At 42.6% G+C, this 257,730-nt stretch overlaps 14 protein-coding genes and 1 pseudogene across 15 annotated transcripts in view; 10 read left to right on the plus strand and 5 right to left on the minus strand.

Moving 5' to 3' along the window:
* LOC311001165 (acyl-coenzyme A thioesterase 1-like) overlaps positions 1 to 3,115 on the minus strand; it is a 3,997-nt gene extending 882 nt beyond the window's left edge. The window contains exons 1-2 of the mRNA XM_083992172.1: positions 343 to 3,115; positions 1 to 176 (exon numbers count right to left, since the gene is read on the minus strand). The exon at positions 1 to 176 is cut by the window's left edge and continues 27 nt beyond it. Coding sequence (XP_083848298.1) covers positions 1 to 176; positions 343 to 805 — 639 coding nt within the window. The 5' untranslated portion in view covers positions 806 to 3,115. The remainder of the gene's footprint in view (positions 177 to 342) is intronic.
* A 23,675-nt stretch (positions 3,116 to 26,790) lies between these two features.
* LOC311000118 (tripartite motif-containing protein 16-like) lies at positions 26,791 to 29,813 on the plus strand (the record flags this gene model as incomplete). Its single annotated transcript, XM_083990752.1, has 2 exons — positions 26,791 to 26,838; positions 28,296 to 29,813. 2 exons carry the CDS (start codon positions 26,791 to 26,793, stop codon positions 29,811 to 29,813), a joined length of 1,566 nt encoding a protein of 521 aa, XP_083846878.1.
* A 1,468-nt stretch (positions 29,814 to 31,281) lies between these two features.
* Positions 31,282 to 38,723, plus strand: LOC311000120 (E3 ubiquitin/ISG15 ligase TRIM25-like; the record flags this gene model as incomplete). Its single annotated transcript, XM_083990754.1, has 4 exons — positions 31,282 to 32,932; positions 36,976 to 38,021; positions 38,163 to 38,264; positions 38,514 to 38,723. The coding sequence occupies 4 exons, from the start codon at positions 31,282 to 31,284 to the stop codon at positions 38,721 to 38,723; spliced, it is 3,009 nt and encodes a 1,002-aa protein (XP_083846880.1).
* Positions 38,724 to 44,290: 5,567 nt separating this feature from the next.
* Positions 44,291 to 50,092, plus strand: LOC311000121 (uncharacterized protein; the record flags this gene model as incomplete). The annotated part of the gene is made up of 2 exons (XM_083990755.1): positions 44,291 to 45,979; positions 48,372 to 50,092. Exons 1-2 carry the CDS (start codon positions 44,323 to 44,325, stop codon positions 50,090 to 50,092), a joined length of 3,378 nt encoding a protein of 1,125 aa, XP_083846881.1. The 5' UTR covers positions 44,291 to 44,322.
* Positions 50,093 to 56,862: 6,770 nt separating this feature from the next.
* LOC311000122 (uncharacterized protein) lies at positions 56,863 to 62,808 on the plus strand (the record flags this gene model as incomplete). Its single annotated transcript, XM_083990756.1, has 2 exons — positions 56,863 to 58,519; positions 61,061 to 62,808. The coding sequence occupies 2 exons, from the start codon at positions 56,863 to 56,865 to the stop codon at positions 62,806 to 62,808; spliced, it is 3,405 nt and encodes a 1,134-aa protein (XP_083846882.1).
* A 1,512-nt stretch (positions 62,809 to 64,320) lies between these two features.
* On the plus strand, positions 64,321 to 66,065 carry LOC311000654 (tripartite motif-containing protein 16-like; annotated as a pseudogene). The gene has a single exon. The product of its transcript is annotated as a tripartite motif-containing protein 16-like (transcript).
* Positions 66,066 to 70,152: 4,087 nt separating this feature from the next.
* LOC311000123 (tripartite motif-containing protein 16-like) lies at positions 70,153 to 71,832 on the plus strand (the record flags this gene model as incomplete). Its single annotated transcript, XM_083990757.1, has 1 exon — positions 70,153 to 71,832. The coding sequence occupies one exon, from the start codon at positions 70,153 to 70,155 to the stop codon at positions 71,830 to 71,832; it is 1,680 nt and encodes a 559-aa protein (XP_083846883.1).
* A 1,588-nt stretch (positions 71,833 to 73,420) lies between these two features.
* Positions 73,421 to 75,194, plus strand: LOC311000655 (tripartite motif-containing protein 16-like). Its single transcript, XM_083991395.1, has one exon. The coding sequence runs from the start codon at positions 73,453 to 73,455 to the stop codon at positions 75,136 to 75,138; it is 1,686 nt and encodes a 561-aa protein (XP_083847521.1). The 5' UTR covers positions 73,421 to 73,452; the 3' UTR covers positions 75,139 to 75,194.
* Positions 75,195 to 76,767: 1,573 nt separating this feature from the next.
* Positions 76,768 to 137,261, minus strand: LOC311000124 (supervillin-like). Its single transcript, XM_083990758.1, has 42 exons — positions 137,049 to 137,261; positions 134,860 to 134,923; positions 133,400 to 133,491; positions 133,235 to 133,295; positions 132,988 to 133,136; positions 129,725 to 130,616; positions 123,264 to 124,655; positions 122,655 to 122,834; positions 122,454 to 122,491; positions 122,301 to 122,362; positions 121,443 to 121,579; positions 121,178 to 121,261; positions 111,126 to 111,420; positions 109,863 to 109,919; positions 108,600 to 108,794; positions 108,479 to 108,486; positions 106,528 to 107,240; positions 102,781 to 103,243; positions 98,516 to 98,639; positions 97,124 to 97,180; positions 95,464 to 95,541; positions 94,710 to 94,866; positions 93,606 to 93,704; positions 92,854 to 92,934; positions 92,579 to 92,756; positions 91,804 to 91,976; positions 91,171 to 91,326; positions 90,952 to 91,088; positions 89,119 to 89,266; positions 88,882 to 89,027; positions 87,739 to 87,914; positions 87,494 to 87,641; positions 86,182 to 86,461; positions 85,186 to 85,337; positions 84,979 to 85,084; positions 83,905 to 84,112; positions 83,652 to 83,785; positions 82,047 to 82,202; positions 81,686 to 81,829; positions 80,858 to 80,979; positions 80,595 to 80,750; positions 76,768 to 77,715 (listed from the first exon to the last, which is right to left on the minus strand). Exons 1-42 carry the CDS (start codon positions 137,107 to 137,109, stop codon positions 77,629 to 77,631), a joined length of 8,346 nt encoding a protein of 2,781 aa, XP_083846884.1. The 5' UTR covers positions 137,110 to 137,261; the 3' UTR covers positions 76,768 to 77,628.
* A 16,848-nt stretch (positions 137,262 to 154,109) lies between these two features.
* On the minus strand, positions 154,110 to 161,222 carry jcadb (junctional cadherin 5 associated b; the record flags this gene model as incomplete). Its single annotated transcript, XM_083991009.1, has 3 exons — positions 154,110 to 154,144; positions 154,847 to 158,766; positions 160,879 to 161,222. 3 exons carry the CDS (start codon positions 161,220 to 161,222, stop codon positions 154,110 to 154,112), a joined length of 4,299 nt encoding a protein of 1,432 aa, XP_083847135.1.
* An 18,706-nt stretch (positions 161,223 to 179,928) lies between these two features.
* kcnj9 (potassium inwardly rectifying channel subfamily J member 9) lies at positions 179,929 to 198,078 on the minus strand (the record flags this gene model as incomplete). Its single annotated transcript, XM_083990962.1, has 7 exons — positions 179,929 to 180,195; positions 183,231 to 183,361; positions 187,697 to 187,894; positions 188,618 to 188,810; positions 190,433 to 190,634; positions 195,598 to 195,811; positions 197,784 to 198,078. The coding sequence occupies 7 exons, from the start codon at positions 198,076 to 198,078 to the stop codon at positions 179,929 to 179,931; spliced, it is 1,500 nt and encodes a 499-aa protein (XP_083847088.1).
* Positions 198,079 to 200,715: 2,637 nt separating this feature from the next.
* On the plus strand, positions 200,716 to 204,285 carry eif3f (eukaryotic translation initiation factor 3, subunit F). Its single transcript, XM_083990605.1, has 8 exons — positions 200,716 to 200,863; positions 201,307 to 201,377; positions 202,163 to 202,242; positions 202,330 to 202,467; positions 202,989 to 203,080; positions 203,197 to 203,333; positions 203,521 to 203,634; positions 204,120 to 204,285. Exons 1-8 carry the CDS (start codon positions 200,752 to 200,754, stop codon positions 204,195 to 204,197), a joined length of 822 nt encoding a protein of 273 aa, XP_083846731.1. The 5' UTR covers positions 200,716 to 200,751; the 3' UTR covers positions 204,198 to 204,285.
* Positions 204,286 to 204,750: 465 nt separating this feature from the next.
* Positions 204,751 to 205,733, minus strand: LOC310999975 (MICOS complex subunit MIC26-like). The gene has a single exon (XM_083990606.1). The coding sequence runs from the start codon at positions 205,692 to 205,694 to the stop codon at positions 205,044 to 205,046; it is 651 nt and encodes a 216-aa protein (XP_083846732.1). The 5' UTR covers positions 205,695 to 205,733; the 3' UTR covers positions 204,751 to 205,043.
* A 768-nt stretch (positions 205,734 to 206,501) lies between these two features.
* On the plus strand, positions 206,502 to 211,167 carry dnaaf6 (dynein axonemal assembly factor 6; the record flags this gene model as incomplete). The annotated part of the gene is made up of 6 exons (XM_083990759.1): positions 206,502 to 206,603; positions 207,545 to 207,611; positions 209,779 to 209,884; positions 210,168 to 210,264; positions 210,718 to 210,803; positions 211,041 to 211,167. 6 exons carry the CDS (start codon positions 206,502 to 206,504, stop codon positions 211,165 to 211,167), a joined length of 585 nt encoding a protein of 194 aa, XP_083846885.1.
* A 1,446-nt stretch (positions 211,168 to 212,613) lies between these two features.
* pip4p1a (phosphatidylinositol-4,5-bisphosphate 4-phosphatase 1a) lies at positions 212,614 to 230,076 on the plus strand. Its single transcript, XM_083990992.1, has 7 exons — positions 212,614 to 212,737; positions 213,823 to 214,016; positions 215,465 to 215,571; positions 217,551 to 217,656; positions 221,537 to 221,589; positions 222,971 to 223,061; positions 227,023 to 230,076. Exons 1-7 carry the CDS (start codon positions 212,620 to 212,622, stop codon positions 227,164 to 227,166), a joined length of 813 nt encoding a protein of 270 aa, XP_083847118.1. The 5' UTR covers positions 212,614 to 212,619; the 3' UTR covers positions 227,167 to 230,076.
* Positions 230,077 to 257,730: the final 27,654 nt, after the last annotated feature.

Here is a 257,730-nt window from a genome sequence, read left to right on the forward strand (position 1 = left end):
TGCCTCTTCAAAATAATCCAGATGAACCTCCCTGATGTTCCTTGGCTGGTCATCGTGACCGTACAGTGCTAGAGTCAGAACCACAAATCCTCTGCTGGCCAGTAGAGAGGCTCTTTTCTCTGATAAACCTCCACCAAATGTGTACAGGTCCAGCACAGCAGGGAAAGGACCCACTCCTGTAGAGACCAGAGGAATGTGAGGGTGCTACACTGTTGGCTGTAAGTACTTAGCTACATTTATTTTTGGTTTTGGCTCTTGATAAGATTTGTAAATGACGATAACGTTTACTGATTTAACAAATTATAGCAAAAAAAGGAAAAAAATAAATACAAATCCACCAACCTGGGGGAGTAAACAGAACTCCACGGATGTTCCCATTTTTGACAGGGCACCGGACGACCCCGTCTCCAATCAGAATCCTCTCATTAGTCGCCTCTGCCAACATCCTTCCACCCCCCTCCTCTTCATCTTCGTGCACAGAGAACTTCACCACATGGGGGTTTAGTGAATTTGTTTTTTGAAACCTTATGTGGAGGGTGTTCGGCCTCATTGACCACAGCAGACCCATGGGTTCAACTCCAACATAGCTCCCGCTGAGAGAGGAGTCTCTATCCAGGTCAATCACCCCACTCTTATCAGCCCTGTATGTGGCTGAGGAGCTGAACTCCACCCCTCTCTCGTCTGTTGACCTGGCTCTCAGGACAACCACCTGCCTGGACCTCAGCCCAGACACCTTCACCTGAACGGGCTCGTCGAATAAACACCTGGAGCTCGGCAGCAGCCTCAGTCTGACTTGAGAGGACATCTCGTCTGAAGTAACAGACTTTCTCCTCACTTTAGACTTTGATCTGTGACAAAGGAAACAGGACAGTTATAATTCAGTCACGTGTTTATGCTGTGTGCCAAAGAACAGAGTCAATGTTTATACTCCAAACACCAACCCCTTAATACCAATCTATCAAGGTTTGTATGCCAGGTCTATCTGAATACTGTTATTGACCACATTTGAGCATCATCTAATGGAATGGTTCCCAACCTTTTTAGGCTCGTGACCCCATTTTGACATCACAAATTTTTGTCGACCCCGTCAATCAAGATGCGTCAGCTCAGATATTTTTATATCTTATTTGAACTTGATTTATATTCAAGAAAGTGAAAGTATAGAATACTTAGTTTAAGATTGTGTGTGGTGTTTTTAATCATAATTTTAAAAATAATAATAATTAGTTTAAAAATATTTTTATCAGGAATTTTTTTAATCAATTACAAGACATTCCATTTGAATTCCAGGCGACCCCATGTGGGGTCGAGTCCCGACGCCGAGATTGAAAATCATTGATCTAATGGCTTCTTCCAGCAGGATAATGCGCCGTGCCACAAACCAGAAGTTGTTTTAAACTGTGAGTTCAGTGAGTTTTCCTGAGCTACTGGATCAGATTCCAGTTCAACACTCAACATGAGTGCTCAGCAGACAAATTTACAGACATCACATGATCTGCTCCATCATGTCAACATGACAGGGCAGAATATCAGAAATATCAGATGATGAAGAACTGAGGCTGTTTTCAGAGCTAAAGGAGGAACAGCCTGTTTAGACATGATGCAATAAAGAAAACGGTTTGTTAGGGAATAACTTGGTTTACCAATGTAATTCTGTGATGTGAAATACTAAATGTTGCAACTCATTATGAAAATGTTACTATAAAAGAACTGATAAAAATTAGAACTGTTAATCTTAAAATGAACAAATACACCGCAGGAGACAACAAACATCTTTGGTCATGCAAGTGCAAATGTGTGTGCAGGTTACTTTATAACTAGAATTTCAAGCTTACTTGCATTACTACTGATGAGCACCTTGAGGTTATTGTATTTAACTTACAGTAAGTCAGCTGCTTCTGTTTTCTGCACCTTTATGCTTCTTCTCCAGTATCCAGTACTGCAAACACAGTCTACTGGTGACGTATGATATTACAGCCATTTAACCAGGACCATTGCTCTTTACCATAGCTTAGGTGTTCATCTGGAGATGGTTATACTGCCACCTAGTGGCCAGAGTGACACTTGACAGGCCCCAGGCAGAAATTATCTTGTGAGTAAGGGAGAAAAACAAAGAAGCAATATAGAGGAGGCATTATTAATTTAATATACCAACATGACAACTATCTAACAGATTTGTAGAGGCACTTGTGGAAATGTTTGTACAAGGGTGTTCCAGTGAAAAGGGTCCAAATGGCCATTGGGTATTTTTTAGTTTCTTTGCTAAAAGACATCCGAGCTTGTCTGTATACAAGAGGTTAGAGGCAGAAGTTATCTGCATGTTAAGTGTTTCTTCATGCATATGTAAAACTGCTACTTAAGAGCACTACTACCCAAAAGACAACGAAACAAACCCAGAGCGCTCTCTGATCCACTTTAACAAAATATACAATACTACTGCATTATTAATTTCACATGCCAACACATGACAACACTAATCACTATCTTGTTTCAGCAGTATCCAACCGAGAGCTGCAATTATTAGTTGATCGATTTATTGCCAGAAAAATAGCTACTGTCGGTTAGTAAAGTCATAGACTTGATGTTTTTCCTCTCTGTTTATATGATTTAAATTCATACAATTCTGGCATGCCAAAAAGCCACAAGAAGGCAAACTGAAAAAAAAGAAGCTTTTTTGCACAACTTGGCTTAAGTCTGTGTATGGTCACAGCTCAGGTGAGCTCTGAAGAACTCCTGGATCTTCTTCCACAGGTGGACTTGAGAGGACATCTCATCGGAAATAACCGACTTTTGGTGTGTGGAGTTGGGGGTGTGTTCTCTTGGCAGAGGCTGGGCGTGGGTCTCAAGATGGCTGCTACTTCCACGTTCAAAAAGCTGCTCTGTTTAATCAATATTCTGAAGAAAGATCTGATTATTAGCCATAACGCTGTAACCATCCAAGGAAGACTGTGTAACAATATTATGTGCTTCTGCTGAGTCCAAAAGCCCTGTGTAATATCAACTTTATTTTAAGAAAACACGCTTTGTTTCCAATGTCATATCACGGAGAAGCACTACATTACCCATAATCCTCATATTTATCAGCGACGTGTCTAATTGGTTGAGCTTGCTGTTACCAGCAAATGAAAAAATAAAACAAATTGAGCTTATAATATTTTCTTAGTAACTAAAAGGTCTTAACATCTTTTTTGTTTTCAACATTGAATAAAAAAACGGTGCTATATTGTTAAAATTCAACAATAAAGTGCATACAAGTTGACTTGACTTCTTTCTTTTTTTCATAATTTTCACCAGCATCTTTCTGGTCCACATCACATCACATTTATTGTAATTTTTAATTCAATGAGTGAAATTTTAATTTTAATCTGAAAAACTTTATTATGAATTCAAGGGTCAGAGGTAACTGATTAGTGTTAAATTTAACCTTTTTGACCCTGTTTCCTTGAATAAATCACTAAGACTTTGATGCGGGAAGCTGAGATTTTGATTTGATTTTGTTCAGAGCACTGGGGACAAAGTTTCTGTAGAATTTCAGACCTGTCAGACGTCCAGAAGGGTCACAGCTGACCGTCCAGGCTCGTTTCTCGGCCTTCAAAGTCTAGATTTAGAAGCCTTTTGTCTAATAACGTCTACATCCTTGGGGTTATAAGGCTGAAAGTTTAATGTATTTGTCCGGGGCCTAAGGCCATCCACCATGTGCAATTTCAAACCTGTGCGACCTTCACAAGTGTCAAAGGTCACTGATTTGTGACCTTTTTGACCCCGTTTCCTTAAATAAAACACCAAGACTTTGATGCGGGAAGCTGAGATTTTAAAATGTGGTCCAGAATGTCTAGTAGATTGTGTGTGCAAAGATTCAGAGCTCTGTGACATTCAGAAGGGTCACAAATAGCCAAAAAGCAATGCTCCTTCCTCTGACCTCTTATTTAAGGAGAAATGTTTCAACAGCAATTCTTTAATAGCTTCCAGATGCTTTGGCCTATCAGGCTGAATTTTTAGCTAAAGGAGCTGGTGTACGATCAGGAAGTAGTAATAGCAGAGTTATTCTCAACCACATCACCAGGACCGCCTTCTTCCACCTCAAGAACATCGCCCGTCTCCGCCCCTCACTCACCTTCTCTGCTGCAGAAACCCTCATCCATGCATTCATCACATCCAGACTGGACTATTGCAACAGCATCCTCTATGGTTCACCATCCAAACTTCTCAATAAACTGCAATACATCCAGAACTCAGCCGCACGCCTGCTCACCCACACCGGCTCCAGAGATCACATCACCCCCGTCCTCCGTGACCTGCACTGGCTGCCCATCACTCACCGCATACAGTTCAAAATCATCCTCCTCACCCACAAAGCACTTAATAACCTGCCCCCCCCCCACCTCACAGACCTGCTCCATCACCACACCCCCTCCCGCGACCTCCGCTCATCCGAAGGAAACATCCTGTCACTACCCACACGGACCAAGCACCGAACCTGGGGGGACAGAGCCTTCTCCATCACTGCCCCCTCCCTCTGGAACTCACTCCCCAAACCCATCCGCACCTGCACTCACCTCCCAACTTTCAAGACCATGTTAAAAACACACCTTTTTAAATCAGCTTTTAATACATAATTTCTGTGTGTGTTTTATATTGTTTTCTATGTTTTATACTGTCTTTGCTGCTTTTAATTGAATGTCTTGTGTTCTTAACTGCACTTATTGTATGTAAAGTGTCTTTGAGCTTTTGGAAAAGCGCTTATAAATAAAATGTATTATTATTATTATTATTGGTCCAACTGTGTTGATCCGTGTTGGTTTCTACACGTATGATGCAAAGCTCCTGTCATGAGTCACTGCAGTGGGTGAGGACGTCATGTTTGGTTCCTCAGACCGAGGGGACGTGAGGAGCTCGTCCACTGGAGAGCACAGTGTCCTGCTCTGTGGAAGGGGTCTCCCAGGCCCAGCAGCAGGGGCTGTGTGTGTGTGTGTGTGTGTGTGTGTGTGTGTGTGTGTGTGTGTGTGTGTGTGTGTGTGTGTGTGTGTGTGTGTGTGTGTGTGTGTGGGTGTGTGGGTGTGTGTGTGTGTGTGACACTGATCGTATCGTTTGAGGAGCTGCAACGTTGCGACATCAAGTCCAACTGATAAAAGAAAAGAAACATTTCCGTGGAAAGTTGTTTTTCAGCAGCAGATGTTATCAGGTCGTCACGGTGACAGAAACCACAGGGATCTGATATCAATTGCTCAGCAACAGGCAGCAGCTCAACCTCTGAGAGGAGGGGGGGGGGAGGAGAGCATGTATGTTTTTATATTACTTTTGTTTCAGTGTTACTATTATTCATGTGGAGTTAAAATAGGGCTAAAACTGGATTGGTGATTCACCAACTTGTCAACAACATGGACCCTTATGCTGCGTTCCATTGCACTCAGAACTCGGAAAGATCCAAGTTGGACATCCCGACTTCAAAGGTAAATGCGTTTCATTGCACAACCTCAGAAAACATGGCCGGCCACAGCTAGTTGATGTTAGTTTGGATGTCTTCTGAGCATTTAAAAACTATCCTGGGGAAGTGCATCAGCTACTTAAGGGAGAGAGAGAAAGAGAAGACTGTCACTGTGCTTTTCGTCCCTACTACGCTCACACAAACTCTTTAATTAACAGAGTGGGAGTGCAAATACCATCATCCATCCATTCTCTTCCGCTTCATCCGGGTCTGGGTCGCGGGGCAGCAGTGGGAGCAGGGATCCCCAGACTTCCCTCTCCCCGGACACTTCCTGCAGCTCTTCCGGGGGGACCCCAAGGCGTTCCCGGGCCAAACTCCCATGAGCCCTCAGCGTTCCACGGCCAGGACAAAAACCGCATTGTTCCTCCTGAATCCGAGGTTCGACTATCGGCCGAATCTTCCTCTCCAGCACCCTGGAATAGACTTTCCCCGGGAAGCTGAGGAGTGTGATCCCCCGTTAGTTGGAACTCACCCTCTGGTCCCTCGTTTGAAGAGAGGGACCACCACCCCGGTCTGCCAGTCCAGAGGCACTGTCCCTGACCGCTACGCGATGCTGCAGAGGCGTGTCAGCCACGACAGCCCCACAACATCCAGAGACTTGAGGTACATGGGTAATGAATGAAACAACCTCTGAGTCCTCAGCCTCTGCTTCCTCTACAGAAGGCGTGTCAGTGGGATTGAGGAGATCCCAAATTGTCATCATTTTGGCATTAGTCTTTAAAGTATGCACATATGCTGTCTCCTTGAAATTAATTGTGGTATATATTCACACGTGGAGCTGAGCTGGAGGAGAACTCCAACACATGGCGGCTGAGCTGTGGAGCTCTGAGCAAGCCCACACCAGCTCACTGCCTCTCACCATGGGCGACTCCAGAGTGGAAGAGAGTCCAGCCTCTCTCCAGGAGTTGGTTCCAGAGCCCAGACTGTGCGTGGAGGTGAGCCCGACTATCTCTAGCCGATACCTCTCAACCTCCTGCACGAACTCAGGCTCTTTCCCCCCCAGCGAGGTGACATCCCATGTCCCTAAAACCAGAGTCATTGTCCGGGGATCGGGTCGCCGGGGCCCCCACCCACGGCTGCCACCCAGAACACAATGCACCGTCCCCCTATGGTCCTTTCTGCAGGTGGTGGGCCGACTGGAAAGTGCAAATACCACTACAAAGTAATCCTACACTTTTAGTAAGACAAATGCAAAATTAAACAAAATTGAATGAATGTTTATTTTGATAACAGCGTCAAATTTCTACAAAACAAACAGAAAACAAATTCAAGGTAGTAACGTATATAGCTGATCGAAAAGGGTTGCGGCTGCCGCACCCTCTTTCCCATTTCTCATTTCATCTCATTTCATTATAGAAACCATAAGCAGGGGGCGGTGCGTGGCGCAGTGGTTAAGACGGCTGCCCCATGTAGAGGCTACAGTCCTCACCGCAGGTGGCCCCGGTTCAAATCCCGCGTCGGGCAGACCTTTCCTGCTTGTCATTCCCCCTCTCTCTGCCTCCCCCCATTCCTTATCTCTACTGATCTATCAAATACAGGCAAAAAAAGCCAAAAAATATACTTAAAAAAAGAAAGAAACCATAACCATCTGATGCATACACTACACAGTACGTCCCCCACCGACCTCAAAAACAAAACAGGTCGAAATTTCCTAAGTTACATTACACAACCCATATCAATCCTCCACTACGCATAAACAGTCAGAAACAAACAAATAAGAAAACTTATTTTGCAAAATTAAGTTAATTATTTCCCTGATCCTTTGTTGCTCTCAACATTTTCAAGTTTGTAATTTTCAAGAATATTATTTTTAAACATTGTTTTTAAATGGGCAACATTTTTACTATCTTTAATATCTTCTGGTAAGCTATTCCAAAGTTTCACTCCACAGACAGATATGCACATACTTTTCAACGTGGAACGAGCAAAAGGTTGCTTTAACTTCCCTCTCCCTCTTAGGTTGTACCCTCCCTCTCTTTCCCCAAACATTTTGGGGATTTTTCCTGAAAGTTGATTGTGCTTTGCTTTGTACAGAAATTGTGCAGTTTTGCAGTCCACTAGATCTCTGAATTTCAATGCTCTTGATTTCAAAAACAATACATTGGTATGTTCATAGTACCCCACATTATGCACTATTCTTATTGCACGCTTCTGCATGACACATATCGTGTGTAAGGAGCTTTTATATGTGTTCCCCCAAACTTCGGCACAATAGGTCAGATAAGGAAGAACAACAGTACAGTACAGTGAGTACAACGATTTATAATTAAGCATATGTCTTGTCTTACATAAACATATGCTTAATTATAAATCCTGAGTACAATGGCCGTTCTTCCCTGAGCCTCCACTGAGAGGACTGACTGGGGCTCTGGAGGAGGGGGGGGGGGGGGGGGCATGGGTAAGATGAGCCGGGACACTCGGCTGGAGCTCGGTCTGACTTTAAACTCAGAATTCTGGGTTTAGAGTCAGAACTCACTTTTTTTTCCGCAGTGGTGCTAATACTCTTCCACAAAGAAACTCCAACAGCAGCAGCTCCATGTTTCCCCTCCCAACAAACCAGCAGCAGGTTGTGTGGAAGTCTCTCTGATTTGATTTGATTTTTTATTTGTCTCAAACAAGCACATCAAAAGACAAACTGTATTTGTAGAAAGAAACAAAACAATAATGATACTGTGCAAGTTTGAGAAGGGGCTGGGGCGGTGTTTAGCTCAGTTGGTAGAGCACCCGCCCCATGTGTAGAGGCTATAGTCCTCGCTCCAGGCGGCCCCGGTTTGAGTCCCGCGTCGGACAGCCCTATACTGCGTGTCATCCCCCCCCTCTCTGCCTCCCATTTCCTGTCACACTCCTATCTAATAATAAAAGGTATGAAAAAGCCAAAAAATATACTTTAGAAAAAAAGAGAAGTTTGAGAAGGGGCTGAAGGAAGCAAAGCTTATCAAGTTCAGCCCCCCCTTACATTGTCTCTCTGGGTTTTTACTTCCATTTACATTTGGATTTCTTTGAGTCTAAATCCTCATTAAAGGGTCTGATCTGTGACTCAATATGCAGCAGGTGAACTATATGCGTGCATTGAGTTGAGTTGATGTCCTGATAAAGCAGCCGATGTGTTTCTGTGAAACCGTCTTTCAGGAAATAACAAGTCATGCCATGTTAAATAAGATGTAGTGACATGAGATGATGAGGAGATTAAAGCTTAGGTTAACAGAGGAGCCGAGGACGAGTCCAGCAGTCAGAGAGGAGACAGAGATGAAGACAGACGTCTACATGGACATGGATCACCTGCTGCTGCTGCTGCTGCTGCTGTGGAGCTCAGGTAGGACTGAGGGACATGAGACAGATTCAGAACCACAGAGGAAAAACACTGAGGGAGTCTTCACCTCTTCATCTCACTTACCATCACAACATTATATCTTCATGTTAAGACGTACAAACTGATCATGTTCTGCAAACAGAACATTTATAGTGTTCTAACACGTTACATGTGATTGATTGATTGATTGATTGATTGATTGATTGATTGATTGATTGATTGATTGATTGATTGATTGATTGATTGATTGATTGATTGATTGATTGGTATTTGGAGCATAACGAGGTTGTGCGGGCAGTTTATTTTTTCTTTTGATTTATTGGTCTCCATGGGGAAATTTGTCTTCACTGACTGTACGTTACAATGAGGACCACATTGTACATCACAAGACAGACAACAACAGTAATTATATACACAGCAACAGTAACAACATACACAACAACAGTGACAACATACGTGACGACACAGTGAAACAGCGGACAGACAGACAGCGCGGCCTGCTGTTCAAAAGGGCCGCTACAGCTGCAGGGACCAGGCGAGTCCTCCTGAACTTTGAGGGTTGTGTACCTTCGTCCTGAGGGAACTTGAGGGTTGTGTACCTTCGCCCTGAGGGAAGTGGGGTGATGTGTTGGGGCAGTGGGTGAGTGGTGTCTTGTACTACGGTGTTTGCTAAGCGGGTGATGGGCTTTCTGTTTAGTTCTGTGAGGTTGGGTGTGGGGAGACCAATGATTCTAGCAGCTGTGATTGTGATGTGTGTGAGTTTGTCCCGGTTGGTGACGGAAAGCAAAGTGAAGAAACATGTGTAACAGTACAGAAGGATGGGTTGAATGGTGCTTTGATAGAGTAACAACAGGAGGTGAGGTGCAACGTATATACAGTATTTTGCGAATGGCTGACAGTCTTTGTTGTCAGCCATTTGTTGTCAGCCACTTAAAGAAGCTATAAGCTATGTAAGAAATGCATGGCAGGTACAGTAATCATAAATCACATAGGGCCCAAAGTCTCATATTGAAAAGTGTCCTTTTTATGTGTTTTTAATAAATAAATGAATTCATGTTTTGCATGGGGACGTAAAAAGCAGCGGTGTAAAAATGCCACGGTTATCTATGCATTTCCTTGTAATACCGTGTCACGGTGTTGTGTGTGTGTGTGTGTTGAGCCTAAAGCTGCTGCTGCTCCACTCTGTCTTTCACTGAGGGAGGGGCTGAGAGAGAGAGCTGCTCAAAAATAACATGAGCAGCTGCTCCTGATTGGGTTTTACCTGCAAACTGATACTTGTTCTGTTTTGTTCTGTTTATGATTATTATTATTAATTTATTCATGTATTCTTGTTCTAGTGTTGTAATGCTTTGGCAATATTGTATATACAGTCATAAAGCTTATTGAAATTGAGAGAGAGAGAGAGAGAGAAGTCCATGTGTGCTGCACATACTAGATGAGACGTGACAGTGGAGCGACTTAAAGTAGCACTATCGCAAATACAGCAGTAATAGCAATAAAAAAAACTGAAATATGCAATAAATAGGTCCAGGGGAGCATTAATTATATGTACACAAAATATAGCCACAGCTCGCTGTGTCAAGAGGACGAGGATATCTGATACGCTGCACCACCGGCCCCATCTAGTGGCCGAATAAAGTATTGGAATTTGAGATAGTCCTACTTTAAACCTTTGTGTGTTATAAATGATGAGGTAAAAAATCTTGGAGTGGTCTTTGATCAGACGCTTTCATTTGAGTCTCATGTAAAGGAGGTGACAAAAACAGTGGCCTTTTTTCACCTCAGAAAAATTGCTGAGATCAGGTCTATCCTCTCACTGAAAGATGCAGAGACTCTCACATTATTAAAAATAAATGATTCATGCCTTTGTGACTTTCAGGTTAGACTATTGTAATGTGCTTTTATCGGGGCTGCCCAAAAAGAGCCTTCATGGTCTGCAGTTGGTACACTGACTGGACTGTCCCGATATGAACATATCAGCCCTGTGTTGGCCTCTCTTCATTGGCTCCCTGTTTGGGTCAGAGCCGACTTCAAGGTGCTGTTGTTGACCTACAACATTTTAAATGGTCTTGCTCGTGTCTATTTGTCAGACCTTGTTAACACCTATGTACCTGTACGGCCTTTGCGCTCCCAGGTGAGCGGTTGTCTGAGTGTCCCAAAGGTGTTTTTCCTTTTCTTTCATTCTTGTTTGAATTGTGTGTTTTATTGCTGTGTATGTTTTTAAATGTTTTTAAATGTTTTGTAACTGTACAGCACTTTGATAGAAAGTGCTCTATAAATAAAATTATTATCATTATTATTATTAAATCCATCAACGTAACTTCCCTGTGGGGCTGACAAGTCGCCTTCCACTCATTCAATAAGCTTAAATACGAGTCATATTTCAGAAAAGCGCCCATTTGTGTTTGTTTAGCAGCTTGATAATAAGAGTTAAGCCCCCCCTCCTCTGTCTAACATCACCTGAATGTAGTGAACAGCAGCAGCAACAGGAGGAATCACTCACTCAGCTTGATTTCACTGACTATTTGAATTAGTTTCCAGATGTTGAGTTTATTGTGACGTTGCTATTGTAAACATTACTGCTGTTCCTCCTGTAAATCAATTTCCCAACACGGACAATAACCTGACCTACAGAAGTATAAGTATCAGAAGCTATGTTCCAGGGAGGGCAGGTGACAGTCACTAAAATATACAAACAAAAAGTGATGGTGCGACTGTTTCTGCTTCTTAGTGACGTGGCTGTCTTCACAGACCTCACTGATGTCTCCTTTCTGGTTTTCTCCTCAGGACTCTGGGCTGAAGGAAGCCACAACTCCACAGGTAAACAGAGAGGATCAGGACACATGAAGGTGCTGGTGGATGGATGAGTGTGGTGTCTACGTCTCAACACTGAAATGATTTCACTGTCAACACTGATCACCAGCTGATGGTCCTTCACCTTCCTGGTCACAGATCATCTCCTTTACATTTAAAATGAGTTCCTAGAGTGAAAAAGTAAAGAAGTAGATCTTTTTCAATAAGGATAGTTTACAAGGGTTACTGACGGTCCTGATATAGAGTGAATACGAGAGTAGGATCATCTCAACCAACTTACTGACTTAATGAGCCTCCAGATCAGCTGAGTCTGCTCTGTTTGCTGCTCGTGGGAGAGGAACAACCACTAATGAAGCTCTGTTTACTTTGGCAACATCTCCAGCAGGTCGAAGGGTTCGCTCCATCAGCACATCAAGGTTTAGACCCCTATTTACTGATCCTTCTTCTGAGGAGGAGATCCTACTTCCCATGCATTAAAACTTTGCACATGGTCCAGTAGAGGCCAGACTTTCTCAGCTGCAAACAAGAGTCAATGAGGGGGGTGGGGGGTGGGGGTTGTAAAACCTTGAGGAGATTTACTCCCATACATTTTGTGGGCCATGGTTGTTGAACTTTTGCAAATAGCTGAAGTTCAACAATTCAGCTGTGCTGTCACCTGGGGGGTCAGGTGATATACAGTAGGAAGCATTGTTCACTCTCATTGTCAGGTGTTTGACTAGGAAGGGCAGACGGGTTTTGACCGCTGTGGCTGCTGTTTTCTTTGTTTTCTTTGTTTATGGACATTTTACACACACAGCAATAAAGCCACTGTGTTGCAACTAAAGGAACAATGTGGACATTCACTCAATCAACGGTATGAGAGCATCGGTCAAGGAGAAGCGTGTCAACCAGGTTATTCTGGAGTTAAATACCTCAGTAGCGCTACTATCAGACTGAACTCCTTTAATACCATATGTGTATTTTCATTTTCCTGTCTTGACATCAGTTTGAAATCTGCCTTGACAGCTGCTGCCATCCTGGTGTTTGACTTGGTCATTTAGTGAAGCCACAGATAAGATCATGTTTCCCAATCAGCTCAGTGAGATGAAGGCTGCTCCTTTGCTCCTTGCTGTCAGAGGTTGTGACTTAATTGTACATTGTAATAGCAACTCTCTTGTTGTCTTCCTACTGTGCCTCTAGTTGTCATTGTTTTATATCAGTGTCATTCTTCATGCTACCACAAGATGGAGCCAAAGTAATTCATCTTCACCTGCTCAGGTAGTTAGTTAGTTAGTTAGTTAGTTAGTTAGTTAGTTAGTTAGTGGCAGTTACATTACAACACATCAACAGGACATGGTGTTCAGTCTCCAATGGCATTAGGTATAAAGGAATTTTTAAAAATAATATGATTTGCCCTTGGCACTTTGTATCGTCTACCAGAGGGAAGAAGTTCAAACTCCCTATTGAGTGGATGAGACGGATCGTTTGCTATTTTGACAGCTTTTTTCCTAAGCACTTCCTCATACATACAACTTAATTGTTTCTGTCTTGTCCCTATGATTTTTGAGGCTATAGGTTTACTATTCTCTGCAGCTGCTTCTTCCTTTTATGTTTAGATTACCGCACCACAATGCCATGTTAAAAGTTAAGATGCCCTCTATCAGGTTCTTATAAACTGTTTCCATAATATGCTGCTCACTCTGAAGGAGTTGAGCTTGCGCAGTAGATGGAGACGTTGGTTACAGGTTTTAAAAATATAGTCTGTGCTTTCACTGAAATTTAGGTTACAATCAATATACTAAATATTTGAACTTGTCTACTACCTCTACAATTTGTCCCCTAATTATAAGGGACTGCACTGGGTCCTTATCATGAAAAACAAGTTCCTGTGTTTTTGTTACATTGATCTCTAAGGAACTTTCATCGCACTTCATCGCACTTCTGGAGAGATGACACATGTGCTCTATATACTTCCTCTCCGACTATGTCCCCCTTCTTTAATAAGGCAACCAGGGCCATATCATCCGCATACTTAAAGCAGATATCAGCTTCACGGCCGTTTCGGCTAATGCTGCGTTCAAGGCAGGCTTTTGAAACCGTAAGTTACAGCTTCAAGTCACAACTACGACTTGGTAGCGTTCCAGGTAACCCGTAGCTCGTGTTTTTACCATCCTGTTGTCTGTGAAAGTTCCCTATAACGGCCACTCGTAACTTCCGACCCGTGAACTCGTACCAGATCGAACTGGTATGACTTCACAGGAAGGAAAAACACAAAGTACGAGTTTCTTTGAACGCACCATGAGTTAGCAGCCCCCGCCCTTGTCAGGCATCAATTGGTCCTCGTGCTACGTCACCACATTCACGCGCATCCCTTGGCTGCACACACAGCCCTTCATGCCGTTCTCTCTCCTCATTGGATAACACTTGTATCCCACAAGGAAAATTTTCTCCTCGGGTTACAGCAGAGCAGAGTGACGGAGAGACTCGTGTTTAGGCTGAAATACTTCATGTAAGTGATTGCTGACGGAAAATAGGACTATTTAGGACTTATATTAACAAAAACATTCCACTGATATCTGCTTTAAACAAATGAGCGGAGCTACAGTTTGGATTTGCTTCATTTCTGTTTGAATCAAACTCACTTGTTTTACTCTTCACTCTCTTCTCTGTGTTCAGAGCCTGTCAGGTTGGTGGGAGGAGCCAATCGCTGTGCGGGTGAACTGCAGCTGAAACTAGGAGAGTGGAAACCAGTGGAAGGCAGCTTCTGGAACCTGAAGGCAGCATCTGTAGTCTGTAGAGATCTGGACTGTGGCTCTGTTGTTTCAACAAGAAGAAGAGAGGAGTCCTCAGAGAGGTCTGTGTGGGGGATCGACACTACCTGTGTTCAGTCTGGATTTACCCTGAAGGAGTGTTCATTATCAGGTTCCTCTCCCTTCACCGTGGAGATCACCTGTTCAGGTGAGTCCATCAGTGACATCATCAGTGACAGTCAGGTTCAGTGTCTTCCTTCCTTTGTTGTGGAGACAGAAATGTTCAGTAACTTGTTCTTTTGTATTTAAGTGAGTGAAGGTCTGAAAACAAGACATTTAATATCTCAACATGTTACATCATCGTCTTTAGTCAAGAAGTCAACTTCCACTTTCCACTTACATTTAGACAGATTGGAGATGTAGGAAAACATTTTCAACAAATCAACTTTCATACTTTGATGCAGTTCAGCTGATCTAAAAGTACTATAAAGCACGGACTTCCGGTGGCGACGATGTAGGAGAAAGTCGCTCGAAAGAGGTCTCCCGATTGAACTGTTAATATATCCCTGTAAACACCACAATTTATCCGGGAAAGTTGCGAATTACAGTTTAAACCAGTCGTGAAATGACTAAAACTAAAGCGAGTACTTCTAACTGTCCAGTCACTCGTGGCGTCTCCACGGCGGCTACTGTAGCTAGCAAACTTGCTAAAATGGAGACCTGCCTGATTGTGTTGACTGAGCCCCCCTTATTTATTTATTTATTTTAATTTCATTTATTTTATTTTATTATTGTTGGAGTTTTTGTTTTGTTTTGTTTTTTCTTCTTGTTTTTAACATTTTTATTTCATTTGATTGCCTACTTTATCATTTTCCTTATTCATGTATTTGTTGTATGTATTCTGTACTGTTTACATGTTATTGGATTCATAGAACTGTTCACCTTTGAGTGGGTCGGGATTGTGGGAGGGATAAAAAAATGGGGAAAAATGATAGAATGGAAGTCTTCTCTGTCACGTTATACTGATGTGTTGCTACCTGTGGAATTGCTTCCAATAAAGAAAGTCATTAAAAAAAAAAAAAAAAAAAAAAAAGCTCTCACCGGCGGCCAGAGTGTCACGGAGCGGCACCGCTGCAGTCAGACACCCGCTCCGCTCCGCGAGGGGGGAAAAACACGCTATATTTTTTGTATCTCTCAATCCAAATGTGTTTTTCTGCACTTTATTTTGATGATACAAGTCTGATCTTCACAGAGGAGTAGGGCAAGACATTCAGAAAGGCGTTGCAATTAAAAAAACGCTAAGACGAGTTATCTCGTCTTTGGCAGACTATGCTTGGATTCACTAAGACGAGATAACTCGTCTTTGGCAGTGAAAGAGTTAATGGTTGTGTTGGGGACAGAGAAGGAACTCATTTCTGGACACATGCTGATGACTTTAAAGTTGATATGACAGTAAATAAAGGTCAGGATCAAAGTTTAAATGTTGTGTCTCTCCCTGCAGACTCTGTCAGGCTGGTGAATGGGACCAGTGCGTGTTCAGGCAGACTGGAGGTCAAGTCCAACCAGTCTAACCAGTGGTGGTCCTCAGTGTGTGAAGATGACTTTGACCAGCAGGATGCAGAGGTGGTCTGTAGGGAGCTTGGCTGTGGGGCTCCTTCAGTCCTCCAGGGGGCGCTCTATGGAGCAGTAGTGGAGGCTCCAATGTGGACCAAAGAGTTCCAGTGTGGAGGCAATGAGTCAGCTCTCCTGGGCTGTAGAAGCTCAAGCTCAACTAGAACCAGCTGCTCACCTGGCAAAGCTGTTGGACTCACCTGCTCAGGTACAAGTGGAGCTACAGTTTGGATTTGCTTCATTTCTCTTTGAATCAAACTCACTTGTTTTACTCTTCACTCTCTTCTCTGTGTTCAGAGCCTGTCAGGTTGGTGGGAGGAGCCAGTCGCTGTGCAGGTGAACTGCAGCTGAAACTAGGAGAGTGGAAACCAGTGGACGGCAGCTTCTGGAACCTGAAGGCATCATCTGTAGTCTGTAGAGAGCTGGACTGTGGCTATGTTGTTTCAACAATAAGAAGAGATGAGTCCTCATGGAGGTCTGTGTGGAAGATCGGCACTGACTGTGTTCAGTCTGTATCTACCCTGAAGGAGTGTTCATCATCAGATTCCTCTTACTACACCGTGGAGCTCACCTGTTCAGGTGAGTCCATCAGTGACATCATCAGTGACAGTCAGGTTCAGTGTCTTCCTTCCTTTGTTGTGGAGACAGAAATGTTCAGTAACTTGTTCCTTTTGTATTTAAGTGAGTGATTGGACCTAAACATCTCAGGGACACTTTCTCTAATCAGATCGCTACTCTAGATGGCATCACCCTGACCCCGAGTACAACTGCGAGGAACCTTGGAGTCATTTTTGACCAGGACCTTTCCTTCAGCTCCCATATAAAACACGTGACTAGGACCGCCTTCTTCCATCTGCGCAGTATCACTAAGATTAGGAATATCCTCTCCCAGAGTGATGCTGAGAAACTGGTGCATGCATTTATCACTTCTAGGCTAGACTACTGCAACTCTCTCCTGTCAGGATGTCCGAAAAACTCTCTAAAGAGTCTCCAGCTGGTCCAGAATGCCGCAGCGAGGGTTTTGACAGGAGTTAGGAAGAGAGAGCACATCTCTCCCACTTTAGCTTCTCTCCACTGGCTTCCTGTAGGATTTAGAATAGACCTCATGTATGGTAAATATTGAAGAAAGCTAGGAAGCCTTCACTGTAGTGAGTCGTCTTCCTCTCATTCCTCTGCATCATTATTTTCTTTAACATCAACAGTTTTAACCCTTCAGTCTCTTTGAGCTCATCATCTCTGACAGATCTCATTCTTCAGAGTTTGACAGATTTCTCTCTGGTTTATTTCTGCTGTAAAGACGTCAGAGACGCTGTGAATCCTTTTCACTCCTCATGAATTTATTTCATCTGTGGCAGCAAATCACATCACATGACTCTTCAGAAACTCCTGTAGGTTAAAGTGGACTAACGAGGTCGTTGACTGATGATGGTAAAGTTGTTTCTGTGAAGATGTTTGTTAAAGTCTGTTACTTCATCACACGAAGCGTACACTATTCTTACTGTTTAACCCTGCTGGGTTACAGACTTTATTAAACTTTAAGCACGTAAGGTACATTCAGCTCGGTCCGGTAACTCCGGTGGTGTCACTTCAAAACATGTCCGTGTGTAACACTGAACTGAATAAAGGTTCCTAACAACAATTCCTATTGTTACAATGTTGAAGTCCAGACGGTTGGTTGACTTGAGTCTTTGACTCTAGAGCTGGACTGTGAGTTCCTTTAATGGTTGTGTTGGGGACAGAGAATGAACTCATTTCTGGACACATGCTGATGACTTTAAAGTTGATATGACAGTAAATAAAGGTCAGGATCAAAGTTTAAATGTTGTGTCTCTCTCTGCAGACTCTGTCAGGCTGGTGAATGGGACCAGTGCGTGTTCAGGCAGACTGGAGGTCAAGTCCAACCCGTCTAACCAGTGGTGGTCCTCAGTGTGTGAAGATGACTTTGACCAGCAGGATGCAGAGGTGGTCTGTAGGGAGCTTGGCTGTGGGGCTCCTTCAGTCCTCCAGGGGGCGCTCTATGGAGCAGTGGAGGCTCCAATGTGGACCAAAGAGTTCCAGTGTGGAGGCAATGAGTCAGCTCTCCTGGACTGTAGAAGCTCAGGCTCAACTAGAACCAGCTGCTCACCTGGCAAAGCTGTTGGACTCACCTGCTCAGACACAGGTGGAACTACAGTTTGGATTTGCTTCATTTCTCTTTGAATCAAACTCACTTGTTTTACTCTTCACTCTCTTCTCTGTGTTCAGAGCCTGTCAGGTTGGTGGGAGGAGCCAGTCGCTGTGCAGGTGACCTGCAGGTGAAACTAGGAGAGTGGAGACCAGTGGCCAACAGGAACTGGGACCTGAAGGCATCATCTGTAGTCTGTAGAGATCTGGACTGTGGCTCTGCTGTTTCAACAAGAGAAAGAGAGGAGTCCTCATGGAGGTCTGTGTGGGAGATCGACACTGGCTGTGTTCAGTCTGGATCTACCCTGAAGGAGTGTTCATCATCATATTCCTCTCCCTTCACCGTGGAGATCACCTGTTCAGGTGAGTCCATCAGTGACATCATCAGTGACAGTCAGGTTCAGTGTCTTCCTTCCTTTGTTGTGGAGACAGAAATGTTCAGTAACTTGTTCCTTTTGTATTTAAGTGAGTGAAGGTCTGAAAACAAGACATTTAATATCTCAACATGTTACATCATCGTCTTCAGTCAAGAAGTCAACTTCCACTTTCCACTTCCATTTAGACAGTTTGGAGATGTAGGAAAACATTTTCAACAAATCAACTTTCATACTTTGATGCAGTTCAGCTGATAAAGTGCTATAAAGCAGCCCCCCCCCCATGGGCTTCTTGCATGTACAGGTGTAGGCAGCCCCCTGGTCAGTGCTGGAGAGGAACAGACCTCATGTATGGTAAATAATGAATGAAGAAAGCTCTATGTATATTTATTCACACAATCAAAATATTTATGTAAAGGTCGAATGAGGTTAATTTAGAAACACAAATGTTACTCTCTCTCTCTTTTAGAGTATTAATAACCCAATTTAGAGTATTTCAAGAAAATCAAATAGTAGACCTTTAATCTCAGAAATTTAAATAAAAACGAAAAACCAGGCAAGTGCCCTTTAAAATTCACCAAGGCAATATTATCACTGTTAATTGCACAGAATCTCTCAACCCTTCTTATAAACTTGTAAACCTTGTTCAAAAGGAAAATATCAATCAGTTACTCAAACCTGAATCTCTGAAACACGGAATATTACGTTTCAAAATTAGTGTGGGCCCACAGAAAAATAATAATACAACAGCCGGCAAAGAAAATAACAAACCCCCCGTTGCAGGCCTGTTTGTGGATGAGTTGTGAGGTGTTGTGGAACGTTGGCGACACGGTGTCCGATACCGTGCTCACTCACCCACGCTGAACCAGTCTCTAGTCTCTGTACCTGCAGCCGCTGATACAGGAAAAGTCCCGGCCTCGTCCGAGACTCACTGAAGCCACTCGTTGACCTTCTCGTTGCCGCGACGACGTCCGCCGACCCCGGAGGAAAGACACGGCAGGTCTCCCTCAACCACCACAGCTCACCCGAGTTGGTCCGATCCCACGGCGCACTGTCCTTGACTCTGTCCGAGCGTCACAGTCGGTCCATGAAGCACTAGCACAACATTAGCATACGTGCTATCACGTAGAGTTGCTTGTTAACTCCGTAGCTCCGTAACTCACAGTCTTCAACACAGTGTACATCAATTAACCCTTCACATAACGTAAGAGTAAGATTACACTCATCACATACACTCTACATTAACGAACTTAGCTGCAGACTAATCGCTATGGCGAGGAAGAAAAACACAGCGGCCATGCTTCGGAGCACACCTCAATTCTCCCTCCTCTCTTTTCCTTTTTTCCCCCAAACTCTCTGGTCCCGCCCCTTGGCCAATCCCCACAGAGAAAACCTGAACGTCTCTACTCACTGACCAATAGTAGCAGGGCAAATACCAAAACACCAAAACAAACAAGTTAGTCTGATTTACCTCATGTTGAGGGAACTACTTTTCACACTATAACCTGGTTTCGGTTTTAAAGGAACATTGCAAACAATTTTAAGGCTGGGATTTATTCCCTGGCTACATACAAACACACCGATGGGATCAATGTAAAGGCTGAAGTGTCCTGCTTTCATTAAAAAGGGAATTACGTCTCTATCATTCTCCGTTCCGGAAATAGCGGCGAAAGAGTACGCCCCCCCCTCTCTCTCGGGGAAGGGGTCTTAATATTGACGGGCGGGTCGGATCCGGGTTATAATCACGGGTGACGGGTCGGGACACGGGCTTAAAAACCTACGGGTGGGGCGGGCGCGGGTTTCCAAAACTGGACCCGTGCAGGACTCTGGTTGCAGGTACTGCGTGCTAGTGGAAACACGCAAATATCGCGCCGAGCCGAGCCGAAGCGCGCTAGTGGAAAAGCGCCATTTGACTCTAGAGCTGGACTGTGAGTCTCTTTAATGGTTGTGTTGGGGACAGAGAAGGAACTCATTTCTGGACACATGCTGATGACTTTAAAGTTGATATGACAGTAAATAAAGGTCAGGATCAAAGTTTAAATGTTGTGTCTCTCCCTGCAGACTCTGTCAGGCTGGTGAATGGGACCAGTGCGTGTTCAGGCAGACTGGAGGTCAAGTCCAACCCGTCTAACCAGTGGTGGTCCTCAGTGTGTGAAGATGACTTTGACCAGCAGGATGCAGAGGTGGTCTGTAGGGAGCTTGGCTGTGGGGATCCTTCAGTCCTCCAGGGGGCGCTCTATGGAGCAGTGGAGGCTCCAATGTGGACCAAAGAGTTCCGGTGTGGAGGCAACGAGTCAGCTCTCCTGGGCTGTAGAAGCTCAGGCTCAACTAGAACCAGCTGCTCACCTGGCAAAGCTGTTGGACTCATCTGCTCAGGTACAAGTGGAGCTACAGTTTGGATTTGCTTCATTTCTGTTTGAATCAAACTCACTTGTTTTACTCTTCACTCTCTTCTCTGTGTTCAGAGCCTGTCAGGTTGGTGGGAGGAGCCAGTCGCTGTGCAGGTGAACTGCAGCTGAAACAAGGAGAGTGGAGACCAGTGGACAGCTTCACCTGGAACCTGAAGGCAGCATCTGTAGTCTGTAGAGATCTGGACTGTGGCTCTGCTGTTTCAACAAGAAGAAGAGATGAGTCCTCAGAGAGGTCTGTGTGGTGGATCAACACTGAGTGTGTTCAGTCTGGATTTACCCTGAGGGAGTGTTCATATTCAGTTTACTCTCCCTCCTCCGTGGAGATCACCTGTTCAGGTGAGTCCATCAGTGACATCATCAGTGACAGTCAGGTTCAGTGTCTTCCTTCCTTTGTTGTGGAGGCAGAAATGTTCAGTAACTTGTTCTTTTGTATTTAAGTGAGTGAAGGTCTGAAAACAAGACATTTAATATCTCAACATGTTACATCATCGTCGTTAGTCAAGAAGTCAACTTCCACTTCCCACTTCCATTTAGACAGTTTGGAGATGTAGGAAAACATTTTCAACAAATCGACTTTCATACTTTGATGCAGTTCAGCTGATCTAAAAGTGCTATAAAGCAACCCCCCCCACCCCCCCCATGGGCTTCCTGCATGTACAGGTGTAGGCAGCCCCCTGGTCAGTGCTGGAGAGGAACAGACCTCATGTCTGGTAAATAATGAAGAAAGCTCTATGTCCTATAGGAAGCCTTCACTGTAGTGAGTCGTCTTCCTCTCATTCCTCTGCATCATTATTTTCTTTAACATCAACAGTTTTAACCCTTCAGTCTCTTTGAGCTCAACATCTCTGACAGATCTCATTCTTCAGAGTTTGACAGATTTCTCTCTGGTTTATTTCTGCTGTAAAGACGTCAGAGACGCTGTGAATCCTTTTCACTCCTCATGAATTTATTTCATCTGTGGCAGCAAATCACATCACATGACTCTTCAGAAACTCCTGTAGGTTAAAGTGGACTAACGAGGTCGTTGACTGATGATGGTAAAGTTGTTTCTGTGAAGATGTTTGTTAAAGTCTGTTACTTCATCACACGAAGCGTACACTATTCTTACTGTTTAACCCTGCTGGGTTACAGACTTTATTAAACTTTAAGCACGTAAGGTACATTCAGCTCGGTCCGGTAACTCCGGTGGTGTCACTTCAAAACATGTCCGTGTGTAACACTGAACTGAATAAAGGTTCCTAACAACAATTCCTATTGTTACAATGTTGAAGTCCAGACGGTTGGTTGACTTGAGTCTTTGACTCTAGAGCTGGACTGTGAGTTCCTTTAATGGTTGTGTTGGGGACAGAGAAGGAACTCATTTCTGGACACATGCTGATGACTTTAAAGTTGATATGACAGTAAATAAAGGTCAGGATCAAAGTTTAAATGTTGTGTCTCTCTCTGCAGACTCTGTCAGGCTGGTGAATGGGACCAGTGAGTGTTCAGGCAGACTGGAGGTCAAGTCCAACCCGTCTAACCAGTGGTGGTCCTCAGTGTGTGAAGATGACTTTGACCAGCAGGATGCAGAGGTGGTCTGTAGGGAGCTTGGCTGTGGGGCTCCTTCAGTCCTCCAGGGGGCGCTCTATGGAGCAGTGGAGGCTCCAATGTGGACCAAAGAGTTCCAGTGTGGAGGCAATGAGTCAGCTCTCCTGGACTGTAGAAGCTCAGGCTCAACTAGAAACAGCTGCTCACCTGGCAAAGCTGTTGGACTCACCTGCTCAGACACAGGTGGAGCTACAGTTTGGATTTGCTTCATTTCTCTTTGAATCAAACTCACTTCTTTAACTCTTCACTCTCTTCTCTGTGTTCAGAGTCTGTCAGGTTGGTGGGAGGAGCCAGTCGCTGTGCAGGTGAACTGCAGGTGAAACGAGGAGAGTGGAGACCAGTGGACAGCTTAACCTGGAACCTGAAGGCAGCATCTGTAGTCTGTAGAGATCTGGACTGTGGCTCTGCTGTTTCAATAAGAGGAAGAGAGGAGTCCTCAGAGAGGTCTGTGTGGGAGATCAACACTACCTGTGTTCAGTCTGGATCTACCCTGAAGGAGTGTTCATCATCATCAGGTTCCTCTCCCTACACCGTGGAGATCACCTGTTCAGGTGAGTCCATCAGTGACATCATCAGTGACAGTCAGGTTCAGTGTCTTCCTTCCTTTGTTGTGGAGACAGAAATGTTCAGTAACTTGTTCCTTTTGTATTTAAGTGAGTGAAGGTCTGAAAACAAGACATTTAATATCTCAACATGTTACATCATCGTCTTTAGTCAAGAAGTCAACTTCCACTTTCCACTTACATTTAGACAGATTGGAGATGTAGGAAAACATTTTCAACAAATTAACTTTCATACTTTGATGCAGTTCAGCTGATCTAAAAGTACTATAAAGCAGCCCCCCCCCCTCTTACACAGACCATGATCTAGGATCTAACCCTAACCCTAAATAATGAAGAAAGCTCTATGTCTGACTGTTAACATTCAGCCAATCGTCTCTCTGTTTACAGACCTGCTGGTCCAGCCAATCATCTCTGTGTCCTCCATGGACGGGGTCTCCCAGGCCCAGCAGCAGGGTTATTCAGGAGTGTTGATGGGTTCCAACTTCAGCATCAGCTGCTCCATCCAGCCACAGTACCCAGGAGGCTTCTTCCAGCTCACCTTCACCTCCTCCAACACAACGGACAAGTACACCCAGCCAGCTGTCAATCACTCTGCCTCCTTCCTGTTTCCTGCTGCAGAGCCCGCCCACCAAGGAAACTACAGCTGTGTTTATCACCTCTACGTTTTCTCTCATAACTTCTCCTCTGAGAGCCGTCGACTGTCCCTCACCGTCTCAGGTGAGTTGAAGCACATTTCACCTGTCTGTGCTCAGGGGCCCATTGTCTCTTCATCCGTCCATGTTGCTGTAGTGAAAAGTCCACGACAGGAGAGGATCCAGTGAAGGTACATGAGCACCATGATGGTAAGAAACTGGGTTTTACATGATGAGTCAGACGTCAGGAGGATGATTCAGCTTCACCAGGATCATGTTTGGTAAACTGCCTGTAAAGACGGTGATTAACACTCACCTGAGACATTTCAACCAGACACAGGCTGGAAGGGGACAAGAAGCTTCAGTTCATCCTTTCAGACTAACTCTGTCCACCTGTTGTGTCTGTCCAACATCGTCAGTGCACAGAGACGATCAGACGACCTCATTCCCTAAGAACTGACTCAAACATGTTGAGGTTTGTTTAATGCAGCTGTTGTACTCATGTCATGTGATCTAACGTGATGACTGAATGTGTCTCATCAGATCCAACAGGTTATATCATCAGACTGGTCGTCCTGCCACTCAGTCTGCTGCTGCTGCTGATCGCTGTCATCTGTCTCAGCCTTAAGGTACCAGACTCTCCTTTGTTGACCTGAGCTCCGTCTGACATGAAGCTCTCAGCTCCTGTATGTTGAACTGAAGTCTCGTGTCTGTGTGCTGCCACATCTCTCCAGGCCACCAGGGGGCAGAGTCTAGTCCAACAGGAGGCCATAGAGCTGCAGTCTTTGAACCTGGGTGTTTCCACAGCTGATGGAGGGCCAGCTGAAGAAGAAGGAGTCCAGGCTGCAGAGGAGGAACTTGTCTTACATCCAGACTTGTCAGCTGCCACACACCTGTCCATCAGCTCAATCAACGATCCAGCACCGTCCCTCAGATGTTCCCTTTAGAGTTTCACTGAGATCCAGCATCGTCCCTCAGATGTTCCCTTTAGAGTTTCACTGAGATCCAGCATCGTCCCTCAGATGTTCCCTTTAGAGTTTCACTGAGATCCTGCAGGAGGAAATCATCCGTGCTTTCATCTCTCCTCTCAGTCTCGTGTGATCAACAGGTTTAACTAAACAACAATAACACAGACGCACCGTGCCGTGTCACAGCCTCTCGCCGCGGAACGTGATGGTCTCTGGGCCACAGCAGGTCAGGAACACCGGAATGTGATGGTCTCTGGGCCACAGCAGGTCGGGAACACCGGAATGTGATGGTCTCTGCGCCACAGCAGGTTGGGAACAGCAGGTCGAGAAATCTCGTTTTTGGCACTCAACGCATGGGAACGAAAAACGAGAAATTACGTGGTTGGCACTCAATGAGTTAATAATAATAATAATAATAATAATAATAATAATAATAATAATAATAATAATAATAATAATAATAATAATAATAATAATAATAATAATAATAGTACATTTTATTTATAAAGCGCTTTTCAAGGAGTCAAAGACACTGTACAGGAAATAAATAAAAACAAAAAATCACACAAGAAGCACAGAAAAGCATTAAAACATCAGGGGCATTACAACAGTTAGGAATAAAAACAGACAACATTTAGGTATTAAAAGCAAGCTTGAAGAGGTGAGTTTTGAGAGAGGTTTTGAAAGTGGACAGGTCAGAGCAGGTGCGGATGGGTTTGGGAAGGGAGTTCCAGAGGGAGGGGGCAGCGGCACTGAAGGCTCTGTCGCCCCAGCTCCGGTGCTTGGTCATGGGGGGTAATGACAGGAGGTTTGTATCAGAGGAGCGGAGGCAACGGTTAGGAGAGTGGGGGTCGAGGAGGTCAGTGAGGTAGGAGGGAGTCAGGTTGTGAAGTGCTTTGAAGGTGAGAAGAAGGATTTTGAAGTGTATACGGTAGGGAACAGGAAGCCAGTGAAGGTTTTGGAGGACAGGGGTGATGTGGTCATAGGGGCGAGTGTGGGTGAGCAGGCGGCAGAGGTGGCAAGTAACGAAGTACAAATACTTCGTTACTGTACTTAAGTAGATTTTTCAGGTATCTGTACTTTACTTGAGTATTTATTTTTCTGACGACTTTTTACTTTTACTTTACTTATACTTATACTTTATTTATACGCAAAAATATGTACTTTCTACTCCTTACATTGTAAAAACAGGCTCGTTACTTTTTTTTTTTTTGACACGACGTAAAAGCACCGGTAAAAGACGTGACGAACTAGAGAGGGAGGAGGGAGGAGGGAGGAGGGAGGGGGGGCGGTAGAGAGAGAACCGAGTTACCAACTTGTACTGTAGCAGCGACATGGAGGCAGCAGCATGGAGGAAGGAAGCGATGGTGGTCGGACTATCCGACTGGGGGGGGGTTTGAACACTGTACAATCAGCGCAATATAGCGCATTTACCGTTTACGAGCGGCAAAGCGCAACCTGTCCATGTGCCCGTGTCTGTGTGTACGTGTGCGCGCACGTGTGCACGCGAGAGTACGGCAGGTGGACTGACTGGCAGAGATGAGAGGTGATGAAACGCTGTTTAAAAAATCTTATTATTATTATAGTGAGAGTCTGTGGCGGCCCAGACGTTGGGAAACACTGCCTCTGGTCAGTTCAATCTTGATTTTTCTGTCTGACCTTTTTTTGTTTAACAAAATTATCAAATTATGTGGGTTTCATTAACGGCAAAAATTCATTTTCACTTTTTACTTTTACTTTGAAAGTACATTTCAGAGCCTGTACTTTCTTACTTTTACTTGAGTAAAGGAGTTGAATCAGTACTTCTACTTTTACCAGAGTATTTTTTACACATGTATCTGTACTTCTACTTAAGTACAGAATATGAGTACTTTTGCCACCTCTGGCAGGAGGGAAGCGGAGTTCTGGACGTACTGGAGTTTATTGAGGGATGAGAGGCCATAAAAGATGCTGTTGCAGTAGTCAAGTCTGGTGGCGATGAATGCGTGGATAAGGGTTTCAGCGGCAGAGAAGGTACGGCAAGGATGAAGTCGGGCAATGTTTTTAAAATGAAAGAAGGCCGTACGGGTTAACTAGGTGATGTGGTGATCAAAGGAGACGGTGCTGTCGCGGAGATGTAAAGCTGGATCTCGTCGGCGTAGCAATGGAGGTGGAGACCATGTCGGCGGACGATGTTACCGAGGGGAAGCAGGTACAGGATGAAGAGGAGGGGACCAAGCACCGAACCCTGGGGGACACCTTGGGAGAGGGGGGCAGTGGATGAGGAGCAGTGGTTGATGTGTATGAATTGACGACGGTAGATGAGATATGACTGTATCCATGAGAGTGCAGTTCCGGTGATGTTGAGGGTGGAGGAAAGGTGAAAAAATGAGAGGAAGGAGTTACTATTTTTTTAATCATTATTATCGCTATTATTATCAAATGTGCAACTATACGGTTCTTGTCATACTGTTGTTGTTGGGTCTTTTTTTTGTTTTGTTTTTTTTGCTTTTATTGTCTTTATTTGATAGCATATAGTGAGATAACCCAGGCAGGAAAGGGGGAGGCAGAGAGAGGGGGAATGACATGCAGGAAAGGTCTGCCCGACGCCTGCGTTGAGGACTGTAGCCTCTACATGGGGCGGCCACTTTAACCACTGCACCATGCACCGCCCCTGTTGTGTCTTTTTTAGTTTTTTTTCCTGCAATAGTCTATAATTAACCCTACCCTCAGGACAAGTGTGGGGGTGAGGGCTTTGGGTTGGGAGAGTAGCAGCCGTAAGGTGAGGTGTAAGGTATGCCGTAAGGTGTTTGCTATGTATAATCTATGCAACTATAAGGTTCTTGTCATACTGTTGTTGTTGTGTCTTTTTTTGTTGTTTTTTCTTGCAATAGTCTATAATTAATGTTACCCTCAGGACAAGTGTGGGGGTGAGGGCTTTGGGTTGGGAGAGTAGCAGCCGTAAGGTGAGGTCACGGCTTTGGTTGAATGCAATAGCCAATGGTTGCTGATATTTTGTATAAATAAGATGAAGATTGTCTGCGCTGTTGTGTTGCAACTATGCTGATGCCCCTCTGCAAATGAAATAAAATAAAATAAAATAATCTCATCCAAAGTGAATAAAGAGCAAACACCTGGATTTGTACAAAATGCTAATAAAGTGATGACATATGAGTGTAAATATGACTGCTGCCTATTATTTGTCCAGTCATAGTTATGAGGCTGCAGCAGATGGCCAAGCTCAATAAAGTAATAAAACACATCAACCCTTACATACTGTTCATTTCATGCCTTCATAGTGCGATAACAATTCCCTCTGATGTTTGAACAACAGATGTAATTACAATGTATAAATGTGATGTTAATAAATGGGTGATTGATCCTTACTGATGTAGCTGTAAGAGAGCAGGGAGAGGGATTGAGGTTAAGGGGGTTTTGATAGGGTTAGGGAGAGGGTTAGCATCTTCCCTGGGCGCAAGCCCTGGAAGAGGAAGTGCACGGGCCCCCAGAGGTCCCAAGACAGTCCCCCAGCTTCAAATAATTACCACCGTATGGTGGTGGGTGTTCAAAAAAATAGACTATCCAAGCCTATTGTGAGCATCGGTCTTAGCACTGCGTTGTCAAATTGTTTAACCTGTTAAGGTTTTATGTATTTTTGTGTCTATCTAGACTTACTTCACACAGAGGCCTGTCCTGGTGAAAAACACCATGTTAGCCGTTATAGTGGAGGAGCTGAAGAAGACTGGACTCCAAGCTGCTCCTGCTGATCACTGCTATGCTGGACCTGAAGATGTGGCCTGTGATGTCTGCACTGGGAGAAAACTTAGAGCTGTCAAGTCCTGTCTGACGTGTCCGGCCTCCTACTGTGAGAAACACCTGCAGCCTCATTATGAAGCAGCTCCATTAAAGAAACACAAGCTGGTGGAGCCCTCCAAGAAGCTCCAGGAGAACATCTGCTCTCGTCATGATGAGGTGATGAAGATTTTCTGCCGCACTGATCAGAAGTGTATTTGTTATCTCTGCCTTATGGATGAACATAAAGGCCACGACACAGTCTCAACTGCAGCAGAAAGGACTGAGAGGCAGAGAGAGCTGGAGCTGAGTCGACAAAACATCCAGCAGAGAATCCAGGACAGAGAGAAAGATGTGAAGGTGCTTCAACAGGAGGTGGAGGCCATCAATGGCTCTGCTGATAAAGCAGTGGAGGACAGTGAGAAGATCTTCACTCAGCTGATCCGTCTCATGGAGAAAAGAAGCTCTGAGCTGAAGCAGCAGATCAGATCCCAGCAGGAAACTCAAGTGAGTGGAGTCAAAGAGCTTCAGAAGAAGCTGTGGCAGGAGATCACTGAGCTGAAGAGGAAAGACGCTGAGCTGAAGCTGCTGCCACACACAGAGGATCACACCCAGTTTCTACACAACTACACCTCACTGTCAGCACTCAGTCCATCTACACACTCATCCAGCATCGATATCCGTCCTCTCAGACACTTTGAGGATGTGACAGCAGCTGTGTCAGAGCTCAGACATAAACTACAGGACCTTCTGAGAGACACATGGACAAACATCTCATTGACAGTGACTGAAGTGGATGTTTTACTGCCAACACCAGAGCCCAGGACCAGAGCTGACTTCTTAAGATATTCACAGGAAATCACACTGGATCCAAACACAGCAAACAACAAAGTGTTATTATCTGAGGAAAACAGAAAAGTGACATATATGTGGAAAAAACAGTTTTATCCTAGTCACCCAGACAGATTCACAGGATGGTCTCAGGTCCTGAGTAGAGAGAGTCTGACTGGACGTCGTTACTGGGAGGTGGAGTGGAAAGGAACAGTTCGTGCAGCAGTCGCATACAAGAATATCAGGAGAGCAGGGAAGTCGGACGAATGCGGATTTGGATTCAATGACAAATCTTGGTCATTACAGTGTGACAATGAGATTAATAAATTTACATTCTGCTTCAACAACATCAAGACTCGAGTCTCAGGTCCTCAGTCCTCCAGAGTAGGAGTGTACCTGGATCACAGAGCAGGTATTCTGTCCTTCTACAGCGTCTCTGAAACCATGACTCTCCTCCACAGAGTCCAGACCACATTCACTCAGCCTCTACATGCTGGACTTGGGTTTCCTTATCTCCTTAGTTTGAATGTTGGAGAGACAGCAGAGTTGTGTAAACTGGAATAGTCAAAGATCATTGAAGGAGTAGTTAAACTCTTTGTTTCAGTTAATGAGTTTCTTTAGTCTCCATGTTATTTCCTAAAAGCTCATTGCTGTTGTGTCTCTGCACTGCACAGAGATCACCTGTCAATCATACATTATGGGCGGGACTTTGACCTCTTGTCATTTCTTGTTGTGTTGATGTTTGAGTTTGTTGAGGTGGAGCTGGAGCCGTGGGGAATGACATGCAAGAAAGGGCCGTGTGATGCGGGATTCATACCGGCCGCCTGCAGTTAGGACTGTAGCCTCAACACATGGGGCGCCTGCTCAACCTACTGAGCTAAACGACGCCCCATGATGATGTTTCTTTACCTAAACTCACATTTCTCCACATGAAATAGAAACTTCTTTGAGCTCTAAATGTTTGTTGGATATTTGTGTTGATGTGTTTTTGTGTTGATGTTTGGGCCACAGACCTTCGTTTATCACTGTGGTTTTCTTCTCACTGTGGAAAGAGAGAAAACGTATTACATTTATATTCATGTGTTGTTGGGTCACAAATGAGATCAATGATGTTTTATCAAAGTTTAAATGCCATGACAATGAAATGATTGTGCAGATGAAGTGAATCTGTTCACAAAACCACTGAACAAGAGTCATTTAACATACTTTAATGATTCAATGTGTGGAAAAAATCAATTGTAATAATTCATATATGTATGATTTGCCTCTTGTATAAACTCAATAAACCACAATGCATTGCAGCACCAGTGTGTTTCAGGTCCTCTGTGCTCCTGTGCCAGTTGCAGCTCTGCTCTTAAGACAAAGACTAACGTTGCCATCTAGTGGCTTTGATGAATGACGAGACACCATAAAGATAGTTTTATTTTCATGACTTCTTATATATTCACTAATTTATTTTATAAATGGCAAAATGCAAAGTATAACCAAAACCCCTCCTTTTATAGTGTTGTAGCAAGTTATCCAGTGAGTGGTTAGATGAATAAGTAAAGATTAATATACAAACAGACAATAACATTGTTGATGCTGAGATGTCCGACTGTGGATTATTTGGGGAGAAATATTTATTCAGAGGGATTAAGTACTGATAAATGTGTTGTCCTCAGCAACATGAACTTCCTGTTTCATCTACTTCTTAAATAAAAGACTATCTCTGTTTTCTGCACATTTGTACTTCACCTCCTCCTCATTATAGATAGAAATACTGGACAATACTTCTTCCTGCTCTCAAACACTGAGCTCCACCCAGTTCATGTGTTTCCTTGTTCCCTCCTCTTTAGATCTACAGTTTGAAGATGGGTGGAACCAACATGTGGTGAAGAGGATGAGCTGACAGGCCCCGTTCACTGCAGGGACACATGTTGTTTAGATCAGAGCTCAAACTAGTATCTGTTCAAGGAAAGTGAAACTCAGACAGTCGTCGTCTGTGAGAGGTGAAAGTCGGACTGCTGGACAGAGACTGTGAGGAGGTGAAATGGCTCAGAAAGGAGTTCATCTGGACCAGGAGACCTTCTCTTGTTCCATCTGTCTGGATCTACTGAAGGATCCAGTGACTATTCCCTGTGGACACAGCTACTGCTTCAACTGTATTAAAACCCACTGGGATGAAGAGGATGAGAGGAAAATCTACAGCTGCCCTCAGTGTAGGCAGACCTTCACACCGCGGCCTGACCTGGTGAAAAGCACCATGTTTGCAGCTTTAGTGGAGGAGCTGAAGAAGACTGGACTCCAAGCTACTCCTGCTGATCACTGCTATGCTGGACCTGAAGATGTGGCCTGTGATGTCTGCACTGGGACAAAACTCAAAGCTGTCAAGTCCTGTCTGACGTGTCCGGCCTCCTACTGTGAGAAACACCTGCAGCCTCATTATGAAGCAGCTCCATTACAGAAACACAAGCTGGTGGAGCCAACCAAGAAGCTCCAGGAGAAGATCTGCTCTCGTCATGATGAGGTGATGAAGATTTTCTGCCGCACTGATAGGAAGTGCATCTGTCACCTCTGCCTGGATGAACATAAAGACCACGACACAGTCTCAGCTGCAGCAGAAAGGACTGAGAGGCAGAGAGAGCTGGAGCTGAGTCGACAAAACATCCAGCAGAGAATCCAGGACAGAGAGAAAGATGTGAAGGTGCTTCAACAGGAGGTGGAGGCCATCAATGGCTCTGCTGATAAAGCAGTGGAGGACAGTGAGAAGATCTTCACTCAGCTGATCTGTCTGATGGAGAAAAGAAGCTCTGAGCTGAAGCAGCAGATCAGATCCCAGCAGGAAACTCAAGTGAGTGAAGTCAAAGAGCTTCAGAAGAAGCTGGAACAGGAGATCACTGAGCTGAAGAGGAAAGACGCTGAGCTGAAGCTGCTTTCACACACAGAGGATCACACCCAGTTTCTACACAACTACCCCTCACTGTCAGCACTCAGTCCATCTACACACTCATCCAGGATCAATATCCGTCCTCTCAGACACTTTGAGGATGTGACAGCAGCTGTGTCAGAGCTCAGAGATAAACTACAGGACCTTCTGAGAGAAACATGGACAAACATCTCAGTGACAGTGACTCAAGTGGATGTTTTACTGTCACCACCAGAGCCCAGGACCAGAGCTGACTTCTTAACATATTCACAGGAAATCACACTGGATCCAAACACAGCAAACACATGGCTGTTATTATCTGAGGGAAACAGAAAAGCAACATTAAAGATAAAAGAACAATCTGATTGTCATCACAGCGACAAATTCACTGGATATTTTCAGGTCCTGAGTAGAGAGAGTCTGACTGGACGTTGTTATTGGGAGTTGGAGAGGAGAGGAGGAGTTTATGTAGCAGTCACATACAACAATATCAGCAGAGCAGGAAATGAATGTGGATTTGGACTCAATGATAAATCTTGGACGTTACATTGTAACAACAGCAGTTATACATTTTTGCATGACAACATCCAGACTCCAGTCTCAGGTCCTCGGTCCTCCAGAGTAGGAGTGTACCTGGATCACAGAGCAGGTATTCTGTCCTTCTACAGCGTCTCTGAAACCATGACTCTCCTCCACAGAATCCAGACCACATTCACTCAGCCTCTACGTGCTGGACTTCGTCTTTTCTGGTTTAACGGAGTCACAGCTGAGTTGTGTAAACTCAAATAGACGAAGGAGCTGAAAAAAGCCAAAGACCTTCCATCCTTAGGGCCCTAGGTATTGATCACATACCACAAACCATGAGGGGAGGTAATAGGTTGAGACAACTAAACCAGCGTGAGAGCTTCTGGATTTTCAAGTTGGGAGCAACCCGCTATCCAGGTCTTAATGAAGATCTTGAATATCATAATTTTCTGTAAAGATTGTTAAGTAGATGTGCCTTATTGCCTGTCTTTTATTAATTGCTTCTCCTGTCTGTATTTGGTGCAACTGATGATTCAAATGCCTACACCCGTAACCAGACTTTTAATTGTGCCTATTTTGGTGTCAGACTACACTTCCTAACGAAGGCTCTCAGTTGAAACGCATTGAAGCGTCTTTTTTTTTTTTTTTTTTTTTACAATGTTTGGCCCATAATGCAGTAAAGGCATTTTAATATTTTTATTCAAGATGAGTGCATTGGTTTTTTCTCTCTTTTAAAGGTTCTGCTTGTTAAAATCTGTATTCTAGCTCATCAGTTTCTTAGTCTCCATCACAGTTGCTAAAAGCTCACTGCTGTCTCTGCACTGTAAACTCAAATAGACAAAGATCACTGAAGGAGTAGTTGGTTAAAATTTGTATTTTAGTTAATCAGTTTCTTTAGTCTCCATGTTTGTTGCTAAAAGCTCATTGCTGTTGTGTCTCTGCACTGCACAGAGATCACCTGTCAGTCAAACATTATGGGTGGGACTTTGACCTCTTGTCATTTCTTGTTGTGTTGATGTTTGAGTTTGTTGAGGTGGAGCTGGAGCCGTGGAGGAGATCACTGCTCATGATGATGTTTCTTTACCTAAACTCACATTTCTCCACATGAAAATAGAAATGTCTCAGAGTTCTAAATGTTTGTTGGATATTTGTGTTGATGTGTTTGTGTTGTTGTTTGGGCCTTTACAGAGAAATCACCCGACCTTCCTTTATGGAAACTAAGAAATATAGAATTACATTGTGTTTTTCAGATCAAATGTTGTTAAGTCACAAATAAGGTTTTTTGAGGTTTAATCAAAGTGTAAATATAATGATGATGATGATATAATGAATATGGGGATTATAGATTGATATATCTGGTCATGTAATCACTAAAAAGTCCTAAAGCTTCACACCATCAATAAAACACTTTTTACCCCCCCCCCCCCCCAAAAAAAAAATAAATAAAAAATAAAAAATCAATCACATCTTTTCTTGTGTCTTTTGTCCAGGTTCTGATTCAAAGCTGATGCAGAAATTTGAAACTAATGTGAGGGGGTTTTCCTCCTAAAACAGCAGAAAACATTCTCAATAAAGATCTCTGTGTAACCCAAAGAACAAACGGTGGAAGATCAAATATTGTTCTAGTAACTCAGACTCTTTGATAACTGCTGACTGACTGATATTGTTAGTGGGAGCTGGAGAGGGTCAATGTTCAGTAGCAGCTGCATTCAATGACTGTATAGGAATTTTGAATAAATGTACATTTGCCTACAAGGACAAGTGGGGGACATTAGACAGTTGTCACATCATGTGTTCAGAGACAGAATCCGGTCTTGACTCTGTCTCAGGGAAACATGAAGAGCGTGAACAGGTGTGAAGACTCAGTGATTTCATCCCACTTGTTCCAGGTGAGAAATCTACCTGCCTTCCTCGAACTGCTCCTCGTGTTGGAACAAATCAAAGCCTGGCAGCACTTCCCTCTTCTTCTTCCTGCTCCTGTCAACATGTCTCCCCACACGTCTTCCTATTGGAGGAGGAGTGCAACCAGGTAAATGACTGATTTACAGGTTAAACACCACAAGGAGCCACCACTGTGTTTTTATGTGGGGTCATAAGACAAACAGCTTTTCATCCAGTGGGTTAATCATCAATAATATATTGTTTTATACTGTGTGTTCTCTGACTGTGGAGAACTTGTTCCACTGACCTCAGGTAAATGTGAAGCAGCTGAGTTTCACACAGCAGCTCTTCCTCCTCAGTCGAGGACAGACGACTAGTGTTTTCTCTGTAGGAAGACAGAACTGGAGGAGTTTCTTCCTGGAGACGTTGCAGTAACTGGAGACTGGAAATAAATAAATCACAAGTTCACATGATCCAAGTCCATGCTTGCTTACAATGCAGTTTAAGTAGTGGATGATTTATTTTTATGACAGATGATCAGTTGTTTAAATGGTTGTTTTGTTCTCAGGTCGTCAACAGGACTGATGAATCAATTAAGAGATCAAAGATTATAAAACATCATATTATAAGGTTTGATTTTTTCATCTTCTGTAAATATATTAATTTAGCTGGAAACATTGTAAAACATGAATAATCTGCTCAGTTGTTGTGAGTGTCTCTAGTGAAACTGTCATAATTTTAACTGCACATTGTAAATGTAAATGACAGATAACACACCCCGTCTCTCACTGTGTCCATGTATCAAGGTTAACCTTATAAGCACCTGTCTTTGATGATAAGTCAGTGTCCAGCAAGTAAGCAAGAGCAGAAGCAGCAAAGAAGAGTTTTCCTTCAGAGGACAGAGAAAGTCAGACTGTGAGGAGGTGAAATGGCTCAGAAAGGAGTTCATCTGGACCAGGAGACGTTGACTTGTTCCATCTGTCTGGATCTACTGAATGATCCAGAATGCACACCAGAAAGAGTATCTGAAGAATTTAAATAAGAGAAGTGTTCAGAAGTGTTTTTTTGTAAATGACTAATCGTCAACCAAAAAATAATCGTTAGATTAGTCAAAAAATTAATCGTTAGACTAATCGACTATTCGAAAAAATAGTCGATAGATTAATTGGGAGAAAAATAATCGTTTGGGACAGCCCTAATATATTCGTGTAATTACTAAAATGTCATTGAACAAACCGTTACTGATCAATGTGTGAACAAACTGAAGCTTCACATCAATCAACTATTTTCATGTGTCTTTATTTCAGGTTCTGATTCAAAGCTGATGGAGAAATGTAAAACTAATGTGAGAGGTTTTCTTTCTAAAACAGCAGAAATACAGATTCAAACACTGTCAATAAATATATGTGCGTAACCTGAAGAACAAATGGTGACAGATCAAATAAGTAACTCAGACTCTTTGATAACTGCTGACAGGTCCTGAGGAGAGAGTCTGACTGATGTTGTTAGTGGGAGCTGGAGAGGGTTGGTGTTCAGTAGCAGCTGAATTCAATGACTGTAGGAAAACAGGAATTTTAAATAAATGTTCATTTGTCTACAAGGACAAGTGGTGGACATTAGATAGTTGTCACATCATGTGTTCAGACAGAATCAGGTCTTGACTCTGCCTCAGGGAAACATGAAGAGTGTGAACAGGTGTGAAGACTCAGTGATTTGGTGAGAATCAGGTGGAGATGTGGAGACATGAACTGTTTTCATCCCACTTGTTCCAGGTGATAATTCGACCTGCTACCCTCAAACTGCTCCTGTTGTTGGAATAAATCAAAGCCTGACAACAGTTCCCTCTTCTTCTTCCTGCTCCTGTCAACATGTCTCATCACACGTCTTCCTATTGGAGGAGTGCAACCAGGTCCTGAACCAGGTAAATGACTCATTTACAGATTAAACACTACAAAGAGCCACCACTGTGTTTTTATGTGGGGTCATAAGACAAACAGCTGTTCGTCCAGTGGGTTAATCTTCAATACTGTTTTATATCAGCTTGTCTCTGTAGGAGGACAGAACCTCTGGATGAGTTTCCTCCTGGAGACGTTTTGCAGTAAACACTCAACTGGAGACCAGAAAGAAATAAAACTCAAGTTCATATGATCCAAGTCCATACTGACAGTGCAGTTTAAAGTAGTGGATGATTTCCTTTTATGACAGATGATCACTTGATCACATGGTTGGTTTGATCACAATGCAAATGACAGACAACACACACTGTCTCTCACTTTGTCCATGTATAAAAGTTTACCTTACCTGTCTTTGATGATGAGTCAGTGTGCAGCAGGTGAATAAGAGCAGAAGCAGCAGAGAAGAGTTTTCCTTCAGAGGACAGAGAAAGTCAGACTGTTGGACAGAGACTTTGAGGCTGTAAAATGGCACAGAAAGGAGTTCATCTGGACCAGGAGACCATGTCTTGTTCCATCTGTCTGGATCTACTGAAGGATCCAGTGACTATTCCCTGTGGACACAGCTACTGCTTCAACTGTATTAAAACCCACTGGGATGGAGAGGATGGGAAGAAAATTCACAGCTGCCCTCAGTGTAGGAAGGACTTCACACCGAGGCCTGTCCTGGTGAAAAACACCATGTTAGCAGCTTTAGTGGAGGAGCTGAGGAAGAGACGACAAGCTGCTCCTGCTGATCACTGCTATGCTGGACCTGAAGATGTGGCCTGTGATGTCTGCACTGGGAGAAAACTCAAAGCTGTCAAGTCCTGTCTGACGTGTCCGGCCTCCTACTGTGAGAAACACCTGCAGCCTCATTATGAAGCAGCTCCATTAAAGAAACACAAGCTGGTGGAGCCAACCAAGAAGCTCCAGGAGAAGATCTGCCCTCGTCATGATGAGGTGATGAAGATGTTCTGCCGCACTGATCAGCAGTCTATCTGTTATCTCTGTTCTGTGGATGAACATAAAGGCCACGACACAGTCTCAGCTGCAGCAGAAAGGACTGAGAGACAGAGAGAGCTGGAGCTGAGTCGACAAAACATCCATCAGAGAATCCAGGACAGAGAGAAAGATGTGAAGGTGCTTCAACAGGAGGTAAAGGCCATCAATGGCTCTGCTGATAAAGCAGTGAAGGACAGTGAGAAGATCTTCATTCAGCTGATCCGTCTCATGGAGAAAAGAAGCTCTGAGCTGAAGCAGCAGATCAGATCCCAGCAGGAAACTCAATTGAGTGAAGTCAAAGAGCTTCAGAAGAAGCTGGAGCAGGAGATCACTGAGCTGAAGAGGAAAGACGCTGAGCTGAAGCTGCTGTCGCACACAGAGGATCACACCCAGTTTCTACACAACTACCCCTCACTGTCAGCACTCAGTCCATCTACACACTCATCCAGCATCAATATCCGTCCTCTCAGACACTTTGAGGATGTGACAGCAGCTGTGTCAGAGCTCAGAGACAAACTACAGGACCTTCTGAGACACTTTGAGGATGTGACAGCAGCTGTGTCAGAGCTCAGAGACATACTACAGGATGTTTTGAGAGACACATGGACAAACATCTCACTGACAGTGACTGACGTGGATGTTTTACTGTCACCACCAGAACCCAGGACCAGAGCTGACTTCTTAAGATATTCACAGAAAATCACACTGGATCCAAACACAGCAAACACACGGCTGTTATTATCTGAGGGAAACAGGAAAGTAACAGTGATGAAGGAAGATCGGTGTTATTTTAGTCACCCAGACAGATTCACAGGATGGTGTCAGGTCCTGAGTAGAGAGAGTCTGACTGGACGTTGTTACTGGGAGGTGGAGTGGAGAGGATTATTGGGAGTTTATGTAGCAGTCGCATACAAGAATATCAACAGAGCCGGGGATGGATTTGGACACAATGGCAAATCCTGGGCGTTACATTGTGAAAACAACAGTTTCACATTTTTGTTCAACAACATCCAGACTCCAGTGTCAGGTCCTCTGTCCTCCAGAGTAGGAGTGTACCTGGATCACAGAGCAGGTACTCTGTCCTTCTACAGCGTCTCTGAAACCATGACTCTCCTCCACAGAGTCCAGACCACATTCACTCAGCCTCTACATGTTGGACTTGGGTTTCCTTATCTCCTTAGATGGATTGGTGGATACACAGCTGAGTTGTGTACACTCAAATAGACAAAGATCATTGAAGAAGCAGTTGGTTAAAATCTGTATTTTAGTTAAAGCAGATATCAGCTTCGCGGCCGTTTCGGCTAATGCTGCGTTCAAGGCAGGCTTTTGAAACCGTAAGTTACAGCTTCAAGTCACAACTACGACTCGGTAGCGTTCCAGGTAACCCGTAGCTCGTGTTTTTACCATCCTGTTGTCTGTGAAAGTTCCCTATAACGGCCACTCGTAACTTCCGACCCGTGAACTCGTACCAGATCGAACTGGTATGACTTCACAGGAAGGAAAAACACAAAGTACGAGTTTCTTTGAACGCACCATGAGTTAGCAGCCCCCGCCCTTGTCAGGCATCAATTGGTCCTCGTGCTACGTCACCACATTCACGCGCATCCCTTGGCTGCACACACAGCCCTTCATGCCGTTCTCTCTCCTCATTGGATAACACTTGTATCCCACAAGGAAAATTTTCTCCTCGGGTTACAGCAGAGCAGAGTGACGGAGAGACTCGTGTTTAGGCTGAAATACTTCATGTAAGTGATTGCTGACGGAAAATAGGACTATTTAGGACTTATATTAACAAAAACATTCCACTGATATCTGCTTTAATCAGTTTCTTTAGTCTCCATGTTTGTTTCTAAAAGCTCATTGCTGTTGTGTCTCTGCACTGCACAGAGATCACCTGTCAATCAAACATTATGGGCGGGACTTTGACCTCTTGTCATTTCTTGTTGTGTTGATGTTTGAGTTTGTTGAGGTGGAGCTGGAGCCGTGGAGGAGATCACTGCTCATGATGATGTTACTTTACCTAAACTCACATTTCTCCACATGAAAACAGAAACTTCTCTGAGCTCTAAATGATTGTTGGATATTTGTGTTGATGTGTTTGGTGTTGATGTTTGGGCCTTAACAGAGAAATCACCAGACCTTCCTTTATCACTGAGGTTTGTTTTCACTGTGGAAACTAAGAAATATATAATCATATGTATATTTGATACTGTTGAATCATATATTAGGTGTAACACCCGTCTCATGTACCTATGGGCGGGACCTGGGTTAAACTTATGATATTCCCCTTTTTGTTATGCTTAATAAATAAAATAAGAATTGAGTAAATGAAAACCACACACAATAGCACTTTAAATGTAAATACTTTTTTAGTTAGAGGATTTTTTTAGTTCAAAGTAGAAAAATAAAAAATATGAAATAACAACTTGGGTTCAGTGACAATAAAATTAATATTCAACAGAAATGATACCCGTTTTAAATCACTTTAAATGCTGGCAATCACTGGTTCTTCACACCAAATATCATGAAACATAAAGCGAGCAAATAATGCAATGAACCCACACACACACTTTCACACGCACACAGTCCACAACAGTCTGGGAAAAGCTACCCCAAAACCCCGTTGCAGGCCTGTTTCGTTGCTCGTGTGCGTGGAGGCCCAAAACACACTGGCCGCTTCGCTCTCTGAAAGCAAAATAAAAGGCACGTGCAAATCAACAGTTACTCACGACTCCCGACAACAGTCCATGCGCTCCCGACAGTCCGTGGGGAAACGGGGGGATGAGGGGGGAATGGCGGCTCGCCGGCAGGCGCAGCCGAAACTCGCAGTCCGCTCGTAACGATTCCGTCCGACAGCTCTCGTCCACACCGGAGGGCGCAGATCCTCTCGACAGGGCACAAAAGTCTGTGTTATCCGGTAACAGTCCGTTCACCTTAAAACAAGAACTTTCAGCCTCTAAAAAGTCTCAAAACTTCGACGCGGTTGGGCTAACTCGTGTCTCTCCCTCTTTTCCTTTTTTTTCCCCCCTGCTTTCTTCCCGGAATCACAACACAGTCTAAGTCCCACCCCCTCACGTCAGACTGCTCCCGCGATTGGCCGGAGTCTCCGAGCTCTGCACAAGCCAATCACAGCAAAGCCTTTTGTGATAGACACCTCTTAAAACAAATAATATTGTGTAAATAACGTAATTACACTTAAACACTGTCTCAGATGAACTTACTATTTTTTCTTTTAGGACACCACATGAGATGACATGAACTTATATTTTTAACACATACTGCTTGTAGACTTTTAACTTTTTTAACCTTTGTATTTTAACCATATTTATGCATTTTTAAACACATCAATACACAATAAACTTCACATGAATTATGAATCTGTACATTATATTGTTATCAAAATGCAAATACACCCATTACTTTAGCAAGGGCTACATCGGTCTATGAAGTTTGATCAAAGTGTAAATATCATGATAATTATCAATGAGGAAGTGATTGATTTAGGTGAAACAATGTGATTGTTTGATGTGAATCTGCATGAAATCACTGAACAAAAGTAATTTAACAAACTTTTCTGATTTAATATGTGACCAAATCCATTGTAATGTTTCATATTTGTATAATTTGTCTCTTGCACAAACTCAATAAACTACAATGAATTGCAGGACCAGTGTGTTTGTTCAGTTCCTCTTTGCTCCTGTAGCAGTGGCTTAACATCGCCGTCTAGTGGCCTTGTTGAATGACAGCAAGCTCCTGTTAAAAAATATCCAGTCAGAAGTGACATGAATAAATAGAAAAGGAAAACAAGTTGAGTCTGAATTAGTTTTAAGATATTAGATAGTTTTAAGCTCAATGGGCCAACCTGTTAAAATCAGAGTCCCCCATTTGGGGGACTTGAAGACATGCATAACAATAACAGAGCCCCCACTACACTGATTATGAAAGAATATGGTCATATTATATGTCAAATTAAACAGCAGAAGCTGGGCTACAACGTGTAAAAACCATGTTTATATGACCCAAACACAGCCCAAACACTACTCAAACAAACAACTAGACATCAAACTTCATGAAGCACCTCTGTGTGGACCCAGTCGCCACATTTCTGGCTCGTATACTACTGTACATTATGCAAAACACATCAGCGACCTCTCATCTGAACGTAAACACTGGGGCGTCCCTCAACAACCGCGGCTAACACAGCAGCTAGCAGCAGCACGGCAGAGGGAGAAGCCAACAACGAACAAAGTTGAGCAAAACCAGACGCTGCGTGGCCAGAACATGGTCGTACATTTGCTCTTACCTTTGCTGTTTTGCCGTGAAAAGGTTGTGTTATGGGTAAATCCACAATATATCCAGTTGAAGTCTGCCAAGTATTTACATCTGAACCAGCCGGGCCGAAATCCGACGGCTCTAGGACCCTGCACGGAAGCCTGCACGGAGCGCACACAACCCCACGTTGGCCTGCACGTGGATCTGCTGATCTGATTGGTTCATGGCTGGCACATGGCTGCCAGTGCGGCCAATCACATCGACGTGGGTCTAGCGTCATTCCTCTCTCTCTATTGGTTCGAATGAGCCCCCACTCACTCGAATCGACCAATGCGCGGCAGAGATAGCAGGCTGAAAGCCCAACCCCCCCAAATAAGCTGCAGAGCAGCAGCAGGACGCAGAGACACTGAATCCACTATGTTAGTTATTTACAATCGGTTCCAGTAGATTTATTTTCAGTTAGTTTATCCAAATTGGGTGAAAATAAAGATTAAACAATAGTTTATAGTAGCAGGTGGTTCCAAGCTGTGCCAAAAATGGACATTTTGGAAAGTTCGCCTGGATATTTTGTAGTAAAATCTCAATAATTTTGTCCTGCTTCAATTAATCAGAATCAACCACTGCAGAGACAATGTTCACATGTTGTACAATGATTTTATAGAGAGTTTGAGCTTCATCAGCATTATTCTAAAGGGCACTCATCAAAAATATGATTTTTTTTTAGGCGAATATTAATTTTATTAATTTTTTTCTGTGTGTCATCTTCATTTACTCTTCACCAGTAACAGATATACTGAAATTTACACATCTCAGCAATTCCTCATTTTTTCCCTTTACTATGACACCAAAAGTATTCAAATAGACCTTGTGGTTGCAGAGATATACTCATTTTATTATGGATATGCAATTTTCGAGAAAAGGCCTAAAAAATAGGCTCGTTTCGTGGCTGGTGTTTTAATGTTGGAGACTCAGCTGAGTTTCGTAAACTCAAATAGACAAAGATCATTGAAGGTGCAGTTGGTTAAAATCTGTATTTTAGTTCATCACTTTCTTTGGTCTCCATGTTATTTCCTAAAAGCTCATTTCTGTTGTGTCTCTGCACTGCACAGAGATCACCTGTCAATCAAACGTTGTGGGCGGGATTTTGACCTCTTGTCATTTCTTGATGTTTGAGTTTGTTGAGGTGGAGCTGGAGCCGTGGAGGAGTTCACTGCTCATGATGATGTTTCTTTACCTAAACTCACATTTCTCCACATGAAAATAGAAACTTCTCTGAGCTCTAAATGTTTGTTGGATATTTGTGTTGATGTGTTTGGTGTTGATGTTTGGGCCTTTACAGAGAAATCACCAGACCTTCCTTTATCACTGAGGTTTGTTTTCACTGTGGAAACTAAGAAATATATAATCATATGTATATTTGATACTGTTGAATCATATATTAGGTCTATGAAGTTTGATCTAAGTGTAAATATCATGATAATTATCAATGAGGAGGTGATTGATTTAGGTGAAACAATGTGATTGTTTGATGTGAATCTGCATGAAATCACTGAACAAAAGTCATATAACAAACTTTACTGATTTAATATGTGACCAAATCCATTGTAATGTTTCATATTTGTATAATTTGTCTCTTGCACAAACTCAATAAACTGCAATGAATTGCAGGACCAGTGTGTTTGTTCAGTTCCACTTTGCTCCTGTACCAGTGGCCTAACATCGCAATCTAGTGGCCTTGTTGAATGACAGCAAGCTCCTGTTAAAAAATATCCAGTCAGAAGTGACATGAATAAATAGAAAAGGAAAACAAGTTGAGTCTGAATTAGTTTTAAGATATCAGACATTTTTGCTCATCTTACTGTTTTATAAATAAAACTCAGAAGGTTCATTTATTTATTGTTTGACACAGGGTTGTATAAGAAGATGAAACACCATGAAAATAGTTTTATTTTCATGACTTCTTATATATTCACTAATTTCCTTTATAAATAGCAAAAAGCAAAGTATAACCATAACTCCTCCTTTTATAGTGTTGTAGCAAGTATCCAGTGAGTGGTTAGATGAATAAGTAAAGATGAATATACAAACAGACAATAACATTGTTGATGCTGAGACGTCAGACTGTGGATTATTTGGCGAAAGATATTTATTCAGAGGGATTAAGTAATGATAAATGTGTTGTCCTCAGCAACATGAACTTCCTGTTTCATCTACTTCTTAAATAAAAGACTATCTCTGTTTTCTGCACATTTGTACTTCACCTCCTCCTCATTATAGATGGAAATACTGGACAATACTTCTTCCTGCTCTCAAACACTGAGCTCCACCCTGTTGTTTCCTTGTTCCCTCCTCTTTAGATCTACAGTTTGAAGATGGGTGGCACCAACATGTGGTGAAGGAGAGGAGCTGACAGGCCCTGTTCACTGCAGAGACACATGTTGTTTAGATCAGAGCTCAAACTGGTTTCTGTTCTAGGAAAGTGAAACTCAGACAGTCATCGTCTGTGAGAGGTGAAAGTCGGACTGTTGGACAGAGACTGTGAGGAGGTGAAATGGCGCAGAAAGGAGTTCATCTGGACCAGGAGACCTTCTCTTGTTCCATCTGTCTGGATCTACTGAAGGATCCAGTGACTATTCCCTGTGGACACAGCTACTGCTTCAACTGTATTAAAACCCACTGGGATGGAGAGGATGGGAAGAAAATCTACAGCTGCCCTCAGTGTAGGCAGACCTTCACACCTAGGCCTGACCTGGTGAAAAGCACCATGTTAGCAGCTTTAGTGGAGGAGCTGAAGAAGACTGGACTCCAAGCTGCTCCTGCTGATCACTGCTATGCTGGACCTGAAGATGTGGCCTGTGATGTCTGCACTGGGAGGAAACTCAAAGCTGTCAAGTCCTGTCTGACGTGTCCGGCCTCCTACTGTGAGAAACACCTGCAGCCTCACTATGAAGCTGCTCCATTAAAGAAACACAAGCTGGTGGAGCCAACCAAGAAGCTTCAGGAGAAGATCTGCTCTCGTCATGATGAGGTGATGAAGATGTTCTGCCGCACTGATCAGCAGTGTATCTGTTATCTCTGCTCTGTGGATGAACATAAAGGCCACGACACAGTCTCAGCTGCAGCAGAAAGGACTGAGAAGCAGAGAGAGCTGGAGCTGAGTCGACAAGAAATCCAAGAGAGAATCCAGCACAGAGAGAAATATGTGGAGGTGCTTCAACAGGAGGTGGAGACCATCAATGGCTCTGCTGATCAAGCAGTGGAGGACAGTGAGAAGATCTTCACTCAGCTGATCCGTCTCATGGAGAAAGGAAGCTCTGAGCTGAAGCAGCAGATCAGATCCCAGCAGGAAACTCAAGTGAGTGGAGTCAAAGAGCTTCAGAAGAAGCTGTGGCAGGAGATCACTAAGCTGAAGAGGAAAGACGCTGAGCTGACGCTGCTGTCACACACAGAGGATCACACCCAGTTTCTACACAACTACCCCTCACTGTCAGCACTCAGTCCATCTACACACTCATCCAGCATCAATATCCGTCCTCTGAGTTTCTTTGAGGATGTGACAGCAGCTGTGTCAGAGCTCAGAGATAAACTACAGGACCTTCTGAGAGACACATGGAGAAACATCTCACTGACAGAGACTCAAGTGGATGTTTTACTGTCACCACCAGAGCCCAGGACCAGAACTGACTTTTTACGATATGCACAGGGAATCACACTAGATCCAAACTCAGCACACACATATTTGATGTTATCTGAGGGAAACAGAAATGTAACATTAATGAGGAAAGATCAGTCTTATTCTAGTCACCCAGACAGATTCATCGGATGGTCTCAGGTCATGAGTAGAGAGAGTCTGACTGGAGGTTGTTACTGGGAGGTGGAGTGGGGAGGAGAAGTTCATATAGCAGTCACATACAAGAATACCAGCAGAGCTGGAGACTTGGAGGAATGTGGATTTGGATACAATGACAAATCTTGGGCGTTAGAATGTAACCTCTCTTCTTTTATGTTTTTGCACAACAACATCAAGACTCGAGTCTCAGGTCCTCTGTCCTCCAGAGTAGGAGTGTACCTGGATCACGGTGCAGGTATTCTGTCCTTCTACAGCGTCTCTGAAACCATGACTCTCCTCCACAGAGTCCAGACCACATTCACGCAGCCTCTACATGCTGGACTCTGGCTAGTTTATTATGGAGCCACAGCTGAGATTTGTAAGGTCAAATGGACAAAGGTCATTCAAGGTCCATTCAGTTTCAAATCTGTATTTTAGTTCATCGTTTTCTTTAGTCTCCATGTTTGTTTTGGCAGAGCCCCTCCAGTGCATCTTCAATAGGGGCCTCCAGCAAGGAAGGGTCCCAGTCCCGTGGAAGACTTCTTGCCTTGTGCTGGTAGTAGGCTCTAAAATTGCACATTATCAAGAAATTGGGGTGGCTGCTCCTCCGTCCCCTTCGATTTTCCTATTGGGAGAATATCAGAGTGGAAGACGCAGCTCTCTACATGCTTCACCGGGCTCACTCTTGGATGACACATGGACAAACATCTCACTGACAGTGACTCAAGTGGATGTTTTAGTGTCACCACCAGAGCCCAGGACCAGAGCTGGATTCTTAAGATATTCACAGGAAATCACACTTGATCCAAACACGTGGCTGGTTTTATCTGAGAGAAACAGGAAAGTAACATTAGCTAGAACATTTCCTCTTGGAAATTTTGATAGGACCACGGTACTGCCGGGCATACCATCTCTGTCAACATGGTAATCAAACCCACGACCTTAAGGTCAAGACAGAGCTGATCAGACACATGATCATCTTTCACTGATATGGAGGAGCTGTAATCACAGTCAGTCACCTGTGTGCGTGTAAGGGAGTAGCGCATATGTGTGTGTGTGTTTGTTTGTGTGTGCGTGCATACATACGTGTGGTAGAGTGCACGCTTGTGTGTGTGGTTGTGTTTGACAGGGACTGTCAGTAGATCAACTGTGGCTCTGGCCTAAGGCTTAGTTAATCAGTTTCTTTAGTGTCCATGTTTGTTGCTAAAAGCACATTGCTGTTGTGTCTCTGCACTGCAGAGATCAGCTGTCAATCAAACATTATGGGCGGGACTTTGACCTCTTGTCATTTCTTGTTGTGTTGATGTTTGAGTTTGTTGAGGTGGAGCTGGAGCCGTGGAGGAGATCACTGCTCATGATGATGTTACTTTACCTAAACTCACATTTCTCCACATAAAAATAGAAACTTCTCTGGGCTCTAAATGTTTGTTGGATATTTGTGTTGATGTGTTTGTGTGTTGTTGTTTGGGCCTCAACAGAGAAATCACCAGACCTTCCTTTATCATGAGGTTTGTTCTCACTGTGGAAAGAGAGAAATCTATAATTATATTGACGTTTTTGCCAGATCAAATGTTGCTGAATTACAAATAAGGTTTTTGTGGTTTAATCAATGTGTACTAAATATCATGATAATAATCAATGTGTAGATGGATGATTGATATATATATTAATGTAATTACTAAATGTCATTGAACAGACGGTTGCTGATCAATGTGTGAACAAACTGAAGCTTCACCTCAACAATAAAACTGTTTTCACTGAATAATCAATCAACTATTTTCATGTGTCTTTATATCAGGTTCTGATTCAAAGCTGATGGAGAAATGTAAAACTAATGTGAGGTTTTCCTCCTAAAACAGAAGAAATAAAGATTCAAACACTGTCAATAAATATCTGTGCGTAACCTGAAGAACAAATGGTGACAGTTTAAATGTTATTTTAGTAACTCAGACTCTTTGAAAACTGCTGACAGGTCCTGAGGAGAGAGTCTGACTACTGACTGACTGAACTGTTTTCATCCCACTTGTTCCAGGAGATAAGTAGACCTGCCTTCCTCAAACTGCTCCTGTTGTTGGAACAAATCAAAGCCTGACAGCACCTCCCTCTTCTTCTTCCTCCTCCTGTCCACATGTCTCCCCACACGTCTTCCTACTGGAGGAGGAGTGTGACTAGGTAAATGACTCATTTACAGGTTAAACACCACAAGGAGCCACCACTGTGTTTTTATGTGGAGTCATAAGACAAACAGCTTTTCAGTATATCTTTGATGATTAACCCATTGGGTGAAAAGTTTTCACCCAATGGGTTAATCATCAAAGATATACTGTCTTATATCAGCTGATTAGATACTGTGTGTACTCTCAGACTATGGAGAACTTTTTTTATTGATATCAGGTAAATATGAAACAGCTGAGTTCAGCACAGCAGCTCTTCATCCTCAGTGGAGGACAGAGGACCAGTGTTGTCTCTGAAGAGCTCTGGAGGAGTTTCCTCCTGGAGACATGTTGCAGTAAACACACAACGAGACACTGAAAAGAAGTAAAACACAAGTTCACATGATCCAAGTCCATGCTGATAGTGCAGTTTGACTAGTGGATGATTTTCTTTTACGACGGATGATCAGTTGATCACATGGTTGTTTTGATCACATTGAAATTCATCTTATAAGCACCTGTCTTTGATGACGGGTCACTGCACAGCAGGTGAACAAGAGCAGAAGCAGCCGAGATTAGTTTTCCTTCAGAGGACAGAGAAAGTCAGACTGTGAGGAGGTGAAATGGCGCAGAAAGGAGTTCATCTGGATCAGGAGACCTTCTCTTGTTCCATCTGTCTGGATCTACTGAAGGATCCAGTGGCTATTCCCTGTGGACACAGCTACTGCTTCAACTGCATTAAAAACCACTGGGATGAAGAGGATGGGAAGAAAATTCACAGCTGCCCTCAGTGTAGGAAGGACTTCATACCGAGGCCTGACCTGATGAAAAACACCATGTTAGCAGCTTTAGTGGAGCAGCTGAAGAAGACTGGACTCCAAGCTGCTCCTGATGATCACTGCTATGCTGGACCTGAAGATGTGGCCTGTGATGTCTGCACTGGGACAAAACTCAAAGCTGTCAAGTCCTGTCTGACGTGTCCGGCCTCCTACTGTGAGAAACACCTGCAGCCTCATTATGAAGCAGCTCCATTAAAGAAACACAAGCTGGTGGAGCCCACCAAGAAGCTCCAGGAGAAGATCTGCTCTCGTCATGATGAGGTGATGAAGATGTTCTGCCGCACTGATCAGCAGTGTATCTGTTATCTCTGTTCTGTGGATGAACATAAAGGCCACGACACAGTCTCAGCTGCAGCAGAAAGGACTGAGAGGGAGAGAGAGCTGGAGCTGAGTCGACAAAAAATCCAGCAGAGAATCCAGGACAGAGAGAAAGATGTGAAGGTGCTTCAACAGCAGGTGGAGGCCATCAATGGCTCTGCTGATAAAGCAGTGGAGGACAGTGAGAAGATCTTCACTCAGCTGATCTGTCTCATGGAGAAAAGAAGCTCTGAGCTGAAGCAGCAGATCAGATCCCAGCAGGAAACTCAAGTGAGTGGAGTCAAAGAGCTTCAGAAGAAGCTGGAGCAGGAGATCACTGAGCTGAAGAGGAAAGACGCTGAGCTGAAGCTGCTGTCACACACAGAGGATCACACCCAGTTTCTACACAACTACCCCTCACTGTCAGCACTCAGTCCATCTACACACTCATCCAGCATCAATATCCGTCCTCTCAGACACTTTGAGGATGTGACAGCAGCTGTGTCAGAGCTCAGAGACAAACTACAGGACCTTCTGAGAGACACAAGGACAAACATCTCACTGACTGTGACTCAAGTGAATGTTTTACTGTCACCACCAGAGCCCAGGACCAGAGCTGACTTCTTCAGATATTCACAGGAAATCACACTGGATCCAAACACAGCACACACACGTCTGTTATTATCTGAGGGAAACAGAAAAGTAATATTAATGAGTGAAGAACAGTTTTATCCTAGTCACCCAGACAGATTCACTACATGTCCTCAGGTCCTGAGTAGAGAGAGTCTGACTGGACATCGTTACTGGGAGGTGGAGAGGAGAGGAGGAGTTTATGTAGCAGTTGCATACAAGAATATCAGCAGAGCAGGAAATGAATGTGGATTTGGACTCAATGACAAGTCTTGGTCGTTAAGTTGTCACAACAACAGTTTTATATTTTCGCACAACAACATCAAGACTCGAGTCTCAGGTCCTCAGTCCTCCAGAGTAGGAGTGTACCTGGATCACAGAGCAGGTATTCTGTCCTTCTACAGCGTCTCTGAAACCATGACTCTGCTCCACAGAGTCCAGACCACATTCACTCAGCCTCTACATGCTGGATTTTGGTGTCCTTATCACCATGGAATCTTTTTCAATCTTGGAGCCACAGCTGAGTTGTGTAAAGTCAAATGGAAAAAGATCATTGAAGGCGTAGTTTGTTAAAATCTGTATTTTAGTTCATCACTTTCTTTAGTCTCCATGTGTGTTGCTAAAAGCTCATTGCTGTTGTGTCTCTGCTCATGATGATGTTGCTTTGGATAACCTCACATTTCTCCCCTTAAAAATAGAAACTTCTCTGAGCTCTAAATGTTTGTTGGATATTTGTGTTGATGTGTTTGTGTGTTTTTGTTTGGGCCTTAATAGAGAAATCACCAGACTTTCCTTTCACTATCACTGAGGTTTGTTCTCACTGTGGAAAGAGAGAAATCTAGAATCACATGTAAGATCTATGTATTTTAATAATAATTGATGATAATCAACGAGGAGATGATAGATTCAGGTGAAACAATGTGGTTGTTTGGATGAAATGAATCTGTTTATGAAATCACTGACCAAGAGTCGTTGAACAGACTTCAGTGATTTAATGTGTGATTTAATGTGTAAAAAATGACTTAATTGTAATGTTTCATATTTGTATAATTTGTCTCTTGCATGAACTCAATAAACTACAATGGATTGCAGGACCAGTGTGTTTGTTCAATTCCTCTTTGCTTCTGTACCAGTGGCCTAACATTGCCATCTAGTGGCCTTGTTGAATGACAGCAAGCTCCTGTTAAAAAATATCTAGTCAGTGACATGAATAAATAGAAAAGGAAAACACGTTGAGTCTGAATACATTTTAACATGTTAGATTTTTTGCTCAGCTTTCTGTTTTTTTTTTTAAAGGCGTATGACTCTTTTTTTTTTTTAATCCCACCACCACCACCCCTAATGGGGACCTTTTTTTTGTCTTTCTTTCTTTCTCATTTTTTTCTTTCCTTTTTTTCTTTTTTTTTCCATTCTAAGAAAAGAAAAAATACACAATAATCAGGTGGCAGTAACATAAAAACCCATCAGCACCATAAAACATAAAGGAGGGCAAAATACAAAACAACAAAACAAAAAAAAAAGGAACCTACATTTAACAGCATAAAATAATCAAAACATATAATCAGTAAGTGCATACTACATATTTTACATGCACCATTAATTCATATCATAACTCAATAAATAAAAGATTAAATAATTCACTCTAAAGCCACCATAAAAGAAACAACAATCCCAAAAACAAAAACATACAAAACAATAAACTATATTGAATCTTCATCCCAAGTTTTTGTTATTGCGAGGATTTCCCATCTTTTTCTCTCTGCATTATTTTTCTTGCGTATGACTCTTATTAGAAAAGCTGCACTCATGTAAATATAGGTCATTAATAGGTCATATGAATTTTTTTCTCATTATTTCACTTTTCAGTTGAGGCAGTCTTGATGCACAAGAAGCTTAATGAATATAGAGATAAAAATAGGTAATTTTATATATAGAAACATTTAATAAAATGTGATGCTTTTCTTTCCGTTTTCCTCTGATGATAAAAACAAAAATTTGGGGGTTTGTGACTGTATTTTGGAAAAAAATAACCCTCATGATGTCCTCCCGACAGAGTAACATTCATTGTCCTCTGGGGTCAAAATGACTCCAACTGGTTTGACTGCTAAAAAGCACAAAACTTAACATTATCACACAAATTTATGTGCACATAACAGGAGAGTGAGGAAAAGTCTTCCAGGGGTCCCCGTCCTCGTTGCTACAGTCTGCTTTTCTGCATAGGCCCTTCACAATCTTTACTGCAGACTCTGCTTTGCCGTTAGCCTTTGGGTGTCTTGGGAAGGACATGACATGTACGAAGCCCCACTCCCTCGCAATCACCCGAAACTCTCCACAGTCGGAAATGACCCGGTCAGGGATGCCGTACCTTGCAATCTGCGCCTTGCACCTTCGGATATTCGTATTGCTGCCAGGTCTGGGAGGAGATCAATCTCCCAGAAGTCAGAATAGTGATCCACCATGAGCAGGAAGTCCTGCCTTGCGTAGCTGAACAGGTCAATGCCCATCAGCTGCCAGGGAAGCGTGGGGATCAGGTGTCTCCCAGTGTCTCCTCCTGTTGCTCATGTGCATACTCGTCGATAGCAAGTCTCACCCCCTACGTGGTTGTAGTGGATCCGTCTCAGCATCTCAGGATGCATAGCTTTTGGAATGATGATGCGCTGGCTCCTAAAAAGCACACCGTCCTGTGTGCTAATTTCATCCCCGATAGCCCAGTATTCTCTGATGGCCCTGGGACTCTCCTCTTTGTGTCCTGGCCATCCCCACAGCACAACCAACTTGAGTGTTTGAAGACACACATCCTGTGCGAGGCGTTGGCTGGTGACGGTTAGGTAGTCTGCTTGCCGAATGGCTGCCACGTCACACTGCTCCTGCCGCATGCTGCAGACCTGTCACGTCTGTACTCAGAGTCCATTCTCTGTGGCGGGGTGGTGGCCCTGTTGAGTGTGTCCCTGATATACATTTCAGGGCCTGGCCTATACACCCCCATATAAGTAGTAGTGGAAGCATTGAACAAGCGAAGATGATGCTCAGGCACACTTGTCGATCTGCGTGTAGTTCTGCTGCGTCTGGTTCAGCGTGCGGGAGGCAAATGCAACCGACTGTCCCCCTTGAAGCAGACAGCAGCCTGCCCCGTCTGACTGGCGTCGCTCTGTATGGTGACTGGCTTGCTGACATCATAGTAGCGCAGAACTGGCACCGCCTGGATTTCCATTTCTGCTTATTGTGCGTGTAATCTCTCAATTAAAAACTAAAAAGTATCTGCAATGCTGCTGCATCCCATCCTTGTGTGGTCACGCCCACCACCTGGCATGCAGAGCACATTCTGCTCAACACACCTGCCGTCACTTGACAAGAAGAAGTATAATCCAGCAGAAAAAAAAGAATGCACTTCTGTTACCACTTTATCTGTGTAGGGTAGCTAATGCATAATCCGTAGACCAGAAAGTAGTATTTGCCTTTGGGTGGAAACATTGTACAACTTTGTCAACTAAAACTTGACTAAAACTATCACATATAGAAATGACTAAAATTGACTATAACTAATAAGCATTTTAGTACAGACTAAAACTAAGACTAAATCTAAAATGCCTGCCAAAAACAACACTGATAGTTTGTGCATTTTGGCCATATCAGTACTACCATGAAAGCTGACATAAAGCAAAAAAATAAAACCCAAAGTCACACAACTATACACACACACAAACACACTCATTTATAGAGCTTTAAAGAAAGCAACTGAAGCGCTATCTTACTCTCAATAATTTGCCATGAGGAAACACCAGGGACTGGACAAAACCAAATAAATAAAATAAAATAAAAGTTAGCATAAGTGCAGGGACATGATAAAAATAACTAAAATTATACAATAAATAGGCTAAGACTAAATATAAATGAATAAATACAAATACAATTAAATTAAAAATAAATAAATACATACATAAATAAACAGTAAAAATAAATAAATAAAAGGAAAGCCAATAAAATAGAAGAACCTATAAGTAAAATCTAATCAAAAGCCAAGCTAAAAAGGTGTGTCTTAAATTTCCTCTTAAAAATGTCCACATTGGCAGCTGCTCTCTGGTCTTCAGGAAGGCTGTTCCACAGTCGTGGGCCATAACAAAAGGCTGCTTCGGTTCTGACTTTAGTAAAAGGCCTCTATTTTTTTGTGACCAAAGCATGTCACAGACATGTTAAGACACTCAAGAACTATTTTAATTCGTGGAAAAGGAGTATAATAGGTCCTCTTTAAGGTTACCAAAAACATACCTCTCAAAGATGACATTTCTGGTAGGTGTGAAGTAATTGTCCCAGTTTGTTGAGTATCGCTCCCGCCTCTTTCTGCTCTCCCGCTGTGAGTTCCAGGTTGTGCTTGTATATGATGGCAGGCCTTCGCCTTCCCCATTAGCCTCCTGAGCGTTGCTGCCTGCACCAGCTTACCTGCCTTGTCGAGCCCGGTCGCAAGCAAATAATCCTCAAACTCCGAGCGAAAGTTAACCCAGTTGCTGTGAAGACCGCCGGTCATCTTCATGGGCTCCGGTGGAAGCCATCGTCTCGACGCGATGCTAATGCTAGCAGGCTAACTGAAACTTCTAACAAAGCCTGTCAAAACAAATAAACGCATGCTGTTCCAGCGACAGGTAACGTCACACTCACTCTGGGTTCCAGTACAGCTTCTGACACCATGTTACAGGTGTAGGTGCATTTATAACAGACAGAGTCGAGCTGTGTCTCTCAGTGTTCACAGGCTGTGCACATAACAGGACCGAGGCATGTTACCTGAAGCAAGTAGCCTACGTATGCATCCGTGCCACCAGGGGGAGCTGTTGGCTGCACAACACCACCCTACAACAATTCCTCTCTCGTCATGTCCATGTGAGCTTAAAAAACGTCCATAAGATTTTTCTACTAATATTACACAGTTATAAACACATACTGGAGATAACTCTGCAAAAATATTTATAAACAATAAATTAAAAAGTTATTCATCAGAAATTAAATGAATGAAATCTGCATTCCTTATAAACAAGTAAACAATAACTCTGTGCCTTTTGTACAACATTTGGATCTCTTTTTGTTTTTATCTGATTCTTGAGTCTACAGTAGTACAGACTGTACAAGATTAAAATAGTCAATTATATTTATTAAATCCCTCACCAGGAGGTTTTCTGGACAACACACATGAATATTACAATCACCGACAATCAGGACCCGGTCTTCATCATGATATCTATCAAGAACACAGAAAAGTCAGATATTTGGGAGGCGGATAAACCACAGTACACAGCACTGTGTGATAACTTCCTAGCCCTAACAAAATTAATTCAAAGCTGGCAAGAGCCGATTACTTTTTCCTCTATCTTAGATGACAATAATTCAGCTGTAAACTCATTAAACACACAAAAACGTGCAACATCGCTATTTCCAGACTTTGCTCTAATGCTGCATTAGTAAACTTCCTGAGTAGATACCATCTGTGTGTCTTTATCAGAGCACAGTGCTCTGATAAAGACACACAGATGGTGGCTGAGGGCTACTTTAACTTCAGCCACAGTTCGTGATATTTTAAAGGAGTAGTTCAACATTGTTGGCAAATTGGCCCATTGCCATAATCGCTATAGAGCTATAAAGCTTAAATTAATATTTTTGTCTCATAAAGTCTTCTGCTCCATCCACATCTTTCTAAACAGACTTTAACTTTGTTGTACAGTTTAGATATACATATGTACAGGGCCATGATTGTTGTGCTCACATCACTGACTGTATAAAATACACAGGTTTTTATGTGCTAACATCACATCCAGGAATGTGACCGAGCCTGATCTCCCCTCCTTCCTCTGCTCTCTCACACACGGCAGATGTTTCCTCGTTCCCTCACAGATCTGACTGGACAAAGACAAACTGAAAAACCACACTCGTGATGCACTCAGTGACGCAGAGAGAAAGTCTGATGGTTTTCATGTTGTTGAAGCTGCCAACCGCCGCCTGCATCGCCCCCTTCCCGCCCTTTCCCCTGCTGTTAAACCGGCCTGCCCTCCCTTCCCATGAACCAGTCTGCCATCCAGTCCTCCCATTAAGCTGGCCTGCTCTCCATGCCTCTCCTCCCACTGGAAGCTGCCTCCATCAGCTCTCCTTAACATTTCCATGTTTCCCACATTCTGTGTTATAAACTATAAACTGTTTTCTTGTCTGTAACAACATCTATTGCACGTCTGTCCGTCCTGGGTGAGGGATCCCTCCTCTGTTGCTCACCCTGAGGTTTCTCCATTTTTTCCCTGTTAAAAGGGTTTTCCATGGAGTTTTTCCTCAGTCGATGTGAGGGTCTAAGGACAGAGGATGTTGTTACGATACCATGTAAAGCCCTTTGAGACAAACTCTTTATAAAAACGGGCTATACAAATAAAATTGCCTTGCCTTGCCTTGCCTAAAAGCTCAGTTATTTTTTTACATAGTGACAACCAGCATAGATTCAAACAGTATGACCCTCAATTTTGTTTCAATTAAACAAAATTACAATCGTTTCATTGTCAATGTAACGATTACAAAAAGATGCAAAAAAAAAAAAAAATTATAGAGGCGTGAAAAAGTAACACAAAACGACTTAAAATTAGATTCAAAATGACCACAGGACTGTTTTCTGTTGGCTATTGATACTGTACATACTACTGTCCAAGACTCTTGCCCACTGGCTGGAAACACTTATCAATTTTCTCAGCTGATCAGTCCGGTTCTATCCAGGGACAAAACTCTTTCCACAATTGACAACATATACAATATAATTCATACCGCCCCCTCACCCAGGCGCGGGTTCCTCATTGTCACACTGCAGAAATTTGGCCTTTCCCCTGAATTAGTGTCTTGGGTAAAGTTGTTGTATTTGTCACCTCTAGCCTCTTTTTGCTGTAAGTATGTTCATGTCTCCTTACTTTTAGCTCCAGCAGAGTGGAGCGGTAGACATTGGCTTTCTTGACAATGGGAATAGTTGGAACCCATTTAAAGCTGGTGATTATCATTTGTAGTTCCACCTAATTTCCCAAAACTCACCAAAAGGGTTTTCCTATATTACAGAGAGAATTATTCAAATGTATCAATGAAAGATTGGTCTTAAAATAGGTTCTGAAATCAGAAAACTAAATAAAATCAAACAAAATAAATGATACAAACTAAGTAAAGTCAAGGCAGCTGGTTCTTGTACTGGAATGTGGAAAAGCCTGACAAACCTCGTTCTTTCTTTTAAACTCAGAAAAAGCAAGGTGACTTCAGTTGTTATATTTCCTTGTTCCGCCCTTTTAAGATTTAAAGTTAAGGCAGTGACACTCAGACAGTCGTCATTCCTGACAGGTGAAATGGCGCAGAAAGGAGTTAATCTGGACCAGGAGACCTTCTCTTGTTCCATCTGTCTGGATCTACTGAAGGATCCAGTGGCTATTCCCTGTGGGCACAGCTACTGCTTCAACTGCATTAAAAACCACTGGGATGAAGAGGATGGGAAGAAAATCTACAGCTGTCCTCAATGTAGGAAGGACTTCACACCGAGGCCTGACCTGATGAAAAACACCATGTTAGCAGCTTTAGTGGAGCAGCTGAAGAAGACTGGACTCCAAGCTGCTCCTGCTGATCACTACTATGCTGGACCTGAAGATGTGGCCTGTGATGTCTGCACTGGGACAAAACTCAAAGCTGTCAAGTCCTGTCTGACGTGTCCGGCCTCCAACTGTGAGAAACACCTGCAGCCTCACTATGAAGCTGCTCCATTAAAGAAACACAAGCTGGTGGAGCCAACCAAGAAGCTTCAGGAGAAGATCTGCTCTCGTCATGATGAGGTGATGAAGATGTTCTGCCGCACTGATCAGCAGTGTATCTGTTATCTCTGCTCTGTGGATGAACATAAAGGCCACGACACAGTCTCAGCTGCAGCAGAAAGGACTGAGAGGCAGAAAGAGCTGGAGCTGAGTCGACAAGAAATCCAACAGAGAATCCAGGACAGAGAGAAAGATGTGGAGGTGCTTCAACAGGAGGTGGAGACCATCAATGGCTCTGCTGATAAAGCAGTGGAGGACAGTGAGAAGATCTTCACTCAGCTGATCCGTCTCATGGAGAAAGGAAGCTCTGAGCTGAAGCAGCAGATCAGATCCCAGCAGGAAACTCAAGTGAGACGAGTCAAAGAGCTTCAGAAGAAGCTGGAGCAGGAGATCACTGAGCTGAAGAGGAAAGACGCTGAGCTGAAGCTGCTGCAACACACAGAGGATCACACCCAGTTTCTACACAACTACCCCTCACTGTCAGCACTCAGTCCATCTACACACTCATCCAGGATCAATATCCGTCCTCTGAGTTTCTTTGAGGATGTGACAGCAGCTGTGTCAGAGCTCAGAGACAAACTACAGGACCTTCTGAGAGACACATGGACAAACATCTCACTGACAGAGACTCAAGTGGATGTTTTACTGTCACCACCAGAGCCCAGGACCAGAACTGACTTTTTACGATATGCACAGGGAATCACACTAGATCCAAACTCAGCACACACATATTTGATGTTATCTGAGGGAAACAGAAATGTAACATTAATGAGGAAAGATCAGTGTTATTCTAGTCACCCAGAAAGATTCATCGGATGGTCTCAGGTCCTGAGTAGAGAGAGTCTGACTGGAGGTTGTTACTGGGAGGTGGAGTGGGGAGGAGAAGTTCATATAGCAGTCACATACAAGAATACCAGCAGAGCTGGAGACTTGGAGGAATGTGGATTTGGATACAATGACAAATCTTGGGCGTTAGAATGTAACCTCTCTTCTTTTATGTTTTTGCACAACAACATCAAGACTCCAGTCTCAGGTCCTCAGTCCTCCAGAGTAGGAGTGTACCTGGATCACGGTGCAGGTATTCTGTCCTTCTACAGCGTCTCTGAAACCATGACTCTCCTCCACAGAGTCCAGACCACATTCACTCAGCCTCTATATGCTGGACTCTGGCTAGTTTATTATGGAGCCACAGCTGAGATTTGTAAGGTCAAATGGACAAAGGTCATTCAAGGTCCATTCAGTTTCAAATCTGTATTTTAGTTCATAGTTTTCTTTAGTCTCCATGTTTGTTTCGGCAGAGCCCCTCCAGTGCATCTTCAATAGGGGCCTCCAGCAAGGAAGGGTCCCAGTCCCGTGGAAGACTTCTTGCCTTGTGCTGGTAGTAGGCTCTAAAATTGCACATTATCAAGACATTGGGGTGGCTGCTCCTCCGTCACCTGAGGCCTCAGGTGGAACATGCCCAAGACCCCTTCGATTTTCCTATTGGGAGAATATCAGAGTGGAAGACGCAGCTCTCTACATGCTTCACCGGGCTCACTCTTGGATGACACATGGACAAACATCTCACTGACAGTGACTCAAGTGGATGTTTTACTGTCACCACCAGAGCCCAGGACCAGAGCTGGATTCTTAAGATATTCACAGGAAATCACACTGGATCCAAACACGTGGCTGGTTTTATCTGAGAGAAACAGGAAAGTAACATTAACTTGAAAATTTCCTCTTGGAAATTTTGATAGGACCACGGGGGGCTACTGCCGGGCATACCATCTCTGTCAACATGGTAATCAAACCCACGACCTTAAGGTCAAGACAGAGCTGATCAGACACATGATCATCTTTCACTGATATGGAGGAGCTGTAATCACAGTCAGTCACCTGTGTGCGTGTAAGGGAGTAGCGCATACAGTATGTGTGTGTTTGTTTGTGTGTGCGTGCATACATACGTGTGGTAGAGTGCACGCTTGTGTGTGTGGTTGTGTTTGACGGGGACTGTCAGTAGATCAACTGTGGCTCTGGCCTAAGGCTTAGTTAATCAGTTTCTTTAGTGTCCATGTTTGTTGCTAAAAGCATATTGCTGTTGTGTCCTTGCACTGCACAGAGATCAGCTGTCAATCAAACATTATGGGCGGGACTTTGACCTCTTGTCATTTCTTGTTGTGTTGATGTTTGAGTTTGTTGAGGTGGAGCTGGAGCCGTGGAGGAGATCACTGCTCATGATGATGTTTCTTTACCTAAACTCACATTTCTCCACATGAAAATAGAAACTTCTCTGGGCTCTAAATGTTTGTTGGATATTTGTGTTGATTTGTTTGTGTGTTGTTGTTTGAGAGAAATGACCGGGAACTACCTTTATCATTGAAGTTTGTTCTCATTGTGGAAACAGAGAAAACAATAATTACATTGATGTTTTTGTCAGATCAAATATTGTTGAGTTGCTAATTAGGTCTACGAGATTTAATCAAATTGTAAATATCATGATAATGACCACTAAGAACATGATTGATTGATATACAATTATCTGTTCATGTAATCACTAAGTCATTTAAAAGACATAACTAATCAATGTGTAAACAAACTGAAGCTTCACATCATCAATAAAACAGAATCATTTGAACCTTTTCTTGTGTCTTTGGTCCAGATTCTGATTCAAAGCTGATGGAGAAATGTGAAACTAACGTGAGAGGTTTTGTCCTAAAACAGCAGAAAACATTCTCAATAAAGATCTGTGTGTAACCTGAAGAACAAACAGTGATAGAACAAATATTATTCTAGTAACTCAGACTCTTTGATGTTGACAGTTCCTGAGGAGAGAGTCTGACTGATGTTGTTAGTGGGAGCTGGAGAGGGTCGATGTTCAGTAGCAGCTTCAGTCAATGACTGTAGGAAAACAGGAATTTTAAGTGAATGTACATTTGTCTACAAGGACAAGTGGTGGACATTAGATAGTTGTCACATAATGTGTTCAGAGACAGAATCAGGTCTTGACTCTGTCTCTGGGAAACATGAAGAGTGTGAACAGGTGTGAAGACTCAGTGATTTGGTGAGAATCAGGTGGAGATGTGGAGACATGAACTGTTTTCATCCCACTTGTTCCAGGTGATAATTCGACCTGCTACCCTCAAACTGCTCCTGTTGTTGGAATAAATCAAAGCCTGACAACAGTTCCCTCTTCTTCTTCCTGCTCCTGTCAACATGTCTCATCACACATCTTCCTATTGGAGGAGGAGTGCAACCAGGTCCTGAACCAGGTAAATGACTCATTTACAGATTAAACACTACAAAGAGCCACCACTGTGTTTTTATGTGGGGTCATAAGACAAACAGCTGTTCGTCCAGTGGGTTAATCTTCAATACTGTTTTATATCAGCTTGTCTCTGTAGGAGGACAGAACCTCTGGATGAGTTTCCTCCTGGAGACGTTTTGCAGTAAACACTCAACTGGAGACCAGAAAGAAATAAAACTCAAGTTCATATGATCCAAGTCCATACTGACAGTGCAGTTTAAAGTAGTGGATGATTTCCTTTTATGACAGATGATCACTTGATCACATGGTTGGTTTGATCACAATGCAAATGACAGACAACACACACTGTCTCTCACTTTGTCCATGTATAAAAGTTTACCTTACCTGTCTTTGATGATGAGTCAGTGTGCAGCAGGTGAATAAGAGCAGAAGCAGCAGAGAAGAGTTTTCCTTCAGAGGACAGAGAAAGTCAGACTGTTGGACAGAGACTTTGAGGCTGTAAAATGGCACAGAAAGGAGTTCATCTGGACCAGGAGACCATGTCTTGTTCCATCTGTCTGGATCTACTGAAGGATCCAGTGACTATTCCCTGTGGACACAGCTACTGCTTCAACTGTATTAAAACGCACTGGGATGGAGAGGATGGGAAGAAAATTCACAGCTGCCCTCAGTGTAGGAAGGACTTCACACCGAGGCCTGTCCTGGTGAAAAACACCATGTTAGCAGCTTTAGTGGAGGAGCTGAGGAAGAGACTCCAAGCTGCTCCTGCTGATCACTGCTATGCTGGACCTGAAGATGTGGCCTGTGATGTCTGCACTGGGAGAAAACTCAAAGCTGTCAAGTCCTGTCTGACGTGTCCGGCCTCCTACTGTGAGAAACACCTGCAGCCTCATTATGAAGCAGCTCCATTACAGAAACACAAGCTGGTGGAGCCAACCAAGAAGCTCCAGGAGAAGATCTGCCCTCGTCATGATGAGGTGATGAAGATGTTCTGCCGCACTGATCAGCAGTCTATCTGTTATCTCTGTTCTGTGGATGAACATAAAGGCCACGACACAGTCTCAGCTGCAGCAGAAAGGACTGAGAGGCAGAGAGAGCTGGAGCTGAGTCGACAAAACATCCATCAGAGAATCCAGGACAGAGAGAAAGATGTGAAGGTGCTTCAACAGGAGGTAAAGGCCATCAATGGCTCTGCTGATAAAGCAGTGAAGGACAGTGAGAAGATCTTCATTCAGCTGATCCGTCTCATGGAGAAAAGAAGCTCTGAGCTGAAGCAGCAGATCAGATCCCAGCAGGAAACTCAAGTGAGTGAAGTCAAAGAGCTTCAGAAGAAGCTGGAGCAGGAGATCACTGAGCTGAAGAGGAAAGACGCTGAGCTGAAGCTGCTGTCACACACAGAGGATCACACCCAGTTTCTACACAACTACCCCTCACTGTCAGCACTCAGTCCATCTACACACTCATCCAGCATCAATATCCGTCCTCTCAGACACTTTGAGGATGTGACAGCAGCTGTGTCAGAGCTCAGAGACAAACTACAGGACCTTCTGAGACACTTTGAGGATGTGACAGCAGCTGTGTCAGAGCTCAGAGACATACTACAGGATGTTTTGAGAGACACATGGACAAACATCTCACTGACAGTGACTGACGTGGATGTTTTACTGTCACCACCAGAACCCAGGACCAGAGCTGACTTCTTAAGATATTCACAGAAAATCACACTGGATCCAAACACAGCAAACACACGGCTGTTATTATCTGAGGGAAACAGGAAAGTAACAGTGATGAAGGAAGATCGGTGTTATTTTAGTCACCCAGACAGATTCACAGGATGGTGTCAGGTCCTGAGTAGAGAGAGTCTGACTGGACGTTGTTACTGGGAGGTGGAGTGGAGAGGATTATTGGGAGTTTATGTAGCAGTCGCATACAAGAATATCAACAGAGCAGGGGATGGATTTGGACACAATGGCAAATCCTGGGCGTTACATTGTGAAAACAACAGTTTCACATTTTTGTTCAACAACATCCAGACTCCAGTGTCAGGTCCTCTGTCCTCCAGAGTAGGAGTATACCTGGATCACAGAGCAGGTACTCTGTCCTTCTACAGCGTCTCTGAAACCATGACTCTCCTCCACAGAGTCCAGACCACATTCACTCAGCCTCTACATGTTGGACTTGGGTTTCCTTATCTCCTTAGATGGATTGGTGGATACACAGCTGAGTTGTGTACACTCAAATAGACAAAGATCATTGAAGAAGCAGTTGGTTAAAATCTGTATTTTAGTTAATCACTTTCTTTAGTCTCCATGTTTGTTTCTAAAAGCTCATTGCTGTTGTGTCTCTGCACTGCACAGAGATCAGCTGTCAATCAAACATTATGGGCGGGACTTTGACCTCTTGTCATTTCTTGTTGTGTTGATGTTTGAGTTTGTTGAGGTGGAGCTGGAGCCGTGGAGGAGATCACTGCTCATGATGATGTTACTTTACCTAAACTCACATTTCTCCACATAAAAATAGAAACTTCTCTGGGCTCTAAATGTTTGTTGGATATTTGTGTTGATGTGTTTGTGTGTTGTTGTTTGGGCCTTAACAGAGAAATCACCAGACCTTCCTTTATCACTGAGATTTGTTTTCACTGTGGAAACTAAGAAATCTATAATCATATGTACATTGATACTGTTGAATCACATATAAGGTCTATGAAGTTTGATCAAAGTGTAAATATCATGATAATTATCAGTGAGGAAGTGATTGATTTAGGTGAAACAATGTGATTGTTTGATGTGAATCTGCATGAAATCACTGAACAAAAGTCATTTAACAAACTTTACTGATTCAATATGTGACCAAATCCATTGTAATGTTTCATATTTGTATCATTTGTCTCTTGCACGAACTCAATAAACTACAATGAATTGCAGGACCAGTGTGTTTGTTCAGTTCCTCTTTGCTCCTGTACCAGTGGCCTAACATCGCCATCTAGTGGCCTTGTTGAATGACAGCAAGCTCCTGTTAAAAAATATCCAGTCAGAAGTGACATCAAAAAATAGAAAAGGAAAACTAGTTGACTCTGAATTAGTTTTAAAATATTATATATTTTTGCTCATCTTACTGTTTTATAAATAAAACTCACAAGGTTCATTTATTTATTGTTTGACACAGGGTTGTATAAGAAGATGAAACACCATGAAAATAGTTTTATTTTCATGACTTCTTTTATATTCACTAATTTCCTTTATAAATAGCAAAAAGCAAAGTATAACCATAACTCCTCCTTTTATAGTGTTGTAGCAAGTTATCCATTGAGTGGTTAGATGAAAAAGTAAAGATGAATATACAAACAGACAATAACATTGTTGATGCTGAGACGTCAGACTGTGGATTATTTGGCGAAAGATATTTATTCAGAGGGAATAAGTAATAGTAAATGTGTTGTCCTCAGCAACAACTTCCTTCTTTCTTCTACTTCTTAAAGAACATACTATATCTGTTTTCTGCACATTTGTACTTCTCCTCCTCCTAATTATAGATAGAAATACTAGACTTTTTACTACAGCGACTGCTATTCTCCCTTTTCAGGTCAAGACAACACAGACAACCCTCCCTGTTCTTCCTGCTCTCAAACACAGTGAGCTGCACCCTGTTCATGTGTTTCCTTGTTCCCTCCTCTTTAGATCTACAGTTTGAAGATGGGTGGCACCAACATGTGGTGAAGAAGAGGAGCTGACAGGCCCTGTTCACTGCAGAGACACATGTTGTTTAGATCAGAGCTCAAACTGGTTTCACTTCTGAGGAACAGAAACTCAGACAGTCGTCGTCTGTGAGAGGTGAAATGGCTCAGAAAGGAGTTCATCTGGACCAGGAGACCTTCTCTTGTTCCATCTGTCTGGATCTACTGAAGGATCCAGTGACTATTCCCTGTGGACACAGCTACTGCTTCAACTGTATTAAAACCCACTGGAATGAAGAGGATGGGAAGAAAATCTACAGCTGCCCTCACTGTAGGAAGGACTTCACACCAAGGCCTCCTCTGGTGAAAAACACCATGTTAGCAGTTGTAGTAGAGCAGCTGAAGAAGACTGGACTCCAAGCTGCTCCTGCTGATCACTGCTATGTTGGACCTGAAGATGTGGCCTGTGATGTCTGCACTGGGAGAAAACTCAAAGCTGTCAAGTCCTGTCTGACGTGTCCGGCCTCCTACTGTGAGAAACACCTGCAGCCTCATTATGAAGCAGCTCCATTACAGAAACACAAGCTGGTGGAGCCAACCAAGAAGCTCCAGGAGAACATCTGCTCTCGTCATGATGAGGTGATGAAGATTTTCTGCCGCACTGATAGGAAGTGCATCTGTCACCTCTGCCTGGATGAACATAAAGACCACGACACAGTCTCAGCTGCAGCAGAAAGGACTGAGAGGCAGAGAGAGCTGGAGCTGAGTCGACAAAAAATCCATCAGAGAATCCAGGACAGAGAGAAAGATGTGAAGGTGCTTCATCAGGAGGTGGAGGCCATCAATGGCTCTGCTGATAAAGCAGTGGAGGACAGTGAGAAGATCTTCACTCAGCTGATCCGTCTCATGGAGAAAAGAAGCTCTGAGCTGAAGCAGCAGATCAGATCCCAGCAGGAAACTCAAGTGAGTGAAGTCAAAGAGCTTCAGAAGAAGCTGGAGCAGGAGATCACTGAGCTGAAGAGGAAAGACGCTGAGCTGAAGCTGCTGTCACACACAGAGGATCACACCCAGTTTCTACACAACTACCCCTCACTGTCAGCACTCAGTCCATCTACACACTCATCCAGGATCAATATCCGTCCTCTCAGACACTTTGAGGATGTGACAGCAGCTGTGTCAGAGCTCAGAGACAAACTACAGGACCTTCTGAGAGACACATGGACAAACATCTCAGTGACAGTGACTCAAGTGGATGTTTTACTGTCACCACCAGAGCCCAGGACCAGAGCTGACTTCTTAACATATTCACAGGAAATCACACTGGATCCAAACACAGCAAACACATGGCTGTTATTATCTGAGGGAAACAGAAAAGCAACATTAAAGATAAAAGAACAATCTGATTGTCATCACAGCGACAAATTCACTGGATATTTTCAGGTCCTGAGTAGAGAGAGTCTGACTGGACGTTGTTATTGGGAGTTGGAGAGGAGAGGAGGAGTTTATGTAGCAGTCACATACAACAATATCAGCAGAGCAGGAAATGAATGTGGATTTGGACTCAATGATAAATCTTGGACGTTACATTGTAACAACAGCAGTTATACATTTTTGCATGACAACATCCAGACTCCAGTCTCAGGTCCTCGGTCCTCCAGAGTAGGAGTGTACCTGGATCACAGAGCAGGTATTCTGTCCTTCTACAGCGTCTCTAAAACCATGACTCTCCTCCACAGAATCCAGACCACATTCACTCAGCCTCTACGTGCTGGACTTCGTCTTTTCTGGTTTAATGGAGTCACAGCTGAGTTGTGTAAACTCAAATAGACGAAGGAGCTGAAAAAAGCCAAAGACCTTCCATCCTTAGGGCCCTAGGTATTGATCACATACCACAAACCATGAGGGGAGGTAATAGGTTGAGACAACTAAACCAGCGTGAGAGCTTCTGGATTTTCAAGTTGGGAGCAACCTGCTATCCAGGTCTTAATGAAGATCTTGAATATCATAATTTTCTGTAAAGATTGTTAAGTAGATGTGCCTTATTGCCTGTCTTGTATTAATTGCTTCTCCTGTCTGTATTTGGTGCAACTGATGATTCAAATGCCTACACCCGTAACCAGACTTTTAATTGTGCCTATTTTGGTGTCAGACTACACTTCCTAACGAAGGCTCTCAGTTGAAACGCATTGAAGCGTCTTTTTTTTTTTTTTTTTTTTACAATGTTTGGCCCATAATGCAGTAAAGGCATTTTAATATTTTTATTCATGAGTGCATTGGTTTTTTCTCTCTTTTAAAGGTTCTGCTTGTTAAAATCTGTATTCTAGCTCATCAGTTTCTTAGTCTCCATCACAGTTGCTAAAAGCTCACTGCTGTCTCTGCACTGTAAACTCAAATAGACAAAGATCACTGAAGGAGTAGTTGGTTAAAATTTGTATTTTAGTTAGGCTAATCAGTTTCTTTAGTCTCCATGTTTGTTGCTAAAAGCTCATTGCTGTTGTGTCTCTGCACTGCACAGAGATCACCTGTCAGTCAAACATTAAGGGCGGGACTTTGACCTCTTGTCATTTCTTGTTGTGTTGATGTTTGAGTTTGTTGAGGTGGAGCTGGAGCCGTGGAGGAGATCACTGCTCATGATGATGTTTCTTTACCTAAACTCACATTTCTCCACATGAAAATAGAAATGTCTCAGAGTTCTAAATGTTTGTTGGATATTTGTGTTGATGTGTTTGTGTTGTTGTTTGGGCCTTTACAGAGAAATCACCCGACCTTCCTTTATGGAAACTAAGAAATATAGAATTACATTGTGTTTTTCAGATCAAATGTTGTTAAATCACAAATAAGGTTTTTTGAGGTTTAATCAAAGTGTAAATATAATGATGATGATGATATAATGAATATGGGGATTATAGATTGATATATCTGGTCATGTAATCACTAAAAAGTCCTAAAGCTTCACACCATCAATAAAACACTTTTTACCCCCCCCCCCAAAAAAAAAAAAAAAAATCAATCACATCTTTTTTTGTGTCTTTTGTCCAGGTTCTGATTCAAAGCTGATGCAGAAATTTGAAACTAATGTGAGGGGGTTTTCCTCCTAAAACAGCAGAAAACATTCTCAATAAAGATCTCTGTGTAACCCAAAGAACAAACGGTGGAAGATCAAATATTGTTCTAGTAACTCAGACTCTTTGATAACTGCTGACTGACTGGTATTGTTAGTGGGAGCTGGAGAGGGTCAATGTTCAGTAGCAGCTGCATTCAATGACTGTATAGGAATTTTGAATAAATGTACATTTGCCTACAAGGACAAGTGGGGGACATTAGACAGTTGTCACATCATGTGTTCAGAGACAGAATCCGGTCTTGACTCTGTCTCAGGGAAACATGAAGAGCGTGAACAGGTGTGAAGACTCAGTGATTTCATCCCACTTGTTCCAGGTGAGAAATCTACCTGCCTTCCTGAAACTGCTCCTCTTGTTGGAACAAATCAAAGCCTGGCAGCACTTCCCTCTTCTTCTTCCTGCTCCTGTCAACATGTCTCCCCACACGTCTTCCTATTGGAGGAGGAGTGCAACCAGGTAAATGACTGATTTACAGGTTAAACACCACAAGGAGCCACCACTGTGTTTTTATGTGGGGTCATAAGACAAACAGCTTTTCTTCCAGTGGGTTAATCATCAATAATATATTGTTTTATACTGTGTGTTCTCTGACTGTGGAGAACTTGTTCCACTGACCTCAGGTAAATGTGAAGCAGCTGAGTTTCACACAGCAGCTCTTCCTCCTCAGTCGAGGACAGACGACTAGTGTTTTCTCTGTAGGAAGACAGAACTGGAGGAGTTTCTTCCTGGAGACGTTGCAGTAACTGGAGACTGGAAATAAATAAATCACAAGTTCACATGATCCAAGTCCATGCTTGCTTACAATGCAGTTTAAGTAGTGGATGATTTATTTTTATGACAGATGATCAGTTGTTTAAATGGTTGTTTTGTTCTCAGGTCGTCAACAGGACTGATGAATCAATTAAGAGATCAAAGATTATAAAACATCATATTATAAGGTTTGATTTTTTCATCTTCTGTAAATATATTAATTTAGCTGGAAACATTGTAAAACATGAATAATCTGCTCAGTTGTTGTGAGTGTCTCTAGTGAAACTGTCATAATTTTAACTGCACATTGTAAATGTAAATGACAGATAACACACCCCGTCTCTCACTGTGTCCATGTATCAAGGTTAACCTTATAAGCACCTGTCTTTGATGATAAGTCAGTGTCCAGCAAGTAAGCAAGAGCAGAAGCAGCAAAGAAGAGTTTTCCTTCAGAGGACAGAGAAAGTCAGACTGTGAGGAGGTGAAATGGCTCAGAAAGGAGTTCATCTGGACCAGGAGACGTTGACTTGTTCCATCTGTCTGGATCTACTGAATGATCCAGAATGCACACCAGAAAGAGTATCTGAAGAATTTAAATAAGAGAAGTGTTCAGAAGTGTTTTTTTGTAAATGACTAATCGTCAACCAAAAAATAATCGTTAGATTAGTCAAAAAATTAATCGTTAGACTAATCGACTATTCGAAAAAATAGTCGATAGATTAATTGGGAGAAAAATAATCGTTTGGGACAGCCCTAATATATTCGTGCAATTACTAAAATGTCATTGAACAAACCGTTACTGATCAATGTGTGAACAAACTGAAGCTTCACATCATCAATAAAACTGTTTTCACTGAAGAATCAATCAACTATTTTCATGTGTCATTATTTCAGGTTCTGATTCAAAGCTGATGGAGAAATGTAAAACTAATGTGAGAGGTTTTCTTTCTAAAACAGCAGAAATACAGATTCAAACACTGTCAATAAATATCTGTGCGTAACCTGAAGAACAAATGGTGACAGATCAAATAAGTAACTCAGACTCTTTGATAACTGCTGACAGGTCCTGAGGAGAGAGTCTGACTGATGTTGTTAGTGGGAGCTGGAGAGGGTTGGTGTTCAGTAGCAGCTGAATTCAGTGACTGTAGGAAAACAGGAATTTTAAATAAATGTACATTTGTCTACAAGGACAAGTGGTGGACATTAGATAGTTGTCACATCATGTGTTCAGACAGAATCAGGTCTTGACTCTGCCTCAGGGAAACATGAAGAGTGTGAACAGGTGTGAAGACTCAGTGATTTGGTGAGAATCAGGTGGAGATGTGGAGACATGAACTGTTTTCATCCCACTTGTTCCAGGTGATAATTCGACCTGCTACCCTCAAACTGCTCCTGTTGTTGGAATAAATCAAAGCCTGACAACAGTTCCCTCTTCTTCTTCCTGCTCCTGTCAACATGTCTCATCACACGTCTTCCTATTGGAGGAGGAGTGCAACCAGGTCCTGAACCAGGTAAATGACTCATTTACAGATTAAACACTACAAAGAGCCACCACTGTGTTTTTATGTGGGGTCATAAGACAAACAGCTGTTCGTCCAGTGGGTTAATCTTCAATACTGTTTTATATCAGCTTGTCTCTGTAGGAGGACAGAACCTCTGGATGAGTTTCCTCCTGGAGACGTTTTGCAGTAAACACTCAACTGGAGACCAGAAAGAAATAAAACTCAAGTTCATAATATGAACTTGAGTTTTCATATGAACTTCATATGATCCAAGTCCATACTGACAGTGCAGTTTAAAGTAGTGGATGATTTCCTTTTATGACAGATGATCACTTGATCACATGGTTGGTTTGATCACAATGCAAATGACAGACAACACACCCTGTCTCTCACTTTGTCCATGTATAAAAGTTTACCTTACCTGTCTTTGATGATGAGTCAGTGTGCAGCAGGTGAATAAGAGCAGAAGCAGCAGAGAAGAGTTTTCCTTCAGAGGACAGAGAAAGTCAGACTGTTGGACAGAGACTTTGAGGCTGTAAAATGGCACAGAAAGGAGTTCATCTGGACCAGGAGACCATGTCTTGTTCCATCTGTCTGGATCTACTGAAGGATCCAGTGACTATTCCCTGTGGACACAGCTACTGCTTCAACTGTATTAAAACCCACTGGGATGGAGAGGATGGGAAGAAAATTCACAGCTGCCCTCAGTGTAGGAAGGACTTCACACCGAGGCCTGACCTGGTGAAAAGCACCATGTTAGCAGTTGTAGTGGAGGAGCTGAAGAAGACTGGACTCAAAGCTGCTCCTGCTGATCACTGCTATGCTGGACCTGAAGATGTGGCCTGTGATGTCTGCACTGGGACAAAACTCAAAGCTGTCAAGTCCTGTCTGACGTGTCCGGCCTCCTACTGTGAGAAACACCTGCAGCCTCATTATGAAGCAGCTCCATTACAGAAACACAAGCTGGTGAAGCCAACCAAGAAGCTCCAGGAGAAGATCTGCTCTCGTCATGATGAGGTGATGAAGATGTTCTGCCGCACTGATCAGCAGTCTATCTGTTATCTCTGTTCTGTGGATGAACATAAAGGCCACGACACAGTCTCAGCTGCAGCAGAAAGGACTGAGAGGCAGAGAGAGCTGGAGCTGAGTCGACAAAACATCCATCAGAGAATCCAGGACACAGAGAAAGATGTGAAGGTGCTTCAACAGGAGGTGGAGGCCATCAATGGCTCTGCTGATAAAGCAGTGAAGGACAGTGAGAAGATCTTCACTCAGCTGATCCGTCTCATGGAGAAAAGAAGCTCTGAGCTGAAGCAGCAGATCAGATCCCAGCAGGAAACTCAAGTGAGACGAGTCAAAGAGCTTCAGAAGAAGCTGGAGCAGGAGATCACTGAGCTGAAGAGGAAAGACGCTGAGCTGAAGCTGCTGTCGCACACAGAGGATCACACCCAGTTTCTACACAACTACCCCTCACTGTCAGCACTCAGTCCATCTACACACTCATCCAGCATCAATATCCGTCCTCTCAGACACTTTGAGGATGTGACAGCAGCTGTGTCAGAGCTCAGAGACATACTACAGGATGTTTTGAGGGACACATGGACAAACATCTCACTGACAGTGACTGACGTGGATGTTTTACTGTCTCCACCAGAGCCCAGGACCAGAGCTGACTTCTTAAGATATTCACAGGAAATCACACTGGATCCAAACACAGCAAACACACGGCTGTTATTATCTGAGGGAAACAGGAAAGTAACAGTGATGAAGGAAGATCAGTGTTATTCTAGTCACCCAGACAGATTCACAGGATGGTGTCAGGTCCTGAGTAGAGAGAGTCTGACTGGACGTTGTTACTGGGTGGTGAAGTGGAAAGGATTATTGGGAGTTTATGTAGCAGTCGCATACAAGAATATCAACAGAGCAGGGGATGGATTTGGACACAATGGCAAATCCTGGGCGTTACATTGTGAAAACAACAGTTTCACATTTTTGTTCAACAACATCCAGACTCCAGTCTCAGGTCCTCAGTCCTCCAGAGTAGGAGTGTACCTGGATCACAGAGCAGGTATTCTGTCCTTCTACAGCGTCTCTGAAACCATGACTCTCCTCCACAGAGTCCAGACCACATTCACTCAGCCTCTACATGTTGGACTTGGGTTTCCTTATCTCCTTAGATGGATTGGTGGATACACAGCTGAGTTGTGTACACTCAAATAGACAAAGATCATTGAAGAAGCAGTTGGTTAAAATCTGTATTTTAGTTAATCAGTTTCTCTAGTCTCCATGTTTGTTTCTAAAAGCTCATTGCTGTTGTGTCTCTGCACTGCACAGAGATCACCTGTCAATCAAACATTATGGGCGGGACTTTGACCTCTTGTCATTTCTTGTTGTGTTGATGTTTGAGTTTGTTGAGGTGGAGCTGGAGCCGTGGAGGAGATCACTGCTCATGATGATGTTTCTTTACCTAAACTCACATTTCTCCACATGAAAATAGAAACTTCTCTGAGCTCTAAATGTTTGTTGGATATTTGTGTTGATGTGTTTGGTGTTGATGTTTGGGCCTTTACAGAGAAATCACCAGACCTTCCTTTATCACTGAGGTTTGTTTTCACTGTGGAAACTAAGAAATATATAATCATATGTATATTTGATACTGTTGAATCATATATTAGGTCTATGAAGTTTGATCTAAGTGTAAATATCATGATAATTATCAATGAGGAGGTGATTGATTTAGGTGAAACAATGTGATTGTTTGATGTGAATCTGCATGAAATCACTGAACAAAAGTCATATAACAAACTTTACTGATTTAATATGTGACCAAATCCATTGTAATGTTTCATATTTGTATAATTTGTCTCTTGCACAAACTCAATAAACTGCAATGAATTGCAGGACCAGTGTGTTTGTTCAGTTCCTCTTTGCTCCTGTAGCAGTGGCCTAACATCGCCATCTAGTGGCCTTGTTGAATGACAGCAAGCTCCTGTTAAAAAATATCCAGTCAGAAGTGACATGAATAAATAGAAAAGGAAAACAAGTTGAGTCTGAATTAGTTTTAAGATATCAGACATTTTTGCTCATCTTACTGTTTTATAAATAAAACTCAGAAGGTTCATTTATTTATTGTTTGACACAGGGTTGTATAAGAAGATGAAACACCATGAAAATAGTTTTATTTTCATGACTTCTTATATATTCACTAATTTCCTTTATAAATAGCAAAAAGCAAAGTATAACCATAACTCCTCCTTTTATAGTGTTGTAGCAAGTATCCAGTGAGTGGTTAGATGAATAAGTAAAGATGAATATACAAACAGACAATAACATTGTTGATGCTGAGACGTCAGACTGTGGATTATTTGGCGAAAGATATTTATTCAGAGGGAATAAGTAATAATAAATGTGTTGTCCTCAGCAACAACTTCCTTCTTTCTTCTACTTCTTAAAGAAAATACTATATCTGTTTTCTGCACATTTGTACTTCTCCTCCTCCTAATTATAGATAGAAATACTAGACTTTTTACTACAGCGACTGCTATTCTCCCTTTTCAGATCAAGACAACACAGACAACCCTCCCTGTTCTTCCTGCTCTCAAACACTGAGCTCCACCCTGTTGTTTCCTTGGTCCCTCCTCTTTAGATCTACAGTTTGAAGATGGGTGGAACCAACATGTGGTGAAGAGGATGAGCTGACAGGCCCTGTTCACTGCAGAGACACATGTTGTTTAGATCAGAGCTCAAACTAGTTTCTGTTCAAGGAAAGTGAAACTCAGACAGTCATCGTCTGTGAGAGGTGAAAGTCGGACTGCTGGACAGAGACTGTGAGGAGGTGAAATGGCTCAGAAAGGAGTTCATCTGGACCAGGAGACCTTCTCTTGTTCCATCTGTCTGGATCTACTGAAGGATCCAGTGACTATTCCCTGTGGACACAGCTACTGCTTCAACTGTATTAAAACCCACTGGGATGGAGAGGATGGGAAGAAAATCTACAGCTGCCCTCAGTGTAGGCAGACCTTCACACCGAGGCCTGTCCTGGTGAAAAACACCATGTTAGCAGTTGTAGTAGAGCAGCTGAAGAAGACTGGACTCCAAGCTGCTCCTGCTGATCACTGCTATGCTGGACCTGAAGATGTGGCCTGTGATGTCTGCACTGGGACAAAACTCAAAGCTGTCAAGTCCTGTCTGACGTGTCCGGCCTCCTACTGCGAGAAACACCTGCAGCCTCATTATGAAGCTGCTCCATTACAGAAACACAAGCTGGTGGAGCCAACCAAGAAGCTTCAGGAGAAGATCTGCTCTCGTCATGATGAGGTGATGAAGATGTTCTGCCGCACTGATCAGCAGTGTATCTGTTATCTCTGCCCTGTGGATGAACATAAAGGCCACGACACAGTCTCAGCTGCAGCAGAAAGGACTGAGAGGCAGAGAGAGCTGGAGCTGAGTCGACAAAAAATCCATCAGAGAATCCAGGACACAGAGAAAGATGTGAAGGTGCTTCAACAGCAGGTGGAGGCCATCAATGGCTCTGCTGATAAAGCAGTGGAGGACAGTGAGAAGATCTTCACTCAGCTGATCCGTCTCGTGGAGAAAAGAAGCTCTGAGCTGAAGCAGCAGATCAGATCCCAGCAGGAAACTCAAGTGAGTGGAGTCAAAGAGCTTCAGAAGAAGCTGGAGCAGGAGATCACTGAGCTGAAGAGGAAAGACGCTGAGCTGAAGCTGCTGTCACACACAGAGGATCACACCCAGTTTCTACACAACTACCCCTCACTGTCAGCACTCAGTCCATCTACACACTCATCCAGCATCGATATCCGTCCTCTCAGACACTTTGAGGATGTGACAGCAGCTGTGTCAGAGCTCAGAGACAAACTACAGGACCTTCTGAGAGACACAAGGACAAACATCTCACTGACTGAAGTGGATGTTTTACTGTCACCACCAGAGCCCAGGACCAGAGCTGACTTCTTAAGATATTCACAGGAAATCACACTGGATCCAAACACAGCAAACACAGAGCTGGGTTTATCTGAGGGAAACAGGAAAGTAACAGCAATGATTGAAGAACAGTGTTATTCTAGTCACCCAGACAGATTCACTTGGTGTCCTCAGGTCCTGAGTAGAGAGAGTCTGACTGGATGTTGTTACTGGGAGGTGGAGTGGAGAGGAGTAAGTGTTTATATTGCAGTCGCATACAAGAATATCAGGAGAGCAGGGAGGTCATGTGAATGTATATTTGGATTCAATGACAAATCTTGGGCGTTACATTGTAACAATAACGGATTTAGATTTTTACACAACAACGTCGAGACTCCAGTCTCAGGTCCTCAGTCCTCCAGAGTAGGAGTGTACCTGGATCACAGAGCAGGTATTCTGTCCTTCTACAGCGTCTCTGAAACCATGACTCTCCTCCACAGAGTCCAGACCACATTCACTCAGCCTCTACATGCTGGATTTTGGTTCCCCGATGATGTCTTTGGTGTGAATAGTGGAGACACAGCTGAGTTGTGCAAAATTAAATAGACAAGGATCATTGACGGAATGTTTTACGGGCGGAACTTTGGCCTCTTGTCATCTGTTGTTGTCGATGTTTGAGTTTGTTGAGGTGGAGCTGGAGCCGTGGAGGAGTTCACTGCTCATGATGATGTTTCTTCACCTAAACTCACATTTCTCCACATGAAAATAGAAACTTCTCTGAGCTCTAAATGTTTGTTGGATATTTGTGTTGATGTGTTTGTGTGCTGTTGTTTGGGCCTATAATCTATAATAACATGTAGCCTACATTGATACTGTTGAATCACATTTAAGGTCTATGACGTCTAGTCTTATATCATGATTATTATCAATGAGGAGGTGATTGATTTAGGTAAAACAATGTGATTGTTTGATGTGAATCTGCATGAAATCACTGAACAAAAGTCATTTTACAAACTTTACTGATTCAATATGTGACCAAATCCATTGTAAGGTTTCATATTTGTATAATTTGTCTCTTGCACGAACTCAATAAACTACAATGAATTGCAGGACCAGTGTGTTTGTTAAGTTCCTTTGTGCTCCTGTACCAGTGGCCTAACAATGCCATCTAGTGGCCTTGATGAGTGACAACAAGCTCCTGTTAAAAATATCCAGTCAGAAGAGACATGAATAAACACATTGAGTCTGAATTAGTTTTAAAATGTTAGATATTTTGCTCATCTTTCTCTTTTTTTAAAGGCTCGTGACTCTTATTATTAGAAAAACAGCACTCATGTAAAAAGACTTAAAGCAGAAGTGAGTGATCCGGTCGTTTTCGCTAATGCTGCGTTCCAGACAGGCTTTTGAAATCGTAAATTACAGCTTCAAGTCACAACTTACGACTTTGTAGCGTTCCAGGCAACCCACTCGTGTTTTTCCGACCTGTTTTACCGGTGAAAGTCACTATAACGGCCACTCGTAACTTCCGACCGGTGAACTCGTACCAGATCGAACTGGTACCACTTCACGGTCGGAAAAATACGAGTTTCCTTGAACGCACCATAACAGTCCTCGTCGCTACGTCACCACATTCACGGCGTCCCTTGGCTGCACACACAGCCCTGCATGCCGTTCTCTCTCCTCATTGGATAAAAACTGTAGGATACGATAAATGTTTTCTCCTCGGCTCAGAGCAGAGCAGAGGGACTGAGAGACCCGTGTTTCAGTCCAAACACTCTATGTAAGTGATTGCTGTCGGAAGATATAACTATTTAAGACTTATATTAACACAAATATATCACTCACTTCTGCTTTAATAGATTATATGAATTTTACATTTTTTCCCTCATTATTTCAATTTCCAGTTGAGGCAGTTTGCACAAGAAGCTTAATTAATACAGATAAAAAGATTTAAAAAAGATGTCATTTTATTTATCAATAGAAACATTTTAAAATGTGACGCTTTTCTTTCTGTTTTCCTCTGATGATAAAAACAAACATTTTGGGGTTTTTGATTGTAATTCGGAAAACATTGAGCAATTTAATGAAACTTTCTAATCTTATGGAAATTCAACAATAGATCAGCAAAAATACTTTTCTATTTGCGAATCACGCTGAGAAGGAGACCTCAGATAATCAATAAACAGTTTTCAAACATTGTAGCAGGAGACACAGAAGAAGACACAGAGTCCTGGATTGATTGGAGCATTATTGTGATTTAATTCACTATGTCTTATATCACAAAGAAAGTCTTTAAAAATGCAGACTAGAATTTCTGTATATAAACTGTACACAAAAAGCAAGGCACTATACATTCAGATTCATCAAGCTGCTGTCTGTCCTCTCGTCGCAGTCGAACCTTTAAATTACAGCTCAGTCAGTCAGAGTCACTGCAGCACTTCAGCACAGTCGAGCGACATGAGTTCACCTACATGGCCTGACACCGTGGACAAAAAAAACAAAAAAAAACAAAAAAAAAAACACAAGTTTCCTCACAACATCTGACAGGACAGGAGTTGTTTTTCTTTTTTTTTTTTTTTACATAGATACAAAGTCACAAACGCATCTACACACACATTTACACAGATTACACATTACACGCACATTATATACAGTCGCACGCACACACACACACATACACACAACCATAGCATGGCACTCTGACACCAAGCGTCCTATAGTGTTTGTCTCTCGGTGCTCGGAGGAGGAGCCTCCAAACACACACCACGTATGAACCAAAGCAAGGTGGCGTTTTTCTTTCACCTTCACTTTAAACCACTCGACTTTCATTTCATTATGTGATGACAAAGTCCAAGTAAAAACATGACTATAAGCGAGGCGGAAGCATCTCCAGTCTCATCGTCGTCGTCGTCGTCGTCGTATTTGTCGTCAACTTCAGAGTCGGGACACGGTGGACGTCCTCACACGTCTTCACTAAAATAAACAAGTTCATGTGACATTTCCTGTACTGTATCTCCATCTCCACTGCCGTCCACTTCACACGCCATCTTCCATGTAAAACAAAAAACAACCAAACAAACAAAAAAAAAACCCTCCTTAAAACAGTCCTTTGGCCTTCTTTAAGTTCACTTGCTTCCACCCTGGCAGACGTTCATATTCCTCTCTCGTCATGTCCAAAGCTTTCTGCAACAATACACAAGGAAAACAAAAGAGTTTGTTAATTAACTGATTAAAACACAACACAAACAGTCCAACAGGATCTACAGTAGGGTGAAGCCGAAACATACTGTTTTAATGAAGGTACTGATTATTTGAGTGTGGATGTGAGCTTAAAAAACAGTCCATAAGATTTCCCTACTAATATTATACTGTGACAATATACTGGATATAACTCTGATAAAAAATAATAAAAATATAATAATAATAAAAAAAAGTTATTAATCAGAAATGAGGACGAGTATATTCCTTATAAATAAGTTAACAATAACTCTGTGAGTCCTTTTGTACAATATTTGGAGATTTCTTTATCTGATTCTTGAGGGAAAAATGTAAAGTTCGTCCACAGCTTTGACTTTGATTTTATATCTGTGGCTGAAACTAAACATATAAAGGATAAACGTATGTGTTCACTGCACAGTCACTGCATCAGGCTCCAGCAGCAGTTGTTGCATAGCTGTTATATCTGACATGCTTCTACATGTGAGGCTACAGTCTAAGGATTTAGAGGCGACGCCGACATGGTGAGTTCAATGCTGTGGGAATTTCTCGGACATTTCCAGCTGTAAAAGCAGAACAAGAAAACAATATGAAAACATAGATTTAAAAGTAGATTATATCTGATCTTCTGTACTGTGTGTGAGTCTTTACTTGGGATAAAACCTCAGTGAACCTCTTGTACCGTGAAGGACAGTTTAGTAGTTTCAGTGTTTTCATGCGTGGACATTGTGCTCGGCAGACACAGTGAGTCAGACTGGGGTGAAGCCGACGGTGAATCACAGGTGTGTTTATTTATAGTGAGAGGAAAGAGTTTCAGGTGGAAGGGGTGTGTTTGTGTGTGTGTGTGGAGCAGCAGCAGCAGCAGCACAGTGTAGGTAGAGGAAGGTGGTGCAGTTGACATATTTTTAAAGAGGAGAGGAAGTGATGCTGCACAATGAAACTTTCAGGCTTTAAAGAGACGATTTACAAACTCAGCTGTTTGTGCAAAAGGTAAAGTGGGTAAAAAAAAAAAATTCACCCACTTTACCATATATACACAAAAGATTATTTTTATCATGGAATATCAAGCTGAACTAGAAAGTGTTTCGAATATATTAAAAAACAATCTCGATGTACATCACAGAGCTGAAAGAGACGTCTTTAGACGCTCCAGTGGTTTTTCATAACTGACAATTCATTTTCTGATAGTGATACTGATAGTTTCAGCTCTGTGTGTGTCAAAATCTCACTTTTTATCTGTTCAGTCTGACAAACAGTAAACTATAAATACTGTGGTAATGTTACGTAAATTTCTATTTTTAATTTCTGACTCTCTCTGTTTTTAACATTTCGATTATTTCAGGATCTAATGTTGGGAGTCTCATGAGTCTCTTCATATTACAGCTCTCAGCTGATATGAAAAGGACCTGAGCGACTGTGACTGAGTCGCCACAACCGTCGTTTCACATGAAGCCGAGCAGCAAAACTTTCTCCTCCTCAACCAGCGCCACACGTCAGAGACAGAGAGAGTGAAAACAGGAGTGAATCAGGTTTCGTGCTGAGAGAGAGAGAGAAGGAGAGAGAGGAACAGGTCGTCGGGGCTGATGAATCACACGAGAGGCTCCTCTTACCTGAGTCCACCTACAACTTGCTCTGTGAAGTGAGAGTTAGATGGAGTTAGCATGAGTTATGTGAATGAGCTGCAGAGACTTGGAGGAAAAATCCACCGCTGACTGTTCAGTGGCGTCTCCTCTGAACACACTCACTGCACAATGTTCATTAGGTCCAGCCTTTTGGCGCCAGGCTGGACACAACTTTGACTAATTCTTCGTGCCGTAGACAAACATGACCAGTGTTTCACCAGAAGATAGAAGAAGTTTTACTGTTGGCAGTAAAGAGTCAAACGTCCTGGTGGATTTTTCCTTTCAGAGGAAACGATGGAGGACAAAAACCTTCATCAACCTTCAAACACAAACTTCTGCAAACTTCTCTCTGCAACTCTGTGCTGCACCATCTGCCTCAAACAGGCTTTTCATGGCCACAAAGTAAATAATCTACGAGTTAAATGTTATATGAGGACATTATTAATCACTTCTCTGTGTATTATAATGCCACCACTTATTACTAGACTCTACTTGTTTTTTACAAGTTGTTTTTTTTACTTGTTTTTATTCTTATCTAATTCCATCCCGAGTGTCAACTGAAGTGTTGACTCCAAAATGTAATTAAAGCACAAAATTTGCACAAAATTTGTAAAAATGCTCTGCTATGACTATTTTTTGATTAAAATTGCTTTCCCACAAAAACGTTGTTTAAAAGAAGAGGCTAAAAACACGTCTACTATTTCTACCTCATTGAAAAATCCAGATTCTACAGAGTAACGGCAACTAATGATACTGTAGTTGAACATCTAGCTGTATAAGTAGATGTGAAGTGTCACCATCACAGTGAACAACAAATGAGATGCAAAACAAAATCAACGGGATTGGTTGCTGGGGATTCTGACGTATTAATCCTGACTGTTTGCTGAAAAACTGAATCCAACTTTTTCAGACCCTGTCTTTGAAACTGCATTTTCAAATCTAAAATGCTAAGTTATGGCGTGCATTAGCGACTTTGCTGCTGAAATGTCTTGTAGCAGAACCCAAACACTACACTGACATGTTCAAAATTTCAAAAAGTCAATTTTTGATTTAGGGGGACTTTAATTATGCTTATTGCTATCAGCTTCCAGAGAGTGAGGCAGCAGTGTGTGTTGTTTGATGATCTATTCACCACTGTAGAATGACAATGTGATGTTTCATGATGGAAAAAAAGAAAATGTAACTAAAAAAGAACAAAATCACGCAGCTGTCGGGCTCACTGACCTCAAAGTCCTGGTCGGACAGGTAGACCTCCAGGCGGAGGGGGTCCACGCCCTCGGGGAGGGGCCGGGCCTGCAGCTGGGCCAGAGGGAAGGTGTTCTGACAGAGCCGGGCCAACACGTCCTCCACCAGGATGATCTGGTTACACACCTCGGCCTCCTGCCGCCACACCGGGAGACAGACGAGTTAGAACAGTACGGGAATGTTTGGTCTGTATGTGTGTGTGTGTGTGTGTGTGTGTGTGTGTGTGTGTGCGTGCTGCTGACCCTCTCCGTGATCTCAGCCACGTCCTCTCTGTGCTCCCAGCTGGGGAACATGTTGGTGAAGGTGAGCGGCTCCAGACCGGCGTGGATCAGATACGACTTCTGAGACTTCTTCTCGTTCTTCTCTGGAGGAGAAGAAGAACACTTTCACTCACTCACTGATGCTCGGTTATCTCATTTTTGTTTCATTTTGGCGTCATTTCAGACGTTCCTCATTAGTAATCTCAGTAGAATTAAAGGTGTTCAGAAATGGCCGTTTGTCCTGTTTGTTGCGCCTCCTTCCACGAGTTTCCACGAGTTGCCGCACAAGTTTACCCGAGTAAGGAAAATGAATTTGATTGGTTGTTATCGAGTGGGCGGGATATTCAATGTTTGAGGTGAGACAGAGCTCGGTGTGTGTGTGTGTGTGTGTCTCAGATGTTTGATTGACGGATTACGGATCCAATATCAGTGGCTGATGAATCGTGAGCAGCGTGACGCATAATTCGTGCGCCTGCATTATCCAATGCGGAAAAAAAATACCACACTTTCATCCCGATTTACTCGGAAATAGAATTTTGCACAAAGTTTGAGCTACATCGTCTGATAGATGAGTTATTACACTAATGTTAAGACCCATAGTGTAGGGTATTCATTCTTTTCTGAACACCTTTAAATTGTTTGCTTTGGCTTGTGATCAAATTGTGAAATTTTTAAGTTACAGAAAATAATATAAATGAGATTTTCACTAAACTCCTGCCCTTATTATCATGAAAAGTAAAAATCTAAACCTTCACATATTGATATTTTTTCTTCAGTGGAGAGAGTTTACAGTATATCAGGTTGGCTGACCTTTGCAGTACTGCAGCACCGTCTCCATGGCGCACTTCCTGTCTGCGTCCCAGCGGATGCGAGCGGAGCCGGTGCTCTCGCTGTCCTGAGGCCACCAGCCCTGCCACAGGTAAACCTCATGGAAGTTATCCACCAGGAACAAGGCTGTGGAGGGAGGAGACAAGTCTCTTAGTCTAGGGTACACACAGCCTGCATGCAGGGAGAAGTGGTGTATCTGAATACTGTGCACTGTGTGTGTGTGTGTGTGTGTGTGTGTGTGTGTGTGTGTGTGTGTGTGTGTGTGTGTGTGTGTGTGTGTGTGTGTGTGTGTGTGTGTGTGTGTGTTTGTGTGTGTGTGTCTGCATTTGTGTCCCCGTCTCACCGGGTTGTGCTACGTTGTACAAGTCCTCCTGCAGGAAAGGCAGCGAGCTGACCAGGTCTGGGGCTCTGGACAGGTGGAAGAACTCGGTCGCTACAAACTCTCCAGATGTGCTGCTCAGCTGGAAGAGCCGCGGGGTGAAGTTGAATTTACCGGGATCTGAAATGAAAAATGAAACCTGCAGTTAATCAAATGAATCATTGCTCTGCACTGAAGCACCTACAGAAGATCTGGATCTAGATCTGGTCTCTGAACCTCAGCATTTTATATTTTTTACGTTTTGTTGCTTTGGATTTTGTATTTTCTGTGTAATATTTGACATTTATTCCATCGATCCATCATCTTCTCTTTATCTGTCTTGCTCATCAGAGGACTGAACCACCTCAACAGGCTCATATCAGTGTGACGGAGCAGCGACTCTACTCTGAGCTCCTTCTGGAGGTCCGAGCTCCTCACTCTGACCAGCCACTCTACAGAGGACGCAGCTGCTTCCATCCATTTCTACACAGAGCTCCTGTCTGAAGGTGAAGGTTAGAAAGAAAAATCGACTGTTAATCAAGAGCCTCTTCACTACAACGTCCACACCTCGCACCACTTCTATCGGCACAAGTATCGACTCACATTTGAGACCTTTGAAAAATTTGATCTTGAGCTCTTTAGTTTTAGTATAGGAACAACATACTTTGAAGAGACACACGATCTCTCCTGTTTCTGCACAAGTTTCTGTAAATGCACAAGTGTATTGTGTTTTATTACTGGTTGCAGCGATCGTGTACACCACTGTTCCTTATATGCCGTCGCACATTGTCCATCTTTGTATGTCTGTAGACTCTCTCACTGGCTGACTTTTATTTATAAATCTATTCTTGGACTATAACATATTTGTGTTTACACATGTGTAAAAACCTCAGCCGATCTGGCCTACACTCTTTGGACATTATACAGAATGATGCAGGTGTCGTTGTGACAAAAGAAAACATTTTTTTGCACTTAGGGCTGTAAAAGTATGGAATGAGCTTCCTGAGGATGTAGTGCAGGCTCCGCTTTTTTGTTTTTTGTATGTTGTTTTTCTTTGAGGTAATGTGGGAGAGTATTCTGATATACAGTATGTACTTAAGTGATATTATGTATGGGTTATTGAAGTTTCTAATGGTATATTGTGTTTATTTTCTGTATGTTGTCATTATTTTGAGTCTGATGATCTATATCCTGTATCAGATGTGTTTTCATTAAATTTTCATTTAAAATGCAGATCCCGAGAGTCAGAAAGGAACTCGGCAAAAAGGCTTTTAAATTTTCTTCCCCCGTCTACCTGGAACGATGTGCAGAAGGACTTGAAATTGACACATCTTGTAAACTCTGGGGGAATTCAAGTCAATTATAAAAGACAGTGAAATGAGCACAATTGTATTGGATTGTATTTTATTTGTGTCTTGTGTGTTTGGTGTAACCATTCTGCTTTTGTGCTGCTGTCTTGGCCAGGTCACTCTTGGAAACGAGGATTTAAATCTCAATGAGTTTTTTACCTGGTTAAATAAAGGATATTGATTGATTGACTGATATCAATGACCTCACGAAGAGGATCAGACAGTGCAGCGTGTCCTGTACCTTGCAGCATGCAGTCGTAGGCCTTCCTGTCCTTTCTGCCCAGAGCCTCCCAGAAGCCCGGAGGCTCCACCCCCTCATCGCACTCGTGGATGGTCACTTTACTGCTGCTATGGAGACCTGCTTCCAGAGGACACCTGAGACGACAAACAACAGCAACAACAACGGAAAAACACAAGAACATGAGATACCGTCAAAAAAAACTCCCACAATTCCCCCCACTCCCCACCCTCCTTTAAAAAAAACAACAACTCACTGCTCCTTGATCTTGAGCGCGGCCGTGTTGCCCACGCTGCGAGTGTGCAGCTGCGTCTTGCAGCCGTGCCACAGGTAGATGATGGCCTTGTTGATGTTGAGCAGGATCATGGAGGCTCTGGAGCGCAGGCTGCTGCAGTGACACGCCACCTCCAGCAGGTGGCCCTCCACCGGCACCTCGCCTCGCACGCAGTACAGACGCCACTCGCCTGGACACAGACATGCAGGTGAATATGATCAATCAATACGACACTATGTTCATGTTCAAGTTCAAGAATCTGTTTGTTTCACAGCAAGTAGTGAAAAAACGAGACAACACACACATCCAATCGTAACAGATCATTTAAAGGGATAGTTCAACATTTTGGCAAATTGGCCCATTGCCATAATCCCTATAGTCATAGCAGTAGGTTTGTTACCTTTAATTGTCGGTGCAAGCTATTTTTAGAACGGCGGAGCAGAGCCGCAAGCTGCTCAGAGCTACGCTACGGAGGCTCATGGGATTTCTTGGTTTCCCTCATCAAACTCATCAAATACACAATCCAACAACTCCACAACGTTCTGGTGGACAAGTTGTGACCTGCACATTCACCACGCTATGAGATAATAACACAACGTTACCACACAGAGTTGTTTTAGAGGGAAATACAGAGACTGCTTGCTGAAAAACTGTCCCTGAAGGCAACGCGCATCAGCGGTTTTGCGTGAATTTACCTTGAAAACAACTCTGTCCCGTATTATCTCATAGCATGGTGAATGTGCAGGTCACAACTTGTCCATGAGAGCGTTTTGGAGTTATGTATTTGATGAGTTTGATGAGGGGAACCAAGAAATCCTATTAGCCTCCGTAGCGTAGCTCTGAGCAGCTCGCGGCTCTGCTCCGCCGTTCTAAAAATAGCTTGCACCGACAATTAAAGGTAACGAACCTACTGCTATGACTATAGGGATTATGGCAATGGGCCAATTTGCCAAAATGTTGAACTATCCCTTTAAAAGTCTGATCACTGCAGGGACAAATGTGTGTGTGAGCTGTGTCCTCAGTGTCCTGCAGTATAGAAATAATCAAAGTGATTACTCTGAGTGTTCTCCTCCTCCTCTTCTCGTTTGCCAGCGTGGACGATCATCCCTCCGTTGAAACACTGCAGGAAACACGGAGGCTCCTTCCCCTGCTGCACCTGGACCTGCAACACACACACACACACACACACACACACACATAAGAAGGCTGGACTCTGTAAGGGTAAGAGTGATTCACGGGTACCGTCGTCGTGACTCGTCGTACCTGAGCCCCTCTCTCCTCGTCCAGCTCCACCGTCATCAGCGCCGACGTCCCCTTCTCGCTCACCGTGGAGTGGCGGCCCTGCCAGAAGAAGTAGCAGCACTTCTCCTTCCCCGGGCCGGTGCTCCTCGCCTCGGGGTTCTGCCTACGACCAACTGGGACAAAACACGCACGGTAAAGATTAAACAACTTAAACACAAGAATTTTAAATAATGTTAAAATAATAATGCTCTTGTTTAAAACACATCCTGAACAAAGTGTAGAAACGTTTACAAGGAGACCACGTGGTTAATGTGAGCTCCTCCCACATTATAAATAGAGGCCTGGAAACATCCTTTAAACTTTGGCTTTTGTCTCATTTTAAGTAGAATCTAGTCTATTTTCTAACCTAAGGTGTATTTAAAGTGTATTAGTTTAGTATGAGGAACATTTTGTTTTAATTCGGTTTGATTCAAAATGTCTTAAGCTTATCCTTACTGTATTTGAAATATTAATTGCATTTTAATTTGTATGTGACACAATTTAAAGCAGGATTTATAGCTAAATATTGTAATTTGTTTATTTTCTTTTACCAATGGCATCAGTCTACTACTCACATAATTCTGGGAAATAAACAGATAATAACTTATTGAACCTGTGTTTCCTGGTGGTTTGAACCTTCATATACATACAATTTGGACTTAGTTTAAAGATTTAGTGCAGCCTTCATTTACATGTAATGTTTTTGAATTCAAAGTTATAGCTTTTTACCAAATCTGAGTAAACTGCCTGACACAATCTATTGTTTCAAGGTCCCACGTTTTGATTTTCAATAAAAATCTGATATAAACTTGATTTGCCTCTTTGTCTGTTCTCCTCCATCTCTTTGCTTCCTTTGTGGCTGCACATCCAAAAACCATACTGAATATTTAAACGTGTTTAATCCGACTTCTTCTTTCTTTTCCCCGCAAAAACAGTTCAGCCGAGGTGTTACAAGCGTAAACCCACAGTGTGACTAACCTGAGGTGCTGACCATGTACTTCCACTTCACCACGTAGGCGTCTCCCTCGTGGAACTGGCCGATGCTCTGGCGTGGGAGGCGGCTGTAGTCGAACTCCAGGATGTGCCAGACGTCCACAGACACCGTGCTGATCTCCTGAGTCCTCATGTGGTCCTCCGTCTCCACCGGCCCGTAGCCGCGGCCCACGCTGACGCCGTCCAGCACGGTGGCGATGGACGACTGGAGGACGGGCAGCATCAGCGTGGCGTCGTACGGCCGGCACTCCCGCCCCGGCGCCTCCTGGGAGTCAGGGCACAGGTGGGATAAAGACGCACTGTGATGCGTTCAAGTGTCTCTGTGATGCTTTGCACTGCAGCTCCAGACAGAGACATATGTTCTCTCATCCTCGTGTCAGTCCCAGCATGAAACCAACATTACTTGGCTGCGTCAACTGAGGCTGAGACTGAGTTTGGTGAATAAGCAGATGGGAGGATTGAGAAAAACATATGAAGAGTCTCTGATGTGTGTGTGTGTGTGTGTGTGTGTGACCAGTGTAATTTAGAGCTGCAACAATTAATTGAGCGACGATGAGGAGTTTTGGAAAGCAAAGTGTTTCCACACTATATTTCCCATGAGCCTCCGCGAGCATGGTGAAATTCTTGGACCGGTGCAAGACGGACGAAAATGAAAACATTTGCCAAGAATGTTTTCATTCATCAAGAACGAAAATCGGAGGTTCGAAGACGATCAGATACCGTCGTAGTTCTGACCGTAAACGGCGATTTGGCGGAGTTATTCCCATGAGAAGAGTCCGCAAAACCAAAAGTAGGAAATGCTGGACGAGTCGACCACTAAATAATAATATCAAAATAACTATAAAGACAAAACAATATATTTATCGAAAATCGACCCATTAACAAGTGGGTAACGTAGCTTCATCCACATTGATATGAGACTCTTTTATAACCAAAAGCAAACACCTCGGGGTCTCTCAATAATCGATTATTATATTCGGTTTGAGTAGTTTTTTAAGAAAATTCTAAATTCCAAATTCTCTGATTTCAGCTTCTTAAATGTGAATATTTCTGGTTTCTTTGTTCCTTTACGACAATAAACTGAGTCTCTCTTTGGTTTGTGGACAAAACAAGACATTAGAGGACGTCAACTTGTGGTTTGGGAAACACTGATTGATATTTTTCAAGATTTCTTAACATTTTATTGACCAAACAACTAATCGATTAATCGTTTAAATTGACAGATTAATCGATAATGAAAATAATCTTTAGTTTTGGAAATTTTTTGTGTAATTAATGGGATTATCAGGATTCCCACCTTCTGCTCGGGTACCAACTCGCCGCCTTCCTTCGGTGTCAGCGGCTTGGCTTCGGTCCAGTCCATGAACTTCTCCTTGAACAGGATGGTCTCGTTGTGCTCCGTCAGCCGGCCGAATATCGCCCAATCAGGACGGCCCTGGCCCTTTCTGTGAGGAGTTTTAACACACACACACAGGTGAGAAGAAATCATGATTTAACGTTGTAGCGACTGCTGCACCTCAGGGCGCGGGCGTCGGCTCTGACCTGGGGATGAGTGTGTTGCAGCCTCCGGGGTCCAGAGGGTTGATGTCACAGCAGGTGTAGTCAAACGTCCCGTTCCACAGGTGTTTGGCGAGCTGGAAGGCCACTTTCCTCTGGGCCAGAGTCACCTCCTTACCGTGCCACACGTACACCTCGCTGCCAAAGTCAAACACCAACACCTGCAGCACAACACAAACAAACAAACAACGTCCAGTTAGCTGACACTGCACAGCTGCTACATGTGGACTGATGAAAACAATGAGATGCAGATCATTCAAATTTGCATGAATGTACAAGAGAAATAGTAAAATAATTAAAACACTTCAACTATCACCTGCAAACACTAAAAGCTAATTTCATAATATTAAAGAAAATACTTTGGTAATGCACATTATTAAGCTTGGCTTAGTTCATTCATAATTTATAAAGCATTCTCCTTATAATAATAATACTAATTAGTTATAAATGGTTTCCTCTGATTTAATAAACTTGTACAATGTGTTTAATTATTGTATTTTCATAATTAATAAACACTGGATTCATTATTTTTATTTATAAATCAACTATTATATCAATTAAAAATAAGTTATTTAGCAGATGTCATTGGTTTATAAGATCATTTATAAAGTGTTGGTATGTGTTGGCATTATTATACAATTATAAAATGGTGAGTGTTTTAATAGATGTTTTATCATAGATGAGCTTATTAATCAATTGTTAAACATTCATAAATTACATAATAATCAGAATCAATGTTGGAAGAATTCTTTATAAATGATGAATGAAATAAGAGGAAGTGAAACAGTGACAGTGACTCTCTGGTCTCAGCCCGGTCCCTGAACCCATCTCCGTTTCCCGGCAGCAGCAGCAGCAGAGCAGCAGAGCACAGATGGATGTAGGAGGTGGTCGTCACAGCACCTGCTGTTGCTAGGCAACAAATTAAAACCAGCTCGAAGCGCAGAAAGCCCCTCGGAAAGCGCCTGAGTTATTTTAATATTCAGAGGTTGGTACCAACTCATGCTCCTGTATGAGTCTGTGGGTGAATAATACTCAGTGGGCTATGATATAATCATATACACTATATATATATATATACACTGTATACACACACACATACACATACACTATAATATAATATACACCGACCTCTTTGGACGCCAGCAGAGAGCAGCGAGGGACCTTCCCCCACTCGTCGTCGTCAGGAACCAGTTTGTCGTCCACCAGTCTGAAGATGCAGTTGGTTTCCACGATGGCGTTCTCAAACTGCTCGTCGTCCTCCGCTGGACCGGCCGCTGTGGCGCAAGTAGAAGATAATAATAATAATCAATAGAGTATATCGACAGGGAGATCACTGAGATCGTTGTTTCTGAGGAGGATTCCTACGTTGGTAAGCCGCCTGTCCCCCGAGGATCGACCAGAACTGCTGGACGTCCGGACCCTGTGGGTTGACGCCTTCCTCGACCGTCTGCACCTGGTTCGCCCTGCAGCCCATGTCCTTCTTCGTCTGGATGAAAGTGGCCAAATCTACGGCCTGCGGGCAAGAAACAAAGACCAGGGAGGAGGTGCTTTGAATTAAACAGTAAAGAAATTTGATTTTTCTTGACTGAATTTAGGACAATGGAGACTGAACAAGACTGCAGTGAAGATACACACTGCAAAAACTCAAAATCTTTCCAAGAATATTTGTCTTATTTCTTGTCAAAATGTCTCATTTCTAGTCAACCTAACTTCTTTCCACTTAAAATAAGACTCATAACCTAAAAATTAACTTGTTTTTACATCAGTTTCACTTGTTTCAAACAAATTTTCACTTGAAATAAGTAGAAAAATCTGCCAGTGAAAGCAGGTTTTTTGTGCTTGTTATAAGGAAGAAAAACTTGCTCCACTATCAGATTTTTCTACTTATTTCAAGTGAAAATCTGCTTGAAAGAAGTAAAAAGTGTCTAAAAACAAGCTACTTTTTATGCGATGAGTCTTATTTTAAGTATAATTTGATTTGTTTTGACTAGAAATTAGACAAATATTCTTGGTAAGATTTTGAGTTTTTGCAGTGCATGACTGCGTTTTTGTGCATGAAACTGTGATAATAGTAATAATATGAGTAAATAGTAGCGAACAAAGAGGCAGCACAGAGAGACAACTGTTTATTAATAAAAAGAGTCTGGACACAGCTCCTTTGAGGAAAACGGAGAAGCTGCAGACAAAGAAGGAAACATGTGTCTGATGAGACGGGCCAGTGAGGGGCCGAATCGTCAATCGTCAATGAATCATCTTTGTTCAAACACCAATAAACCGAAGCAGCTTTCGCACTGGACGTCAAAAACAACTACAATCACCTCTTTGTGTTGGTCTGCCTCCACCGCTCAGACCTGTTACAGCTTGTTTCATTATTTACCCAGACACATCAAACACAATTGGGGTGAGCAGATCCCAACTCACCAAATGTGGGACAAAGACTATGACATATGTGTGGGACAAGGTGAGATTTCCATGCAAAAATAAACTTTCTATTCTGCCTCTTAGTTCATAACATTACTACAAAAACTTAACAAATATTATATTATATATATTATATATTTTATTTAAATTAAACTTTCTCAAGTTCTCTCACATAAGGAAACATAGTAAGCATGAAGCTTTCACGCTATTTCACAGTTCTTCTTAAATTAACACACTTTAACTATGTACAATCAAACAGAATAGGAGACTTTGTTATAACTGCATTTTCTTTTCGTCTCCCTTTCCTCCATGCTCGCTCTGTGGTTTTTTGTTTGTTTGTTTGTTATTGGTGGGCGCACCCTTAACCTGTATTAAAGTTCTGCCTCCTAGTTTGATTGACATTCACGTCAATCAAATCAGCCTCAACCCTTCACTGCTTTCGCCACACAATCATTTTATAAATGCACAAAACGGGAGCCTGTCAAATAACAATTCAGGACAGCGTCTCAATCTGCAGGATGTGTGAATGTTGATGGAAATGCGGGACAATCCTGCACAAAGCGGAACATCTGGCCACAATAAACACAATATCAAACGTTTGTGTGAGGCTTTCTCACAGCGAGATGATGGGGTAGATTAACCCTCGACTCCAAACTCCTAAATTTAATAACTTCATCCTTGAGTGCAAGTGCAGGTTTGATCCATATTTGAAAGGAGATCCCCTTGAGGAGGTTTCAGGTTGGGGTCAGGATTAGATAATCCAGATGTGGTGCTCACCTTCGCCTTCTCGATCACATTCGAGAACTCTCCGATCCAGACGAAGCAGTGCTCTGGAGTGACCAACAGGAAACAGTCTCCACTGTTGAGCGACGACGCTCTGGGCTCCACTAGTCTGGTCTGAACATGACGGCGCCCTGGAAAACAATGAAATGTCAGTCTAAACCCAATGCAAACATGTTAATTATCATTATTTTATATCTATCTTTCCTTTTTTACCTTTGATCTGCATCAGCATCAGATTCTTAAACGGCACGGCGCTGTTGTTGGACGTCTGCTCTGAGATGTTGACGCTGCGCAGACTCACGCTGCTGAAGTTTTCTTTACTGGCCAGACCAGCCAGAGCCGCTTCAGAGTACTCTGAGGTTTTAGTTACTGGGATGAGAGAGGGCACGCAGTTTGACAGAAATACAGAGAAGAAAATAGCACATTCAGCTGCATTAAACTTTTAAAGAGACAAGACCCTGACACCGCTGCAGTACGAAGCTCTAACTTTGGTTTTAGACAGAAAATCCTCACCTGTAAAAAAGATAAAACTTTAAAAAGCCTGTTTTAAAATCCCCATCAGACATCGCTTTGCTGCAAGATTATGTTCAATGGAATGGATTTTTCTTCTATTATACTTCAGTGTGAGTTTAAACTTCAGCTTTAGTTCCCTCCCTGTTCATTCCACCAGTTCCTGCAGAGCTTTTGAGTCCAGATCTGCAACAATGAACCATCTTCTACTGCAGGATCCTAAAGCCTGCTGCTAAATTCTACTTCAATTATTTGAGTTATTAGATTTTATCAACACTTATAACACACCGGTCCGGACCTGAAATGAAACTGACTGGACTGGAATTGAGCTCTCACCCTTCTCGGCCTTCATCCTCTTGCTCTCCAGCTGCGCCACGTTGAGTCTCTGCTCCGTGTACTCGTGTCTGATGTCCTCTCTGGCTGCCAGCATCTTCAGAGGGTTCCTGGACGCCTGGACGTTCCTGGACGGCCGCACCGAGCGCTTGTGCTGCACCATGGCCGAAGTCAACCTGGCAAAGGTGGAGAGGAGAGGAGGCGTTAAGTTACTGAAACAACCTGCAAAAGATTAGTGTTTTGTAAGGGATAGTTCACCCAAAATTCTAATTGCGTGTGGACTAAGGGCTGGGAGAAGTTTCAGAGTCCTCCGTGGCTTCTCTGAGTTACAGGGGGTCTCGGCGTAGCAGTGCATGTCAATATAACGGTTGCAAATGGATACCAACTGTCTTCGTAACAAAAAGACACACCAAAAAAACATCCAAATACCTCCATGCTGCTCGTATGTAATGTCCGTCTTGTATTGAAGCCCCGAAATGCAAAATTGTCCCGAAAAAAATTAAATAAGTCTATATTTCAAGCTTGTTTGTAGCGGAAACTCCTCTTCCCGGTTCGTCCAAATTGGACGGACCAGGAAGAGGACGGACCCTGGTCCGTTTGCAACCGTCATATGGACATGCACTGCTACACCGAGACCCCCTGTACCTCAGAGAAGCCACGGAGGACTCTGAAACTTCTCACAGCCCTTAGTCGACATGAGGGGGAGTAGATAATAAGTGCAATTTTAATTTTGGGTGAACTATCCCTTTAATCCTGTGTAAAAAAAATGTAAACCTACTTGGGACCCTGAGAACCGAAGATGGCGTCGAAGTCCTCGCTGATCTCGATCCTGGTGGGCATGCGTGGGAACTCGGCAACGCGTCGGTAAAACTTGGAGAAGATTTCGTCGTCCAGCTTCATCACCTCCTTCACCGCCTTCTCGGTCACTGTGATGGTGGTTTCCTGGAGACCCGACACTGATCAACCAGAGAAGACAAATTCATCGATACACAGATCAATACAAAGGAAGCTGACGATGGCAGAAAATACTGCTCAACGGAAAAATTAACAGACCTTTGCTGTTCAACCGTCCCAAGAAGCTCTCCAACTTGTCCAGCTTCTTATCTGACTCCATGTCTGGCCGAGCCTCGAGTTCTGGAAATGTGATTTAATTTTAATTTATTTCGTATTTTGGTTGGCTTTAATAATGTTTGTGCAACTGTGCAAATTATAAGCTTAAAAGTAAAACTACTGGTCACATCTGAGTAGATCTTAAAGGGATAGTATCATTTTTTTTAAAAGTGGGGTTGTATGATCTACAAATAGCCCCTAAGTACTTTAATTGCAGTAGAAGACTCTCTGCACTCCTCCTGTTAGCAATGCCAGCCCATAATAGTCCTGCCCAGAGATTTACAACATACAGTGTTGTGAACAGACCCAAAGAAACGGCCTATTTTCACGACCTAAAAGAGGTTTTACGTGCAAAAAAATACACATTTCCATTGTTCGCTATAATATAATTTTTAAATAGGCCGTTTCTTTGGGTCTGTTCACAACACTGCATGTTGTAAATCTCTGGGCAGGGCTATTATGGGCTGGCGTTGCTAACGGGAGGAGTGCAGAGAGTCTTCTACTGCAATTAAAGTACTTAGGGGCTATTTGTAGATCATACAACCCCACTTTAAAAAAAATGATACTATCCCTTTAATGTGTCTTTCAGTCCACTGAGGTTAAAGTTACAGGACTTCACTGAGAAATCCTCTGTCTGGGTTTTGTTTAGCTGAGGTGGCGGCGATGATGACACGGGACTCTGTGATTTCTCTCACCCTCTTGTGGTTTGTTGACAGCGGGCGCGCTGCTGCTCTTCAGTTTGGTGGAGACTGGTGACAGGATGGGACTGATAACGGAGGAGGAGGCTGCCAGGCCTGCAAACACAAACACAAACACACACACACACATACACACATATATAGGACAATATGTCAGACACAGTGGAGCAATAAGGACATGGAAACTCTATTTTACATCAGTATCTCATCTGGTATTTCCAAGTCCATATTACTGTGCAGTTCTCATTACGTTCTGTCACATCACTGTTTTTCTGTAAAGGGACTGAACCTTTATATGTATCTGTGCACATTGGTTTTGGGATTGTGTGGCCACTGTTTGTTTGTTGTGTTTTAGTTGTTTGTCTTAATGTTGAAAAGCAAATAGACAGTCGACTCGTGTTGCATAGTAAATCACAGTGAATTCAACAACTGTTTTGAATAATTATCTCAAATTCTCAGGTAAATCAATCACAGAAAAAAAAGGATAAAAATAACTGATGCTGTTTTAGGAAACTGATATTTGCATTTAAAGGGTTAGTTCAACATTTTGGCAATAATCCCTATAGTCATAGCAGTAGGTTCGTTACCTCTAATTGTCGGTGCAAGCTATTTTTAGAACGGCGGAGCAGAGCCGCGAGCTGCTCAGAGCTACGCTACGGAGGCTCATGGGATTTCTTGGGTTTCCCTCATCAAACTCATCAAATACACAATCCAACAACTCCACAACGCTCTGGTGGACAAGTTGTGACCTGCACATTCACCACGCTATGAGATAATAACACAACGTTACCAGACAGAGTTGTTTTAGAGGGACATTCATGCAAAATCGCTGATGCACGTTGTTGGATTGTGTATTTGATGAGTTTGATGAGGGAAACCAAGAAATCCCATGAGCCTCCGTAGCGTAGCTCTGAGCAGCTCACGGCTCTGCTCTGCCGTTCAAAAAACAGCTTGCACTGACAATTAAAGGTAACGAACCTACTGCTATGACTATAGGGATTATGGCAATGGGCCAATTTGCCAAAATGTTGAACTATCCCTTTAAGTTAGTCCGATTTATTTTCCAGTGCTCTATCACAGACAACAGGTTTGCCCTCTGACCTTTCTTGACCATCCGTGCAGCCACGGTGTACTGGGTGGAGTCGTTGGCCGCTCCTCGGCCCTTCGACCTCCAGGCGTCCTCACGGGTCGAAATCATCTGTTTCCTCTCCTCGATGGTCATCTGAGTCACCTGAGCCTCGATCTCCTCTCCCATCTTCTGCTCAGACACACACACACACACACACACACACACACACACACACCAGGAGGAAACCAGACAAAATATCAACACATGACTCATCACTAAGTTTTTCTCTCATGCAAAACAATGAACTCTGCACAGTGAGTCCGACTGTCGGGTTTCGTTTCACTCACGTCGGTGTTATTATTAAGAGCTCCATCAAAGCTAAAAAGTAGATCATGGACACCGCTGCATCTACGATATAACACCCTCATCACTTCTGACACGGCTTCACTAAACTTCATGTGACTCCTCTGTTCCCTCTGGAGTTATTATTCATGTAGTAACAGTATCAAACCAGGCAGATATAAAAAGATCTGATGCATCCAAGCGTGCGAGTTGCATGCTCTTCTCACTACTATACTGTATATAATCCTCTCAATAACCACAGTAGAAGTGACGTGTGTCCACCGAACTGTGCTCATGCTGTCGAAATCAAACGACTCAGAGAGAAAGAGAGAGAGAGAGCGAGCGTCCTTCACACCGGACGACGAGGCTGCAAACCGAGCAGGGGAGATAAAAAAAACTGCAGGACATGCAGCAGCTCAGCGCCGCGGGGGCTCACGTCCTTACCTGGCTGTGATGGTCAATGTACTGACACTTTTGGCCGAGTGAGATAGGAGGAGAAAAGGTGGAGGAGAAGACAGGTTCCTGGAGGAGGATGTAGAGGTGGATGGATAAGTGGACGACAGGAAAAGGAAAGAGAGGGGGGAAAAGAAAGGAGGAAAACACTGAACCATGCAAGAAGGAGGATGGAGGATGCAGAGGAGAGAAGCCCAAACTCCAAAACTTATCGATCTGATCCAAACAGCTCTGTAAACAACAACAACCAACATCTGACTTCATTCATTTAAATGAATGAAATCACACACAACAAATCCATCAATGTATTGCTGGCTGCATCTATAAAAAAATACAAAAGCATTTCTAAAGAAAAATATGTGATTGAATCAAAGAGAAATAAGTAATTAGGTTTAAACATGTGCTGTTAGTAACGAAGCAGCAAACTGCAGAAGCCATCGTCTCTTTCACTGAGATTAGAGGTGCATTAGGTGAAAGTTGTTTTATTTAACCTGGTCAAACAGTCCAAAGACAGACAGTAATCAGAACCAAATGTTAACTCAACAAACTAGTTCAATATTTACAGTTAAAACTAGTCCTTTCCTCTCACTGACAGAATCTTATGACATATATTTATTATATTTGAGCGTTCATGTCATAATTTAACTGCAGAATTCAACATGTCTCTTGCTTCACTGAGACGTCCGTCCTTGTTTAAGCTGCATGTTGGACTCAAGTTTATGTCTGTGCCTTAATGATCAGGAGAGTTGTTCTTAGAGGCTTTGATATGTTTTGTTCTTCTGTCCAAATGTATTTATCAGTTCATTACATCTCAGATAAACAAAGCACTGAGGACTTAGTTTAGAAACTGCAGGTTTTAAACTTATAGATTATTTTGTTTTCAAGTCAAAAAAGGCAGATAACATGAAATGTAATGTAGAGAGAGGCCAAACATCATCAGGTTTTCATTCATTCAGTGGTGAACAAACCTGAGATGTTGTGAATGAATGACCCAGTGTTTCTATTCCTGTGCACTGATTTGAAAACATGCATGAAGTCCTAAGTAGCTGCTTTAGTGAACAGGGCAGTGGGAAACAAACAAAACAAACAAAAATCTATGAGAAACATTGACTTTTCTCATGCATATATCGCTTTTTACTGTGAAAATGTCCTCTTACCAATACAACATAATATTTTCTTACCACTTCTAACATGTCTAATTTGTTTTTCTCAGTTATCCAGACGCTACAGTGTCTGTGGAGTAACTTGAATCCAAACAAAGTGCAGCAGAGTTTGAACTAAATGAAAACTGATGAAAACTACACTGATTTACATCTAATTAAATTGATTATTTCATGCTCCTGTAAGACAGAATCAGCAGAGGAGGAGAAAAAAAAAAAAAAAAAAAGCAAAAGCTTCAGCCACTTCTCAGCCACCACCACCATCATCATCATCATCATCATCATCATCATCATCATCATCATCATCATCATCCTGCTGCTGCTGCTACAAGCTGCAAAACGTGGAGCTGCCGAGAAATTCACAAGAAGCAAAAACAGCCTCACACGGCATCCAAGCAAAAAACTGTGAGTGGACGACACAGGTCCCACCGCACGCATACACGCACGCACGCACGCCGACCAACCGGCTTCAGGCCGTCAACGGGTCTTACCCACAGCTGCTCAGACACAGACACAGCAGAGTAGTCTTGAACGACCACCCCTTCCTCCTGAGGGGTTAAAAACAGGGGAAGTGCTTGGTCAGAGGGAGAAGGAGGAGGGGTGGGTTGTAGGAGGGGGAGGGAGGGGGCGACCATTGTTGGTTTAATGGGTTTAGGGGTGAGACTGCCTGGAGGATTACCATCCAGGGTTTAGGCAGACAGTCTCCCCACTGAATACTAATGTGAAGTAGACGAGCTGCAGGGAGAAAAGAGGCCTAAATAAATCCCGAAAATCAGACGTTTCTTTCAGCTTTGAAATTTACTGTTTAAACTAATACTGACACATAGAAACTTGTATAAGAGATCCTGGAATCGTTTCAAAGTGTCTGTCTCCTGAGGTTTAAGTGAAACTTATCCTGAAGCTTACTCACATCTGATCCTGTAAAAAAAAGAAAAAAAAAGAAAAAGAGAACAATTTCACACCCAGTGCTGCTAAACGCTGCTAATTCCTACAAAAGAACAGACTGGGCCATATGTTTTGGTGTTTACAGTCTTACAGTCCACGAGGGGGCTGGATGCTGCAGGGATCTGGACGCCTGGGCTCAAACAACAGATGGACTAAATGGGGGGGAAATGAAAGGAGCACTTAGCTAAAAAGAGCAGAGAGGACGGGAGCTGGCATGGCAACCGTGAAGGATGGGGGATGAAATGTGGCACTGGTGTTTACTCTGCTAAACCATAATACCACCAGGGTGGGTGATATTAGAGAGAAATCAATTCCCTTTTCTGGAGACATATAGATCTGACTACACAATGTGGCAAAAGGAAATGGGTTGAAGAGTGTTTAGAGAGTTTATTATTTCCTTAAACTTTGGTTATGTTAATATAGGAATCAGCAGCAGAGCCTGAATTAGAGCAAACAGCTGTTTCATTATAAGAAAAAAATCCAATTTAATCATTTAGGAGTGAAATGATTCGAGTTGTAACCTCGATTTCTTATTGCAAACGTCAACCACACTGCAGATCCTCGGGTTAAATTTAGAGGATGCGTCATAATTCATGAGCAAACACAGTTTTGTTTACAGTGATAGTTTGGTTGGGGAGACAGTTGGTGCTGCAGAGCCTCTGCACAATGCACACCAGTGCTTTGTAAAAAAAACAAACAAAAAAAGGGCAGCAACATTCAGGACAATGGAGAAGTCTGACAAAATGTAAAGTCACGCACACCGTGGAGCCACGGTTTGTAGAGCTGCCTCGAGTTGAACACAGAGATTAGATGAGAGTGATGGAGTTAATACTGAAGCTGTTTCAAACTCTACATGGTGTAATAATAACGTTATGTCTATAAATGCCTTGTTGATGTTTTGTTGAATGACACCACACACGTGTCTGTTCTGAGCTGACCTTCGTCTGCTCCGTCTCCCACACCTCAGCCTGCTGCTCGGTGGACGCCACTTTGGACACTTCTTGTTTCTTGTTGATCCTGTTCCTCCAGTCCTCCTCACCGCTCTTCTTCAGCAGCGCCACCCTGAGACAAGACAGAAAACACAGGACGACAGCGTTACAGCCTCTGTTACAAGTGTTTAAGTCTTGATTATTGTTTGTGTGAAGTTCTCCAACCCGATCGTGTTTTATATGTGAGGAGGTGGAGATTTACTCTTCCCATATGATTGAAAAGATTTCAGCTTATCCACTCACTGGTCACTTTATCGTTGTTAAAGGGATAGTTCAACATTTTGGCAAAGTTGTTTTTGAGGCAAATGCAGAGACTGCTTGCCGAAAAACTGCCCCCCAACGGGAACATTTGCATGAATTTCCCTCTAAAACAACTCGGTCTCATAACGTTACATTATTATCTCATAGCGTGGTGAATGTCCACCAGAGCGTTTTGGAGTTGTTGGATTGTGTATTTGATGAGTTTGATGAGGGAAACCAAGAAATCCCATGAGCCTCCGTAGCGTAGCTCTGAGCAGCTCGCGGCTCTGCTCCGCCGTTCTAAAAATAGCTTGCACCGACAATTAAAGGTAACAAACCTACTCCTAAAATTATAGGGATTATGGCAATGGGCTAATTTGCCAAAATGTTGAACTATCCCTTTAATGCAAACATCTAACAGGCCAATCACATGGCAGCAACTTGATAACATTTACACGCGTAGACGTGTCGATCAAGACGATCTGCTGATGTTCAAACTGAGATGAAAGGTGATTTACGATGTGACTTTGAACGCAGCGTGGTCACAAACTGCTGATTCACTGGGATTTTCATGTTTTTTTTCCAGACAAAAGAAGATTTAAAAAACGTTGTTCTGATGAGTCTCGATTTCTGCTGCAGCGTTCAGACAGTAGCGACACAGTTTGTCATAAACGATGTAAAATCATGGATCCATCCTGCCTTGTATGAGCAGTCCAGGCTGCTGGTGGTGATGTGATGGTGTCGGGGAGATTTTGGTGACCCTTTAATTTATAGGCCGTTAATTACATAATAATGTCAAGAAATAGCCAATAAATAATGGTCAATTTCATAGTAATGTCGAGAAATATAGCCAAGAAATAACGATTGATTGTGTAAAAAAAGCCTAGAAATATCGGTCAATTGCAAGGACTTCTGGCCTTTCCCAAAAAATTCAAAGCATGAAAAGCATGTGTAATCTTTTGTCTTTATTAACAAAAACATGACATCACTATGAAATTGACCGTTATTTCTAGGCTATTTCTTGACATTATCACATAATTATCACATAATTAGCAGCCTGTAAATTAAAGGGTTACCGAGATTTCCTTAGCACCTACTGATCTTGAGCCTCCAGAAGCTCAGGGACGAAGCTCAGCAGTGGTTAGATCAAGTTTCAAAAGTTTACAACTTGGTTAATTTATTTGTTGTGACTAGTTTGAACCTCTTGAATTGCTCTGCACTGACAGTTGTTGGGATTTATCTGTTTTTAAGAATCAATTGTGGCTGAAATTGCTTTTTGCAGGATGCTAGTAAACTATTATCATTTCCATTATGTCCATCAAGGTCATGAGAAAAAAGGGTGAAAAACTAGGTCAGGTTTCTGCTCGGCGGCCGGCGAACGTGACGGTTGAAACGGCCTCTGAAGGCAGCAGGAGCAGCGCTGATAACGGATGGCTGAGGGGTAAAAGCAAAAAGTGTGTCACAGTTTGTCTCCGCTGTTGGAGCGTGGACGGGGCAGAAATGAGGGCAACGAGGAGGAATCTGCTGAATCTCAGAGGAGTTGTCCTGTCCTGTCCACACACACACACACACACACACACACATAGAGCTCTGTGCCGGCTGCCAGGAGAAACACAATGATGCTAAAAATGAAAATCTCTCACCTTCAAAAGAAAGAAAACGTGAAGGAAACGGAGGAACAAACCTACATTTGTCTTCTGCAAGGACGGCGCAGGGAGAGGCCTGATTCTGTCTGACGCTGTTAATTTATGAGACACCGACTTTTGACCCAGCGAGCAGGAAATCTCTCTGTCGGAGTCTGACGCCTCGGTTTTCATTTTGTAAGGTGCACTGATGGGATCCAAGTTGGAACGCTGCTTGTAACTTTTCCAGGATGGTTTGTTTTTCAAGCAGCTAAAATTAGATGCTGCTTTGTCTGGAAAACTGAGGCTGATATTATAAAAGAGGGTAGGATGAGTGCTTATTATTATTATTATTATAGTGTTATTAACAGTGTTTTGCACATGGAGATCAGTGTGTTCAGACTTTATTGATCATGTTTGATGATGTTTTTAAGCCAGATTAGCAACTTTTCTGCAGGTTTTCATATAGACTGTCAAAGTGTGTTTTCATGTCTTTTGGTCAAACTTCACTCTGGTATTCACAAGATTCAATGACGAATGTTTATTGATACAAAATGCCTGATGTCTTTCTATCCTTGGACGACCTCTGGGCTTCTGTGCAAAATTACAGCTCAGCATTTTGCTCGTTTAGTCCTGACAGATACCAAAACATGAGGTTTAACATTCATCTCTTAATTCAGGGTCTCTGCAGGTTTCACCAGCTCAAATTTAAGACTTTTAAAGACCTTTTAAGACCATTATGGATGAAATTAAAGACCTATCATGACAAATAAAAAACGTATAAAAGAAATGAGGAGTCACAAAATAAAAAATTGATTGCAATATATAAGTTGCGTGTAAGGCTTGTTTGTAGTTGAAAATACATTCAATAAAGCACAATGAAGTGTCGCAGGAGCATTTTATTGAGCATTTGCGGTAGCGAGGGCTCTACCATAACATTTTTCCCAAGGAGCACGCCTAAAGTGAACTATTTGGGGGCACAAAAAGAAATTGGGGAGCGAAATTAAAAATGTTTATGGAACATATTATTTATTTAATTCACTGGCAACCAACAGGCTTTAAGCCTTGAATACACACACAGAATACCATAACTCCATTTCTCACCTCACACAGTGGTGCGCTGACAACCATCTGCACCTCAATGTGTCCAATTATTATTATTATATTAATAGTAATATTATATTATTCATAAATTGATTTTAGCAAATATTTGCTACACCTTTCTCCACTATATACTGTTTTCTGTTGGGCTCTTTTATGCTTTAACTTGAATAAACAGGATTTTACTTTTTCTTTGGTTTTGTTCTTCTTCTTTTTTGGTCTTTACACATTTTTTTTTTTTTTTTGGATCGGTGCACGGTAACTTTGTTAAAAAAGGTGCTACATTAATGAAGTTTATTGTTACATTATCATTATAGTAGATTTTTGTAACAACAGTAGGCTATGTTAAAGGGATAGTTCACCCAAAATTGAAATTGCACTCATTATCTCCTAACCCTCATGTGGACTAAGGGCTGGGAGAAGTTTCAGAGTGCTCCGTGGCTTCTCTGAGTTACAGGGGGTCTCGGCGTAGCAGTGCATGTCCATATAACGGTTGTCAATGGATACCAACTGTCTTTGTAACAAAAAGACACACCAAAAAACATCCAAATACCTCCATGCTGCTCGTATGTAATGTCCGTCTTGTATTGAAGCCCCGAAATGCAAAATTGTCCCGAAAAAAATTAAATAAGTCTATATTTCAAGCTTGTTTTGTAGCGGAAGCTTCTTGAAGCTCCTCTTCCCGGTTCGTCCAAATTGGACGAACCGGGAAGAGGAGCTTCCTAAAAAACAAGCTTAAAATATAGACTTATTTAATTTTTTTTCGGGACAATTTTGCATTTCGGGGCTTCAATACAAGACGGACATTACATACGAGCAGCATGGAGGTATTTGGATGTTTTTTGGTGTGTCTTTTTGTTACGAAGACAGTTGGTATCCATTTGCAACCGTTATATGGACATGCACTGCTACGCCGAGACCCCCTGTAACTCAGAGAAGCCACGGATAACTCTGAAACTTCTCCCAGCCCTTAGTCCACATGAGGGGGAGTAGATAATGAGGGGGAGTAGATAATGAGAAATTTCAATTTTGGGTGAACTATCCCTTTAATGAAGTTTATTGTTACATTATCATTATAGTAGATTTTTGTAACAACAGTAGGCTATGTTAATGATGTTAAATCAGTTATTAGTTTCAGACAGATGGGCAGATTCTGGAGTTTCCTGGTTTCAGTGTCACCACCATTTGACCTGACAAAAAATGTCATAATTCAAATGTATGTTAAATAAAAACCCGACCGCGAGGACTCACCTCTCCCTGATAGACATCTGTTTGGACATGCTGTCGGACAGCTGGTCTTCAGAACCCGTGGGGGACAGCAGGTCTCCTGAGTGGACGCTGTGCCTGCTGAAGTCCTCGCTGGGGTCCAGGGGCAGCGACTGGGACTTGACCAGGGCCTGGGGGAAGGACTGGGGTTTGGGCGGCGTCTGCGGAGGCACCTGAGGTTTGGGCTGAGGCTGGGGGGCCGTCTGTGGGAACGGCTTCGGGAGTGCCTGGACGAAGCCCTGAGGTTTGGGCTGGGTCTGAGGGGACTGGGTGAACGGTTTGGGGTACGTGGGCGGGGGCTGGGGGGCGATGAAGGACGAGGGTTTGGGGAGCGTCTGAGGAGGGGGCTGCGGCTGCTGCGGCTGCTGGCTGCCCGACACGTGAGACACCGTCCTGGAGGACACTTTAGCGATCAGTGGCCTCAGTGGAGCAGGATGATCCAGCAACTCTGAAAAGAGGAGGACACAGGACACGAGTCATGTAGTTGCAATGTGTGAGATTAACGTCGACTCTTCAGAGTAATGTGCATGTTCACAGACACCTGACATCCACAATATTACTGTGTTTTTTCTTGATTTTCGTGCTTAGAATCAGATTTAAAAAGGGACAACGAGGAGTTTCTCCATTGGCAGAACGAAAAATTCCGCAACAATAAAAAAGTCTCACGTTAATGTGGATGAATCTACGTTACCCACACTTAATGGGCCCATTTTCGATAAATATATGGTTTTGTCTCTATGGTTATTTTGTTATTATTAGTGGTGGCGGAAATGCTGGGCGAGCCGACCAGCTTTCTTTACTTTCGGTTTTGTGGCGAGTCATGAGAATAACGCCGCCGAATCGCCGTTTATGGTGGAACTACGATGGTATCTGATGGTCTTCGAGGCAAAGTAGATGCTTTTGAAAGGATATCCTATAGTATAACAAATGATATTGATAAATATAATGAGAAATGGGGAATGTTTTTAAGACTATATTCTTTACAGGGTAGCTAAAATACAGTATATCTGCATACACTGGTCATTATGGGCTGTTCTTGGGGGGCTGGTGTGGAAATGAAGGTGGAGGTGGACTGGGTGTAATACAGGGATCTGTTAACTGGAAGACTACCTGTGGACAGTGAATTTCACATGGGACAATCAAAGTCAAAGTCAGCTTTATTGGCAATTCCACAATATGTACGGGACATAAGAGAATCGAAATTGTGTTACTCTCAGACCCTCGGTGCAGACAGTAGACAGACAGACAATAAACATTTAAAATGTTTTAATGAATAGACACGCAACAGTGTGAAGGTTGTCTCCTGGTAAGACTGCTTAACATATTGAGCAGGGACTCATTTTACTTGTCTTGGACTTCTTATGTACTTATTTTATTTTATTGTTTTTACTTTTATGTTTTATCGTCATAATAAGATTGTGTATTTTAATTTTTCCTTTTTTTTTTTTTTACTGGTTTTTAGTTTGGTCTTGTAAAACTCAATAAAAGTTGAATCATAAAAAAAGACGCAGTGTGGGTGCCTTAAAATCCACCTGCAGCAGGTTGAACATGAGATAACAGAAAACATGAATGTGCAGTAGCCTGTGGGCATGTTGGAGTTTACCTAGCTATAGAAAATAGAGCTGCACAATTAATCACAATGTAATTGAAATTGCAATGTGGCCAAGGGCAATGTTGCAGCAGAGATGTCCTCAACAACAAATCACATCCTCTAGATTTAAAGAGACTTTTTATATTTTTTAAGTAAAAATGCATCATGCAGCCCTAGTAGAAACCAAACTCTTTTTTCTATGTGGTATTTCTCCTCTAAATGAACCTTTCTGACAACACACAGCGTTTTCTGATCTGTTACATCATTGTTTAATGCATCAGCAGGGATCATATTAAATCACACTGACAGACGCAGGCGATTCTTTTAAGGCTCATCAGCTAAAATACCAAAACAACCTCTGATATCCTATGAGCTTTATGGATTTTGTATAAACAAACCTGCTGATAGGGCAGATCATGATGCTCATAGTTGTCCAGTATAGACATGAACGTGCATGTGCATGTCAGCAAATGTACACAGGTCTCTATTAAATTACAGTTTAACCAGTTTTCATCCATATGCACAGTAGGTTTGTAGGGAAAAGCTAAATTAAAACCACACAAAGTCTGTTGTGTCTCTGTATTTATCACATAATGTGGATAAAAATCTGTCTGTGTTGGAGCAAACTGTGTGATTCAGATGTGTCTGACTTTTATCTATTAATGTAGGACTGCACAAAACTCAAATAACACACAAATAATAACTTATCAGACCAGACTTAACTTATCAAACATTAGATGATAAGTTAAAAAATAAATGTTAATAAAACATTTTCTGCAAAGATAGAATCAGATAAATTAAAGGGATTGTGGTCAAATTGGGTACATTACTGTAGCTTATAATTAATACTCAATTGCCACCTTTACTGCACTATCAAGGAGACTTGTGTGTTTTGTGAGTGTGACGTCTTTTAATCAGATATTTATAGTTGTTTAAGTGAATTGACAGGCAGATGTGTAATGTTTCTACCACCATGTATATCACTGTGTGTTTATATACGTATATGGAGTGTTTTAGGTGCTAAATTGTCTTTTGAATCCTGGACGTCCCTGAAAAGAGAAAAACTAAATAAATCTGTCCATGTGTCCACATCACAGACACTCTCCTCCTATTTGGGACAAAACAATCTGGTCCCTACAAGAGAAGCCGTCAGGCGGAAGACATCAGTCTTTTGTTGAGGTGGTGCTCTGAGCTGGTGTCATACATAATGCAGCGATAAGTCCCCGGGGGGAATTAAAGTGTAAATCGGTGCAAGTCCCTGTAACCTCATCGCGCTGTTGTGTAGTAAAACAGCCTAAACTTTAGTTAAGCTCCGTCCATGCAGAACTAAGTGAGAGTACGGCCTGCAGACAAGGCGTCCATTGTGTCCTTTTCTGTCCTCTACCTGCTTCATATAAGTGCCGGACAATTGTTCTGCGCTCTCTCTCTCACTGAGTGCTTTCATCTTTGTGTGTGTGTGTGTGTGTGTGTGTTGTTTGTGTGTGTGTGCATGCATGGGAAAAAGACCACCCCTGGACACGTTGTGCATTAGGACATAAAAGCAGGTCAGGTCCATCACTGTGTTGTATGAATGAATGTATGTATACCGGTATGTGTGTGTGTGCAAACGGTGAACTCACAGGCGTGATGTGGTGCATTTTTTTTTTTTCTTTCGTTAAGGCCACGACAGTGAGCGACACACAGTTTGATCCGTTAGCTGACAAACGGCGTGTCAGGAGAGGGGCTTCCTGTTTCTAGACAAAGAGAGCCACGAGGCAAATGCATGGAGAAATATGCTAATTAGATGCAGCCTCAGACATCTCTCTCTCTCTCTCTCTCTCTCTCTCTCTCTCTGAGCCAAATCAAATACCCCCAGCTGGGACTGGAAGTGTGTGTGCAGTCGACAGAGAGCAATCATGCGTGGGAGCATGCTGCATAAGACAATGAGGATAATGAGAGCAGCCCCTTTCCCTATAGACATTGCCTCCTCTTTAATTTTTTTGTCACTCCCTTTCTTTTATTCCTGCTCCTCTCTTCCTCTCCCTCTTTTTTTTTAAATCTTTAAATTCATTTTCACACCCATCTCAGGTTTTTCCTTTCACCCGCCCTGTCATCCTCTGCCCTCTTTACAGTAAGTCACCACCAGAGTGTAAGCCTCGTACCTGAGACGCCCGCCTGGCTCCGGCCGCCGCTCCTCTCCTTCTCCTTCTCCCTCTCCTGTGTGGATGAGCCGTGAGCCGCTGCAGCCTCTCTCAGGTAGCCTCCTCTTCCTCTTCCTCCTCCTCCTCCTCCTCCTCCTCCCTCTGCTCTCTCTCTGCTCTCCTGGGAGTCTCCTCCGTCTGCAGCAGCTCTCCAGCCGGGCAGATGCTCTGACTCGCCCCTCCACAGACAGGGCTCAGCAGAGTGCACGGGCTGAGGAGGAGGATGAGGATGCTGCTGCTGCTGCTGCTGCTGCCGGACGTCCCTGTCTCTGTCTCTGTCCCTGTCCCTGTCCCTGTCTCTGTCTCTATCGGGGGAGTGCAGCTTCCCCTTAGTGCCGCCGCCTTGGCTCTCGTCTGTGGCTCCTCCCTGCTGTCTCCCCCTAACCTCCTCCTCTTGCTGCTGCTGCTGCTGCTGCTGCTCTCTCCAGCTCTCCGCCACAGCCTCCCCCTGCTGCCTGTGACCGGCGGGAGGAGCCCCCACTCTCTCTCGGCTCTCGGCGAGGAGAGGAGGAGGAGGAGGAGGAGGAGGAGGAGGGGGGGAGGAGGAGGAGTTGTTGGGCTCGGGGTCGCCGGCGCTCTGGCTCATGGAGAAGTACCTCAGCGCCCTCTCCTGGTGGCTGCTGCTGGAAGCCTGTTGCTGTTGTTGTTGTTGTTGTTGTTGTTGGGCAGCAACTCTGAAAGAGGAGGACACAGGACACGAGTCACGTAGTTGCAATGTGTGAGATTAACGTTGACTCTTCAGAGTAATGTGCATGTTCACAGACACCTGACATCCACAATATTACTGTGTTTTTTTTTTTGATTTTCGTGCTTAGAATCAGATTTAAAGGGACAACGAGGAGTTTCTCCATCGGCAGGACGAAAAATTCCGCGACAATAAAAAAGTCTCACGTTAATGTGGATGAATCTACGTTACCCACACTTGAATGAATGAATGAATGAATTTATTTATTTCGGTATATCAAACTTATATAACCGAAAGGGTGTAGGTTGAAGCCAAAGCTTATATACCCCTACCCCTTTTACCTTAAAAAATTTAAATTAAATTAAATTAAAAATATATATATATATAGGCCTACGCATTAATACAATAGGATCAGATCACAGACATTTGAAATTAATCAGTACACTTAAATTTCTGATCACAACAAAATAAAGAATTGTACACAGCGCATAACCCAAAATAGTACAAAATCATTGAACTTAATTTTCCATACTGTAACGAGAAATTATGTTGTTCTTATAAAGTTTTTTAAAGCCGACTAGAGTACAGCATAATTTAATATTTTCAGGACAATTATTCCAGATGTTAACCCCTCTAACAGACACTTAATGGGCCCATTTTCGATATCGTTTTGTCTCTATCGTTATTTTGTTATTATTAGTGGTGGTGGAAGCGTTTCCTTACTTTCGGTTTCGCAGCGAGTCATGAGAATAACGCCGCCGAATCACCGTTTATGGTCGGAACTACGACGGTATGTGATCGTGTTCGAGGCTCATAAATGTAGTGTGAAAACGCTTCGCTAGAGTTAGGCAAAGTAGCTGCTTTTGAAAGGATATCCGGTAACACTTTATTTTAAGGGGTCCTTGTTCCTGTGTATCTACCTAATTAATTACAGTGTAATTACCTATGTAACCGTATGTAATAACATGTACTTACATTGTAAATACATAGTGTATTTTGGTGTACTTACAGGTCCTTGTTACACTTGTAATAAGAAATGCTTGTGCAAAGAGAGAGGCCACTTTGGCATTTCTTATTACAAGTGTAACAAGGACCTGTAAGTACACTAAAATACACTATGTATTTACAATGTAAGTACATGTTATTACATACGGTTACATAGGTAATTACACTGTAATTAATTAGGTAGATACACAGGAACAAGGACCCCTTAAAATAATGTTTTACAGGATATCCTATAGTATAACAAATGATATTGATAAATATAATGAGAAATGGGGCTCTGGCTCATGGAGAAGTACCTCAGCAGCGCCCTCTCCTGGTGGCTGCTGCTGGAAGCCTGTTGCTGCTGTTGCTGTTGCTGTTGTTGTTGGGCAGGGATGTAGGGGACGGCGGTGGACTTCCCTCGGTGGAGGAGATCGCCGCCGTCGTCATCATCGTTGTCGGTTACCTTGGTGACGGACGCTTGGGAGGTGACCGCCGCCACGGATCGAACCAGAGAAGCCGACAAGGGCTCCAGTTTGATCTCGCCTCCGTTCCTCAGCTGCAGGGAACAACAGCGGGAGTCGTGTCAGAGGCGTCAGGATGGAGAGAATCGCAACAGAGGAGCCAGAAGAAGAGGGGACGACGGATTAAATATAATAAAGGTCGAGGCAGGGACGTTATAAATGAATAAAAAGACATTTGTATGTTAGAGGACGTGAGAGAGACACATAGAGAGGAAAACAATCAAAGCAAATTACTGTCATTCACAAAACAGCAGCAGGAAGTAGAGATGTTAACACAACTGACTCATTTATAACGAAATATCACACAATAATATGACAAAAGCATTTTACAAAGTATGAAACTGACAGTGGAATCAAATATAAGAAAATACACTGATAACCTTTCATATTTCATATAATATTAAATATCTTAATGAAGCCAAAGCCGATTGAGACATTTCATTTATATTGTGTGGTGTTTATATAAACTGAGCTTTAAAGATCACAAAATTATAACTACCGATGACTAAAATAGCCTTAAACACAATGGCTCTAGCACAATTAACATCTATCTAGCTCGTGTATGTACATTATAATGAACAGTGGTGGTTTTCTTCCTCTGTTCAGTGCAACCATCCAATGTTTTTGCAGTATTATGCAGCCGTCTGTGAGATGCTCAAACTCCACACCAGGCTTTTCTCTACTGATTCTTTCTTGTTGCAATTCAAGGTCTTGAGTATTGACTCTTACACAAGGCCAGATCCATCCGTATACTCCGTCCCTTGGTAAGCTGTTTTTTTTTTTTGCTGGTTTATTCAGGTTCATACGAGGCCTGAATAAAGTAGCAGGCACATTTAGCACTCAAACAGCTCATGCTTGTTATGCAATGAACAAGCATGTCGCAGAACACGGCTCCCATGACAAAAGGAGCTACGGAAAACAAACAGAGCGTCCTAAACTTCTAAAAAAAACGTCACAGTTCAACAGCCGTTTAAACCATAAAAATACACAGATGAACACCAACAAGCTCATCACTACTAAAAGCTGCAGGAAGCATCCACTGCCAAACCAAGACTGGTCAACGAAACCAATCACACGCTCTGCACAGGCGGCAGGGGTCTTACATGTTCTCCCTCTAAGTTGTGGTTAGACGCTGCAGAGGTTGCAGGTGGTTCGGGTTCCTGTGTGGACACCAGTGATCGACTATGATTGACAGCTGAGAGGTGGGGGCGAGGTAAAGCTACCATCCAATAGCTGATTATGTCGCTGTGTCTTAAACAACATGTTGGGGATTGTAGCACAAATAGACAAAGGAACCATTTCTAATCCTTATTTCAAGTATCAGTGCGAGAGTATTTCATTATGTGATGCTAATACCCAGAGATCCATCCAGTCGTCCATCGAGGGAAACTGGTGCACTGCTAAAAACTCACTGTGCTAAGTGCAAGTGACCTGGAAGTGAGTTGTCTTGTCTGTAGCTGCTGGGCTTGTTCAGAGGATCCTACTGTACATCCATGTAACGCTTTGATAATGTTGTAGTGCTATTTATTTCTATTCACTTTAAAGCTGCAACAATTAATCAAACAATAATCGATTATTACATTAATCGTCAACTGTTTTGATAATTGAATAATCGGTTTGTGTAGTTTTTTAAGAAAAAAAAGGTCCAGATTCTCTGATTTCATCTTCTTAAATGTGAATATTTCTGGTTTCTTTGTTCCTTCATGATAATAAACTGAGTATCTCTTTGGGTTGTGGACAAAACAAGACATTTGAGGACGTCATCTTTGCTGTAACATTTCCATATTTCGCACATTCTGTGTCATAAACTGTTAAATAAACTCCTCTGTTGCTCACCCTGAGCTTTCTCCTGGTTTTCCCTGTTAAAAGGGTTTTCCATGGAGTTTTTCCTCAGTCGATGTGAGGGTCTAAGGACAGAGGATGTTGTTACGATGCCATGTAAAGCCCTTTGAGAAAAACTGTTTGTAAAAAAACGGGCTATACAAATAAAATTGCCTTGCCTTGCCTCATCTTGTTGTTTGGGAAACACTGATTGACATTTTTCAACATTTTTTAACATTTTATTGACCAAACAACTAATCGATCTTTAAATAAACAACAGATTAATCGATAATGAAAATAATCGCCAGCTGCAGCCCTAATTCACTTGTGATGGTTTTTGTACATCTGATGTTGTTTCTGCGTGAAATGATTGAATTATGAATCTCTAATTTCTTCTCCTCACTATATGTAGGGTTAGGGTTTTTTTCTATTTCTTTTCTATTAGTTGTTCTCCTATGTAGGAAAATGTCACATTTTTATTACTGTTTGTATAGCACCAGTGTTTTCTACCAAAGAAAAGTTCAATAAAAGCTAAACCTTTGTACCTGATCCACCTCTCCTTGAGTGATGGGCTGAGTCTGAAACCGGGCGTTGGCCCTGCGCTGCCGCGTGTCCCCCCGGGCCCCGTCAGCGGTCTGGCCTGTACCTGTAGGCTGAGCGAGGCGGGTGAACAGAGCCATCTTCTCCGCCAGGCTGAGGGTGGACAGGTCGGGCTCGTCCAGGAAAGACGATAACTGTCTGTCTCCTTCTGCCCCGCCATGCAGAGCTTGAACTGGTCTCTGGAGCTCCTGGGTCTCCGGCTCCTGCACTGCTGAGCTCGGCTGGGAGGAGGCCTGGATGCTGAGGGAGGGACGTGGGACATTTTAAAAGTCCTCTTTGCAACCAGGAAGTGTTTATGTCTTAATCACAGCAGTACTGTACATGGCTTTGCTTACTGAAAAATGCTAAATCCTGAATAGGCTTTATGCACAGCTCCACTACTTCCTGAACTTAAACAAGCTCCTTTATTTCCTGTCTCACATTATTGGACAAACTGATTAATCCAGGTGTGTCTGAGTAGTCACAATGGTCAGACACACCTGGATTAATCAGTTTGTCCAATAATGTAAGACAGGAAATAAAGGAGCTTGTTTAAGTTCAGGAAGTAGTGGAGCTGTGCATAAAACCTATTTAAGTAGCTTAAATGTATAACTCAAGGTTTCCTAAATGTCATAATGGTTACACATTATATGGGTGTCTAAAACTAAATAGCAGGTCATATCTTTACACGACGGTATCGTTACATATATCAATTTCAATGATAAAACACTAAATCCACCTCCCTTTGACTTGGTTCTTTTAGATATCCTGTCACCTGTATGAATGAAAATCTACATAAATGAGTATTTAAAGGGATACTTCACCCAAAATCGATAATAATGCTACTCTCATGCCAAGGAAGGGTTCAGAGAACTTTCCGAGTCATCAAAACGCTTTTGGAGTTCCTGGGTCGGTCCGGCTGGCAGCGGATTTCCATATAATGGCGGCGGATAGAGCTCAGTTTGAATCGTTCCAAAACACACACTATGAAACATCCAGATACCTCCATACTGCTCGTCTGTACTGACCCAAGTGTCCTGAAGCCGCCACATGAAAAAGTTGTTGGGAAAAAATTATTTGATCTCTGTCATCCTTGTTGTAGCAGTAGTGCAAACATCAACAGAGCCACTGGGAGATACTACTACAACAAGGATAAAAACAGAGATCACATTGATTTTCTCCTATCAACTTTTTCATGTGGCGGCTTCAGGACACTTGGGTCAGTACAGAGGAGCAGTATGGAGGTATCTGGATGTTTCATAGTGTGTGTTTTGGATGATTCAAAAGTGAACTCTATCCGCCGCCATTATATAAAAATCTGTTGCCAGCCGGACCGACCCAGGAACTCCTAAAGCGTTTTGATGACTCTGAAAGTTCTCCAAACCCTTCCTTGGCATGACGGTGTAGAAAAGGCCACAAAGTTACTGTGTATTTGTTGTTGTTATGATGTGTTAGAGCGCTAGATGGTTGATGTGCGAGCGGAGCCCCCTGCTGGTATTATGACGTAATTGGCCGCACTCGTTCATGTGACGGTGTTTTCTGGCTGCAGTGAGTGAGGAGTGAGGAGTAACTGTCGGGCCACCTGTTCGTGCTATGGCGACTGTCTGTGCGTGAATGAAGCATGTAAGTACGTCTGGATGGGTTATGAGAGTGTTGGATGTATGCTAGTGCATTTGTGAACATTTGAGCTGTATGTTGTGATTGTAGCACTCGCCATGCTATGGCCGTTGTGGACGCTAATGTCCGCTAGCTTAATTAACGAGCGAGTGTAACGAGTGTCACGTGATATGCCCGTGTTTATATTGATCGTTATCATGCTGGTTATTCAGCGCGCTGTTGCGCAGAGTACTGTGTTAATTATAAGAGGGATTTATGACTGTGTTCATATTATGTTTCTCTGATAGTTCTGGTTAGCTAAGCTATTTACCTAGCTTTAATTGTGTCAGTGCTAAATGCTACTGAATCCGAGCTAAGTGGTTTGATTTATTGATGATTATTTACTCATTCATTTATTTGTCATTTTATGTTTAGAACCACAGAACAATCGCCTGTAAGAAGAGAAATAAACAGGATCAGAAACAGTCAGTGGCCTCCTCTTTATTCAGTCTCTGAAGATTCGGCTTAAAGTGGTGTTCTGGCCGACACACCGAAGTGAACTCAGTGATAACCCCTGTGCCAGCTGCATACACCTAGTGTCTCCACTACATTTAATGGTCCTTCGAGCCGGATCACAGAGTTCACATCAGAGATGGATCAGTCTTCAGAGTATGAGGCTCGTGGTGCACGCCCCAAACGACATCGTCGTCCCCCAGCCCGCTACGCAGACTATGATGTGGATCATCTGGGCTACATGAGTCAGAGATACAGAGAGGACGCAGAGGCTCATCATCAGGAGGGAAGGGCCAGGATGACCCCCCTCACCCGAGACCATGGTTCCCCCCCTCGGAGCCACAGGCAGAGGCGGGATGCTGTTCTTCAAGAGATGGACTTGTGCTACGGTGCTGAGGACCCCCAGCACATCCCAGAGTATCAGCTAGCCCCCCTGCAGTCACCAGAGAGGGAGCTGGGGGAACTGTTCCATGAGCGCTCTCCTCTTCTATATCCAGTGCTGCGTCCCAGACACCCACCAGAGGATCTGAAGGTAGAATTAGAGGACATATGTCAAGAGAGACACCTCCTCCAGCAGAGCCAGCGTCGCATGTCAGCAGATCTGGTGGAGCTCAGAGCACTGCGAACCGAGATGAGACAGTTAGTGGACGCTGTTCAGAATCTACAAAGCCCCTCTTCTCCGCATATGTATCAGCCTGAACCCACGTGGCCACCGCCACCAGCTACACCTGCTGCACCTGCGCCACCAGCTGAAGAGGATGAGTGGCCTGCACCACCACCGTGGCCAGATTCAGTGACGACGGGACAGTTACCTGCTGACTTACCACCCCCGCCACCACCACATCACAGTGTTCAGACAACCGTTGAGCTTCCATACATCAAAGAAGAGGCTTTATCGCCCCCCACTAAGCCGCCTGGGAGCCTGTTCCAGGCTCAGTGGTCAACATATGGCATTGCTCCTGCTGCAAGACCGCCTGACAACCCTGCCTATTCTCCACGTCCCTGGTTTAAGCCAGTTCATCCCCCACCGCTGTCTAGTTTGCCTCCAGCTGAGCCCAAGTCTTCTGCAGTGTACGGTGCTGTCAAGAGTGAGTCAGGACGCAACTCCCAGCAGCTTCCTGGTGGATCATGGATGCAGCCACAACCATTGCCTCCAGTCAGGACCTCCCACGTTCCTGAGTCCAGCTACTATGGACCCCGCCCAACCATTCGCAACTTCTCTCATCGTGACCCAAGTGAGTTTGCTCGTCTTAAGCTCTCATTAGAGAACCTGTTACCCCCGAGCGCCTCAGAACTGTTTAAGTATCAGGTACTGGTCGATCACCTGCAACTAGAAGAGGCCCGGTTGATAGCAGACGCTTACCTTAACTCGCCAACGCCCTTCTCCGACACGATGGCTGCACTGAATGATAAATTCGGCCAACCACATCAGATCGCATTGAGGCGTATTGCTGCTGTGTTGGACTCACCAGATATCAGGCGGGGAGATGTTGCTGCGTTCGAGAAGTTTGCACTCCAAGTACAGTCGCTGGTCGGGATGTTGAGGACATTAGGCTCTGAAGGAGAAGCAGAGTTACAGTGTGGCTCACATGTTGCTCGCCTGCTAAGTAAGTTACCACCTGAGCAGAGAGCTGAGTTTCGTCGCTGCATGTTCCATCGAGGCTCACGGACTCACACCTTACCTGATCTGTCAGAGTGGCTGAAGTATGAGTCCTGGTGTCAGGACTCTGAAGGACAGTTAGCAGCGAGAGGGGCTAGGGAGAGACCAGTGCCCCGACCGGATGGTCGTCAGAGTTATCGGCCCACTACTGTCCTCCATGGTGGAAACGCAGATAAGAAACCAGCTGTTCAAGCCCCCGGCAGCTCCTTTAAAGGAATCAAGAGTAAGCCTTACTGTCCATTCTGCAATAATGAGGAGCACTATCTCAGCCAGTGTGCAGCAGTTTCCAGGCTGACCAAGGACCAGCTGACAGAGTGGATAAAGAGCAACAAGAGGTGCTGGCGCTGTGCACGGTCACATCAAGCTGCACAGTGCAACCTGAAGAAGCCATGTAGCCTCTGCCAGGGAAAACACCTGCAGGTGCTGCATGAGGTCAACGTGAGGCCCCCTAAGGCGTCGACAGCAGCACCAGAGGTGGCGAGCCATGCTACGAGAGCCACAACGGAGGTGCTGTATCTGGACCGACCCGCAGAAGGTAGCCGAGTCCTGCTGAAAGTCGTGAGAGTCTGCATTCACTATGGTCGCCGAACACTCCACACCTACGCCATATTGGATGACGGTTCTGAGAGAACCATGCTGCTGCCAGATGCTGCAGAGAAGTTGGGAGTTCAAGGATCCCCTGAGGACTTACCGCTACGCACCATCAGACAAGAGGTCCAGACGCTCCGGGGTGCATCAGTGTCGTTCGCCATTTCTGCCCCTGCAAGGCCAAAGGTCAAGTTCAAGATTACAGGTGCATTCACCACCGCCCGCATCGGACTGGCTGATCATACCTACCCCATGGAGCAGCTCAGAAAGACTTACAAGCACCTCGTTGGCCTTCCTATACGGACCCTCATGGACGTGAAACCTACGCTGCTCATCGGGAGTGATCATCCCCACCTCATCACCCCCGTTGAACCCGTCAGGTTGGGACCTCCAGGAGGACCTGCTGCCATCCACACGAAGCTGGGTTGGACCCTACAGGGCCCTGCTAGTGTAGTCCGCCACCTCGCTCAACCACAGCAGTGCTTCTTCACGACAGTAGCCCCCCAAGAAAGTGAGTTGATGAGGCATGTTGAGAGACTATGGCAGGTCGATACCGTCCCATTCAGGAGCGAGAAGCTCGTCACTCGTTCAAAGCAAGACCAGGAGGCCATCAGCATTCTGGAGTCCAAGACCACCAGAGTAGAGGTCGACGACATACTCCGTTATGCCACCCCCCTGCTGCGCCGGAGGGACATGCCTCTCCTCCAGGCTACAAAAGAAGCGGTCATGCCCATTCTGCGGGGCGTGGAACGGCGACTGGCCAAAGATCCTGCACAAGCTGCGGCCTACAAGGTGGAGATGGAGAAACTGATCAAAGCCGGCTCCGTCATCAAATGTGGTCCTGAAGCACCAGCTGAGGAAGGTCAAGAGGCTTGGTATATCCCCCACCATATGGTCAGCCATAATGGCAAGAACAGACTGGTCTTCAACTGTTCCCACCAGTACCGCGGACAGAGCCTCAACGATTACCTGTTGCCTGGGCCGACTTTGGGAGCCTCACTTCTGGGAGTCCTGCTACGCTTCCGAGAACATGCAGTGGCAATTAGTGGAGACATAAAGGGCATGTTCCATCAGGTTCGTCTCCTCTCAGAAGACCGTGCCCTCCTCCGCTTTGTCTGGCGTGACATCAGTCAAGAGGAGCCTCCTGCGGTGTATGAGTGGCAGGTACTACCGTTCGGAACGACGTGTAGCCCGTGCTGCGCCACGTTTGCCTTACAGCGCCACGTCAACGACCACAGCCAGCCAGACGAAGATGTGAGGATCTCAGTCGAGAAATGTTTCTATGTGGACAATTGTCTCCAGAGCGTGCCCACCATCGCTGAAGCAAGGCAACTGGTCGACAAGTTGCGAACCCTCTTGGCATCTGCTGGGTTCGAGCTACGTCAATGGGCCAGCAATGAACCAGGGGTCATAGGTCACCTGCCTGAAGAAAGCCGCTCACCTAGCGTGGAGCTATGGCTAGCGCAGGACAAGACGGACGCTCCGGAGTCCACGCTAGGGCTGAGCTGGCTTTTCCACACGGACGTCCTCGGCTACAAGCACCGCCAAGTCAATTATGGTGTCCCCACAATGCGCAACATATACAAGGTTCTTGCGAGTCAGTATGACCCGCTGGGGTTCATCCTGCCCTACACCACCCGGGCTAAGGTACTGGTCCGGCACCTTTGGGATAAGCACCGGGGCTGGGACGACCCGCTGCTTCCCCAGGAGCTTTTGCAGAAGTGGACAGCCTGGGAGGAAGAGCTGAGCGTCCTACCACAGGTCACCCTCCCCCGACCATACTTGCCTAAGGAAGTGGACCTCTGCAGTCTTCACAGAGAGGTACACATATTTTGCGACGCCTCTGAAGAAGCGTATGGCTCAGTCGCATACCTCCGGTCCACTGACAGACATGGTGGAGTGCATCTCTCCTTCCTGATAGCTCGCTCCAGAGTCGCTCCCAAGCGGTCCCACTCCATTCCCCGATTAGAACTTTGTGCTGCCCTTACCGGAGCACAGCTCGCACAGGTTCTAAGAAGAGAACTCACTCTCAGCATCGACCAGATGATCCTGTGGTCAGACTCGACGACGGTGCTGACCTGGTTGAGGTCCGAATCCTGCCGATTCAAGGTCTTTGTCGGCACCCGCGTGGCAGAGATTCAGGAGTTGACCGACGGACAGGTTTGGAGATATGTCGACTCAGCCAGGAACCCTGCTGATGATGTGACCCGAGGGAAAGGATTGAGAGAGCTGGTTGAGCCCAACAGATGGAGTCAGGGACCCTCCTTTCTCCTGCAGGGTCCTGATTCATGGCCAGAGGACCCCTCAGTTGACCAAGCCCACGATGCATCAGAGCTGCGCAAATCTGCCTTCTGTGGGGTCACTACAGTTGCCTCGAGTCAGCCTGCTCCAGACCTGAGCCAATACAGTTCCTGGAAGGAGCTGCTGGAGGCGACAGCGCGGGAGCTTCATGGGGCGGCCGACTCCAACTGTTGTCCTACTGCCGAAGATTATCGCCAAGCTGAGCGGTTGATCCTCCGTAGAGCCCAGAAGGATAGTTTCCCACAAGAGTACAGCTTGCTGAAGGTAGGGAAGCCGGTCTTAAGAAGCAGCCGACTTCTCACTCTATCGCCTGAGCTGGATGAGAGTGGAGAGCTCATCCGTGTTGGAGGACGTCTCCGTAGATCGGAGGACCTGGAGCCGACCGCTATTCATCCACTCATCCTAGACCCAAGTCATCAAGCTACTAAGCTTCTAATTCAAGATGTTGACATCCAACTCCATCACCCGGGTCCAGAGCGGGTGTTTGCGGAGCTTCGGCGCTCATTCTGGATTCTGCGAGGGCGTGAGGCGGTTCGGCGGCACCAGTACGGCTGCGCGGACTGTCGCCGCTGGAGAGCCAAACCAGCCGTACCAAAGATGGCAGACCTTCCATCAGCCCGTTTGCGCCTGTTCAAGCCTGCCTTCTATTCTACAGGGATGGACTGCTTCGGGCCCTTCGAAGTCAAGGTAGGCCGCCGGCGGGAGAAGAGATGGGGAATCATCTTCAAGTGCCTTACCACCAGGGCAGTACACCTGGACCTCCTGACCGCCATTGATACGGACGCCTTCTTGATGGCCCTTCGTCGGTTCATTGCCCGCAGAGGAACACCTGCAGAGCTGTTCTCCGATCAGGGGACAAACTTCAAGGGAGGAGAGAGGGAGCTCCGGGAGGCCTTCGCGGAGATCTCTCCTGCATTGAAGGAGCACCTTGCACCACAGAAGATCGCCTTCCACTTTAATCCCCCCGCAGCTCCCCACTTCGGAGGGGTGTGGGAGCGGGAGATACGCTCCATTAAGAGTGCACTCTACGTCACCGTGGGAGCTCAACCAGTCACGGAAGAAGTTCTTCACACAGTGCTTACGGAGGTGGAGGGGATCCTCAACAGCAAGCCCCTGGGATATGTGTCTTCCGATGCCAGTGACCCGGACCCAGTGACTCCTAATGTTCTTCTGATGGGGCGGCCGGATGGGTCGTTGCCTCAAGTCGTCTACCCAGAGAACGAGCTCATCAGTCGCCGACGTTGGAAGCACTCGCAAGTTCTGGCGGATCACTTCTGGGCCCGTTTCATCCGACTCTACGTGCCGAGTCTTCAAGGCCGCCAGAAGTGGCAGGCGTCACCAGCTGACATTGTTCAAGACTCTGTGGTGATGATCGCTGATCCACACCTTCCCAGAGCCCTATGGCCCATAGGGAGAGTGATCAAGACTCATCCGAGCCCCGATGGTCACATTCGGTCAGCGGATGTGAAAGTGAGAGAAAGGGTTTACACCCGGCCGGTTGCTAGGCTGGTTGTTCTCCCTGCGCTTCCGTCTGGAGAAGACGAGGACAATTCCACTCCTACGACCTCATCCCAACCATAGACTTTGTTGCCTTTATTGATGAGCAAATGTATTACATTTGGGGGCGGCTGTAGAAAAGGCCACAAAGTTACTGTGTATTTGTTGTTGTTATGATGTGTTAGAGCGCTAGATGGTTGATGTGCGAGCGGAGCCCCCTGCTGGTATTATGACGTAATTGGCCGCACTCGTTCATGTGACGGTGTTTTCTGGCTGCAGTGAGTGAGGAGTGAGGAGTAACTGTCGGGCCACCTGTTCGTGCTATGGCGACTGTCTGTGCGTGAATGAAGCATGTAAGTACGTCTGGATGGGTTATGAGAGTGTTGGATGTATGCTAGTGCATTTGTGAACATTTGAGCTGTATGTTGTGATTGTAGCACTCGCCATGCTATGGCCGTTGTGGACGCTAATGTCCGCTAGCTTAATTAACGAGCGAGTGTAACGAGTGTCACGTGATATGCCCGTGTTTATATTGATCGTTATCATGCTGGTTATTCAGCGCGCTGTTGCGCAGAGTACTGTGTTAATTATAAGAGGGATTTATGACTGTGTTCATATTATGTTTCTCTGATAGTTCTGGTTAGCTAAGCTATTTACCTAGCTTTAATTGTGTCAGTGCTAAATGCTACTGAATCCGAGCTAAGTGGTTTGATTTATTGATGATTATTTACTCATTCATTTATTTGTCATTTTATGTTTAGAACCACAGAACAATCGCCTGTAAGAAGAGAAATAAACAGGATCAGAAACAGTCAGTGGCCTCCTCTTTATTCAGTCTCTGAAGATTCGGCTTAAAGTGGTGTTCTGGCCGACACACCGAAGTGAACTCAGTGATAACCCCTGTGCCAGCTGCATACACCTAGTGTCTCCACTACAGACGGTGTGTAGAAAATTGGCGAATTATCGACTTTAAATGAAGTTTCCCTTTAATGAAAGTCTTGTTAAATTTAAGGAAACTAATCTGAGACAACAATGTATTCCTGCACTGTCTGAATATCCAACAACTGAACATGCATGCTCCCAGACAGGTAAATAACTCTGACAGCTGTGTCCGATTACAAGCGCAGCAACAGAGACGTTAAGTAGATCAGCGCACATATGCCAGATAATCATATAATGCACTCATATATTTGCAGGGGTTATGGTGATCTCCCTGCAGTGCGCTCAGTTAAACCAGAGTTGGTAAACAAACCGCGGGACACGTGAACCCAGTCATGCAGTGGGGCTTTAACTGGCTCAACCTCTGACCTTTCCATAAGATATGCAACCTATTTCTTTGCTGACATTTGTGACCTGCTGCATGTGGGAAATGGTGCACACTAATAAATAAAGTAATGCTTGGAAACTGCGCATGGAAAGTAGTGAATGAGCCATTGTGTAAACACTGGCTTCTTTCCCCTAAAAGGTGCACACACAGCTATTACACAGCACAGCACGGGCGGGGGCAGATGTGACGGGGGTTAAAATGAGCTGGATAAACAGATCTGCACTGCGGCCAGGAGAGGGAGATGGTGAGTTAAAGGCCTCTGAGGCATATTAACATAGTTTAGAATTGATACAAATGAGGCATGAAGTGGGAAGGATGAAAAACGCTGCCTAGTATCAAGAAAAGGATTGTTTTGATTCTGGCTTAAATGCAAAATGTAGGGTAATAGTAAATAATCCAGCTGGTAACATCCTGTGAGTCATCCAGTTAATGCTTTAACAGAACTGAGATGTTGAAAATCACTGACGACTTTGATGCAATAGACACTTTGCACACACACACATATGTAGACACAACACAGCCCGGCCCTGTTGTACCTGATGCTAGTCACACTGGTGTTGACTACAGTGGTGTTGGGGATGCAAACTACGGCCATAGGTTGTGATGAGGCAGCAGGATCGCTTAAAGGTGGAGAAGAAAAAGATACAAAAAGGTACAAATGGAGAGAAGAAAGTGAAATATAGATCATTCAAGAGAAGCAAAAAAAATAGTAAATAGTTGACAGGGGTGCAGGAAAAATACAGAGGAGAAAGAAAAGAAAAACTAAACTACAGCTATAGGATAAATATATATAAGACCAACCTCGAAGCGTTGACCACCTCCTTGTTGGTGACGGGTTGTGTGTGTGAGCGGTCCTGAACTCTTCGGAGACGTCTTTCAACGGCAGCGTTTCGAGATCGTGGTTTGGGAATACTTCCATCCGATGTCCTCTCCAGCTCCTGGAGGGAGATGTCGGAAAACAACAAAACTGTTTTATTCTGCTACAGTATATGTATTAAAGGGATAGTTCAACATTGGCCCAACAAACAAACTGGCCCATTGCCATAATCCCTATAGTCATAGCAGTAGGTTTATTACCCTTAATTGTTGGTGCAAGCTATTTTTAGAACGGCGGAGCAGAGCACCACGCTATGAGATAATAACAGAACATTACCAGACGGAGTTGTTTTAGAAGTAAATTCATGCAAAACCACTGATGCATGTTGCCTTCAGGGACAGTTTTTCATCAAGCAGTCTCTGCATTTCCCTCTAAAACAACTCTGTCTGGTAACGTTGTGTTATCTCATAGCGTGGTGAATGTGCAGGTCACAACTTGTCCACCAGAGCGTTGTGGAGTTGTTGGATTGTGTATTTGATGAGTTTGATGAGGGAAACCAAGAAATCCCATGAGCCTCCGTAGCGTAGCTCTGAGCAGCTCACGGCTCTGCTCCGCCGTTCTAAAAATAGCTCGTACTGACAAATCGAACACACTGCTATGACTATAGGGTAATGGGCCAATTTGCCAAAATGTTGAACTATCCCTTTAAGAATCACAGAAATATCTATCTGAATGTTGTTAATCTACACACAACTTCGTCTTTTGGTGTTGAAATTATGAAATTCAAACATTATTAATCTTAAAATGTACTGCATGACTTAATTGTTTAAAAGGACGTTTACCCTGAAGAGAGACCTCTTGGCAGCCACACTCATCTTAGCTCGGTCATCAAGCTTTTCTTCATCTATTGAAAACATGAAAGATTCACATTATATGGCATCAAATAAGAAAGATCTGTATATGTGTTGTGCATGAATGCAACAGAGTGAACTTACCTTCGTTGTCCTGCAGCTGTGATGGACTTAGACGTGACCTGCAGAGAACATGAATGCATGGAAGCATCAGTATGAATAATGCATTTTTTAATTTTTTTTTTAAGGGAACAACTGGAACCACTGGATATTATCATGCTCTGCCACACAATTCAGTGATAATGAAGAGCTCCTGCAGGTGGCTACAGAGAGCCTCTCCTGTACCTATCGGACTCCAAACGCTCTGCGGAGGTGATGGGCTGGGTCCTAAACCTCTCCGACATGCGACTCTCTCCTGGAGTGATGTAGCGTCGAGGCCTCCGAGCGCCCCGGTCTCGATCGCTGATGCTGCTGCTGCTAGCTGGCTCTACCTCCATTGCTGAGAGATCGACTTTAGTCGCCTCACTTTTGGGGCGATGGGTCAAATAAGACGGATTGACGAAGACAACGAAAAGGGACAGTACAAGTAAAAAAAAGAAGAAAAAAAAGAATAAGTTGGTTTTGATGTTGTTTTGGTAGATTAACAGTTTACCAGATCAAACATGGCCTCACACACTGAACACTAATTGCAGCCTAACTGTGAAGAGCCATTACCCAATGTTAACATGCAGCAGGAGACAACTGTCAAAGGATCAATTGCAAGAACTGAAACACAAAATTGCAAATGGTGATATTATAAAGATACACCCTGACACATTTCATGCCTCAGAGTTACGTTCTATCAATTTTATTTTCCCTAAATCATCATTGGATTATTTGTTGCAGCAGCTCACTAATGCAAGAGTTAGACAGTTACTTAGCGATGCCACACAGAGACCATGCCGCGGGACCTACAACTCGGGTTTCCGGTTGGCATTCTCCAGATAAGAGTGTCGCAGCTGTGCCACCGACACCCTGGTGTCCAAGGTGCCCATCTCGCCGTTCGCCATCCCCGAGGCCGGAGCGGCGGCGGCCCTCGATTTCTCTCTGCTGGCCGCTGCCCTCTCCATCCGGTACAGGGCAGAATGCTGACTGATGCCGATGTCGGACATGGAGCGGATTCGCGTCTTGGGTTTGGGCCCTCCGCTCGTCTCCAGGCCTCTGTGTTTGGCCTGTGGCAAGGAGGAACCCTTCTGGAGGTAGATGGCCGAGTCAGACCTCTGCTGCGCCGATGGATCCTGCTGCTGCTGCTGCTGCTGAGGATGATGATGATGATGCCGCCTCGGAGGCTCCAGCTCTTCATCTGGTTGTTTCCTCTGGAAGTCTTGATGCTGACTCGGAGGCTCTTGTCGTTGGAGATCAGGCTCCAGCTGCCTTTGAGGGTGTTGTTGCCTTTGGGGCTCTTGCGGCTGTCTCGAGTGGTCGTACTGATGCTGCCTCTGAGGGTCTTGTTGGTGGATCTGAGCACTGTGTTGCCTCCTTCTGGGTTCATACTGCGGTTGTGTCGGCGGCTCTTGATGCTGACTCTGGGGCTCTTGGCTGTACAGCGGCTCTATGGGTTGATGCTGCCTGGGCTGCTGGTGAACGGATGAGAGGGAAGGCTGCACGGATCTAAATCCTCTCTCCTCTTGGCTATCGTGGCTGGAGGCATGCTCTCTCCCCCTTTCTCTGATCCTCTCAACATTTCTCTCCCTTCCTCTCTCCCTCCCCCTCTCCCTTCCTCGCTCCCAATCCCAGTCTTCCTCTCCTCGACTCATCCTCCTCTGCTCTGGGCTGTAGCTCTGCCAGTCCATATCTTCGTGACGGCCTCTATGAATGTCGTCCACGCTCCTCTCCCTTCGACGGATCTCCGAGGGCAGCACAGCCTTCCTGCTCTTCAGAAGGCCCTCCGTCTGGGCCTCCTCCTTCAGAGCCTGCCTGGCCTCTGATCTCGCCTCCTTGTGGGCGGCAAAGATCAGGTCAGAACTCACTCTCCTCCGTGGCTGCACCTCGGGAGGTCCGGGAAGTTTGGTGGTGGCCACTGGGGCAGGCATGGCCAAATATGGCTGAGAGTCCACGGCGGGACCAGAGTGCTGGTACTCGGGGGCGGAGGAGGGATAGGCCGCCTGGCCGTGGGCAGCAGGATGGTGGCCCGGGCTCGGCTGGGGAGGCTGGTAAACAGTCCTTTGTTGGACGGGCTCTGAGTGCTGCGGCGTGTGCTGCACAGTGTTCCCCTGAGTACGATGTCTGTGAGCCTGGTGCCTGTCTGGACTCCAGTCAGGCCTCTGGACAGTTTCATCCCTTGACAATCGTTCCCTTACTCGGATTCTTGGGAAAAGGAATGGATAAGGGTCACTGAATATCCAGTTCAATGAAACAACTACAGTACGGCGCTCTGCAGACTCAATGAAAACACTCGCACCAGCCACAATTTTACGATCCAACAGTCTATTTTCAGTAGAGGGGGTGTATCTGGTACCTCAGGCAGCTCAAATCTAACAACATTTGGCTGATACTGATTTTGAATACTCTCTAGTTAATTCTGTCTTATCACAAATAGGGATGTCACGATTGTAGATTTTCTTGGTGCGATCATTGTCAGAGAAATAATCACGGTATTACGATTATCACGATTATTATGCATTAATTAATTTCACAACACTGTGTATGTGTAAAATCAAATATAGTCTAGCCTAAATAATTGCAATGCTAATTATTTACACAAACATTAATAAGAACATTAATTATATTCCTCAGGGGAAGTGTTTGAATTATTCAAGTCATTAGTTGTCAATCGTTTTTGTTTTTATTTACAAATGACACGCAAACTTTTAAATTCCTACCGATTCAATGTTACATTAGGTAAAGGGACCAGTATCTGTGCATTTACCTTCACATCTGTTCCGATATAATCTTTTTTGTATTTAGGAATCTTTGCGATAAATTAATTGTGGTGTTTTATACCGCGATTAATTCTGAAAACAAGTAATTGTGACATCCCTAATCACAAATATCATCTGCAAAGGCTGTTCTGAGCTCAAACACGTTGCACAAAGATTTACAGCATTACACCGTCATGGGACCAACATGAACCTCCTAAATCCCACATCAGGATTGCAACAAGGTCGAGCAGCAGCAGCAGCATGACCTGGGTTTGAATTTTAGTATTTTAGTTCAAATGACTCTCTCTCTCTCTCTCTCTCTCTCTCTCTCTGTTTCTCTCTCCGTGCCAAAAAAAAGTAATCCAAACTATTTTCATCTACAACTTCTGACCTGTGGTGGCCAAAGGTTGCTCTAATCTCATTGTAGACCACTAAGCCAGACATAATTGATGGGCCTCTGCTTTATCTGACACGGCATGAAGGACTTAAACAGTGCTCTTGCTACATGAGTACACACACTAATACTAGCAAGCATAAGCAGCTGATAAGACCACAAAGGCAGTCAAGTGCCAGTGGCGTGAGACAGACATTTATACCAGCTGAAAAGTGGAGTAGAGATACATAAAAATAAGAAAATAGCCTCAGACAATGTTGGATTCCCTTTTTTTTGGACTTCATCATGTGAGAGAAATCGATGAAACCAATAAAGCTATACAAACAACTAAATTTATCCATGCGTCTATGGATTTTACATCTCCATAGAGCACAAAGGTTGGTTATGAACCTTCGTCTTTTCATAAGCTATCAGCTTAAGCCAACTGTGCTTTGCATCCGGGCCACCGTACATTCCTTATGCAACGACATTGTCAAAGTCACTGACGGGGGTTCAAGACTCAGATGTAATTTCATAGGGGTTAACAGGCCAGAATCTGAGTAAGAAGCCAGGGTGTGGGGGTTGGGGGGGTGGGGGGGTGTGGGGGTGCAGTGTGAGAGCGAGTCTCAGCTGACAAGTGCTGAGTCAGTGGGTCTGCGACTGACTGGGTCAGGGTCTGAAGCTGACTAATGTTGTCACCCCATCAACTCCGGTTCACTAACACCATTCGACTGCTGAAGACGACCAGGCCACACACAGTCACACTAATTTAACAAGAATGTAGGGTGGAAGTTGGGTGAGGGGTGTTACTGATGACAAGGTGTGAACACACCCAGAACAATGTAGGTACTGGAAAACCGACCACAGTGAGATCTGACTTTTAGGGTCAAAGTGCTGAGTTGGGCTGGTGATACACTGTATATATATTACCTACGTATATCCACAAGTTTCCGAACGTCATCTATGGTCAAACCCGGAAGTCGGTTTTGCCGGTTTGGTGGAATTATACGTTTCCGTTTCCAAGGTTTTCAGTCGTTGTCATAGTTGCGGTAAATGCATGGATCTATTAACGCTGGATTTAACACGGATGTCAATTTTTGTGATATCCACTGCTAAAAAACTGGTGTGATGATCCATGCGTTTTACAGATTTTCATTGAAAAAAAAAAATGAAAAAAAAGAAAAGAAATCCATGCATTTACCGCAACTACTGAAACCATGGAAACGTAAACATAAAATTCCACTGGAAGAGCAAAACCGGCAAAACAGGCTTACGTTTTTGACGTTCGGAAAAAGGTGGATACCAAGTCATGTTGGTATTTGTCCAAATAATCTACTGTATATTGTGTCAATAAGATTATTTGACTTTACCCATCTTTAAATATAAATATCATGATCAACATGTACCAAATACCTGCAATAACCAATGAGAGTGACCAGATGGGAAGCATCGCCAGCTGAATGTTGTGTACTTTTACAGCTCACAAACTTGGCAGGAAAATACAATAAGAGCTGCTGGTGGAATTAGTTTATTTATGACATTTAAGATTTCAAAATCATCTAGCATGTGTGTGCAGCTTCATCAGTTTGCTCTTTGGCAATATTAAAGCCGAGACTTTGATTTTTTTTTGTGTCTATAAGGTCTAATGAACAACATTGTTTCAGAGTTGATACATGAGGAAGAAGGAATGGATTCATGATTCTGACACAATTCCCTAATTAAACAAGACATTTTCGAGACAATTGTTTATGAATGAACTTTTATCTATTTTTAAAGTGGTAATTTTCAATCAATCAGTCAAGTTTTGTACTTTTAAGTAATAACATATAAAAAAAACTATAAAAATCAAACTGTAGTTGTCCTAAAACTGATCCTTGGTGTACTCCGTATGTAACATTTTTGTGCTAGAACGAGGCTCTAGACAAACCTATTTTAAAAGTAAGTGGTGGTTCACAGTATTAAACAATGGCACTAAAGATTTGCCAGTGTCAAGATGTATTCTGTGTCTCTCACTGCTTCAAACAGGGCTGTGTCTGTGCTATTATTCATTTGTCCTTAAACTTTAGATCTTCCCATCTAAGATTTTACCACAGTAGAGACTGACCTGTTGAAGAAAACCAGGTAAAATGAGACTTCATGTCTGGTAAATCTTGTTAAATCTTAACCATGAGACTAAGTTAGAAATGAAAGTTTGTCAGTTGAAAAATGAAAATGATATAAAACCCCAAACGACTGTTATGACACCAATTAATATGGGGAAGTATTATTGAATGATGTGTTATAGGTTTTTATATGTTGGACAGAGTTAGCTACTTGTCCACCGGGAATGTGTTTCTTTTTAAAATAAAGGTTGTACAATTTCCAAGGCTCTCTTTTACCTAAAGAATTGTATTTAATAGATCCCTAACACTTTTAATTGTTTATAGACACGTAAATACACTTTTAAAAGATTCATGGAAATGCCCGAGAGCTGCCAGCTAAAAAAAAAAACACATGCACCCGGTGGATGTTTGATGTTTGATGATAGGTCTTCACACTGACGACATCCTGAGTGGACAGTACCTTGAAGGCAAGCCGAAGACTGTCTGAGTGTCGCTCTCTGAGTCTGTGTTGAGAGACCAGTCGCTCTTTGACAGCGCAGCCAGGCTACAGGATGATGTGGTGACAGTGTCAAACCCTGAGGGAAACTTCTGATCATTCTTTCAACGATCAAATCAAATTCAGCTGAACCATGTTGAGCAGATATATATAAATAAATCAATAAACAGCATTATTTATAGGCTGTAGCTCAGAGTCCAATCGGTCACTTAATGTCATCAAGTTAAATCCTTCATCAGTAGAAAGTGACATAAGCACTTAACTGTCAGATCAGGGTCATCTCTCAGGGTGAGCGGGGGAATCATATCCCCTCCCAAAAAGCAACCCAGCAGTTTTTTTTTTTCCTGTTGCCCCCGTCGGCCTTTTCCCTGATGAGCTCCCCAGATCACCTCTCTATGTGAAACTGGAGCAGGGCAAGCGTGACGGAGCAACACCCACAGTCTAGAAAGATCCCGACGCCGGCATAGCGGTGGAAGCAGCCAGTCTACAGCTCGGACCAACTTCACCTTCAAACAATTGTCCTTCAATACCTCGGCTTTGATTGTGCCGCCAATTGCGCCATTGTTGGTTTGAGATGGATTGTGTTTCTACAGGAAGTTACTAGCAAGTGGACTGATTATTATCAGTGGGACTACACTGTGCTTCATGGCGGGGGTTTGAATTCTCTGGGACTAAATGTTCTCTAAAAATAACACTGAAGTGAAGACACAACATCAGATTCTTCCGGGGAAGATTACTTCATCACACACCAAACAGAACCACCCAGAGAGGAACTTCATGACCTCTAAAAGACGCTTTCCCACTAAAATTTGCGGGTCGACGCAGGTTTTTTAAACGCGGGCTAACAAACGCTAACAATTGGCATTTGGCTCCTTTCCCATTGACCAAAACGAGCCGGGTCTGGTGACGTCATCACGCTGGGATCGCGTTGATGATATCATAAATGTGACAGAATTCAGGGAAGTAAACAATGGAGAGCAACATGGAAGCGAGTCAGGCGGTGGTCAGTGTTCTTTCTTGTTTCGCACTTTTGTCGGTCCTCAAAACGATCGAAAGGCAGCGGACACAAAAGAAGCTCACGAAACTTTCCAGTGCTGCGATATGTTGATCAAATCCCAGTCTGGAATGCGAGCAGAGCTTTGTTTTGGTACGTAGACGGCGCGATGTTATGACGCGGGCGTCACGTAACGCTCAACGTCATCACGTAAATTAGCGGGTTGACCCGGGTCTGGCGTTCCCACTGCAAGCCGATCGGAGCCGAGCCGAGCCGAAATGGGTCGGTGCGCCTTTCCCACTGCCACCAAAAGCCGATTGTTAGCGGGTTTAAACAGGTTTTTTGTCCAGTGGGAAAGGGGTATAATGAGGGCGTGATGGTGCATTTAGGCTATTCTCTTGGGTATACATGTATACTAGAGGACGTTCTACCATCTATATCATAAAAACTACACTTCCTGAGGGTTGTTCTCCCTAAAAGACTTCGTTTTCTATCACATTTAAGAGCTTGTGACGACCTTACGACCTTTACGATGAGGTTATGAACTCACCCCTGTCTGTTGAGGATGCTCTGGGCCTGCTGCTCTATGAATAAATCCCCAGGTGAGATGCCGTAGCGAGCGGAGGGCAGGGAGGCCCGGCGGGCGGTGCGAGGCGAGTTGGGCACGGCGGCGATGCTGTAATCCCTGGTGGCGGCGGGGCTCGGCTCCTGGTGGGCGGCGTCCTGGTGGTGTTGGGGGCTTTGTTGTTGTTGTTGTTGCTGTTGGTGGTGGTGGTGGTGTTGGGGAGGAGGATGCTGCTCCTGCTGGGTTCTGCTTCTCGACGTTGCCGAGCGCTCTTGAGCTCCTCCACGCCGGTAGTTCTCCATGTTCATCGCTCGCTCCCGCTCCGAAAATCTGCTCGGCCGTTCTTGCGACGTCGGCGGCAGCAGCGGGGGAGGAGGAGCTTGGTTTGTGTGGGCGGGACTCGATGTGGGAACAGGTGCAGCGGACGGTTCTGGATGAGTCCTCATGTAAACCCTGCCCACCCCTGAGCGGTACGGCGCCTTGGGCTCCCGTCCCGGCTCCTCTACTACTTCCTGTCTGTCTCGCCTGGAAGTCGTCGTCGTGTGCCTCTCGGGGGTTTCGGGCTCCCGGCGGGACCGGTACCGCGGCGAGTAATCGATGTCCGCCTCTTGATCGAGGAGGATGCCGTAACGCTCCGACAGCTGGCGGCGGCGCTCGGCCTTGTAGCGGGCGATGCGTTCGGCCTTGGAGCTGAGGCTGGTGGCGTCGGCCGGGCCGGATGTGGGCGTAGACGGGGTGGACAGTGTTACGGGGTCGACGTACACCAACACCGGCTCGGGACGGTTGCTGCCGACTCCGCCTTTGACCTGAGCCGATCGGTCCGGAGATGACACCTGCTTCTGGGGCGCCTCCAGATCCTCTCGACTGTAGCGCCTCACTGGTGGTAAAAAGGTAGAAATACTTAACACAACATTGTGACAACCAGGAGTTATGCCAAATTCATGCCACATGGGAGACACCGGTATCTCAAACACCGTTCACAATCAACCTTCATCGACAGTTACAATTGAACTTAAGTATTTTCGTGAAGCTTTGATGCTAGATAATGTTAGGGTGAGTTCCAATTCCTATCTTGACCCTCCAGCTCGACTCTTAATCTTAGTAGCCCTCAAAACCAAGTGTTAAGGGCTATTTTGTGACTTAGAAATGGGACACCCCTTAAATGCAGATACGTCTTCAGACAGTTTTTTCGCCCAAGCTGCCAGACTACTAAATAAACCAACCTAACAATCAATCCAAATGGACAATGGCCTTGTAAGCTGGTCTGGATTCTTTTAACTTCCCTTTAAACCCTTTAAACCTTTTAGGTTTTAGTATTGTAATTTATTTACTGTCTCCTTTTAATTTATTTATGCATATTGTGGAGCACCCCCCCCCCAACACAAACATTTCACAATGTATGCACTTGTACATCTGAGTGACAAATAAACTTCTTGAATCTTGAACCCTGCCAGTTTAATCATAAGCCACAAACGCAGCTCTATCATCAACGGGTCCATCAGGTCCATGTTTTTGTAGCTATATGCTAACTAACTCAACTAACAAATAATCTATGAATTAGGAATGTATGTGATAAAATAAATGTTATGCAACAATGAGGTAAATAATCCATAAAATGTGCCTAAACTGAGATAAGACGATGGTTTTCGTAATATTTATATCTCTATTAACAAAGAAAATACTGCATTCTGGGTAGCCCTTGCTCCCAAGGGTGGTGTCGGAGAATCTCAATATTGAGGCTATACAGCCCTTAAACTTGTCCCTCAACTAACATCCTGAGAATCGGGACAGCACTAGTACTTTGTGGGAGTGCGCATTTTTGAGGGTTAAAATAGGAATTGGAATTCACCCTTACTATGGCTCAAAAGGTTAAAAAAAAAATACGGATGACATAACACACCATCTTCCATCCCGCGTGAGAAAAAAGTCATGCATCACAAAAATTCACATTTAACAAAATGCAACAACATGCAAACAAACTGCAAGAATTCACTAAAATTAACGCACAGGAACTTGATATTTACTTTAGAGACAATTTACTTTATTTATCAGATGAGGAGGTTGTATAAATCTGTCTGTTACGTCAGCACCACGGACAGCGCCATGGTTTTATCAATACACAGCACAGGTGTATGTTGTGGCTGGAGACAGAGGAAGGCAGGTGAACAACAGTTTGTGCTAAAATGTCTGTGTCTGAACTGGAAAAATCTGTAAAATTTGCACTTTTTTTTTAATCACATACATTTCTAATTCATACAAGAACAAATGGTGCAACTGACCATAAACAAAATAACAGTAGATGGTTTTAACATCTACATCATCACATCATGAAGCGACTTTTCAACCATCACTGACAAGTTGGGGGTGTAAGAAAATATTGATAGATCAAAATATCGTAATATATATCAATATTTTGTATTAAAGGGATAGTTCAACATTTTGGCAAATTGGCCCATTGCCATAATCCCTATATAGTCATAGCAGTAGGTTCGTTTTCGAGGTAAATTCAGAGATTGCTGCTGAAAAACTGCCCCTGAAGGCAACGAGCATCAGCTGTTTTGTATGAATTTCCCTCTAGAACAACTCTGTCTGGTAACGTTGTGTTATTATCTCATAGCGTGGTGAATGTGCAGGTCACAACTTGTCCACCAGAGCGTTGTGGAGTTGTTGGATTGTGTATTTGATGAGTTTGATGAGGGAAACCACGAAATCCCATTAGCCTCCGTAGCGTAGCTCTGAGCAGCTGCACGGCTCTGCTCCGCCGTTCTAAAAATAGCTTGCACCGACAATTAAAGGTAACGAACCTACTGCTATGACTATAGGGATTATGGCAATGGGCCAATTTGCCAAAATGTTGAACTATCCCTTTAATAGTTCAAAGAGATGACAGTTGTTTTGTTATTTGAGCCTCTGAATGATAAAAATAGTGCTTACAAATTTAATTTCTTAATGTTATTTTCACTGATTGAGGCAGATGTTTATAGATTCAGATGTAGGATGTAATAAAAACTGTGAAATACAAATACAGGGAAGAATAAATATCAGAAATATCTTGTTATCACCAGATTTTTTTTTCCCACCAGCGCACAAGACAGCCCCACTGACAAGCTGCAGTACTATGATACCGAGCATAACTACTGACTACAGCTCTGACAATACAGACAAGATACTTTTAAGTGTCAGTCCAAATCCAAATCCACTCCACTTCGTACTTTTTTTTTTTTTGCAGTGCATCGTGCCATGCTTACCCATCACACATGGCTCACAGGGGTCTGAGGCACGGGTGTACCGTGGTGGATCCTCCTCTAGCATCCTGTTGGCCACCAAACCACCAGGCACCAGAGCAGGAGGGACATCGCTCTCAATCCCCTCCAGGCGCCGGGCTATCCTCTCCTTCCTGTCACACACAACGAGCAGAGGATAAAAAGTCCTCAGATATTAAACTTGTCTTTATGAAATGATGCGAAAGTTCAGTTTGGTGAGTTTTGAGTGTACCTGTTCATCCCCAAATCCTTTGTTACCACAGCTCCCTCAAAGTATTTCTTCAGCTCTGAAACTGAGTGTTTCCAACGTCAGTATTATAAACATGTTAATGGAAAGAAACTATTTGTTATACTCGTTAATTATGGTTTATTATAAATGATTAGAACCAGTGCACACCTTTTGGAGGGGAAGCCAGAAGGCTGGCATCTGTATCCGAAACGCTCTTGACCAAGGCGGTCTTGTCACCTACGGAGAAGTCACTCTGAAAACTGAAGGAGAAGACACAGAAGTCTTAACAAACCTGCTGAGAAATAAAATGCAGCAGCCTTAAAGGCATAGTTCACCCAAAATTCAAATTTCACTCATTATCTACTCACCCTCATGTCGACTAAGAGCTGGGAGAAGTTTCAGAGTCCTTCGTGGCTTCTCTGAGTTACAGGGGGTCTCGGCGTAGCAGTGCATGTCCATATACCGGTTGCAAATGGATACCAACTGTCTTCGTAACAAAAAGACACAGCAAAAAACATCCAAATACAGCATGCTGCTCGTCTGTAATGTCCCTCTTGTATTGAAGCCCCGACATGAGAAAGTGTTCCGAAAAAAAGTGAATAAGTCTATATTTTAAGCTTGTTTGTAGCGGAAGCTCCCAGTGTCTCAGTTCACTGCTCTTCCTGTGTCAGTGCAGATCGGCGGAACAAATTATCAAGTCGGGGCTTCAATACAAGAGGGACATTACAGACGAGCACTATGGAGGAATTTGGATGTTTTTTGGTGTGTCTTTTTGGACGAAGAAAAGTGAGCTCCATTGACAACCATTATATGGACAAATACTGTTGCACGGAGCCGCGCTGTAACTCAGAGAAGGCACGGAGGACTCTGAAACTTCTCCCATGGCATATGGAAAAGAAGTCAAATTAAAAGCACATTACACATAAGCGGGCGCCTGAATTCTTATCTGAGCTTTAACTCCGACTCCGCCTTAAGTGACTTCTCTTAATGAGGTGATGGCAGGTGAAGCTCAGGTGGTGTCACTTCCATCAGGATCCAGCTTAGGATCTAGGTCGTGAAGCCCCGACACTGAGCCAAGTGGAAACAGACGAGCATGGTTCTTCTCTTAACGTCTTTACGTATCAGCATCTATACATCACATGAGCTCACGTATGCGTTTATATATACAGAGATATACTGTATATACATTCCCTTTGAGTTTCTGCTTGTATCATTGAAGGACATCTTTACTCTTCAGAGCTATGACAATAAACTGGCCAGTTAAGCGCTGCAACTGCACACTAATCTAAAAACAAGCAAAAAACTAAAATTTAAAACCACTTTTCAAGACTGGAAACATATTTTTCAAGGAAGTATTATGGCTCTAATACCATGTGAACAAAAAAGTGTCTTAGGATAAGCTGTTCCAGGCATCCTCAGCTTTTAATGCTTACTGTGCAAGATGAGCTAAAGCACTCTAGTAAACCTGGATCCTCACACATACTGTACAGTATAGTATATCCCCGTCTTGTTGACAAAGCAAAGGAGAGGAATGTAAATGCTCTTAGACGTGTTAACTCTGTCTGTAGACCTGCTTTTTTTTCCCTTTTGTCTTTAAACTTGTAGACTTGTACTGTCTTCTTCCTCACCTTAAGGCTCCGGTTGGAAACGAGGCCGAGTTGCGAAGTTTGGCCGGAGCTTTAGATCCAAATCCTATGAGAGGGGAAAAAAATAAGTTCCAATCAGTAACTTATAATAGAATAAAAATAAATACTCTCCTACTTTCACACACTCTCTTTGTTCTGAATACGGCACAACGATCACAAAACAACAGACAAGATAATAAATGCTGTTGTTTTGATCAGACTTATACACATAATGATTACTATTAATCATCAGGTTTTTTTTTAACCTTTTCCACATTTCACCAACTCTTTAGTAAATGATACATCATTATATTTCAAAGTTAGTAAAAACAATGTTACAACTCTGGTAACTATCGACTAAAATGTGTTTTTTCGAAACTGAAAAGTTGATAAACAGAAGTTGCTTTTCTTCTCTCTGTGTTTTTACCATGCAGGGAAATTTCCGACCTCATTATGAGTCACTTAAATAACAGTTAGTCAGAAAGTTCCCAGCCGATAGCCGACCCTCTAACTCTCTTGTTGTAAAGTTGTATTCCAGTATAGGAGCCGGCTCGTGTTACCGCTCCAGACGCCTCCAGGACACTTATTTTGGCCACCGAAAGACCGTGTGGCAATCGAGTGGGAACGGTCGGCAGGGGAAAAGAGTGAGGTGTGTGGAAAGATGTGGTGTGTGACGCAAAGCCCACTTTGAACTTCAAGTACAAGGCCTCCCAGCGCCTTGTGACGTGACCCCGATGCAATTCATGATGTGATGTTGTGACCTCAGAAAGGACGTATGTCAAAATTAGACATCAGAGAGGTCATAAATCTGGACTGGAGCCCTTTGTTTTGTGACTGCTGCTGGATTTATATAATTTTTCATTACATTTGTCGCAGGGGTGTAAAGAACTGGTCATAAAAGTCTGTTTTCAGACCAAAAAATTGATGACATCGCAACCATTTAAAGCAGAAGTAAGCGATCCGGTGGTTTTGGCTAACTTCCTGTCAGCAGATGGAGTTAGCAGTCCCCGCCCTTGTCCCTACGTCACCACATTCACGCGCATCCCTTGGCTGCACACACAGAGAGGACCGCCCCTTTATGCCGTTCTCTCTCCTCATTGGATAAAGGTTGTAGGATACAAGGAAAGTTTTCTCCTCGGCTTACAGCAGAGCAGAGTGACTGACAGACCCGTGTTTCAGACCAAACACTCTATAGAAGTGATTGCTGTCGGAAGATATAACTATTTAAGACTTATATTAACACAAACATTCCGCTTACTTCTGCTTTAACACATTATTTCTTCGGAAATCCATGAATATGACAGATTTCCAGAGCCCTTGTGTGGAGGAGGTGTGTGCGTCCGTGTACTGCATCTGCCTGTTTATCTGTCGGCCTTGTGACTTCACAGCTTCGTCAGCTTCCTCTGATGGAAAGCCCCCTGCTCCGAAGTCAGTCGGGCTTTTTCCTTGGAAACGTCTGCAGGTTGTCAACAAAACAAGCAGCACAAGGCTCGGGGGTTGGCAGTGCCAGAGAGCAGCTTAGGCCGCTGATGGTCTCAAAGTGAGCGTGGTGAGGAGAGGGATTTTCTATAAATATTCAGAGGTGCAAAATAGACACTCCCTGACTGAACCGGGCCCTCGCTTGCACACAATCTGTGCGGGTAAAAAAGGTTGCTGGTGGAACATGATGACCGGCCGTCTCTTCCACCTCGGCAGGCAGCGATAAGAGCCTGTGATGTCTGGTAAAGGTGTTTCATGTAAAGAGGGAGCAGGGAAAAGCAGAAGGAGAAGAAACAAAGCAGCTCCAAACCTGTCGGAAACACATCACTAAACAAGAGGATGTTCATGTTCAAAGCTGCCTGCATCACAACACCAACGCCCATAGTTATAGACACACATTTAAACCTGTACCTGCTCATATGACTGCGATCGACATGAGGAATTCAAACACTCAGCATGAATCTTTGTTTTTTTACCACACCAACAAACAGGAAGCGAAGTGTGGAGCCTCCCTGTAACACCTTGGCAACCTGAATCCCCTCCTCACTCGATAACTGACACCCACCACACCCTGTCATTTAACTCACTAACCAGCTAAATTGCATTATCCAAGTCCCCCCTACACACACACACACACACAATGGGTCTATAGTCTAATGGGAATTCAAGTCATGCTACAGGCAGATGAAGCCGCCTCCTCCTACAGGCCTTACCTGGGCCACAGGGCTGCACATGGTTCACATGGTAACTAGAGATCCATGGGTTTCGAAACATGTTTAAGGAGGTGGACAGCAGAGAGTCTTTGCTGCTGGACGCCCGTCCGGTCAGAGCGGTGGACGGCAGGAGAGACAGCGGCGGAGGTGAGGGCTGCTACAAACACACACATGCACACACACACACACACACACAAACACTCATACACACACTCTTGCGGACAAGAACGCAGCCACAGCCGAGTAACTGCCACTCCACTGCGCTGCATAGCAAGCTGCAGCCTACACAGACTGGCTGTGTGTCAGTGTGCATGCCCGTGTGTGTCAGTGTGTGTGTGTGTGTGTGTGTGTGTGTGTGTGTGTGTGTGTGTGTGTGCATGCAAGGGAGAGAGAGGGAGAGAGAGAGAGAGAGAGACAGCACAGCAGGGCGCTAAAGCAGCTCAGAGCCCTAATCAGATTACAGGCAGAAATTAGCCTTGATGATAAAAACTCTGGAACAGGATTGGAGGAGGGTGCCAGCAGGGCTACAGGGGGTGGTAAGGGGTCCGCAGCTACTGGAAGTCGGATGATGTCCTTAAAGCTCACATCAGGCAGGCTTCAACCAAGATGGCCGACTGCCACCTAAACTGACTCCTAAAAACTGCAGCCAAAAAGCTGCATTGATGTTAATATTATTATGCAGTTGTAAAAAAAAAAAAAAAAATGTTTGGCTGTGAAATCGCTCTCTTTCTGTCGCTGAACCGAGTCGGACAAGGTGGTAAAACTCACTGTACTGATGGAAATATGACTCCTCATGGTTGTAGTACAGTAAGACAGGTTTTATGAGGATGCCACACTGTGATGCAGAGACAGTATTCATAATTCATTTCTCTGCCATATACGTTCTTATTTTGTGCAACGGTTTCTATTTCAGGTTCGGTCCTTACTGATATCGTCCCTAGAACACGTACAGGTGAAACCCTTCATGCTTGATCTACAAACATTGGCTTAAACACAAAAGTGTAGACATGCAGTGATCACACAGACTGGCTGCTGGTTAAATCTAATCTAAGACACTTATTTTTTCTCTCTCTTTTTTCTTTATTTTATATTATTTTTCATTTTTCTCCACATTGAAAATCAATAAACATGTTTAAAAAAAAAATCTAATCTAAGACATGACAAAACCCACGTATTTATGTCAGAATATTTCACGAGTCTGTGAAATAAATAAAAACCTAAATTCCTGCTAAGAGTAAAAACTGCCTACCTGGCACTTACTGTTAATTATAGCTAATCAATGAATCACTCCAGTCTTGGAACAAAAACACAACACTTGTCCAGGATGAAAGAGAACAAGCATGTTTTGAGATAATACGGCATTTAGTGATTTATTTACGGCATACCGGTCTAATGTGTTGAGATGTACGGCGTGCAGCGATACCGTTTATGATTCTCTGACTGTAAACAACAGTGATGTGGTACTCTGCAGAGACGATAAACTATTTTTTACGGTCACAGTGTCACGCGTCATGTTTACAAAAACATGTGCATGCAGAAAAACATTCATAATTAGTATAAGACAAATGATAATCATGTGGGATGTACGTAACAAAACAAACAACAAAGTGCATGTTTAATAATGATAATCATCATATCAATATGAGCTCCATATAACAGTGAACAGGTAACCTCATAATGAAAACACACTGCATACTCTCTCTCTTCGCCCTGCTTCCTTGCTTGCACACTCACACACCTCCTGTGTGATGCTTTTTCTCACCCTTTTACACACAACCCCCCCCCCCTCCCCACCTTCACTCGTCTGCCTACGAACCCTGTAGACGCCCCTAATAAGGCAACATGTGTTGTGAGTGGCTGCCTGAGGGAGAGGTCACCCTGTCAGCCGGGCCCGGCCCGTGTTTACCACCGGATCGTCTCCACGACTGCTCGACGCTCTGCCTTGTTTTCTTCCCCACTCCTTCTCTCTTTCTCTCCCCCTCTCCTCTCCCCACTCGTTCCTCTCAGCTCCCTCTCATTCCTCTTCTCCTTTTCTCCCATCTAAGATCCTGTCCTTCTGCATTTGATTCTTCACCTGTTTCTGTCCGTTTTGTTTTTTTATATCTCTATGTTTACCGCTCCTCTCAGTGCCCAACGTCCACACACCAACAAACACGATACGCTTTCCGTCACTCAGCGTCCCGTCTCGTCGGTTGCACGCAAATTTGCAATTTCAAAACACGCCACGTGTCACACATAAAGCTTTTCTTAGTAGTAAACTACACCACCGGCTCATGAGAAATAACACTTAGAGACTTCCTAGTGACTAAACTCAGGTGACTCTTATGTGACAAGGCGAGAACGTGTGTCAAAAATAATTTAGTGCAGAACTGAGATCTGGTTTGCAGCCTTAAACAAAGCCCTTTTCTGTCACTGCTGTTTTTGTGCCAGATTTCGCTTTTATAAATAAAAAATGTTTGATGTGCATAGTAGTTTTCGGGGTTTTTCATGCTCATAAAAAAAGAGAGAAATGAAAAGTGTGAATAAAACAACAGCCAAAAGTTTATCTGCACATAAATCATAAGGAATGGGCTTGTAGCCTGTTTAATCCTGCTTCTCCGTCACCTCAGCTGGTTCAGTCTCACAGCTCTCTGGTTCTTGATGTGTCGGGTCTTATAGTCAAATCGAGACGTGAATCTCAGTTCAACAACCTCCTTGTGCTGCGCTACAGGATTCAATAAAAACTCAACACCCAGGACATGATGTAAACACCACGAGCCGAGGCCTCGACAAACCCCTGGGTGACTCAGCATCAAAGCATCTCTCAGCAAATCAGACTTTAAGCTGCGGAGCTCAACAGCACCGAGGATGACGACGATACTACACCATCTTTTGTTTCAGCCTGTGATGTAAATGATGAGTTGAGCCACAAGCAAAGCTTATCTCACAAGTCAAGTCACTTCCTAAATAGTACATTTATCTCAGCTATTCCATAAACCAATATTTTGATACTAATTTCTGCTTGGAGAAAAAAACTTCCCAAAATAGTGTGTTCAAACTAACCAGACAAACACAATACTAAACCTCACTAAACCAGTATGAACCAGTAGGGGTGGGAGAAAAAATCGATTCACATAGATATCGCGATATCTTTTTTGACGATTTTTAAATTGATTTTTTTTTTCAAAAATGAATGAATTTTTTTTTTTTTTTTTTTTTGAATTTTTAAAAATATTGTGCAATGTGTATTTATTAGCCTCTTTTACATACAGAGAGTACAGGCTTTGAAAAGGGTTTAAGTTCACTTTATAATGGAGTATGTTAATTTATAGGCTCCTACAGTATTTGTGTGCAGATAAATGTTAAAAATGCAGACTAAAAATCGAGAGAATCGGCAATATCGTAAAATCGCAATTTAAATCGAATCGCCATCCAAAAAATCGTAGAAGAATCGAATCGGGAGAAAAGCATATCGTCCCAGCCCTATGAACCAGTGAGTATGCTGGATGTTTTCCCCTTCTTGCAGTCATTAGATCAACAAAAAGTAAATGGTAAACTTACATAATAGTAACATGCTGTGTATTTAAAATGCACAATCAAACCTTAAGGACACTAAGGACTATTTTAGATGTGTTATGGTCTGTACCACACTCAGAGTCAGCCTTGACAAATTATACACAGTTCTAAAACTACAAGTCTCCTGATTGTATCTGTACAAAGCAACAATGAACTCCTCGTATCACGACAGCAGCTGTGGGTACACAATCTGCTCCACACAGAAAATGCTTCCACAAACCTTGCATTGACTTTTTATGCAAAAAAAAAAAAACCAAAACAACAGCTTACATTTGTACCATGTTTGTGATTGTGTAACTTTGGTTCAGTATCTTTTTGAGACCTGGGGTATGAATGTGATGAAAATTACTGAAAAACAGGAGTGTTTTTTGTTTTTTTTTTGGTTTCTTTTTTTTTTGTCCATCAAGTGCCTCCATGTTACCATTAGTAGAACAGACTATTAAAAATCATTGGGGCTAACAGATTTGGGGTTTTTTTGGAATAAAGGTTTGGCAACTTTACCGTAACCACACTGTTAATGACACCACCCTGAACACAAGGGATTTGTATAAATAAAGTAAACTATAACTAAAGCTGTACTGTATTCATATTCTTATTCCTCTACTTTTTCTTTCTATGGTTGTATTGGGAATCAAACAATACCTCCAATATCTACCTCCCTGTCTCTCTGCCTGTTTAAAGGTGTTTGTATGTGTGTAAGCTGGAGGTATTTTTCTTTTTTCTTGAATGAGAATTAGTGATGATAATCAATTTAGGTCTTCCTTGCACTTTAGAGACAGACATGAGAAACTTTCTCTGGTTAGCTTAGCTTGCACAAATGTTTACTAACATACACTGAGGCACAGACGCACTGTACTAAAATCCAGAGATGGACAGAGTACTTGACCCCAATACTTGAGTAAGAGTACAAATACTACTGGTCAAAATTTACTCCGTTATAAGTAAAAGTAGCTCAGTCGACATGTTACTCGAGTAAGAGTAAAAAAGTATTTGCTTTTAAATTTACTTTAAAGGAAAAATAAAAGTAAGAGTAAATTTCTTATTTTTCACATCAATGAATTACTATAATTTTTTCTAAATGAATTTAAGGAGCTTTTAACTCTTGTTAGTGAGAATGAACTCTTTGAAAGCAGCTGCACTGATGTGCTGCTTTTAGGGGTTAGGGTTTCCTTCTTTGACAAACACAGCTTGTGTCCAATAGGATTTTAGAAAAAGACCTGAAAGTAACGAGTACTTTTCAGCCTTCCTAGAAATTAACTAGTGTAAAAGTAAAAATATAGGTAACACTTTATTTTAATGGGTCCTTGTTCCTTGTATCTACCTAATTAATTACAGTGTAATTACCTATGTAACCGTATGTAATAACATGTACTTACATTGTAAATACATAGTGTATTTTGGTGTACTTACAGGTCCTTGTTACACTTGTAATAAGAAATGCCAAAGTGGCCTCTCTCTTTGCACAAGCATTTCTTATTACAAGTGTAACAAGTACACCAAAATACACTATGTATTTACTATGTAAGTACATGTTATTACATACGGTTATATAGGTAATTACACTGTAATTAATTAGGTAGATACACAGGAACAAGGACCCCTTAAAATAAAGTGTTACCAAAATATATGTCTTGGAAATGTATTCAAGTAAGAGTAATAAGTACCAAAGAAATCTAATACTCAAGTAAAGTACAAATCCTCTGGATATGTACTTAAGTACAGTACTCAAGTAAATTTACTCCGTTACTGTCCACTGCTAAAATGATCAAACACACACACACACATAGATGTAGATGACGTTCATGCTCCGAACCGACTCTCACACAGAGAAAAGCACGGGTCAAGTGAGAGCCTGAGGCAGCAGAGCAGGAACCTTCATCCTTCCTTAAACATTTACTCTGGCATTCCCTCTTTATATCCAGATCTGCGTTCCTCTGCGCTGCCCTGCATCAACTCTCTGCCTGACACTCAGCGCAGAAACCTGCCTGCTCTGCTCTTATATGGATATCGATGAGCACACAGCTCAGTGCCGAGGAGAGACACTTAGGAAGTTCTGCAACACTTCGGCATGGCGGGAAGGAGGGAGGGAGGGAGGGAGGGAGGAAGGGAGGGAGGGAGTTGGGGGAAAGCAAAGAGAGACAGAGCGAAGGAGGAGGAAGAAGATGAAGATCTCAGGCCAGAAATGGTTACTTGAGGATTTGGCTGTGCTCTCTTGAAGGTAAATCATCCAGGAACATCTTCCCATTATGTAACACGATGAGGCAACGTGGTGCAATCCAAGAGCAGACAAAACAGAGCAATCAATTTATGGGTCAAGTCGTCAGTTAGCATGTCTCCAGACAGATGGTACGCAACGTGGAGAATGTATCATAACACAAACAAGACAAAACGAACGTGAACTTTAAAAAGGTCAGATATTCATTTTTTGTACGTGTTGTGAAATCCACAGCTGGTTCTTTCCCTGCAGCCCTAAACAAACGATGAAATTATGACATTAGTCATTTCTCAGCACATTTACAGATCCACAGTCTGGCAGGATAATCAAGTATAACAACAACTAGTCTTAGTGACTAATGATACCTGTACAAAACAACCGTAACTAAAAGCAATGACTGCAAAGTAATGACAATAACCTACACTCACGCATTTTTGGGCTTATATGCAGTCGTTTCCCACTGTTTTAATTTACAAAAAGTTGGATTGGATTTCCTTTCTGTTGAAATACCTGCACAACATCCAGAAACACAGACAATTACTAAGATCCTGCCGACTCATGCTTCACAAAACGTTACATCATATGATGCAGAAACATAGAAGAAAGAGTAACACTTTATAGTCAGTAGGCCTACACACTATTAAGCATTAGTTAAGCATTAAATACTGAATTCATCATTTATAACACATGAATACTCATTAGTATGTAGTTTATAAACACAGTTATACATGTTTTACTCATCATTGATAAGCACTAACTGTAATTATAAACTACATACTAATGAGTATTCATGCGTTATAAATGAATAATTCAGTTTGTTTGTTTTTTAAATGGGAACAGGCATATACAATGTATAAACCGACAATACATTGACCAATAAACAAACAGACAGAAGACAAAAGAAAGAGCAGACTCAACAACACAACAAAGACATGACCAAAAACAGGACAGAAAAAAAATAAAAAATAAAAAATAAAAACACGTTTTTTTTTAGAAATAAAGTGTGACGCCAATTTCTTTTGGAAAAAATTATCGCATCCAATCAAGACAAGATAGAAATGCATAATAAAAAATGGGGAAAACTTACTTTTGAGTGAAGGTATACTAAGTAGTTACTGTTAATTTAATCCTTTTTTTGTTGTAGTTTTGTTCTTTAGTTTAATTTTGTTTTATTTTCTTGTACGTGTTTTTAATAATTCAGTATTTATTCATGCTTAACTAATGCTTAATACTGTGTACTTATTATAAAGTGTTACCCAAGAAACATACTGTATCTATTCTATAAAACAAAGGACCCATTTGTAACCTACAGTTCCTGTATCTTGTATATTCCAACATTGAGAAAGAGGCCAGCATGTTAGCATGTTAGCATGTTAGCATGTTAGCGGGTCAGCAGGAGCTTGTGGACAGTAGTTCTGACGTATTAGGTGCTGACGGTAACAGAGACGGTGCTGAGAACCAGCTGATGATATAACTGGTGCATGAACACAGCGCTGGGTCTGTGAGCCGGAGTCACTTTGGTCATAAATGTGAGTGAGAGTGTGATGAAACTAAGGACGTAGAAGACGCTGATCACTTCCAGGAGCTGGGGGTTGTTGTTGTTGTTGTTGTTGTTGTTGAAATGCTTCACTAAGAGACTCATCAACAAGCCGGTTTGTTGTACTGAGAACTGAATCTCTGCCCGTTCATTTTAAATAAAGTTGTATTCTACGGCTACAACAATCCGCTGCAAAAATCCTCAACATACCAGAATCATCTCCCTCCAAACACCAACAACAGACACATGGAGTTACTGTCAAGTTAAAGAACGTGCAATTGTTTTCTTAAAGAGAAAATACATGAAACTACCTTGTATAATACCTTAACGTTGTGCGTTTGTGTTGTGTATTTGAACCGTATTTCAACCTAGAACACTGATCTTAAAACTAATGGATGCATGTAGAACAGCATGTCCGTAGTCTGAGACTGTATGGAGACGATCCGGTGGCAGAGAGTCCACAAAGAGACCAGTAAACCTGTCTGTGCATTCTGATGGGCGGAGCAGGTGCAGGGCACCAAGCAACTGCCATACACAGTCACACACACACACACACATACACAATCTCTCTGTCTCTCTCCGCCACACACACACATACTATGACTATGAAAACAAAACTGTGGAGACGCATGACGCCTGTTCGGTGTTGGAACAACACACCAGAATACCCCATAGCTGATAGATCAGCTGCACACACACATGCCACCATACATACACACACACACACACACACACGACCATAATCTGGAGGCTGGTATGCTAACACCCATGTGGTTACTTGAGACAGCTCAAAGCAACAAGAGGGGCTCAGCTGGGACACCACACACACTCAGGCTCAGCAGGGGAGAAAAATTAAACCAGATGCCATTTCAGTGCCGCGCTGTGTCCCAGTGTTTGCCTTCTACTCTGTACGGTGGTTTAGGCAAAGATGCTACTAAGCAATAATGAATGACTTCCTTGATGTTAAATATTCAGATGGTACAATATTTAAACTTGTATTTTTTTTGGCTGCAGGAGAAAACACTTGTCTGTGATCTTGCAGCAATTAAGATGAATCAAATTCATTTTGACTTTTTTTTGCAGATGAAATGATTCTGATATTTTCTCTGTGAGTGAACGTGATTGGGTTGAATGAACTGTGACAGGTTTAACCTGTCTGGTAGTTCACAAAATTCACTTTTACATCATAAAATGTATGAAAAAAATCTCTTAGTTTAACATCCAAGTGGGAATTTATGCTTTGCAACTCTACATCATAAATTAGTGACTGTCTATTTTATTGCCAACCTCATATACTGTATTTGACAGTATGGAGAATAAAACAAGGAAAGAGAAAACAGTACTTACAAGGTTTAGTTCCAATAATACAGGTCGGGGAGCGATGCTTCGCAGGTGAAGTCCATTTATCCATACAGTTGCATTCAGGGAGGTGAAACCACCCAACACAGGGTCTCACTAGTTCCTTTAGTCAGAGCGAAGCAGGTGCCGATGCAGCGGGAGGAGGAGGAGTGCAGGTGTGCGCAGGTAAACCCAACAAAAGATCCCCAGAGTCATCCACCACGAAGCAGGTCCAACTTCAGCGGCTGACAAATATAGCCTGGTGCTTTCCCCACTGGCTCTGCTGCACCAGACCAAATAAATCTGTCCAGGAACAGCCACGCAAATAAGAAAGGGAAGAGGGGAGAGGGGGAGAGAGAATGAGAGGGAGAAGGGTAGAGGCTATAGCAGGAGTGGGGTGAAGCAGAGCAGCAGCGGGGACTGAGGTGAAACTAAGAAAAAAAAATTTTTACAGCTGCAACAGGTTGATACTCCTACAGTACAGTTAAGTGGTTCTTCAAACTAATCCGCAAAAGCGTAAAAGTCTGTGGATCCTGAAACGGCCATTCTTGTTTTGGGGACCCTTGTTTCTGATCAGAGTTTGGGACTGACAGTGAGAGGCGACACAACACTGCTTCCAAAGGGTTTGGGGAGGGAGTGCGGGCCAAAACCGGCGTGGTAACCTCATCCCACAGCAACCATGTATGGGCTGAAGAGAGCAGCCTCGATAGACGGGCATCTGCCATAAATAGCCAGGAAGCTTCGGGCTCCCAGTGCAGGAGGGATCGAATCAGCTGTTAAAACTACAATCCTGCAGCAGCACAGTGCGATCCAGCTTCTGCAAGGGGGCTCTGTGTCTTATACAGCACAGAGCGGGACCATATTTAACTTCACAGGTTTTTATTAAAGAAGCATGGATCAGGTTTTATATGTTATATTTGCATTAATATCATCCAAACGGTGGCGCGCATCTAAATCTGTATATCAGCAGCAGTTTTATAAACATCACACGACATAGTTTTAAAGGCCACAAGCAACAGGTGTTTGAGTGAATCTAAAATTAAAGACAAAGAGAGGAGCCTCCATCTACAGTATCGCCGCTTGTGATCGAATGCATTATGACTATGATGAGCCTTGCCAAAGTACTTACTATGAAACAGCTGTGATTCGCAGGATCATGACTTCTGGCTGCGCTGCACAAAAATCGAGGCGTCCTCCACCTACACAAACACACACACATGCAATTAAGGCAAAGTGTAAATATTTATGAATAGTTATGCAGCTATTGTTTTCAATGTCCAAAAATGGGAAAGGGAGGGCAACATGCATGCAAACAAACTCTCTATTTGCCACTGCAGCGCTGAATTCAACAACCTCCCTGACTTCCTTTCCTCTAACACAAACACATGAACGCTAAAGGAATTTGCAGCATGCGCTCCAAATCTAAGCAGCTGCAATGTAAAGCTCTTTTGGCAGCAACATGTCTGGAGTTATAGAGCAAGAGCAGCATTGTAGTTAGTGTAAAAAAAACAAAGAAACAGTTGTTTATAGGATGAAATGTGTGTTTTTGCATTTTCTATGTAATCATATCCAGAGGGCAAGAGCGACCTGCCAGTATGCTAATATGTCCAGGTGACAAAGAATGACATTTTATGCTACATATGTGTGCGTGTGTGTGTGTGTGTGTGTGTGTGTTAGAGTAAACAGGTTAAAGTATTAACAGTGCTCAGGTCCTGTGGAGAAAGTGAAGGACCAGAGACAGTTTGGACTTTTGGTGCCCGTTTCTGTTTTTTGGTTGTTTGTCTCCATCTTGTGGACTCAGCTCGCCACTGCAGGAATATGAAGTCCCAGAATCTTAATTTATTATGAAGTTATCCATAAAAAATGAATATAAATAAATCATAATACAGACAGGTTAATATGTTTTAACATTAGGATGCTGTTTAGTTTTTTTTTTTAGTTTGTTGGTTAATTTTATGTACCAACATATTAGGGCCAGTTACGGTAAAATAATGAGTTTGAATTTTTAAGATTTTCTCTGACATTATAAAGACACATATTTGTGAGAAGAAAAAATAAATATTCCGTGATAAATCCTGCTAAAATGAAAGTAGATTTTGATGAGATCTTCTGATGCAGGCAAATATGCAAACGTGTCCAAAGTGCAGTGTTGCAAATGTTTGAAAGGAAAGAAAAAGACATTGATTTTCTTGTAAATTTAACAACTTGTTTCTTTAACCTACAATAGCCCCAATACACCGTCGTAGCTTTTGTTATATTTCATAGTAAAATAATGCAGTGTTTAATGTACATATTTAACCGTATCTTCATGTCTATGCCGCATTCTAGCCGAACTACCAGCTGTTTTGTTTCGATCCATACCTTCCTCTATTTTGCTGCAGCCATATTTCAGCAGTTTCACCTTCTCTGTCTTTCAGGGTGTGGTTACAGATGAGAACTCTGTCTATGTGCGAGGAGGAGTGGAGGAGTGGAGGAGAAGGAGGACAACTGTCACTATCACTGTGACATTAATGGAGTTACTTATTCCCCAAGCAGCAGGGGCGAGCACGGTTGACAGGTGTACAGTAATGATAGATATGTGGTAGTTTACTTACCGGGGGGCCTGGCTGGCTCGGAGACTGAGGAGGCAGCTGTGATGGAGGGACAGCTGGAGGCATCATGGATGGCAGTGAGGTCCCATGAACAGTGTGGCATGTTGAAAACACTACATAGGCTATACATTACATGTGGATAGACATTTAGAAACCCATGTACATCTCATACACACTTAAAGTCACATTGGAAAGTGCAGGTGACATAGTTACTAAGTTTTGCCAGAGATGCCATGGAGGTGTGATGGAGTCATTCACGGTTTGGGTCATCTTCATCTTCTTCTGTTGTGTTTTTTGGCAGTTGGCAACCAGGAACATTACCGCCATCATCAACGCTGTGTTATTGAGATAAATAGGTACTTTATGACTCCCTTTGACTCTACTCTAAGTAGATTTCCCAGATTAAATCCTAGTTTTGCACTTTCCACTCCTGCCTTCACAATCCAGCTCCTTTTCCCCTCATACTTTCTACACTCCAAAAGCACAACATGCTGCACAGATGCAGTGATACGTAGCTTTTACTTTGAACTTTTGGTCCACCTTCTCCTTGCACTCATATAATAATAGATGTAGTATTTAATACTTACACCAAGGTTTCTTGTTGCATTGACACTTAACTTGTGTGTTGCTTTTGATAGAATTGGCTCCCACATGAGTAAATGTGATTATAAGTGACCAAGAGTGGAAGAGCTGAGACTTTAAACAATTTTCATCTCAATAAATATTAGGTCCACATTGGTTAACTTTTGTTACATTATTCTATCTACAAAAATATAGGCCTACTGTACTGACGATTCAGCCATGGTCGGCCCTATTACAAATAGAGAAGAGCAACAGTAGCCTACAGAGAGGAAGTGGGCACATTTGTAAAATGGTGTGATGATAACCATTTAATCCTAAATGTTACTAAAACCAAAGAGTTAGTTATCGACTTCCGTAAAAAGAAATTAAAAAAAAAAATTAAAAAAAAAAAAGCCAAGCCTGTAATTGTCCGATTGAAATAGTGTCTTCCGATAAATACCTTGATTGACGAGGGCCTGAATGCTGTGATTGAAAAGGCCCAATCCAGGCTGTTCTTTCTCAGAAAACGGAGATCTTTTTACGTGGGTAGGAGTCTATTGAATCACAATGCTCACACTTAGCATCTGAATGCTCACCAATTTTACGCAATGTTTCGCAAAATGTCCGACCCTAAACCTTGTCAGTAGCCTACTGCCTCCTCTCTCCGGTTCAATATTAAGGCACAAGTTTCCTACAGAAAAGAAAAAACGGTATACTGGGCTGGCCCTTCAAATTCTGGTCACATGACCACAAACCTGGCGCCAGATGAACATAGGCTACTTAAACCTGCGGAAGTCCTTTGTTCCGGTTTGACCGAGCACACACAGGTGAGTTGGGACCATAGACTATAAAGAGGGACGCAGCCAGGTAGCCTAAGTGCAGGGACATGACTGAAACTAGGCTCCCGAGTGTGCAGCTTGGGTCCTGCTACAGATGTGGGAGGAAAAGAGAGTTTGTTAGCGGGATTGTTTCCCCTAGTAGACGATATCCACGAGGTGCACCTTGCGCTGACTGACTCTGGGCTACTAGTTTAACTTCTGTTTGAGGTAGGTCAAGACTGAAAGAAATATTAAGTGTGCTCTAGACTTGAGCTCAATAACAGTGCATTGTAGCTACTGTATCTTTGAAAATTTACCAGTAAAAAAAAATCAAAGTAGCTAGAATTTGTTTCAGTTCTTTAAAAGTATTAATTTGTTATCGTTGTCATGATGTCATCAACATAACAGGTTTACTGGCAAACAATACATCTTGTGAGATAAGTATGGTATACAACATATCACCAACACTGTCAATTAAAGCAAAATGTCCTCCTTAGTTAAAAAATAACTAATTTGATGGGTATATATATTTTCATTAGCATTAATAGATTCTGCCTGTGCATTCATATGACTACCTATAAGGTTATCCCGCCATACCTCGTTCTTTGCCTTATAGCAAACCAATGGATGGAAAATGAAAAGAGAGGATATACCTAAATAATACAGTGAAATAGTACCACATAAAAGGATGCACCACTCAGACTTCACACTCCTTTTAGAAAATAGATGCAACATAGAGGAATTTCGGAAGCATCTGAAGATGGATGCCCTCCAAACCTCAGAGAGCATGCTGGGAGGTTTTTTTTTTACAAGGTTCAGCCTAAGTATTGTCTTTGCCAACACTTTTAATCCAGCAAGTGGAAGCTCACTGTGACAGTCTGGCAGGATAATTGGGCTGAAATTGCCAGTACACAAGTCTGCATGTGTGAAAACACACACATTCATTCTCTTTCCATTGCCTTGATATTACTTCAAGCATAGAAGTCATTTTCTTTTAAATAAAATACCAATGCTTTGAAAGATATAAGACCATTAATGACTGATTTTGCTGAACTTACTGTTAACCACTGTTTATGTTCCTATTGTTTCCTTGTGCCGTCCATGCAAGCCCAGTGTTTTAAAAAATATTACAAAGAACAACAAAGGTAATATTTTTTCCCAGTGGACATGAAGGTCAGAAGGTATATGAAGTAATTTTAAGCAATTGATCACAAACACAACTTTCATGCAAAGAGTTTATTTATGAATCAGACTGCAGTATCATACAACAGTAGCACAATCATATGACTATGGATTATGCTCATATTTATAGATACAAAGATAAAGGCATGTGTTAAAGAAAAAAAATGAATGAGTTTCTCTTTTGATTTACTCTAAAAATAGCTTTTAAATACTTGGCATAGTTTTGTAAATGAAATTATGAAACATAATGTTTTGCCCACTGGTTTTACTATTGGAGTACCAAATGCAAATATACTTTATGAAAAACTTTTTTTTCCTCCTCTTGCTTGCATTTCATGCAAGGAAGAAAAAAAGATGTCAGTGAGTACAAAAAGCACTTAAATCTCATATGAAAATAGAAAATATTACAAGTGTGCATAATTACTTCATGTTGCACATAACCTGCAGTACAAAAATTCAAATGACACTATGTTCAAGTGTACCTGACATGCCAATTATTGGGGGGCACATGTACTGAAATAGCTATTTAAATGTTGTTAGGGGCAGTTTACACACAAGACCGAGGCCAAGGCCTTTTAGTCTTCAAAAATGAATTGAAAATGAGATGTTAGTATTTATGGGCATGTCAGCTTGTCCTCCCAGTGAAGCTGACTATGGGCTTGTCTTGAAACACTGAATCTCATCCTGTACTTTTTTTTTTTATTATTTAATTTTTTTTTATAATTATGCTTTTTGTAGTATTTGAAGTTCACAGTTTTGATTCAATGTTCCTACAGATAAACAGCATGAAGAGCAGAAACTATCCACAATGCTACTGTACCTCTCCAGCCAGAGGGATGGCAGAACAGTAAGTTGTTTTGTAAAAACCTAAGTTATGAAACAGTGCTTAGTACGTTAATATTTGGCATTGCCTGGAGTATAATGTAATGCACACGTAATAAGGCGACATGATTTTTTTCCAAATTTACAAGAAATGTTTGAAATACTAAGACAAAGTTCTGAGTTGATAAAATGCTACAACTGTAAAATGCTACATAACAATTGAGTGAGATTTGATGAATGATCATAAAACAGTGATGGATTCCTACAGATCTGTTGATACATTATGCCAATGCAACACTGCTGTTGTGGAAAAACCATGTAACTGCAAATTTGTTTTTATTAATAAGATAGAAGATTTTTTTAATCATCATTTAGAATTTGAATTATGTTTTTAAATTTATTAAAAACCCCTGTATTTTAAAAAAGAAACAACTTTTTTTTTCATATGTTTTGCAAATACGTGGTTTTTAGCCAATAATAGCATACCGCATTGTATCCTTTAGTGCAATAAGTGTTAGTGACAGCAGAGCAAGTTAGACAAAATGAACATGCTGTGGAATGAAAGGAAGGAAGGAATTAGAGGGAGAGAGAAAATGAAGGGTGGAAAGTTGGAAAAAGAAAATGACCAATTTTATTTTTCAAACATGTTTTGAAGAACCAACAACAGAACAATACATGATTTGAATTGGAAGACATACAAAGACAAAAACATAAGACACAGGTCACATGTGACCACCAATGAAGGAAATAAAAGCTGAAATGGATTTATGTATCAAATATCACAAAAAAAACATCAGACTGACTCTTTTAGCATATGAAAAAGCACTATCAAATTGGAAATCATGGCACAATCAAAAAGTTTCCCTCATGTCGACACTTGCGTTGATGAACCCTATCATTCACTGAAACCGAATCGTGTGATCAAGGCACACCACAGGGTCATCCCTTCCCATATCACTCTTAACATTTTAAAGCACTAGAAAATTATGTATACTCTCAATATGATACTATACAGACATATGATACTTTCAGCTTGATATAAGCGTGGAGAAATAAAATTTCATGGTTGAATAAAAAATATCTCTTAAAATATTTAAAATATACTTTATTTTGTGCATTATGCAAACTCATTAACAATTTGATGATTAAAAAAAATAAATATTCCGTGAAATGTTGTCTCTTTGCGATACAGATGTATGAACATAGATATATATCATGAAGTAAAGCACCCACCCCCCGTTAAATACCCATATACCCTGACACGATTCCATATCCCTGTAATATAATTTGAATGACAAGTTCACATTAAAACTCCTGACCATGGTTCCTACACATAGCTCCACTACACCACTGAGCTGTTCATACAACAATATTGCTCTACTGATCTTTTTTTTTTTTTTTTCATTTTCCCTATATCCATCTTTAATGTTATCAAAGTTGCTGACCACCATTTCAACTCATTCTGTGCCTTTATTGCTTCCTGAAATTACCTGGAAAATGGGAGCTATACATCAAATTAATCAGGCATTTAACCAGAGACTTCACCTGATCCAACCAGGAAATACACATCTGGTTAAAGAAGGCGACTCTCCCTCTCCAGCGTAGAACCAATGTATCGTATAATAGGTCACTGATCTATCATGTCATGTGGTATAGAGTCACTCTTCACTGAAGAGCTCTATGGGTTATGGTTGCAGTGTGTGTACAAAAGCAATGAGACAGGGCACAATGTCATTGAATTTTAAAAAAAGAAAGGCTAATTTATCTCGTCTGAAAATCAAAACAGTTCTTGAGCCAGAGACAGTGATGTCCAGTTCTAAAACAGCTGTTGCTTTACCACAACAATCAGATGCGCAGTTTATTTTGGTTGAGTTTAAATGCAACAGAATAGGTTTGTGACAACAACCCTTCTATGTCTACGTTAGGTTAAACATAAACGCTTACATTCATATCCTTAACGGCTCTCCCGTAAATAAACAGGTTTGTTCAGTATGCAAAGAAATGTCTTGACTGTATTCACTATGGACATTTTAGAAGTTCTAGTATGCGCGACATAATTGCATAATGTCTGCCAATGAGAAAAGCATAGGGAGGATAGAATAGAAAGGACAAGCCGCTACAAGAAGACTAACTAGTAGAAACCCTATAAGAGGATGGGGTTGGGGATGGAGGACAGATGGGGTAAGTGGGAAGATAAGTTTGGGAAGGCCGGGGAGGGATTCGGGGTGGAAGTTGCCCCTCGAGTTAAAGGGGCACCTCCCTTTGGCAGTGGAACAGCACTCTTAGAAGTCAACGCAGCGCCGAGGGTGAGGGTGTACACAATGCTCTTGTCGGACAAGAAGGCCATTTCAGTGTCAAGATGAGATGAAGGCATTCTAGTAGGCAGCCAGGTCACAGTGTTGGAGCTAAAAACCTCAGATGGAGATGATGGTCGTAGTCTTTCTATAATGTCTCCACTCGGCTGGGATCATGGCGTTCTGAGACATGAGAAGGAAAATAATTAATTTGTAAGGACAGTCAAAACAGTCAAAAAAAAAAGGTTTCATTGAATTTCTTAAGGATGGTAGAAGACTTTGATCTTTGGACAACTGATACCATCTTGTGGAGATGTCTTTAACAGCAAGGCCCAGTGACAGTTTCTTCCATTTTGACAACTTACATTCACCAAAGATAAATTAACAATAGATTTTTCATATTTTATGCACACAGGCATCCATGTTCTTACACAAAAAACTTTTTTTAATGTAAATTTTTAAGATTGTTGAGGAAAATGCTTGTAACATAAAGAAATAAACTGCTGCAACCATCTCTCTTAACACAGTTGGACATCTCTTTCACAGAATAAAAGCTGAAGCACAGTCTTTCCAAATGACCCACTCTTAGTTTTCTCAGTAGCCTGTGCTCCTAATTTCCTATATGCCAATAAACTCATTGATGGTTTAGTCTAGTTATTCTGGGGCATACAAAATAAATCAATGGATAATAGGGAAATCTTTATTAAATATTTTTAATAATCTTTTTTTTTTTTTTTTTGGTAGTCATCTGAATTTGTGCAGAGGCACAGGATAAATCTTAAATATTAATATTAATGTCACCATGAATTATTCTTTTGTAAAGCTGCACAGACATTCATCCAAACAACAAGGATCCATATTTTCATCAAATTTTCTTTATCTTACCTGAGAGAGATGACTCCTCATTTTGTAACACTGTCTCCTCTGAGTCCTGCTGAGAATGAGTGACTTCTTGATCATTCTCGTGTCTCTGAGGAGCAGGATGGATCTCCTCCACCTGTTCGTCCTTGCCCTCCCCCTCGGCCTCTGCTTCTGCCTCTGCCTCTGCCTCCCCTTCCCCAGAGTCAGTACTCCTGATGCTGAGGCGCCTCATACGGTACATAACGTCCACCTCCCTCATCCGAGCCATGCGCTCAACTGCCACCCGACCTGGAGAAACAGCTAGCTTGTTCTGTAACGCCTCGATTCGGTTGGGCGGGCCCCTGCTCTTCCTCTCCCCCTCCAAGCTAAGAGACAGCCTACGGTCTAGGTTTGGGGGAACTGAAAGTGGCAGTCTATCTGGGGGAAACTCTGGTAACCCTGGGTGGTCTCGCCCCAGATGAGTCCGTAGACTAAGTCTATGCTCTGGGACAGCAAATGGCTTCTTCTCTTGCTCCTGCTTGTCATCCAGTATTGTATTTTCTTGTCTGTCACACTCACTTTTCACTTCAGCTGACTGTTTGTTCACACTGTCTTCAGGTGTTTTTTCTGTTATAGACTCTTTCTCTCCTTCTTCATCTTGTTTAGTTAATGTTTCACTAACTCTCTGCTCCTCTGTGACTTGGGGCTCTGCAGGCACATCATTTGCTAGTACAGTGGATGCGCTCTCCTCTGTAGCTCCATTCGCTGGTATGCTCTCAGCAGGATCAACTGCATGAAAATTGTCCAAGTTTTCTGCCTGAGCATTGTCTGTTTTTTCACCACCTCCCACATTTTCTTGTGTCATTGAATGCTGTTCCCTTGTTTCAGCACACAGATCAGACCCTGACTGATTTAAACTTGAGTCATTTGGTTCTTCTGTTTTTGTATCTTCTGCTGGACTTTCTAAGGCAGCACGTTGTGGTGGACTGCCATTTTGATTGCCTGAACTGTCCGAGCTGTTCTCCTCATGAAGTGGAGGCAATGGGCCCTGTCTCATCTGATTCTCAAGCTCTCTTTTACAAATAGGGCACTCCTCCTCTGATTCAGCACTAAGATCTTGAAGAGGCTCTGCATCATTAGGTTTGGAATTGCCTGTGGACGCCTTATTGCCATCCGTTGGGTCTCTAGTCGGACGCAAAGTCTGACATATGTCCTCATAATCCGGAGGACTAGTGAGTGTAGAGGCATCCTGCATGGGCTGCCTATCTGCCCATGGCACCTCAGCTGCTGCGGTGTGCGTTGTTGGACTGAAGTCACAAAGTGGTGTCTCGATAGGCTCATCTGGCAGGTCTAGTTTTACTGTCCTGCCGTCATTGCTCCGTCTGCGCGAAAGATGCGTAATGACCCTGTATTCTCTGAATCCTGTCTCCCGAGGTGGAACAGGGAGTTCCTCCCTAAGCTGCTTGCTGAAGGTTACCGACTTTGTTGCAGGCCTGGAGAAGGCGCTCTTGACTTCCCTGTATTCTGGGTCAACAGACCAGCTTACTGCACTGCGCCTAAGGCTGCTGGGCTTGTTGAGAGGTTCTGATGTTAAGCGGATTTTTATACGCTCAGGGATTTGTACAGAACCATTTGGGACTTTATTGCTGGCAGTGCCTAGCTCCAAGATGTCTTTGTAGGCCTCATTTAGGTCCTCTATGCACTTGTCAACGCTGGGCTGTTTGCTGTTCTGCTGCTTTTGTTGATCCTGGACTTCTTTTTTGATGGTCTCCAGCTCTTTGACAGCATCCCATGGTCGCTGGCTGACCGGTTTAATAAGGAACTGTTCAAATTGCTCCTGCCCACTGTTTGCTGCTGGTTTGGTCTCCTCCACATTTCCTGAGGGTGGTACTGCTGGCTGCTGAGCTGTGCTCTTGTTCAGCTGGTTGGAGAAGGTGGCTGTCAGGGAGAAGGCGCTGTTGCTTGACAGTTTCAGGCTCTTTACTCCCTTTATAGGAAAACTGAAGGCAGTGGCCGCGACACCGCTGCTGTCAGGTGGAACTTCAGTACCTGGAGGGACAGGTTCTTGTTGTGCTTCCTTGTTTTCAGGGGCAGGTTTTCGGGCCTCTGGGCTAGTTTGTGTCTCCTGGTCTCGATACTGGTTTGAAGGCCAGGATCCTGACAGTTTCAGCTCCTTGTAATGGTTGATCTTGGGGGGTCTACAGGGTACTCTTTTAAACATTTTGCTGCTAGCTCTACTGCTTGTTTTGCTGCTCGCTATGCTACCAGTTAGTGCTTGCAGCTCAGCTTCAGCTGAAGATGTGCTTTGGAGACTTTGGTTTGTTAAGTGGCCAGTTTTATTATCACTTGGACTGTCAGCTGGGTCTGGTGACTTCTCATTGTTGTTATTCTGATCACGGATTGTCCCAGTGAGCTGTGGAGTAACAGGGACAGACACCAAACAAAAAATTGTCTCACTAAGTCTCTTTTTCAGATTCTTGGATTTGTCTTTCTCTGGTGGATCAGGCTGTTCCACCTTTTTTACTTCTGTCACAGTTTCAGAGACACCCTGGTCAGCCGGCTTGCATGGGGGAGGAGGAGGTTTACCCAGAATAGATGAAGGAAAAAACTGACTTCTGTTTTGTTCAGGAGGTGCACTGTCACTTTTTTTGTTCATGCCCCTGGTGCACCATCGAATACTGCTAGTGCTATCGCTTTCAAGGAGAGCTGTTTTGCGGCCATCAGTATTGGGAGCTGGCCCCTGTTGGGGAGGAAAGGCACTATCATGTGTAGATTGTCCTAAAATCTTAGTGGATGGAATCTCTTTGTTGATGTTACGGATCTTGTCTGAGTCAGTGAGAGAATTTCCACTAGGCCCTCCTGAGATTTGCTTCACTCTTGGGTCTTCAGTGGGTAGTTGACGAGCATGACCTGGTTGTTGTTCTTCATGTCCAGAAAGTACCTGTCTTCGATAGGACGCACCACGTTCTCCATAATGCTCCAGCCATGAGCCACTTGCCTGTCTGGAAAGCCACCTTCCAGGATCTGAGCTGTGCATCTGCAGAGCTTCCGCCCTCCATCTTAGGCTTGCCATTTCATTGCGGTTGAATGAAACTGCTCTTGGGGGTAGGGCTCTTTTATAAGATGGGGGTGGGATGTAGCCAGGGGGCTCCATTCCAGTGATGGCAGAGTGTTGTGCGAAATAGTCTTGTCTCAGCTCCCCACCCCGTGGATAATAGAAAGACCTGTCTTTTTGTTTGGCACCCTGCTCTATAGCAAGCATCTCTGCGCTACCCCTAGTCTGCTGGTGAATCTCATATGACGGAGGCTTTAAAGGCCTGCTGAACCTGGGCTTTGGTAAAAGTGCAACATGGCTGCTTGGCCCAGAATTCCTACTCCAACGCTCCCTGCCAAGAGCACCACTATAGATATACCTACTATAGGGCCCGGAGAAGACAGTGCTGCTTATCCTCTGCTGTCTATCAGGTAGGCTCGGCCTGGATGCAATAAGCTCTCTGCCATCAATTCCATCAGGTGACAAAACTCTGGGGAGAGACTGAGACTTTGCTTTAGTTCTAGGGTGAAAAAACCCCTCAGGTGTCCTCAAGCGATACTGGTCCTGAGCCCACCTTTCCCCATCCCCATCCGAAAGCTGCCTTCCCAGGCCCACAGCAGGCCTCCACTCCTCTGTACCGAGGCTCTGGCATTTTCTCTCCCCAGTCACCCGTAGCTGACCAGGACCTGCATCCGGGTCCCTTAGCCAGGATATGTCCTCCCATAACTGCTGCGCTCGCCTTTCTGCCCTGTGTTCCTCCGCTGCGATCAGGGCCTGTGGCCTCCATGCACCAGCAGAGGCCCTCAGCTCCCTGCCATCAGCATAGTCCAGAAGGATGCTGAAGTCCTGGCCTCGCCTGCGCCAGTAGGAAACATCCCTTTCGTCATGGCTCAGTGGCTCTGAATAAGTCAAACTAGGAACATCATAGAACCTAGAAAGACAGAAAAGTTCAGTGTTAATAAGACAGCCACTGTCTAATAAAAAGAGAGTGAGGTTGACTCTTGCTATATTTGTAGTTACAGAGCTTTATCCGTCATACAGTCCCTAAACACAACTATCTGATAATCAGTACTCTTTTATGTGATAATAACGATTTGATAATGTTAAAACTGTAAAATGATGCAACACACCGCTTTTTGAGGTTCATTCATTGTTAACTATTAGAAGCGGCATGTTCATGCCAGTCTCAAGCATGTGTTTTGGCTTTGGCAGTATCGGCTTTCCAACGCAACTTAATCATGGAGAGCGAGCACATATGAGACAGAAGTGCTTGAGTCAGCGGCTCCCAAGTCCCTTAAAGACGCCATGAAATTGTGATGTTACTGCAATATGATCTGCATATTAAATTGTGCTGACCTTATATTAGAAGTTGGTCATCTGGATGGCAAAAGAAAAAAACATCCCAGCAGCCTACCTGATCTGATACAAAAGCAAAAGTTCCTCTCCCCCCTTGTTTAATTGATCACATAACTCGATTAGCAAGATCAAACTGTACCTTTTTTATAAACAGAATTCACAATAGAGAATACAGCTTCTATGATAGCGTTCTGCACCACTATGTGACACATTAAAAACACCATGGAGAAAAATCAGAAGGAGTGGGCCTTTCTGATTGTTGCTAGGGTGAATATGTAATATCACAAGCATTCCTAGAATTTTAAAGATGCTCGATGAAATTAACACAAAATGGCAACTGTGTGACGAGTGGCTGTTGGCAGGTTCAATACAGTGGTTCCACTGTCATGTGATAAAGCAGTGCAGCCTGGAGATAATTTTAGTTACAGTTCCATATTTACCTCGTAGGTACAGAATATATGGCAGTATTGCATGTTGCATTGCAAAAACCATCATCATAGAACAAGCATACCTAATCATAACAGATTAAGTCGAAAAAATCAGAGCCTCACTTCCTCATGTTAAAGAGGGTCATTTTGTTAAATTACACCGTAATTTTAATTTCCTAATTTCCTCAAGCAGTGTTGGTAATTTTCTTGCTGTGGTGGAGCAGCACCGCTGAATGATGCAGAGGAAGCAATGTGAAATCCATGAATATCCCCAGGTCATCAGTCACATCCAAGCATGTTTGACAGTCACAGCACCCTCATGACAATCAGTTATAAAGGAATGAGGAACAAGTGTGGATTTTAAATCCTTGCTGAAAATCAAATATAACCATATGATCCTCTAAAAAAAATACATATCAATAAATGTATTTTCTCATGTAGTCATATTTATTATACAGCCATGATTTGCAATTAACAGTTCAATTTTAAAATATGAATGTAGAATCTAACATTAAAATATATATTTTAAATATATATTAAAGTGTATTTATGTATCATTTTGTTAAATATCAAGTCTAACGAATAAGAAAATAGAATTCAAAAAAATGAATGAATCTCAATTATCCCTTTTGAACAGCTCCATCTCATATCTGCACTGCACTAAATCACTGTTAGTCACTGTACTCATTCATTTAAGCAGCAAAGTCAATGGATCATCCTCAGCAGCATATGCTGCTGTATGGCTGAGGGGAGCCACGCTGTGCACACTTGCCCAGCAACATGCTTACATCACAGAGCACGTGCTGGGCGTGATTCAGTGTGCCAGTGTTTACAGTGGAGTGATTACGCGCCTGTCTTGAGGCATGTTCAGTTCTCTTCAGTTTGCTCACTGTCTAGTGCTGCTGTTTACATCTGCCTGCCTCGTGGAGGCTGTGGAGACGATACCAGTGCATGGGTGGGCTCCACAGAGACACAAGCCACCCCTCTATGCAGGCATGTAAACAACTCAAACGAGTGCAAAGGCACCTTTCATAATTCCTTATATCTATATGTCAGTGGTGCTGCTGCAGCCACAGTGTTCTGCAGCTCTGGAAGGAGGGGAAAGGGAAGAGGAGGAGAGAGAAAAAAAAAACCCTGCGCAGTGCAGACTCACTTTTGCATGCAATACCAAAGGGCCCCAGCGAGAAGAGGGGGGAGAGGAAAAAGGGGAAGGTAAAGGGTGTGGGGGATTGCAAAAGAGAGGGAAAAAAACCACTCACCCACTATCTGTGGCGAGAGAATCACCCAAGGGCTGAGCGTCACCTAGGATACCGATGCCAATGCCGATGCCGATGCCGGCTTCTTTTCTCCTTAGGTTCCTTTCCCCGCTCTCGTTGTCTATGGCGGGGTAGCCCTTCACCAGAGCCTGCCTACTGCTGTAGATGCCTGTGATAGATGCCCCCCGGTCCGCCTCATACCCGTTCAGTGTCCCCCGGCCAGCCCTGTTGTCCACAAGTTCACGCTGGCAATCAGCAGGACGCTTGTCATAAGGCGTGGCAGACGGAGGGCCGCTCTTGGGCAATTTATATCCGTGTGAAATGAGAAGGTCCTCCACACTGTACATGGTGGTGTCTCTCTCACTTCTGGGCAGGAGGGCAAAGGTGGGTGTGTTGCCTTATGCGCAGTGCTGCTGGTGGAAGCTGGAGCACGTTTGCTCAGCAGAGGCCATCACTAAGGAGAGGAGGACAGGGGGAGTGAAGAGGGAACATGTGAACAGATTATTCCTGCATGCACCTAAATTGCAGACGTGTCATTCCCAACACACGAGTTCATGCCAGAAAACAGATGTTTGCGTTCAGATGATGGGATGATACATAACGGCTCAATGTGCTATTTTGAAAGCTCATTTTGTCCTAAATTAAACATGAACATGAGCTAAACATAACTCAGTCTTTTGTACCAACATTATTGTGTCTCCAAGGGCAACTCTGATACGTTCAAGTAAAAATACCATCTTTTTTTCTCTTTTTTCTCTTTTTTTGTCTCTTTTGTACAGTCCAATTTAATTTACTGAACATTGGATGAATCTCGTCCAGATTTAGAAACTTTGCGTTAAAAGCCACACCCTCTGTTCCCTTCGAAGACACGTTACCATCTTTCCCAACTCTTGATGAAAACATTTGTCTTATAGGAACTGCTAAACAGGGAGTCGTTCCTGTCCATTAATCCACTGCCTACATAATGATTTCTCTACCCTTTACAGAAATAAATAAACAGATATGAGGATGAATGTGATTTATCCTCAACAAAAAACAGGTTTCCTGATGAATATTTATCTAATCTCTATTATTTTTCTGCAGACCAGCATTTGGACAACTGAACTAAATGCTGCACTTCCATACAGCAAGAATAACTCTATGTTAACAAAGGATCTTCAAGATTTAATCACTCGCCACCACCACACTGTTTAAGTAATCTCTCATACATCTGCTCTGCTGCTTTATATACTGCCCTTTGTCTCTGCGCTTGTGTGCCAGCTTGCATGGTACAAGTGCAAAAGGTGCCAGTATTTCTTGTGTCGTAATGACATGAGGGGAAAAAATATGGTCTATTTATGACATTGTAGTTAAAGTGATTTAACCACTGATTCATAGGATCCAGGTCACAGTTTAACTCTAACATGCAACGTTGACAAAAAACTTAAATTAACATGAAATGAACATGTAAAACGAACTGAGAAAAAGCAAAATGGGAGTTAAAATGGTAACAGAGGCTAACAACTGTTACTGCTCCAGATCTAGAAATCAATACCAAAATCTGTACAGTCTATATCATTATTTACTTTGACAAAAAAACTTTGTAAACCACATCACACCAAACCAACCAAACCACAACTTTGCAGACCATCTATAATGTTCAATTATTCTATTGAAGACCACATAAGATAAACCTCACAACTCAAGAGCAGAAATGTGGAAAAATGACTCAAACTATCAATCAAATACCAAAATAGCCATTGATTGTTTTTCAGTTGATCCACTAATCGTCAACTAACAATCAGGTGTAAATACATTGCAACTCATATGAACAACAAAAGTCAATTTATGATGTAAAAAGTCTCAATAGTCATTAATGCTGAGTTTCTCTACTGTTTGTGTGTTTACGTGCGTGTGTGTGTGTCTGTGTGTGTCAATGCACAACCAGCCCTTCCTGTCTGATATATTAATTAGTGGCTATAACAGTCTGTCCTGCCTGGAGATGACAGTGGATGGCTTATAAAACAGTAACACAGTGATGATCAAAGGGCTTTGCACACATTAGCGTTTTGGCTAGTCATGCTTGGACTTGAATTGTGGCTCACTATTCATTTTCCATTATGAAGGTGTCACCAAAACGGACGAGTACATTGTTGCATCAAAGACAGGAGAGCAGCTAGAGAAGACTTAACATACCACTACTCAGTCAAAGTTAGAGCGACAGAGCTGTTCTTAGCAAGAACATTTACATTTATTTAAACTATATCACTTTACTATTGGCAGATATCTGACAGAGCTAAGGTAAACGGAGTATGTCATACCAAAGTACCTGCTGTCACAGTCGGTTGTTGTTCATATAGTAAAGCATCAGTGCATTTGGTTCATACACATAAAATCACTAAATTTTTTATGTTGTTGATGGACAACAACTCAATACAAACACTTTTTTTTTTAAAGAATTTGTTTGTTTTTTACCACTGCATTGAATAATCTATACCTTAAGACAGGACAATACAGTGAATATAAATGATATCCTTTCTGTGATATGACTTTCTCAAGAGTTTAAACTTATATTTACACTTCAGAAAACGTTATTGCTTTTTTAGTGCAATTGATCAAAGAGATCATGTAGAAATACATTCAGAATATGGGTACGACAGAGGGCAATAAATTCATCTTACGACTTATGTTAATGTTTAACAACAACCTGACTAAGCTGTGACTCGTGTTCTGATGCTTATTTGATTGATTGATTGATTGATTGATTGATTGATTGATTGATTGATTGATTGATTGATTGATTGATTGATTGATTGATTGATTGATAATTTAGAATATAAAAAGTGACATACTCAACACTCCTCATTCAAAACCAATACATATTTCATTCATCAACATATATGACAAAGACCAGAGACAATATCATTGTTAAAGTTGCAGATTCATTTTCTTTTAGTCAACTAATCTAACAATTGATCGATCAATGCAGTTCCAGGCTGGAAATGTGTAAGGAAACACTTCCTGATAAGCTTAACCTTTAACATAAGTCTTTATGGTCCTTTTTTATCACTGATGCACTTTAACTGTTGTATACAGGATAATCGCATTGAAATTACTTTGAAAATGTCCTTCCCCCTCTCTTGACCTTAAGGTGACCTTAACATTTCTCACCCCACAACTTTCTGCATTTTGCCGTGCGGAGTTGCCTGTGTCCTGCGGAGTTCATTTACTCAGTGTAACACTTAGAAATCAGTCAACAGCCTGGAGATAATTAATACTATCCAGATGTTTAAGACTCAGCACAACATCTCCACTTTTTATGACCATGTTTTCAAGGACAACACATGTGAAAATGGATTAGCCAATACATGAATGTCATTGTAACTTGTAACAAACTAGAATAGGCTTAAGCAGAGAGCCTAAAATAACATTAAACAAATCAGCGCATTGAAATCAGAGCTTCTGATGTATAAGTCCTCCCTCCAACTATCCCCATGCAGCTCTTCAAGTGGAGCGAAGAGATAGTGTGGTAAAAAAAAAAAAATGCAGCAAAAATCAACTCAAGGGCTTCCTGAATTAGCCGAACCCAGGAGCAGTCATGGAGAAGATGGACGGACAGACACGTAGAGAAAAGTAGCGTCTTTTAACAAAGAGTCTGATGAGAGAGTGGCAGAGTGAACCAGACAGTGCACAGTGGCCCTTTTTTTGACAAGGTCACAGCTTCAAATGATTGCAGGGGAAATATGGCACATGAGCCTTTTTTTTTCTTTTTTTTTTTGCATAGCAACAACAAAACTACCATTAATCAATGTATCACAAGTATATTTTCACATGCGCACCGTTGATATCCTAAGGGATGTGACCGTTTTATGTGCTGCTAGAGCTACCAATAAGGTCGGCTGTTTTAAAAAGTTGCTGTCAATATCATTAATTAGCAGAAAAATTGTGCAATTAAGTGTAAAGTCCATTTCTGCTTTAAGGAAACTGACTCATTTTTGTAAGAGAATCAGTCCTTGGTAACTTTACTGTGCAGCCCGAAAAAACACCAACTTTAATTTTTGCGGGTTGAGTCCAAATTTACTTCAAACTTTTACAAAAATCTAGTTTTATTGAACAACACCAACCAACCAACCCAAGCACGCAAGCAAGCAAGCACCCTCCCAGGAGCTGAGTTGAGGGAGGGGTTGCCCCCCCAATGTACATCCAGGCCTAGCAGACTGCATGCACAGGTAGTGGCCACTGTAACACATCAGCACTAGCAGGCAGCACCACCCTAACTGCTAAGGGAGTGTACCTACATCTTACCTAGTGACAGGGAAAGCGCCACAGATCAGGCTTATCATAAAAAAAAACTGCTTATGCAAACTCATTTAAAGCACAAGATCAGCACATTTATAATTAAGAGCACTTTGTGTTATAACTAAGTCCATCAGATCCTCTTAAAAACATCTTCCTCCTCACCATCACCCCCCCCCCACACACACACACACACACACACCCTGAATGATAACTCACTGTATGAATGAATAATGATTTGAAATAGATCCGTTGTATCATAACACATAGCTATCAATAATAGATCACTGTTGTAGGAATAGCACGGTCTGTGCATAGATACAGTATGACCTACTATAGCCATGCTATATAGCCTGCTGCAGTGTTATATGGCACAGCCTACATAAAAATTGACTGCTATGAAATGATTTTTCAAATCAGCTCCCAATACCTGCTTCGCCCAGTGCAGCAAGTCCAGCGCCTATAGCAGCAGCAGCAGCAGCAGCAGCAGCAGGAGGAGGAGGAGGAGAAAAAACACCCTCTACCTGTGCACGCGCTGCAAGTTGAAAATATAGTCAGCGGTCATGTTTTTTTTTTCTGACGAAAGGAAAGCGGCTTGGCCAAAAATCATCATCATCATCATCATCATTATTATTATCATAACCCCGTTGAAAATGTTCCCCGAGAAACGCACACGCACATCCCCGCCTCGCCAGCAGCAAGCGGCGGCGGCTCGGCGCTGATCTGTCGAAGGGCGAACATTTTACATTTTGAGGTGTGTGCAAGTTGACGCGCGACTAACGAGGAGGCTTTTGCAGATGCGTCTTCCTCGCTGACTCGCTGTGAGTGTTTACCAAGATACCGCTGCCCTGCGCTACCGTGGAGGCTACGTGAGCCACAGGAAAGGAAAGGGAAGATGGGGAAAAAATGATAATAATGAAGAAGAAATAATAGAAAAACACTCAGACACACGCACACATAAATATACATAGATATACATTCATACATATATACACAGCAAGCAAACCCCTCCCTGGAAATAAGCCAGAGTCGGCAGAGCGGGGGAAACAGCATGCAGCACGGATGCCATAACATTGCATGGAATTAATTGGAAAAAAAAAAAAAAAAAAACGGAATAAGGGCGTAGCGGCATAGAGACGCATACCTGGGAAGATGCTTGGCGCGGCCGTCGCAGTTCCCCTGCGCCCAGCTTCAGCTGCTGAGACTGAGAGCACTGCACAGAGCCTGAGCCTGAGCCGAGCATGCCTATTGGTAGGCAGAGACGCGCTGGTTGCTGGCTGCCTGGACTGGGCTCTCCTCACTACAGCTGAGGTGGGGTGGGCTGGGCTCCTCACATGCAGGCAGCTACAGAGAGAGAGAGAGACAGAGGGGATGTCAGAATGGTTTCTTCCAAAACACTTTCTCCCAACTTTGCTCTTTTTTTTCATAGCAACAGTCATTTTTTTCTTCACCCCCTCCTCCTTTTGTATCTGGCACATTGTCTTGAATGATAACTATACAGACATATGGAGCAGCGAGGTCTGTGTGTGTCTTAATCTCTGCCATATGTTTGGTAGATAAAAACCTGACAGGAACATGCACTCGTACTGTAGGTATTTCTGCAAGAAAGGTCAGCCATTACTTTTCACTGCATTACTCGGCTGGAAAAACTACAACAACAAAAACAAAAACCCTTAATCTCTGAGTGACAAGTTTCTATATCGACGCCCATGCGTCTTCTTTCCCATCCGGTTTAAGTTTTTTTTAGATGTGCAGTAAAGGCAGGGAGCAGTAGCTGCCGCGCCCTTGGTGATGTTGATGAATCGTCACCGTGTGTGTCCCCCCTCCCATCCAATGCCAAGACAGCTTGGCTAATTAAATGTGCTGGGCTCAGGCCTTCCTGTGCCAACTGTGACATGCTGCACTCTGAGGGATCCCTCGTTCGAGTCGTAGGAGTGACTGGCAACATGCAACATCCCAGAGATCCACTCACTGATGAGGAGGTGTCCTGCAAAAAAAAACCATATCAGCACTGATGAGGTGTCAGCTCCCTCTTATTTAGACAGAGGGGTTTAACTGGCATGTAGCCTACCCACATCTGGGAGCAGCCCACTACAACCTGGGTCAGCAGTCAGCTGCTTCCAGCTACAGGAAAGGTTAAAACCCCAGTATGCAGTGCCGTTGTATCCACCTTTTTCCGAACGTCAAAAACGTAAGCCTGTTTTGCCGGTTTTGCTCTTCCGGTGGAATTTTATGTTTACGTTTCCATGGTTTCGGTAGTCGCGGTAAATGCATGGATTTTTTTTTTTTTTTTTTCAATGAAAATCTGTAAAACGCATGGATCATCAAACCAGCTTTTAACAGTGGATATCACACAAACTGACATCCGTGTTAAAAGCCAGCGTTAATAGATCCATGCCTTTACTGCAACTATGACAACGACTGAAAACCATGGAAACGTAAACGTACAATTCCACCAAACTGGCAAAACCGGAAGCCAGTTTTGACCATAGATGACGTTCGGAAACTTGTGGATAGGGGAGAAAAGTGATGATAATTCTAGGGGCCCAGCGCCCAGTAGGGCCCACAAAAAACCCCAGCAATCTAATCTTTGTATGACTGAATTATTCTGCATAAGACCCTGACTAGTACTCATAGTAATGCTGCATTAGCATCAAAACAAAGTAGGCTAAATAAAAAATGATAATACATACGTAGTCTAAGAAAAAAAGTGGAAAAGTCAGGGGCCCACTTTAGTATTCTTTCAGGGGGCCCAGAATTCCTAGCAACGGCCCTGCCAGTATGTAACTTATTTGGCTTTTTATTAGCAAAAATCAAATATTGCTTTCATAAATACGTATTTCACTTAAGTGGAATCACAGCCGCATACAAATGAAAGCTTTCTGGTACCTTAGAATGAATTGTTACAAGTCGTTACAAATACATAAGTGGGCGACGCACCGAACCGAGGCGGCCATGTTGCAGCGTGACCGTAGGTAACCACGGAAACTCAGCGGAGCTGTGGGCTCGGCCTGTTAAAACTGTCACCACTGTGTAGTGTGAGGAAGGACGGAGGCACTGGTGTTGCATTCAGGTGCAGTCAGGCAGACGGCCGTCGGCAAACCAACCGGATGTCATTTTACTCCACCAAGAAAGAAGAAAGACGGTAAAACAATACCACATCACCATGGCAACATATTGTCATGCCTGTATTGTTTTGCCTCGTGCTGGCGGACCACTTGTTTACATAGACGCTTGTTTATCCTGTTACATGCAGCGTCTGTTGTCTGTCTGACGTCTGCCTGATTTCACGTGAATGCAACATCAAGAATACGTTCAGATATGCAACCGCACCGCTAGATGGGGGGAATTCCTACATATTATACCTGTAAGTAATGATATTTTGTTACTCCATCCATGTTTTTGTCAGTTGGCGAATATCCTAATCCAGAGAGCGTGTGATGACTGGCCCCTGTATGGAGGCAGTGCTGTTCAAGTGAACAAAGGTAGGCCAAATGCTTTGACCCAATACAGGCCTTATTCTAGGACACCTGGTTGTCAGACTGATGATAAATGATGCTCCTGGTTGACACTGGTCTAAAGCTAACCTAAAGTAGTGCTAACATCCCAGATTTGTCCAAGTCAATCTTCAATACAGCTGAATGTGCAAGACATACGACATGTGCTGCTGAGCAGGCTGAAGACGCCGCACATCATGGTCATGCATCAAGTTCTGTTGTCTTACTTGTATTTTAAAAATAAATACAGCTCCAAATCTGGGGACAAAAACTTTTCGACTTAAGCTTTTTTAACTCAAGCACAGACCACAGTTTGTTTAATTTCCAGTGTGTATTGTGCAGCAGTTAACTTGATAACCTTTCTATTTTCTATCTGCCTCCTACACTGCCCAAACCAGGCATCACTGAGGCAGAAGAAGTCATAGAGCAAGATGATGCTTTGTCTCGAAAGTTTACCTCATTAATTTTGTATTTCTAAAATCTTTTCCCCCTATACTTTATTAGTGGAGATGAGCCTACAGACTATGAGCACATCTGTGTTTTATTTCCTGTCCTATCTCAATTCAAGGTTCACTCACAATCTTTCTTCAGACTTTTTTATTTGTATATTATCCAAAAAACTATTGTCCAGGAACCCTAAAAGTCCTTACGGCATTTGGCATAAAGAGATATGCTCAAATAATAACATGTTGGCTTCATTAGCTGTTTAACTTGCAACTGCGAGCTGATTCATTTCCAGCAACTCGTCCGAACTAAGGGTCGGGCCAAAGGCCAAATATAACAGAGTAGGTGTTAATCACACATAAAAAAAAATCTGGCATAAAAATGAATTTGCATCAACATGATATAAATTGCGTTAATTTTGAAAGCCTGAACAATTACCACCTTCCAGCTGACTCAACAGACACAGCTGTTACAGCTGTTACAGATGTTTGAGTGTTCATTCATTCATACACAGTTCTGCTGTACGCCACAATATGGCCCATGATTTTATAGGCATATTGAGTGATGTGAAGAATCAATCAATAAAGTCAGAGTCTGTGTATTTTTAGACCTCTAATAATTACATGTAACGTGGTTGACCAAGAAGAGACAGTCACAGTGTTCATGTTTGGATTTCACTGGCCTTGTGGTCGTACAGGAATTACCTGCTGAACACAGACCGCTGTATCAGCTCCTCTCCCACTTCCTGTCATACTGTCAAGGCACTGCCAGTGATTCCCATCTCTATGGTAACATACAGTAGGTTGTGCCGTTTGGTGGATGCTTAAAAGCCTTGTGGTGCTCGGGTACATTTTGCTTTTTTAGAACAATTGTCCAACGGCCTGGTCAGACTCTGATGGTCTGATCATATGAAGGGTCAGCCAGCACCAATCAGATTTTACCATTGGACATTTGTAAGTTGGATACACGATAAAAACATCATAATCAAACATAATGACAACAAAACATTGGATTGTTTTTTAGTATATGTGCTTTTGTTTTTTATCTTTGTCATATTTTCCCAGAACTACAGCTCTATAACTTATAATATAAGTAAAGTGACCTCACCTGTGCAGTCTTAAAGGGATAGTTCACCCAAAATTCAAATTTCACTCATTATCTACTCACCCTCATGTTGACTAAGGGCTGGGAGAATTTTCAGAGTCCTCCGTGCCTTCTCTGAGTTAAGGCTAGTTTATACCTCCGGATACGAATGAGTTTCGTCCGTCCGTATCAAACGTTATCTCCGTAACTGGCCTTCATACCTCCATCCGGTTTAACCGTTTTTATGGACGTAACGCAACTTATCCTCTAGGCGGCAGTGTGTGTCTAATTACAGCATCAACGAACGCTGTCATTACTGGCACCAACAGTATGTTCCCTCTCACCAAGTCACATGTCTTCTCCAAATTCTGCACCCTTTTAAAATGTTCAATGTTTACTCTCGTCTTCTCCTCCTTCTTTGAATTTCTGGCAACTACTCTCTTCTTTGCCGATTTTTGTAATGGAGTGACTTTTCTCTGCTTCTGACTCAATACTGCCACCCCGGTTACCGGTGGTATTGCTCCGTTTCATCCGGAGCACTCCGGACTCATAAGCTCAGAGGCAACGGATCCACTGACGGATGAAACGACCTCCGGATACAGACGAAAGTGTCCGTATCCGTTTTTACCGTAGGGTATAAATGGGCCTTTACGGGTCAGTAGTATTTGTCCATATAATGGTTGTGAATGGAGCTCACTTTTCTTCATCCAAAAAGACACACCAAAAAACATCCATATTCCTCCATAGTGCTCTTCTGTAATGTCCCTCTTGTATTGAAGCCCCGACATGAGAAATTGTTCCGAAAAAAATTTAAATAAGTCTATATTTTAAGCTTGTTTGTAGCAGAAGCTCCCAGTGTCTCAGTTCACTGCTCTTCCTGTGTCAGTGCACTGACCGGCGGAACAATTTGGAGGTATTTGGATGTTTTTTGGTGTGTCTTTTTGGATGAAGAAAAGTGAGCACCATTCACAACCATTATATGGACAAATACTGCTGTGCAGACCCCCCCGTAACTCCGAGAAGGCACGGAGGACTCTGAAACTTCTCCCAGACCTTAGTCGACATGAGGGTGAGTAGAGTGAAATTTGAATTTTGGGTGAACTATCCCTTTAATGGTGTGACAGGCGTCATCTTTAATGGTTAAATGTCTAGATTTCTGTACAAAGTCTATAATTCACTAACTAGTAGCTAAGGTCCTTCAAATGGACATATCATACACACTGGTGACAGCTAGCTAAATGTCTTTCAAAGTGAGCTGTTCACTGTTTCAATATTATTTGAACTTGAAACCAGCTGTTGAGAATAATCACTGTAAGTACTAAAAGATCAAAAGCTCCAGAACTAAATGTGCCTGTGAGGTTAGATCTGCTTTGCAAGAGAGCTGTATGTTTTTAATTCAAATCTAGGTCTTGCATGGCTCTTATCGGTACTACTTGGTCTCAATTACCGTATGTGCCGCGATGTGGTCTTCTCGAGATCTGCTTGGAAACAGTCTGTGGTTTGCCAGGATGTAGTCTTGAGATTTTCCTAGAAAGAGAGTGTGTGGTTTTGTATCTGCCTGCTGTGGCGGTGCGATGGAGAATCATGTTGTTTTGCAGACGGAAAATGACTTTGCTATTTCTGTAGAGGGCGGGCTAACACCTTTATCAGCCCGGCTCTGCTTTACATGGCAGGCTGACTTTTACTGGTGTGGAGGACTTTGCTTCCAATTTGCAGCTTTTATAGTAATCAACGAAAAAGGGCTCCGTGATGTGTCAGAGAAAAACGCACAAGACAACTGTGGAAGTGCAGAGGCTTCTTCTCCTCTTGTATCAAATGGTGAACTTTGATTAAATAGGCTACAGTATTATGCCCATGCACACCTCTTGGGTTAATATGGTTGGAGATCCTGTACATCGGCTGGATGTTGTGCTTTTAATTGTGCTTATTCTTAGAGCAGCTGTCACCCGGAGGTGAATATCTCACTTGAGATTGAACTCATTACACGTATGGGAGGTGTTGCTGCATGTTTTTCACATCAGCGCTACAGCAGCAGCAGCAGCAGCAGGGAGAAACATCTGACTAAGTTGGTGGAGGCTTGATGAAGGTTGGTTGGTTGGTTGGTTGGTTGGTGGCGCTAGAGGCTTGTGGTTCATATACAGTGAGGAAATGGTCCCGATTATGGGGCAATATAAAAGCACTGTGAACTACTGTAGAAAGGACTTAATATTCATTTGGTTCTCTGAGTTTTCTTGCAGCTTTCCATTTTTCTCTGTTTCCATATCGGGCTGTTCTGTTTGTATTCTTAACAGGATGCAAAACAGTATTAGTATTCCTCCACCACACCGCCCAGGAGCCTTTGAGGTGCACCGTTATAACCTCATATTGGATGCTAAGGAAACAGACATTAGCCAGCACTGGGCGTCCCTTTCATTGGCATACTGAAGTAGTTAAAAACCAGTGATGATATATGATATGTGAACATAGCCAGAAGATAAAGTCTTCTAGCCTCAGGACAATTCATGATGGTGTGCCTTTAGAGACATCATGGTCTCATCTCAGTATTTAGTATTTGGGTAACTTACCTCTTCTCGTGTGTGCTAACAACTATTCAGGGGAGTGCAACATGCTGAGAATGCAGCATGAGCATGTTTTTAAGCTTGATATGAATCTGTGTGGAATCTGTTGACAAAAGTCAGAACAACAGGGCAGAAGAGAAAGATTTGCTGTTTGAAGGTTGAGAGAAGAGAGAGGATAGCTGGAGAGGAGCAGTGGCATGTCTGACCACAGCCGACCCACCAACTGGAGAGTGTTGTGGTTGATGAAGGTAAGGTACCACCTGATGACTTTCCTCCTGGCCGAGGCTGCAACCATTGGAAATGATTAGGCATCTCTGATGAAATGCATACCTGAAATATGCCAGCAAATACCAGCCCTGATGAAGGCCTGTGGCCAAGCTTTCAATCTAAGGCCATGCTGAAATAAAGGCTTTTTTATCATTCAACCTCGAGAGTGTCTCCGTTTCTACCATCTGTGCCAGCAAATAGTTGCTTGTTTACACATCCAGAACACGCAGTATTAGTATCCATCCGTGTCCCTGGTCACCGGTGAATAGTCCAGTTTTCACCGTCCTTTCAACTCTGGTTTGGTCTCCACCAACTCCATGAGGAACATATCAGGTCCTTAAAGGGACAACGAGGAATTTTGGAAAGCGAAGTGTTTTCATACTACATTTACCATGAGCCTCCACGCGCACCGTGAAATTCTTGGACCGGCGCAAGACAGACGTCTTGCCAAGAATGTTTTCATTCATCAACAATGAAAGTCGGAGGTTCGAAGACAATCACATACCGTCGTAGTTCCGACCATAAACGGCGATTCGGCGGCGTTATTCCCATGACTCGCCGGGCAGCGTCCACGAAACCGAAAGTAAGGAAACGCTGGTCGGCTCGCCCAGCGTTTCCGCCACCACTAATATTAACAAAATAACGATAGAGACAAAACGATATATTTATCGAAAATGGGCCCATTAACAAGTGTGTTAACGTAGATTCATCCACATTAACGTGAGACTTTTTTATAACCAAATAGAAACTCCTCGTTGTCCCTTTAAGCAGATTAATTGTCCTGAGCCATGATAGCAAAGTTTTAAAGGGACAATGAGGAGTTTGTAATTTGGTAAGTCTCATATTAATGTCTCATATTAATGTGGATGAATCTACGTTACCCACACTTGTTAATGGGTCCATTTTCGATAAATATATCGTTTTGTCTCTATCGTTATGTTATTATTATTATTAGTGGTCGGCTCACCCAGCATTTCCTACTTTCGGTTTTGTGGACACTGCCCGGCGGGTCATTGGAATAACGCCACCGGATCACCGTTTATGGTCGGAACTATGACGGTATCTGATCGTCTTCAAAACTCCGACGTTCGTTCTTGATCAATGAAAACATTCTTGGCAAATGTATTTGCTTTTGTCCGTCTTGCGCTGGTGCGCGGAGGCTCATGGGAAATGTAGTGTAAAAACACTTTGCTTTCCAAAACTCCTCGTTGTCCCTTTAAGACCATAAAAATAAAATAAAAATTATGAACTGAAAGACATTAAAATCTCTGGAGAGTCGAGTAAACTACATCTTGTATGAAATGTTGCTAAGAGCTGATTTAAAGCTGGGGTGGGCAGGATTTGTTTTAAAAACATGCTTTTTTTTAAAAAAGAAAATTGTGTTTTCCCGTTCAGCTATCAGTAAGGAGAGGTCCGTGTGTTTGGGGCGATCGCTGTGTTTCTCTCTGTCTCTGTATGCAGCGGCTTGAAAAGCCAGTACAGCTCCCAGTATCTTCGTACAATCAAATCTATATTGGTCTGGGGGTTCCTGATTGGTTCAGGGGCCGGGCCCTACTCTGTCCTCCTGGTTTGTTAGGACAGAGTAGGGCCGGCCCTTGGTACAATCAGGAACCCCCAGACCAGAATAGATTTTAATTGGTCAAAGATACCGGGAGCTGTAGGCCTGTTTTCAAAACAAATCCTATACCCCAGCTTTAACTAAAGCACAAGATCATAATAATTCTCATTAGGTGACTTGTTTTTTACTGTTATTGGATTTTGTGTGGGGAGATTTTTTTTTCTCCATAAACTTTTCTAAAAGCCTTGTTTTGCATAAAGTTTTCTATTTTCAATACCAGAGGTCATTTCACTTGTAGGGAATATTTTATTTAATTTCGTCTTCTATTTTTAAAATTGTGTTCTCTCCTGTTCCTCCCCCCCCCCCCCCCCCCCCCCCCCCCCCCCCCATCTGCCTAGACTGAAACCAAACTGTCATGACTTCCTTCCATCAGGAGAAACATTGATTTCAGCTCAGCGGGGATCATGCAAAACAGCCTCTCATTAAAATCATAATTACAACTTGGAAAATGGCGCATGGGGGGTTCAACTTCATGGTGAACTGAAAATGACTGGAAACTATTAAACTTTGCATTTAACCTTTCACTCCCTAACAAAACGTGTCTGATCCCAGGTATAGTGACATCTCGTACGATGTGAGGTGAAAGCTAAATGTAGATGTGGATGAAGATGTGTGAATCCAGAATTAGATTTTGTTTCTTTCTAGACCTAAAGTGCATTTGTAATTATAGACTTTAATTCTTCAGCCTGTCCTGTATCATCTTGTCTAAGACATTTATAAAACTGTGATATTCAGCTTTATTGTGACAGCTAAAAACAAAATCAAAAGATTATCTGTATCCTTTGTGACTTATTTTTCAATGTCAAGGGCGTTTGTTCTTCTCCATCTGAAGGTCAGCGGCGCCGTGCATCATCATCACCATCTTCTGATCTTTCACAAATATAAAAACTCAAACATCAAATCAACTCTAGACAATCATCATAAAACTCCCCCATCAGTCCAGTTCAAACACACACACACACACACATACGCACACACATGTATAAACACACACTCTGCCCTCTCCCTGTCCCCAGCCCCGGTTGCCTAGGAGACAGCTGCTGAGACGGGGGACCCCATCTCATTACACACCAATAGGGCCGTGTGACTGGCTGGAGGAGGAGGAGGAGGAGGAGGAGGAGGAAGTTCGGGATCTTTATCGCCATCTAGCTGCCAAAATAGAGAAAGACATCTCTCTCTCTCTTACTCTCTTTCTCTTTTTTTTTCTTTTTTTTAAAGCAACGATTCTGCCTAGTAACCCAATATGCTGACTTCTCCTGGCGCCAAGACCCAGCACCTGAATTCCTAATGAGACACATCACATTGTGAGGCTTAACATGAGACACAGATAAAAAGTTTTATATGGCCCATTAGACAGACAGTAACCGTCAGCCATGTGCAGTGATTTATTGTATGGGATGTGTGTGTGTGTGTATGTGTTTTCTTTTTAGTGCAGTTGGGCTAATTATAAGCTTGTGGCTTAAGCAAATGATCACACTCTGATACATCCAGAGATAAACCAGGAAAATACTGTATGTTTCTGCATAGGTAGAGCTATAACCTAGTTAGTGCGGCAGCGGCTGAAGAGTAACTAAGTACATTTGCTCCTTGGAACTTGAATATCATGACACTTTATTCTACCACACAATAATATTGTAATTTTTACTCTGTTTCATAAAACCATTTCTTTTGAGTGTCAGATTTTACATTGAAATCATGTGATGGGCTTTGAAAAATAAATATATATATATATATACATATATGCACACACCACAGTGTATGTAAAAGCTGCACACGGTGCAATATACTTAAAGTGGCTTAGTCGACTAAATTCTAATTAAAGTAGGGCTTATATGTGAATGAATCAATAATTATTACACACTAATGTAATTAGATAAATCTGACAAGGCCATTATAAAAAAAAGTACATGTTCATACATATTCTGTCTCCAGTCCCTGTGCAGTTTTGCTTCACTAAGAGTTTGTAATAGAATATTCCATTGAGTTAACATTACTATTATTTAGATACAACATCTGGCACCACTACTGTACATTAAAGTTGTAATCTTATTCATAGAGGATTGGATATGTTGGATTGTGGTTTGTACAATCATATGAATTAAATTACAGGTAAAAGTCAAGAAGCATCAGCGGAAAGAAAGAGCACTCTGTTATGCAGTGATTGTTTTCTTGTGATGTATCCAGGGGCGTTTCTAATATATTCCTCTTCCAAATACAAATTAGTAACAGTTTGGACAGAATAAGCTGATCTACTGACCGTAGAACTGATGTTGGTATCTATTATTATTATTATTATTAATTATTATTTAATGTTAGTATTTGACAACAAATACATTATTCTATTGATTATGGGAGAAATTAACATTGGCGTTGGCAGCACTAACTTATTGTATGCAGTTATGCAGTGCATACAGTAACATTGTGCATACTATGTGTGGACACAGTCAGTGGCAACATCATGTTGTCATTGATATGGACCACTGTTAACCTTTTTTGGGGGGTTTGGGCAATTGCCTGGATTGCCTGCCCTGTTTTAATGCCTCTGAATGTATCTGATAGAGATCAAATTGACTGCTTTGTGACTATTGAGAGGTCACTAAGTCACAAGTTTCACGTTTGTGTGTAAACTTTTAACATCTAACATTTAACATCTAAAGTATGTATGAATGTATGAATGTGTTTGTATATGTTTTTATATGTATATGACTATATAGAGAGATAAAGATTAGTAATCATATGTTAGAATAAATCTATATGTATATAAATATAATAATATATTAGAATAAATCCAGTTAAATAACTCATAAATTAAAGCAGAAGTAAGTGATATTTTTGTGTTAATATGAGTCTTAAATAGTTCTATCTTCCGACAGCAATCACTTACATAGAGTGTTTGGACTGAAACACGGGTCTGTCAGTCACTCTGCTCTGCTCTGAGCCGAGGAGAAAACATTTATCGTATCCTACAGTTTTTATCCAATGAGGAGAGAGAACGGCATGCAGGGCTGTGTGTGCAGCCAAGGGACGCCGTGAATGTGGTGACGTAGGGACGAGGACTGTTATGGTGTGTTCAAGGAAACTCGTTACTCCTGTTTTTCCGACCTGTGAAGTTGTACCAGTTTGATCTGGTACGAGTTCACGGGTCGGAAGTTACGAGTGGCCGTTATAGTGACTTTCACAGGTAAAACAGGTCGGAAAAACACGAGTGGGTTGCCTGGAACGCTACAAAGTCGTAAATTGTGACTTGAAGCTGTAATTTACGGTTTCAAAATCCTGCCTGGAACGCAGCATTAGCGAAAACGACCGGATCGCTTACTTCTGCTTTAACTTACTGTATAGATTATAATGACTAGATAACTTGATAGATAATTTATGAATAAGGGGTGGGAGTAAATAAGTTTTACTTCTTCCCACTCCTTTTCGGATATGAAAAAACAAACAAACAAAAACAAAAAATCAAATTACCTTTATTTTCAATTATTTTATTTTATTTATTTATTTTTTTATATTTTTTTTGTTCATATGTTGGCATTGCAAAGTTTTTATATGTTATGTCTGTCCATTTCTTTATTATGTTTTATTTCTTTTAACATGTCTGAAATAAACTTAAACTAAACTAAACTACATTTAGTAAACACAGCTTACTAATAAATGTAGGAAATAAATACAGTGTTTATATCTGAAATATAGTGAACTTAAAGTATAAAGGGTAACACTTTATAATAAGTACACACTGACACTATTAAGCATTAGTTAAGCTTTAAATACTGAATTCATTATTATAACACGTGAATACTTATTAGTATGTAGTTTATAAACACAGTTAAAAATGTTGTACTCATCATTTATAGGCACTAACTTTATTTATAACTACATACTAATAAGTATTCATGCGTTATAAATGAAGAATTCAGTATTTATTAATGTGGACTTATAAAGTGTTACTGTATAAAGAGACAAAAAAGATCGTTTCTGCCTCTGTAAAGCTGCATCGTATACCAACAGAAGGAGACCTGTCATATACGTAAACTGTCACTGTATTTACTTTATGCATTACTGATGAAGCCTATTTTTAAGCATATACATTAATAATACTTCTTATTTGTGGGATGACAGTTTGATTTTCTTGCCCAGTATCCAGTATGAATTGTGCAGTGTAGTTTGTGTCGTGTGGTTTTATATACAGTATGTCACAGAATCCGAGACAGGTCCTCTGGAATATACTATAGTTTATTAACTCTAATCGATGTGTTATATTAAATATTAAAAACATCAAGTAAAAATGGCCACATATATTTACACAGCAGCAGAAGCAGGAGTTAGTTATAGGGCTGAACTGAGCAGGACACTGTTGTGCTTTTAATTTCTACTCGGCCGTGGGACAGAACATCAGACAATCCTTGTGTGCTACACACACACACACACACACACTCATCCCCACACACACATACATCCTATACGTGAAACAAAGCTACACAGACACACGCGAGTGTTAACCTGTCTCTGTGTTAAAGGTTTTAGACACACTGACACACACACACCCTATTCACCATAATGTGTTGAGTGCAGTTCGTACATTTATATCATATTATGTGTCATGTTGTTGTCTGATTCATATATATTATATATTTTCTGCACCAGATGATGGTTTGTAGCTAAACTAAGATTTTAGCAGGGTAAAAACATGTGGACTGGTGTTAGTTACTCTCCCACCCTCCTCTCCTCTACAACACCTGATTGATATACTAATAAATCTGTGCATCTAAACAAAGTCGAGGTTTCTACAGTGTGAGTCTATACCTCAATATCATCTAGTGATATTCATGCGCAGGTGAAATTAAAGCGTTTATGCACTGCACCTACTTTAAATGTGAACGATCCATACATTTAACTCACATCTGTTTGTCCAACAAGACAAATAAATGGCCTCTTCTCTGTTTAAAAACATTCGCCTTTGGTCCACAAGATGTATATCTATATACAGTATATACTATTATTGACCCCACCTGAAGCATAGTATTTTCATTTAAATGTAGATATAGGCAAAGGGTGATCGGAGCTAACACAACAGATCGAAAAAGAGAGATAGCACACACGTACAACAAAGATCAACATAGAAATTAAAGACAAGTGTCAAGAATTGAACTCTGTCATACGGTAACACAAGATATGGCGTATATATACTGTAGAACTGAGTCTAAAGAAAACTACTCATTTTTGCCTTGAAAGTAAAGATCTGCAAACACTGACTGTGGAGTGGTGGCGATAAACTGAAGGGTCTGTGTGTAAAGTGTAAACATTCGCTGCTCTTCTAGGCCTCCGATTCCGATTGGTCGGTGGCGACGCTGCCGTTCAGCTCGCCCGGCCCCGATTGCTCCTGAATGTCAGTCATCTCCCCGACGATGAAGGTGGGCTCCCCTCCTTTGCTGCTGGCCGAGCCGCTGTCCTGCTGCTTGGCTGCCGGGTTGGTCAGCGTGGGCTCCTCGTCCAGCCTGCTGGAGATGGACCAGTAGAGGTGAGCGTCCAGTCTGGCCGCGGCCAATGAGAGCTCGCGCGCTGAGCAGGAGGGCGTGTCAACCTTTGGGGAGAAGGGGGGCGACAGACAGTACACGCCATGATGAAACACACAAAATAATATAAAATATAACTCTTTAAAGGGATAGTTCAACATTTTGGCAAATTGGCCCATTGCCATAATCCCTATAGTCATAACAGTAGGTTCGTTACCTTTAATTGTCAGTGCAAGCTATTTTTAGAACGGCAGAGCAGAGCCGTGAGCTGCTCAGAGCTATGCTATGGAGGCTAAGGGAATTTCTTGGTTTCCCTCATCAAACTCATCAAATACACAACTCAAAAACGCTGTCGTAGACAAGTTGTGGGCTGCGCAATCACCACGCTATGAGATAATAACACAACGTTACCAGACAGAGTTGTTTATGAGGGAAATTCATGCAAAACCGCTGATGCGCGTTGCCTTCAGGGACAGTTTTTCATCAAGCAGTCTCTGCATTTCCCTCTAAAACAACTCTGCCTGGTAACGTTGTGTTATTATCTCATAGCGTGGTGAATGTGCAGGTCACAACTTGTCCACGAAAGGGTTTTGGAGTTTTGGGATTTTGTATTTGATGAGTTTGATGAGGGAAACCAAGAAATCCCATGAGCCTCTGTAGCGTAGCTCTGAGCAGCTCACGGCTCTGCTCCGCCGTTCTAAAAATAGCTTGCACCGACAATTAAAGGTAACGAACCTACTGCTATGACTATAGGGATTATGGCAATGGGCCAATTTGCCAAAATGTTGAACTATCCCTTTAAGTAGAGATGTCAAGATTACTTGTTTTCACAATTAATTGCGGTATTAAACGCCACAATTAATTAATCGTAAAGATTCCTAAATACCGTCACTTTCCAAAAAAGGTTGTCGGAACCGTATCGGCAGATGTGCACCAAAATAAAGGTGAATGCACAGATGCTGGTCCATTTACCTAATGTAACACTGAATTGGTAGGAATTTAAATGTAAGCCCGTTTGTAATTTTAAAAAAGCGATTAAAATAAACGTAAACATCTTGTATAGATGACAATCAATGACTTGAATATTTCAAACACTTCCCCTGGGGGATTAATAACTGGTCCTATATTCATCGATACTTAAATTATTTTGTGCAAATGATTAGTAATGTAAGTATATTTTGACTACATTTGATTTTATACATTCATAGTGTTGTGAAATTAATGAATGCATAATAATTGTGATAATCCTAACACTGTGATTATTTCTCTGTCAATAATCGCACCAATAAAATCTATAATCGTGAGTTTTTGAATACTTTTGATTTTAAACCACATAGAAAAAATGTTACCATTCCCATGTATTTTTTCACTTTAACTTCTCTAATTAACATATTGGGCCCAAAAATCACGTAGAGTGATATCAGCTGATTCAACCACTTTTTTATGTTTTGTAAAATTACAAAAAATTACAAATATATTGAAAGAAATGTGACGCCTGCTCATCCCACCCCTTCGGAAGAGTATTAGGGCTTCAATGGGGGAAAAATGAGAGGAAGGAGATTTTTTTTTCGTTATTCACTTTGAAAATCAAGTCGAAACATCTGCATGTTTGAGTGAAGTTGACAGCAGCGCTCCAGGTGATCTATTTCTTTTGTGATCTGGAGGGTTAAGAACTATTAACACTCATCTATGAATGGGAACTGGGACTTAGTTATAGCTGAAAAAAAAGCTTTAGTATGTTTGTCTCTGCAAAAACAAAACATGATATAAATACTGCAGTCAGACTTCCTACATTTCCCAGCATGCCTTGTGTGGACCCCCGAGAGAATGTGAGGACTCAGCTGCTGGTTTACACATGTAGGTGGAGACAGGAATAGGGATAACAGAGCAGGACTTGTTCCAGTTTTTCTCACAGTTACCGTCCATTCTGGTCTCGTGTCAATAAATATTTAACAACAGTTAACAACAGCGCAGAAAGAAGCCGGTGGTGTTTGATTCTGACGGACTGAAACATGGCCTTTGTGTTGATGTTTAAAACGTCTGACGCATTTTCATACACGACTCCACTGAGCTCTTATCAGAACACAGTGTCGTGTCGTTTTTGTCCGTCTATAAAAACGAGACAAATCCCACTTAAGATGACACAAACAGCAATCAAGAATAACAGTCTGCCTTTAAAAACTTAATAAAACCCATTAAATCTTTCATACAAACACTTCGACCTTGCTTCCTCAGATAGAAAGACTTCAAAAAGATACAGAGACACAAAATACACAAAATATTTTATATATAAAAAAAAATGTTTCCCTGACACGGAGTGAGTCACCAGTTCCTGTTTGGTATCGGACGGCCAGGGCCGGCCCCTGGCATAAACACTCTATGCGGTTGTTTAGGGCCACAGCCGTTAGGTGGGGGGCCACATGATCAGAAAGGTACCGGGGTTCATTCAAGTCATTTAAACATCCTGAGGTCTGCATGTGCACGCTATGAGCTTTATATGTAATTTGATGTCAATATTCAGCTTCTTTTATCTCACATTTGAGACATTTGGTGAAAATAGAATGGCAGAATGACAACATTTGTGCTCAAAAAGCAATTTCATTTTAGACTTGTTTTCTACACTTCTATATTACTGTATTCATATCCTATTTCAAGCACCAAAACAGTTTGTTCTCATGACTGAAGGTGTGTTTTCACAAGGGATTTGACATTTTTCAAAAAGCAGACCTCAAATTTCCAGCATTTGGCCTAAATTATTTCTTTATACAGTGTTCTAGTGCAAATTGGCCTCAGTGTGCTTACAGCGGAGGTTCTAATATTTAGACATAAAACACTTGAGTATTGTTACATCTGCAAGTATCTTAAAAAGATCAATTTAAGAAAATATGTAAAAGTCGAGAAAATGGCCTCAAACCTCAGAGGGCATAAACACGTCTGTATTCAGTTTTAACCAGTGATTTGGTGTTTGCGCTTAGAGTGCAGGGCCACAAACAAAAATCTTGTTTAGGGGGCCACCAAAATCCTAGGGCCGGCCCTGCGGACGGCTCAACACAATCAGCCTCCTCTGAGCCTTTATCACAGCCTCGGCTTCAAGAGACGTTACCTCAAACGTGTGATGAAAGGCTCCGTAGTCGATGTCAAAGAAACCCTCTGCCAGAGACATCATCGGGCTGAACCTGTGACCCCACAACACCTCCTCCGCTAGATAGGAGCTCCTCGCCTGGCACGTCATCCCTGCACACACACACACACATGAAAACAAACGCACATAGTGATGAGTACGTACATTTATAATGCAAGACAAGAAGCTATAGGCAGAAACTGGAAGCGCCACACCTAAAGCTCTGATGCAGACATAATTAATTTACCCACTGAGACACAAACAATGTAATTGGCAGGCCGTCCTAACATGAATATTCTCTGCAGCAGAGTTATGACTGTCAGCTTTTTCTTTGTAACTCTCCACAGCACTCTGACTAAGGGAATCAATATTTGGAGTGGGCAGAGAGAGGCCACCTTTACCTCATGGAGACGCATCATGAATAGCTTCGATACACTGAAATCTTGCCAAACACTGAGGAGCAGTGGAGTATATTATCCTCCCAGAGTGAATGTGACATAAGGCGATATGAAACAGAGAGGGGGGGGGGGGGATAAAGAGAAAGAGATAAGCCCGGTCTGCACAGCTGCCTGCCTGGCTACTTGTTCCTATCACTTTAGATTTTGTTGTTTTCAGTCAACAACATTAACACAACAGAGGTGTCAGCGTAAACCTCTGAAGGGGATCCAGGAGCAGAGATTGTGTGTTTTCCATCACACAGCTCCTCAAGTTTTAGATGAATTTGGTAATAGGCCTGTCACAAATATTACATAATCACCAGATTGCAGTTATTTAAGCTAACCGCAATCGTTCTGCATAATTGTTCAAATCGTTTCCATTCATCCGCATAAAAACACCTGGATGAAACTAACAGAAATGTCATGTTTCCGTCACTGTTTCCTCGTCGTTTGAGGTTTGACTGGTCTTCACATTGCGCCCCCTTCTACTGCTATGGTTAATATGCTTAACTTCTAATATTTGACTTCCACATTTCAATGAGCATCTACTGTATTGACATTAGCATCATGGATTTAGTTGCAAAGCCAATAAATGACTTTGTCTTCTTCTTCTTCTTCATAAGCTGTATGTGTACTATTAAACTTTGTCTAGGCTTATACTATAATAGTGTCATAAAATCATCAGAAAAAGACAATGAAATCATTCATCGCAATTACTTGTTTTGCAATTAAACTTAAAGTAAAATTGGTAACACTTTTACTTTAAGTACACAGTATAAGCATTAGTTAAGCATTAATAAATACTGAATTCTTCATTTATAACGCATGGATACTCATTATTATGTAGTTTATAAATACAGTTATAGTCCAGGCAATCTAGCTCATTTTGGACCCAAAAATAGAACTAATTGTAACAGAATGTTTTTCATATTTAAAATTAATTTTCCAAGAAACTTGAAATACAGAAATGTTACTTTTCATGTATACTTTTATTGTGTGAAGTGTGACTGTGGTAGGAGTAAAGGAAGAAAATAAGCCTATTCGGGTGTATTTTGGGCATATTCCATTAGTGTATTGCTCATTTGCATACTCAAATTCATTTTCCAAGAAACTTATTGTTAACTTTTCCATGTTTTGTGGTTGGATTGTTCCTTATCTAGCTCAAGGTTATAGGTAATTGAACTTTAAATATGTTAAATCTTTAAACATGACTAAAATGTAAAAAATGTGATAACCTTGTCCTAGACTTTGAAAATTAGCCATCCTATTACTAGAGGCGCCTCTAATTCATTAGATCTGTATGACGGCCAGTCGGCCTGATGGGTGTTGGTCTATTTAATTATGATGGAGTTTTTGACTGATTTTTGTATGTTTTGGTTTTGCACTAGATGTGTTTCTGACTTATACATTCCCTTTACCATGTGACTCACCATGTGACCCTCAGGGGCAGGTTTAAAAACGGGGCGTCTGATGTGTATCAGTTAGTCTGATGAAGAGCAATGAGCTCGAAACGTTACTATTGATGTGCTAATAAATCTGCACATAAGGGAGCTGATGTGTGCGGTCTCCTTCTTTTGCCTTTCCTGTCTACAATTTTGAGGCCAGCACCTTTTGAACTGGATGTGCGCGACCGTGTCTACTCTTTTCCAAGAAACTTGTAATACAAAAAATGTTACTTTTCATGTCTCCTTTCATTGTGTAAAGTTTCATTATGATAGGAGTAAAGGAAAAAAATAGCCCCATTGGGGTGTATTGTTGTCAGCACCATAGACTTTATACAGTAAATAATGATGCGAATTAAACATATTTCCCCAACTAGGATTTCTTAGGACTTTTAGTATGTTGTTCTGGACACCTCATAGAAATGATGTATGGTGAAAAACCTTCTGTTACAAGTAGTCTGTCAGAAAACGCTATTTTGCCTGGACTATTAGTGCTTATCAATGATGAGTAAAACATTTTTTAGCGTGTTTATAAACTACATACTAATGAATATTCATGTGTTATAAATGATGGATTCAGTATTTAATGCTTAATAGTGTGTACTTATTATAAAGTGTTACCCTAAAATGTCATGATTGTTATAGCCCTATTTGATAAAAAGTAAACGAACCTCTCTAGACCTGGCAGTGTTTTGAGCTTCCAAAGCCGTTAAAAAAAAAGTTATGGCAAGTAAAACACAACACATTCATATTTAAAGGATAATTTCCGTTTTTTACAACCTGGACCTTATTTCTAGCATAAAATACGATCATTTACTCACCCAGATAACTTTGGTGTCATTTGCAGTCGTTTTGACGAAATTAGCCCCAGTGGAGCGGTGCGTATATCTGTATAATGCGAGAACACGGGGCACGCAATGCAGCCTCTAAATAACACATTATCCACCGCAAAACTCGTTCATTTCACCAATATTTTGTTATGATACACTAGTGCTATTCCCCTCCGAGCCCGTGGTGGCATGTTATCAACATCCGGGGTCGCTAGGTTGACTACTGACCTCTGACCTGGATGATGTCACGGCTCATTCTGATAATAATCATTCTGCTTCGGCATTCGGGTCCATTTTTATCTCAACTAGCCAGAGCTTTAGTGAGTCCAGGTTGAGGAGAGGAAGCCTGTGGAAGCTGAACTTCATCCAGCTGCTCATTTTGTTCTGACAAGTCGGAAACACGCAGAAATGAACCATAGTATTAGCGGTAGCAAGTTAGCCGCGCCGGGCAGCGGTCGGAGATGACATCATCAGAGGTCAGTAGTCAACCTACAGGCGCCGGATGTTGATAACATGCCACCACGGGCTCGGAGGGGAATAGCACCAGCATATCATAACAAAATATTGGTGAAATAAACGAGTTTCGCCGCAGATAATGCGTTATATAGAGGCTGCGCTTGGGTGCCCCGTGTTCTCGCATTATACGGATATACGCACCGCTCCACTGGGGCTAATTTCGTCAAAACGACTCCAAATGACACCAAAGTTGTCTGGGTGAGTAAATGATCTTATTTTATGCTAGAAATAAGGTCCAGGTTGTAAAAAACGTAAATGATCCTTTAAGGCAGACAATGGTCACTGACAAATGGATGCAGATGTGTATGCTCCCTCCACCTGCGTCTTACTGCTACATCCCTTAATCTTCAAACATTTAGCAGACAACAATGAAGTGATGAGGACGTTCAGTCGGAGACCACCTGTCCTCTGATGATCTGATCGACCCCCCCACATTCGCTCCAGAGGGACCAAGAAGAGATGAAAAGCTCTGGATGCTGCAGCGACTACACTCAGACATCCTGCAGGAGGAATTTCATTTTCTAATGGACAGTTTCAAAGAGCGTGCTTTCTGAAAAGCAGCGATGGTCTCACTGAGATAGTTATATGCATCTGCAGGATTAATATCCTAATGCTCGTTTCTAGATGTTGCAGCCAAACATGCTTTTACTGTGCAATGATATCGAGGCCATTGGAAACTTCACAGTCAAATTACTGCGAGGTATTGCTTCCCATACAATATACACTGTGTTAGCTGTTAAGATTATATTAGAGTTTTTTTTTAAATGATTTTTAATGAGAAAAAAACTCAATATATAATATAAAACCCTCAAGTAATAACATATTGTTTATGGTACTATTTGTGCAGCTTGTACCTTCATAAATTTTAAAATGCAATCATAATCAGTTCGATAGCGCTGCATTTGTTTTTCGCCACTATTTGCAGTGAGTCACCGTGTATTCATTCACTGCACACTGGTTTTCAGCAGCACGTCTTTTCCCCTCGTTTTCATTTCATATGCAAACATGGAAATGTATTCCTGCTCACTCATGATTATTTCATCTATCTTGTGCACAAAACTACCAGACTTAATTATGTGTATATAGTCTTTTAAGATTACTTCACCCGGCCAACGTCACCTTAAGCAAATCAGAAAGTTATTCTAAATCTCACTAATCTCTCATTTGAATAATACTGGTCACACGCTGAGGAGAGTGACTCAGCGTTTAACCCATTCACTCACCGGTAGCCTCCACCATTCCCTCCAGGATGACCACGATCTCAAAGTCCTCCTTCTCCAGCTGGGACTGGGACATGTCCCAGAAGGCCGAGTGTGCGTCGATCTCGTGGGAGATGACCAGCGGCGAGACGAGGAAGAGGCGATCGTCGCCCGTCTCGAAGCCCACGCTGATGTCCGTCTGGTCCAGAGGGATGAACTCGCCTGAAGGAGGTGAGGAAAGTGGAGAGAGCTTTAAAGGGATAGTTCAACATTTTTGGCAAATTGGCCCATTGCCATAATCCCTATAGTTTTAGGAGTAGGTTCTCATCAAATACACAATCCAACAACTCCAAAACGCTCTGGTGGACAAGTTGTGACCTGCACATTCACCACGCTATGAGATAATAACACAACGTTACCAGACAGAGTTGTTTTAGAGGGAAATTCAGAGACTGCTTGATGAAAGACTGCCCCTGACAGGAATGTGCATCAGCGGTTTTGCATGAATTTCCCTCTAAAACAACTCTGTCTGGTAACGTTGTGTTATTATCTCATAGCGTGGTGATTGTGCAGGTCACAACTTGTCCACCAGAGCGTTTTGGAGTTGTTGGATTCCTATTTGATGAGTCTGATTAGCCTCTGTAGCGTAGCTCTGAGCAGCTCATGGCTCTGCTCCACCGTTCTAAAAACAGCTTGCACCGACAAATAAAGGTAACAAACCTACTGCTATGACTATAGGGATTATGGCAATGGGCCAATTTGCCAAAATGTTGATGTATCCCTTTAATTAAAGAGGAAGACTCTCCTTAATGGTTCATAACAATAGGTCCCACTGTAAAATGTGTATAAACGATCCGGTGGTGTTTGGCGTCACGCTATTATTCAGGTATTGAACAAAAGAGGAATTCATTATTCATGATTTATTGCGTGAAGTGACAGTCTGACCTTCCTGAGTCTGTTTGGACTTGATGAGTTTGGCCCTCATGTTGGCCCCTACGATGTGGGAGCTGCGCAGGTCGCCCACTCTGAACATCAGACAGAGCTTGTCGTCTCTCAGGGAGATGACGGCGTGTTTGGAAAACACCAGCGTCTCGGCTCGTTTGTTGGGCTGCGAGATCTTCACGAACATGCAGCCGACCTGGAGGGGAACAGAAGAAGCAGGAGCTTAAGAGAGAGAATCCAGGCTGAGCTTGTTTATTTATTTTCTTTTTTCCAGCACAGATTGCTATTTCCAGTTTCCAATGTTTTTGAACAGCAGTGACACTTGAATTAACCTCAGCCTCAATCATTTTTTTTTAATACACGTAGTACACAACAGCCCACATTTCCATCAGTGGCTCGTATGGCTTGTTTCCAGCTCAGAAAACATGCATAAACATGACTCCTTGCCTGGGCGTCAATGTGTGGACTCATCCTCATCAAAAGAGTGCTTACTTGGTGCAAAAAAATCCAGCTCCATTAGCACTTTCAGAGTAAATATTCGTCTGTAGGTAGAAAAGCATCTGCATTGAATTAGTGTCATTTTGTCGGCATCGCATCCATGTGTTCACTCTTCTCTCCGGGCTCATGGAAAAACATGTATGTTCATTTTTAGATTGGACTCAGCTGAACTGAAGGAAGAAACCTCATTTTAATCAGACTGCATCTACGTGTACGTCTTAATTTGTTTGAGTTTATTTAGACGCCTTCCAGAGAGATGGAGATTTGATAATCTGAGATGAATTTTATCTTATCATATGCTGTTTATTTTTCTTACAGCCGACCTCCTAATGACTGATAAGCTTTTTCCTTATGTTAGATTCACACTTGTAAAATACAGCTGACATCATCCTGGTTTGATATTACATGAATTTTGAATGTTATTTCATCACCATACTGTGCTAATACTTTAAAATTAGTATAAAGTGGAAATGACTGCACGAATCACCACATGTGATTTTATTATCCTGTAACTTTAGGTTTTAACAAAAAAACACATTTATTTTAAGTCAAGCTTTCTAGTCTCAAATTGAATATATTATTTAAAGGGATAGTTTAACATTTTGGCAAATTGGCCCATTGCCATAATCCCTATAGTTTTAGCAGTAGGTTTGTTACCTTTAATTGTCGGTGCAAGCTGTTTTTATAACGGCGGAGCAGAGCGGCGAGCTGCTCAGAGCTACGCTACGGAGGCTCATGGAATTTCTTGGTTTCCCTCATCAAACTCATCAAATACACAATCCAACAACTCCACAACGCTCTGGTGGACAAGTTGTGACCTGCACATTCACCACGCTATGAGATAATAACACAACGTTACCAGACAGAGTTGTTTTAGAGGGAAATTCATGCAAAACCGCTGATGCGGTATAAAATTTCTGTCTGGTAACGTTGTGTTATTATCTCATAGCATGGTGAATGTGCAGGTCACAACTTGTCCACCAGAGCGTTGTGGAGTTGTTGGATTGTGTATTTGATGAGTTTGATAAGGGAAACCAAGAAATCTGAGCAGCTCGCGACTCTGCTCCGCCGTTCTAAAAATAGCTTGCACCGACAATTAAAGGTAACAAACCTACTGCTATGACTAAAGGTATTATGGCAATGGGTCAATTTGCCAAAATGTTGAACTATCCCTTTAAGATGCAGGAAGGAATCTGATGCATTTTATTTTTGTCATTAAAATATAATGAACTTCTTCATCACCAAGTCATAATATTCACGCACTCATTTCTAAATTCGACTCCTCCGTCTCTCTCTGTCTCGCGGCACCGTGCTGCTCACCATGAAGGCGTTGACCATCGATCCCAGTATGGCTTGCAGCAGCAGCAGCATGGTGCCCACTGGACACTGGTCGGTGATGACACGGTGGCCGTAGCCGATGGTGGTCTCCGTCTCGATGGAGAAGAGGAAGGCCGAGATGAAGCCGTTGATGTTGTTGACGCACGGCGTCCACGTCTCATCCTCCAGATGGTCCAGATCACCCCTTGGGAAGAAGAAGAAGAAGGAAAAAGGAGGGGAGTCAGCGGGAGAGAAAAAGGGGAGGAGGGAGGGTGACAGAGTGGGCGTCAAGAAGAGAGGGAAAAATAGACGGAGGGTGAGAAGATTTATATTTTTAGATTGGAGGCGCGGAAATATATGTGAAGTGTGTATGATGCGACGAGTCAGCTCTGCCTTTATATACCACCTCCCCCTCAGCTAATTCTTGCAATGAAAAGGAAGTAATCCCATCCATCATATTTAACCATCACGATTAACCCAACATTCAGGATGTCGCTTTTTCATGACGCAGCAGAAACCTACTTTCTCCATCATATATCATCACACACACAGTATCTTCACCGCTTCTGCTTCTACTGCTGAGAGAGTCCAAACACACACACACACACACACAACACACACACACACAGACGCTACTACGCCGGCCAACGCCTCCCGATTATCACAGCTTCAGCCAGACAGGGGAGGGCTAATTAATGAAAGTGGCGTTAAGTATTTTATATAATCTACGACTTTTTATTGACCTGTGTTGGTGACCGAGGAAATGCAGCAACAGCGACAGCTCCCTGGCAGCGCTCAGGGCGGCCTGTAATTGATATAGAAAGGTCACAGTTTTATGAGACGAATACGTTAGCTAATTAGAGTGGGGATCCAGCAGACACATCTAGTGAGGAGGACCTAACACATCACGATAAAATACACTGTAATATTAATACTGCCTTGTCATCTGCTTTTTGGGGCTTTTTTTTTTTTTAGCCTTCATTGCAGAAATGATAACTCACAACGTCATCTTCCATCTCTGAAGCTGTGGAGCTATCTCATGATGGAAAGATTGATTTCCCTATCACATGTGTATTAAATGAAGATAGCACAAAAGACCAGACGCCATCTGATGGAGTCAGTCAATCAGTAGGCATGAGACGACCTTCTGGGCAGCAGGTATTGTCAGGATCTGCATCCCCGTTGTGTCAGGATCTGTATCCCCGTTGTGTCAGGATCTGCCCCCCCGTTGTGTCCCTGTGTCTTGTCTTAGCGTTACGTCCTCTGTGGGTTCCTTTGTATAGTTTAGTTCCTGTTTTATTTTGAAGTTCTGTGTTTTCCTGTGTCTGTGTGTTTTGTTCCCTGTTGTGTTCCTGTTTCCTGTTTTATTTTGAAGTCAGTGGCTGTGTCCGAAATCCCCCCCTACTCACTATATAGTGCACTATATAGTGACCACCAGGCCATTTTGTAGGTGTCCGAATGTTTAGTGATTGTTAATGTTCACTATATAGTGCACTGAATCTATCCCACAATTCACCGCGAAATGTAGTGAGCATCCGATGGTCACTAACCGGAGCAAGATATCCCATCATGCATTGCGGTCACGGATCACCGTTACCACACCGTCCCAGAATGACCGGTGTAGCTACCAAATAAATGAAGTAGTGACCGGTGTAGCTATAAATGAAGTGGTGCAGCAGCCTCAATAAATGTGTCCAGCTGCCAGAGTTGTCCGGTTGCGGCTTCCACAGACTCCCAAAACAAACGTCAGAGCAAATTTCCTAACAAGTGTTATAAACTGACCACAGGCTCTGGATAGCGAAGCTCATTTCTGTTAGCCCGTCTATGGTGTTTTACATTAACGTTAGCATTAAGCTAGCGGACGTTATGCTTAGTTGTGACACTGGCTGTGTGTGTTTTGAATGTTGTTTCAAACTATGTGGGTTTGATTGAACATATTTGATGCTTAAATATATATATTACCGCTTAATATTAGGGGTGTAACGGTACACAAAAGTCACGGTTCGGTACGTACCTCGGTTCAGGGGTCACGGTTCGGTACGGTTTCGGTACAACAGACACTAATTGAATGTAAAACTAAAATCTGTCTTGTGTTATAAAAGTTAAAAGAAAAAAGAATACAAAATAAAACAAGTGCATTAGGAGTGTTATAATGCCATTCATTAATTCTAGAGGAAAAAAAACGTGCACTTGACAACTGGCAACTATTATTCGAATTATTAAATTATTATTATTAAAAAAATATTATTAAAAAAACAAAACAATAAACTGACATCAATGTTGGTTTACACAGTTAAATTAGACTAGCAGTTACTTTGGTGATTTCTGGTCCTGTCTGTGTTCATAAAACATATTAGGCAGCTACACGCACATCCCCCAAAAAACTGAAGACTAGGTGCTGGACCACCAAGAAAGACACAGGTAAGGGAAAAAGGAGACCGCACACTAGTTAAAAGCTCCCGTGACAGTTTGATGTCACTCACACGTTTCGGGCGTCAGCCCTTCATCAATGTCTGATTATATATAGGCCTAATGTGCGGTCTCCTTTTCTCCTCACCTGTCTGTGTTCATGTCAAGAGGCTTAAAAGCTGCGGGATAAGTTGTTGCACACAACTAGTCTTTTTACTTGCACCAGTGATTGACATATCGGGTTGAACATGCGCTACGTGTTTGATGCGTTTCTAGCGACGCACCGCGCATCCCTGAAACATCGCCGACGGACTTTGTCCGGTGGACCAGTCGCGAGCATGGATGTATTATGGTCGCGAGCATAGACTGTAAGGTCGCGAGCCGCCGCCGCCGCCGTTTGTTTCATTGAGAAGCCACAGTGACATGAATGAAGCAGACAGCTCTCCTCCTCTTACTTCACTCTCTCATCACTTCTCTTCTTCTTCTGCTATGACGGCTGCAGGCAGCTTCGAGGCTCATTACCGCCACCTGGATTCGAGTGAGGACTCGACTTTTTTTTTTTTTTTTTTTTAATATTCATTCAGACGTATTCGTCGTGTGACTGTGTGCACCGAACCGTGACCCCCGTACCGTGACGGCACGGGACGAATACATATACCGTTACACCCCTACTTAATATATTGCTTTACTCCTCTACACCGGCCGTTACAATGGTTGTATCCATGGTACCTGCACCGGCCGTTACAATCGCGGTCGGAACGTTTTAATTATGCGACGTAATACGTCATTAACTGTGCGTTGGAGTCGTGTCCGAAAGTGTTTTTTTATTTGACCAGTGAGTCACTATATAGTCACTATATTGAATTCACTATATAGTGAGTAGGGAGGAGCGAATGAGGGAGTGATTTCGGACACAACCCGTGTCTTACTCCTGTCTTCCTGTTAAAGCAGAAGTAAGCGATCCGGTGGTTTTGGCTAACTTCCTGTCAGCAGATGGAGTTAGCAGTCCCTGTCGCTACCCGATCCGCGACGCTACCGGATCCGTGACAGCCACGTACGGCAACTCCACTTGGACAAACTTAGTTGAATTGACTTAGGATCACTGCCCTATGTGCGTCGCCACAGACGGTTTATCTTTTTATTTATTTTTTTAAATACTTTATTAGTAATGTAAATTGAGGGTTGGTTGTGGTGATCTGGATCTTGATGCTCAGAAAACAGGAACACAGGCGGACTTTTAATGTTTACTGTCCTCTTTTCTCGCCGGCCTCATCACCATGACAACCACAAACAATCACAACTACCACAACACTCACTGAATAAACGAGTCTGCCGCGGCTGTCTTATGACGGACCTACGCGGTTTTTATTTTATTTTATTTTATTTTTTAATCATTTTCACAGTACCGTATTTTAAATTCACAGAACTTAAAGCATGTACGCAAATCGGGCAGTGCCCAAATGAAGTTTGTCCAAGTGGAGTTGCCGTAGGCAGCTGTCCAAGATGGCGGCCGGTCTGCGCATGCGCAGACCAGTTTTGTCACGGATCCGGTAGCGTCGCAGATCGGGTAGCGACAGTCCCCGCCCTCGTCCCTACGTCACCACATTCACGCGCATCCCTTGGCTGCACACACAGAGAGGACCGCCCCTTTATGCCGTTCTCTCTCCTCATTGGATAAAGGTTGTAGGATACAAGGAAAGTTTTCTCCTTGGCTCAGAGCAGAGCAGAGTGACTGACAGACCCTTCAGACCAAACACTCTATAGAAGTGATTGCTGTCGGAAGATAGAACTATTTAAGACTTATATTAACACAAATATTCTGCTTACTTCTGCTTTAAGTTTCCCGCCCGTTTGATTACCTAATGTGTTTCACCTGTCTTGATTTCACCACCTGCGTCTTCCCTTGTGTATTGTGGTAGAGTTGGTCGGCCAATAACGGGAGGGTTGGTGGTTCGAATTCAGCTCCATCTCAGTCGCTGTTGTTGCGTCCTTGCGCAAGACACCTTAACCACCTTGCCTTGTGTTAATGTGTAGGCTATAAGGTAATCGGTATTGGCCAGTTTTTTCACCGATAACCGATAAAATTTATTTATTTCAAAACACGTTCTTTTGGCTCTGATGCAGTTGTCTCTCTGCCTGAAGTCACTGCTCTTGGCTGTGTAACACCGTCCCGCCCACAGAACCAAGATTTGTGCAGATGTTGGAGTTTGTTTTGTTCTAGGTCTTTTCATCATAGATTTTTTTTACAGTGCACAAAAAAAGAAACAAACAGTATACTGTATTTAATCTAATCTCAGGTGTGTTATTGTAAATTTTGACACCAAAGTTTTCTTCTTTTTTTTCCCTTTTTTTTTGGTGAAGTTAAGTGATAGACAAGGTCACATAAGGGACAAATACGTTACAACACATGGACTAAACATACAAACAGTTGACATAAGGAACAACAGGAAATGACGTGAAGTTACGATGATACATGTTGGTAGTATACGTTTTCATAAAAACTGCAAATGATTATCGGTTCTAAATATCGGTTAACGGTTTCCTTGAATACTAATAATCAGTATCGGTATCAGCCCTGAAAAAACCATATCGGTCGATCCCTAATGTGCATTTGTTTGGTGGTGGTTTGGGGAATTGGTTACAGACGTAGCTCACCACCACTAGGTGTAAATGTGGTCTGAATGAATACTGGTTTGTGTAAAGCTCTAAATAAATCCAAGCCATTATTGTCATCATTATATGCTTTATATGGATCTTACCTGCAGTATGCTATGAGGTACCAGATGGCCCCGAAGAAGAGCCATGTGACGGCGTAGGCCATGACGAAGACGAAGAGCGAGCAGCGCCAGTTGAGGTCCACCAGCGTGGTGAAGATGTCCGTCAGGTAGCGGTACGTCTCCCGCATGTTCCCGTGCTGCACGTTGCATCGACCATTTTTCTCCACGTAGCGCTGCCTCTTGCGTCGCGCCCGGGCTGATGGAGAAGATGGGAGATGGAGGAGAAGACAAGATTTAGGGTACAGAGTCTTACAGAGTTATAGAAAAGGTATATTTGCTTTTCAGGAAACACCTGCAGCAACAAATTTTGGTTCTGTTCTACGCTTGAAACAAGGTTGAGGACAAATCTTGACAAATCTTCACATCGCCTGCGTGTTTCAAAAAGATTGCGTTCTGGGGAACTCTTTCAAAACGCCTTTAGAAAACTTCTAAAACCATGTACGCCTTTCTAAAGTTTGACTCTTTTGAAGCTACAACTCTGACTGCAGTCGTGAGGGGTCGTGAGCTGAATGAAGGCAAGAACTAGAGAGATTGGAGAATAAACACAGGAAAGGCACCAGGGGATGAAACTAGGACTTCCAGAGCCTGTGAAGACGGGATAAGGGAAATGAAGACAGACGGGTGAGGGAAGAGAGAGCAGATGAAGAACGACAGGACAAAGTCATCAAACACACCGGAAAGAAAAGTTACAGCGCTGGATGTTGGTCACTGTTTTTATGATCCTGTTAGGGATTTTTACCATGGCTGCAGCTAAAACTTACTCTGGTGTTTTTGTCACTTACACTAACAACAACAACGATATCCTTTACCATGCATCTAAATCAACATCTAAAGGAATAGTTAAGCTCTAATCTTCAGTCTTTCTGCCTCAGTATTCTCACATTTTTGAAAGTGAAAGATCTCGTTGGTGCAAAACATGAGAAGTTACAAAAAAAAAGTTACATTAACCTATAAGTTTCCTTTTCATTAACAGCACTTATTCAAGAAAGAGGTGCAGCAAAGAAACTGGAGCAAACTGAAAAAGAGGCCGGCTAATGGAAAGAAATATGCACGACTTGTCAAAACCGCTGAGGGGTGAAGCAGCGCAGCTCGGTCCGGGTGACAGGAGATTCACAACCACTGCAGGCGAGACGAGGAGGAGAAACAGATGCACAGGTTCAACTGATTCAGTGTGTGTGTGTGTGTGTGTGTGTGTGTGTGTGTGTGTGTGTGTGTGTGTGTGTGGAGGAGGATAATGATGCCAATGATCCAGACTATAGATAGACTACTAGTAATGATGCACGTGTATCCATCATTAGCACGTTTGAATCAAGAGACAGTTGTTCCATCATTAAAGGTTTAGTTTACAGTTTTTCTCTATTGCTAAAACACTAAACCCTATTGTCTGAACCAAATGCTCAGTTGTCTAAAAACCCACTGATTGAATCAGTCATCAGTCAGTCACTCTTTTGGCAAAACCATGAGCACTTTTCACCTGTTTAGACACAACTTGCCAACACATTTTCATTGTGATGCACCTGTGTTGCATAATGCTGAGTACAGGTGGCAAAAGTCACAACACAACTAAAGCACAGGTTTCACCGGTTGAACACAACAACTCAAAATTGACCACACTTGTGGCTAATGATGTGAGGGAACAAACTATATAAACCAGTTCAGGATTAAAGCAGAAGTAAGCGATCCGGTGGTTTTGGCTAACTTCTTGTCAGCAGATAGAGTTAGCAGTCCCCGCCCTCGTCCCTACGTCACCACATTCACGCGCATCCCTTGGCTGCACACACAGAGAGGACCGCCCCTTCATGCCGTTCTCTCTCCTCATTGGATAAAGGTTGTAGGATACAAGGAAAGTTTTCTCCTCGGCTCAGAGCAGAGCAGAGTGACTGACAGACCCGTGTTTCAGACCAAACACTCTATAGAAGTGATTGCTGTCGGAAGATAGAACTATTTAAGACTTATATTAACACAAACATTCACCTTACTTCTGCTTTAAGTCCTGTGGCCTGACCCAGTGTGGAGAAATGATGCTGTGGCTGAGTAATGCACTTCTCATTTGTATATTTTTGTACTTTATTTTTTACTACTACTAGTAATGATGCACCATCATTAGCAGGTTTGAATCAAGAGGCAGTTGTTCCATCATTAAACAGGTTAGAGTCGGGGTCACTCACCCCAGCCGAACCTCCCCCTCTCCTTCTCCCTCTCCTGGGGCTTCTTCCTGATGTGCTGATTGGCCTCGGCCTGTCGCTGGGCCAGCTTGGCCTGGAACGACCTGCCGATCTTGGCCAAGGGCGGAGGGGACGGCGCCGTCGACTCCGTGGTGACGACGTGGCCCAGCTCCTCCGACACGTTGAAGACCCCCGTGGCCTCGGTGGCCACCTCCACTTCCTCCCCGTCCACCTTCTCCTCCACGGGGAGCGAGAGGGAGTCCGGCCGGGACGGGAAGACCGAGTTCTCCAACGCCATGGCCCCTGAATGTGTGTGTGTGTATGTATGTGTGTGTGTGTCTCTCTCTGTGTGTGTGTGTGTGTGTCAAGTGTATTAGTGTGTTATTGATATCCTCCCTATGGCAGACTCTGTCCAGTGCCTATTGATTGGACCATTTGTTTGCTTGACTGAAGCCTAGAATAGAGGAGAAGAACACAGTGATCGAATGCAGGCATGAAATTGATTAGCTGTTTTACACTGACAAACGATTTAAAAAAAAAGAAACACAGTGGTATAGGCTACGTCTGCAGCTCTTCAGCTACGTTAATATCTCTCAAGTTTTCCTCTTCCACCTGAACAAAGCCTGCAGATAGGTTCGCTTGCTTTGCTGTGCAGATTTGACTTCCTGTCTCGGCCTGTTTCATCGTTTTTCATCCCTCTTAAAAGCAACATGAAGCAGAAGATCACAGTCTTGATGTTGAGCTCGTGTGGTTTTCTAACTGTTAGAATTAGACATGAAGGTGAATAAATGTGGGATTTTCTCTGAAGGAAATCCTAATCCTGGAGCACAGTATATGCTACATACATATTAGAGCCACTTTCACTCTTTTGCATGTATGCCTTGGGGCAGGTGTGTGTGTGATGATGCATGTGTGTGTGTGTTGTGTAAGTGCTCTTGTGTTTAATGTAGTGGATTTATAGCCTACTACAGGCCTGCAGAGATTTTCTTACATAAGTCCTATGGTCTAAGTCTAAGAAATAGAGTTAAATATGTATGTGGGCAGTGAGACATGGTGTCTCTGAAATATTTGCACAGTAAAATGGAGTCTCGGTCCTCTGTAGCCTCGGACGGTGAGCGTCCATTTGGACAAATCAGCGGACGGACGCAAGAGGAGACTGATGGTGACAATCAAGATGACGCACTACGCCTGGATGGATGGATCAGAAATAGCCTCTATTAAGAAGAGACTCTGTTATTATCATTCAGCCAACAGGCTGCTACAGGAGAAAAAAACACACACACATAGGCTACAGGGCTCAGACTGTGGATTAACGTCGGCCAGCTGAGAAAGAACAAAATCTTACCCGCTCAGTGCAGCAACTTGTAGATGTGTCAGACCTGGATTGGACAGATGTTGTATCATAAGAAAAATGAAAATCTGGTCCAAAGACGAACCGGGATTTGCAGCCGTGGTTCGATGACATCCATTTCTGGTGTTTACCAGCAGCGACGCAGCATCAGTCCAGTCCTGTTCGCTTTTTTTTTTCTCTCTCTCTCTCTCTCTCTGCTCCTTCCAGGAAAACAAAGACCACCTCGATCCGACCACTCAGCATTCACAGTGAATAAAAACGCCAACAGTCCATCCGCTCAGTGCTGCTGAAGCATAGAGCCTAGAAAAGATAAAGAGCTCGGTTGTCACAGTTCAAGAATAGATATGATTACGGCGTTTGGAGAACATGTGTCGGCCGGTATAGACGAGCGAAATGGTGGCAACAGGATAATAAACCCGGCAGCGCGGAGAGCTCCATCATCTGTGCATCTGATGGAGGCAGCAGTCAGGTGTGGAGCCACTGAGCGGCGGCGGAGGATGCTGTCATCAGCCCAGCCCCCAGCCTATCCACCCCGGCCTGCCTCACACTCCAGTCATTTCACCACCACCTCACAGAGGGGGCCGTTCACTGACGGTCTGCAGACAGACCCTCAAGCATCTGCACACGAAAATCATGAATTTCATTAAATAATGAAATAGGCTAATAATAAAATCTGATTATTATGTGAAAGGTCATATGGGGAAAATCTGTTTTTTTCTGTAGGCTAGTAGGCTATTGATTAGCTATTATCAGATATGATTATGATAATAATCTTATTAGGCTAATTAAAGAAAAAACAGGACAAATTTTTCCCCCATTATTTTTCTAAAATGAAAAACCCTGTTTTCAGTCATGGTGGATCATCAGTGGTATGAAGTTGTTTCCCCTTTATTTAAATTCTAACAGTAGGCTACATTGAATTCCAGCAACAATAAAGTTAATACAATTTTCAGACAAAGCAAACAACTGTAGAGAGAAACAGACAAAAAGAAAAAGAAAAAAGAAAATAGGCTAATATTATAGAAAAATAAGTAGGCTAGCCTATACATAAGACTCTTTATTGATACCACATGTGGGAAATTCTCTTGTAACAGCAGCAAAGAGTACAGGATGTGTAAAGAAATAAGGAATAAAATAACGGATTTACTATGTACAGGAATATAAATATATATAGAAAAACAAATATGTGCCTATATGTGGGAAAAAGTAGAAAACTATATAGGCTACATGTTGTTTGGTCAAAGATATTGCACAGTGTGGGTGGTCATGAAGAACAAGTAGCCTAAAAGTATGGCTTATGAGTGAACAAGGTAAAAATACACGAGAATAAATAATGCAGAAAAGAAAAAAACATAAACACATAGGTCAAGTACAAAAGAAGAAGAAGGAAAAAACGCAAGACTGTTTTTCAAATGAAGACATTAAACATAGGAATACAGCCTGGTGTTTACAGTTTTAACAGCTTTTTTGTTTAGCACATCAATGGTAGGCCTATTAGTGATTTGTTTATAATAGGCTTTCAAGCGTCATGTTATCCAGTAGCTGCTCTTCGCCCTCCGGCCTCTAGGAGGTGGTAAACGTGTCTCCGCCGGCGCCGCTGCTCGATCCTCCTCTTCCAAGATGTCGGTGTACGGGCCAGTGGTGAAAATTCACCCCGTCGTTCTCGCTTCTATCTGCGACTCCTACGAGCGGAGAAATGAAGGAGCCAGCCGTGTGATCGGGACCCTGCTGGGTAAGCGGGGAAAAAGAGAAGTCGATACGTTTGTTTGTCCCCCGTTTGAGTGACCGTCGCCTGTCGGTGATGGAGGTAGCGGCTAGCGAGCTAACTTCTTGTAGCTCGCCTGCTAACGCACGCTGGCTGTAGCTGTTAGCTGTTAGCACTATGGTTAGCACAGCCTGCAGCATCACCGGTAACAGCTGGATGTCTGCTCAAACGACCCTTTAAGTGAAAACATTGGCTGTATGGATCGAGTTTGAGAAATTATCAAGTATTTTATGGTAATTTCTGTATTGTTGAGACGCCTGGCAACCGTTGTTATTAGCTTTAACGTTACATAGTACCAGTGTTTCGTCACGGTTTTATGTGTATGCGTTAGCATGGGTAACGTTAGCTAACAGTGCTAAGGCGGCTAAATAATAATAATAATGCTCTTTTGTTACATTTGTCCTCCTCAGGTACCATTGACAAGCACTCTATTGAAGTGACCAACTGCTTCTCTGTCCCCCACAATGAGTCTGAAGATGAGGTGCGTTTTTTTGCTCCCATTTTCTCACAGTGTGATGTCACGATGACGCATTTTAGTCAATGAATGAGTGACTGAATGGACCGTTATTATTGTTCTGTTGTACAAAGCTACAAAAAACAGTCTGTCAGTACCACTGGATATGGATATAGATGGAAAGAAAAGCTAGCGTTCCCCCACTCACAAGGCAAATACAGTTGTAAGCAAATGTTTCAGGTACTATAAATAAAGTGAGTGTGCTTTTGAAAGGGTTTTAGTCATCACTCAGTTTATATAAAGTGCAGGAAACCAACATACTCTCCATACTACATGTGCACCCTTTTGTGGTACTCCACAGGCAGATTCTCTGAACATTTTAAGGTTTATGCCACAGTTTTTTCAGTGATTTCTGTCTCTATATAATCTCAGATCTTCTGGGTTATGCAGGACCCCTTGTTTATTTTGTGGATGATATGTCCTCATGGCTGTATGAGGGTGTTGTCATGTTGTGTAATGAATTTTAGATGGATAATCCCCAGATGGTGTTACACCCTCAAAATACCTGTTTCATTGCTGCAGGTGTCTTTCACAACTGAGACATATTCTTGTGGCACTTTTTTTTGTAAGCGAACGGTAGCTACTGGGTCTAGGTAAAGACGGGAATATTGGTTAAATGTTATGCAGATAACAACTAGTTTAGAGAATTAACTTATTGCAGACATGTTTAGACTTGCATGGCTGCCTCATATTGCGAATTTAAAATGTTTTGTAAAAGGCCATTTGAGACATTAATGTTCTTTGACAACAAGGTGGCCGTGGACATGGAGTTCGCCAAGAACATGTACGAGCTCCACAAGAGGGTTTCACCCACTGAGGTCATCATCGGCTGGTGCGTCAGATCATCAGATTTGTAATTTCAAAGATGAAATTAGAAAAAAATAAACACTTTTCTCACAACCGTCGTCTTTCCCCACAGGTACGCCACCGGCTTTGACATCACAGAACACTCAGTGCTCATTCATGAGTACTACAGCCGTGAGGCCACCAACCCCATTCACCTGACCGTGGACTCGGCACTGCAGAGCGGCAAGATGAACATCCGCGCCTACGTCAGGTTAGCTCATCGTCCTGTCTGTGTTTAGTGTATTTTATTTAAATTATCAAGGGACAGTGTGAAGTAACATTAATAATTTACAAGAAATGAGGAGACGGTTGCACCAGATTTAGCTATAGCTGCTAATTTCCAACATATAATTCACACACAAGGAGAAACCTGAGACATAAAATGACACAGATGAACAGTGGACAGCACAGGGATAATACTGACATAGAATTTACACTTTTAAAATGACCAAATTGTTACAGTGCAGGGAGGAGCGACACACAAAACACTACAAGGCAGTCCAAGTAGCAGCTGTGCATAGATGAAATGCTGGTTTACTTGTTGGTGGTCGACAAAGTGCTCGTAGCAGAGAAAAAAAAAAGAGAGGGGAAAAAAGTTTACAGAGTTGATTATAGCTGAGAGGACAACAATAACGAACCTAAATACCAACAATGGTCATTTGGAATTGCATAATCAACTACACCCTGAAAGTGTGTGTGCTTTGAACGTGTTTGTGTGTGTCTCCTACACAGCGCCCAGATGGGTGTGCCAGGAAAGACGGTGGGCGTGATGTTCACCCCTCTGACTGTCAAGTATATCTACTACGACACTGAGAGGATAGGCGGTAAGACTGAATTTGTTGTGTAACTCAAAGTTATTATGACCGACGCGACTACCCTGTGTTTTTCTCGTCCCTTTACTCCGTCTAACCCTGTAAATGTCCGTCTGTGTCATGTGTAGTGGACCTTCTGCAGAGGACACGTGTAACTCCCAGTCGCACCAAGGGGCTGACCTCTGATCTGTCCCAGGTGGCTGGGTCTGCTGCCAGGGTGCAGGACATGCTGACTACTGTGCTGGCATACATCGATGATGTGCTGGTGAGCCTTAAAGCTTTAGTAAATGATGTATACTGTATAATGTTCCCCCATATATGATAAAAACATTACCCATTGCTGTTTGTCTTCCTGGTCGTACTCCTGCTGTTTAATCTTTTATTAATCAGTTGTGTCATTGGAGATCGGCTGTTCAGTACTTAGGTTTGACACTAATTCGATTCCGTCTCAGTCTGGCAAGGTGACAGCAGATAACAGCGTGGGCCGCTTCCTGATGGACTTGGTCAACAAGGTGCCAACCATCTCAGCTGAGGACTTTGAGAACATGCTCAACTCCAACATCAACGTAAGTTCTTCTCATCAGCTACAAAACCACCTCCACCACCACCACAACAACTGCTGCTGGTGCCGGTGGTTGTTTTCCCTCTTTAGATTTAGTGCACCTCCTTGTGGCCTCCATTCTATAATTGACTTACTACACTTAATTACTTTGCTTCATGTTGTTGGTGATTCTCTGGCTCCAAACAGAGTAGTTACATCTGTAGTTACAACACTTTTGTAATCTTTGACTGTAATTGCCTCGTAAAACTGTCATGATATTTTGCTACTCTATCTTTTAAAGGGATAGTTAAACATTTTGGCAAATTGGCCCATTGACATAATCCCTATAGTTTTAGGAGTAGGTGTGTTACTTTTAATTGTCGGTGCAAGCTATTTTTAGAACGGCGGAGCAGAGCCGTGAGCTGCTCAGAGCTACGCTACGGTGGCTCATGGGATTTCTTGTTTCCCTCATCAATCACACGTTGCTGATGCTCTGTTTTGTTCCTGCAGGACCTGTTGATGGTGACCTACCTGTCTAACCTGACCCAAGCACAGATCGCTCTGAACGAGAAGCTGGTGCTGCTCTGAGGGGAGTTCTTTAGAGTGATTCGTATTTAATTTTTGTACACTTTTTTTTTTTTTTTTTGACTGAGATGAATAAAATGTTAAACAGTCATTCAGTGGTCATTCCCCTTCTGGGCCTTTTTTCTTAGTAACATTGCCATCACCAAATAACACTGTTTTGATTTTCTACAAATGACTAATGGACATTACAGGAAGGCTTATACCGTTTCTAAATATTATGTTGAACAACACATTTGTCACTGTTCATGACATAATATTTTGAAAAATGAAAATGTTTTGGTCTGCAGTGGGTGATCATTTTAATCATAAATAAATTAACCAATAGCTTTCTCTACTTATCAATTGTTAGGTCTGAAAAATGTCAATGTCCGACTAAAAAACAAATATATTCATTTTACCATTAATGTTGGAGCTGCACCCTGTGAAGAAACTGGAACATTACATGTTTAAAGTTAACTTTTTAACCCAGAAATGTCAAAATACCTTTTTGAATGTTCAAGACTGAATTAAGCTGTTGTAACAACTGTGTAGAAAAACAAACGTCCACAGGTTTTAATGTAAGACACGTTGATTTTTTTTAATTAAATCTCTACATAAATATACATTCAGATCAGAAGCAGAAGTTAATCATTCAAGTTGCAACACCCTCTGTGACAGGCCATGCCCGGCCTGAGATGCATGTGAAGCTTTAGTGCAAAAAAGTGGGCATGAGAAAGTCACACAACAGATCACAGCCGGCCTAGGTAGCTCATGTCAAAAACTACAGTATCACGGAAAAGAAGCTGTTGTATGGTTTCTTGTTATTGCTGAGAGTGGAGGCAGGGTCACACCGGGGTCATCATCATCATCTCAGGGTTTATGCTCCTGATCATTGCCCTCCTCCTCCTTCTTCTCACCCCTTTTGCTCTGGGGGTTCACCATCTTCTCCAGGGCGGCGTAGCTCTGCACGGCGCGGTCGTACACCGAGTCCCCGGTCGACTTGGCGATGGCAGCAGCCTTCTCCGGGTAGTACAGCGAGGCGCTCACGGTCATCAGGGCCGTCGGGTAGAGGAGCTTCTTAACCCGGGAGCCCCTGGCGGCGAGCAGCAGCCCCACGACGCCGGAGAAGCCGATGACTCCCGCCCGGGGGTAGAAGTCCTTCGGCGGGTTCTTCAAGTAGTCGTAGGTGTCGGTCCCGCACTGGACCAGACTTTGAACTTTGGGTTTTATGCTGCTGTAAGCGCCCTGGCACCAAGACGCGTAGGGCTCCACCAGAGTCCTCACGGTGGCGACACTCTGCTCCAGCTGACCGGCTTCGGGCTCCGCCGGCGCCGCATACCGAGACAACAGAGTCTGCTGAGGAGGGGGAGCAGCGGTGTACAGAGACAGCTCGTCCAGGTTTAAACGGGTGGAGGTCTTGGTCGCTCTATCTTCGTCACCGGCGGCAGCAGCAGCGACGACGGTGGTGACCGACAAAAGACCGAAAGCTCCCGGCATTGCACTACCTGTCACCTTCAACATGATCTCTGCGGGCCATGCATACTACTAGTACGGCGGCCGAGGAGAGACATGAATGGCACAGGATATCGCTTCGCCTTTCAGTACTTTGGCCAGTTTCCGCCAGATCCAAAATAACTCCTCCATTCATTCTGTTGCACCCAGTCATTAGCGTAAACTGTCACGTAATTTACTACACACTATATTGTCGTACACATTTAGTATTTTTTAATACATTTGTTCATATTCAATTGTTATTGTTATTGACTGTTTTATTTCGCTCTATTTAATGGAAATACATAATGATTTTTATTTATTGCAAATGCGTTTGTTTTTTGCTGTAAAAATTATTATTCTTGCCGGGGTTTTTTTGTTTTTTTATTGAACAAATTTTACAAAACCAACAAGGTATACGTTCCTGTGTAACAGCACATCAAAAAGTACAAAGGGACAGTACAATAATACAGTAATTTATAAAAATGTAACTTGAAAATAATAAAATAATAATACTAGTAGTAAGAAGAATGAATAAATAAAATAAAATAAGTCAGCGATATAAGTCAGCGATAGGTACAACAAGGATGATACATAAAATAAAATAATATTATTATTCTTGCCGTTTCCCCCCCTTTTTTTCGCATGTGACGTCACTGGTTCCCATGGCAGCCTGAGGCCTGGTCGTCGCCGTGGAAACGGAAAGCGTCAACAGCAACGTTCCAAATGTTCAGTTAGCAGTTAGCTACCTAACGTTACTCTTTACACAGTTTCGAGGAGGTAACGCAGTTTCTATTTCATCCCGGGATAAAACTGCGTCTTTTAGGGCTTTTCTGAATGGAGGGTTTTGGAGTATCGTCCGTTCAGAACCTACAGGCTCTGTCTGCCCTGTTGTCAACACAGCAAGATGATGATGATGGTGATGAAGAAGAGAGCCAAGTAAGATAGGCTACTCTGTCAGAGAATTTCTAATATTAGACTGGCTCTGATACTGTGCACTGGGGAGTCATATTAGTTCACGGGTGTAAGAAGGATCCTCCTTGTTTCTTTAATTTCAGCACAAGAGGCTACATTTACTAATCACATGAGGATTATTATTACTGATGGTGTTTATGGCTATGCATCCTAAGTTAACCATACATGTAAAATAATGTGTGAAAACTAACTACCGTATTAACAATAGTTTTCTGGTAAATGCAGAGGAAGATGAAAAGTTGCATTTAGTTCTGAAATGGAGAAGTTAAAAAGCTTAAAGGGACAACGAGGAGTTTTGGAAAAGCGAAGCGTTTTCACACTACATTTATGAGCCTCCGCGCGCACCGTACATTTCTTTGACCGGACGCAAGACGGACTCATGTTTTCATTCATCAATAATTAAAGTCAGAGGTTCAAAGAGGTTCACATACCACCGTAGTTCCGACCATAAACGGCGATGCGGCTGCGTTATTCTCATGATTCGCAACGAAGGAAACGCTGGTCGGCTCGACCAGCACTTCCGCCACCACTAATAATAACAAAATAACGATAGAGACAAAACGATATATTTATCGAAAATGGGCCCATTAACAAGTGTGGGTAGCGGAGATTCATCCACATTAACGTGAGACTTTTTTATAACCGAATAGAAACTCCTCGTTGTCAAGTACCTCAAAACTACACTTGAAGTCTACTTGAGTAAATGTGCTTTAGTTTAATTTCACCACTTAACTATTTTGTGCATCTCCCAAACAAGTAGACCAATGCTTTTCTGGAGATAAATTTGTTTAGATGTGTTCTTTGTGTTCTAATGACTGCTTTATAATGACTGGATATCATTAGCGTTTATTTGAATAAAAGCATAAACTCTATTAGTTTATAATAACATGAGTTCTTCTCAACAGAAGGTGTCCGCCTACGCACGGCTGGGTCCTGGACACATTGGTCACCCACCTAAAAAAGATAAAGAAGGTAACACTCTGAATTTCTTTTAAAGAAAATACTCCTTAGCAGTGGCGTGCACAGACTTTTTGAAGGGCAGGGGCGAAAAGGAAAAAAAAGGGCACCTAATAGCGCGTCCTCGCCACTGAAGAGGGCACTTTAGCATAAGTTTTGGCTTCCCTGAGGGCACTTTAACATGTGTTTTAGCTCCCAAGAGGCCACTTTAGCACATGTTTTGGCTCCTAGATGTGGCTCCTAGAGGGCACTTTCAGGGCTGCCAAGTTTCAGAAAATGACAAGAGTGAGACTGTAGTGACATGGTGCGTTTGGCCGGCGACCATAGGTCAGCGGCAAAAATTTTTTGGCCTTTTTTAACATCGATTTGGCCTGTTTTAATATCGATACCTTAAGACTAAAAAACGTTGATGTGGCCTGTTTTAACTCATTGAGTGCCAACCACGTAATTTCTCGTTTTTCGTTCCCATGCGTTGAGTGCCAACAACGTAATTTTACGTTTTTTGCTTTTTTTTTTAAATTATGAAAATAGACACTTTAATACACATTATATGTAAATTTGGGGACTCTACGACGAGGAGAACTGAAATAGATGACGATCAAAGTCACATGACAGCTCATGATCTGGAAGTTTTTATCATAACTCGGCTTCTGCAAACGAGTTCTGCATGCAGATGCAGCGCAGCTGCTCTGCTCTCACCCGCGCTGCTGCTCCAGCTGCTCCAGCTGCTCGGAGCAGAAACAGGAAGCTCTCAGCCGACAGTCCGCCCGGTCTTCAGCTGGAGCAACACCGTGTCCTCCCCAAAGTCCTCCCGCGGTAAAATCTGATGGTCTCTGGGCCAAAGCAGACCGGCATCACCGACCCGTACCACAGAAGGACCGCGACCACCGGCGAGACCGGTCTTCCCGAGCCGCGGTGGCCGACTGACCCTCACGCTCCGCGGCGAGAAGCTGTGACACGGCACGGTGCGTCTGTGTTATTGTTGTTTAGTGGCGCCCCCCCCGCCCCCGCTGGTGGTTTTGTGAATAGAACAACCATTGTTGTATATATTTATCTTATACGAGCCCTTTGATCCAGAAATGCGAGTGTGAGAAGAGCGACAGGCACAAACAGCGCACCTTTCATAAAAGACGCTCTATCTCCTTTTCTAGAAAAAAAGGAGGGATTTTGGTGAAACCCAGCCATGTTTAGCTTGAGTTTTCTCAGGAACGGAGGCACGTAGAAACAAACGGTTTGTGGCCACTTGAAGCATTAAGTTAAACCTTTCAATTGAGCCACAGTATGTGTTGGTGGCAATAATATAGAATACACTGTGGCTCTACATAAAAAGTCAAAAATGGTCTAAATTGCCGGTACACTTGACTAAAACTTTGGAAAGGAGCGCGGCACTCAATGAGTTAACACGTGTTTTGGCTCCCAAGAGGGCACTTTAGCACACGTTTTGGCTTCCAAGGGCACTTTAACATGTGTTTTGGCTTCCAAGAGGGCACTTTAGCACACGTTTTGGCTCCTAGAGGGCACTTAAGCACGCGTTTTGGCTCCCAAGAGGGCACTTAAGCACGCGTTTCAGCTCCTAGAGGGCACTTTAGCACACGTTGTGGCTCCTAGAGGGCACTTTAGCACACGTTTTGGCTCCCATGAGGGCACTTGAGCACACGTTTTAGCTCCTAGAGGGCACTTTAGCACACGTTTTGGCTTCCAAGGGCACTTTAACATGTGTTTTGGCTTCCAAGAGGGCACTTTAACATGTGTTTTGGCTTCTAGAGGGCACTTTAGCACACGTTTTGGCTACCATGAGGGCACTTTAGCACACGTTTTGGCTCCTAGAGGGCACTTAAGCACGCGTTTTGGCTCCCAAGAGGGCACTTAAGCACGCATTTCAGCTCCTAGAGGGCACTTTAGCACACGTTGTGGCTCCTAGAGGGCTCATTAGCACACGTTTTGGCTCCTAGAGGGCACTTTAGCACGTGTTTTGGCTTCCAAGAGGGCACTTTAACGTGCGTTTTGGCTCCCAGGGGGCACTTTAGCACGCGTTTTTCAACAATTGGGCCACGAGGGGGGGCGACCGCCCCCCCTGCCCCCCCCCTGTGCACGCCACTGCTCCTTAGTCATAATAAGAAACACACAGACACGGTGCAAACTGAACGCGTGTGTGTGTTTGTGTCTACTTGTGTTTATTTAGTGTCAACGGCCTATTTGAAGAAGAACAGCAAAGATATCTGGAGCGAGGAAGAGGTGGCTGAGGGCTCCCAGTACGATGATCTGTCTGACCCACGACCACAGCCTGAGTAAGACAAACACAACACACGCCATCATTCAACTGCACCTTGCACTGAAACTACTGTATAGAAGCACTGATCCTCGCCTTTTGAACACATTTCAACCTTAAATGAGAAAGTCACACTGTTCCGTAAGGTTTTATCACAACTTTTATAAAACTTTGTTCCACCAAGGCTGTGCATGTACCTAATCGTTATAAATACTTGGCCATTATTGTTATTGTGCTATAAACTTATAACAGATTTGTTTTTGTGTATGCCTCCATAATTACGTCTGATTTTTGGTTTTCAGGTATGAAATCATCCTGAAGCAGAGTGTGGGCACAGAGGACCTGTTCTTGGGTTTGAGTGGAAAGGATCCGTCCTCCATGTGCTGTGAAGCCATGCTGGTACTTAAACTAAATGCCCACAGCATGCAGCAAGTGTGATGATGAAAAATAAAAAAGGACACACATTAAGATGAATCCCAAAACTTAGACTTTACAGCCTCAACTGTGGCGAATAAAAGTTCTGACAGATTTTGTAAATAGAATAAAATGTTAAGGGACACAAAACTCAACTGAAGCAGCATGAATGAAGGAAAGGAAAAGAGAGTTAAATGAAGCATGATGTTACCAATCTCACTTTCTCACCATGCACTGATAGAATATGAGGAGGAATTCTTTATTTAATCATCCTCAACAAGATCCTTCTGTTTTTATCAGCGTTGGACCTGAATTGAAAATAGAAGATGAAGTTGCATGGATAGCAAAATGCCATATTCTCTTATCATTAATGTGATGTAAAATGTTTTATGTACTGTGAGTAAAATATTAAAGATGCTGACTTATTCTTACTCCTAGGTAAAAATCAAGCTGCCAGATACTAAAGCAACAGACGTGATCCTGGATGTAAAGGAGAAATTCCTTGATCTGCGAACGCCAAAATAGTAAGAGGAGCTTTGAAAAATTGTCTCTTTAATTTTTAATCCCCTTAAGACGGAGCAGCATTGGTTCAGACCAAAAGCGCCCGTTCAAGACGTTTCCTTTTAATCAGAGGTTAACATCATGATCTGAGCTTTGATTGCTGTTTGACACAACTCTTAACATCTTCCTCTCTCACTTACTACAGACACCCTCTTCCCTTGAACTCTCCGTCTATTTAACGTGTCTCTTCCTCTCTGCAGCAAACTGGGTCTTCACCTCCCACATCCCATACACAGCCACGAGGGCAAGGCTCAGTTCTTCAGCGAGAGAGAGGAACTGGAGGTGACTCTACTACTGAAACGCTCCATGGATTTTATCAACGCGTGATAAGAAAGAATGAAACAGCCCTCGAGTATTCAGAGGCGACAGACTGAGAGATGTGACACAAATAGTAGAGATTATGCATACTGCCTTCTTTATAGAAGAGAAAGAGAGATGGCGTTTGAAGCCTGTGTATTTCCTGAAATTCACTTTATGCTTTTATTACATGTCACCACTGATTTTTATGAGTATTAAGATATGGTTTCCTAATAAATATTTGCCTTATTACAAGATAACAGAGGTTTATTGATGGTTAAGTGACAGTAAACAGATAAATGTTACCTTGTATGATACTACACAAACTATGTTTCATCCTGTTGCTGTGCATTTTATACAGTATTCCTTGGATGGAATAAAATATAGCTTCTTAGGTGTGTTTAGGTGTGTAACATCAAATAAGCACAATATCAACAATGAGTATATGCTTACAGAGGGCTCCTTTTGTTGAGTAATGAAATAAGACCTTATTATAATTCAGTCATTCTTTATCTGTATTGCAGCTTTGATGGAGTGTTAATGTGCTATCATGCCACCTAATATTGGGCTTTAGTAGTTCATATTGCAAAACAAACTTATTATTACTACAAATCAATTGCTATACAGTGATCCTATAGGGCTTGTGGGGGCCAGAGAGATACAGGGCCCTATTCAGGTTGAAGGGCCCTAAGTTCATCACTTCAAATGCTGAGACCATTCTTGTTATACAAGTATGAAAGTAATCAGTCGCTATGCAGAGAAAGTTTTGTATTGGACATCTTACAGGAGTGAATTAATGAAGTAAGATATCTGAAAAACAAACCGGGAGTAGCGTTCTCTTTTTTTTTTTAACAAATCACAAAGTAACAGTCTGTATCCTAGGCAAGTAAAAACAGAGAAAGTTTTATTTGTAGATATACAGTACATCTTGCATCAATGCATTAGTGAAGTACCATATCTGTAAAACAGACAAACTAGGCACAGTAACTTTGGCAGTGGGAGAACGGTATCTATTTGTATTCTCTTTTACCACTTAAGAACAAAAAGGTGTGCTCAGGTCAGTTGTATCCAAACTTTGACCCAAACTCTTGACCAAAGACAAATTCAGCCTCACAGAAAACACAGTGGTCACTTACTGTACTGTTGGGAAATGACTCAGAGGTAATCCTCATGTAATTTGCACGAACACCTATGGGTGGTGGAGTGGGGATCAGTGGAGCAGCATCCCTGGCTGGGTGTATGTGTGTATATGTGCAGTGAGTAGCCAGGCTGCCACACCCCCCAGCACCGTTACCGCAGCAGCAGCGGCAGCAGCATCAGCGGCAGCATCGGTGGTGTGATCATGTGACGCCTGCATTTCCGACACAACAATACAACACCGTATCGGTCTGCATCATTCACGTTCTTCCAGTTCCCACCACTGTCTCTCTCTCGCTCTCTCCCTCCCTCCCCTCTCTCTCTCTCCCTCCTCTCGCTCTCGGTATGGCGGACGGCGAGAGGTCTCCGTTACTATCAGATCTGGGAGATGGAGCTCTTGGCAGCGGCAACGGCGGGGTGTCTCCCGGCGCGGCGCCCTACGGTGTGCCCAACAAACCACAGAGTGAGTATCCATGGTGCTCTGCTCTCCTCTCCTCTCCTCTCTCTGCTGCTCCTCCTCCGCCCGACTCCAGCCTGAGTTAGCCTAGCCTAGCCTAGCCGACGTTAGCATCCACTGACTGGGCATTCTGGTTAGCTTGCTAGCTCAGCTGTGACAGCGACAAAGCACCGAACTGTTGCGACTGTGCATGTAAATACATATGATATATGATATAATATAAATAAAATATAATGCTTTGCAATGGTAATGTGTGTAGCAGAGGCTGAGTGGAGTGTTAGCGTTATGCTAACTAGCTAGCTGGCTGGCTAACCTTGCAACCGGTGTACTAGCTTGACAGCTAGCTCCCCTTAGCTTCAGATATACAGCTCTGTAATATTATTTATTGCAATGGTGATAATCTATATTTTATTCATGTTTAATAGCAGATGTTTTCCCGTGTGTGTTTCAACAAATGAGTGGTGCCCATTGTGCTCACACACAGGCTAGGTAGGTAAGATGCAACGCTTAGGTAGCTAGCTAGCTAGTTAGCATCCGAGAAACACCTGATGTGATTGACATGTAAGAAAGCCATTACGGCGGCTGCTGATGGATGCTGCAAGACACAGCTGCGGCCAATGGCAGCTCGCACAGGGAGGAGGAACCGTGTCTGATGACATTAATGGAAAAGGCATGAGATAAGGCTTTATAATTGTGTTGTTGCTCCCACTAACTGCTCCAAACACTCTTGCTTGTACCTGATGTGGAGAGTTGTTGTGCAGAGCAGGCAGTGTGTATGTGATGTGTTGCATCAGATTACTTTCACTTCACTTTCTCTGCTTCACTTTCTTTTTCTCAGGCAAACAATTTAGTCTCCTCTGTGTTGAATCTGACCCCGCTCAACATTCCTGGAGTGTTTTCTCATCTAAAAGCTCCTTTCAGCTGAACCCAAGACAAAATCTTATTACCTTGTTACGCGTAACGCAAGAGGTGACTTGTCACGGGAATTGAGGCAACTCTTGTGACCGAGTTTCCTCAACAATCCTTCATTTGTCACTGCTCCTACTAGGATTATATTCATTATCATCTCCCCTCTCTTGTCTCCTGTTTAGACTTCCCTCCATTCCCCAGCCCGACTCAGCCCTCAGTGCTCCTAGGGGAGGACCCTCCACCTTATTCCCCGCTCACCTCCCCGGAGAGCGGCAGTGCTCCTGTTATCAGCTGCAGGGTGTGTCAGAGCTTGATCTCTGTGGAGGGCAAGATCCACCAACATGTGGTGAAATGTGGGGTCTGCAATGAAGCTACGGTGAGTTAACACAGGGGTCTGCACACCCATACAGTTTGCTGATAAAATATCTCACACTAAGTAAAACAGGATTTCTGTTAAACAAAACAATAAAAAAAACATGTCTAGCCTTAGAGTGAGTGTTGGTTTTACTCGCCCAGATACACATCTGAGATTTCTACTTCCATCTTATTAAAAATTACATAATGGATGACATTCAAAACAAAGGAAATTGACATTTCAAAAATTAAATATATATTTTTCTGGAGTTCTTTTCTCATTACTTAGGATAATCCACAGAGTGCACAGTGAGGTCACTAATGGTCCCTATAATCCCCGTCAGCATTTCTCTCACACTTCTCTCTTCTCTTGAAAATTGTTCCAATTAAACTTTTTTTTTTTATTATTTAGGTTTGGGTGAACTAACCCTTTGAAACACAGTGTGTATCAGATAGAGTTTAAACATCATGAAAACTTCTATGAATTTAATTATAAAGATTGTCAGTCTATCAGGTTCCAGCAAGTTGGAAATTAATTCCCACCATTATCTCCCTTCTTATAGGGCAAAAAAAATGATAATGGGGCAGAAAACACCCAGGTTTCAATCAATCTCATGATCTAGTTAGTCAGTCGAGAGTTTAATGATGCAGTGGGGGCGACCCATCAGCAGCCTGACAGCAGGGTGTTAACTGAAGCCCAGGGGAAGGTGTGGGATCCATACAGTGGTGAAACACTGATTCAAATCTCCATTCACTCATCGACCTCAAGCATTGGCCCTTTAAAGCTGCACTACTATTTCACAAAGTAAAGATGACACAAGGCTGACAGCTCCAGTCATCGTAAAATGCTTCAGACTCACGTCCTACTAATTTATAAAGAATATAATTGAATTATAACAGACATAAGACTTGTTTCAAACAGCAACAACAATCTTTAGATATGCAAATCCGTGGAACAGCTCCTTATCAAATGCAAGTTTGTGGCCTAAATAGTTTTGAAGCCTTTGTCTGTATTTCCTTCTGCATTATTCATATTAAATTCCCCCATCATTATTAATATTAATATAAAGTGCCAGACAGACCTGTTGCTTTGCAGTTGGCCTCGAGCTGCCCCTCTTTTCCCTCACAGTATGCAGCGTTGTGAATGCTTCATGCATGTTTTAGTTAAAGTCTTACCTTGCCTATTAATTACTCAAGAGCTCTATAATTATGTCTTTTGTGTCATTTTTTTGTAGCAACAAGCAGCACCTTAAGTGTTATTATACTGTAATGCTGTCCCACGGCTCCTTAACTACAGCTGCAGCACAGCCGCTGACAGCATCTCTCTGAATACCCTTCTTCGTCTTCTTCTTCTCGTTGTCCTGGTTAATTCTCGTCCCATCAAGAATAATTGGGTGGTTATCTGCTCTTATTCTAATTCGTTGTTCCACTGTCTCCGTCCCTCCCGTGTGCCTCTGTCTCCCTCTGCAGCCCATTAAGAACGCCCCAGCAGGGAAGAAGTACGTTCGCTGCCCCTGCAACTGTCTGCTCATCTGCAAAGTCACTTCCCAGAGGATCGCCTGTCCCCGGCCATACTGGTAAGAAATGACTTGTGTTTGTGCGCGCACACACACCACTGAGAGACTGGAGGAACACTGTGTATCTAGTTTGGGAGAAGTGAAGCAGAGGAAACAAGGTGCAGTGGGAGCAGCGGTTCCTCAATTAAGGCTGTGCTCCCAGCACAGTTTACATGTGGTGCTCAGCCAGCCGGATGAGGAAATAACAGCCTCATTAGAACAGCCACATCATGGGTTTCACTTCTACATGTCCCCAGTATTACAGTATGAGAGGTGCTGTGTCTCTATGGATATTTTAGTGTGTGTTATTTTAGTCAGGCATGGGGATTATGTAAAGATTTAATTTACAGGATGTGCACTTTGCAGCTAGAAATAAAATCATGAAATCCACTCAGGTTATACCTCCTTTAATTATAGACTAAACTTCTGCAGAGAAGCTGAAACCAACCAAATGCACAACTTAAAAACGCATATCCAGGGACATGAAAAGTGACACACTGGGCTAAAAGGCTAGGCTAACAGGTCAAATTTGTAATAATATCAGACTGATCATGATATTTTATGATAGATTTCTTCATATTTTCTGAACTCAAGAAGAATTGGACAGAAGAGTGTGGTTTATTATAATGTAAATATCACATGATCACATATCTACTGTTACCTTAGCCTCAGTTGATGAAGTTGTTCTCCGAATTTGAAGCATTTGTGTATTTGCATGTTACAGTGTGTTGAGCTCTCAGGGCCACCGTACGGAGTCCTCTAAAGAACAAAAAGCACAGGGAACGGGAACAGGAGTTACATTAAACATCACTTGTTGTGTGATGATACTTATTTTCCTCCGCACACGACGAAAACATGACAGAGATGCTGACACTTCAAATGCAGTTTGGGAGGGAAAAGTTTCTCTTGTCTTCTGTCGGGAAACTTGTTCAATTAAAAGCGACACACAGCACATTTAACAGGTCAAAGAGACGCCAATGTGTTGGGATTTTTATCGTCAGAAAACACAAGGCTGATGTCAATGAAAAAACGCGCGGCTTTGGCAGCTCATCTGAACATCATGCTGCCGCAGCCTCGTGTAATTGCTCTGAAAGATAAGATTCCTTGTTTATGCCCAAGGCATAAAATATGCAAGAGCAACATTTTTAGCCATCCATTTTCTTTCTTTCTTTTTTTCTTTATTTTTTATTTTCTGCTGCTATCTAAATATGTATGACGTTAAACTGTACATCACAAAATCTCCTGTTTATAAATATCTGAAATCCATAATTCATCTGTCGGCTTCACTGCAGATCATCAGGTTAGACTCCAGGCTAATTAGTGTTTGAATGCTAATTGGAGGCAAAAAATAAATCCATTAATGCCCTGATGTCTCTAACAATAACATTACATCACATCATTTACCCTTTAACCAGCAATTAGCCATGGCATTATTTCTCATTTTATTCCTCAAAACAAAATAAGGACTCTTATTCTTGAAAGGAGTTTCTGTTTCAACTGTGAAGTTTGTATCAGTGGAGGAGATGCAGATCTGTTGGCCTAACTTATCTCTGACATAACTATTCACTGACCACAGGTTGCTCATTTTGTTTCGAGTGATCCTAAAGGACTGTAAACGCTCCTCAGGGGAAAACCTTTTTCTGGAGAGTTTGTCTCCATTGTGGCTGTTTTGCATCTAAACCAGACATGCTGACTGAACCAGACACATCTCAGTGCTGCTGTCTGATCACTGATCCTCAGCTACTGGAGTTGTCTCAGGAGGCTGGTGCTAGAAAACAAGAAAAAAAAGGAAAAAAAAGCAGTGTTGGTGGTAATGAGAGGACCGGCTGTTGATGGATCCTCGAAAGAAAAAGTGAAATCAGTCGTCTGCCTCTCTCCACACCAGCGTAATGAGGCGACTGCTCACAACACCAGGCCGTCAACATTTTACTGTTAAAAACTGAATAACATGTTGAAGTGAAGCTGAAGCTGAAGCTCTGTGTGCGTTCATCTCTCTGCAGCAAGAGGATAATTAATCTGGGTCCAGTTCATCCCGGTCCGGCCAGTCCCGACCCCCAGCCGGCCGGGGCCCGCGTCTCCTGTGGACACTGCAGCAACACCTTCCTGGTAACAAACACACACACAAACACACACACACACACACACACACACTCTCCTTAATCAGACTGAACATTTCAGGATTTGGAGTCAGACACACACTCTTTTATCAGTTTCAAAGCAAAAGGAAAAGTATTATAGCCCTTTTTTTGCCAAGAGTTAAACGAGAGGATCAATTACACAGATTGCAGATTTGAGAGTGGTATCGATCTTCTCGTTAACTCTTGGCTGATGCACAAGCGTCAAGAAGACAAGGCCAAACTAATGGCGTAGATGTCGGATCTGGATTCTAAACAAAATGTAATCATGAGGGTATGACTGAGCAGTCCGAGCTCAAAGGTCCACGTCGAGACTTCTGAGGCCTTCACACTCATCTCATAGACTTTAATGGAGCTGGATAAAGTGTCATCACATGATAAAGCTTCATTCTTTTTTTTAAAGTATATTTTTTTGGCTTTTTATTTGATAGCACAGTGAGATAGACAGGAAAGGGGGAGGCAGAGAGAGGGGGAATGACATGCAGGAAAGGTCTGCCCGACGCGGGACTCGAACTGGGGACACCTGCGTTGAGGACTGTAGCCTCTGGGGCGGCCGCTTTAACCACTGCGCCACGCACCGCCCTGATAAAGCTTCATTCTTAAACCAGCTCAAGCTACAAAAGCTGGGAAATGGATTTTGATTTTGATTTTTCTTGTAAATCTATTTATATTTATGTTTCCATCCTTCTATTTTAATGCACATTTTGGAATTTGCACTTGAAAAAACCTGAACATGTACTGTACATCACATTTTTTTGCTGTATCGATACAGATAAATGCGCTTTGGAAACTGATAAGCGAACCAGTTCTGCGTGCAAATGATGACGAGTTGCCATGATGATGGCCACCTGGGTTGCTGTAGCAACTGCTTGTCTGCTCCTAACACGGCCAAATAAAGCAGACATGGCTGTTTTTATAACTCTTCCACAGACCACATATTATTTCTTCAAAACTCTCCAATATCTTCTCTCTTTGCCTTTCGCCACCGGCTTTCCTGTTTGTTTACCTTTTTGTCCTTGCACGCGCCGTCTCCTTTCTCCTGCACATTGGCAGCTGACTCGAGAATTAGCACTTAACTGTAGTGGATGAAAACAAATGCGCATTTCCTTTTGCCGCAGTAATAAGAATTCGCTAAGGATTTGCGATACAAATTGGATGTAAACAAGACTTATGTTCATTAAATGTCATTAGATTTCTCACAGATGTCAATCAGTTTTATGGGTAAAATTCAGAAAAGCAAACTACTGTCAGTTTAAAAGACTCTTAAATTATTAACAGCAGGATTTCCACTGTTAGTTTTATTTAAAAAGACATTAAGTAATGACCCGTGTCGACCTCTGTGACAATCATCAGTACAACCTCTGTTTATTAAGTCTCTGGCACAGCTCCCTGCCTCTCCTGTCTCTCTGAATGACATAAAGCAGGAAAAAAGACACAACCAATAAAATCACATACAGTACGAGAGCCAAGACTCAGTAAAACACAGTTGTTTTTTTGTTTTGTTTTTTTCATCTCCATGCAGACGAGCTGCACAGTAAAACTGCTCAGACATTGTAGCTGAAATGTCCCTGTGACAGTTTCATTAGGCCTGCAAGGTTATTGTTGTGAAATGTACTGTTGCACAGCCAGAGTCGTGAATTATTGAACAGCCCAAAATATTCTTGCACCAGGCCAAGTAAATGTTGAGTTATTGGTGTGAAGATCAATAACCCCATCAACTCCCGGCTGATATATTCTGGCCATTTCTGTGCGAAAGGGGAAGTAAAAAATTAACTTACAGCTCCATAACAATGTGTGTGACGGGCAAAAGACGGTTTGGATATACTGTATGGTGAGGAGAAGAAGAATAAGGAGGAGGAGGAGGAGGAAGGGAAGAATAGAGCTGTGAAAGGAGGTGAGACGGATGGGACGAGGTGTTTAACATTCAGCCGGACCTTTCCTACCGCTTAAAGACAGGGTGGCTGAATGAAAATCCAGATCTGTGCCCTGGGTGGCGACGCAGCGATCCTTTAGCCGCCGATGGAGTGGCGACGTTCTCTGTGCTGCTTCACATATGAAAGTGTTTCAGAGGAATATACAGCACGGTGTAGTCTGCTGCTCTGCAGGGTTTTTTACAAATGCATCACGCCAGCAACATAAAGGAGGAAACAAATGTGTCTACGCCCTCAGAGGCGGACATTTTTCTTTTCTCATTTTTATGTGGCGTGCAGCACCTGTTGGCAAGAGCTGGGATGGTTGTATTAAATTTCTCGCAATGTGCTATCAATCCGTGCAACTGCAGGCGAATCTGAATAAGGCCATCTGTAAGAGAGATCCCCTCTCTCTCTCTCTCTCTCTCTCCTCCAGCTGTGAACTGGCTGCACTGCACAGGACGTGTACATGTACAAGTACGGCCATCAGCGCAGGGTTGAATTCAACTCGGCTGTAATGCTGAGACACGATACGATATCCTCACAATACTTGAGACTCAATACGATATTATTGTGATTTTAAACATTTTGTAATATCCTGAGTATTACAGTGATATTGCGGTTTATTACTTTACCCAAACAAAAATTTTGTCCACATCTGTAGAAATATGAGGACTGTGGAGCTGCTGTGCAACACAAATTTCCACGCAAACGGACGATAAAAGGTTTTCTTAACTTATCTGTTTTATCTAATAAGATGAAAGTTCTCAGTCTGTTCATGTTCATCAGTTTTTATTCTTGTGAAAAGGGATCGTCAGGCAGACGGACCAACCAACACAGTCTGAAAAATAACTGCTAGTCTGTTAGTACTAAATACTTTGACTTCCTGTTTGCAGTTTATATAATAATCAATATTCTGTTTTTTGTTTTTTTTAAAGATATTTTTGGGTGTTTTTTGCCTTAATTTGATAGGACAGAGTATAGAAAGACAAAAGGGCAGGGAGAGAGACTTGGGGAATGACATGTACTAAAGACCATCTTGGTCGGGAGTCAAACGGGCGATCAGTACTTCAGGCATGGGACTATTAACACTTCAATACTATTATGTATATCAATTCTCTTCTGCATCCTTAAAAATTACTTTTTTCATTGATTTCTCAGAGAAATAATCACCAATTTGATGATCATTAAAGTCTTTTATCAAGCAAGAATAGAAAAATATATTTTTTTGCTTTTGTGCAAATTGAAAATCTTTATATTTTTGATTATTAGTAAAAGAATTTGGATTCATCACGTTGCATTCAGGGAACATGTGATTGGCACGTCTTTCCTGTTTCCACATTGTATAGCTTCGTCTCTATAGATAATTAATTCGGTTCAGCTGAAGAGCCGCTGCCAGTATTATAACCCAGAGAGCCTGCAGTGTGCATCCAGCCAGTTGGATGGAAAACAACTCATCATCCCCTCCACGCCCCCCTCCATAACTCACCCCGCTCCCCCAGTCAGGTCACTAATATAAAAACCTTCTGGCCAGGACAAACACATTGAAAAAATCATTCACTCCAACTGCCATTAACACATTATAAACAAGCAGTGAAGGACGTCGCTCCCTGACACCTGCACATATTTCCTCTTTTCTATTTCCTACACAGTCATATTTATTTATGCCTTATCTATCTTCCCCCGATTCATTTTACACGCTGTGTTTTTATTCTGAGCGACAGCCAGGACAAAATTAAATTGCCTTTTGATAGACAATGATGTTTTTATGATTCTGGGACCGTGAGTTAGGCTGTAAGCACCGGTGAAAACATCAGTATAGAGGGCGACAGTGAACGCAACACCGGGACTTGAAAGTGATAATATGACAAATAGTTTTACAGGTTTTTTCGGAGGAGAGTGGTGGTTGGCTGAATCTCTTTGTCTCTTGTGTGATTTCAGTGGACAGAGTTCACGGACCGGACGCTGGCCCGGTGCCCACACTGCAGGAAAGTGTAAGTAGATCAATAATCAATTCATCCGTTAAACCGCGGCCTGTTTCCGTGTCTGACTTACGACTTCGAGCTGAAGCTTTAGTTCAGAGAAACCCGACCGACCACGAGCAGGCGGGTCGACTCGGTAGCCGCTTCAGAGACTTTCTCAAAAGACGGGACGCACACCGTTTGCTTTCTGAGAACCAAAGCCGTGGTATTTTTTTTGTTTACCCGACTGTGTCTCTAACCTCAGCTGCTACAACCACATGTTTCCCAGAAGCCTCGGTGTGTTTACATGTTTCTCACGAACATCACGAGGTCTCTGATCTGTGGGATTTTATTTTACTCCATGTATGTTTGTGCGCCTCAGGATTTCCTTTGAACCTCATGACAACCACATTCCTGCATCACTCGCTCCATAAGCTTCTTAACATGGAGACATGCGGTTATTTCAAGTATGGCATAGCTGTAATGTTATGATTTGATATAATAGGATTATTGGTTATTTCTGATGATGGCTTGATTATGAATTCAAGCTGAATTGTGGATAAAAAAAGAGAGGACATGCGTCTTCAACGTTTAAAGTTTCCATCTGACATTTCAGAATAACAGGGATTTTTTTCAGGCATGCAGAACATCCAGTTTGCTTCACAAGGTGCTGAAAAGAGATGTGCCACTTGTGTGTTGTTGGTGGTGTTGCTGCAACAACAACACACAAGTGTCTCATGACAGCTTGAAGTCATGAGATTTCACTTTGTCACACTCAAAATAGCCCCGACGCCGAAGCAGTGCAACGTTGAGACTTTCAGTCTTGAAGTTGTGTTTCTGCAGGTGAAACCATGATCATCCGTTATGTGTCAGTTCAGCCCTGCACTTCCAGCACTTCGCCTGCTTTGGCCACAACAAACACACAAACAATTTTATAGCCCATAAAATATAGAAATGAAAAATATTGATCCTATACAAATGGTGTTTATTCTATGGACTGGGTTTAACTACGTGCAGCAGCTATTTGTTACCTGTTTATGCCTCCGACTGGAAGCTTTTGTGGATGCTTCTTTCATGGTGCATTAAAAAAAACTGGCAAATTATTTTTTTAGCTGTCATTGTTATCATTTAATAGGACAGCAGACGTGTTGACATGTAACAGTGTGAAAATCATTGAAATCGTGATAATAACAATAATGAATGAATTCCATTTAGCTGTGCAGGTTCAGGGTCCTTGACTGTCACGCTGTCATGTTTTGTGGGGAAATTTAATAAGGTCTCTGCTCTTTTCAGAATATGACGATTCAAAATGGTTTATACCGGGTCATGTCTTTGTGTTTCATTTGATTCAATCTCCTTTTATAAAGTTAACTCTGGTTTTCTCTCTCTCTTTCTCTCTCTGTTGGACCTGCAGCTCCTCCATTGGTCAGAGGTATCCCCGGAGGCGGAGCTTGTGGTGTTTTCTACTCTGCTTGCTATTTAGCATTTCCACCGCTGGGCTGATGGTGAGTGGAGTCCCATCCAACAGATGTATAGTATATAATAGTTGAACAATGTTTAAAAACTTAGTTTGCTACATCCACTGCAGCCGAAGCAGCTACAGCCTCTCTCCCTTTGTTGTCACTTGTTCAACGTGGAGGATGTGCAGTTTGCAGCAGCAGCTCCCAGACACCATGTAACAAGCCTCTATTTGTCAGAGAGACAACACAACACCAGCTTCAACTCCCACTGAGCAGCAGAACAGAGTGACCTTCAGTTTTTCCATGTTTTCTTCTTATTTCACTCACTTTGATGTGCAACACAAGCCGCCGACGCTCGCCGTGCATTCTCCGTCTCCTGCTTCCCTCGTTGTTAGCTCTTGTTTAAATGATTAGAAAAAGAGAGCAACGGTATAATATCCTCAGTCGATCCGTTTTTTTTCTGGACGACTGAGCAAAAGTCTAAAAATAAACATCATCCACCACCACCTCTGTGCAAAGAAGTGGCTGATGGGTAAATTCTGCCTGGCGAACAGCAGAGGGCGCAAGATGAGCACTGAATCGGTTCAGCACAGGAGTCTCAGTGCCAGTCGCCATGGAGCAGACGATAAATATGCTGTGTTGACAGCGTTGCATAATGGTGACGTGGCGGCAATAAATGTCATAACATGACTTAAAAAATTAATTAATTAATTAAAAAAAGGCTGTTTTAATTATAAGAGTGGTCCAGGAGCAGGTGTTGTGACAGTTTAATCCTCAGAGGAAACTTGAAACAGCAAGAGCCTGAGACTAGTAACAGATCAAACTTGTTTACCAGGATGGATTTAATTATAAACAACAAAAGCAGTGGTTTTTAAATAATGGTGGGTGAGAAGAACTGAATGCAGCACAAATTTACAAAATCAATTGAGTTGGAGAGGATGCGGTGAGAGGAATGTGAATCACTCTCAAAGCCTACCTGGTAATTACTCTAAATATTTCAGATTAATAATGTTATTTTAAGTAAAATGTTTATCATGATGTTATAGAAACTGTCTTCACCTAATACTTAAAAGTTGCAGCAATGAAACAACCTGCTCCGGCTTTCTTATTTAAAACATTCAAGTCCAAAGTAAATGAATATTCGAAATGGAGGGAATGACCTCTAGAATCCGAAATCACAAGACAGAATCCACGGGAGGGCGAAGTAAACTCGCTGAATATGAGGCCAACAACTGAATGACTAAATAATTTGGGTGTGTTAACCTTTTTTTTAAGAGGAGGGTGGAAACACAGAGGGAGAACGAGACGCAGCCTCGAGGAGAAACGGCTGCGCAAGGTCAAACTGACAAATGAAATAATCATTTAATATAGATTCAAGTTCAGCGTTGTTTAATTTTACTGAGGATCCATGAACCGAAAACCTGCCTGGAGGCTGCTGAGGGAGGGAAGGTTTTAACGCCGATCAGTCACTGAACGCCTCATCTGCCTCATGGTCGTCTTGTTGTTGACCATGTCTGTCGCTTTATGACCACAGTTCACCGTCTCCTAGAGGAAAAAAAGACAAAAAAAAGTCCAAAATGACTCAGGGGGCTTTCACATCGGTCTCTGGTCTGGACTTTCAGACTTCTCCGTTTGATCCGAACCAAATTTAGAGATGTGAAAGCTCCTCAGATCCATGACCTGAACCGAAGACCTGAAATTGGTCCGACCAAAAGAGGTGGTCTGGTGACGATAAAACCTTACGTTCATCCAAATCTGAACTACTCGCATATTGGACATGGCGTTGATGCTGCTAGTAGCAATGCCAGAACAGTATAACTATCGTTGCCACAATGCAAACTTGTTGATTCATTTTCTTAGATCGCTACTTTGCAAACTGGCTAATTTGAGGAGAGCTGTAGTGACATAAAACATTAATGCAGAGTGAAACCAGAACCAACCAGATCAATGACAATGTAGCAGAAACACCAACCTTGGTTCAGACTTCCAGTCGTTTAAAAACACCCTCTAACTGTTTAGTTTTAATGAATATAAAGACGTTTTCACACCAGGAAAGTCCATTAGTTTACTTGCTTTGGTCTGGACCAGATGCAATGTTTTTATTTGTTTTGTTTTTTTTGTTTCTTTGGTGCGGCCAGAATTTGTAAACAAAGCCACATCATGTTCGCTGAGGTCGTTCAGTCATTGGTCAGGAGCGTCTGGGGTGGGGGAAGGTAGGGAGCACAAAGTGGAAGTAAACAATCGTGGAGAGCTTTCCCACTGAACTCGTTGTTCTGATATTGATCTGCAGGGTTCCTACGAAAGTATGGAAAAGTGTGGAATTTGATTTTATGCATTTCCAGGTCTGGAAAAGTATGGAAAATGGAAACTATTGTATGGAAATGTATTTATCTGTATTGGTTTTATCTGACTTTATTTGGGTTAATGATTTTGCCATTGTACCTAGCTACAATCTCCTGGATATTATTTGGTGGCATAATGGCATATAAATTCAGAATAATGAAAACAAAGGATTAACTGCATGATTTATTTACATTATATACATCTATTTACTCAAATGTCACAAATGATTTGATTTTTTTTTACCGAGAAGTCTTGAAGTTAGGGTCTGGAAAAAGTCTGGAGGAAATCTGGATCTAGATTATACACCTTCAGACATTCACCAAACATTTTGAGCTTTAAATACAATGCCAGTTTTACAATGACGGCTGTGAAGGAGACGCCAGTTCTCATTTGCGCCAAAGACGTATGCTTTTTGCAACTGGGTGGGATCGAGGTCGGGATGCTTACAGAAAGACCACCTCTTCAACTGGGTCTTGGTCCACTTGTTCCATTGCTGTATTCACACTTGGCCAAAAGGTCCGCGCCAAGAGGCGGAGAAACGAATTTGAGTTTGTTTCAAGCAGACTTTACAAATCAGGTGTGAAAACGCTCTCAGTCACCAGGTCTGAATCCAGTCCAAGACCTTTTCATGTTGCACTCTAGACCTGGAGAACCCAAAGAACCCGGTCTGCCTGTGGTCCTAGACTGTGTAAAAACAGGACAGGATGTTATTTATTATAGGGATGTTTGATATTCCCGAGAGCAGCACAATAATGTGTCGGACTAAATGCTTCTTAAATTATTGTTCATTCATTTTTTTCTCACTCTTTATATCCATATTAGCTTTGCTCTCACGCTGTGGCTTTGAAACCCGCTCGAATTCACATTTCCATACTCTCAGAAAATCCCTATGGGTTCTCTCAAAGTCATTTTTGCCATCTTCATTAAATAATTTTCTTCTGAGCAGCTGCACACTTAATACTTGATGGGAAAGCCATTTTCTCTCTCCTCCTTACCGCTCCCTCCTCATTCTTCGCCGCTGAATACCAGCTCCATGAAAAATTGTGCATTTGAAAACCGTACAATTCAGTATCATTGCATTAGCGTGGTTCATGTGGATTAATCACTCGCTGTAGATACATGAAGGGAAGTCGGTGCTTTGTCTGCTGCTGTCTTCTGTGCGTTAAGTGAATTTGTGTTGGATTTTTTGGCATTTTTACAGATCGAAAGATCATTTAAACCAATTTAATTAATAATTTAAAACAGATTCAGGCTCTAATATGTTGAAATCTGCTTTGTTTCCTAAATATCTTTGGGTTTTCGACACTTAAATGCACCACATACTGCATTTGGGTGATCAATCAATTAATAAACAAACCATTAGCTGCAGCTTTACTCTGAGTTAACTTTGCTGTAACACTCATCAGTGGCCGGCGTGCACTTTAAATACTTGGCTGGAATTTGGAGCCATTTAAAACATGATAAATGGGTCAGATAATAAACGCCGAAAACATTTTCAAACATAATTATAGCTTTAGCTCTCGGGTTGCCTGCGTTTAGCCCGGCTAGACCTGAGCTGGATCATAATAATCACCGTAACACACCCAGAATGAGCTTGCACTTTTTCTTTTTTTTTTTCTGAGCATCATCTGAATCCCTAAAACGCTGCGTCTCTCCTCTCTAGGCCGGGACGTGGGTGAAGGCTCAGACCTACCAGGGGATCTACGCCTCGTGGGCCGTGCTGCTGCTGCTGGTGCTGGTCACCCTGGCTCGGGCCTTCTACTGGGCCTGCATGAGGGTCAGCCAGCCGCTCCAGAACTTCACATAGAGCGAGCGAGCGAGCGAGCGCCCTTTCAGCTCCTCCACGGCTCCACTCCTTCTTCTCAACCCACCAGGCAGGAGGAAAGACGGCTTCGACAAAACAAAACAAAAAAAACAAAACATACACACAAAAAAAACAAACAGAATATTTATTTAAATCCAACTCCAGAAAGAAATCATTCTCCTCCTCCTCCTCCTTCCTGCTCCTTCCCCCTTTCAGTCCAATGTGTTTCTAAACCCTGATGGCGGCGGCTGCGACAGCTATATATCTAAAGATAACTATGACGATGCGTATAGCCTAATGTACTGTTAATCTATTCTAATCTCATGGCCAGTGTGGGGTTCATTTTAACAATTTTAACACTTGTTCTTCTTCTCTTTCCCCTCTTCGCTGCTGTTCCTAAATTTTGGCTTTAGTCTTTGGCACATCTGTTGCTCTCTCTTTCTCTCTTTCTCTCTGAACTTCTAAGACGAGGGCTCCATGTTAAGTCGTTTAGTTTTTCTTTTGGAGGGAGGGGGGGACGGCGGTGGGGTCTGTCCCTTTTCAGTCCTGATTTGACATTTAGTATTTCAGCATTTAACATTTTTTTAAAAACAGAGAATCAGATTATTTTGTGAAAGCGGCGATGAAGTCAGATGAATCTTAAAAAATGAACGAAAAAAAAAGACAAGGAAATTTTTAAAAAATCGATGCCAGTAGAAGATGGCCAGACTGATTGACTGGAGGGACATCGGCCTCCGTTTGTGAATCTAAAGATCAAGTAGGTGCTGAAATGTGTCTGAAAAATTGAATTCAGCAGTATGTGAAGGTAGGCTATGATGTGTCTGAACTCGGTGTTTATGCTGAATTATCCCCTGGGACTGACTTTGATCCAAAGCAGCTTGAAAGCCTTAAAAGGAGGATGTGATAGAAGGATTCAAACACACACACACACACACACACACACACACACGTATATATATACACACACATATAAACACATGTGCATCCACAGCCACATGAGTGAGCAGCGGTACACAACAAAAGGAGGATGCTCTTTTAGAGTCGCTACAGCTCAGAAACCAGTTTGTCAAAGACGTCGCAGCCTCTCTCTTCAAAGACAGACCGGTGAACACCTTTTTTTTTTTTTTTTCTCGGCGCTGCTGCGAAAAGTGACATGCACGCCACTTTGCGTGAAAGTTGGGTAATTTGTTCTGCTCCTGTAAGAGTGTTAGCAAATCTACGGCTCCTTTTCTTTGATCCGTATCTGCAGCCAACACGGTTTCTTTTTTAAGAAAAAAAAAAGAAACAACAACTTTATTTTAAAGTTGTGTCTCAATAAGAACTTCTGTCACACATCTTCAGGTTATATTTCACAGGCATATATACACACCAACGTGTGGTAAAGCTCTTCCTCCCCCCTGAAATCCAACAGATGGGTTTATTTTATTACACACTGTGCGTCTAAATGGTTTGACCCCCAAGTTTATTTTTATTCTGCACATGAGGCGAAAACAGAAGGACCTGTTGGCTTTTAGACGTCAATATCTGCCCTCTCATCCCCACAGAAGCAAACCCAGTGAGTAGAAGGGCTGTTTTAGATTTGCTCTCTGGCCTTAGTTGTATATTTTTATCCCTGGGAGAAAGAAAGGCTGAGAGCTGAATTTTCAGGCCTCTAGGATGTTTTTTTGCTTGCAGCAGTTTAAGGTGTGAAAGCGATAAGCTAACAAATACTGTACGTCAAGCTCTTGTATCTTCTCAGAACAATATAAATGCATCAAAGCTCCAATTTAAACCCTGTAATTGGCAGGATTGCCCAACTTCTTGATTGCGTTTGGGACCATTCATGATGAAAACGTCTCTTTTTTTCCCCTTGTCATTGAAGATGGAGGCTGATCCAGAGCTTTCTACTTTGTCGGTTGCAGGTGGAGCTTTCACCTTCAGGCCATTTAAATATTTTTAAAAGAGGGAAAGCTCCACCTTCTCCACTCAAAGCTTGAAATAAGTCCGAATTAGGTCAGTAACATAAACACAAACACGAACAAGACACTACATGTTACATTCTCACTCAGTGTAAGTCCCATAACGACTTGTCTGTGCTTCTGAATGTGGTGGCATTTCTTTTGTTATGATGAATTCTGTATTTTTTGTTTCGATTTGTAAATATATTTGTTGTTTATGTACATTGGAAGTGACTAAGCGAATTATGTTGCACTCGGAGCTTAACACTACTGCTGTGAGCGCTGCGGACGTTCTTGTTTATTTTTAAGAAGGTTATTTTTGCAACTCTTCACCTGTTACATATTTAATGATTTGATGAACTACTAACCTAATAAGCCTCTGGACGCCCGGTCGTGTCCAAATCTTAACCACAAACACAAGCACATCAGCATACACACACATACACACACACCAACAAAACATTACGACTGAATCACATTCCCAAGCAATGACATTTCTATCTCTGTCGCGCACACACAAACACACACACACACCCACACACCCAGCACCTTAAACAGTAGTGAGAAACACTGCATACACCAAGTAAGATGAGACGACGTTACCCTGATAGGTCAAACTGAGGTCGCGGACAGTTCATATGGAAGTGTCATATTATTTATTATGCCCGCTGCAAAAAGGGCCACGCAAACAATTAAGTCATTTTTTTTTAAAGTCCTAAAATCTTATTTATTGTAGGAAAAAAAATTGGTCCCTGGGCATTTTTTCTTTTTTTAAAAATTTAAAATCAGTACAATGATGCCAGTTTCAGGATGTGTTTATTAGAGCATTAGTTTTTAATACGGCATCGGAAACAAGATTATAGGACAGAATGAAGGTGACGTGACTTGTTTAAAATGACCTTTTTTGCAGTGGAGTGATCATGTTTTATCCATGACTGCAAAAGAAATCAATCATGTTAATGCCAATGATCAAGAACCTGGCTAATGCTCTTTTCAGAGTTTGTTTACACACAAATAAAGACATGATGATGTACAAAACGGCTGATGTGAGTTCATATATCTATCTGTCATAACGGATTAAACCATTTATGGGTTTTTATAATGAAAAAAAAAGCCTGACTAAGACCTCCAAGGTCACTCATTAATGTTGAATCATATATATCATTGGGTTTTGCAATAGCCTGTTCAGTATGTGGATCGTCTCTCTTTTCTATATTTTATCTTCTGCTGTTTTCCAGCACCTGCACCAAACTTAAACTGGAGCTATAATCCAGAGGTTCGCTATTGTTTTTTGTGTGACCTCTACCCACAGCTGTCAATGAGCTCAGGCTGGGGGCCCATGGGCGGGGCCACAGGGGCGCTGGCCCCATCTGAAATCTACAGTAATTGGCCCCCTGAAGTGCCCAAGAACGACAATCAGATTATAGGTGAATGCAATTCCAGTGCCTAACAGTTGGCGGCAGTAATGCGCCAAATAGGCAGGTCCACCGTCGATAAAGCTGACAGAAGACGATCATTTGAATCAAAGATGCTCTACTATGATATGATGGCTCATTACAAGCTGGGCTAATGATATGAAATAGTACACTTCCTGTCTTCTAAGTGGACGTGGTTGCCCGTACCCCCACCTCGTGTTATGAACATGTGGATGGATGGATAGAAGTTGTCAGTCAAGGTCAATTTATATTTTCTTATGATAACATTAAAGGGATAGTTCAACATTTTGGCAAATTGGCCCACTGCTATAAACGCTATAGTCATAGCAGTAGGTTCGTTACCTTTAATTGTCGGTGCAAGCTATTTTTAGAACGGCGGAGCAGAGCCGTGAGCTGCTCAGAGCTATGCTACAGAGGCTCATGGGATTTCTTGGTTTTCCTCATCAAATACACAATCCAACAACTCCAAAACGCTCCGGTGGACAAGGTGTGACCTGCACATTCACCACGCTATGAGATAATAACAGAAGTTGTTTTAGAGGTAAATACAGAGACTGCTTGATGAAAAACTGCCCTGACAGGAACAAGCATCAGCGGTTTTGCATGAATTTACCTCTAAAACAACTCAGTCTGGTAACGTGTTGAATGTGCAGGTCACAACTTGTCCACCAGAGCGTTGTGGAGTTGTTAGCATAGCTCTGAGCAGCTCACGGCTCTGCTCCGCCGTTCTAAAAACAGCTTGCACCGACAATTAAAGGTAATGAACCGAATGTGCCATTTTGCTAAAATTTTGAGCTATCCCTTTAACTAACTAGTTACTTCAAATATGTGATATACTGTATATTATTTTTCAAATGTGTGGAGTTGTACTGCACAGTCTTTCCACATGCCTCTCAAACTAATGTACCCAGACAGTTTGCAGTTATATTCTTGATTTTAATGGTAACTGAACCCAATGATTTAAGCTGCCATCCTCTCTCTTAATTGGCATAATTTCTAGCTATTAAAATGAAAGAAATCAGGCCTCTTCTGTTTTCGCCGAACCCAAAGGACTCCAGTTTTAGTAACCACTAATTTAAAGCATAGTGCTTTTTTTGTGTCTTAAAAAATGAGCCAAATTAGTTTTTATCTTCAAATTCTTTTAAGCAGCGCAGCTCCACTCACACGGCTCGGCCCCTGTCGGCCTCTTGAGTTTCATGCGGATATATTTTTTGCCTGGACACAAAGAGATGGAGGGATTAAGGACACTGAGAAACCTTTCAGAAACCACAGCTCCCTGGAGAGCAGCACGAAGCAGGGAGGCTGAGAGACCAGAGAGTGGAGGGGAAAAGGATAAAAAAAAAGAAGTGGTGAGGAAGACAATTGGTCCTATAACCTCCTGGTTCTAAGTGAGAAGGCATTAGCCTGCTTTCATTGTGTAACATAACACACACGCACACACACACACATACGTACATGCACACTCAGCCTCTTCCTCACGTGGATCCTGCTCAGCATGCGTCTGGTCCATTTTATTGTCATTTTGTTGACTTTTATTCATGGTATTATACAGCTTTACCTCCGCAGGGAACCGTAGCTATGCCTCTGCTCTTCCATTTTTCCTTCCCTGTGTGTCATCTTGATGCTTTCTCCCTTGTGAGATACATCAGTGACAGATTCAGCTGATGTGGGACTCTGACAATGGTATGAGGCAGGAAGGAGAGAGGAAATTTCATATAGTATAAATCTCTGTCTTTGTCTTGGATCACGACTGTCACAACTACACTGATGGGGTTTGTGTTTTTTGCCTTGTACAGTATCAACAGTAGCTACAATACTGTGTAGTGTAAGATTTCTAATCATGTAAAGGTGCTTTCTGCAGAATTCTTTTCCTCATTGGCATTTTCACTAATCCAGACATAAGGAAACCTGCTCTACTTTTTTTGATGAGAATTGCTTTTTTCTTTTTCTTCTTTTTAACACCGTTGGAAAAGCAGTAATGCAATAAAGGGCTTTTGTGTGTTAGATATTTCACAAATCTGCTTTTATCCTGAATAGGCCTACCATGAATGATTTTCAGAGAGAAATTTGCAATGAAGAGAAAATACAGCCTAATAATAAAAGGATAAATAAAGTGAGGATGAATTAACGCTCGGTAATAAGGTTGAAATTATAATATTAATCCACCTCTTTGTAATTATTGCCAACTTATCCAAGCTTTTCCTGTTTTTCTATTGTTGCAACAAGTGAACTACTTTGCATTTAATTAATATCTGCTGTGAATATTTAATGTGGACAACAGGTCTTGTTGAAATCATAACACACACAAAATCGTCGCATCATTACTTTATGAGGCGTTTGGATGTCAGATGGTGGAGCAGGCTGTCCATTAATCGTGACCATATGTTGAAGTGTCCTTCAGCGCGACAGTGAACCTCAAACTGCTCCTGATGGAGCAATTTGAACAACTGTGTGCAATGTGACACAATCCCAGCTCCAGTCAATGAGACAGTACACTCCTGAATGAGCCCACTTCTCATGAGTCGGATGTGATGTGCATGATATCGCTGCAATAAGTGTTTTGAATGCAGTAGAGATACAAATATCAAGCATCTCAGAAGACTTAATGCAGCTCAGTGCTCACATCCTGTTGGTATATAAAGTGAAAAGCAGGAGATTTGATGTGGAATATGGTCGATGTGTCTGACCTGAAACTGAAATACAGATTAGTAATGACCCTGAAAGTTTTAAATCACATGTCCTTGAATTATGAAAAACATTTCCCAGCAGTTTAGTTAATAAAATTGGATGCTTCTCTCTTCTCTCCGGTTCTACTCATTCCAACGTTTTTCTGTGCACTCAGATATAAATAAAACAAAATCATACCTGAACTCATAAATAATCAATCATTTGCACCTTTAACACATTGTTTTTGTTTCTCATGCTATCTTGTCTCGTTATTCTTTGGTGCCACCTGATGATTTATTGCTGTAAAAAAACTATAGCCAATGGTTGTTGCTGCTGCTAGGACTTCACAGCACATTCAAACTCAATGATGCAGCTATATGTTGAACTGGTGCAACTCAGTGCATGTCTTCAAAGTTCATATCTTCATGTAATTATCCAATAATCTGTTAATAATTTACCATGATGCACTTGAAGCAGCCCATGCAACAGCAGGTCAGTTGGTCGTACACAGTTTTTCTTTTGAATTTCCACATTCATTTTGATTTATGTTCTGGGGAATTGATCTCAGACTGTTATAATATACATGTACATTGACAGGCTTCAATATATATATGAATATATATTCATATCACATGCATCTACAATATAAGCAAAAAGACCCACATAAACATAAACATATAATGTATGGACTTGATGGACTTGTTCTAACTTCCAACAGGTTCCACATGTAATTTTGATATAAATGCATTTATTTTATATCCATATAGTGGGGATTCAATAGGCCTACATAAATTACAGACATGTGTGGGATGACAAAGCATTTTTCAGTCCTTGACTCTATCAAACCAGTTCATTCAGTCCATAAAACTATCAGAGTTTTCTACCCGGCGCTGCTTGACTCCGCTCTGACTCTTTTATCTCCCCCTCGTTTTTCTTGTCTCCTCGACCAACTGTTTCTTTTTTCTTTCTTTTTTTCATCATTATTATTATTATGTGTGTATCCGAGTTAAACCACATCACACTAAGCAGTTTTAAGCTATTCCACAGCCACACACCCTCTTTTCCGAATGTCTGTCACACACTCACAGAGCTGCTCTTGCACACTGTCAGTGGATATTGCAGCAGTAGAAAAGGCAGCGCCGCGCTAAAGCCTTGATCCCTCTTACTTCTAACAGGATTTGACCCTTAAGACCTGGAGCATGACCCTCATCTGCTGCAATTCCATCATCCTGTTTAACATACACTCTCACTATTGTCCTCCTGTCTTACACACACACACACACATTTGGAGGCCCCAACACAAATACACATGGACACCTCCGTCCTCCCACTCCCACATACATGCACTCACAGTGTATTGTATGATGTAACGCTGCATAATTTTACGCCTAACACACACAACTTGATGGATCCAGTTAAATGCAAATTGTGCACAATCGCTCCTGGCACTCCAAAAAAAATAAAGAATAAAAAAAGAGGGGGGGGTATAGAAATAAGGAGATGACAAGGGATGGAGGATGGTGGCGAGGGGTGGGTGGGTTAACTCGCTCAGAGAGGATGATACGATTGAGTGAGTGAGAAAGAGAGATGAAGAGGGAAGAGAGAGAGAGAGAGAGACAGGACGATGAGAGGATGCAGGCGGACGAAGGAGAGGAGAGATTGAGCAGGCGGCTAAGCACCAGATTAAACTCTGGGGTCGTCAGCTGTAAAACAAACAGTCCTTTTAGCGGGGATCAAATCCCGACTTAACCCCCCCCCCTCTCTCCCTCCCACAACCACCACCGCTCCATCCCCTCTCATCCTCATCCTCACACACACACACACACACAGAGGAGATAATGCTGCTCGCTGAAGGAGACGAGAGGGGAAAGAAGAAGGAAAAAAAGAAAAAAAAAGAGGATGACAATCTCGGTGGAAAGCAAATTCCCGTCTCAGGCCTCAGTTTTGTGTGCCGCCGCTACCTAAATTGCCCCTCAGGGAATGTGAAGTCTTATTATACGGAGGCAAGAAGTCCTTCATTATATTTGTTTTTTGTTTTTTTTATACCTGTGCTGCTTCTGTTGGCGTTGGCCTGCGTTGGGGCGGGCTAATATCTGGCACAGAGACAGTGAAGAGTAAATAAGGCAGAGGAGAGGAGAGGAGAGGAGAGGAGAGGAGTTTTCCCTTTACAATTCGCTGTTTATATTACATCTTTACAGTAATATTCCCCTGTGACAGCGCCGCTCGCCTCAATATTCAGCCCGTTTGTTTAAATCTCTCTTCCTGTCATCTGGGTGGTGTGGATGCTGCCTGGGCGGCTCCATCAGTCCAAAGGCTCAATTTCCAAACTGTCAGCTTTTATACTCAGTGTGAGGCCTCTTCCTTTGTCGTGTGTTTGTGTTTGTGTGTGTGTTGTGTACAAAGACATGTCTCTGTAAATTCACAGGCAGCAGCAGTAGCAGCAGCAGCAGCTGTGTGTGTCCTTTATTGCGTGTAACAACTTGTACTTCTATCTTTGAGGAGACCAATTTCAGATTTTGCTGGTTGAGTGAAAACAGTTTAAGGAGACAGAGATGATTTCTCTCTCTGGCTCAGATGGAGGGAGGGAGTCAGGGCGGAAATCTACAGTGGCCTGGAGAGGTCAACTCACTGCAACGTAGGACAACACAAGCAACGACCCAAACAAAACAACACTTCTTCATTAGTTTGACAATGCACATGCTGCAAAAACTCAAACACAAGAAGTGACAAGATGGAGGGAGTCAGGGTGGAAATCTACGGTGGCCCGGAGAGGTCAACTCAGTGCAACTTAAAGCAGAAGTAAGCGATATTTTTGTCTTAATATAAGTCTTAAATAGTTATATCTTCCGACAGCAATCACTTACATAGAGTGTTTGGTCTGAAACACGGGTCTCTCAGTCCCTCTGCTCTGCTGTAAGCCGAGGAGAAAACTTTCCTTGTATCCTACAATCTTTATCCAATGAGGAGAGAGAACGGCATAAAGGGGCAGTCCTCTCTGTGTGTGCAGCCAAGGGATGCGCGTGAATGTGGTGACGTAGGGACGAGGACCAATAGATCCATGACGAGGGCGGGGGCTGCTAACTCCGTCGGCTGACAAGACGTTATGGTGCGTTCAAGGCAACCTGTAACTCGTGTTTTTCCGACCTGTGAAGTCGTACCAGTTCGATCTGGTACGAGTTCACGGGTCGGAAGTTACGAGTGGCCGTTATAGTGACTTTCACAGGTAAAACAGGTCGGAAAAACACGAGTTACGGGTTGCCTGGAAGGCTACAAAGTCGGAAGTCGTGACTTGAAGCTGTAATTTACGGTTTCAAAAGCCTGCCTGGAACGCAGCATTAGCCAAAACGACCGGATCGCTTACTTCTGCTTTAAGAAAACACATGCAAACGTGCAACAAAAACGCCTTTTCACAAGTTTAACAGCTGCACAAACTCACAAAACAACGAAACACAAAAAGTGACAGAGCTAGCAGAAGGATAATGCTAAGTTAACAGTGCGTATTGTATCTGCAGTAATATCCCCAACCCGGTCTGGTCCGTCACATTTTTGTAACCCTATAAGAACACTTCCTTTGTGTTATGCGTTTGTAGCCGATGTCACATCTGGCCCTCTGCGTTGTGTTTCTCACGGCCTGCCCCAGGCGGGGCTCGATCCCACGACCTCCCACACCGGAGGCGACGATGCTAACCTCTTCGCAAGTTGCTTAGCACGTCCTTTATTGGTGGAGTGAGTGCACATCCGTTACACGTTGTTAAAGGAATAGTTCACTAAAAAATGAAATTCAAGACTCGGGAGGCCGGTTCGTAGTCCAACGAAATCCTTATATGGGAGTCAATAGCGCCCGAGACAAAAAGGTCCATAAACTACACAATAACCTTGTAATATTCCTCCACACTGCTCGTCCACTGCAATCCAAGTGTCCTGAAGGGAGATAGTCCAGAGTTTACTCGAAACAACGTCATTTAGGACATTTTTACAACCTAAACAGTCCTGGATTGCGCTCTGACGTTCACGTGCCCCAGGCAAATTCAATACAGGACAGTTTAGGCTGTAAAAATGTCCTAAATGACGTCATTTCGAGTAAACTCTGGACTATAACCCTTCAGGACACTTGCATTGCAGCGGACGGGCAGTATGGAGGAATATTACATGGTTTTTGTGTAGTTTTATGGACCTTTTTGTGTCGGGTGCTATTGACTCTCATATATAAGGATTTCGTTGGACTAGGAACCGGCCTCCTGGGTCTCCAGATGCACTTTGAGGAATAAAAAACTACTCCGGAGTATTCATCAGCAATTTAATTTTTGGTGAACTATTCCTTTAAAGTGATGAAGTTGTTTCATTGGATTTGTAGCATGTTTGTGTGTCTGTATCCATTGTGTCTCAATTTACAGTGTGTTGAGCCCTCAGGGCCACCGTAGGAGGCACCTGAAAACGTCAAAGCAGTCTACGCACAGGGTTCCTACTCTGGAACGCACACTTGCACGTTTCTTGATCTTTCATCCACATCACATGGGCTTCATCGGAGGATAAAGTTGTCACAGCAGTTTAAACTTTCAAATGTCTTGTTTATTTTAGTCCACGTTGCCTCAGAAGTTGAGCTGAACACATAAAGGAACCACTTTAATTTCTGTATTTTGTGTTTTTCTTGTATTGGGCATGTTGTGCATTGTATTGTGTTATGTATCGTCTCATTGTGAGCATGAACGATATGGGTGTGTTTTCTTGCACCTGGTTTTCATACACTAATTTGAATACTAATGATATTGTTGATGAGATTCCCAGGTAGAGCGGCCATTGTTGTAACGCAGTCACTAATGAGAAACTGAGGTTCGACCTGAGAGTTTCTGTCTCTGTGATACTAAATCCACATGAAATTAATAGTTTCAGTGTTTTTCTTCTTCTCTTCAGTCATTTAGTTTCAGTCATGGCCATAAAAATTTAACGGTTGCAACTGCTCAAATGTAATTAATTAATTCTCACTTTGATAAACTTAATATTTTCGGGCTTTTATAGACTGTTAGTACAAAACAAACATGAAAATCTCTGCACACTGTGATGTTTGTTTTCCACCATTTAATGACATTTTTAGAGACAAAACAATCAATCGATTAATGAAGAAAATAATTGGGGAGAATAATTAACAATGGAAATATTAATTTATCGCGGCTCTGCTGATAAATATTTCTGATTAATCAAGCAAAAGTTTGAACTAACAGCGTCCTTCATGGTGGCTAATCTGCTTCATCGGGACTTTAATGATGACTCCGTCGTAATCATACAACGGACAACTTAAAGTTTGATCGTTTTATTGTCGAATTCAATAATTAACAAGGAGTTTGTGTTGTATTAATAGAGTCTGGTCATAGTTGTCATCTTGTTTATTTATTTTCTAATGCAAAAGTTTTGATTAAAACTTTGTCACTTGATTGTTTTGTTCAGAGATAGTTGCCACAATTTTCCCACTTTGCTGCTGTCATACCAACTGCGACCACTAGGTGTCGCCTGGCAACAAAATGTAACCTGCTGCACAAAACGACCGATAAGGGCTCGTTTTTCACAGTCCGGCTGGCCACTTCTTAACATGTCACATGCATCTTGTGCATTTAATCAGATCACCAAAGAAATATTGATCACTGAATAGTTTACAGTACATCTATGTGCAATAATCTGCTTAATGCAATCTTTTAATAGCATGTAAATATTAATAATCTTTATTACTATGGGGCGGTTGTATAATATTGTAATTTTTATCATTATTTGATATTATATTTGTATGTGTGAAATTGTGCTACATAACAAGTACCTGCAGGGGGGTTAATAAAGGATTTGTTGTGATTCTGTACTGATTATAATTTGTGGCTTCAGGTGAAGATTCATGTTGTAGCCTAAATGTTTCTTGACTATAAGTTTATCTTTCAGCTCCACTTTCCTTCTGCTGCTGCCAAAAACACTTGCAGCACATAACTCCCACTACAACCAACAAATAATGACTTTTACATCGCTGTTTGTGTTAATTAATGAGCCTTAAGCCGGGCAGGCGCTGCATGGATCCCCAGGACCGGTCGCCCCCGAGTAATTTCAGAAGTGGGCTGAGTTTCTGCCAGACTGGTTTGTCGTCTGACGTGCTGCAGTTTAATGGGGGTCACGGTGCCCGATTAATCACCTGGACAATCAGTGATCTGGCTCCCAGACAGTCGGACAGATAGATTTTTTTCTTTTTTTTTTGGCATGATGGAAATTTTAGTCAGTTGTCTTGCAGCCTGATTTCTCACATGGCTGAACTCACAATATCTGCTATAAGCTGTTGTAGAGAGGCTGTTGGATGTTATTGGAGCAGTAACGTGTTGTTAAACTGTGAAATTATCGGCATCTTCCATCTGCAGCTCCATGTTGTTGTTGTTGTTGTTGTTGTGCACAGTCGTCTGGTCAGAACAGATATAAACGGAAATGTCACTGGACAAATCCAAACAAAAACTGTTCCCCTCTGTGATCACAGTCTTGATGCTACGCTAAAGCTAACTGCCCTTATATGATAGTTAAAGGACCAGACCAGTGTTTTAGCTTTTTTTAGGTAACATGTTACAACAACTATACACTATTAAAGGGACATTGTGTAACTTAGATTATTTCATTCAAAAGTCTGTTTTTCATTAAGCAGTAATCCCCCCCCATCAACAAAGTGAAGTGTTCCTTTCAGCTCTGAATGAGTCGTTCATATCATTCATCTCTACATGGAGCGGGTAAGCCCGGTTCTGGCTGCCATGTGGTGTCGCCATGTTTTTACGTTCAGTGGCAGCGTGACGGTAGGAAACCACGGAAACTCAGCGGAGACACCGGACCTGTCGGCTCAGGTGGAGGTGGCGTCTGTGAAAAGTCACCGTGGTAACGCAGTGAGGAGGAATGGAGCGTTACACTGATGCTGCATTCACCTGCAGTCGGGCAGACGGCCGTCGCTAACAAACCAGATGTCATTTTAGTCACAGAAGTCCAGAGAAAGACGCTAAAACAATACCACATCGCCATGACAACATATTGTCACGTGTATTGTTTTGCCTCGTGCTGACGGACCACTTGTTTACATAGAGGCTTGTTTATGCCGTTACGTGCAGCGGCTGTCTGCCATCTGCCCAATTTCACGTGAATGCAGCATGAAAAATACGACTGAGTTGCTTGAGATATACAGTACAACCACAACACTAGATGGGAGGAATTCCTACACAATGTACCTTTAAGTACAAGTTAAGCACTATTAAACACTTAAATCATCCTACATTGATATTAATTACATTATACAGACAAAAAAAGCTATTCTAAATATTAAACTCTGGATTAATAAACTCATCTACTATGTGTTTAATGATTGTTTTCTCTACTTTATCACAAACCAGTTACCTGAAGTCACTGGTTAATAAGATCATTTATAAAGTGTCAGAAAAAGATTACCAAACTATTAACATGAACATTTATGTTTTATCAATTACAGAATATAAGTGCATGCAGTTAGTTATACTCTGTAATTGATACAATACTATGCTGATTCCATCGTTTGTTAAGTCTTAAATCATTAAACACATCACAGGTGATATTATTAATTCAGAGTTAAACATTTATGCGTTGCTAAATTACATGCCAAATGGCATCAGTGTGGGAGGAAAGCTTTATAAATGATGAATTAAGTAACTAATGCTTAATAGTGCATAGTTCATCTAAAATGTTTCCACTGGGGGTGCGTTTTCATATTTCTGTCCTGCAGCTCAACATCAAATCTGTGTTATTGTTTGTTTTGTTTTTTTTCCAAAATCCCATCAGTGCTACTTTAGGTGCAACATTTACATCGCTCTATAAAAAGAAATAAATGGACTCTAAACATTTATGTACATAACTCAAGCTTGTTTCAGGAGAGTATGCTAACCAGTTCTCATACCATAATAAAATGAATGGAAGCTAATGGACCCTTACGGCAGGGAAATCATCATCAGTGATGTAAAATGTTCCTAATGTCAAGTAAATGGGCTGAAGCTTTGCAAAGTCACTGCTGCAGCATATTAAGGTTAGAGGGAGTGAAAGACATCAGTGCAAAAGTGTAAATATATAAATATGCCACAGTGCGCGTGTGTGTGCAACTGTGCATGCATGTGTGTGTGCGTGCGTGCGTGTGTGTGTGTTTGGTTGTGACCCAGGGTCCCTGTGCTGCTAAAAGCACAACATTCAACTCAATTAGCAGCATGCATAATTGATAGCTGTCTGGGAGAGTATTTGTATTTACACTGGAATTAAAAGCCTCCGGTGTCAGCTATCACATCTGAGGGACGATAAGTGTGTGTGTGCATGTGTGTGCGTGCGTATGTGTGTGTGCACATGTGTGTGAGCGAGGAAGGGAGGCGGGGATGTATAGGGATGCAGTACGTCATAAGCCTAAATGGATTTCTGCTGCTGGAAGCTTTTCTCTCTGTCTCCTTTTTCTGCTGCAGAGAAAAACTAAATCACTGTTAATCCACCTGCAAACACAAGGCAGGCAGGCAGGCACACACACACACACACACACACACACACACACACACACACACACACACACACACACACACACACACACACACATACATACACTGAGTAAACTGCAGCATTAACTTGTAACCCACTTCTCAGTGAAAAACTTTGTGACGCACACTTTTAACTGCCATGCTACGTTAGCTATGCTGATTATCAATTTAAAACTTACAGTGCGACAACGGAGCCAATAACAGAGTTTTGGTAATAATATCACAACAAAAGCTATTTTTCTTTCTTTCTTTTTTTTTCTTTTTACCAATAGTATATGCCTACTGGAAAAAATAAAAACATGTTTTTCTACCAAACCAAAGAAATAATCTCAAGTGGTGAAGGAATATTTTGCGACATTGAAAAATGAGCTTATTTTCTTTCTAGCTTTGAGTTTAGATAAGAAGACTGAAACCGTCCATGAGTTTGCAGAAAGTGGAGTTTGTCCATGTTTGGTTTTTTGCACAAACAAACAAACAAACAAACAAAAATCCTAGGTGAGTTAGTGGCTTTAAAGGCAGTTGTTGTGGCCTTTGGACTCAAAGTCTGACTCAAATGTTTTATTGCCAAGATAAAGTTATTGGTTCCTGTGCTGCAAGCTCCACATCACAGACAAGAGGACCGGTGGTTGATGACAAAGAACGAGCATCTCGCTGTCGTTTAAACAGAACTGGGCTTGGATAGGAAGACAAAGCAACTGACAACAGCAATAGAGATCATCCTGACTCATACAGTACCTGCATTTATTTATACTCAGGTCATGAGTTCACTTGTAAATCAACTCGACTGCATTTGACATTTAATTATAACTTTAACCTCCAGTATTTGGCAATAGTTGCATCCTCTTTTGAATGTAAAATGTATTATATTTATTGAAATCTAAAATGTTTCTCCACAACCCAAAGTTGTAAAAAACCTGTCACCTTTCAAGAAGATTTAAATGCACTGATGGGATTTCCTGCACGAAGATGTGAACGTCCATCAAAGGATGAGAAAATAAAATATCTGAACCTCTTCCTATAGCCACTTATAGTTGAGCTCGGTCTTTTCATGTGGAGGCTGCAGGCTGCAGGAATCCATCCTCAGACTTGTCACACGAGCACTTGAGACTTGGAGTAATTGAGGGACAGTCAGCAGGACGTCAGCTCCTCCAGCAGCAGCAGCAGCAGAGACGTGTCACCGCCGCCGCCGCCGCTAACAGCCTCCTGAGCCTGTGCGGCAGAGTATTGAACAGCCTGTTGACCTTGGAGAAAGTCGCCCCCCCCCCTTGTCGAGTGAAAAGCAGCTGTAGTGGAGTAAAGTGCGGCTTCGGTATTGAGTTCATCACCTATTTGATTCAGCAAACCTCCAGTCACCTTCATTCCACTCAATCATATCTCCCCCCTCGGCTTCACTGTAATACGCTGCAATCCTGACATGGATGAAAAATACCTTCACCTATTTCAGACCAGGTTTTCTCGTCTTCTTTCCCCTTTTTTCTCTCCAGGTCAAACCTTTGAACCCGTGACTTGTAATGATGGTCATCTCAGCTTATTCTGCTGTTGACCTTCTCACTTTGAGAAGTGGCAGGCAGCACTTCACCTGCACTCATCATCACTTATAGGCTACAAACGACTCCCAGTGAACGTCTCATGTATATCTGTGAATGAAGTGTCTATAGAGACCAAAACAATTATAAATAGTTATACATTTTTGCCTGGTTAATGACTAAAATAACAAATTCAGTGCATTCATTGATTTGTGAATTGACAGAACATTTAAAATGTGGCGATAATTTCAGTGTTTTGTTTTGTTTTTTGAGAAAAAAATATCCAAAAATCCTCACATTTCAATGTCTCAAATGAATAAAAAAAAAATAAGGATTTGCTGCTTTTCCTTGGTATCTGAGATTGTAGACTGAAAATTGAGTTTGAGTTTCATCAAAATCTTTCACAGAAAAAATGTTTAATGTGTTAATGAAGAAAAGAACTGTTACGTGCATTAGTAATTCATATAATTTTAATGAATTCTTAACCACTTAATACATTTTGTAGCTTTTATTTTTTCCAAATATGAAATAAAAGTAATCCAAAGTCCATTTCAGGGAATTATGTTTGTGTGAATAAACATAAATAAAACCCTGTAATTGTTAAAATGAGTGCATTAATTGATTAATAGAATGGCACAACATGAATCTGCAGCTAGCTTCTAAAAACTTCCAGATTTTAATGCCTCAATTGTGAAAAATGTGTTAAGTAGGCTACTTGCTGCTTTTCTTGAACATCTGAGATTGTTAATTGAATACTGAGTTTGAGTGTCAGGAATCTCAAGACAGTGGGAGATTGTAATTAAAAATTTTTTTTTAAATCATTACTTTTTGAACATAAAAAAAAGAAACTTTTAATGTTTTAAAGAAGAAAATTATTGACAAATGCACCAATGATTAGTATAATTATAGACGATTATGCCACGTTTTGCTTTTGTTAAGCACTTTGTGATTTTATCAGCAAAAAAGATGACCTATTTACTTCAGTAACTAATTGATAATTGACGATCAAACCTGTTGTTGATTGTCAATGAATTTAACATGAGATGGTTTAGTTTTGACCTAGTCTCCCTAACTGTGGGATGAGGGGTGGAGATGGAGGGATGCTACAGGAGAGGGGAGGAGAAGGGGGTAGTGGGGAAGGGGAAGGGGAAGGGGGGAGTGTGTGGTTGAGGGGGTGAGGGTAGTGGTGGTGGGGGGGGGGATGAGATAGAGGGTTTAAGATTCGGTCCATCCATCCCTCAGTCCTCTCAGAGTTGAAGTGGGGCCGACAAGACAAGCAGATCATTGTTATTCAGCTAACGAAGCCGTTTCCACTGCCGCTGCTGCTGCTGCTCAAATCAAGGTAACAGGACCAATTGAATTATTATTATTATTACTACTACACTTTCAGCGGAGCCTTTAATCAGCCCCACTCTTTGTAAACGAGATGATTGTAAGGGAGAGAGTTCTCGTCGGTGATTAGTTAAATTAGACGTGAAAGTCTACTTTTAAAAATCACCTCTGTGTCGACCCTTCTGTGCTTGACTGGCATGATGATTTCAACTTTTCTTTTTCTTTTTTTTCCCCCTTTTTTTCATTAATTCACTCATTTATCAGACTGGTGGTGTGTGCTTTGATTTGCATGTCTAGGCAGCTGGTGCAGAAGGAATGAGCTTTAATATAGGGGTGGGAATCTTTTACTATCCCACGATTCGATTCAGATTTTTGGGGCTACGATTCGATTCAAAACGATTTGATTCATAATGATTTCTGCTTCAGTCTGTCGGTGTGCAAAGGATCCTCATGATCTACTCCAGTCTGCTTTGCAAGACAGAACGACTAAAGTGTCTTTTTCACATGTATTGAGTTTTAAACATTTATCCATGCTTTGATGGAATTGTTGAAACTGTTGCATAAAAGCAATATCACATATTGCTTAAGCAACAAAATTAAAAGTGCATCTTTATTTAAAAAACATAGTGCAGTTAAACATGCTGCCTTTTAAATTCTAAGGAAATGGAGGCCGACAGCCAGCATTTGTTTCATTTTTTTTATTTTTTTTTAATTGATTTTGGGATATTTTATATCGATTCTGAATCATATTAGATGAGAATTGCGATTCTTATGTGTTGCACACCCCAACTTTAATATATAGTGAGGCAACAAAACAAAAGGAAGATATTCAAGATCCTGTGTTTGTACTGACGTGCACAGGAAACTCTGACAGGAGCATGGCTGTGTTTTTTTTTTCAAATATTTTTTATCCCTTTTCTCCTGTTTTTATTTGTCATCTGCTTATTTCTTTAAGTTTCTGTCTACGGGCAAAAAAAAAAAAAAAAGCTTTGGCTCAGCATCCCTGGTTTCCTGATAATGTCCCTGTGACCCTGCAGTGATCCTGTACGAGTGCAGCGCTGCACAGGAGCAGGAAATAAAATAAGAGCAACAACACAAAAAAGAAAAGGGGGAGACATAAGGGGAGTGTGAGGGAGGAGGAGGAGGAGGAGGAGGAGGAGGAGGAGGAGGAGGAGAGGGGGGGTGGTGGTGTTCTTTTTGTAGTTGTTGTTGCTCCAAGATAAGAGGATATTACAGCTCGTGGAAGAAGGGGCTTATAGGAGAGGAGACATCACTCAGAGGAGGAAAAGGGGGTTATGTGAAGTACTTGTGGAAGAGATGAGTTTTCAGCCTTCCAGGGAAGATGGTGGGTGTCTGTGCTGCTTCGGATTGCCTGGGAAGGTCATTGCAACTGTGGGTGGATGGTGTGTGTGCGTGTGTGTGTGTTTATGGGATGAAATTACAGAAAAGAGACAAAAATATATGGTAACACTTTATTTTACACCTATCTCTATAATGCATTATAACCATATGAATAGCCTAATAATGCAGTTATAGCATTGTATAACTATAGTTATAAACACTCATAAATGATCATAATTCTTTATAACAATCATCATAACACACTATAAAGCATTTTAGCATGACTTATAAGGTCAGGTATAATTGTTAGTTACTCGCTGACAATGCCCACATCAATAATGCATTTTAAATATAGTTAGAATGTGTTATAATTGTCTTATAAACATGTATAATTGGCTTATGAACGTGTATAACTATCATTATAAACACTCAAATTATCATAAGTCTTTATAACAATAAGCATTACACATTATAGAGCATTTTATAATGGCTTATAAGTATTGTAATAGAGTTATAATACTGTATGATGTGTTATGCTTATTGTTATAAAGTCTTATGATAATTTGTAAGTGTTTATATTGATAGTTATACACGTTTATAAGCCAATTATAACACATTATAACTATATTTATAATGCATTTTTGATGTGGGCATTGTCAGCGAGTTACTAACAATTATAACGTATTATAATACCTGACCTTATAATAACGATAAAATGCTTTATAGTGTGTTATTATTATTATTTATTGTTATAAAGCATTATGATCATTTATGAGTGTTCATAGTTATACAGTGCTATAACTGCATTATAACTCATTATAAGCATGGTTATAATGCGTTATAGAGATAGGCGTCAAATAAAGTGTTACCAAATAGGTAACAGTATAAAGAAAAAACACTAAACAGTCTCACAGCTTTGACACAGTTATTTTACAGCAAAGGACTCAGACTTTGTCTCTAATCAGATCAGCTGATGCTTCAGTAAAATGTAATTCCAGACAGACAGATCACATAATATATGAACTGGTCATTCTTACAGATATTGGTGCAATATGGAGTCTGGAGATCGTCTTTTGTCTTCTGCATGAGTTTTAGATTTGATGCATTAAATTAAAATAATGTGTGAAGATGATTCAGCTGTCTGAGTGAAGCTGCTGCAGCCAGTTACAACACATCTGTGCTTTGTTTGATGATAATAATGATGATGATGATGATGATGATGATGATGATGATGATGATGATGATGATGATGATGATGATGATGATGGTGAAGAAGATGATGATGAGCATAGTGATGAAGAAACCACCCATTCATTGTGTCCTGCAGATGCAGTGCAGCTGTAGCTCTGCAGCCGGACCCCTTTCATCGCCCTACTGGAGTCGAAGTAAGACTGAGTGTCTGTGTTGAGTGTGTGTGTGTGTGTTCATCTTGATTATTTACACGAGTGTGGGTTGGTATATTTGTGTGGGAGAATGTTTCTTCTTTATGTAAGAGTTATTACATATTCATTCTGTGCGCTGCTCGTCTGCCTTTGCGTTACAGCGCCGTGGTAAAAATAGTCAAGAAGACACAAACAGAGCAACAATAAACATGTCAGCTCTGACAAATGATGCATTTTTTTTCTCATAACTGATCGGCAAACGATATCCCAAGTTTTCCCTGTTGGGATTTTATGATTTTAGCGCCCCCTCTGGCACATTTGATGTTATTTTTAATTCACTTAAATTCACCTAAATCAAAGGGGTGAAACTCACTACGTTATCCAGAGACTCAGGGCTGATTAAAAATTTACATTTTGTTTATTTCTTATGATCAGAATATAAACATTTAATGTGTTTATTCGTCTCCTAAAAAAGATTTTATTTAAATAAACCATAAGATAAGAAGATATTTATTCTCATTCCTGTTTAGTTTCATGAGCTAAACCGAATGATCAGGGTGTGAGGTGCGTTTTAAATATCCTGCTGAGTGTCATGAGATGTAATGAGATGTCATCACAGGTGTCTCCTCCGCAGTGAGGAATGTGCACCTTTCTAACACATAATCACGTTGTGAATGCAGCATAATGAGCCCGAAATTGTTTTTTCCCATAATGAAGGAATGATTAGTTTGTGCTCACAGGAATGCAAAGCTTCGTGATCACGGGGAAAAAAAAACACAACGACAACAAGAACGGGGTAAATAATAACACATGCACTCTGAAGGAGTCTGTGACCCGAGATGATGTTTTACACAATACGTTGTGTTCAAAAACAAGAAAACAAGAAAACAAGTTCATTTTGGAGTGAATTTGTGAACGTTTCATTTTCCCACTTCCCTGCAGAAAAAAACTAATTGGACAAATGGACATTACGGAAGACAAGTTGACATGTACAATCTAAAAATAACTCAATATAGATGTAGATATAGTCATTTTCCAGTGTTAGTGAGTCCAAGGATAGTCCAAATGATAATAGGCCTAATAATAATAATACACTTTTTATATGGCTTAATGTTTCAAAGTAGAAAAAGGAGGACGTTGTAAAACCAGATGCAACAACGTATCAAACATTCATCAAAGCTCTGATGAAATATAGTTTTGTGAAGAGTTTTTAAAGGCACTAAAGGCGTCATCTGTGTGATGTCAGACAGATCGACCCTTGGAGTGACCAGCTGATCCAGTTACTCCCACTGATCCCAGTAGAAAACTCCTGGGGTCAGAGGTCACGGATATTCATAAAGTTGGTAAAACAACCAAACATTTAATATATCGCTCTTACAAAAACTCATTTAAAAGATGTTGTTTTATCATTTTTCACAGGGTCGTACAGTGGTGTTGCTTCAGTCACAGCCAGTAGTTTTATGGCGCATTTCCACTAGCACGGCTCGGCTCGATACGGCTCGGCACGCAGAGCCGGCCCTCCCTATAAGCGAACTAAGCAGCTGCTTAGGGCCCCGCAGCCACTAGGGGGCCCCCAAACTTTGCTCAATCATTTGTCTAACCGTCTCTGACAACGGCAACGTGTAACCCTTGACCCAACTGACAACAATGACCGTGACACGCATACGTAAACGTAACGCAGACTGTGGCCGTTCTCCGGTAACGAGCGCGCACCACCCCTTCCCCCCCTCTCTCTCCTCTGGCCCCCTCACTCACTGAGATCGCGATTTGCGAGGAGGTGGACAGCGACGATGTCCTAAAGGATATATCCGTCAGGTGCGGAAAATAGGAAAAAGAAGAAGGTCGAGGATGAAAAAAAACAAGGACAAGGTAAGGCTAATTAATGTTATGTTTACCAGATGAACGTTTAGCCGAAAAAACATGTCGGTGCTTGTGTTAGCTCACTTATGTACCAGCCTGCTGCAGTTCACATGTCCTGGCTGATTTTAAGGTCTGTTTGCAGTGAAAAGATAACAGCTGTTTTCCTGTGAGGGGATAAAGGATCAATCACCCATTTATTAATGGCTGATTAGATATGTCATGTTGCCACATCCTCATCCCCTGTGGCTGGTTCCAGTCATCCAGTTGGTAAGTTTCTTGTTTGTTGCCACAATATGTTTATCTCTGTTGGAAAATTAAATTGTGTGTACACAAGTGGCTAAAAAAATTCTACTAATCTTCTCCACAGCTCCAATGGTTACTGCTGATGATGATGCTGACCAACCAACATCCTCTATCTTCTTCTCAACTGAAGTTTTGTTTTAAGGGTTCTAGAATTTAGCTGTACAGATAATTTAAAGAAAATAAATCTGTTCAAACTGTAATCTTTTGTAGAATCTTTTATCTTTCTGCTACATCAAAAGTAGTGATTTAATACTGCAGGTTTGGAGCCACCTATTGCCATTCACAATATTAACATTAACATTCAGACAAAAACAAAGTAGAAGAAAAAATGACAAGTGAAATTAGACAGCTTTAAGTGTTTCAGTGACTCTAATTAGTAATAAAATATCTGCTCGCCATCATGTTGATAAAAGTACAATAAAATATGCAAGGTTGCATACGGTAGCTGGTTTTATGAATATTTGATGGTACATATATATACACTGTGAGGCAGGGCCCCCAATTTTATCCTGCTTAGGGCCCCCAGATGTACAGGGCCGGCCCTGTCGGCACGGCACGGCTCGGCTCGGCACGGTTGTGTTTCCATTACAACTGAGTATCACTAGTGCCGCCGTGACGTCATTTACACGGCGCCGAGCAACGCTCTAAACTCTGTAAATATATAACTTTAGCAACATTTGAAACATTTTCAGGCGAGAAAGTAGTCGTTTAGATCCCCACCGTGTTGAAAAACTGACAAAATACCAGCTGTTTACAATTTTGTTTCAACGAAGTCGGCGTTACTAAAGCTAGCCGTAGTGAGCAACGCACTTCCGGTTATTTTCACAAAATAAAATACCCGTTGCCTTTTATCATAAGGAAAGCCATTACGATAGAATTGGTGCTTTTACTTTGTAAACAGGAAGTGAACCTACCCTCGCTGTAGCTAGCTTTAAACCGCCGTTTTGACTCCTATGCTCTCGTCCCGTTAACGGCATTTAACCGTTCAATATGCCTTACCGGAGAGTCTGGCCAGCTCTGAGATCGGCCTGGTTCATTGTAAAACATTTATTTATTGATGTAAATGTGGTGTTTTCTGTGCGTACAGACCCCAAGGCAGTGCTGCTCTTCTGTCTAACCACAAACAAACTTCTGCTACAGCCACAATTGTTAGATTTCATCAATGAAACCAACATTTAAGAGTTTAACCAGCCGGTGGTAAACCTCTAAAAGCCATCGGGGAAGTTAATTAGCGGTCTGTTCTCCTCGGGGTGACGATGGTAGGCTGGCCCGGCGGAGCACGTCAGGAGCCGGGCTGCTGCCTCTGTGATGAACCGGTCGCTGCTCGGACCTGGAGCTTCACTTCTCCGAAAAACATCGGGGCAAACTTCTAAACAGCCGTCGTTTGGATAAACTAACCGCACATGGGGATCTAAACAGTTACTTTCTCGCATGAAAAAATATTAAAACTTAATAAAGTCACGTAATAACAGAGCCAGTCCCAATATTAGAAATTCTCTGGTAATAACAGGCTTCAGCAGGAACATTTCTGTTGTCGGTCGTCGCTTCCAGTGACGACACTCATCGGCCAATCAGTGGAAGGCAGTCGGCTGACGTCACGTTTTAGTAACGCTTCGGCTCGCTTGGAACCAGGGCTGAGGTGATACCAAAAATGTACCCGGTTGCAGGTACTGCGTGCTAGTGGAAACACGCAATAGTTTCTAGTTACTGTCTAAAAAAAAAAGTAACTCAGTTAGGAACTGAATTACTACATTATAAAACTAAGTAATTACCAGGGAAAGTAACTGTTTTATAAAACACTCCAATATGTTAGATTACTTGGACTCAACCCCCCACCCAACCTCCCGTTTATGTGGAACTAACCAACTCACTCAATATTCCTCCGCACAGGCAGGCTCCGCGATTTGACTAAGTGAATTGGTTTGTTCCAGATAAACAACTTTTTTTCTGACTAGTTGATGGACTGAAAAAAATCTGTCTATAACATAAACTTTAACGGGTGTGTTATTTTGTCTGGACTTTTGACGGGACTTCTTGAGTCAAGTAAAGGCGCGTTATATTGTCAGTAACGATAACGCCGGCGTTATAACGGTGGAAACAGTAACTTTTTTTTGATTAAAGTAGCGTAAGCGATCCGGTGATTTTGGCTAACTTCTTGTCAGCAGATGGAGTTAGCAGTCCCCGCCCTCGTCCCTACGTCACCACATCCACGCGCATCCCTTGGCTGCACACACAGAGAGGACCGCCCCTTTATGCCGTTCTCTCTCCTCATTGGATAAAGGTTGTAGGATACAAGGAAAGTTTTCTCCTCGGCTTACTCGACTCTATAGAAGTGATTGCTGTCGGAAGATACAACTATTTAAGACTTATATTAACACAAATATTCACCTTACTTCTGCTTTAATCGTTACTGAAAAAAGTAGCGCTGTTAGTTGCGCTGTTAGTTACGCTGTTTCTCCCATCACTGGTCACAGCATGATGGTTCTGGGTTGGATCTCCTCAGGTTTTTCTGTGTGGAGACTAAACGTTCTCCCTCGGTCTTTGTGGGTTCTTTCTGGGTTCTCCGGGTAAACCACGCCCTCACTCTATCTCAGCTGTGATTGGCTCCAGCCACCGACCACCACCCCCACTTCCTGTGAACTGTCATGTCTCTCCTCACACATTTTCTATTAACTCTCTATTAAACACATTAAATAACCCCCTAACTCGTCCATAGTAGCTCGTCAATGCCGTCGATAACACACTGATTCAGTTTCTGTCTGTGATTTAGACAAGGAGATCGATTTCCCTCTCGTGTCTCTGTGTCTGAGCTCGGACACGAAACACAGTCGTGGCCGATGGAAACCTGCAGCTCATCTGATGTTCACTAATGAACAGGTTACGTCTTGTTTGCTGAGCTGCACCAGATTCATCACATAAACACACACACACACACAGTGGTATCGATCCTCTTGTTAAACTCTCACCAGGAGTGTTTTTTTCCCGCAAAAATGTTAAATTGAGCCTCAAAATAATACCACAACACCAGAGACGCCTAATTATCTCCTGCTTCATTAAAACCACACGTGTGGTTTCCTGTAAATGAACAACAACAACATCCAACTGACAAATAAATGAGTGAACAGACTCACCGGTGTGTGGACTCATCACACATCGCTGCACCTTGTATTCATGAAAACAAGTGGCCACCTGGTTTTATGCACATTTTGTATTAAACTAAACAAAGGAAATCCAGCAAAATTGCAAATATTTTAATGTGCAAAGGGAACAGACACGATGTAGTGGAAGCATGTTGCATTCACTGACCTCTCTGATGAAAACAGGTCTGTATGGAGGCTGGGGTTGTTTTTAATTAAATCATCTTGTTGCACCTTGTTGAGCTGGTAGATTAATTGCATTAATTAGCATTTTCTTTTGTGGTTTTCCTTGCTATCGACTCAAACCGTTGCCTGTATCTCTGATGCCTCCTCCTCCCTCTGGTCTCTGCAGCCGTGCTGTTCCCGGACTGGGCCTACAAGCCGGCCTGGTCTCCTGGCTCCAGGCAGGTGCAGCTGTGGCACTTCCTGCTGGAGCTGCTGGGGCGCGGCGAGGGCGGGGCCATCGGCTGGGGAGGGGAGTGGGGCGAGTTCGTCATCCGGGACCCCGAGCGGCTGGCCCGGCTGTGGGGGGAGAGGAAGGGCAAACCGCACATGAACTACGACAAGCTCAGCCGGGCGCTCAGGTGATCTGAAGTAAACTAGTCAGGTTGTTGTAGTCAAAAGTTTGGACACACCTTCTCATTGAATGTTTTTTCTTTATTTCTAACACTTTCTACCTTTTAGATTCAAACTGGAGACTCAAAACTATGAAGGAACACATACAGTGTCATGCAAAAGTTTGGGCACTCCCTGTCAAAATGTATGTTATTGTTAACAGTTATGCAAATGGAAGATTAAATGCAGGCCCGGCTCTAGCCATTTTGGTGCCCTAGGCGAGATTATAGGTAATAATAGGTATTGCTTTGCATTTAAATTAATGTGGGATTATATTTTGTATTAAGAAATAATAGTACCAACTAGTTATAAAAAATAGTGAAAGTTACACTTTTTTTTCTTTTCCATTTGTGGCGCTGGCGCCCCCTGGATGGACGGCGCCCTTAGCATTTGCCTATACTGCTTATACCACGGGCCGGCCCTGATTAAATGATCTCCAAGAGGCATAAAGTTAAACATGAAACACTCTTTTGCAATATTTTAAGCAACATCAGTGTATTATTTTTGTTTTCTACAAGGGGAAACAAAGGAGCAGCCTGCAAAAGAACGGGAAACCCAGGAGACTTGAGCTCTCAGACAAGATATTTACTATTGTACACACTGTGATAGTTTCCAAAGGGGGAGCTATAGGTACTATATGTCCTTTTCTGTTATTCTGAAAATGTAAAAGATAAAAAAAATATATATATATATATATATATATACTATGTTTATGTATATATATATGCAACTTTCCTTGTATCCTACAACCTTTATCCAATGAGGAGAGAGAACGGCATAAAGGGGCGGTCCTCTCTGTGTGTGCAGCCAAGGGATGCGCGTGAATGTGGTGACGTAGGGACGAGGGCGGGGACTGCTAACTCCATCTGCTGACAAGAAGTTAGCCAAAACCACCGGATCGCTTACTTCTGCTTTAAACCAGCACTAAGTAACTTTTCAACCTTCATCAAATATTTTCATAACTTTTGTGATGATACATCGACTTACAACAAGTTGAATGACACCTCTGTCGTGGTCTGAGGGGGTCTGTATCTCTTTCTCTGGCACTAAGCAGCTTTGAGGAGCATGGTAGGAACCCTGCTCTCACTTAAGTTTCACTTTCACTTTTGCGAGTCACAACGAGGAGGGAACAGGCAAAACGGCACTTTAGCAATGAATTATGTTTGTGTTTTCACTTTAAAATGATCCACTGGAAACAGAAACTTAGTTTTGATGTCTTCTGTTAATGCAGGATATTTACAGGGCTTCACGCTAGTGTTCATGGGAAATGGAGTCTTCCTTCAAGCAAAACACTACCGCTTTGGTCCACAGGCGCCGCCAAACTCAACCAAAACTGAAAGTTATTTAGTACTGCTTTAAATAACACTTTTTTGTTTACTATATAACTCCATATGTGTTCCTTCATGGTTTTGATGTCTTCAGTTTGAATCTACAATGTAGAAGGTAATACAAAAAAACAAAGAAAAAACCATTGAATGAGAAGGTGTGTCCATACTTTTGACTGGTAGTGTATATTCAGTGTGATGTGTGCTGTACACGTAACATATCTACAGGTTACAGCTGTGTGAGTAAGTGTGAATGTGTGAAACCATCATCCATCTCTGCGCACTGCAGCTTCCCCCCTCAGGCAGAAGCTGTAAATAAATAAAACGTACACTCACTTACGTATGCTGTCAATTTAAATTCTAAAAAAAAATCTTTAAAAAAAAAACAACATTCAACAGGTGTCACACTTTTATCTGAAGTGCCCTACAGCAACATGACATAAGAGTGAGAGTCAGTGTGACACATTTAAAAAAAAACAAAATTTTATTATCTCTAGATACTACTACAACAAACGCATCCTGCACAAGACCAAAGGGAAACGGTTCACCTACAAGTTCAACTTCAGCAAACTCATCCTGGTGAATTATCCAGGGTATCCACCTCCACCACCGCCGCCGCCGCCGCCACCGCCATCGCTGCCCCCGGGTCATCAGGTCATTACCACTCATTATCACAACTTAAAGGACGTCACAGTGCAGGAAACTGTCGGCTTTGTTTATATATTTAAAACGATGTGCTACAGTTTCCTAACACACGTGTTTGAGTCCTTTAAGAAGAAGAGTTTTATTCCACAGCTAAACGCCAACTTTTACAGAAACAATTACTTCGGCTTTTATCATTTAATATGAATTTTGACTGTCTTGAATAGAAATCATTACTGAAGCTTTATCATTTAATATAAAATTGACCAACTCGGTGATCTCCCTATGTGGAGGGGGAGTCAGTGTGTTTAAGTTATATCACAGTTGCAGGCACAGTGAGGGCACGAGGTCACCGTTCTTCACAAGGCACCATACCTTCTTTTTTTTTTTAATTATATGATTAACGCTGTCAGAGCAGGGATGTGCTGTGTCTGTTAAAAGTAGAAAATCTCCATTTAAGTGCAGTTCATTAAAAAAAAAAAAAAAAGCGTGGTTACCTTTTACAAATGGAAATCCTACTGTGTAATAAAACTCTTTCAGCGTCATACGTTGTAATTAACTCGTCAACGTTTTTCAGTGTTAAACGAACATAGACTAAATATCAGGAACACCTTCCTGCTGTTGAGGTGATTGGTCTTTAATCAAACACAGTGTTTATGTGATTATAGCTTTACCTCCTTCTTTACTATATCAACCATCTGTATTAAAGGGATAGTAGCATTTTTTTTTTAAGTGGGGTTGTATGATCTACAAATAGCCCCTAAGTACTTTAATTGCAGTAGAAGACTCTCTGCACTCCTCCCGTTAGCAACGCCAGCCCATAATAGCCCTGCCCAGAGATTTGCAACATACAGTGTTGTGAATGGACCCAAAGAAACGGCCTATTTGGTTTTGAGTTGGTTAGGTCCAAATAAAAACTGTGTTTTTCCTGCACTTTGAAGGGCTGGAAAAAATTATATTATAGTGAACAATGGAACTGTGTATTTTCTTTCAGGTAAAACCTCTTTTAGGCCGTGAAAATAGGCCGTTTCTTTGGGTCTGTTCACAACAATGTATGTTGTAAATCTCTGGGAAGGGCTATTATGGGCTGGCGTTGCTAACGGGAGAAGTGCAGAGAGCCTCTACTGCAATTAAAGTACTTAGGGGCTATTTGTAGATCATACAACCCCACTTTAAAAAAAAATGCTACTATCCCTTTAACCTCAGCTGCATGGTGCTCTTGATATTTTGCTCACACGCTGCTGTCGACTGGAAATCATCCATGATGTCTCCATCTCATCCACCCCTATACATCCCCATCCTCACCCTCTCACCTCACCTCACCTCACCTCACCCAGCTGGTACAGAGCGGTCCTCTCCCCTTCCCCCTCCTCTCCACCGACGGTGGGCTTCCTGTGTGTGGAGGAGCTGCAGGGTCAGTGACGGACAGAGGTAAGAACGCCCCGGGGCAGAGGTTCACCTGCGCAGCAGCAGGTAGCCTATAGGAGACATGTACTAATAAAAACAAGTCGGATACAAAGTGAACTCACTCTGTGGCTCCTGATGCATCATTGATCATTTCATTTCATTAACCTTTATTTAACCAGGCAAAAATTGCTAAGAAATTATTCTTATTTGGCCTGATTCCTAATGAAAATCTAAATAAATTAAAATAAAAATTATAGGGCAATATTTATTAAAGCAGAAGTAAGTGGTCCGGTCGTTTTCGCTAATGCTGCGTTCCAGGCAGGCTTTTGAAATCGTAAATTACAGCTTCAAGTCACAACTTACGACTTTGTAGCGTTCCAGGCAACCCACTCGTGTTTTTCCGACCTGTTTTACCGGTGAAAGTCACTATAACGGCCACTCGTAACTTCCGACCGGTGAAGTCGTACCAGATCGAACTGGTACGACTTCACGGTCGGAAAAATACGAATTTCCTTGAACGCACCATAACAGTCCTCGTCCCTACGTCGCCACATTCACGGCGTCCCTTGGCTGCACACACAGCCCTGCATGCCGTTCTCTCTCCTCATTGGATAAAAACTGTAGGATACGATAAATGTTTTCTCTTCGGCTCAGAGCAGAGCAGAGTGACTGACAGACCCGTGTTTCAGTCCAAACACTCTATGTAAGTGATTGCTGTCGGAAGATATAACTATTTAAGACTTATATTAACACAAATATATCACTTACTTCTGCTTTAAGTGTATTTGATGATGGAAGCCAAGAAATCCCATTAGCCTCCGTAGCGTAGCTCTGAGCAGCTCGCCGCTTGGCTCGGCCATTCTAAAAGTAGCTTGCACCAACAATTAAAGGTAGCAAACCTATTGCTATGACTATTATATAGGGATTATGGCAATGGGCCAATTTGCCAAAATGTTGAACTATCCCTTTAAAGGGATTTAGGGTGAAACTTTTAAATAATACTGCTATAAATGACAAACTGTCCAGATTGGCAGAAAGAGAGGCGATGGTTCATCCTCTGAGGAGCAAGGATGAGCCAATTAAACATCACATCATTCTGAGCATTCAGTCTGGA

This window comes from Trachurus trachurus (genome assembly GCF_905171665.1).
Source record: "Trachurus trachurus genome assembly, chromosome: 17".
Taxonomy (NCBI): domain Eukaryota; kingdom Metazoa; phylum Chordata; class Actinopteri; order Carangiformes; family Carangidae; genus Trachurus; species Trachurus trachurus.

Bases quoted from the DNA above. Each gene is read 5' to 3' on its own strand.
- LOC311000655 (XM_083991395.1), top strand. From the start codon at position 73,453: ATGGCTCAGAAAGGAGTTCATCTGGACCAGGAGACCTTCTCTTGTTCC.
- eif3f (XM_083990605.1), top strand. From the start codon at position 200,752: ATGTCGGTGTACGGGCCAGTGGTGAAAATTCACCCCGTCGTTCTCGCT. The intron at 202,243-202,329 runs GTGCGTCAGATC...CTTTCCCCACAG, and splicing joins ACTGAGGTCATCATCGGCTG to GTACGCCACCGGCTTTGACA. The intron at 203,081-203,196 runs GTAAGACTGAAT...TGTCATGTGTAG, and splicing joins CGACACTGAGAGGATAGGCG to TGGACCTTCTGCAGAGGACA.
- pip4p1a (XM_083990992.1), top strand. From the start codon at position 212,620: ATGGCGGACGGCGAGAGGTCTCCGTTACTATCAGATCTGGGAGATGGA. The intron at 212,738-213,822 runs GTGAGTATCCAT...TCTCCTGTTTAG, and splicing joins TGTGCCCAACAAACCACAGA to ACTTCCCTCCATTCCCCAGC. The intron at 223,062-227,022 runs GTGAGTGGAGTC...TCTCCTCTCTAG, and splicing joins TTTCCACCGCTGGGCTGATG to GCCGGGACGTGGGTGAAGGC.
- LOC310999975 (XM_083990606.1), bottom strand. From the start codon at position 205,694: ATGTTGAAGGTGACAGGTAGTGCAATGCCGGGAGCTTTCGGTCTTTTG.
- LOC311000124 (XM_083990758.1), bottom strand. From the start codon at position 137,109: ATGTTTCGAAACCCATGGATCTCTAGTTACCATGTGAACCATGTGCAG. The intron at 95,542-97,123 runs GTAAGACCCGTT...ATCCTCCTCCAG, and splicing joins CTGTGTCTGAGCAGCTGTGG to GAACCTGTCTTCTCCTCCAC. The intron at 80,751-80,857 runs GTCAGCAGCACG...GTGTGGCGGCAG, and splicing joins TGGCTGAGATCACGGAGAGG to GAGGCCGAGGTGTGTAACCA.